Source organism: Coturnix japonica, chromosome 18 (assembly GCF_001577835.2).
Source record: "Coturnix japonica isolate 7356 chromosome 18, Coturnix japonica 2.1, whole genome shotgun sequence".
NCBI lineage: Eukaryota > Metazoa > Chordata > Aves > Galliformes > Phasianidae > Coturnix > Coturnix japonica.
The window spans coordinates 1,081,914-1,370,271 of NC_029533.1; the positions used below are offsets into that span (position 1 = coordinate 1,081,914).

General features: G+C 45.6%; 1 protein-coding gene and 1 long non-coding RNA gene across 5 annotated transcripts; one reads left to right on the forward strand and one right to left on the reverse strand.

The window, feature by feature from the left end:
* Positions 1-6,056: 6,056 nt before the first annotated feature.
* SHISA6 (shisa family member 6) lies at positions 6,057-199,133 on the reverse strand. 3 transcript variants are annotated; one of them, XM_015880059.2, is made up of 6 exons: positions 198,402-199,133; positions 187,690-187,850; positions 159,821-159,916; positions 30,113-30,175; positions 19,863-20,015; positions 6,057-12,177 (listed from the first exon to the last, which is right to left on the reverse strand). In XM_015880059.2, the coding sequence occupies exons 1-6, from the start codon at positions 199,076-199,078 to the stop codon at positions 11,627-11,629; spliced, it is 1,701 nt and encodes a 566-aa protein (XP_015735545.1). In that variant the 5' UTR covers positions 199,079-199,133; the 3' UTR covers positions 6,057-11,626. The 3 variants fall into 3 exon arrangements, with proteins under 3 accessions (XP_015735545.1, XP_015735546.1, XP_015735547.1); XM_015880060.2 differs by having other exon boundaries at positions 19,890-20,015; positions 198,402-199,130; XM_015880061.2 differs by lacking the exon at positions 30,113-30,175 and having other exon boundaries at positions 198,402-199,130.
* A 287-nt stretch (positions 199,134-199,420) lies between these two features.
* On the forward strand, positions 199,421-202,495 carry LOC116654214. Of its 2 annotated transcripts, XR_004309250.1 has the most exons (3): positions 199,421-199,778; positions 200,889-201,012; positions 202,062-202,495. It is a non-coding gene; the product is annotated as an uncharacterized LOC116654214 (long non-coding RNA). The 2 variants fall into 2 exon arrangements; XR_004309248.1 differs by lacking the exon at positions 199,421-199,778 and having other exon boundaries at positions 200,799-201,012.
* The last annotated feature ends 85,863 nt before the right edge of the window (positions 202,496-288,358 follow it).

Below are 288,358 nucleotides of genomic sequence, written 5' to 3' on the forward strand. Positions count from 1 at the left end.
AGCAACAGCTGTTTGGGGAGTTGGCCGTGCCGTGTGTGACCAGTATGCTGCAAGGCTCCTCCATCTAAATCAGGGCTGTAATGTGTTCCCATCCACTCACCTGCACATAAAGGTAGCACTGAGATGGCTGTGCTTTGCAGATGGTGAAACAGCCCAGCCCAGAGAGGCAGAGCGAGCTGACATGACCTACTAGCTGCAATAACCTGGTTCCAGCAAGTACCAGCCTGTGGGGGCTGAGCCAGTGAAGGGCATTACACCAAAGTATGAGCTGGCTGCCAAAATTCCCCTGTTGGTAAAGCTTTTGTTGGTATGGCTGGCTGATTGTTCAAGCTAACTATCCATGCCTCCCACCTGAGCTTCCTCAAATATGCTCCACCCATGTTCCACCTTCCCATACAGTCCTGGTTTTCCCACCTAGTTCTTGGAGATTGGAGTAAGAGCATCTCTTCAGATCCCACAGACAGGGGATGTTTCTGTGTAAACACAGGCACTAAGAAAGCCTGGGTAAATGCATCTACTTTGCTCACAGCAGGCAGCTCCATTTGTCTTTAATGAGCGCTAGCACGCTCTCCTGCTATCAGTCATAGCAATTACTCTGGACTCACCAGTTATATACAGAAAGCTTGGATAACCAGCTAACAGCCTGTGACACAGCAAAGCACATGTTGGCAACAATGTCACTGTGCCAAGGCCCTCATGCACACAGGAATGTGTGCACAATGACTTTATGTGGACACTTAGGGCAAGGCATGGGGACCCTGGGTTTCCTGCTGCAGGTGAAGGGCACTTTGCTGCTGGCTGCCCACCTGCAATAGTGGGTTAGCACAGGCTGCTGCTACATAGCGGAATAGCAAGTGGAGACCCTGCCATGCTGGCAGCTTTGAGGTGCCTTCTACAGATGGACAGCAGGCTTTGTGGAGCTGCTGCCATCCCTGGGCTTTCCCGCAGAAGCATGGTTTTGTGGCAAGAGAAATCAATGACCCTGCATGCACAGGAACAGTAGAATTTGTCCTTGTCTGTTTTGAGACTTCCTCCCTTGAGACCTTCTCCGCATTGGTGTGCTTCTTAGCACTACATAATAGACATCTTGTGGATCGCCTGGAGCTGCAGAGGAGTTGTATGGGCAGACAACTCTCACAGAGCACAAGAGGCAAGAAAATTGCTGCCAGTGGTCTGCAGACAACAGGAGTGCTGCGGCTGCTATAGATCAAATGGACAGAGCTGAAAGCAAATCTCTGGCATAGGTCTGCACTGTGTAGTCTCATGGGGCCTGTCTGTTGGAAAACACAGCAAATCCTCACTGAGCTGCTGCCGAGAGGTCCCTGGGGAAATGCTAATGAACATTTTCAATCTTTCACTGGTCTCTCTGCAAGCCCTGTATGGTACCTCTCAATCCTCCCACAGGCACTGGGGGATTGCAGAACCATCAGCCTCCCAGGGAGCATGGGGATGAGCTGAGCAGGGGTTTGAGCAATTCAGGATATCAGAATAAAATGCTGAGAAGTGAAGACTGGTTTTTTTTTTCACAAGTGTTCCTATTCTTATCATCGGCAGGTCTAAAAGGCAGATCCACCAAAACCAAAACAATATTCTACTCTAAATGTTACAAAATAAAATGTGAATTGTATGTGTGATGGAGCTTCTAATGGGCTTCAAAGGAGATGGAGAACAGCAGCCACGTATCAAAGATGGAGGTTATAACAGGAAGGATTCTTGCAGAAGACATCATAATTGACAGCACGTTAATTGGAACAGAGCAATGGCTTATTCAGATGATTTTATGTGCCTACATAAAGTAAGCTTCCTGTTTCCTATATAAAGTAAGCATGGCTTCCTGTTGCTCAAGGTGCTCTTGCTGCTTCCCAGCACCTGCTTTAGCCTGGTTTTGAGTGTACTGTGTTCATCCACACACAGGCTGGGTAGATTGGAGATCCAGAAACAAGCAGGAGTTTCCTATCAATCCTATGCCTTCATAGAACCACTGCTGAGCCTACAGAACACAGGGGGAGGAAAACTTTGCACCTGCAGCTTCTGAATTTGCTTGGGTTACAGGGACAGGACTGGGACAGGAGAAAGACTGGGGGGATCTGGGGGGTATATATTCTGGCAGATGACATATGAAAGACAGCACTGATTTTGGGCCTCATTTTCTGAATGAGATGGCCCTCAGTTTGCAGGAATTCATAAATTCAACCGAGGTTCTTCCTTTAAGTCCCAAAGATGCTGCATGTTTGGGAAGATGTCAATCTTTCCAAATTGGTTCACTTTATAAGCCTGGCCCTGAGAGTGCACCAACATCGTACTATTACCTTTCCTGGAAAGGAGTCTTTCCTTTTTCAGTGGAGGATGTGAAATGTGGGCAATAAAGAAGGCATATTCTCAGGACCAGCTCTAGAAATATGTCTTGTCTGCTGTGAGCACCAGGCTGCTGAGAGAGCAAGGAGAGACAAAGAGGACGTTGGCTCCATTACATTAGAGAGCACTACTCAGGGCAGCAGTGAAATCAGGTATCACAGGATCTGGGCATTAGAATCAGAAAATAACCAGGTTGGAAAAGGCCTCCAAGATCATCTACTCCAACCATGTACCCACCACTGACCACCACCATTTCTCACATTTCTCCTCTGTCTAACATAAAACTACAAAATCCCTAAGCAGATTCAGCTCCAAAGGAGTTCTGAGACAGCAGTTTGGCACTAAATCTTCTGAAAGACAATGAAATCATTGCTGAGGTTATTCCTACCTTGATGCAATCTTGTGCCAAGCAAGGAGAGACCCTGATTAGGTGAACGAAAATGATTTCTTCCTCTCCTACAGCAAACGTGAATAGTTACTGCAGGGCAGAGGTGCGCTCCTGCTTTGGCAGGTGCTGAGCTCAGTCAGCAGCCTGAAGTCCAAGTTAAAGTTACTCAAAGTGCTTCCCAAAGCTTGAGGCCGAAGGGAAGAGCTGGCACTTTGACAAGGAGGAAGATGGGGCACCGAGTTGTATTCCCAGTCTGCTCCTGACTCACTGTGTGACTGGGGTGAGTCACTTCCGAAGGTCTCTCCTTCTGATGTCCTCTCTGCTCTGCAGGGAATCACAGTGCTCCTGGAGGCTCTTGCAAAGCTCCATTCATTATTAAATGCCTTTAAGTGTGCTAGTGCCTGGGAGGGAGGGCCCTGTGGAAACAGCCCTTCTTCATGGGCAGGAAACTCATCCGTGTTTGAAGTGAGCTTCAGCTCACAGAAGAGCTCAACAAATTGTGGGTTTTGCCTATGAAAATAGCTGAGAGAAAGGTGAAATTTTCTTCAAAGGATTACTGAAGCAACGAGGCTTAGCACTAGCAACCACACTGCATTTATTACAACAAGAGACATCACTGATCTAGTCAGAATGTCTTATAATCCACCACTGAACCCAGCTCCCAACCAAAGAAATGGGGTTTGCTGAATCAGATTTGCTTTTCAGAAGAGAAACCACTCGGTTTTTGAAACTGCCTGTACTCCAAAGCTTCACTTTTTGTTGATAATTTTCAGCACCAGCACCTCTGGCTTCAGGTTCCACCAGCTGGTTCTTCTGATGCTGGATTATAGAGCTCTTATTACCCTTCATTTCCACTTCCTGCAGGTGCTTGCACCTCTTAACCTCTTGCTATGAACTAAAATGCTGAGCTTTGTAAAAACCTCACTGAAAAGCTTTTTCCCTACTCAGACATGGTTTGGACTGCTTCTCCATCTCTGTCTGCCTTAGAAGCCCTGCTCCAATTCATGGAGGTCTGGTTTCCTTTGTGAATTATGGCATTTCTTGTTCAGAAGGACCCAGAGCACCCTTGGCTCAGAACTTTCCTCTTCTATTGCTCTTTGCTTGCAAAGCCCACCCTGTCTCCTGTAACTTCCAGGAGCATCAGTATCATTTCTGGGTTGCTAAACTTGGTGTTGAAAAGCATGTGGTCTTATGCTAAGCTCTGCCAAATACCACTGGCAACAGCACTTCAGAGGCAAAACCCACTTTTGAGATGTCCTGCTGCACCACTTTAACATCAGCTTTCTCAATAACATGTAGTGATAAAAGCTTGATCAGGTTGTCAAGCAGCATGTGATCGAATACTATAGAAAAGGCTAAACTTGCTGTGTCTTTCACTGATCAAATTTTAGTAACACTAGAAAATGAATTCAAGTTTGTTTGGCAAGGTCTGTTTTCCCTAAATGAATGTTGTCAGGTGTTAATTATTCTGAAGTCCTTTAATTCTTCATCATTTTTCAATGTCTCTTCAAAGCAACTGAGACCAGGGCTGGTTATTAGCTTTGAGAAACAGTCACATTTGTGGTGCTGGAGTTAGGGACACTGGGACTGTGCCAGCAGCCATGTGAGGAGGGAGCACCAGGACCTTGCAGTGGGAGTGACCCATGACCAAGCTGTCTCCATCAAAGAAAAGAGGCAGTTGGCAAAATTCAGGTCCCCAGGTGACTCCATACCCATGCCATCATACCATCCTCAAGTCCTACCAGACAACAACCTTTTGTTCGGTGGTTCCCCTGCCAATCACTGGCCTCAGACCTCAGTGTGGACCTCTACTGTGTGATGGGGACCATTTTGCCCTGCCCTCACCCCATGGGACAGATCTGCCATAGCAGCTCTGTGTGCTGGAGAGCACTCCTTGGAGAGAAGGTGGGTCTTCACTGACACACAGAATGGGCCTATGCTCTTCACCACAGTACTGAACTCAGTTATTACTGGAAATGGAAGCAGCAGGATTTATTGCTTTTTGAGGTAAGAATTGGCTCCGGCTTCAACTCAGTCATCATTGGCTCTCAGCACAATAAATCCTGCTGTTCTTCTCAACGCCTTTTATGGGAAGTGGAGAAATTAGCTAATTCCCCATTGCTCCCTCCCCACTTATTAGTGCTACAAAGGATTGGGTAATTATGGATAGAACCGCCAGGCAAAATGAAACTTTGCCATTAAAAATGCTTTTTAATTAACTCTGCTGGGTTCATGTGTTTCTTAGGAACTGCTGATTATTCCTTGTTGACTTTGAGCTCTGCTTTTAGGGCAATAGAAGACCCTAAGCACCAACCCAGCCATAGGGGTAGGAAAAGGGACATCTTCCCCCCGCACTTGCCCTGGAAAATGATTTATCTTTTCTTGGTGGCAATGAGGTGTTGCATCTCAGAACTTCGTTAATCTATTTAAACTGAGCAGCAAAGGAAACAGACAGTGATGAGGAAAGACCAAAGAGGATCTTGGTGGGTGAGGGAAGGTGATGTGGTCACCTCTGCAACAAGGGAGGTGGAGGGGAAGGATCTCCAGAACACAGCACTCTTCTAGAGCTCCATGTAAGCTGTGGATTTGCAGAGGTGGGACAAGGGCAGAGAAGGACAGGGGGCAGAGATGTGACATCAGATGAGGAGAGTTTCTCCCAGAGCTCAGCCCCATGGGGACTGGCTGCCAGCAGCTCTGTGCTGGGAGGGAAGCACCTGCCCTCCACTGTCCTGCCCCCACAGTGTATCCTGAAAGCCTTCTGATGCCTCAACAGTGTTCATATCCAGAAATCCTTCCCAATTTCCAACAATCACATTATTGTAATGCAATATAATTTGCATGACGCTGAAAGCAAATTAATATGAATATCGAAATACAAATTTTGGCACTTCCTCTGCTAAAAATTGGGAAAAAAGGAGAAATACTCTTCCACTTCATCCTTGATGGTAGTGGTGAGGGATGCTTAGTGAGGGACGTGCTCTGGCTTCATTGGCACTGCTCACATCTCAGATGACTGATGAGGAAATTCCTGCATGTGCAGTCCTGCCAACAGCAAAAGCCAAGCCCCTGCTGAAGCCTCCAGTGCTATGGGGCATTTCACGAGTTATGGCTTTGCAGAGCAAGGCTTTCTAGATGGAGAGTGAATCACAGCTTGCCAATGTAAAATTAAAGGAGGCCAATTTAAAAATAAAACCTTACAGGCCAGCATGACAAAATTTTACAGCATATAATAATGTCTCACTTCTTCCCCCTGCTATTTTCTGGCATGATGATGAATGCAATAAATAAATACATAAAAATAATGACTCTTCCAGACCTTGTAGCTTTCATTTTAATAGGTGCTATTTAAGTACACACAGAAATATAGATATCTACCTTTCAAACGCTGGTTACAAAGGTTGGGAAGGCTGCCAGGAAAATGGCCTTTTATTTTTTCCCCAATAGATATCAAAAGGAAACAATTTATATGTTGAAATTGCCTTTATTTTTGAATCCATAAATATTCGTTACTGACAAAAGTGGAAAAATCCTTAAGACTAAATTTTACTAAACTGATAATATTTTTGTTTACAGTACATACAGAATGTGCTTTTACGGGTAAGTATAACAACAAGAATAATACAGAGAAAAACAGTCAAATACTGCTCGTCTTGAAGCCTCTTTAATGGTTAACCAAGAGTCTGTGCAAAGTTATAGATACAAACGTACTTCCTCTTCAGTACTACTGTATAATAAACATGGAATCCATAAACTGGGCTAAAGCACAAAAATATCCACTTAACCCCTCTTAGGAAATATTGTCCCCCAAACTAAAAATATTACAGTAAGAAGTGTCTTTCTCGGAGCCAAGGAATTCTTGCTACAAAAATGCCTAACAGGTTTACAGACAGAAGGTTGGGAGTGGATACAAAGCACATGGGCAGAGGGTGGGGATGGGGCAACACGTGTCTCCTCCGGCCGAGACCTCCTGGACATCACAGGTCATGGTGGAGGTGTGAGACGTTGCCTTCCTTGCTGCTGAGATTTCATTTCCAGATTTATTCCGACACGCTCCTGTCATCGGTCTGAGTCTCCCCTCACCACCGAGAGGTGAAGTGTAGGTTGGTTTTCCCAATTGGGATCTGGGCTCTTTGAGGGCACCTCCTTGGCAGCCTTGAGCCAGTTAGGAGAAGCTGTGAGCAGCACCTTCCACCATCTGTTCACAACACACGAGCAACCGTTCTCTAAGAAGCAGCCCCAGCACAGGCTTATTGCTAGCAACACTTTGTAGGACAAATATTTCAGCCTCCTGCTCACATATTCCCCCCACTAACTTCTTACTGGACTGAAATATACTTGGACGTGAAATCTGTATGTGTTAAATATAATTCAGCTGAGTTCGAAACAAAACTAAGCTACTTCTCCATCACGTGAACTGCAGATGGCAAATTGTTAACAAACTAGAATGCTTACTTCAAACACAATTAAAGTTACCCTGTTTCATGGTGATTTCATTTGATGTGGAGGAAGAAGGTGAAGAAATCTTCCCGCTGATTAGGACCTACGTATCTCTTACAAAAACTCAACGCAGGCTCTTGCAGACTTGTGGTGAGAAAGCTTCTGATAGACCAAAGCAGAGAAATACGCATGCTCAAAGCCCAGATTTATGGGATTAGCACTGCAGCCAGCTGGGTTAGCAGAACATAAATCTAGGCCAGGAAAGGAGGGCTTATTTCTGCATAACTTTTTCTCCCACCCACCCCCGTCCCCAAGAAAGAGAATCTCATTTATAAAAGGAACATTAAAACTCTGAAAAATATTTTGTTTTTCCTTAAAATGCAATTCACTGTCATTAGTAGCCTTCTATGACAAAACTTCTGTTCCATATGGTCACCTGCACAGTTCATTAAAAACAGTTTTCCACATTTCAAAGAGTGGGTCAGTACATTTTGGAAGGTTAGATTGATACAGGGTCAATTAGAACTTTACGACTGCATTTTACGGTATGTACGTATAGATGCGTGTTTATGTGTATACCCATAAACATACACGTATCTGTATCAATTGAGATATGTAATTATATAAAACCCAGTGCAGCGCACTATTAAGTGTCGCTGCTTGGGGAATGCAAATAATTATCAGTTTGTAGGAAAGAATATAAACCTTTCTACATCACCCTCCCCCAGTCCCTGCACATGCACACTTGGAACTGGATGCTCCACAGATGTATTTCCACCTGTGAGTTGGAGAAAAAGACAGATCAATTCTTCAGAGTACATTAGATTAATCAAGGCAGATCATATCTTACTGTACAGAGGAATGTGACTGCTTCCTGCTTTTGTCCTGAGTGCAGAACGAAATGGGGACTCAGACAAGAGGAGAAAGCAGGAAAGTCACAGTGCAGGTAACAGTGTTCCTCAGAGCTGCTGCCTGCTAGTGGGAGCATGACCAGAAGGAAAGCAGTGTGAAGTCTGGGGGGCTGCATCCCCCCTACCCCAGCACTCTCGTTCTGGATAGACTGGATTGCAACACATCAGACACGATGTGGCAGGACAATGGTGACAAACAACAGTAATAAAAACGTTTTTCTCTTCTACAGTGTCTGTTGTGAGAGGGTCTCAAAGCACTTCAAAGACATGGTATGGACCCTCATAATGCCTCTGTGGAATAGGAAAGTGTTGCTATATCATTGTGTGTTGACAACAGAAAACAGAAATGCTAGGGACCAGACCATGTACCATGACTCCCAGTCTTGGACCAAGTGCCATTTTGGTGACAAACCCTCAGAAAAAGGAGCAAAGTCATGTAAGAACACCTGTATGTGCTGACATGCCACTACTTTATCTACCAACCCATTCCAACACACAGTGCCCAGAAGAAGTTGCAGCCATTCGGGCCTTGTTGCCTTCTGAAAGAAATTTGCTGAAATTTGTCTGGTAGTGGCAGTCTCAGGAGAAATTTGGCTTAGAAAGGCTGTTTGATAGTTCTAACAGGACACAACTGCTTGAAACTGTTGTGTGGGTGGAAGAGGTGAAGAGATGGGGACAAGATTTCTTTGGAGGATTATCGACAAGTTAGCAGAAGGCCTGTGATGTTGGTCAGTCAGAATAAGAGAAGGCGCAGAGGTGAAAAGGCCTGGGGCACAGTATAGCATGGGCTACTTGGATGGAAAGCTTCCATATTTGCATCTGGTCCAGCAGCTTCTTAGTTGACAAACTGAACACTTAGACAAAGATGAGAGCTTGGGACAAACAGCTATAGAGATGGAGAGTGTGTTGACCTACCCAGAGCCTCACATGGTTGCTTCTGGTTCTCCAGCTCTGCCACCTCAGCTCCTGCAGACTTTAGGGTGGACTCTCCTCTCCCACAGTGTTCACATCTCTCTGCTTGCAGAGGGGAAAATCCTGGCTTTGTCTGGAACAGAAATGAATGGAAGAGCCCTGGAAACTTAGCAGGGACTGCCTCCCTGTCAGTCATGTGTATTTTTCTTCTCTTCAAATCAATCACAAACTTCTGGCTGCAAGGAATGAAGTGAAGAAATATCCCATGACTGAACTGAGGAGCTGGGAGGTAGTCAGGGGAGAGGAGTGTCCATCAAAGCAAAAGGTCAGAAGATGAGGTGTGAGCCTTTTCTCACTTGTTGCTCCCACACCAATAGACTTCAACTCTGATCCACACACAGTTCTGTTTTTTGCCCAGAACGGCTTTGCCCAAGGCTGCATGGTAATGGCCACTTAGATCACATATAGGTCCTTATTTGGTCCTTTCCAGCTCAGTTTCCGTCAAACAAAGCCCCAGTACTTCTCTCAAAAGGAGTCTATTCCAAACACAGTCTCCATCAGCTGGGGAAGAAAGCCCATGAACTAGGAGCAGCAACCACAGCATGGTCTGGGAAAGAGAAGGGCCTCAGTTCTCTTTTGAAAACTATCACAGTGAAAGCCAACATGGCCACCCCACTGAAGCCTATTTCTCACCTGGAATAGACAGCATGCTCCTCCTGCCTATCCTGCACCAGAAGAACCATCATGAGCCCCTGCATGAGTCTCAGGCTTACAACCTACAATCACTGTATGCAGTATTGAGCTGGGAACATCATTAAGGCCAAGAGGCAGGAGGTATTTGTGGGGAGGAGGAGGACAGAGCTAATTTAGACAGTGTTTGCTTAAGAGCAAGTTGAAAGTGACTCAGGGTGAGGACATGAGAGAGATGTGCCGTATGGAAATGTGTTTACAGTCTAAAGTCAGTCATCCTTTTACACCACAGAGGGATCGTGCCTATCCTTTAGATTGGTGCATGGGTGCACATGTGCTGGGGCTCTGAGTTCACACCATGGACAGCTACAGCACTGGGGCTGGGTGGCCTTCAGAACTGGAGACCCTTTCCTGGCCAAAGAAAGTTCTACTGTGAGTTGGTTCCACAGGATTTGAAAGGAGCACAAATAAAAGGAAAACAAATAATAATAATTTAAAAAGGAACGACAACAACAATGACAACAACAAAAATCCAGAGCAGATCTCAATCTGTGTAGAAAGCCAGAGGTAAAACCCTCACAAATTCTGGGCCCACTAGTCTATTCTTAAAAGATTTTACAAATATACATTATCTAATTACCATTATATCGGATATAAACATGCCCGTTTATTATAGTTATGCTGGATATATAATTTATATGCATGAAATGGAACGGAATGAAATGTCTGTGTGGTTAGAAGTGGGACTCGGTGGAATTGGAATTTGGAAGGTTTCTTCTGGGGCCATTATATGGTAAGACAAGCATGGAAAATTACCAACTTGCTTTTCTGTAGACAGGTACTCTCTGTTCTGCTAAGGTCTGGAAAGAGATTTGCTACATACAGTGTTCTAGGTCACAACTAAAAGAAAGAAACACGTTGCGAAACAGGAATTGGACTGGTGGAAAATGCTGTCAGGGAAAGAAACTCCTGGGGAGAAATTCAGATGAAACCCACAGTAGCCTTTCCTGGCAGGGGTGTTGGTGGAGTCAGCACTGCCCCCAGCGCAGGTCAGCAGAGTGAAGCTGAACAAATTCTGGCACTAAAGCCTCAGCAGTGGCAAGAAGCTGGAGGAGAGATAGGCTGTTCCTCCTTCCTATTTACATGTTGGAGACAGTAAGATAATAGAATGAGTGGAGAAGGGGTCTAACAAGCATTTCAGTATATTTGTGCTTATTGAACACATCAACCCCACTACTTCCTACACTGAGAGAGCAGGCGATTTGTAGGCACTAGTATATTTTTTTTTATCTTATGAGTATATTTAATATAAACTAAATCTTTATTTCTCAGCCAGGCTATTCTTGTCCCTAGATCTGCCAGTCCCTTAGGAAAGTCTGCCCTTGAATTTGTTCCAAGGGTGAGGAAGAACAGATGGATGGGTGCTGGCTGGTACTGAGTGGTCTGGAGGTGATCCTCAGCTGCCAGAAGCTGACCTACTTGCTACTGAAAGGTCAGCCGTGAAGACTGGCATGAGGGATGAGAACAGGGCCCCTTCCTGCCAGGATGGAGCGCTGCATTTCCTCCTCCCTGTCATGGGCTGCATGAGACTGGTTCTGCTTGTAGCAGCTGAAAAGTCTTAAACTGATAAAAATAATAAGATAATGTAGGTGAGCCCTTGGAAGGAGCCATCTACTTACTATGGCTTTCTTTGACAGAAACTGATGCACGTCAGGAAGTTTCCTCCATTATCCCTCACTATTTTCAGTTTGGTTGGGTTCTTCTTATGCAATCGATGTAGAGGCGACTTTAAAAACAATGTGGATGGGACTGCCAGAGAAATCTTTCCAGACACTGAGTTATTAGAGGTTATCTTGGCCTATAAGGCCACTGCAGTATGGGGTGCTGTGGCCACCCCAGTCCTTGATGAATATCTACAATGCTTGAAGTCATATCAAACAGTCACTTCTGTTTTGCTCGCTGTGCGGTAGTGGTGGTGGTGTCCTGGAATATAATGCAGTTGTTCTACCGTGTTGTGCCGTCGGGAGGCGAACGCTTGGCGCTTGGCGGATGTTGGGTTCATCCCTAAGGTATTGTACAAGTTATTTGAGGCACTAGGATGGGAGTGCATTTTTGTCATCCTGTAGCGATCCAAGACAGGTGTTGAAACAAAGACGTCTGTGTGTGACAGTGCCCGTGACATGGACTGCTCGGGGTATCCCGACCGCTCCGGGGAGAGCAGAGGGTCCTGGGAGTGGAGACGCTCCGCGGACAGAAGCTGTTCATCTGAGAGGATCCTTTCATAGGACATGCTAAACTCCTCAGGCATGATCCTCTCAGGAGACAGCACCCTGTCCTGGGACATGGCCCTGATGGGACGGCGGGGCCTGTCCCTGTGGTTGGTCTGTTGAGACATTTTGATGACGTTGATGGGGAGCGTGCCCCGGGCTGCCAGGTCAGGCAGGTGTCTCCTCCTCATGTAGTACTCATCAGCCTCTTTGTCAGCTGTGGGAAAAGAAAGGGAACAGTTAGAAATGTCAGCGTGATGTCCCACGGGGTGAGAATGGGTTTCACACAGCCATGCAGAAGCCTCCCAGTAAGACCTGAGGGCTGTCTCTAGCAGCTGGGCATGAACATCCATGCCTGGATGCTGCCTGATAGAGGAACACGAACCCCACGTGGGTTGTGTGGCCATGGGTTTATCAGCTATAATTGTGTGCAGACAGGTGTAATTCTCTTTGTGATGCATCACACCTTTTTGCACAACAGACATAACAGACTCTGTATACTGCTGAGTCCAGACCATGGTACCACACGGTTCACACAAACAGCAAGTTATGGAGAAGTGATCCAGCATCACCTTCACAATACATTTACAAAAAGCATAGAGAAAGCAAGGTGAGACAGGCAGTTTCCCCATTTGGGGAAACCCATACCTCTGGCCTCAGGTACGGATGGGCTGTGAAACCCTTAAGCTATCTCAAAACATTGTTAATTACTATTCTTGAGTATTTGTAAATGTGCTTATTAAGTGTCTCTGGTGGGTATGGGATGTTCGCCCTGAGATGTTGAATCATATGCCTGAGGTTTTATTTTCCAGTGCTTCTATACACTGCTTGATACTGTGGAGTTTATCTCATGGAACGTTGCTTGCTCAGTTTGCTTCTTCTCTGCCTTAAATGATCTCTTTGTTGCAGAGTTCTTTTTGGATTTCAGACAAATACTTCAGCCTCAGGGAGGGTTCTACCTGCTGCAGATACATCCCAGCATACTCCTTAAATCCCAGAGCAGATGGAATGACCTGATTCAAACAACTTGTGGTTTGAAGATGAAGGAAAAACCCAGCTTTCTGGTAAAACACTTTGATGTTCATATCCTTTATGCTGGGAGAGTAGAACTACCTGGCTGGAAGGTGGACCATCAGTCTTTGGGTTTCAAGACAGCACAGCTTGTGGACCATCATGATGTACCTGTGACTGCAGGTGTAAAGCATGGAGCACCAGTCCCTTATCAGGAATATACTGTCTTTAAATAAAAGTTTCCAACAGTGTCTCCATGGTCTGGGGGGGTAGAGGTGTGTCTAGAGCTCAACACTGAGAATCTGTATGTGTCTTTCTCCTCCATTTACTTTTCTGAGATGTTTTCTTGATGTGTCTGGCTCATCAGTGGCTCCAAAAGACCCCAGAGTGAGACTCATCCCAGACACATGGCAAGTAGCCTTCATCTCCATGGAGAAGCCAACAAAACATCTGGTGTGCAGGAAGGGTCCTCCTCATTCAAAGACAAAGTGAAGTTCTCCATCTTAAAGAAAGAACAACTTGCAACTGATCTGATGGGAGCAGCCTGGCACAAGGACCACAGAGTTGGAAATACAAGCATAACCCGGTATGCATTATCATCTCTAGCCAAGTGCTGATGGACATCATCCATGCCACTTCTGGGGCCTGCCATAAAATTCCTTTGCAAAATCTTTTGTCTATAAGACACACATGGTAAAGACTGCAAGAAAAGGAAGGCCTTTCATTTTCTTAGCTGCCGTGTTTCACTCCACTAATACAGGTGATGTTAGATGAGAAAGTATATGATGGTAGAAGAGCAAAAATGCACATGTAGAGTTTCTGAGGATGTTCAAGTGATAAAAATGACAAAAATCTGATTCAGAACTGTTAGGAAATCGTAAGTGGATGAAGTAGATGATTCTCTTGTGGGACAACATCCTATTCTGGGACGTGATTATTTGGTGGGGCCTATACCTTTGTCCTCCAGTGCTTGGATTCTAGGTAGACATTTGGTATATATAACAGTTAAGCAGAAACTTGGTGAGATGTACTTAAGCAGAAACTGTTTGTTCTGACATAGACATAAATCTGTGGTTTTTACACAACACATCAGCTGAGGGATTGGCTGGCTGTCCCATGAGGCGAAGTGTTAGCTGGGGAAATGTCAGCGCTTTAAGATACTTAATTGGGTGCTGACAGCATCCCAGAAGTTTGTTCACAAGAGAGCATTTAAAATTAGTGCTTTGGGCTCTTCAGGAACAACTCACAGTGCTGTGAGCTGCCTGTGCTGGGTGACCTCACTCACTGACTTCCTCCTCTCCCATGTGCTCAGTGCTCTTTGATATCCTCTGGATGTCTTCCTCATGTTCCTGCAAACAGTCCACACAACCCATTGGATCCATGAGGAAGATGGCTGGTCCTTCCGCATCCAAAAATGCAAGCTGAGAATGAATGTGCTGAAATGCACGGCCCTGTTGGCACTATCATTGCTGCTGAGCTTTTCTTGACAGCACACACTCTGCCAGGGCATGAGGATTACCCAGAGCTCTCCTCTGTTGGCATGCTCACTGTGGATGGGATTTGCTCAGCAGAGTATAAATGGTAGAAATGAGTCCTTTTTCTTTCATAATAAAAAACTTCTAGGAAGAATCTTGTTGCAAATGAGAGAGCAGATCCCCTGGCATCCAAACCTCATTCCTTTAAAACCACCTTTTAGGAAGCTTGGGAAGAACTAGGGAATTTTGATATGGCCACAGTAATGTTAGCTATTTGTATTCTATCCTGTGTCCATAGATAGACTTGCACATACTTAGTGTGCATGGGCTTGATAATGATGTGTGAGGCTGGTTGCAGAATAGGAGCTGAGCAATTAGAACTCTGGCACTTGGCCTCTGCTCTGGATGAGAGAATTGCTGCTGGATTTGCCCAAGTGACTCTAAATAGATGTAATTAAAGCAGAGAACATCCCAAATGGAGATGTGCTTGGATGCTCACACCTGGCCATGGTAATTGCCAGAGGAGCTAAACCAGCTTAAGAAGTGAGGTTTACAGTGGTTTGAGCCTGCTAGTGAGGCAGTAGAATCAGCTGATTAAAAGTGGTTCAGATTTGCTCCTTGTTAATTTAGATGAACAATGAAGCACGGTCTACACTCCAAAAAGTTTTGCTAATTAGAAACATTAAAAATATCCATTCATTAAAAATACCCCCTCTGCATTGTTTTCAGAGATGGAAGGTGGAAATCTGCATGGCCTTTTGCTGGCAGCTTCCAACCCATTCAGGTCCTGATTTCACTTTAAAGGTGTTCCTAAGCTCACACAGGCTGTCTCCTTCTTTGCTGCTGAGAGACACAGGTAGATGTTGGCACAGCTATTCCAAGAACATATTCAGGTGCAGAAAAACTTCACATCTCCTTCTCAAAGGAATAAAAGTTGCAAACTGTCGACGACATGCTGGTTTATTTTGGCAGCAGGCAGACTTTCAACAGGCTGCTGACTCTGGAAGGTGATGTCAGTTGAGTGTTACTGCAGCAGTGATGGAGGACACAGCCCGATGATAGGCCAAGTATCACACCGGAGCCTTTGTGTGAATGGGGATCTCTACAGCAACGTTGAACAGAACAGTGAAACAAACATGGCTTCAGGCTTCAGAGCTTCAAGGCTCCAAGTGAATCACCAAGTTCGGGTGGTGCTGGAACTGATCTGGTCGCCTTTGTTTGCTAATGTGGAAATTCCAGAATCATAGAATGTTTTGAGCTGGAAGGAACCCTTCAAGGCCACCTGCTTCAACTTCCTGCAGTGAGCAGGAACAGTTACAGCTTGATCAGATCTCAGAGCCCTGTCCATCCTGACCTTGAATGGTCAGGGATGGGTCACCCACCACTTCCCTGGGCATATCCACGTGCCCAGGACCTGAAACCTTCCAATCTGTTTCATCCCATGCTCACTGCATCAGCAAGTTTGCGGGGATAACAAGACACTGATGCTGCTACTCCTTATTGTTTTATTGGTGCTCGTGTCATAACTGGTACTTTTAAATTTAGCAAAAATAAAACAGCAATTGAATATGTTTCTCCCTTATAGATGTGCTTAAAAAAGGGAGTCCTGAGTGGATTTCTAAAGGCCAGAAATAAGGAGCAGACAGGAGGAAATCACTGGTCTATTGATTAATGGAGAATTCTCTTTAAAACAACAACAACAAACTGGTCTCATATTTATGGGGCTTTGCTCATGTTTTAGCAGTGCAATTAAGGGAAATCACATTTTTCTGGCTAATTTCATTTTCTTCCCATTCTTTCCCCTCATGTCAGTTCCTGGAACACTGGCAGGGCTGGTCTCCATTGTGCTGATTGCTTTAAGACAAGCCGACCTGCACAGATTTTTGTTTCTCTCATCTGCAGGGAGAGCCCCACATGAGTGTTTCCTCACCTCTCAACTCAGCCTGCCTAAGATGAGTGTGACAAAGCCACTGCAGGAAGGCAGAGCACATGTCCTCCAATGCTGTAATTAGAGAAATGAGGTATTTTTGGGTTTCTAAAAAAAGAGAGTGGAAAAGCCCAGGATGATTTTCCTCCCCATGGTTGTAAGTTAGTATGATTAAAACATATGCACGTTCATCTGTATGTAAGGTCATCAGAGCAATTTATTTGCTTTTCTTTCTCAGCAGTTCCAGTGCATTCCCTTGTTGGCCTTGTCTTTCCTCTTTCAATTGGCTTTAACATTTTCAAGATGCCAAGTAATTTGTGATGATCCTTCAGCCAATACCAAGTGGTTTAATATGCCTGAAAATATTAGCTTCCTTTCTGACTGACCTTTCTCACTCAGCTGGGAGCAGCAGTTCCCTGGGGTGCTGGGCAGGGCAGAATTAACACAGATGCTCTTGCTCAGCTGCATGTTCCCACACTCTGCTCACTGCTGCTCTTCCTGTGCACAAGCCCAGCATCAAAAAGTGGCTTGTTACCCAGTGATGGGTTTGATAGTTTGCCAGAGCAATTTGGGGGTCAGTGAGCAACTGCCACCTCGATATGGCAGAGATGGAAGCCTTTCATTGCTGATTACAAAGATGCCTGGATGAAATGGAGGCCAGATGCCTGATGGCTGAAGTAGGGTAGGATCTGACCATATCTGCACTGAGCTCTGGCTCCTCATCTTTAGCAAGGTGATAGTAAATGGCATTACTTCTTGGTTATTTAGTTCAGATGTCATTCACTACCAGTGAAAACAAGTGCTGTTTAACCTGAACAATCTCAAACCATTAACTGAATCACAGGTTCAGTATCTAATGCCTTTTGTTTGACTCAGATAGACAGTATTTGTTACTGAGCTTTTCAAAGCATGTTTTTGTTTTTTAATGATGGCAGGGAGTTCATTAGGAACAATTAATTTTAAATATGAAAAACTGAAATACCGTAATTCATTTGCAAAGCCTCAGATTTTCTGTTGTCTGTAGCTCCTTTAAATGGAATAAGAAAATGATATTGCTGGCATTGTTAAATGGGAGGTCTGAATTCCTACGTTTAGATGTTGTACTGAGGGACATGGATTAGTGGAGAAGTATTGGTGGGGCGTGGATGGTTGGACTGAGTGATCATGGAAGTCTTTTCCAACCTTGGTGATTCTATGATTCTATAGGTGAGATGCCTACGCAAGCCCAGTGGTAGCATGGTGTGATTAGCACTTTTAGAGCTGAAACTAATTATTCAGCTACCTAAACATACAGTGTCAGGTAACTGGCTTGGCATTTATCAGCCACTTTTCATGAGGATGCAAACTATACCTAGATATAGTTATAGTGCCCAGTGATGGGCAAATAGCTGGTGTTTTCCTTGTAGGATGTAAGAACTTCCTTCTAGGGCCAATGCTGCTGAAGTGGTAAGAGTATGGATGAACTTCACTTATCTTCCACAGCCAATGACCAGAGATTTACTCTCATATTCCTAGACTAATGTTGACTGCCAGGTGTCCCCTGAATGGGGACAAGGACAATGACTTCCAAGGGGGGCAGGAATGGCTCATAAGTGGAGTTGCTTGGTCATGGTGAATTTATATTCAGTGTGAGCTGGATAAGCATTGCAGGAGTGAGATACAGAAAACAGTTCAGATCTGATGTACATTTCCAGATGTTGGCTATGGAAGGTGTGGGAGGTTCAGTTAGCTTTTGTTTGTTGTTTTTGAATGTTTCAGTGAGATACATCCTCAGCAGGAAGATCAAGGCCAATGAGCATCTATGCACAATGTATAAAACAACAAATGAATCTCAGGCTGGAAGAGACCTGCTCTCCTTCATCATCACAGTAAGAGACATTGGTGCAATTCCTGGTAGATGCTTCCATAACCTGTTCCCAATAATATCAAGACAGACATCTCCCAGCCTCTGATCTGGAAGGACTTATCCCAGGTAATCCTGAGCATTGGAAATCAATTAGAAATGAAAGAGAAATTCAAGGACTATCCTCAATTGGATATTTTTACGCTATTTCATCAGAAAAATGAAAATAAACCATCACCTTGAAATGAAAGCATTTTAAAGCAGTTATGTTTCAATGTCATGATTTCAAGGGTTTCCCAATATTGAACAATATCATCAAAGCTACTCAAGAACATGAACAGCTAATCACAGGGATGCAAGGAAGGGAAAATGCCTCTGGTTAAGAGAGTGATTCCGAATGTTATCAGGAAGCAAAAGTCACGTACATGGCAGTATCCAGTCCCTAAATACCTTATCTCTGCTCTACAACATGGTCAAACACATGCTTACTTTTCAGCATGTCAAATATACTTGCCTAAATGTTAAACACATATTTAAATTCTACAGTGAAGTGCCAAGGAGTGGGCTGAGATTTTTATGTGCTGCATTTCTGTTGCATTTTCTCTTCTGGAAAATCTTCTGTGTGAGGATGTGCTCTGCACAGTCCAAGTGCTATGGACAGTCCAAGGGCTTCTCTGCCACTTCATTTTGTACATCTCTCCTAGCGGGCTAAATTGGGAATGCAGATTTTATACAGACCAAGGAAGTAGCATCTGCTCATTGTCCCAATCTGCTTTCAGTGAAGCTATTGCAAATATAGACCCTGAAGTTATTTTTCCGACCGGGGCAGCATGAGTACCTGGCTGCACCCAGAAAACATCCATGTAGACACACTACAGACTTGGTATCTCAGTCTGGAGAGAGCACTTTTCATGACAAATATCACTTATTTCTAAATCTTACTGAAACTGATGAGATTTCCATGTGAATATTCACCATCAGGAGCAGGGATGTGCTGGAGCATTGCAGAAAAGTTGACAGAACAATGCAATATGTAAAACAGCAAGAAAGAATAGATACTAACTGGCATGAACAGATCAGAGAGCAACACATAAAGACATCAGCAATGCACCAAAGACCAGTGAATGGTGCTGGTCTGGACCATGAAACATGGTGGACTGCAGCACTGCTGAGGACAGGCAGATGTGCTCCTACTGAAATGGAGGTTCCCAGACAATTCAGCAGCTTTTTATCAGCCTGGGTTTGTCATCTGGTTCCAGCTGCTCCTGCAGATGGTGAGATATCTGCCCTGGGTGCACTGGGCTGAGCTCAGCTGATCTGAGCATCCAGCTCTGCTCATCTCGGCTCCAGCAAAAAGCAAAAAAGGATTCTCAGATGACTCTATCAGGAGCAGAGAGAGGCGGAGCAGGGGGAGGCAGCGCAGGATGGAGGTCAGTAAGCAAATAACCACATGTGCTCTCACAGTAATGAAGTGACTCTTTCTCTCTACTCTTCCTTGATGGGAAGCGACAGCCAGGAGACTCATTACCGGAGATGCCAACTTTGGGCAGTACAACAACAGAAGGAAGATTACTGCCTTAACGTTGTGCCCGCTGTGGCTTACAAGCAAATGAGATACAAAGGAAATGAAATGAGCTGACACCTACTTAGTCTCTTCAGAGAAGAATATTTACTTGGGTTTGTCTTGACGGCAGACTCGTAGGATGGTGGGAGGTGAGAGAGGTTCTGGAAGGACCGGGAGAAGGACAGATCGTAAGGTTCGGTGGCAGAAGTAAGGATGTTGTTCATCCGTGGCTTGTCTGCAAAAAAGAAAGAAGAAGAAAAAATGACATGTCCGGGGAATGCATCAAAACAAGCTGAGAAGGGTGAGCTGTTCCCAAAGCTCTGGATAGGGAGAAGTGCTGTAACTGAGCCATCCTCAGCGACAGTTCCTGGGTAGGAACTGGCTCCAGCAGGTCGGTATAAAATGGATTATGTGGCTTTGCTTCCTTGTCCACAGTGATCATGGAGAGAGACAAACTGCTGCCTTGAAAGCCTCTAGACAGACCAGTTCTCTTTCCATGTGTCTGGTGGAGTGAGAGTCAGCTCACTTACCGTGGAAGTCTCCATCATGGTGTGGTGGACTGACCCCACTGCATCCTGCACCATCACCTACCTTTACCCCTGCAAGCTACACTTTTCCTGACACCTTAGCCATCAAAATGTGTCTGTGAGTTCATTTTAATAATCAAATTGCTCTTTCATCATGCCAGAATTCGGGTCACTGCTCCAAACCAAACCTGGAAGTTCCCATACAAAACCCAGTCCATGGCCCCAGTGTTCTGGTGGGCTCTGGGGGTGGCCATACTTCCCCTGCTTGTGGAGAAGCATGAAATACAGCTGTGCAGGTCACCAGAAGATGAGGCAAGGCTTAGAGGGGCTCCTGAGGCACAGAAGCAGGGCTGGAGGATGCTGCCCTCTGCTTGTCTTCACTTTGCTGGTCACTAAAGGAGCCTCTGGTCAGCTTAAAAGTCCCTCTGCTGGGATGCTAATGCTGAGGGCACTGTCAATAAAGATTAGCACTGAGCTGGGATGTTAGAAGTCAAGTCCAGGCAATCTGCAGAATTTGCCTTGTAACTGAAATCACATCCGTTTGCCACAAGCTAGATGGAAAATGGTCTTTCATCAGTTCAGCTGAGGGACAGAGGCCTGCTGAATTACAGCATTTTTGACTCCCTGGTGTTCAAGTATTAAAATAGAGATAAGAGTATTGAAAATAGAAAGGACTGCAATAGTTGGGAGCAAAGCTAGAACAGGCTACAGGGTCATGGAAAGGGGCTCTGCAGGGGCTTGCATCAGCATTGGAAAGCATTAACTGGGTCAAAAAGCCAAGGAGCTGGTCTGACAGGGAAATCAGAGGGCAAAGTGTTCTGATGTAGCTGAGGAGCAGCAGGATGCCTATGTTCACCCTTCCCCATCATGCAACCCTCCAAAGGGTACTCATGAAGGGCAATGCAATATAAGCTCAGCACACATTCATGTGCCTTTAGAATAACCTCCTCCTCTGCTGTGTGGGTTTTGCATGGAGTCCCGCTTGTACTGGAGAACAGAATATCTCCTCAGAGCACCCACGTTTTGCAAACTTCCTTGGTGTTCCCTGTTGCCTAAGAATGGTGCTGCAGTTCCCATGTGTGTGGGGAAGCAGAGCTGCCTCCACAACCTTCCTCCCACTGTGACTCCTGATAGATATTTTAAATCTTCTATCCTTTTTCCTTTGTGTGCTTCTCAGCCAAGGAGAGGCTGACAGTCCTGTCTTCCTGTAGAAGGCTGCTCAGGGCTTCCTAAAGCCAGCATCCTCAGAGTGCTCCTCTGCAGCTCCCACAGAGCTCAGTCCAGAGGCACTTGAGCCATGTGGTCTATAACAGAGGGTTGGAAGAACTGATGTGGGACCTATCAGGCACTTGAATAACAACCATGTTGAACAAGCCCCAAACTCATTCCTTTCTGCCCCTGTTGTCACTGCCTCCCATGCACTCTTCCACACAAGGAAGCCTCCTACAGAGCATCATATCAGGACATTCTTCCTCAGTATCTGTCTGTGGGGTTTGACTGCGAATAGAGGAGCAGCTTTTTCACCCCTGACCCAGCGTGGGGCACCACATCCTGTATGGGGAGCACCAAAAGGTGAGGGGTAAGGAGATGTCTCTGTCATGACACTTATCAAGCACATGCATGCTCTCTTCTGGGCTCAATAGCTGGCAGCCACCTGAACAAAAAGGAAAAGCCCAGTTCTCTGCAAGAGCATCAATTTGATCCTTGTTTTGAGAAAATACAAGGCACTTTCTGACAGAATTTAGCAAAGGTGAAAATTTCCTCTTTACAATGCAATGAGCGTTGTGGTTAATAAAAGCTTCTTCCCTCTTGGTTACGTATTTCTCTACACTGCTGGAATAGTTACTGCTTGGAAAAAAAGAACATAACCCCAAGTGAGCTTATAGCTAATGTATCATTTCTCTGAGAGTGTTATTTCCCTGCTGATGACTTCAACCCATGTCTAATAGACTGACTGCAGGATTAGGAAGTGCATCACATCATCAGGGAGGTGGAAACAATTGATTAGATATTATCCAGTAAACAGAGACTCTATCAGCATTGAAATGATATGCCCACTCCTACTTGTGCTTGTAGGGCAAGGACCCTGGGGTAACATCTCTTTGCAAAGTTCTCAGCTAGAACCTGTATCTAATCTCCATTCTGTATGGAGGTTTGGACGAGCTGAAATAAACCCAGTTATATGCATAGAGTGGTGTCAGTGCTGAAGCAGGAGCATTAACTGGCTACTTGTATGGAGAATGTGAAATAAAGTGCCACACTTTTATCCAATGGGCTTCTGAAGAATCACTGCATCTTCACATTGCTTTTTCTATCCAGACCATCAATATTTTGGCAAATGAGAAGTCACCTTGAAATTCATTGCCTATCGTTCAGCAAAATAAGGGATACCTGAAATGACCAAGATGACTTCATATGTCTTCTGTGTAATGTAGTCTGAGGGCAACACTGGAGGACTGAGATGTGCTGGGAAGGAGAAACCTCTTCTGCAGTTTAAATTCAGAGACTAATTCAGCTAAATAACAGAAGTAACTCTTTGCTTCTACACCTTTCTCTGGTCTTCCTTTTTCCTTTGTGGTGTTTCTTGGCTTCTATGGAAGGCACTAGACCTGATTAATTAATAAGATGTAAAAAAACCCAAACCTCTCCATTTGCTGCATAGCAGCTGAGTTTGCTCCATTCCCCAGCACTGCCACTCATTCCAGTTCAGCTCTACACTTTGGGCAATGCCAAACGTCCACTGGAAAACAGAGGATGTGCTACGTTCACTGCAATTGCCTTCGAAAGTCAGTGTTAGACCACGTTTGCCTCACCTCTATCCTACAGCCAGGTACCAGTTTATTCCCCTCTGACACACCGTGCTTTCTGGGCACCATTTGCAAAGCTATCTGCACAGAGGAAATTAAGCTATTGCAGTGCATAGCACACACTACAGAGATGGGGACATCACCCAGCAGTCTCTTTTCTTCTGCTTTCTAAATTCCCCTTGCTATAGCATGGAAGCAACGATGCCTTTTTACAACCAACGCAACATCTTAAGATTCAGAAAGCATCGCTCTGATTAATTCAGCAGGAGAGGGTTCACTCCTGCAGCACTTCCTCTTTGCTGAGCATGGATCCACCTGCGTGGATTTCAGGGGCTGCAGCTCCTCCCTCTGCAATTGTGGATTCATTCCTCTGTGTTATGCACACACCCAATGGCTTTATGATCTATAAAGGAAGGAAAAGCGCTCTATGTTGAGTGAGAGCCTTGTTCTGCTTCCAGCACTCAGTGCTGAGAAGCAGGCTCAGGGTTTTCAAAGCTGGAAGCTCGCGTTGTGGAAAGCAGACCTGAAGTCCCTGCAAAGCAGCTTCTTCTTTAACAGAGGTTTCTGTCTCTAAGTGTGTTTGCACAAGTCGAAGAACCTTTCAACAACAAGGAGAGGAGCAAATGATAACCAGGAGGGGAAAAAATAAACAACCAACTAAACAAAATAACAACAAAAAAGTGAATTTACGGCAAATTTTTAAACAAAGCTCAAGTGGCAAAAAGGATGTGCTCCATATTTGCATATGAGCCTGCACATATGTTGTGCGAATTCCGCAGCATATTTCAACAGATGCCTTTTAAAACATTCACCCGGGGAAAGCAAACAATGTCACCTAGAAGAAGCTGATACAACCAAAGCCTTCTGCTGCTCAGCTTCAGCTCATCACAGCCTCAGCCCTCTGTCACAGCACACGCTGCTCTTCCAGCACCGCCTTCTGCTCAGCCACTTGAAGACTCAGATAGAAAGTCTTCAGTGCTGATGCAAGCTCATACAGAAGGACAATCCCTGGGAAAATCTGCCTCTATCAGTCGGTGTTTGGTACCTCCTGTGCCATCCTGTGCCATCCTGGGAATGCCATGCTGCTACAGCAGGCAAAGAACTGCAGTGCACTTTGGAGGGGGCTGTGGGGGGTGGAACTATCTGTGTTTTCAAACATCTTTCTTTTTTTCCCCTTGTTAAAAACACCATTATTAATAATGTTTTACATCTCTTACAAAGAATATCACAGAGTCTCATACATTTCCTGCTCAGCTGCTCAGGTGTAAATCAGCAGCTCCCCGGTGGGCAGCTGCCCTTGTCTGCAGGAGTTGGAGATGTGGGGTTTTTGCATATCAGGATGACTTTTGGTTGAGGTCTTTTAGGCCTCACTGCAGAGTAACAAGGTGTTAAAGAAACAACGTGAACCACACCAGCACATTGCAGGATGATGCCTCTCCAATAATGGTGCTGTCACAGAGAGAAGCTTCTCAGGTTCTTCCCATAATGAAGAGTTGAGACATGGTGCTCATCTGGGTGCTGGGACATGGTGGGCTGAGTAATGGGTGTCCTAACAATCACCACCTGCAAGCTGAGTCCTCCATGCTCAGCCCCTCCAAACCAAGGCTGTGAAAACAGTGGTTCCTTTGAGCACTGAGTACTCTGAATAGACTAAACAGAAAGACCAGTTGCTTTACTGCTAAATACAAAGCCAGTTGTCATTGAAGCCCCTGGGAGCTCAGCACACACTAACAAAGTCTGGTTGCATCCCTTACATGCACCCGTGACCCCAGCAAACCAATATGTCCCCTGTGTGGAGGGTGTAGGACATCACTGTAGGATATTCCTAGCAAAATTTGGGGTAAAGCTAGGTAAATGACAATCTGAATTCACTGAAAGGCTTCAATCTGCCCTTATATTTGTGTAGTGCACCAATCTCTGTGCAATCTGATTAGCAAAACTGGTGCATAAGGTGGTTGAAGCATTGATTGCCACTGACATCTCCATTACATATGGCAACTGGAATGCATCAGAAGGTTGGCACTGTGCTGTCTGCTCCTCCCAGATCACCTGGCCCATCTCTCCTCCCACTTTCATTAAAGATCTGCTGCTCTGCAGAAAGAACGTAGTAACATCATAATGTGACTGCTTGTTCTGTAGGTTATATTCCGGAGATCTGATTATCTTCTAATTTCCTTGCATATATTACTACTGGGGATAAATCTAATTTAAACAGCCCTAAATTGTTATGAGTTTGTCAACAGTGTCTTAAACACAATAGATACAGAACTCTCAACAAATTGTTGGAGGAGATGTGACAGTACAGGGAATCATTTTCATATCCTCTGGGATTGTCCCACATTGAAGCTTCGGGTCTGATGTTAGAAAATTGATGCAAGAATTATTTTAGCAATATATCCCCCAAAGTCTTGTTACTGTGTGGGAAGGAATGGCCTGAGTATCTGAAATAAGGAGGGGAAGAAGGAAAGGAGGAGGGAGGGAGGGAGGAAGGAAGGAAGGAGGGAAGGAAGGAAGGAAGGAAGGAAGGAAGGAAGGAAGGAAGGAAGGAAGGAAGGAAGGACAGGAAGGAAGGAAGGAAGGAAGGAAGGAAGGAAGGAAGGAAGGAAGGAAGGAAGGAAGGAAGGAAGGAAGCATATAAAAAAAGATGCTCACATACATTCAGATTTGTTTGAAGTTCACGTGGGTGAACTACAAAACTGAATTTACCTCCACAAGAACAAGAACTCAGACATTATCTGTGGAAAAACACTTGACCAAATTCGAAATCTGAAGTGAAGCCATTTGTTCCTTATGTTGTATCAAGTATTTTTTGAGATGATCATCAAAGGCAATGAACTAACATAAAAAATATGATATGAACTTCCTACCAACTATATTATTTAGCAATTTCCTTGTTATTTATATGGAAATAAAACCTGTTTATACAAGGCTCTTAGTGGTTTAGCATAATTAAATATGCAGTAAATATAATGAGATTAAACTTAAGTAGCAGTAAAAAACAAAGTAATAAGCTTTACAGAAACTGAGCCTCAGCAGTCAGCATGTATTTGCCTCAGCTCTGTACTTTAGTTTCTATTATATTATTATTATATATTTTTCATATTTTAAGATTTTTTATAATATTTGTGTGTGTGCTTATTTTGTCTAAAATCTGAGCAGCTAAACAAGATAAATGAACGTATCAAAATGTGTATTTGCATTTCACCCAGAAAACTTAGTTGCGCATCATGGAAAGAAGTATTTGAGCACTCACATTCACCTCTTACATATAAAATCTCTACGTTTCCACAAACAGGCGCAGAATTCTTCATCTGGAGCTAAAACCTGCAAAACTAAGGACCAGATCCAAGGAACCCAAGATCAAACTTCTGATTTTGGTGGAAGTGAGCTCTGAAGAATGTGACTGAAAGCAGAAGGTAGGACTGTAGGTCTTATACTATGTAATGGGACATTCAGGGCCCTAAAAGTGAATTAGGTACACAGACCCCCACTGCAAGAAAACGAACAGCCTTCTTACAGAGGCAGGACACTGAAGACATGCTGCTGAACTCTGGGCCTTCAACAGCCCTGTGGTCACTACTCTTGATCTTCACTTGAAATTGCCTTCCCCAGCATGTCCTGTTATCCACAACATGATAAATATGTGCCACCTCTCTGTGCACCCTCCATTCCAGCCAGGCAGCAGGAAAAGGAAGATGTTCTTCTCACCCTGTGTTGGCTTTGCTACCAGCACTAGGCTAATTAAATGATAACAGCCTGACAGAACAGATTATACACATTCTCATTATTAATGAGTAGTTATTCTTTCCTGCATCGGAAGCATTCAGTGTGATCACTTGGCCACAAAACCCACTGTGATAGGCATAACCTTGCACTGAGGAAATGTGTACTGCAACCCAAGGCAAGTCAAACCAGAGACTCTTGGTTCTTAGCTCTGGGAACCTGATGATGAGCCTGAGCATCTCACATAACTCAAGTCCAGTCTGTTTTGTTGCTTTTTTTCTTGATCCTTGTGGTCATGGGTTGACTTCATCATCTTTCAGTCTGTTTCCTTAAAGGAAAGAATTCTGCCATAGTAATAAAGCAGAGTGCTTAGATATGGAACTGACTGGCATTACTTGTATTCCCAGAGGGCTCATCGCAGTGGCATCTTGCAGGCAGCAGGACATAGGCCACCAGGTAATATCAGTTAATGGAAACAGGTCTTGGCCATCTTCTTACCATGCCAGCTGAGCAAAACTGTGTTGCTAATGGGGGTACTGTGGGTTGCTTCCACAGTGTTGATTGGCAGAACGGCTGCTCTGCTGCAACAGTGCATCTGGGTCACTCCTGCATGCTGAGAGCTTGTTATGATTACCCAAACCTTTGGGGATACTGATGATCTGGTGCTGTTTGCTTTGCATTTACAAAGGACTAGCTGTATGACGTGGGGAAAGGCGAGTATTGGGGGCTTGGCTGTCATCCCTCCTCAGTGAGGGCGACCCCTGAAGAGCCCTGAGTTCCACATCTACCACAGCTGGGTTGTGGAGAACCTCCTCTGCTTATTCCTGCAGTTATATTACTTTGGATGGTCATTGAAATAGGAATAGGAGGAGAAATTAACGAATGGTAACATTGCTATGATGATGGGAGGTGGGAGGGAGATCATCAGCACAGAGCACCTGATCTTTTGTCCTTACTGGCATAATCCAGTTTGCATCAACCTGCCCTCCCCTTCATGTTAACCAGGTGAAGTGCATCCTTGCTGGGTGAGGCAGCTCCTGGGGTGGCTGTGGGGAGCTTCTCCACATGCAGGAGGGATTTTCTGTCTACTCATCCTGAAATGTCTTTCCATGTTAACAAGATTGTTCATTTAGTGGCATGTCACCTACATCCTCTGACCTGCTTGCAGTCTGCTGGTAGCTTGAGAACTGTTCTCTGTCTTTTTGCTTCAGAAGAGGGTGAACTTGGGTCATGTGTGATGCAGGGCACCTCCTGAGCCTTGCACTGGTTTCTTTCCCTTCTTCTGCTTGTTGCAGGTGTCCCTTTGTGGTGGGTGCGAGGCAGGCTGAGGGGCAGAGCTCACAAACACAGTGCTCAAAGAGACAGCTCATGTCCACCTACAGATCTGCATAATCACACAGAAAAATGTATGCCGTGTCCTACCCAGGAAGAGAATTAAATTAGATCTGTGGCTTTGCTGAACTATCTCAGAATTTCAGCAATAAATTATGAATACTGAATGCTCTTTTGATCCCTCATTTGAGAAGTCCAAATACCTCTTTTAACTCACCAAGCAATGGCTCATCAGCAGCAGCACTCCTATATCTTAAATGAAAGAGGCCATGACCACACAGATAACTTAGGAACAAAAGATAACTCCTAATCATTCTTGTAGTCAGATCATCCAAGTTACTTTGTACAATCAAAATCTTCAGGCAACAGTAGTGAAGAACCAAAGGAAAAGTTGTAGTCGTAGTTGAACCAAAGGAAGCAAGTAGTAGGAGGCAGAAAGAAGGAAATATAATTCCAATCCTATTAGGATTCTTATCAAAGTAATGCATTATTGAAAGAAAACCGAAGTGTTTTGGAAAGTGTTTGAGGCTGTCAATTCACGTTCAATAAACACTCCTATATTACCACTGGGTTCTTTAGGAGATGGACAAAAAATTATCCTTACAGCAGAAAGTAACTTGCAGGTTGAGCAATAGCCTAACCCAGCCCATAGGAAGGGGAAACACCAAAGCCTGGCTGGAGGAGACTTCTTCAAAGGCAAATTGCTCTCCCACCATTTTTTGTAGCAAAATGTGGAAGTTCTGATAGGAGAACACACAACTTTCACAACAAATCAGTTCCAGAATATTTGTCAAGGTGAAGTTACAGAGTTAAAAACAAACACCAGAGCAAAAAGAGTAACAAACACATCAGTTCAGAGCTACAAGAAGGGAGAACCAATATATGTTAGGATGAAATGTCATCACTTATTGGTTCTTCAGCAAGAAGGGGGTTCCAGCCATGAGTGCTGGAGGAGTATCTCACATTTAAAGGGTAAAGGGAAGAACAAGGAGGAGATTGAGACAAGGCACCAGGTGAAGAGGGAAGAAAGCACAGCAAATGGGGCGCATTCAGAGATTGGGCTGATTGCACAGAGGCAGGGAATCAATGACTGGTTCAGGTCTGGTTGGAGCCAGGAAGATGCAGGGGGTTCTGTTGGTGGTCTGTGATGGCTGCAGTGCAGGGAGGGATGTGCTGCCCACAGGTGACTGCTCATCTTGGGCTGAGGAAGTCAAAGCAAGGAAGGAGCTCAGGCAGAGGAGGAAGAAGGACAGGGCTTCTGGCCATAGGGGAAGCGAAGGCACAACAAGAAATTGTTCAGTAAGAAGTATTTATGGTTATGAAAAGTGGGCAGGGGGAGTCCTAGATCTCTTCACAGTCCTTATCTACCACACATACAAGAAACTCAAAGGATGCTGTGCAGTGAATCAGGGGCTTCAGTACATTATCACAGCCATCCCCATGCAAGTGTAGATTGGATAGCATGGAGTTAGCATTGATCCCAAACTCTGGCCACATACTGGCCATTAATGCCAAAATCACATCAGCTTAAGAGCCTTTACCCCATGCTCAGTGTCCTTCTAACCTATCTGAACAAGGTGCACAGGCAGCACTATGAGTTGAATGGCTTGGCCAACAAGATGGACATTTCTTTGGTTATAATTTTTACTGCTTCGTACCATTAAATCTAACAGCAGTTCGCTGATGTGGAAGTGAGAAGGGAGCAACCAGACAGGGGGAAACACAAGGATGAAGATCAAAGTTATACAATTATTGGGCCATATTTAATTGTGTGCACTAATGAAAAATATGGTCCTATGTTTAATGTTAATGGAATCCATCATTCATGCATCATTGCCACGGGAACCATTCAATTAACATTAAACATACTTGAATACCAGTAAATGTTACTGGCTGGCAGAGGAAAGTTACAACATGTGTAATTTTGCTCTGTTTTCTCTTACCATGTGTAGGTGTCTGGGTGGCACTGTTTAGTATCAGGTGATTATAATTTTGTTCTTGGTCATCTGAAATTCACAGAACAAAAAAGATCCCTTTAAGTTACTTATCCCTTTAAGTTGCTTAGCAAACCCACTGATCTGCAGATGATAATTACAGCTCACAGCATTCACAGGAAATCTCAGCATGATTAAAGAAAGGAGAAGAAAATGCTTAAGAAAGCAGAAGAGTCTGTTATACAGTTCACTTAAAATTCCAGAAGCAAGAAGAACATGATAATAAGAAACTGCTCCCCTTCTGCTGAGCCTGCAAATTAGAGGAGTCTGCAGAGGTAAAAAGCATGTCCAGACAGGGACTAGTAGGCATCGGTGATACCTTCCTGGGTACCTCAGAGCCCCAGCTCCATACCTTCTCCATCCAACATGGAGCTTTCAGGACATCAGCCCCCAGAACGTGGATAACACTCTCCCATTGTGAGCACAACCACCCACAACAACAACATCCCATGAGTACAGGGAAGGATCAAATTAATAGCCTCATCAATGCAGGAAGAAAGACTCAATAGCTGCACCTGGGTGGAGCTCTCTCTCTCTGAGAAGTGAGGATCCCACAAGACCTGATGCATTCACAGATAAATGCACCAGGCTGAAAAGGAGGAGGGAATGGTCAATGGCAGTAGTCATGGCATGGTCAATGGTCAACAGCAGCTGTAATTAGCTACTGTCCTTTGGAGTAGAAAATACCATTCTCTTTGTCTCACTCAAAACAAAAACCATTAGGCAAGTGACTGCTGATTAACTTCTGTCATCCTTAGCTTCCAGAACACCTTCCACAACAAACCATCTCTTTAACAGACCTGTTGGCCTGGTTGGGGTACTGTATTAAAGTGTGGTGAGAAGGAAACTTACACCTCATGCCTGATGTTAAATCTGCTACTCTGAAAAACCTCTCATTGATGTTTCACTTCTTCCCCAGGAGGTCTGTTCCATCAGATCTTGCTTTTTAGGACAGTTCCTTCTTCCTGTCTGCCAGGGACATGGAGAAAATACCTGATCTTTCTGCAATAGTGATAAAGTTGTTACTGTGGGTTCCCTTATTTCTCAAGCTAAATGATGTAATTTCCTTCGTGTTTCCCTGTAATGTTTGCTTTATCTTTGATTGCTTTCCTTCCGGTGTCCTTCATGCTCCACTGTTGATCTAGGTCCCTCTCAAGTATACATCCTGGGCCATATTTCTGGGTTCAGGGCAAGCTTGTTATCCTTTATGATTCCTTACTGCTTTTCAAACAGGCTGCTACTTGTTCATTTGTTCAGTGTACAAAAGGCTTTTTAGTATTCCTGTTTCTGTCCGATACGTAGCATTTTTCTCCATTTAATCAATTTATTTTCAGTCTATTTCTCCAATTTGTAAAGAACATTTTAAATTCTAATTCCATTCTCTAATGGACTCACGGTCATCCAAGCTTCACACCATCTGCAAATTTAATAAGGAAATCTCTTTTCCACTATGAACAAAAAGACTAAATGTAGAACCACATCCGTTCATCTCTCTGCTGATATTTACTCACCTTTTGTGGTTAGTCAGCCAGCATGGCATCTACCTCATAGACATTCATTAAGACCATGTTTTCCACATTAGTCTCACATTACTTTTCCAGAAACTACTGAAAAACTAGCAAAAGTCGTGATCCCTGACGCAACACTGGCAACAGAACATGGTAAATAGTAACAATAATTAAAAGATATCTCGACATGATTTGTTTCTGAGAAATCCACATTGGCTGCTGTTTTATTCCTGTTAGAAACTCGTTTCTTGACACAATATGCTCAATGCCTGTGCACACTTTTAAGACTTACATCAGAGGTTATTTATTTAGATTTCAACCAACAGGGAAACTTAGCTTACATCTCCATCCAGAGTACAGGCACTCCTTAAATAAACAACCAAAGGTCAGAAAGGTTGTTAGACTGGGTACCAATACACAAAGAACAAATCTTGACACGAGGGCAGGTTCACATAGGCACCAAAGTGCCCTCCACTCAGCTCTACCAGGGCAGATCTTCCCTTTGGATCTTCCACTGCTCACTGCTTTTAACAAGCAAAACAAAAAACCTTCAGTCTTTTTTCTTCTTCTATGCTTTTATTTCAGTCTCTGTTCCTCTCAGCTGTGTCAGTGCCCGCTAATGTGAAAAATCTTTAATATCTCTGGAATTCTCCTAACATTCTGGAGGGACCGTCAGACATTTAGGATCACCTGGGACACTTCTTGCCCAGTACTCAGCAAGCACAGCACAGAGTTCCATTTCTGCACGAGGTTTTAATGTGTTCTGGAGTTCAGACATTTCTAGTGATATGATTTAAAAGGCTTTATGTGATGGTAATTCCGGCAAACACTTAAAAGAAATAACTGCAGCATTTTTAGTCTTTCTTACCAGAAACACAATATACTTTAGTTCTCAACTGAATCATCACTGTCTTCAGCAACCATTAGATTTTTCAAACTTTTTGGCCAGAGTAAGAAAACAATTTATTATTAGAAAACTCCTCCAAAGGAAGGTATTTCTAGCTCGTGAGGCTTGTCAATCAGCAACCTGACTATTGTCTTAAAAAATCTAAGCACTTTGTGCTTCTGAAAAAGCTGTGAAGATCAGGGCCATTATCTAGAGACTTCAATCATAATCATATAATCACAGAATGGCCTGGGTTGAAAAGGACCACAGTGATCATCCAGTTCCAACCCCCTGCTATGTACAGGGTCACCAACCACCAACCACCAGACCAGGATCTTCATTGAGCATGACTGAATTTCTACACAGCCATTTCTCTCTCAAAAGGTTTAGAAAGGGAGATATTTCCCCAGGAGGTCTCCATACTTCCATCTGCCAATGGTATCTAATAGCCAACGGTATCTATAGTAGCCAAACCATGCTAGTTTGTGTGGGTTTCAGCCAGGTGTTTTAGGGTTGTTGTCATGCAGGGTAGCCAAAGACAGCAAGGACTTCCAGCTTAGCTACAGCAGAGCCAATTTTCAAATCAAGTTGCTGAAAACCCAAAGATGCAGATTCTTTGTTCCTTTTGCAGCTCACACATTACAGGAGCCGACAGATGAAAGGTTACACGGTGCTGATGGAGATGCTTGTGGGTGTGAAATGTAAGCACGTAAAGCAGTAGCTTGACAAAACCTTAGCACATTAACCGTTCCAGAAGGGAAACAAACCTTTTATGTCTTCTCTAGGCATGGAGTGCTTGAGTAGTGACTTGGTTTGGCAACCTCACTCCCAGAGCAAGTTGTGTCTTTACTGAGCGCAGTGATCATAACAACATGAATAGGAACAACAGCCTTGTGATACAGCTTTCCATTTCACCAAAAATCTTATTGTTTTCCTTAGTTTCTTCTTCCCTTCCCTTCCCTTCCCTTCCCTTCCCTTCCCTTCCCTTCCCTTCCCTTCCCTTCCCTTCCCTTCCCTTCCCTTCCCTTCCCTTCCCTTCCCTTCCCTTCCCATTTCTTTTTCTTCAGAAATCCCAGGTGCTTTCAGGTTGCAGCTTAAGAAATGATGTCCAAAATAGAACCCTGAATTATTGGCATTTTCACATGGCTGAGCTAATCAGGCATCTGAATGCAGTGCTGCTTCGCATGTACAACTTCTGTAGCCTATTGTAAACAGTTTCTAAGCAATAAAATGCTTTAAAATAATGGGTGAGCCTTCCTACACCTCTCCAGGCTTAACAAGATAATGCTGTTAATTGTGTAGTGCCAGCTAGGCAGAAGCACAGCTATTGTACAGACAAGGATCTGAGTTCAAAGCTATTTACTAGGAAACTGCATTAGAGAAATAAAGAATTCATAGAGCTCTGAATTGTCCGACCACAATGCAGAATTTCTGAGCACAGCTGGAGTAGTTATCAGATACAACAACCAGCAGAAAGAAAGCTGCATTCTATGGGGAGAAGGAAACCTGTGCTCCCACACAGGGATGTTAAGGGCTTCACATTTCTTTGCAAAGGAAGGGGATTCGTGTAGTTAGGACAGAGTGAAATGCTGCATCCCATCAGGTTGTGCCTGTGGTCTACATGTGAAATCCTCCCACTGCTGCTCTGGGAAGTGCAACCCACATGGGGCTGGGGGTTTACTTATGACAGGAGAAGGGAAGGTGAAGTTGGAGGGGTGGGATGCTGGGTCTGTATGGGAGTGGGGGCTGTGTGAGGGATGGCACAGGCCAAAATGAGGGCTGGAAAGGCTGAGTCCCTTTAAGAGGGGGAGGAGATGGAGCATTTAGGGGGAGGTAGAAATCTGCTGCTACTGGCAGATGTGAGGGGACAAGGACCTGTCTCGATAGCTGTGCTGCCTTGCTCAAATGGTCCTTGTGCTGCAGTTGTAAAATCATAGAATAACATGGGTTGGAAGGGACCTGTGTGCTGTAAGCTCCCCCAGTCCACCCCCTGCCTTGGGCTGGTTGCTCCCCAGCAGGTCAGGCTGCCCAGGGCTCCATCCAGCCTGGTCTTGGGCACCTCCAAGGATGGGCCACCCACCAGACAGGTTGTCAGTCTGTCTGAGCTCCCCAAAAGCTCTAATGCTTCTGTGTAGGATTTACCTCTAAGAACCTACATTATCAGACCTCCCCAAGTTCCTTTTCTTCACTGTCCCCAGCCAGGGTTTCCCTGGAGGGGAAGGATCACTCCTTTAATAATCCCTCAGATTTCACTGCAAGTGCACGTGCATTTTTGAAAAGGCTTAGTCTGGCATCCAGTGATTGATTCTAAGAAACACAAACAACTTTTCTGCTATGGAAAATAAAACAGGAGGCTGTAGTTTTCCCAATGAATGTTCATAGTGTTTTATGGTCCTCCTACTGCAACTCTCATCAACTTCAGTGTCTAGACATGAACTCTCTCTAATGCCTCTGGGCAATGGGCATCATAAGTGGTTGGAGCAAATCAGGTGGGCATCCCTAGTGGGAAGTGAAATCAGCACCTGGACCAGCTTTGGGGTGGAATGATTGGAAACCATTCATCTCTTCTCTGAGATGGCTCTCTCCATCTGCTGAGGTATCACTGCAGGGATCTCCCCGTGGTCAGGGGACAGAGAATGAACTCTAAATATTCACTAAAGAGTTCCCTTTGCTCTTCTTATCCCAGAGATCCTCTGAAGTAAGGATCTTCTCTGTGTCAGAACTTAACCTTTCCTTTGGTACTTTGTTTTAGCTTACTCTAGGGTGCATTTTTTTTTTAAGTCTCAGGGATTTTGTATGTGTTTATTGTTAATAAAAACTAGATTTATTGTGATCTACAATGGAAAAAAAAGCAAGTGTCAGAATACAGAAAGAAAACACTGTATTTTCCAGTCTGTCTTCCCTAATAAAAACTGCAAAGAAAGGCTATTTTTAATATACGCCAGCTCTAGTGCAGATATATGATGGTTCTGAAAGTCATGCAATATTTTGTGTTAGTTTTGCAGTATTTATTAAAGCACTGGGAACTGTTCTACCACCTTTACTTGACAGGACAAAAGAAATGGGCTCAACAGGAGCTATTCCCCCAGGAAATACACTTTCTGCCTTCTGCCCCTCTGGTCTTTTCAGCAGCATCAGCATTTGCCTACCTTCAACCTTTTCTCTTTTTTTCCAGCTGAGATTTTCAGCAAAGGAAAGAGTAGCAAGCAGTTTATTTTTCAGATGACAAGATAACCGTTTGGTGTCTGCATTAATGAAATGAAAATCCCCTTCAAGCCTAATCTTCCAGAGTACTTAAATACTACAAAAGGCTTCAGGAACTGAACTGAGATTCAGATCCCCAAGGCAAGGAAAGAAGTGAACCAAGAGGTGATGATAAGAATGTAAATACCTGTGGGGTGAAGCTACCAGTTTGTCACCTGCCTGTCCCCACTGGGCATGGTCTTATTACAACTTGTTGTCTGGAGGAAAGCCTTTGACCAATGTTCTTTAAATGCTGCCATGCTGGTAAGGCAAATCTGAGCTGGGCACCTGGGAGAGGAGGCATTAACCCTTTAGTCCAGATCAGACAGGGATGGAGGCAGAGGACATCACATTGAATTGGGGAGGCTGAGCCCATGGTCCCTTCCCAAGGGAGGCTTCCCAGCCAGCCAGGACTCTGTGGTGCCTTAGCAAGGTGCTGAGCATATGAATGCTAAGCCTAATAAACATTAAATCCCAGCTGTCTTTCACATTCCTTAGCCAATAACTAATTACTTGATACCTTTATGGTTTTCCAGCTGGCAGAGTGTTCTGCACCTGGCTGACAACCCCCAAACAAACTGGCACCCAAAAAAGGGACTGTAACAAGGGATACACGAGTCAAAAACCAAAAATAAGTGAAGAATAAAGGCAGAATGTCAGTCACTGAAGGGGCTGGAGATGCCAGATTAAAGGCTGCCCCCAAATCCTTAATTTGATATTCATTATGTCAGGTTTTTGTTCCACCGTTCCAGCCTATTTTTCAACTGTAATCCTGTGACTCATTCATTGAACAGGATGCTCGGGGAATAAGGCAGCTATTCAAGAGTTATTTTAATCCTCATTAAGCAGTGAATGGCCCTGTTCTTTAATATCCCACACCATCAATATACTGCGCTGATTACGGAACTGTTATTTTCCATGTAGGCTTTCCTCTAGCGCTCATCTGAATCTCACAAATAGCTTCCAGGCTCCCACTGAAGGTAGGGTGGGTTAAGCTGAGCCAGAGAGCAATTGTACCTGAGTCTGCAAGGTTTTATTACTTGGAGGAATTGCCATGGAACAGGCAGGTCAGATTGTGCAGATTACGCTGGGGATTTTGTAATAGGATTTAGCAAGCATATATCAGATGCTAATTAATCATACCGCTATTGTAGGGAAGGTAAGGCAGGTGCAATCATTTCTGGTTTACAGGTGAGGAGAGTGGGCAAGCAGCTGGAAGCACTTCCATGCAGCAGCACAGGGAGGATGGGAAGCTGGGAATGTTCCCCCCCCCCCCCAACACAGCCCCAGGCTGGAAACACACCATGAAAGTTGTAGCTGGAGCATCTCACAGGTGCTCAGCACTACTGAATATCATGTTGCAGGTGTTGGAGCCTTAGGCAACAAGAAAGCAAAGTAGTGTTGCAAGACTCTGATTAACTGACTCGTCTTCCACCAGGCCACAGGGCAGACTCACTCCAGCAGAACCCACCATCCCCTTCTGCACCCCAGGCAGCATCGCTCAGGGCACCAGCAGCCATTGGGCTCTCCATTTAGCTGCCTTAGCAAGGTCAGCACTACATAGCAGTGCTCAATGCAGGTGTTTCATCTGGAAAAATAAAGACTGTATGAACTAAGGTTTCACAGGAAACCTCAACTCTGACATCAGCTACTTGCTGACCTCTTGGCTTTGCACCTTCAAAGGAAGTCTTTCTAAACTTCTATTTACTGCCCAGGTGCACACAGAAGTAATGCATATAAGCACAGGTCTTCCTAGACGGATCTTATTTTGGCTAATATGATGGCATTACAGCTTCAAATCTTTCTGTCTGAATTTCTGCAGATGCTTATAGAATCACAGAGTGGTTTGGGTTGGATGTGACCTTTAAGATCACCTCGTTCCAACCCCCTGCTATAGGCAGGGACACTTCCCACCAGCCCAGGTTGCTCACAGCCCCATCCAGCCTGGCCTTGAGTGCCTGAGTACTGAAATGAATGGTACGATATCAAGGCAGAAGCAAGTGTGCAGCTGCAGATGGAAAATGTTCAGGTGCAATGGGCTTTGAAGCTGACCAGTCTGACTGCTTCAGAAAATGTATGGGGCTCATTGGGCTGCCCAAGAACACAACAAAAGCTAGAACAAAAAAGCCTTGAAAAGGATATTTCCAAATCTTGGCAACAATTATATTTAAAAAGAACAACGTTGTGGTGAAAATGAAGGTTATTCTGAGATCCTAACATATTTAGAAAGCAATAGAGACAATGATACCCCAAAATGGGAAAGTGTGAACTTACTGTTGAGCCAGAGTTTCAAATCTCTCTGTAGCATTTCACACTTTATTTGCTCTGATTTTCTTTGATTTTTGTACAGCTGGCACTGCCTTTTCTTGCATGTTCCTGCATAGATCAGGAGAATGAAGCAGTGAAATGAATAGAAGAAATCCAGAGAAAGAGAAAGAGAACAGGGAGCATCTTTCTGGGACAGAAAACTTCATGGCTGGAGGCAAATCCTCTTGGACTAACTTAGCTGGTGTTGGCAATCAGCGCCTGGGATCTCCTCTGTGTTTGAGAACTTCCCACCAACCCTCTGAACGCAAAGTAATTAGATAAATACGGACTGGGATTCTCAGAAATCAAGCAGCTGAGCAGGCTGCATGACTAACGTTCGGCAGCGATGCACAAACAGCATCTGGGAGAGCAGTCCTGGATGCTAACCTTTGGAAATACGCAGATCACTGTGAAAACATATGGTCAGAACAGAACAAAATGTGTCCTTTAAAGGGCATTTCTGAAGATGAAGTTGATTTTAGAAGATATAAATAGTGTGAGTCTCTAAAGCAGGATTAGTTAAATGTGGTCCTATGTGGAGTACAGCCAGATATTGCACATTCAGAGTGGAGAGATAATTATGCTAATGCCTTCGGAAGAAACACTGGTTGTTTTTAACCCCATGGCAGGAAAGAGAAGGAAAGGGAACACAAAGTCCTCCCCTTGTTTATCCCTCGCTCATCAGGTATCAAGAGAAACAAAAAGTAAAGATGAAATCCCTGCAGCAAGGGATGTCCATGTGCCAGTGGGGCTGGAGCAGGGAGCTGAGCCTCAGGGAACAGCCCAAAGGAGCCTGGTGGTCCCATCCTCCTGTCTCTTTACAGACAGTAAGTTTGGCCACCTTACTTATTACACTCCAGGCACAAAAAGAACCTTATACGAATTTCCATGCAACCAAATGGGGTTTCCTCAGAACACGTACAGAGTCATAGAGTAACCTGGGTTGAAAAGGACCAGTTTTAAAGCAGTCCTACCAACCCAATTAGCTTTGCAATTGAAGGGGTTCTATGTGCAGGGTCACCAACCAGCAGACCAGGCTGCCCAGAGCCACATCCAGCCTGGCCTTAAATGCCTCCAGGGATGGGGCATCCAATGTTTGACATGGTCCGCTCACACAGTGTCCAGCAATTTGGTGTTTGGGCTAGAAAAACAGGAAACCCAAGAGAAGATCTGACACATCCTAGTGCTCTAACTCCCTTGGTTAGGCAGAAGAGCAAAGACCAGTTTGGGGTTATCTCACAGGAGAAGGAGGGTGAGGAGCAGAGGAGTGCAGGTCTGCAGCACCAGGAGGCTGTTGGAGCTTAGTGGCACCTGTGGGGGCTGTGAAATTCTCGACACACCCAACTCATGTACCGTAACACTCATGGAATGCAAGGAAAAGGAACTTCCAGTCCTAGAAGCAAAAATCCACTGCACAAGGGATTGTCACCTGAGTGTCCAGGCACAGCTGGGACAAGAATTAATTCACTTCTGTTATATGGAGCAAACTTACACACTGAAATCTTATCTGTGCAGACCTACAGATCCTGATGCAGTCTAACACTGACCATATTCTTTAAGCATGCAAGTGAAGTCACGAGCACTAATGAAGCGTTTAAAACGAACCATACACAGAAGTGCTTTACTGGGGCAAAAAGAGAGTGGCACTGTATTAAAGAAGAACTAAAAGCTCTATTTAAATCCATCCCTAAACCTAACAGCAGTTAAGCAGGTGGTTAACTTTAAGCATCTGTTTAAGTCAAACTGAAGCCACATTAAGCGGTGGCTTTCAAAATAGAACTCCCATAGTAATATCTATCTGTGCCAGCATCAGGATCGCACTTTTTGCTGTTAATTATCTGCTCTGTTCTTGCTGTCTTTCCATTCCACCTGATCTGATGTGGGAGAAAGCAACGCGTGCTCTCTGAAATAGCCGAGGACAGCTGCATTAACTCTGACTGCCAGCAGTGCTGCGTTCCCCCCACGAGCACAGACCTTTGGCTATGTTACACACACCTCTTATTTTAACTTCATAAAAATAACTGTTTAATTAAATAGCCCTTTTCCATATGTTCTCATTAGAAATGTTCTGCTTGGCCAACTCAAAACCAGCTGAAGTGATGATTAAGTACTAATTTTATTTTTTTTTTTAATTATTATTTTTGGTGTATTTGTAAGACGCAGGGAAACGTAGATGTAAGGAAAATCGGAGGATTAACGTTAAAGGAAAAAGAAATAGTCATGTAAAATGAGAAGATCTGGATGTGCTTTGAGGAACTTGACTTCTCCTTTGTGGGAAGGAGATGTTACAAGGCAAAATGTGGCTGAGGTTGATCTCAAAGAATGAAGAGTCCACACGGTGCAGGAAACCTGCCTGGATTCCAGTGCACCAAACATGGCACCTCGAAAGCTCTTTAAATAATGAATTTGTCTCTATTGACAGTAAGTTACAATAGAATCATAGAAATGCTCAGGTAGGATAAGACCTTTAAGTTCATCAAGTCCAACTGCAGACTGACCATACTGCATACAGCCCTCCACACAGAGTCATGGAATTGCTCAGGAATGTTCACTGTGTATTTAGCTTTGCTCAAGTAGGTTTCCTGTATGGAAATCCTATGATTACCACTAAAGGAATAGTTTTAAACCCAGCATTAATGATATAATGAAACCATTAGTGTGTTTTTCCACTGTATTTTTGGGGCATCCCGGTATCTCTTTCCATAGTAAATGAGCATCACCTGACACAAAAGCTCTTTTTGTTTTTGGACTATCCCAATTTTAGTAGAAATGTTTTATCACAAGGCCTTAAGGATCCCCAGGCCTTTAAATCATTTCATTAGGTAGGAATGTCATCTATCCTTTTCATTAAAAGGAGCTCCCCGCCTCCTCCTCCTTTGTTAGTACAGAGGCAGCAGCAGCAAACTGCACCTCCAAGGCCCTGAAGGCAAAAAGATAAACAAAAGAACTCAACATTTATTTATTCTGAGCCTGCTTTTTAATCCAACCATCAGGTTTGTTTTCAGATCTCATTTGTGGTTTCAGGAGTGGAGTCAGCTCCTTGAAAGGGCAGATAACAGCAGGACAAGGGGAAATGGTTTTAAGTTGAGGGGGGGAAGATTAAGGTTGAATATCAAGGGAAGTTCTTTGCTATGGGAGTGGTGAGGTGCTGGAACAGCTTCCCAGAGAGGCTGTGGATGCCCCATCCACCCATGGAGGTGTTCAAGGCCAGGTTGGATGGGGCCCTGGGCAGCCTGGGCTGGTATTCGATGTGGAGGTTGGTGGCAGGGGGTTTGGAGCTTCATGATCACTGAGGTCCCTTCCAACCTAAACCATTCTGTGATTCTATGATTCTATGGTTTCTTTAACACGTGTGGTTGTAATACTGGAGTTTCCTCGATAACTTATTCAGTATTTCCTACACTGAAACCTAGCAATGTGGCCAGGCATAGTATACATAGCTCTCTCCTGTAGGTATAGCAATTTCTATCAATTTACTCACTCACTGCCTTCCATGGGAATACTTACACTAGCAAATTTGAGGCTCAGCTATGCTTGTTGGAACACAGTTTTATTGCTGCTTTATTTTATATCTGCACCATGCTCACCAAGGCCAAGTTCTGTAGTCATATCAACTGGATGTGAGTGCACTAAAAAGATAGTCTTTCTCCTCTGTCAGCGCTCCCCCATGTACTTCTGCATCTCCTGTTCCTGTGTATAGATGTGTCACGTTAGTGTATAGAGGATCTTGCAGGAAATCCTCTACGCTTTTCATGACCTGTGTGGTCATATTTCAATTAAAAAAAATGATATTTGTCCAAGCAAGACTGTTTTTTTTTTTAAGCTTCCCAACCCCATTCTCTGAAAGAACTGCAAAATCCTGTAGTTCCAAAGCTGCTCAAGGACTACGCTGTAGCTGGAGGAAATGTGGGCTCAGCTGGACCAAGGTATTTCAGATAAATTAGCACAGCCTGACTGCATCCTTCTGGATGTGGCAAGCAGTCCTGCCTGCAGCCTTTGGGTAAAACAACCCTGAGACATGGGATGCCAAGTAATTAGTTACACTGCTTGTTGTGAGGGCTGTCCTTGTAAAGAGTGGGCAGCAAAGGTGTGAGAAAGAAGTCAAAGAAAATGGGAGGAGAGCTGGAACTACAGTTGAAGTCAAGCAAGGGGTGCTGGGATGGCAGGACTGGGAAAGCCCTGCTCTGTGGTTGCAAAAGCATGATGGCCACATTGCCTTCATCCTGTGCAAGCCTCTCCATAGCACTCACCCAAGAAATGAGCATGCTGTTAGTTAAGGGATGAATGTAAGAGAAAGCACGTCAGGTCAGAGTGATGTGGGGCAGACTGGAATGATGTTTCTGTCCAGGTCTGTCTCCCCTGTGCTGGTCTGGGTTCCTTTCATAGTCTGCAGATGCTTCTCATTTGAGGTCTAAAGAAGGTTGCTAAGTCAAACTATAGACATGCAGACATCTCTCTTTTCCCCTGTTAAATCCAAAAAGCCTGGAATATTAGGGCAGAAATGCAGAATCAGCATCCTTTCAGGGAATGGGCTGCCCTAAGGATGAGCCAACATCTGGTCCAGGCCTTCCCAAGCTGTGGGTCACCCTGAGCTCTCTGTAGGATGAGCAGCCCCATATCTGTGCCCCCCAACCACTGCCTGTCCTGCACTGAGGGGCACTGTAGATGATGGTGTCAGATCATACATCCCTCTAATTATTTTGTTAGCTATTTTATATCTTGTATCATTAATTACTATTAATTAATGGAAAGAGCCTCGGATTCTTGTTGATAATATTAATCTCTTTCTAAGAAAAAACTCATTTAACTTTTGGCTTCAAAACTTGGCTTGGGTAAATACATTTAAAGATAATACATAGATTTATCTCTTTACATGCTAATGAGTGTCTCTTGTTGCCTGACAAGCAATAGGGGAGGAGCCAATACAAGATCAAGTGGATCAGATCTGGCTGTGAATGCATTTGGGCTGGAAATGAGAAGAACCTGAACCAGCCACAGCATGAGGCTCTGAAACTCAATGGCTGAGAGGAAAAAAAAAAGGAGAAAAGTGATGGTGCCTTTAAAGTGAGAGAAGGGAGGAAGGAAAGAGCCCAAGTGGCTCAGCACAGATGGGTGCCTCAGGGGTGGCATCCCCCTGATGCACATGGTGAGTACTAGCACTGCTCTGTGCTGCTTGCAGGATGCTGGCTGAGAGGAAACCTTCCCATGTGCTGGCCTTGGGATTTTTCCTATTTCTTCTCCCTTGGATATTTTGCATTCTGCAAGTGAAGCAAGGAATCGTGATTCATTAGCTCCTGACCAGAATGCAAAGGCTGGGCCTGGCAGTAATAAAGCAGGTGATGAAAGCACCATGCTTTCACTGAGACACTCCCTGCCATGCCATAGTGGTGCAGTATTGCACTGCCTCCCAGCACTGTGCAGCTCAGCACTGTGCAGCCCCTCACACGCATCAGCACAGCGATGGGCACTGAGTGAACATGGCACCTTACAATGAATTGTAGCACGCTGGAAAAAACATTGCTTTAAATCTTTAACACCCACCACCCAACTCAGCTGTGCTGGGGTAGAACACCGTGCAGCCGTTGAACAATTCATGGCAATGCTAAAAATGGATGAGTGGGATTGTAGTAAGCACAAATACAATTTGCTCCAGGACACAACTGCTGAGATGTGAGTGCAGACAGCAGCTCTGCAGGCTCTTGGGGGCATTATGGGGACAACAAGCAGCATTTGCAAGTCACACTCTCTAAGAATGCTGCTCAGGACAAGAGTTTCTAATGCAGAAACGCAACTTGGATGCATAAAAAGGTCTGGATAATCTCTTCTCTCCCTGCTCTCATCTCTCTCACACTGCAGAAATATTTCTTTCTCCAGAAGCCACACAGACAGCAAAACATGAACTGCAGGCAACAGGAAGAAGAGCATTAAAGGCAGACATCAGGCTGTGCAGTACAGGAGGGGATGAGATGGGATCTGGCCCATGCCAATAGTTGCCAGGACTTGTCATCTCCATCATCTCCCCACCATCACACAACACAGAAGCAGGGGAGAACATGGTGCAGAGTTGCAGAAATTCTCAGGGGCAAAACCATAACTCCCCATGTAGACCCCACAGGGGATCCACCGTGCAGAGCTGGGCTGCAGGGTGGAGTGAGAGGTGGTGTACCCTGGAAGGGGAAGCAAAGGTGGGCTAATACAGGCAACCCTGGGCACTCACCAGGTGATGGAGAGACTGTGGGTTTGGGCCGGGATCCCTGATTAAAAGAGCTAACAACACCATGGCATTTTTGCTGATGGAAGGATTAATAGCTGCTTTTGAGATGGGATTTGGAAGCAGAGGTCTGTATTCTTTCAGGAAACAGGTCTGAGGATTTGGATTCAGCGTGCTGTGGAGGTTCAAGAAGCGCCTGTGGGAAAGGCAAGGGAAGGTGCTCGTACTTGGAGAACACTCTGTGGTGCTGAGCTCATCAGAGCCAGCCTGGGAAAGCACTGCAGCCACAACATCTGGCTTTGAGGCTGCTGTGAATGGCACAAGTCCAGCCTGCTGCTCTCTGAGCATCATGCAGCCTGTGAACACACCATCAAGCCAGGTCAGGTGATGTTTTTAATGCTAATAATTCTAGATAATAACAATAATAAATAAACACAAAACATTGTGGATCCGGGCAGATGAATATTACTGTCCTTGTGAACAGGGCTCTGAGTGATCTCTGCAATATGTGAGCTTTGTGTGCCCTAATCCATCCATCCCAGCTCTCTGCCAGAAGTGCCAGCCAGATCATCTGGTGAGAATGCATCCCTCTCCCTGCAATCCCAGATCTCTCCTTCCCCACAACACCTGAGTCCATCTTTTTACTAGCTCCTAGTCCTTGTGCTGTATCTCTGTCTATGGGGTTAGATGTTTGTCATGTGATGCCTTCTCCATCCAGCTCAGCCACCTACATCTCAAAGCAGGCACAAGAATGAGAAACTTCCTTGTGCACCCTGTGGTCTTCCAGCTACAGCCACTGTCCAGTACCATCAGCTGTGTCTCCAATGGAGACTGAAACACTGCCTGCCCTTGGGGTCAGGGATGAAGCATCAGGGAGGCCCTGGACCTGAACTATCAGAGAATCTTGAATACTTCCCTACTCACTTTGTTTTCTTCCTGCTGCAACCATGCCAGGGAGCTGTGCTTGCTCAAGAGCTTTGCTGTGCAGGGAAGGTCTCTAGGGGCGGCTTCCTGGAGAGCAGAAAGTCCTCTCTGCAGCAGAGCCTGCTCTTGCTGAAACGTGGCCCAAAGCCATGAAGACCCATTCCAGCAGATTCTGAGCAGTCACACCAGGTTCCCTGGGCCTGATCCAGCATCTGTGATGCAGGAGAAAGGTCTCACCATTTCCTGGAGGGAATCATAAGTCTGCAGCCCCACTAAATGTTTGCCTTGAAGCCACTGAAGGTCTGAAGTTTGTCCTGTGAAAGGGTCCTGAGATAACATGCTATTTCTAATAAACAGAAATTGTTCTCCCTGTCTTTTCAAACTGGGGTTTGAAGAGGGTTTGGAGAACTGGTTGGTGAAGCTTCTCGCTGAGTCAAGACACGGATAGCTGTGTCCCAGGAGAGCGAACCTGCCTCTGGACTCAGTGCATGGGATGAAAGCAGTAAGGACCAGTTCAGCACAGCATTACAGTCAAAAGCCAGACCTTGTGTGTGGCTCATCTACCTTTGCACATCATTTCATGGGGCTCAGAGCAACCTTATTGTACCAAGCCAAACTCCTAGCAGGCCCAGGGGGACTTTACTGGTGGTGCTGGATTTTCCACATGTTGTTCACACTGGATTAGAACTCACATAACCAGCAAGGCACAGACACACATCCCTACACCGACAGCCTTTTCTGTGTCAAAGGCAGCTGCTCACATGGAGAAGCCTCTTTGGGCACATTTCATCTGTTTTCCCTCATCATTGCTAACATGAGCTCATTGCCACTGACATGAAGCCCTGCGCAGCAGAGCTCTGCTGCATGATCCTTCACTACGGTGACAAAGCAGTGCTGGGAAAGCCCTGGTCAGCAGCCCAGCCTTGAAGAAGCAGGTGCCTGACAAGCTCCGTGCTTCAGAGTCCCATGACATTTCTTGTTTGTCATCCACAGATTTGCTCTGCTCCTGCCTGACTATCCAGAACTAAAAGCCCTTGTTGTGCTTTGAGCACTGCAATCCAGCATGCTGCATCTCCTGATTTCTAGTACTGAGAAGGCTTCTGCTCACAAACAACCCCCCAGAGCCACACATCCCCTCCTGGGGGTGGAGGAGGGGTGGTTTACGCAGAGCACAGAGGCATCAATATTTCAAAGCTCTTAATGCAGTCTCTCCATGAAGTCTCTGTGCCACTCCTGTGTGCATCCCCCTTGCTAGATGAATCATTAGCAGGGAAAACAGACAGGGCTGTGCAATGCTCAGGCTGACAGCAGAGCCCAGCGGCATCACTTGGTCTCCATCAGGAAGCCAGCATCATTGCAAGCTGCTATTGCCTAACAAAATCTTCACCTGCTCTAAACTGTGGGATTTCCAGAGCGGTGTGACCAGCATCTCCCCTCTGTTTTCCTTATAGATTTGGTACCAGATTCCTTTTACTACTGCAGCATTAGGGTACTATTACAAGGGTGTCCCATAGACACCCTTCATGGTCTATGCATGTCCTTTTCTGCAGTACTTACAACCCCTCCTACACATTATATACAGGGCTCCTCTCCTTGATGCATCCACCCACCCTGCACACACTTTATCTGTCACCCATGACACACTGCTCTCACCACCATCCCCTGCATGTCTGTGGCCTTGGATGCATGGTAGAATCACAGAATGACTGTAACAGAATCATAGAGTTTGGAAGGGACCTCAGGAGATCACCTAGCGAGATAAGAAGGACCCTAGCAGTCCTACCAACCCAATTAGCTTTGCAATCAGTGCTAGCCACCAGGGCCTCTTTCCCTGAGGACAACAGACCTCTGAGATATAATTTCATGCTCTTGCTGTCAGCTGCCTCGCACAATTTATCTTCTCATTACCTCTTTAACAGCAATGCTAATCACTGACTGAACGAGGAATGTAACTCTTGTGATGGATAAACTGGTTCTGGAAATAAAGCAGTAAGTAATGTTACTGTGCTACAATATAAGTTGTTTCTGTAGCCAGCATGCAAAAGAGTTTGGGAAGGTGGATGTCAGTTGGTTCCAGTATCCAGTACGCTACTGGTGTTAACAGGTAATTCTGCCTGGCTTGTGTAATGTCATCCTAAGTGGCCTATCATGGAATGTTGGTTGACTGAGAAAAAATGAGACCTCCAGTCTAATTAGGGGAGATAGTAGATTGGCAGTTCAGTGAGGAACACATGAACATCCCAGAAACTGAGTCCAGCAGGTGCTTTGCTCAGACAGCATCCTTCCAGCACTTAAAGGGAGCTTATAAACAGGAGAGACACGGAATGGTTTTAAACTAAAAGAAGGGAGATTTTTGTTAGATGTGAGGAGGGAATTCATTACTTGGAGAGCAGTGAGGCCCTGGCACTGATGCCCAAAGAGCTGTGAGTGCTCCATCCCTGGAAGTGCTCAAGGCCATGGATGGGCCCTGGGCAGCCTCAGCTGGTGGGGGTCAACACCAGGTTCTGTGATTCTATGATCAAGGCTGCAGCAGGGAGAGTTTGAGACACATACTAGTAAGGATCAGCCCTGCAGTTATATTGTCCTGTCTCTGAACAGAGCTCTGTCCTTCCAGCTTCTTCTTCTTTTTTTTTTTTTTTTAGGAAAAAAGCATGCTAAATAAAATATAGACAAATCAGCCAGGAAAAATGCTGCTGGCACAGGAGTTCCCCTAGCTCCCTTTGGTCCCAACTCTCTGAGCTTGTTTTGCTGTATTTGCTTCCACATGGTCCCCACACGCTGGTGTGTTCCATTCCCTTAAGTAAGAAGGGAGCTGTCACAAATAATTACAGCGTGAATATCTCCATATCTCCCTGCATCCCTTGCAGGGCTGTTGGTGTTGCTTGTCACTATGCAGGAGTTTACCCAGGCAGACCCTCTGGATCACCCTGCCCTGTGCCACTGTGCAGCTGCTAAAGGCAGTAGGTGGTGCAGGGAGTTGGGAGTGTTCACTGGAGTGGAAAAGACTGGTGCAGTGAAAATGTCTCTCCCTCCCCAGACGGCTGTGGCAACAGCAAAGGGCTGATCTGAACACATTCACTGCCCCTACCAGCTCCACACTCCATATCTACGCAGCAGCCTGTAAGAGCAGATTCTGAGTGGGTTGCACATGGACCAAGCAAAGGTCTCTTCTAACCTACAGTTATCTCAAGTTTGAATACTCTGAAGCACCCTGTGTCTGCTTTCACCCTGTCTGATCAGTGGGCTGCACCCAGTGAGATGGAAGGGCAATGTCCCCATGCACCGCTCACTTCTCAGCAATGTTGAGCTTCCAGGCATTCAAGCCTGGCTGGGGAGGCAACCTCTGAATCAAGGAGGGTGCACAGCACCCTCCCCACATAGCACATCTGATCCCTGGGATGGAATTATTGCTGCACTACTCTTTGTCCAACAGATCTTGAAAACAAGGTGTGCAACTCATGCTGGGGGGTCTGAAGTGTCCTCCTAAGCCTGGTGTCCCAGCTCAGCATTGTGCCAACACAGACACAAGGCCCGAATCCTTGGCCAGCACCTCCAGAATGATCTTGCCCATTAACTGTGCATAAACAAACAATCACTTATAAAGTCAGGGAAAATAATCTCAGACATAATCACTGATTAGAAATGTTTGCTTATAGCTGGATATTTATAGCCTATGAGAAGTAAATGTCACCCTCACTGCCTGCATTGCATGGGAGATATTGTTTAATTAGCAATCACAGCCTCTGGGCTGCTGCTGTTTGGAACAGGAGATGAGTGCTGCTGTGCTTTATTTACCCTTCTCTCTTCTCCTGTTCCTGTTTAGGAGTAGGATGTGGCCAGATCTTCCTTATCTGCAGTTACTGTCAGACCCACAGAGCAAGCATGACACTGAGGGGTCTGCAGGCTCTGCTTTGCACAGCAAAGCTTAGTTTCCAGCCAGGTACTACACAGCATTTCTTGACCACTATGCTGAAGTCCTCACATTCCCCAGCTATACCAACAATACTGTCCTCCCTTGAAGGGAGGCTCTGTTGTCCTTGCTGAGCACACTCAGAGCTACTCAAACCCCCTGGCAGGCTCTAAAGACACACAGCCCCTGATTATCTCGTCTCTTCAGATGGGAGGTTTGTACATGCTATGACAAACCAAACTCTGAAGCAGTAATTTGTCAGCAGGAGTTTTGTTTCTCTCACTTTGACCATGGCAGGGACGCGCTTCTTGCTTCTACTGCTGATGGAACTCATTGCAGAAAACCAAAAAGACAGGAGCTGGTAAAAAGCTGCTATTTCTCATTTTTCTCAAGAGCATCCAAAAATGTCTTCTCATTGCACTCAGATGGGGTGCCAGTGACAGGAGTATCCCTTTCTCTGGGGGGAATATCTCAAGCCAGATAGACCCAGAAAGACCACAGAGTGTGGCAGTGAGATAGGGAAGTTCAGGTCATGGTTAGCCTCAGGACAAGAGTCATCAGCACCAAAAAGACCATGTGTGCTCCTTCACTGCTGCAGTGGAAGAGTGAGCTGATTGTACAAGGATCTTCTGTTGTCAGATGGGATCTTGAGGGAGGAGCACATTTGGGTTCATCATTCGTGCAGCACAAAGCAGATCACCCCCCCAAAACTTCCACACAGCTGAAGCCTACATCTGGACAACATGGGATTCCCATGCAATAACCAGAGGCTCTGCTCCACCACATTTGTTAATGTGGACAGTGACATTAGAGCCTGAGGAGCTCAGAGCTTTTTCATGATCTGGGTATGAGATGCACAAGCAGGGTGCCATACTGACACCACTCCTGTGGGACATCTCCTGCCTGCACAACCTGGATGCAGAGATTTGCTATTTAGGTTCTGAGCTACAAATGCAGCCCATTTGTTGTGCATCATCTGCTGAGAGAAGCCTGTCTTGTATTTGATCAATGCTCATCCCTCTGTAAGTAGCTGCTTTTGGCCGCTGCCTCCTTCCCTTTATATTCCCAGACAATCCCAGGAGAATGGGAAGGATCTATTTGGAAGTTCATACACTGGACAGAGTTTCACTAGGCAATCTTATGGGGCTGGAGCAAACCTCCCAGCCACCCTCCCAGCTAACACACACTCCTATCAAAGCACACAGCTTTTCTCTGTTTGGCCCTAACATGGCTCCTCAAAAATAACCTGCCCTCAGGCTGACTTCACTCACCCAGACCAAAACATCTGGGGATCAGCACAGTTTCCTTAAAAGCAGTCACACTCACTGCTGCCATGCACAGAGGTTATGTGACACAGAAGTCCCGGGCCCTTTGTGGCAGGCAAATCCTCAAGCAGAGATGTCTACCATCGGGTCTTTTAGGAATGGCCTGTTGCACCTTTGCAGCTGTAAAACATTATTTAAGGTCTTGCAGGAGCATGTGACAGATCCTGGACGGTGATCATTTATTACTTGAGTAAACCCCACTGGCTGCCTGGCTCCTCCACAAACACTGCACATCCCAGGCTGAGTGGGATACAGACTGGATGCAGCAGGGTGTAATTGGCAGCTCCATGTGTAGAGGTGTCATTAGGAGGCTTTGGGGTGAGAAGCAGCATGGAATTGTGCAGCAGACACCCTATGAGATGAAGCACCAGAGAGGTTAGAGCTAAGAGCTGCTGAGAGGTTCTGAGTGATGTAGCCCTGAGAATGAGAATGCCACTTCCCTCTATTTACTAATGCATGTGGGTGTCTCTGGGTAGACAACAGTTGCCATGTGTCTCTTAAACGTGCTCTATTAACTGCCATCACATTTTATCACTCCTCTGGCAATAGCCAGCAACACCTCTATAATTTATTGTCATTAGTTTTATTCGTGACCATCACAGAGGTCACAGCACGGGGGGAGAAGAGCACTTCATCGATTTCACCAATAAACATTCTGGAATAATGGCTTTTCAAGCGGCTGATGTTAAATAGATATGAAAAGATAATGAGTAATGAGGGATAAGGGAACTGACCTTTTTCCAATGAGAGGCTCTTTCAGAATCACAACACTTGAAAGTTGGGTGAAATGAACCTGGATTCCAGATTCATTCTATGGAATCTACAAAGGAGCCCTGCAGAACTGCCTCCAAACACAGCAGCCGTGGGTTTGCTGTAGGCATCCTTCTAGATCATGGACTTTGCTTCCATACAGAAAACAGCACAAAGAGGGAGATATGTGCCATAGTGGCTCTGCAAAACGTACTCAGGATGAAGCTGCATTCACACTCACACTCACAGTTAACATCCAGGACCCAGCGCCGAAATGATTCTCCTGAATGCGAAGGACACATCACATCTTCAATGGCCGGGGAAGCTTATTCTCACCTTAGACACAGCCACAACCAGGTTCTGTTCCAATTACATATTTTTTTTTAATGTTTCTTCTAGTTTTGATTTCTCTCATCCTCAAGGTTCTATGGCTCTTACCACAGTGTCCAGATGGTGGCTGTGCCGACAGAACTCCCCAGCCATTTGCAATTAGCACTTTGCATATTTGCATTGAGCTCTTCAATGAAAATATGAAATAGGATTGGCCTTCCACCTAGCCCTTGAGGAGCTCTGTAACCTCCTTCCAGCCTCACTCCTCCCTTTCAAAACAACCTCTTGCTGTCTTGCCTGTGCAGCTCCTCCCTTCTCATATATTTCTTCTGTAATCCTCATTATCTTCAGCATCACTAATCAGCTCCTCACGTGACACCATATCAAATGCCTTCTTAGAGTCCACAAAGATGGTATCTAATATGTTTCCTTTGTCTGAAAACTCCATTACTTTATCAGGGACAGATATTGGATTAGTCTGCTGCAATCTCCTTCCGATAAAACCATGTTTCATGCTAGCCTGCTTCCCACTTACATCTATGCCTTTAATTACTTTGGCCCTTAAAATCTGTTTCAAATCTTGCATTTTTCAGGCTCCATCTCAGGTTCTTCATCCTTTTGCATTGTGACCTTTTGTCTATGGCCAATGGCACCGGCTTTGTCTACAGCAGAGGGGTCAGGCTTCAGCTGTGGGGCTCCCAGTGGGGAGGGGGACCAAAGCCCCCAGAGGACAGCTGGTGAGGCACAGCCCAGAGGGGTTCTGGGTGGCAGAGGCTGCTCAGAGCATTCAGCCTAATGTGGAGGATTAACAAATCCTGAAGCCTTCTGTGCTGCTGTTTGTTTCAGAACCTATGGAGAAACCTCTAGTGCCTCTTGGAGGTGTGCATTGACTGCTGTAGTGTTACCATGGCTTGGTCGCACTGCTATAGCTCTGTAGTCATGTTCTCTCTCTCCATCCTGCCTCTGATACCCTTGTCAATATCTACATCATTTAAAATGGAAGGCAAGTCCTCTTTTTGTTTTGGAGCCATACCAAGGATGGCTTTAATCTGGTCTCCCCTTCATTTCACCATGGCCTCACTTATTGCTTCCTCATCCTCATTTCATTCACACAACCAAAGGGCGTTTTTCTCTGGCCTAATATGTAGCTCACTTTGACACCTGACAGTTCAGCCTTCATCACTATGCATCTGGACCTCTAAAATGTTCTATTTTGCTGAGAAATCCTTTTTTTTCCCCCCTAAACTTAGTTTCCTAAGTTCAAACCCAACAGCCAATTTCATCCCTACCTCAAAGCAGAAGCATCTACGTGATCATTAAGACCCTGAAATCTTTGGGGAAAAAAAAAAAAAAAAAAAGAGGAAAAAAAAAGAGTGGAGTAGATGAGCAATATTCAAATTAGCATCTCCACCTAAGGAAAGGGAAGCATCTATCAGCTATTATATATTCCATTTGGCAGCTGCCTTCTTGCCAGCCTGTGCATGCTGCTTTGCCATGCTCTGCAGGCGATTTGCAGTCAGTGCATAGCTTTGCCCAGTGGGGAAAAGCAGCACTGGAGAATACATTTCAAGTTTCAAGGTTGGGGTGTGGGTGTCTGTTGAATCAGCTGTTTTATGCCCTTCTTCTGTAGATGGAACACAGGGAACAGAGCACATATCTATAAGCATCCACACTTCTGCAGTTGCGCTGCTTGTGGCTTCTGCTTACTCCTCATCTGCCCTTTTAAAATCCAGTTTATTGCAGATCCCCGTTCCCTACAAACTCTACTGGGTACAGTCTCCTAATTGTTTTACACCTACAGTTTGATTTGCTGCTTCCAAACTGAGTCCTCGAGCTTTTAAGGCCTTGCTCAGCACTTCCCTTTGAAAGGAACAGCTTTACCCCCAGGTCCATCCTTTTTGCTGTGATTTAATTTCAGCTGAAACCTTTTGTGATTATTTCGTCCACGGTTATATTGTTCAGCCACCCATCTGTGAAGCCTCACAACCACAAGTGTAGGCACTGTCGCTTGTTTGGTAAAGAAACATGTTGGTTGCCTTGTGTTAGACACCAGCCCTTTACCTCTGTGAGATGTTCTGGTTCTGTAAATTATTATCTATGAAATTAAAACCACCCCATTTTACCACCATGCTTTATTTGCTGAGATTCCTGGTGTCTTTGGTTACTCAGATTTCCTTCTCCTGTGTGCTCCTGCTACTTATGGAGAATGTATGAGCCTTTCCCAGCTTTCTCCCTCTCATCTACTTTCAGTCACACCAACTTTCTTCTCAGGTGGAGCCCACACTGAGAACAAACACTCCAGAACCTTTCTCTTATTGAAGCTGCCTTTTACTAAGCATTTTGTCTTCCCCTCCTCACCCTCCAGCCCCATGTATCTGGAGATCCTATAAATCCCACAGAACTCATCATCATGTCTACATCATATGCCCTCTGTCCTAATTCCTTCTGGTCAAAGTCCCACAATCAGCTTTTCTTTTTAGTTTTTCTCTTCAACCACCCAGATCTTGCTATTATTCTTTGTGTGTTTGAAGTCCTCTTCCCTTGTCTCCTTTCTGAGAACAATCTCCTTCCTGCTTTCCTATTTCATTTTCCTTACACTAGTCTGTTTTGCTTGGACTCTAACCATTGCCACTTCTGCTGTCCCCGTTTATAGGATGGGATGCTTCTTCTCTCTATACAGGGACCTCATCTGCATTTGTCCTGATTTCTTTTGCATATTAATTGATACAGCTTATCTATTCCTCAGAGCTGTTTCTTTACCAGCATCTGTCCTCTTCCTCTGCTTTTTGGCCTTCAAGTTCTCCTGATCATGGCTGAAAAATTGCAGTCTTTGTCTTCTTCCAGCTCAGCACATATTTAGCCTTTAAGGGCTATCACAAAGGAGGGTTGTGTGCCCAGTCCTTCCCTCCAGTTTCTAGCATTCGTTTGAACACTAATATTGCTTCAGGTCGTTACCACCTCCCAGGATCTACAAATTGAAAGCAACACACAGAAGGGCGTGAGAACACAAACCATAGCTCAGCCTTAGATCTCCCACACACCGGAGGTTATGGAGGAAAGCTGAAAGCTCAGCTTCTAGCAAAAGGCAACACACTGTGGCAATTCCGGCATCTGGGAACTTCATGTAGCTGGAATAGCCTCGCTCTGAGACTGGACTTGATGCTGGCAATTAAACTGGAGTGCATTTCCATTCCTTAGGCCTTTAAGGCCTTCCCTCTTCAGCCGCCATTTAAAGATACTCTTCCACAGTTTTATTGAGGACAACTCTGTCCAAACTATAAGTCTAAAAAGAAACACTTTAAAGACCTCAGCAGTGTAACTTGCATACCAAAGAGGAAAGAAATTTGCAGTGCAAAGGTCCTCATTTCTTCAGCTGTTCCTTGAGAAGGACTTTTCCTGGCAGTCTGGGCTTGTTAACATGGGGACATGTACAAGAAAAGCACAGTGCTCTCAGGAGGGTTAAAAGCCTCAAGATACAGGCAACTGCCAGATATTTACAGCCTTAACTATGGGCTAATGAAGTCCTCAGCTCGGGAACAGAGCACAAATCTGAGTAAGGCCTCGCTAATCGTTCCATTATCAGTGCACAGATCAGAAGCTGCTCTCTCTCCACCTCCCTTTTGATATACAGCCAGCTATTAGAGAGGCTTCAACACAATGAAATCAGCTCTGTTGTACTGCTGTGGGATGAGCTGAACACCCCTTGAGAGATGCTGTGGATGGGGGTGATTCTGCAGAGCTGAATGCCCTGATGCTCACAGCAGTGCTGGTAAGGAGGGAGCACAGCTGGCACCATTTGCTGCCAGGCTGAAAGAAAGGTAAGGCAAAGACAAAGCAAAAAAGCCTGTTTTTTAATCAATATTCACATAAATTAAATGCAGGCTTTTCAGCTTGGGACATCCTATGGGCAGATGTGAACGGGTCTTTTGCACAGAGGATGTGGAACTGCGATCTATGGGGTGCAGCCAGCTGGCTTCCCTTCTTTGGTTTAGATTTTGAAGTAGGTGCTAAAATTCCTAGAAACAGAGTACAGGAGCTTGGCAATGCAATGTCTTGTCTTCTCCCACAGCTTCAAACGCTCACTGAAGCAGTAAGCAGCAACAAATGCTGGTGAAATGCCTCTGGCTGATACAAGAGAAGCCCTCCAGAATGAATCTCCCTATTAACTCTTCCAACAAATGTTTTCTTGATCTTTGGTGCATTTCAGCATCTGAAGAAAGGTGAGAGATTTATCAGCACCTGCTGCAGGGCTGCAGTTAGTGACAAATTGGGAAGTTATGCAGATTGGAGAGGGAAGCTGAGGCCCTTGTGATGGGGACTTGTGGGCTGTAATTATTTCCCAATTGGTAATTTCGATGTATTGCCTTGGAAAGCAGCAGATGGTAATTACTTTCCATTAGATGTTTGCATTTACTGTGGAACTGTTTCAGTCCTTTCAGCTCCGGGTGTAGCTGGGGCCTTGCTGAATGGGCTGGCTGACATGCTTACCAGCTTTGGAGCTGCCTCAGTGGCTGGTGTTTGTTGGGGAAGTGCATGGATGCTTCCATAAAGCATGATGGGCAGGGACAGGAGGTACTCTGGTGTCTGGGGATCAGTCCCTGGGAGCAAAAACATCACAATGGAGCAAAGCATGGGAAGGCTGAAGCAGGAGGAACCATTACCTCTGGATGGGGACTCATTGTCTCCAAGAGTTTGTCCATGTTGGTCCCCATAATAGCATGCTCTTCTCATTCATCATCACTACACACATCTGCATTCTCACCAACTTAGTTAAGTGAACCAGTGCAAAGTAAAGTCTTACTGTGTTTTTTCTCTCTCCATGGTGTCAACATGAGGTTCCTATCACTTTCCGGTCAGCTCTCAGTCCTTTCATGTGCTCTACAACTGGACAGTCTTGCTATAGTGGCAGTAGTTTTGCGGAGTTTCTGTTATGAATACAAACAATGTCTCTATGTCCTTATTTTCTGAGGGTTTCTCCCTGCTGGAAGCCTAGTGCAGTAACGTAGCTTCCTAGGTAACTTCTCAAAGAGAGGGGACCCTCCAAGGGAGCTCAGCCCAATTTGTCAAAGTCTGCATTTAAGGACCTGTAACTTCCTAGTCAACAAGACTTCCTTAACTTTCACAATCTTTCTTCTCCATTTTAGCCAGAAAAAATCAGCTATCATTAATTAGATAACCACTTATCTTTTTCTGTAAGATTCTTCAATTCCCATTTATCAGCAGAGAGGAATGGCCAGTAGGGGCACATCTAGACTGATGGCGGCTTTGTCCAAAAGGTTCACTGCAAATGACTTAGGTTTTTATAAACTACATTGCTGTAACTGAATGAGTGGCTGTTGCTCACCCCTGAGAATGCATAGAAGCAAGGGCAGCTTGAAAGAAGGAGTAAGTTTGGAAAAATATTTCAAGAACTTTGGAAGAAATAACCCATTTTGTAAATCCTTGTTATGAAGCAAAAATTATGCGGTAATTACAGGTAAGAAGATCTTGGAGTAGAAGAGATGGCAAACTTGACACAAATCTGCATAGAGGCCTTGTGAAAGAACCATGCTGTAATGACAGGAGAGCTGGGTGTGTTGGCATCACAAGGTCACAGCCAACACAGAGGGCATTATGAACAGCTGCAAAATGACTGAGTGACAAGCTAAATAGGAAAGATTAAATTATGCATGGATTGGCCAAACAGTGATTAAATAGCCAGACAAGGAACAAAATTGTTCAGTGAAGTCCGATGAGGGACAACCTGAAGTTAGAAGGTGAGATTGATACTGAAACATGGAGACTCAACAGGAAAAGATTTCTAAGAAAGGCTCTTTGGTTGGACAAATCAATAACACACTCAGTCTTCACCAGAGCTATTTCTTTCTGCTACAGTGTCAGTAATAATGGAATGGCTTGGTATACATTGGAACTGCATGTTGAATACCTCCCTCTATTGATTTGTCTAGCGAAGTCTTGAACACCTCCAAGGAAGATGGTGGAACACCTCCACCAGAGAGGTGGTGGATGTGCCATCCCTGGAGACATTCAAGATCAGACTGTGTGGAGCTCTGAGCACCTGATGGATGTGCTTGTCCCACACCTGTGGGTGTCCTTGTTCACTGCAGGGGAGTTGGATTAGGTGACCCTTAAGAGTCACACACTCCATAGAGTCAATGTAGAACCACCTTCTCACTCCCAAATACTTTTTGCTTTCTGTTCCTCATGCCATAGCAATGCGTGCACACGTTGTACCCCTCTGTCCTCCTCCCCAGAAAAAGGAGACTGAGGACAGGAACAGAGAATATCAGAAAGAGGAAGAAGATATTTCCTTTAAAGAAATAAACTGAGGTTACTCATTGAAAGTACACATTATGTCCTAATACGTCATGTATCACAGAGTGCCAAACATGCAAACACCCCACAGATGTACTCAAACTGCAAGGAGAATCCGAAACAGATATACAATTTTATGATGATTCCCAATGATCACCACTCTCTTAAAAACAACAACAAACAACAGAATAACAACAGAAGGTCTTTTCCCTGTGGAGGCCTTTCAGGGGTTGCTGGACAACTGCAGGATCCTGAGGTCTGTGAGCTGTAAGGGCAGCATGCAGCAAGCAGCATGAACTGAGTCACTGAGCTTTATAGGATGTACAGCAGAAATGAAGAGGATTGGGATGCCTTTGAGGAGCCTTTAAGAATAACTTCTCTGTCTGAAAGTAAAATATTATTCACGTCCATGATAATTATTAGAATAATAAAGATCTCATTACTGAACCAGCATGACTATTCTCAGGTACTCATTGAGCCTTCCTTGGGAAATGCATCAGTATAAGATATGCTGATATTGCCTTTTAGCAGATACATTTGAACAACTTGTGCTAATTAACATTAATAAATACATGCTAAAAGCATAACTGGAAACTGGGCTACAGCACACAGTTTGGCTACTGATTGAAAATTACACCACTAGGTAAAATTTTCTGCTCACTATCATTGCAGATTTTCAAGGGACTTTTATTATTTATGTCTGCAATCAATATAACATTTGGCCTATGCAGTGGGCCGTATCTTCTCAGCTCACACAGTTGTTGGTATCCATTAAGGAAGCGTCCAGATGTCTCACAGCCTGTTGTGTTTTTAACAGCACAACTGACCCATGGGATGTTTTCCTTATGGGAACAAAGCCCTGAATTCTCCAGTATGTTCAGGTTTTCCTTCCTCAGTGGATATTAAGGCCGTATAGCAGAGGACCACTGTTCACACAGAGATAATCCTGAAGGTTGCCTTGTTTCCCCTGCTGCGGTCCCATTGCACATCATGGCTAATGAACAGCTCAGACCTCATTTGTGCCAAAGCCATCAGCATCTCCCTCCAGGAGAGGGCTCATGGCAGAGGACCAAAGCACAAATGTGGCCTGGGACAGGTGCCCATTTCTAACCAGATGGAATGCTGGTAGGATGATTACACACCTTCTCATCCCTTTCCCTCTGTATTTCAACCCCAGCAGCCTACTCAGTCTATAAGAGTTCCCTCTCGGGTGCCAAGGTGGCCCATCTCTTGGGCTTTACATGCCATCAGGGATCTGGAATTGCTCAGTATGGAGGAGACTCAGGAGAGACCTCATCACCCTCTATCTGCCTGAAAGGTTGTGATGAGGTGGGGGTTGGCCTTTGCTCCCACGTAACCAAAGGGAATTGGCCTCAAGTTATACCAGGGGAGATTTAGGTTGAACATTAGGAAAAACTTAGTCTCTGAAAAAGTACTCAGGCACTGGCACATCTGCTCAGGGAGGTGGGGGAGTCACCATCTCTGGAGGTGTTCAAGAAACATTCAGATGTACTGAAGGACATGGTTTAGTGGGGAAGTAATGGTGGTAAGCCAACAGTTGCACTGGGTGATCTTTAAGGTCTTTTCCAACCTTGGTGATTCTATGATTCTATGGTTCTATGGTCAGCCCTGCAGCGTCCAAACCTGAGTCAACAATGGCACCTACCACCTACTTGATGGGATGATCATACAAACCAAGTCTTTATTAAATAAGCTAAGATTGGGAAGAAAAACGTGACCCAGTGCCACACAAATGAGGACAATGAAACTGCACAGGTATATGTCAGCAAATCAAACAAGAGAGTTAATTTCAGAAGCAGGATACATCTGAAAGCACCAGCGCTCCTCCTGAGAGTGACTATCCCCAGTAAGACTGACTACATTTAGTAGGCTGAGAGTGAAGGTCACCTTCATCCCAGATGGTGCTACTGCCAAGTGTCAGAGCAGCACCAGCCATCCTGCATCAGCACACAGAGCAGCTGCTCCACACCCAGGGTGCTCCCGGCCACGTGGTGCAGGGCTGACACACATCCCCATCACATCGTGATCACAAGGAACATATTTCCTACCTAAGCCAAACAACCCCACCAGGCCTTTGGGCAGCTTCAAGGCTTCAAATAAGCAACAGGATCCCTCTGCAAAGCAAAATTATCCTGGGAAATGATATTTCAAGAGTGCTACTCCTACCCATAGTTCTGTAAATTCCCAGTTAAAATATACTCCTTTTCCTTCCCAGCTATTTCTATTTGTGTTTGGCAGTGGTGTTCCTGATATACCAAACTAAGCGGTCCTTTTTGGATTTTTGCTTGATCCAAGATTGATAGAAACTTGCTGATGCGATTCATCGTTCTCCTGGAAGTGCCAATTTCTTGTCACTGACTAAAGGGGGAGCTTATGCACCTCACATCATACAACATAATCCTAAACGAGGCCCTTCAAGTAAGAAATCAGAATTAGCCTAGAAGGACCATTCCTTCTCTGTGTGATGTGTTTTGTTGAACAGAGACCAAAGAAGTGAAAGAGCAGAGGAAAGCATCAGGGCAGCACTGAGTATTTGCAAGGTGCTGAAGCCCAGAGAATGGCCTCCAGCCAGTTAAGAAGATCAGCCAAGCAATGACCAGGGGGTCCTTCCCACAGCTGTCCTTTGTTGCCTTTTCTTACATCATGGGTGATGTAATGATAGGGAAAAAGACTATTTAAATTGCACAGTCCTCTGACAAGGTTTCAGAGGTGACTTTAAGGAAGCAGGAGGTTACACCAACCCTCCTGCCATGGGAGCACAACTGGGTGCTCGCTGCGGTGCAGGAAATCCTGTAAGCATGCTTTGCCTCATGTCTGCTGCTGAGCAAGGCAAACATTTCAATGCCAGGGAATGCTCAGAGTTATTTTACATCACAAATATCAAAAGAGAAATGCATTTTCCCTGTTAGAATAAAATACTTTTGACATATTCATACTTTTTTGACATTGATATTAAATGAGTTATGCATGCCTAATAACAGAAAGAGCAATATTTTTTTCTCTGAATCTGTTCTCCCTGACATACTTTGGTTAAGAAATTAGAGACAGCCCTGTTTGGGGAACAGAATGTCTCTTCTCTGATACAGTATCTCACAAGGAAAGCTTCTTTGAAGCACTTTGGCATCAAAACAGAGAAAGGAAGATGGAAACTTTTCTGTGGAAGCTAATGATGAACTAATTTATCCAAGTTAGAGGAAAAGACTGCAAACAATTCTAAGTAGTTTAATGACAAAATGCTCTAATCCAATCCTGGTGTTAAGAGTTTCATTTGTGGCATCTTTTATTAAAGAAACAGTACCCATGGGAGAATAGATGTGAATAAAACATTTCATTTTATGGCCGCAGAAAGAGAAAGAGGGGAAAAAAAACCCCAACCAGTGGCTTAAAAGCTCTTTCATCATTATGCAATTGTTCTGCAGAGCTCAGGAAACCCTCTTCATTTAGAACCGTACTCCAATCGCAGCTGTGTGTCTGTGGGGTTTGACAGAAGAACTCAGCAAGGAGGTTCATGAGCCCTGGGAAACATCCCAGGGAGGGCATTCAGGGTTCCACGATACCCATCTCTGCACTTAATTTTCTAGTCACTGCATGACATTTATGTTTATTGGCATCTGGGATGGAATCTGCACTTGCAGTGGTGTCCTTGTTTTACAAATACCCCCAATGTCATTCCTGTGTGCAGTGGTTGACAAGGTTGGCCCTTACGTCCCCAAAACCTCTCCTGGCAGCTGACAGCACATGTATGGGATAGGCAGATTAATCCCTCCTCGGACTCAGTATCTGCTTTGGTAAATCTGTGAGGTGTGTGTTCAAGGAAGCAGCAAAGCCTGTTGGCATGTGTGTGATAGATAGCTGGCACATGGTACTGAATCTGGAGGATTTCAGAGGCAAGCAGATATGGCTACCTGTCAATTGCCTTCCCGAGGGAAGAGAACAGAACAGAAACAGCGAGTCAACATTCCTCAAAACCTTTTAAACATCAAAGGGGAGTTGTTTCAGAGGAGCTTAAGGTTGCTTTGTCTGCAGTCTCAGACACCAAGAATTCACAACCAGCTGAAGCCCAGCCAGATTCCCTCAAAGAGGAGAGATGAGGGGGGAGAGGCACCTCTTCTAACATGCTTTCAGACTTCATGTAGCAGCAGTAAGGAAACCATGACTATAACTGGTCAGGGAATGGAGAGGCCTTCTGTCACTCTGATTTGATCTGCAGAAATCCAGGGAGAGTAGGGAAAGCAGTTTGAGTAGATAGGGAGCTCTAAGAATGCACTTTTTTCCCTAATTATTCTGCTCTTTTACAACTGTATTTTCAATTCTGTAAGCAGGAACTAAATCTTTTTAATACAGGTACTTGTGAGAGATCTCACATTGAACTTGCTAGTTGTTTTGAGCAACTATATCTGGAAAGAGCATGCTTCTCTGAAAACTACTAACATCCACTTGCAGGTAAATTCTTGTACTGTTAGAATCCAAAAGGAGTTAGAAAATTCACTACCTTGGCATATTTCTTTTCGTTAAGGTAAGGGTGATGGATCACTGGTACAGGTTGTCTAGGGAGATTGCGTAGTCTCCTATGGAGATATTCAAGGCCTGTCTGGATGCCTAACTGTGCATCCTATTGCAGGAAACCTGCTAAAGCAGGGGTTTGGACTCGATGATCTCTTGAGGTCCCAGCTGCTATTGTGCAGCAGTTTTCCCTTTCTTCAGTCTGTTCATCCAGAGCACAACCAGCGTCGTTCATAGATCAGCTCTGGTCCCTTCTGGGGCAATTGGAGCAGCTCTGATCTGACATGGGGCAGTTCTGGGCCCTGCTCACAGAGCTCCCCCGCCATCCCCTGCTACCAAATTCAGTCATCTTATCCTTCATGAGGAATTGAAATGGGCCAAGGCCTGAGAATGCATGAAGTGAGAAAGAAGAGAAGCTCTCTTCTGTGTAAGTATCTGCTAAGAAGACTTAAGCCCTTCTCCAACCATGACTAAAGATTTCTGAGATAAGAAAGGCTGGGCTGAGTCCCTGAGGCTCCAGACAGAGAGCATTTCTAAGATGACATCAGTACTTTCCCCATAACCTCTGTTTAATGAGCAATGACTGAACTCCCACATTGTAAAATAAATTTGTTTCCCCTATGCTTTTAACTGCCATACTTTTCCTTCAACACTGCTTGGCATGATCTCTTACGGAGGATTCAGAATGTAATGCTGACCTGACACTGCTCTCACAACTCCATGCAGTGGCATTTTTCCACTCAGTGGGATGAAGGTCAATACCTGCCTTGTATCTGTTCCATAGCACAGCACCCACAGCAGACAGCAATGGTCTGCTCACCACAACCCTGCTGGCCTCAAGCAGCAAGCCTTCAGCACTCAGAAGCATTGCTCCCAAAGGGAAGCAGTAGGTGAAGTCGTGCAGCTGGAGATGCCACATGCAGTGTCATCATGGCAGAGATTTTGTTCCACCTGCTTAAAAAAGAATGAAGTCTGTAAGATAATTTGCGTGACATTGCCCAGCTGTGCAGTGGCTGTTGATGTGTTCATTCTGATCTGGTCAAAGCAGATGTGTTTAGTGGGGGAAAAATCCCATTGCCTCCTTCTGTGCCTCACTGCCATTTCCCCAAAGGACACAGTGACAGGCTTCCATCTTCTGCAGAGTGTCCCAAAGAAACAACCTTGGGAGGCTTTCTCTTGCAGGTTATCCCTTTCCCCTCTCTGCCTATTCTCACTGCTAATTCAGAATGAAGGTGAAAGATTCAATCCATCCTGTAACAGCCACTACCTCCTTCTCCATGCAATTGGTTTAGCACAAGGGCAATACCTCTGGCAGTCCCTAGTGCAGATGTTGCAAGATGCTCTGGTGCCCTCATAGGTTCACTCCACCTTTCACCAGAATGCAGCTGGTTGCTCAAAGGCCTGAAGTCATCTGCTTTTAGATCAGGCATTCAGGCATGCATTTCAGCCTGTTTTCTATGAGCTGGAAGATACAAGTCAGCTGAGATCAGGAAGCACCCCTGAAGCAGTCACCTCAGTGCTGAGCCATTTATTTTACTCTGTAGAAGGCAGCAGAAGAGCTGTCTGGAGGTGGGTTGGGTTTCTTTGAAGTTATTCCCTGCTGTGCACAAGATAAACTCTCAGTAAGTGAAGTCAGCAAGCAGAGACCTTGCTATAGCCCTGGAAAGAGGAACAGGTTGATGACAACTCACTCTGTTTGGAAGGAGCTGCCATGCTGCAGGCTGGGATGAGGGATCTGAGCCCTCTTGTCTACATCCAGATGAGGGAAACAGGTCAGGATCCTTCCCTCCCTCTCCAGGTACTGTGACACCTCCTGCTGTTCATAGGAAGTATTTGTAAGTTTAATGCTGACTTCAGAAAGGCTTGGTTGGTCCACTTCCATACTGGTACCCAACAGGTTCCAAGTAATCATGATTTCTTTAAGGCTCAAGACAGCAGTTTCTCATTTGTGAGTGAAAAGATGCATTTGAATTTGACAGAGACCAACAGATGCACCAGCGAGACAGAAAGCAAAACATGGAGCTGAGGTCCAGACATTCTTGATCACAACAAAATGCACAGAGATCTGGTATGTGCGGCTTTGGGAAGAGCAGCCACAAGGCCATGATTTGCACTTCACAGGATGTGCTGTTTCTCTGAAATTTGGTTTCTGATGGAACTAACATCTTGAAAACCAGAAATATGCAGAAAGAATCGTTTTGGCAAAGATAATATGCAGTGTTAACAAAACAATATCTGTTCCTGGTAGCTGCTCAGTGTGATTGCTATGAATCGCAGTGAAGCAGAGATGCCTGTTCCTCACTTGGGGTCCCTGCTCAGCACTTCATCAGACTCAGGCTCCTGGAATTTCATGTCCTTATTTGCAGACACTCTTGGATCTCCTTTATCACTGATTATACTGGAGAAAAAGATTCAGAGATACAGTCCTGAGGGCTTTGAGACTCTAGAGACACAGACACTGATACAGACTTCCAACACAAGTCTTGTTTCCATATGGATTCATGCAGAATTATAACTGCTATGGCCACTGAAGAGTATTTTCTGAATTCTCTCTATGAAATACTTTCTCTTCCTTTCCGTCCCCTTCCCTTTCCATTTCAGTGGACAGCTGTACTGTACTGGACAGTCAAGTTCCAACTTCCCACAAAAGTTTATGCAGAACTTAAGTGTCAATTAATATCTTGTTGGATCAGCTATATGCATTCTTCTGCAAGGCTTTATTTCAGTGAGGTATTTGCAACAGAGCCTGAGTTACCCATGTCCAATTTGGACTGACTGGCTTGGCTTCCTTGGACTCCTTTAGTCAGACTCAGAAACAATTATTCCCACTGCCTTTCTATCTCTTGTTGGTGCTTTATGAGTATCTGCCCTAAGATGGACACTATGAACTAGAGACTGGAGGTAAGCACTGGAAACTCATATATGTTTTGCTATTCCTGCTGTTACATGTGTCTTCTACTGCCTTCTCTTTGATTCTTGACTGTCTACTCACCAAGCTGTCACTGGATGGAGGTACTGGACACAGCTCAAACCAAAAATCTTATGATTTCTGGTCAAGAAGCAACATGTATAACATGATCCTTCAGGGGGAATCTGTTACTTTCCATTACCTTTGACAGCTGGTCTAACTGAAGCCTACACTGATGGTGCTGGGTTGGGTCTCCAGGTTATCACTTTCTCCCAGCTCTACAGATCTTTTCTGTGTTTGTTTGTTTCTTTAACACCCTTCTCAACACTAATCTAAGAGATTGGTCTTTCTTACAGCAAAATAAGAAATTATGTTGCCCAGGCCAGATCAGTTGGACTAGAGAAAGAGGTGCCATGTGCCTGGTGTTTGCAGCATACAGTCATGACTTGCCATGGCCATTTACAAAGCAGATGACTTAGGAATTCCAAGTAGAGCCATCTTGAGTCATTGGTTCTGTGTTGTCTATGTCATTAAGATGCCTCTCACTCCTGTTTGTTTCTACTACTTGAAAATTGCTGTCTCTGAACAAAGGAAATGTCAGGATCTCTGGAGCCTTTTCTCTCTCTAGCAATACCATTCAAAAGAACTTGTGCCAAATTAACAGGTAACCCTTATTCAGAGAGTGACTGGAAGGATGTGGTGTCCCAGGATGTTCTCTGGGGGTATATCAAGACTTCAGCTTGATATATTCAACTATTAATCAGCGCTCAGTGGAAAATCCTCCATAATATCCTTTATGCTCTTTGGCTATCAGTGCACATCATATACACATCATTTCTGTGGATGTATCACAGCTTGTTAAAGCAGCTGAATAAGAAATAGTATGAGAGAGGGAAAACATGCTGGGATGATCAATATAATCCAATCAGCCCTTGTCAAATGGTTGTGCTGAAAAGCAGGATCAAGAAGGGACTCAATATATAGCAGGTGGATCAGTTATTCACACTACCGTTATCTACATGGCATTCTGAAGTTTGATACTGCTCTGCTGGAGCCATCTAAGCTTGCTCTATTAATTGATGCATTTTTGCACCCAGTTTCCAGTGATTTTTCCCACCCACAGTCCACACGGATAATTGCAAATATAGATATTCACTCACAGCAGTCTGTTTGGTTGAAATTGCCGACTTGTGAGCTTGGCATTCTCCCACAGACTAGAACTAGCAGCTCTATTTATTCAAAGATGTTTTTCTGTCAATCTCTATTTATACCACTTCAGTATTTTTCAAAACACTTGATTAAGTTTTGCAATAAAGTTTCAATTCTGAAAGAGATTCGAAAGAGGCCAATATCGTTTTTCTGCAAAGCAGCCATAATCTGTTATTGGTGCTCTTTACATAGCTTCTCATGAGAATCACAGCCATCTGAAATATGATATTTATTTGGGCATGAGGTTACAGTGGAAGCAGTTAAGAAAACAGAAATAAATGGAGATGGGAACTGAAGAAACTGATGAGAAAAGTCAGTGCTGTGTCCCACATCTCGCGTGCATCTCGCAGCCTGACTGATAAGAACAACTAAAAGCCTGCGGTTGTTTTTATGAGCACTTGACAAAGGGTGAAAGCATATGCAGTTAGCATAAAGCTCACCTTATCTCGCAATGGATTTATATCACAAACATTCCAAAGAAAACAGCGAGCAGAGTAGCAGCTCAAATATAAGTATATCCAAACGCATGCTAAAGTGGAAATGAATAATTAGTGCATGGAGTGGCAATGATGTTAGAATGGTTGCAGGGCACATTTCTCTGAAAACAACACCGTATATTGTCCGTTTCCTCTAATCCCCATTTCTTGATGATTTAGGAAGAAGGGCAGTGGGTCAGTGCTTGAAGTTACTCTTCTGACAGACACCATTGAGGATTTCACCTAATTCTTGGTGTGCTCACAGCTCAATTTCTGTGCAAATTCCTCACAGAGCTGGCACCTTTTACCTGGAGTCAAAATAAGCATCTCATATCTTATTTCTTGTATCTCATCCTGTGCCCCAAAATGCATATAAACAGAGCTGGGTCAAGCCCATGCCCAAGCCCTATAAACAATTCCATGCAACAAGTATTTAATATCCAAGTGACTGAGGCTGATGTCTCCTCCTGCTTGGTCACCTGGATCCACCATAACCTTCAGATCACAGACAACATCCAGTTACATACAGTCTACACGCCTCTTGCTGAAGCTGCTGCATAAAAATTCAGGTTGTGCTGGAGAAGTGGAAGAAGGTAAGAAATACTATGGGATCCTAGTGGGAATAGCCCAGTCTTGGGGAGGAGAAGCCTTGATTTTAGCTTCTTGTTCCAAGAGACATTTTTCTCTTATCATCCAACAGCTCAGCACTGCGAAGCATATTCCAACTAAGGCATTGATTTTCTGTGGCATTAGACAATAGCTTCCCTAGGTGTTACTGTAAATTATATTTTGCTCCTCCATGCTCTTTATCACTCTAAGTGCCCTTGAAAATCCAGATTCATTCTTGCTGTGACTCTTCAGTCTGTTTAGCTCCTGAACTTACTTTCCTCCTCAGCAAAACCAATTTCCAAAGCTTTTAGAAGTGGGCAAGAAGAGTTATGAAAGTGCCCGCAGGGCCACATAGTAGAGTAACGTGTTACAGGCATAGGAATCTATAGCAGATCTTTTTCTCCTGCAAAATGGTTTGGGATGAGGGGGTCCAGAAAGACAATGGGAGTTTTGTGGTACTAGTGAAGCAGGTCTACTTTGTGCAGACCTGTATAGTGACAGTGACTACAGTGAATGTCTCTTATGTGAAAAGCTGTCATGAATGAAGTGGGAAAACTACTGTTCTAGAGAAAAGATTTAGTATTGAGGAGGAATGGAATAACTTTATTAAATCTCCACGTGGATTTGGATAGAATGGTGAAGACCAGCCATGGTGTTGGTGGTGCCTAGGAGGACTGCTCTGCAGAATGGCCAGAGAAGATGGCTTTGTTTAATGAGACTCCCTGGGCAGGACAGGAGGCAGAACTGTGAGGAGGGAAGGCTAAGTAAATTAATAGAAGAATAAACAAGTAAGTAAATAAAACTCCACTGCCTTCTGGTGAGGCACATGTAATGGAAACAATGAAATGCAGAAGCACAAGAGAATGCAAGATGTCTTAAGAGAAGCATCCAGGTACAACTATGGAGGAAGAGGAGATTATGAATGGACTATAGGCACAGCATTACTCACACTAGATATACCTGGACAGACACTAGGAGACACTTTCACTGCATGACAACTACTGATCATGAACTGCTGAGTTATGCTATGCTTGAGAGCAATGAATGTCTGCAGGGGGACTTCTGTTGTAAAGATATGCATGTAAAGATATCTGGTCTGATGAAAGTAATCCCCAGAGACCAAAAGCATGACAAATACACGGGCATCTTCAGTGTTTACCTTGCATACACACCGAGGAGTTATTGACCGCCCAGACCTCTCTATTAATAGATTTCTTTTGTTCAGTGTTAATGGCATCTTGATGCACCATGCTGTTACACAAATTGAAAGCACTGCAAGGCAACTTATCCATCAGAGCACTACTTGGATGCAAGCAGATAAACAAACAATATTGCAATAGCAAACAGCAGTCATCTTCAATGACAGCCATTCTAAGAGACTGATCCTCAGCAGTGCCTGGATGATAAACTAGGTAAAATACAGCCTCTCAATACTGAAAAAAAAATAGGAATTCGTTTTGATTAACAATAAGGGATTTTCCTTAATTCCTGCTAACTGCTAAATAATTTCCAGCCATTTTTGTCTTGATTTCCATTCCTGGTGTACAAAAAAGAAGAAAAAAAAAATCAATTCCAGCTTAAGGCTTATTAAAGTATTATTCTATCTGAAGATGTGATTAGACTGAAGCACACAAGGCTGGGTTTAATGGTCTTGCTCTAGTAATGACACTGGCTAATTAGAATCCTTTTTGATATCATGGCTGTGCTATCCTTTTCTCCCACCAGGAGATGCCCCTACAGCAGGCTCCAACAGGCAGCTCGCCTATCAGCAATGTGTCTTCCACACTTTAAACTGCCACCTGACTCTGCTCACTCTGGCATGATGTCTCAGAAACCTTTATTTCTTCAAATTGATGTGTTTCAGACTTTACAATAAAACAGTTGACACCTTAGAAGCAGAAGGTCAGAAATTGATCAGAGTTTTTAGCAGGTCCTCACTCTTCATGGGGATACAGGATACAGAAAGAGGGCGAAGTGTCACATAAAGGGAAAATGGAGTCTTAGAAGACCCGAGGAGCTCATCTTTGTTTGCTGGTTTTGTTTTTTCCTTCTGAATTGTATTATCATTTTTTTTCTTTAAGATCTACTCAGCTTGAAGAAATGATCTTGCTTTTCAGGTGAGTTAGGCTCACAGAGGATACCTACAACCATCAGCAAAGTGTCAGACTTCCTGCACAGCTCAAGGGGGAAGCTGAGAGTTTCAGGACAGAATGCACTGAACCCAGTGCACAGAGCAGGTACTCACCTGGGGCAGCCCGTAAGAAAAGATGAAATGCAAGACCTAAGCCTTGGTCCTCCTGTGTTATGTCCAGCTTTGGTCCTTGCTAGAAGAAGGCTTTCCATTCCCATTTCTCTTGTGACTCCCTGAGTTGTGCCTGTGTGTTTAGCACCCTCACCATGAGGTAGAACTTCAGGCTCCTCCTTGAGTCCTATCCCTTGTCTGAGTTCAGAAAGAACTCTCTCTAATACTAACATTTAAACAGAGAGGTCCAATTCTGCTCACACCCAGGTTTGCTGTTGTTTTGGTGAATTACTCACCATCTCATCCAAAGGACTGAGAACTGAATCAGTCATATATTTTAGGACCAAACTAGTAAGTTTTAATCAAGTCCTCTTCCTCCCATTAAACACCAGGGTCAAGTTCATCTTGACATCCTATGAATTGCTTGTAAGAAATGTTAAGCTGGTTAAACTTTGATAAAATCTACATCTAAATAACAGTCCCCTCTGAAGTAAGACGACTTATGCTGATGCGTGAACTGAAACAAGATTGACATTTGGAGGACATGAAGTCTTTTGGGAGGCCCTAAAATATCCCTAAGTAGGTCAGCTCAGTGACCTGGATCTGTACTTTTAATATGGGAGTAGCCTATATTTTCTCAAACTGTTTGCTGAACAACGAATGTTTTTTGGGCTGTGGATTTATTTTTAGTAGTTAAATGTGACCTTTGTAGGAGATGCTATAAATGAGAACAGCAATGAAGCTGGCCAAGGGTGAGCCGCATCACGTGCTTTGATTTAAAGGCGATAAACACATATTTAACCTCTGGCCATTTCTGGAATAAACTATCTTACACGCAGTTTTCACTTTGGGAATCACATCAGTACATGCAAAAAGGAATTTCTTGATTGGACTCAGTACTTCTTGACATTCAGGGTAACTAATAAGCATCACAAGGAAACAGATTTCTTTAGGAATTCAAAATAAAAGTGAAAGCCTGGGAAAGGATAGAGGTTCCTGGCTGCCTTGACAAGTCTAGCTCCAATTTCAGCAGCCACCCTGTAGGAGTCCTTCAGCTCAGTCCCCAGGTAAGCTCTCTTATTTCTCATGGATGGAACATAGCCATCTAAGTGCATAAAAGGCTGAGCTCCCAGTCTGGGTTAGTTCTTACCCCCCACTAAATTACTGGTATGAGAACACCCATTCACACAACCCAGCTATGGGAAAAGCTTGACCCACACTGGAAAGAGAAAGCAGTTACCCCTGTCTTGCCTCAAATAATACATTCACACAGCCATCTCTAGGAGTGAATCTCAGTTACCATATGCATCCTTTTGGTGATCTAAACTCACACAGGACTGATGGAAACTGAACATTAGTTTGCATGCTCTTCAGGCAGATCAGAAGATAGTAAGTAAAGGAAGGAATGGCTTCCCAAAGGACACAGTGGAGTCTTTTTTTTCCCCTTCAGGCCTTTAATAAGAAGTTATCTGTCTCTTACAAAGCCGACTGTTCTAGCTCAGCTAGCAGAAGTAAGAAAGATGAGTTGATGGCAGGGTGATGACATGTGGCCTGGTCATGCAGGAAGTCAACTTATATGTTCCTACTGAACCCCAGTGGCTCCAGTGCAGGAAACTCTCCTGTTTCATACAAGGCTCTGAGGAGAACATCTTTGCCATCATTGATTGTGACTATCTATCTTGGAAGACACAGATAACACCCTTCTTCTCTCCAGTATGACAATGATGGTTATCCCTTTGCTAAGACAGAATTAAACATGGTGAGAATTTCGATAAAATTCAGCAGAAAAAAGTTGGGCTGTTAGTTTTTGTTGTTGTTTTTGTTGTTATTTAGAGGGCCTCTTTGAAAGTAATGCCTTCTATTATGAGGGCTGCTCAGACAGTAATGCCTTTTATTATTAGGGATGCTCTGACAATAGTGCCTCCTATGTTATTATTTTGGCCCATGACATTGGAGGCAGGTATTGGTTGTATTCCAATAGAGGGTGAACCTTTCTACCAGTATCCCGTTACATGCTGCTGCTGTGTGAGAAGAGCAGCAGTCAGAGGGAGCAGCACCTGACATGGAACGATGTATGAAGCAAAAGGTTGTCATTAAATTCCTCCATGTGGAAAAAATCACACCCACTGAAATTCGTCAATGCTTGCTGAAGGTTTATGGAGAACAAGCAGTGGATATGAGCACAGTGAGGAGGTAGGTGGTGCAGTCCAGCAGTGGTGATAGTGATGGATAGTGAGGGTTAGAGGGTAAGAAAGAGAAGCCATGTTCTGGATGGCCCTGCAGATTTTTAAGAGCATGGTGTGCAGGCCCTTGTTCATTGCTGGTAAAAATGCACAGCTAATGGTGATGACTATGCTGAAAGATGGTGTTTTGTAGCTGGGAATTTGCTCTATTCAATAGTCTTATTGTGCTCTTTGTACTGTTTGTAGATTCCATGGAAATAAATAGGAGGCATTACTTTTGAAGTGACCTATGTACATTCATCAGCTTTAGAGGTTTTTGTGAAAGATTGCCTTCCAAGCCCCACCCTAACTTCTGGGTAAATATAGTAGCCATGCCTTCAGTGCTGTTTGGTTACCTGGTCATTCTCCCTTGCTTTGTTACCTTTTCTGCCAATTCCAAGAATTTGCTCCTTTTCCTGCTTTTTCTTCAATACTAGTAGCTGGCCACTGGCTTCTAAAGGAATGGTGAGAACACAAAAAGTATAGTTTCTTCAGTGTGTTCCTTCAGTACAAGCTTATTAGCACTCAAGAGATATGGGCATCATACAGCAAGTGAAAGGCAAACAACGCTAAGGTGAAGTTGGAGAAGTTCCTTATAGTGTGAGCAGGAGGGTAGTTACAATGCATGCTGCTGTGTTGTTTGCTGACAATCCAGAACTTCACTGTGAGCTAAGAAGTGCTTTTGGCTGTCTTCTGTTTCTTCATATTGGTCATGAAATGGTTGGGCTGGGAAATAAAGCCCTGGAGTCCGTTCACATCATTTAGGATCAGATGAGGACCTGAGCAGCTCAATAAGCAGCCCTTCTTGCAGTGAGAACACCAGTTCCTTACACAGACAATAAAGGATTGTCTCTTGTTTTGATCACGTGAGTCTCACCCAAGTCACAGAATATGAGGGTTTATTGGGGAAATATCAGATAGGATTAAGCTTCCCAGTTCCTCTGTCTGTATCTTCAGAATGCTTCCAGAATACCTTTAGTCTTGCATTGTTCCAACACGATTACACTCTGTCCTTTTCTCTATAATAAATTCTAATGGTTCATCAATTATCTGGAAAACATCACCCTTCCAAACTTTGACTAGAAGGAAAAATGCTGATGTACTGATGTTTGCTAATAGAACACATTAGAAAAGTAAATCAGTCTGTTAAAGAGATATTAAATGGGAGAATGGTTTCCTTAATACTTTTAATGAACAGAAAATTCTGAGTCTCTTTAAATGTCAATAACATTATGCAAATATCTGCATAGTTGACTTAAAAAATCAATTTATTTGTGCATTTGGTATAAATCCATCTTAAGATAGTGCAATCGAGATGTGCTGGCATCTTGGTTCTCTTTTTTGATATATCTATGGAAGACTGACAAAATGGGACCTGATGGGGTTGATGAAGTATTTGTGATGCACTTCTTTCCCCTACCTGTCATCCTTTTTTAAGATTTGCCCTCAGACTGCTTTTATCTTCAAAGTGTTCTAGAAATCCAGTGCAATGTCAGAACACAGACTAGGTCCCAAGTAAACAAATACAGCCAGAAGCTTGACTTTCATTTGTTTATGGCTGAAATGTGCAATTCTTGTATTCATGTTGGCAAGTCTTAACTAGAACACCCTTGCTGACTCCAATGACAGTAAGAGCTCAGTGCACCCTCAGCAGTTTGTTGATGACACCAAGCTGAGTGGTGCAGTTGATACAATAGAAGGAAGGGATGTCATCCAGAGGGACCTGGACAGGCTTGGAAAGTGGGCCCATGTGAACCTAATGAGGTTCAACAAGGCGAAGTGCAGCGTGTAGTAATTGGGTTGTAGCAATCCCAGACAAGAGTTTTGGATCAGCCCTGCAGAGAAGGTTTTGGTGGATGAAAAGCTCAGCCAGGAGTGTGTGCTTGTGGCCCAGAAGGCAAACTGTATCCTGGGCTGCATCAACAGGGGTGGCAGTGGGCAGGGAGGGGATTGTCCCCCTCTGCTCTGCCCTCATGAGGCTCCATTTGGAGCACTGTGTCCAGGCCTGGGGACTCCAGCACAGGAAAGATGAGGAGCTGTTGGAGGGCATCCAGAGAAGGGTCATGAAGATGCTCAGAGGGCTGGAGCACCTTTCTTCTTAAGAAAGACTGAGGGAGCTGAGGGAGAAGACAAGGGTCCAGGGAGATGTCACTGAGGCCTTCAGTACCTGAAGGGAGCTTACAAGCAGGAGGGGGACTGACTTTTTGCAAAGGAATATATGGATAGGACAAGGGGGACTGGCTTTAAACTAAATGAGAGGAGATGGAGGTTAGATTACAAGGAGGATTTTTTTTACTCAGTGAGACCAGGGGGCACTGCTGCCCTGAGGAGTGTGGGTGCCCAGTCCCTGGAGGTGCCCAAGGCCATGGATGGGCCCTGAGCAGCCTGAGCTGGTGGGGGGCAGCCAGCCCATGGTAGGGAATTGGAACTGGGTAATCCTTAAGGTCCCTTCCAACCCAAGCCATGCTATGGTTTTGATTCTGTGAATCTCATTTATGAAGTATACAACTGGAACCTTGTCAGTAGCATCTGTGATCAGGGTATAGAATCATAGAACAGCTTGGTTTGCAAGGGACCTTTAAGATCAACTTGTTCCAACCCCCTGCTATAGGCAGGGTCACCTCTTTCTAGACCAGCTTCCTTAAAGCCCCATCCAGCCTGACCTTGAATTCTTCCAGGGAGGGAGCATCCACAACCTCACTGGGCAACTGTTATGCCCACTATCTCTGTTGTTAGGGAAGCACATGTGTGCAGTTCTGTTGTTTTATTGTACCTGTTTGTCTGAATGTGATGTATTTTGCTCCAACAAGAACTTTTTAAAGGTTGACATTAATTGGTACCAGAATCTGAAGATGTAGCTTAGTTTCAAATCCTCCCCTAATAGGAAGATTTTATTCTTAGTTGTATTTCCATCTTTTTTTGGGGGGGAATAAATGGAATAACAGTTTTTTTGTACATTTGAGTTTTGAGTTCAATGTGAGGCATGATCTAAACCATCAGAAGTTGCCTTTCCCATTCGATGCTTCCTGTTCTTTGGTCTTCCTAAAGTGCTCCTACCATGAGAGAAGAGCACGAGCACTGACATACCTGTTTGACACAGTGTGGGGTTCATCCCAGTATCTTACAGTCACCTTCAAGTTTGAAATCTAAAGGTGTTTTTCTGTGCTTATCCTACAGGAAAGGGAGAAAGAAAGGCATTTCCAGAGTACAGCTGAGAGTGTGATATGTTGTCCTCCAGAGCTGCTCATCTCCTGATCATATCAGGAGGTGGCTGAAGTCTTGGATCCCATCTATTGGGTACAGACTCAGCTTGTGTAGGTGGCCAGAGCATCCTGAGTTGAAGCCAGTACTTCTTTTCATAAGTGGGAACAGCTCATTTGTTAGTGAAATTAGTTCTGTGATATCCGTGTAGGTGACATGAGCTCAATATGGGCATTTATTCCATATAGTGGAAGAGACATAAAGAAGCCGTGACAATTTATAAAGATCTAATCACAGTGGATAGCTGTGTTTCTGGGACTCATAACAGAAAACCCTGTGTGGAAATTAAAAGACAAATTATGTCTCTGAGTCTCCACAAGAAACAGATTTTATATACTGATTGCACTTGGAATTACTTTGAATTCACGAGTTTCAGGTAAATGAGATTCTTTTATTTAAGTGCATTATAAATTTGGGGGCATGAGGCTCACTTTAAAGAGGTACCTACATTTAGCTGTGGTAGTAAATAGTTGTAATAATCTCTCCATAGCAATAACTTCCTTATATATTTCACAAACTCAAGGTTAACTGCCTCAGAAGCTCTCTGGACTGACAGCTTCCCCTGGAGCAACAATTGTGACTGCCTCATAACTGTACCGATAGCCATCACAATTACTTATTAGTCTTGAGAGTGGTGAGGAATTCTAGCAGTAAACAGCACATCTCTCACAATAATCTGCTGATTATTATCCCACTGAAATAGGTGGGCAAGTTCTCCAAAACCACACCATTCACTATGGCAAATATGTCTTTCAGATGGGTAGACTCAGCCTCCGGAGCTACTGATAGAAATCTAATTAACGGGAAGGTGAAAGAGAATGATAACAGCTGAGGCAGGATTACTGGTGTGAGTTGTACTCATTTTTTTCCTGTGGTCATCCTTGAGAAACAATCTATTACTGGAGCAAAAGAGACAATATGGGCATTGCAAATATTTCATTTAAATGATATGATTTGGAGTCTGCAACAAAGAAAACATCTGACAGAGCTGCTGCCAAAATCACTGGGGAAATGACTGCCTGTAGATGAACCATCCCAACATCTCTAAATGTCCAAGTCTTTCTCAGCTTCAAGCTGACAAGGTGTTTTCTTCCACTTAGGTGGCTGAGACTCATTTAATTAAAACGAGAAGACATATAAACCTTGTGCAGTGGTAAACTTTGCTGCTGCAGATCTAACTGGGGAGGGAGAAATCATGCACCCAAATTTACACCTATGGCATCCTATGGTGTTCTGAATCATATCGCACTAACTGGGGACATGAACCATCATCTGCCATTTGAAGTCCTTGAAAAAAGACCTGTAGTTACTTGGTGCACCATAACTCCCTCTCCATCCAGGACAGACTGACTGGTCACTGTACCACCTACTGCCATGTCTTTGTTACAGGTCCTACCTTTACAGAAGGACCTTAAAAACACCCCGCTTCCCTGAATGCATTTTTGTTTCCAGTGACCAGCACTAGCAGGACACCCCTTCCAGCATGCACAACCAGGGCTATGCTGGGTAACCAAAGTCTCCACAACATCATCTCTTGCCTCATCTGTCCTCCAGAACATTCCCACTATTTCAAGGAGCGTTCCCTGTGTGCCATTTCTGGAAAGAAGTTTCAGGCTCAGGTTCTGGCACATAGGTTGTATTAATTCACCCAGGTCAGGCTGGACGGGAGCCTGGGCAACCTGATCTAGAATGTGACCCTGGTCTGGAGCTGGGTGATCCTTAAGGTCTTTCCAGACCAAGCCATTCTATGATTTTCAGTTACAGCATCAATATGTGAAGCGCACTTAGAAATCAATGGTCTGAAGCCATAGCCTTCACTGTGTTCTGTCGTAGCTTTCCTTAAGATCTTAAGTATAATGAGTTTCATGCCTCTGATCCATGCAGTGCAAGGCACTTTTGTCAGATACCTATGAGATTATCTTTCTTACAGATCCAGCTCTACATCCTCTCCTGTCCAGCCATAGTAACTACTGGTGGTGGAGATTTCCTTTTCAGCTGGTGCAGCTCTTATGAAAATGCAATGGAAAAAAAAAGAAAGGAATTACTACAGCATTAGACCCACTTGCTAGAAAGCAAATATTTACCCAATAGGACATACACAGCACACTGAATAGTGTCTGAGGGAGTACATGCACAGTTTGTATAGCACTGTATAAACGTACAGCACTATATAAAAACAATAATGGCATTCCTTTCCCTGTATTATTTCTCAGCCGTTATGTACACTAATGAGGATTTCCAGTCATATAAATGTAACTTGTTCTCTACTAAGTACTTGGTTTTTTTTTGATTCTCTAATAAATCAATATGTTATGCAAGTAAAAACCTTAAAGTTAATGTTAGAAAAAAGTGCCTTATCATCCCCAGCAGCTCCTGAAACCCTGCAATGCAGGCTTTTATTATTTCTGTAAAAGGAAAAAGGGAAATCAATGGAGATTCCTCGTGTGTAATCCTCAGCAAGATTAGCACTCTGTCAACTTCTGTTATAATCTCCTGGAAAGCAAAAAGAAGAAAAGGGGGGGAAAAAAAGAAAAGAAAGAGAAAAAAAAAGAAGTCATGGGGAAAGGTGGAAAGCAAAAAGTGGGAATTTGTTGGGGGTGGTCGCTGTAGTTCTGCTAGAAGTCCATATTTGAAAGGAAAGTAGTGCCCACAGCTTGCACTCAAATCATGGAGGTGCTGTTCCCAGCTCTTGCAAACTTAACACAGCTGGAAGAAAAACCTTCCCAAATGATGCCAGGTTAAGCATCCTGCTCTAACAGCTGATGGAGGGGCTCTATCCAACACTCAGTGCAGACCCAGGTTTTGGTGTCTTGCCCCACTGATGCCATTTCTGGGGCATGGGGGCTCCAGGAAGTGGGGCTGGAGCAGCCCCATTGCACTCAGTGACCCAAGAATTGCTTGGGGTTCTGCCTGCATCTCCTGGATGAGGGCGTTTAAGGTCACAGCTCACAAATCTGCAACACAAAAAATCCATGGGCAGTGCTGCAAGCTCTGAATAATGGATCAAGGGCTGCAAAGGAAGGATGGGGAGGGACAGGAACAGATAAGGCTGTGTGTATGCAGGACAGAATATGTTATGTCACGTTGTATCTATTATTTCCCATACTGCTGCAATCACCCATTAATTAAATTCACAGATGAGCTGAGCACAGAGTTAATCCAAACATGAGAGCGAAAGGATGGGAAATAATACTGAAGGATGAAGTGAGGCCAGCAGCATAGGCAGAAAATCAGTGAAGATGGCTGGAAACACAACAATCAGCTCATTGGGAATAATCGTGTTGCAGTTCAGGCCAGAATTCAAGTATGCTGCAAAATCACATCTGGGCTGGAGGGTGGGTTTGATCTGGGATCACTGAACAGAGGCACTGTAGTGCTGTAGAGGACATGAGTTGTATGAGCACATTGCTCCTAGCTCCTCGTTTGCAAGTGCCCAGAAAACCAGCTCTGCTGCCTGTTCCCTTTTCCAGACAGCAATTCCTAGAAAGTAAAGGAAATGCAACAGCAGAATTCCAAATCAGGGATTAAAAAAACAGCTCAGCAGCTGCTTTCTGTTTATCCAATTGGGATCCCATTGAGTTGAGAAGAGTCACCGTCTTCCTAACAAAACCATCCTTGGGTTTTACTGATCTCCACCTGACAGCAACTATTCAGGAGTTTTAATATAATGACTGATTTCAATACATAATTTATTGTGAAAAATGGAAATGAATCCTCAGTTTTTCCTCTCAGACCCTCTTGATTGCTATAGAAATGGTACTCTAACAAAAACAAGAGACATGTACCTTGCCAGCAACTTTCAAATCTCTGCAGCTGGAGAAGCAATATGCTTCTCAAGCAATTCCCATTTCACCTGAAAAATATAAGGCTCAATGTAAAACAACCAGAGGAAAGTGAAGATAATTCATGGAGAATCTGCCTTCTTGAGACCCTCCCAGTTACCCACAGGGTACAGTCAGCAGATAACACATACTTCCAGTTAATCTTGTATCAAAGTGGAAAACTTCCTTTGGCGTGCAGCAGCAAGACACTGTGGGGCTTACAGCTGATTAATAGCATTTAATAAGCATGGTTTTATTGTTCCATGGAACTCATTTGTTCAATATAATAATAGTGTAATGGAAAAATGTGTACGTTGGTTTTGCTCCTGATGTCTCTGCTGTAAAGATGGAGCTCAAGGCCAGTAGGAATTGCTGAAGCAACAGAAAACAGGCTTCATTTGAGACCTGAATTGCCAAATAGAGGAGGTCCTTTCTCTTCACTGACTGCACAGAAGAATAAGCTCCTGACTATTAGACAACCTAATGTATGAGTAAATTCTCTTGTAATTTTTGCTCCAGATCCGTGGAATTCCCCAGACCAACAAACCTTATTTATTAAGCTCCTGACACTGGGATTCTGGACTCCTTACATGCAACTAGCAAGAAAGTCTTCTAAAATCTCATTAAAAGATTAACTTCCTATCACAAACAGCTGGGACATGGCAGAGGAGCACGCTAAGCTCCCAGTAAGAGAAGGTAAAAAACCAGGCAAAATTCTTTTCTCGGAACACTTCTTCAGTAAGCATTGCACAGCTGGGAAAAGGCTCAGATGGGTTGTGTACCACCTAATGTTACCCAAGTAAAACTCCGGATTCTACATTGTCACTGCAGCCCACTCCAAGCAGCAATTCATATCTTAGGTAAGATGAGTTTGTTAGCAAGGCCCCATTTATATCCATTGGTAGAAGGCACCTTGGCTCCCGATTAAGACCAGAGTGGGAACCTGGGCATGTGGAGTCAATTCCTGAAGTTCAGTTGTGATCATTCAGACCCCAATGGCTGCACTGCTGCACTTACATCAGGTGAACTTTGTCTTTCTCCTCGCCTCACCTTGAAAACCTCCAGGGATGGAGGATCTTGAGACTTTATTGCCCATATTGCTTTCCTGAGATGAGCTGTTTTTTTTCTCTCTCTCTGCCTGGGCTGAGTTATTAGAGAAACAATTTATTAGATCTGTCATCTCATCTCAGCTTGCCTGATCTGTGTGTGCCAGCTTTATATTCAGTAATGCAGTGCTGTCTGAATCCCTGATTTCATTGTGGAACAAAGCCCAATTTTCTCAAATCAAGAAATTATTCAGCTCTAATATTCACAATTCTCACTCACTTCATGGCTGATTGGTTTAAATTCAGAGGAAGAGCTGTGTTATTTCATTGTGGCTGTTGGCACACATCTCCTGATGCCTCTGTTCAGAACTGCACGCCAACCAAGTGTTTCCAAGTCTGTGGTACCTCCTAAGCACAGGTGACAAGAACACTTGAGAACTGAAAGGAAGATGTTATCATGAGTACAACAAAAGAAATCCCGCAGTTCATCTAAAGGTCTGCAGGCACCTCCTTGTCTTCTGTCATTAACCCCTGAGCTAAGTGGCTGCATCTCCATTATCTGACCTGAAAAGGACTGGGCTTTCTCTTGGGAGCTGCGCATAGACCTTCCACATATACTAAGTCTTCTATCAAGGCAAAGTTAGCATGGACAGACTCAAAGGTTTATGTCAGAAAATAAACCTGTTGCATTTTTCTTACTCTACTGTCACATCTCAGATATTTCAGTATTTAACCCATATTAGCAGCAGAACTGTAGAAGCATATGCATTACTAATCTTCTTTTTGTTGGGATTAAATTTTATGCTCTTGTTTAAGAAATATTAAACTAATATTAAACTGTTTCAGATAATCCACAAACCCTTCAGATATAATATTCATCCAGGCCAAGGGGTGGGAGGGGAAGGACATGGCTCCCTCCTGTTGGTGCTGACCCTGTTGGGACATGACGCACTTGAGGTGCAGTCACTGTGCTCCTACAGTTCCCAGAACCCAGGAGGGAGAGATTCTTACACGACACAGGGAGGTGTGCAGTGGCCGCTCTTTGCCATTCTCCAGACTGTTCTTTAGTTGGTCTTTTGGCTAAATATGATACATTTTCTCATTCATTGGCATCTTCTGGTCTAATACTACCTCCCACTGTCTCTGCTGCTTCCCAAATCCTTCCAAAGAGACCCAGTAGGGTACTTGGCCTCTTTCCACGCTCACCAATTTATAACCAGAACTGAAAGATGTTCTGGTAGTTGCCTCCTGATTTGCACACATGGTTAAATAAACCAGAAGCAGTAACAGGACAGTCTGAGGCTTTCTTGAGTTTGGCTTTGCCAATGGTCTGAACCAGAACAAGGAAAGTAGATTTGTCATGATGAATTGGTCAAACATTTCAGTATGAACTATTTGTCAGTGGAAAGCAATATCTCAGAAATCTTCGTTTTAAAAAATGACTAAGGCCATTCCTGTTCACCTTCATCCATATGTGGACTGGAGCATCATTTTGGAGTGTCAGCAGTTCTGAGAAAAGGAAAACGTGCTGCCCAAAAATCCAGTTTGAACAACCTGGACTTGAGTGAATGAAGAAGAGGGGAGTGAAGAAGAGGAGAATGGACCCCAAGTGGTGGAAAGGGAAGAGTGAATGCAGGATTCTGTATCTAACAACACAGGAATATTTGTGAGAACAGAGGGTTGATCACCAATAATGTCCATACAGTTGTGAAAGACAAGCACAAGGCTTCAGGAAATAGCAGAACTCTGCATTTAACTTTGGGGCCTTGCTAACTGATGTGCGAAATAAGATCAAGGCCATTACTAATACCTAGAGAAAACAACTTGATGAACAATATTGTAGGTGACAATTCTGTCAAACACGAATCAATGCCGATCAAAAACAATTTCTTGAGGCGGATAATAAGACAGCAGTACTGTGTGGGCTTAGCAGTGAGGAATACACTGAATCACTGATTCAAATGAAGATAGGGGGAAAAGAAAAAAAAAAAAAAAACAGAAAAAAAACCCCCACAAAACCTGCCAGTATCTTTTTAGAGATGTCAGGGCCAGTCAGCACAGCCCTGAGGGTCCTCTCTGTCCTTGTGTGCAGTGGCATGGCACTAAGAACTGGCTCTTACCACTCCTTGCTACAGCCAGCATGCAGAGGCAGAACCAATGTCCTTACACAGACCAGACATCATTATACACACGATCCTGCAGAAGAGAGCCCTGTCGTGTTTCTCCATCCATCAAGACTTGGATACTTGATCAAATCAGCTAACCCAAAAGCAGTCCTACAAAAAGAAGAGATTTGATCGAGTACCCAAACCTCATGTCACCCACTGACAAAGGTCTGAGTGGTCATAGTATACATTTGTCACAGCAGTGAAGTTTTCCTTGCAACCTATTACTTCTTGGTACAAGGGCATGCTTTTCTTGTACTCAAAGCACAAGGGATAAACCTCTGAGTCTTACTGCCAGTATTTCATTTCCTGTCTCTTGGCTACATTAATTGCATTGGAAGAGACTGGATGGCTTCAGAACCAAAACCCAACAGGCTGTTGTCTTCTCATGCTCCCTGAGGGAGACTGAGAGATCCTCTGAGCTTCAACAGCTGATGCCTCCTTCTTTTCTGCCTCAAGTTATCACCACCTCGTGTGTTTGGACAGAACATCTGGTAGAACTTTGCTCAGTTCTTGTTAACCTGCCTCTGCATCACCAAAACAAGTGGGAAAGGATATGACTCACTCAGACGCCAGTTATCTGAAAACTAATGCGTGACATTTAAATAGCAAGGAATATATATCCTTAAAATCACAGCACTGGCTTAAAAATTATGCCTATCAAATTCCCTGAGAGGGTTAGTTTATACCTGGCGAAGTGAGGCTGGGTGAATGGCCATCTGGCCATGCCTCTGTCTCCATGAAGTACTCACAAAGCAAGGGGAACCCAGGATCTTGGCTGGGTGCTGAAAAGAAGTGTGTGAAAACACTTTGAGGAAGCATGCAGAGATTGCAGTCACAGCACAGATAAACCCGAACGACTTTGAGTGCTGCACTACATCAAGAGATCTGATCGTGATGCAATTTCCCCAGTAATGAAGATAGTCCCCTGGACAAAGTAGGCTCAGATCAGCCCTAATACATTTGAACACGCCAAACATACCTGCTTGAATCAACAGCATTGCAGTACAATACAGTTGAATTTAATCCACGGTGCACTGTGTGCTCAAAACAGAGCTATGAATTCTGCCTTTCGTCTGCTTTAGGTATTAAATTCATCAATTACCTTAAAGTGTGTTTGAATCTTTCAGTCTGTCCCTCTGAAGACAGACCAGCTCCTCTTCTCACTTTTTTCCCCCTTTTCTGCTGGTGGAATTGCAGTGGGATTTTGCTTCAGTCTCATTGAGGAGTGTGGCCTGGTGCAAACTGGTCACAGGGTCAAGGAAATGGTCGAAGTCCTGCTGACAAGATCCCTCAAGATTCAATCACACTGCAGCCTCTCAGTGGGCTATTTTGACACTGCAAGAGATGTTTTGATTTCCTGTTTGTTGCTCAGGTTTGATTGTTTTTAATGGTTTTCTGTCCTCTCACAAGAGACAAAAGGTGATCCCCACTTCTCAGCTACTCTTTTCCCATTCAGACAGTTCTGTTGGGGTGTCTGATTGTAACAGCATTACAGTTTGCTCTGGAAAGCTCTGAGTTCACAAAGTCACCCCTATAGAAAAGAAAAGCCGATGCATTTGCACTTCTGCAGATCCACACATGTCCTCAGTAGGAATGTGAATTAAATGTAAAATGATCTCGCAGCCTATGCAAATGTAACCGACACACAGCAATTCTGCTCTCATTTCCCTAATGTGGGCAAATCGTGTGTTGCCCTATTAATGAATCTTTGTATGCAGATCATTATCAGCGAGATCTGTGGAAGACAAATTAAATCTGTGTGCTGCTGCGTGCTCTGACAAGGGAGCACGGTTACTTGCAGCACCGTACAGAGGCACAGAGCACCTTCTGCCCTGAGACCATATGCTGGGCATCCAGGTGAGGGATGGCGCTGGCCCAGCACATGGGAGGAAATGGCACCCAGATGGCTCACAGAAGGGTGCAGGGTCACAGCAGAGAAGTGATCCTTTCCAGAAACAGCTTTCCCTCAAGAAACTGTAGATGTCTTTAAACTAATGCTGCTTTGTGGGAAAGTGCCAGCGTCAACACTTTCTTAATTGGGAAACACGTCTTGGCACCTAGAAGGGATTTCTAGACAAAAATCATGGGGAAAGAGAAAGCTGAATCTTGAGCAGAGACAGTATTTCAATTCTCATGGTAAAATTATTCACCTTCGATAAAGAACCTGGTAAGCCAAAAAGCCCACAGAAAGGATAGGCAATATCAGAAACGTAGGCTCTGTGGTTTCAGCTGATACCTACACACCAATGTCTGCATGTTCAGGATAACTCTTTTGGCCCTCTTATGAACAGACTTGATAATTATTAAGACAGCCTCAGTTCTTAAGATCGCCGATCTTTCCAAAACATGTTTCATTATTACATACAACTTAGTGGCCTGGGTTTGCCTGGGGCATTTTTAGCTTTCAGGAGGTAGTCAAAATAGTAATACTATCATGAAAGTGATTTGACAGGTAAAACATTGATGCTACATCTGGGATTAATAATACTGCATTTTTGCTTGTAATCTCCTGCTCAGCTCTATGACCTCCCTATTATCTTCTTGAAGCACCAATCCAAGAGAGCTCTTGAGCTAATTATTTGCTTTAATCCTGTAGAAGTGACGCTGTTATTGTCTGCTATGGTCAGAAATGGATGCAGAGCACCATTAGACCCATTAGACCATTAGTAAATCCAAATCATTTCTGAAGAACTAAAGACAGCACTGGAGATCTGGTGAGTTTCCATTGGGCACTCAGTCTGCCCTATTCTGGGCTCATCCTCAGATATCCTTATGTCCCTTTTGCTGGGGAGCCCATCACTGGACCCAGACGCGTCTCACCAGTGCTGGAAAGATGGGAAGGATCAAGGTTCAATATGTTAAACAGATATCAAGTCAGTCCCATTGGCTCAGTGCACCAGGGTCACCTTCTTCACAAGAGCATCCAGCATCCTAATACATGGTTCTGTTTTAGCAGGGGCTAAACAGCAGCCTGCAAGGCCACCTGCAGGCACAGTGAGCAGGATTCCCTCTCAGCCCAGTTGTAGCACTGCACCCTCATGCTGCTCATCTGTGAGCACAGCCCTTGCCACTGTATTGGGTGGCTGAGGTCAGTGAGTATGAGATGGGCCCATTAGGGGAAATTGTTCAACTTTCCTCATTTACATTTCTGCCCATTTACAATGCTGCTTTCGTTCTTCTGCAGTTTAGTATTCCAGAAATATTATGATTTATGCAACCAAATTTCTTTGATCTTAACCAGCTCACAAAAGCTTTCAAGATGCTTTGCAGACTGTGAGTGGGAGTTGCAGCAGACAAGTTCAGGGGTTGGACGTGCATCTTTTAGCAAGCTCTGACAGCAGGGTCTTTTGCTGCAGCCATTGCTGGGAAGATTAACCAGTTTGTCTGAATGGGAACACTTAAATGTAGGGCTCTGCACCACTGGAACTGAATGGCTCATGGGGAGGACCACACACCAGTTAACACAGAGCTACACCATTTGTGTGTTGCTCACCACAGTAACAGCAGTTATTCAAGGGGAGGCTGCCTGTGTTTAATGAAAGCCCTCAAAGAGATTTGGGGTCAATTCAGAAGAATAAGTCCAAGCTTGAGAATAGAAGGACTGTTGGAAGCTTTCACTGCAAGAGAGAGACCCTGCATCACTCCAGAATGCCAACCAACCCATTGTAACTGACTTGTCATAACATGGGTGGAGGCAGATCTTCAAACCCAAGAATGGACAAAGGTCCATTCTTCATGATCATTCATCATGATCCAGGTATTGCCTCTGTTGTGCTGGGATTTGGCCCTGTGCTGAAGGTACAGCACATGCTGTGAGGCTGAGCTGGGCTGATGGGAGTAAATGTGATTTCAGTACGAGGTCATCACATTAATTCTATACCTGAGATGTAGTTTGGCAATGAAAAAGAGATGGACACAAAGAGGTTCACATGATTAATTCTGCTTCTATTCCATGGTAGGTTCAACACTCATCTCTCCTCAAGGCTTGTCAACCTGCACCAAAGTAGGATCAGAGGCCAAACAGGTGAAATCTTTCTGAGGTTGCAATGGATGAAATCGACATCTGATATCCTGGTACCTTTATGACACCCAGTTCAGCAGAAGCCTTAATCCTGTGTCTCATTTATGCTGTGCTACACGGTCTGTGGGAGTAAGGAATGCTCTGGGCCTTGCCTAGCAAACAACAGTTACAGGACTGGTATCCAGTGAACTATCTCAAGGTGTTTCACCTGAAACCTTTCAGTTGAAGGACGTATCCTGCTGGGCCCTTGCAGTGCACTGGGAGCTGTGCTCCATGGTGGCTGCAGGGCAAATGTGAATGCCCCCAAGAATTAGAGCAAAAGCAAAGAAACACTGAATATTTTATACCTTTCTGCAGGCTAAACAACCTCAATTGCAAGCGGAACCTCCATATTTCTGGGCTGATTCAAGGACAAATCATTGCAACCAGGAAAGGCATGTTCTGCTGTCATGCAGAATTCCTACTTTCTGTCCATCCCTGACACTATGCAGTAACTGGTAACAGATGACAGACTACACATAATAAATAATGTGAGGAATAACAATAACAGTTCATGTGTGGAAGTTGTAAGAAAGCAACTGAAGTGAATATAACAGTATTAGTAATGGCATAATAATAATAAAAACAAAACTAGCAGGAAAGCATTCTGAAAACCAACAGAAGAATCTGGGACCTCTTATTTATCCTGCACAAAGCAGTATGTATTAACCACATGTATTAACCATGTGTATTAACCACATGTATTAGCCGTAATCAGACTGTTTCTGCCACTTCTTGCATGATTCTCATAGTATATTTTAAATTCAAACACCTGCTCTGGACACTCAGTCAAATATCAAACAGCTCAATGAGCATCTGAATCCTAGGAATAAGAGATGCTAAATATTCATTCGAGATAAGAGATTCTAAAATATTCATTTTAGATTCATTCCATCTAAAATCTCCATTCCAGTCCTTGGAGTCTAATTTTAATTAATAGGAATTATTGCCTGATATTCAACCTGAAATTTCGTAGTGCTTCCCTCTTTCTTGTTTGGGGGTTGTTGAATATTCATGGCCCTTCCTGAATCTGCATTAAGTCAGGGGGACTTTTTCTCTTGCAGGGATGATGGAGGTTGTGCTGTGGGTATCAGGGAGGCATGTAAACATCCTCTCTTTTCCTCCTTCAGCAACCCCAGACCTCCCGGCCCAACTTCTTGAATATCTCTGCATAGGATCTGTGCCCCTGGAGGCAAACAGATAAGTGACAAACGGTAAGGGAAGGTGAAGGAAGGAGGCTGGGAGAGTTTCCATAGTGACCAGTCCGTCATCAGAGGCTGTGGATGGAAATGTAATACCTGACACTGAGAGCTGCCACCACTTATACTGTTAGGTATGTGTCTGGGCAGCTTCAGCATTGGGTCTGCAAAGTGACAGAGATCTCTCATTGTGCTCTGCCTCCTCAGACTGGAAAAAATACTATTGAGACAGGAAACGCTCTGCAGAATGATGTTTAGACATTCGGGAAGTGAGTGTGAGCATCTGGATGGAGGAGGGTGTGGGAGGCTTTGAGGCATCTCATATCCCACTCCTGTATGGAATAAGAGAAGTGTGAGTGGTGAGTGCCTGGGAAGAGCTGTGACAAGCCTGCTCAGAGCAGGAAGGGCTTCAGCAAAGGTAATCACGTAGGAGCCCTGCTAACTGAAAGCACCAGACCTGATCACAGCAGGGCCCTCCCCAGCTTGGCTTCTGGTCCAGACAAGGCCCAGTAACAGATGAGGAACCCCACAGTGGACAATTATCAAATGAAGTGCCTGGGGAAAATGTTCCCTTGGAACTGTCTCAGTTGCTGGTGGTTGGCTTGGGCTATGAGAGATAACAGATTATGACCCAGAACTATTTGCTATGTGTACACACAAGTGAAGCGTGCAGTGGAGCTTATATAAGCTTCCCAAAACAGCATATAAATAGGTAAGTGAATATGCACAGTATGTTTGAAAAACACAAGGCTGTGATGGGATGTGGCCGTGGGGCAGGGAGGGAGAATGGGCAGAGCCATGGCCAGAGCAGCTCTGGCAGTGGGTCAGCGTTCTGGGAGAGGGGATGTGCCTGAAAAATGTCCCTTTGCCTGACAGCTCGAGGCAGGCAGTGCCGGATCAGGTGGGTGATAAAAAGTCTGCACTGACAGCCTGTCTCATGAAACATGATTTGCTGTGCCCTCTGGTTCTGTAAACCTAGATGGTTACTGCACCTTGGTCAATAAACCTTGATGTTTACCTCAATGATTGCCAATATTTATGCCATTATAGCGTGATTCAGGGGGTCGATATTCTCGGGTTCTTATGCAGCAGGAAGCTTTAGGTATAAAAGCAAGAAGGCCTTTCATGAAGTGTCTATTCAGCACCGAACTCAGCAGTAGTCTTTGCATTGGGATATAAATAACAGCTAGCTGGTTTTTGTCTTCTCTTATTGCTTTTAATTCTAAGTTTACATCTTATCTGGGCTTAGCGTTTGTTTTGTTTCAGGAAGAGAAGCGCATCTCTTTCATAGGATCATAGAATGGCTTGGGTTAGAGAACACCTCAAAAATCACCAAGTTCCAAGTCTCCTGCCATAGACAGAGTCACCAGCCCCTAATTGGGAAGCCCAGGGCCCATCCAACCTGGCCTTGAGTGGATGTAGTACCCACAGCCTCCCTGGACACCCTGTTCCTTACAACCCTTCTTTGCAGAAGTAAGCAGTGAGTTTTCCTTTGTTGGAAAAACCCTTGAGGGAAACTGTGTGCATGTGCTCTTTTCACTAATCTTTTCTACATCCTTTTCAACAGGCTCCTCTCACAAGGCTTTAAGTCAGTGTGAAGGATGCTGTGGAGCTCACCTGTGCCTTGCAGTTTTCTAGGAAACCTGATAAGGTCACTTCACATAAGCCCAGGCTGTGGGTAGCCAAGCACAGAGCCTCAGGTTTCAGGGACATCATCTGATCATTTCCTATTTCTCCTTATTCTCCCCTTGTTCCTCTTCAGTCTCTTTAGACCAAAGAGGATGCAGGACAGTGTTTTAACCAAACTTCAGAAATAAAATGCTCAATTTACCCTTAAATATGCTCATCTGTGGGTTTCTTTTTCATTACTTGGTTCAAGAGAGATTAAAACCAAACCAAAACAAAACAGGAAAAAAAAAAGAGAATTTCACTTTTGGATTGACCCAAAAAGCAGTTTTTCAGTTCAGTCAGCAAACTGGACCATTAATTATGCAGCATGTTACACATCAGTGTAAGGGAGTTGGTTCCCTGCAGGATCTGGGGAGGGGTGCAGGGGGCTGCTCCAAAAGTAATGCCTCCAATGTGATGATGTTGGCCTGCAGTGTCAGAGATGGATGTTGGTGGGATGGCGGTAGAAGTTGAACCTTCCCACCAGTATCTCATTATGTGTCGTTGCCGTGTGACAGACAGAGGGGCACTCAGACAAGATGCCATCTGGCATGGCAGTGTGGATGAACCAAAGGTGTGGAACTGGATTCCTCCATGCAGAAACAATTGCATCCACTGACATTCATCAACACTTGCTGAAAGGAAGGAATGGATGTTAGCAAAGTGAAGTGGTGGGTGGTGTGTTTCAGCAGTGGTGACAGTGACACTGGGTCACTTCCACTGATACAGACATTTACAAACTCAGTGTACAGGCTCTCCCCCATGGCTGGCAAAAATGCACAGCTAATGGTGGTTGAACTGTATTGAAAATTAATGTTTTGTAGCTGAGAATTTGATCTATCCAACAATACTACTATGTTCTTTGTATCTGTTGTATATTCCATGGAAATAAATAGGAATCATTACTTTTGGAGCAACCCATGTACATGGAGGCACGCTCTTGCTGAGCTCTGAGAACCAGACCTCCTTGAGAACCATCTCTAGACTTCCAAAGACCGTGAGCTCTGATTCCTGTGGGACTGGAGGGGCCCAAAGGAGCAGCCCTGCAGGTCCATCTGTCTGTCTGTGCCTCCCAGAGACAGACAATGTACAAGAGGTGTCTTTGAAGCGCTTCCTCTGTTAATAATTTCTTAGACTCAATGCTCAGTGACCTTATATATGGTGTTGTGATGAGTGGAAGATGTTGCAGGTACCATTTTTGCACCCTGAGCCCCTGTGAGACTGTCACCAAAATATTCCAGTGGCCGGTCCAGCAATGGGAGGACACATAGAAAGTTACAGAATCACCAAGGTTGGAAAAGATCTTCAAGACCCTCCATTCCAACCATCCTCCTACCACCAATGGGTGGCCTTTGGACCTCTCCTTCTCCTGGGGAGCGATTCACAGCTGTGCTGATTTCATCTCACTTTCAGCAGATGCAGCTTTGGGTGAAGCACCAAGTTCATCTTGGCTGACTGTCCCACCCATCAGCAGCCATTATGGACTCTGCTTGGTTTTGATGATATTTCTTAAGAGAAGAACCCATCTGTCATTTCTTTAGTTATCATTATTATTATTATTATTAAAGCCCCACGGACATTTTCTTTTCAATTTGAAGTTGGAGGCGGGTGGGTATTTGGGGTCACTTTTTACTGTGACAGAATTATCTGAGGCTTTTTGGTAAAGGTTTCTAATCCCGAATCCAACATCACAAGGACAGAAATAGGAAAGAAATAGGTTTTTTTCATACAATAACTGAATTTTTGTTCAGAGGATATCAGGAAGAAAAAAGAAAAGAAATCAATTTCCAATAGCATTTATTTTTTTTCACCAGCTTGTGAAATTTTTTTCTTAGTTAAAAAGTCAATTTTCCCTCTACATAAACCTACCCTGGAAATGTATTGACCATTTCCCACAGTGACACCTTTATTCTTTGCCATCTATCATTTACATTTCAGCTTGGAATCTGGAAATTTAATCAGAGACTCTCTGAGCACAACACCGTCTCCCTCTCACTCTAAATCAATATTTGCTTTGGGGGACCGTACCCTAAACCGAGGATGATTCATGTGTTTTATTGGGTGTTTTCAAGTATTCTAAGGGGAAAAAAATATAATGAAATTATTGGTAAAAATTTTATATCCTAGACTGAAATAAATTACAGTTCTCATCACTGTTTGTTTGGAGTTTTACTATGAAACATGGGTTGGAAAGCCAAGGCATGGTGGATGCTCCACTGGATCATGTTTAGTGCTTTATAACCTCATGGCCAGAGTTCCAACAGCAGGGACTGCTTTGTTGGGTACTTTTAGAAAGGTCTGCCATAGGACAAAAGAAAATCAATGTGTGTGGAGCTGAGATGTGTGTCCACACTCAGCTTCACTAGTAGAAAAATAAGAGTTGTTGTTGTTAGGTAGCAGGAGAACATACAGCATGAACAGCTAAAAACATCCCCCAATTGCCAAGAACCCACACGTGGACATCTCCAACGAGGCAGCTCTTCTTTCCATCAATTCACTCGCCTGAAAAAGCCAAGAGGATTTTATGCTTCTATGGTTTCCCCTCCAAAGTTCAACAAAACAAAACACGAGGCACTTTTCCCTTCATTAAAGCCTCTAGAAGGATAAATGAGTGTACACAGCTACACGGAGCAGAGCTGGGAAGGGGCAATCTGCCATCCAGAGGAACTGACATTTCTCAGGTGTTTTATAGCAAGCTTTACAACAGAAACACGTTCACAACATCTCTTCCCTAGGAAGACTCCCTGTGACCACAGCACTGGCAGGTGAAAATGAACGGGGTGGTGAGCACCTCGTCACTTATCCTCAGCCAGAGCAATGTGCAGCTGCAGGGTGAGCAGATTCCTCTGGTGGAAGAGGACTGAAGAGTGGTACTGAGCTCTCCCAGGTGGAGGTCCCTATAAGACATGATGGGTTCCAGGACAAGAAATACATCCGTGATTTCCATATCTCTGAGATGTCTCCTTCTGGGGTAGTTTTCCTCTGCTATCACCACTAATCCTGTTAATAGAAATTGCATCAATAAACCCCACTCCTTTTGATGTCTTCCTCCCTAATCTTCATGGTGGATTACTGCAGTAGGTCACCTTGTATCCTCCCTTATCCCTGTTAGAGCATCCTCCTTTGAAATCTGTAATTATCTCTCTGAGATAATTGCCAAAGTCGTTTGCAGTCCTGGAGAGATCTTCAAAACCTACTTGTTTATGAAAGCAAATAATTCAGCGTAATCAAATATTCCACTCTGTCTGTCTGTGTATTTGTACATTTAAATCTGCACCTTGCCTGTAATGCAGCTGGCCTGAAAGGCAACTCTCATTGCAAGAGGAGAAAAGACAGTGCTTAGAGGAGAAACCACTATAGTACAATCTCTACGTTCAGGAAAAGGCCCTTATCATTACTGGATGGCTCCCAATGCATGGACTGCTGCTGCCAGAAGAGGCACTGGAATGGCAAAGTGTGCTTGAGCACTTCCAGCACCCACAAAACACAACAGAACTGCAGGTGTTGGAGTAGCTCTGTGAGGCCAATGGACAGTGCAGCTCCTGCCCTCCTGTGAGCGAGCTGGTCCTCAGTGTCAGCCAAGGAAACTTCCCAAATGCAGGGAGCCTGAAATGCACATCACAGAGGGCTGATCTGAGTGTATCTGATCATTTACCACCTCAAAATCCCAGGAAAGACATACTGACATTTCCAGGGCTATTTAGAATTGTAATATCCTGAAAGTTGGAAAAGACCACTAAGATGACCATGGCCAACCCCAACCCATCTCACCATGCCCAATAACCATGTCCACAACTCTTGAGCACCTCCAGGGACAGTATCTCCCCCACCTCCCTGGGCAGCTGTACTAGCACATCATCACTATTTTTGATAAGAAAAAGATGTGTTGGTGGCTATTGTGTTTGTTTTCAGGGGTTGTTAAATGATAGATGTCTTATGTCCAAAACATCTCAGAGAAGACACGTTCCCAAAGAGGTTCTATACTTCATCAGCTGTTTTTCTTGACTTGCAACCACCAGGACCCTCTTCAATGTAATACTGTCTGTCCAGTCCCATCTTTGCCCCATCCTGTATCACACCCCTTCACCTGTTTGTCCTCATAGGAAAAAGATTCCAGCCTGCTCTCTGCAAGCCAGGAACAGCAGGTACAATCAGCTCTGTGGCTGCCTGAGGCTGCAAGGCAAGGGAAATAGCTGATGCTCATGGGCATATCTGTTTCCCCGAGTCCTGTCATAATCTCTTTTTCTCTACAAACCCAATGAAATAATTTTATATTGACACCTGCAGTTTAGATGTTTAATTCAGGCCAAAATACATCCAGCCACCCGGATTCACTGGGTTTGCCAAGTGTCTTGTTGGGTGCCTGGTTGTTCTGAATGACATTATGGCTGAAGGTCAGGCAGGATGGGGCTCTGAGCACTGATGGAGCTGTGAGTGTCCCTGTTCAGTGCAGGGTGGCCTTTAAGGGTCCCTTCCAATTCAAACCATGCTATGAATCTATGAAACACCTGTCTGTTAATGCGGTGCAAATGCATCTTTTCACTCAACTCTGCACCCTACTATTTTCTACTATAACAGAATAACCTCCAAGTGCATCTGTAGGACTAGAACTAGAAATATTATTCTCTTAGGTAAAGGGAATCAATTCCCAGTAAAGCTGAGAAGACCTTTTCAAGGATTTGGATTCCTTTACCTGGGATAAAAGTTCAAATTATGGATAAAGTATATCAAATTCAAAGCTATTATATGTTGTTTATCTTTAACCAGTTCTCAAAGTGCTCAAAACAGGTTGCACAGAGATTGGTGGGAGCCCCATCTCTGCAGACATTCAAGCCAGGCCGAACCAGGCTCTAGGCAACCTGGTCTAGCTGTGCATGTCCCCATTCACTGCAGGGGAGTTGGACTGGGTGTCCTTCAAAGTCCCTCCCAACTCTAAGGATTCTAAGCTCTTCTCCAATCATTTACTACAGGTGGTAAATGATGGTTTCTTGAAACAGTAACAATTTCTGAGAAAAGGCAATTGTGACAAACTTGAGTCACACCTTTAATGGTAAACAGGCCTAAACTCCTTAAAATCCCATCAGGTTTTGAAACAGATCTGTTTTCTTATTCATTCTAAATGACATTTGTTCCAAACTTTTGTATGTAATGAAAAGTGAAATAAAAGTGAAACACTGTGAGTGAAACAAATACCTTCAAATATTGAAAGAGGAATGTTACAAGATCCGTCCCAAATTTCTGTTGTCAGTCAGAATGAATCTTTTTAAATATCTTTTATTTCTTCTGTTTTCGGACAGGAGAAGAAAAACATCCCAATCTCAGCGTTTCTCACTCAATCTTCACTCCCAGATCCATTTTCCTGTCTCATCTTTTCTCAAAGAAGCCCATATTGGGAGGAAGCAGCTCTTACAGCCACAGAAAGTGCCAGCAGGAGCAGCAATTCCAGCCTGGCTGTCCCGTCTACTGAGACCAACAATTTACATAAATACACAGCGGCATTGGAAGTGCTGCTCTAATTAAAATGCCATCGTATAAACTTGGTTTTTATAAGACCTATAAAACTTCATTCTGGGAGTGAACTTGGCATCAGCACGAGCGCAATCTACTGCTGTTTGTTTGTTTATTTTTTATTGATTTGCCAAGAAAAGTAATATACATTGTGTTCTAATTCTGTAGTACTGTCACTGTATAATTGAAGGAGGCACTTTTGGTCTAAGTCCCTATTTGCAAGCAATTATATGTTGCTTTAAAAAGTATGTCTTGCGGAATTGATTTTTCATGTCTCTCGTGAGTGATGAAATATAAGTTTCAATTAAAATAAAAAGAAAGTACAATGGCCAATTCTGAGCCTGCCTGGCTAAAATGGGTTTGCAGATAAAAGGAATCCTGGTTTGGCATTGCCTGGCACAAGGGCCGTGGCACTGCATCCCAATAGCTTTGCGGTTTGATTGCGAACAATAAAGTGGTACAGAATTCCATGATTCTGCCCGAGGAGATGCAGTGTTTTTTGCAGCTGGTTTTTAATACCCCGTCTTCTCGTCTCCATCTACTCCACAAGTAATCCAGCTTTATTAACAAATGTCAGCGCTCAGTCCTGCTGGCTGGAGAGAGATTACTGCACAGTATGCACAAACTCAGCATCTTTACATAGTAAAAAAAGAAGTGTCTTTTAAAATTTCATGTGTTTTGGAGAACAACTTTTTGATGTTTTAATGCTGGGGTAAGCAATCTAGAAAAGATGCACACGTTTCTTTTCTGCTCCTCGTGTTTCTCTCCTGACCTGCTCCCCAGCAGCGGCCCTGCAGCCAGAGCCTGACCCTGAGCATCCATCACTGCCCTCACTGCAGTCCAACACATCACCCAGCACCTAACAGCCACCTCACTGTTAGGAAAGGAGGGATGGAAATGATGAGGCCTCACATGGAGCATCACAAGAGCCAAGTAGAGGGGGACAATCACCTCCCTGATCACTGAGTGCTGTGAGCATCCCTGAAGAAGCTTTCTCCTACTGCTCCTATTGCATCTCCAGGGGTACCAGCACTGCTCAATGCAATAAATAACGGGGAACCTCCTCCCCAGCACTTGGGTGCAACTGCTCATCTCTTGACTGTATAATTTGGTTCTTAAAGACAGAGCACAGCGCACGATCCATAAACCCAGAGTCAGTGTGACTGATGTGTGGCATTCCTGGGAGGAACATTATTTATAAAGGCTTCTCACTGCTGCACTGCCGTATTTTCTCAATGCAAATCTCTGCTCCGCCGTGCCTCGTCCTCCACCAAGCACAAAAAGCTTTGTCTTTGTTTCACTGCTGCACGCGCTGCCTCTGGAAGGCTTAGTACTCATTCTCCAGTCTAGAAACCTCTCCTAAGGCATTGTACTTTAAGCAGGCTACACACACACACACACACACAAAACTTGAATAAAGCCATTGTTAATGCCATTAAGGGAACAGCCAGGCACTTCTGTTCTGCTCAGCCCAGGAGGGGTTTGCTTCTAGGTAAAGGAGCCAAATGCATCACAGGCAATTTTAAAATGACACAGTCTGGATCCAGTTCTGTACAGCCTCTTCCAGGATCCTGTAGAGCTGAGGAGTGCCCACCGGTGGGGACTCAGCTGGGACTGCTGACATCACTGTGCAGGGTCCGTCTGCTTCATTGAATCACACAACCTTAGTTTGGAGGGACCTTAAAGATCATCCAATTCCAACCCCCTGCCATGAGCAGGGTTGCCACCCACCAGATCAGGCTGCCCATGACCCCTTCCAACCTGGCCTTGAATGCCTCCATGGAGGGGACACCCACATTTCTGGCAGCCCTTTGCCCTACTCTGGCTGTGTCCCTGGCATCAGTGTGCCCCTGGTGCTTCTTCAATGCTTCACTAAGAAAAGCCAGGAAGAAGGCTTCCCTGTGAAGCCCCTCTGATCAGAGCTGCCCATGACGGGCCCTCTTCCCCCATATGTTCCCAGTGGGTTCTCAGCCACTGTCGAGCTGTAGAGGTCAACAGTCACACACCTCATCCCTCAGAGGAGGCTTTTTCCAAGCAGTTTTCTAGTTCTCTGTCTGTATTTTTAGCATTATCTCAGCAATTCTGCCCAATGTGAGGACCTCCCTCACAGCAGCTCACTTTAAGCCAAAGGATTTATCTCAATTCCCTTACATAGTTACAGCTCTTCTCCTCTCTACACTGCCCTTCACCACTGCAGCTTTCTTGCCCTGTCCCGAGGCTCTCAGAGCCACAGATGCCTCCAGCTGCCAGGGGACTGCAAATTAGAGTCTGTCCTGTCTCATATGTCAGCAATAACCATCAGGGGAGTCCTCGTTCCCATTGTAGAAAGGCCATATGTTTGGCTCCCAAGCCAAAGCAGCAGCAAAGCACGGGCAGCAAGAATATTCTTTGATTAAATGTATTGAATTCCTTAATCTTATGAATAGGTACCACTGGAGGATACTTTGTGCTTCAGTTCTGTGTACTCAGGATCGCTCATATCATAAGAAATCTGCAGATTGAAGAAAGCACAGACTGAGTGTTTGGGGAACCGCGGATCCCTCAGCACAGCATTACACCCAGGCCTGCTTCCAGCCCATATCTGCACCTGCAGGACTGCCCTGCTTGGGATGCACACAGTGCCGCACACCTCATCTGTTTGCCTTGCTCAGTCTTTCCTCCTTTATCGTCCCCCTGCTCCCCATCACCAATCCACATCTGGGAGCCTTTGCCACTCCCAGAAGCTCTCCTTGACGCACATCATCATGACTTGATTTGAACAGTGCCAATGGAAGAGATGATGGGTTTGTGGTTTAAAGACATAGCACTGCCAGGCTGCACTGATACAGCTGCTGAGCAGCTTTCTTAGTTTGTAGCCCAGCTACAGGCAACACGGGAGCTGAATATCTGTAATTACAGCTGACTAAACCATTCCCAGGGAAACAAAGGTGGTTAAAACTAGCAAAGGTCATGACATGGCAAAGAATGGCTGAAAAGGAAGCAGATCCTACAGCTGGGAGGGAAAATTTGTATACTAGAATTTGGATTTAATTTCTGCTTTATATAACTTTTTTTTTTTTTTTGCTTATGCTAAACCGAGTTAGCAGGATAGCATGCATAATATGATACAGCATGCAAAATCAGTGTGGCTCGCAGTGACTGCACGTAAGGCAGCGTGTTTTGTTCCCTGCCTCTAATGAAGCATTCGTCTTGGCACGGCAGCGAGTTGTAAATGAATTAGCAATGCTACAATCATTTGTGAGCACGCCTATCAAACTCAGCAAATTGCCTGGCATTCAGAGCAGTAAATAGATGGGGCTGTTCCACATTGTGGTACGAAGACTTGGAGACTTTGGGGATGCGATCACGGCACAGAGGTCCCTGTATTAGGGCACAGCCCAGCCCAGTCCTTCCTGAGAAGGGTGAGCTCAGCAGGCAACGTCCCCAGCTTGTGAGCCACTCACACACTGCTAATGGCATGTGCTGCTTCATCAGCAGGAGCAGGATTGGGTCCTTCTATGTGGGAACAGCTTCAGCAGCCACCCAAGGGCATGAAAGAAGCTGGGGCTGAGACAGTGTGCACCGTCATCATAGAACCACAGTCATTAAGGTTGGAAAAGACCTCTAAAGTCACCTGGTCCCATCGTACCAGCCTTTGCAGGGACCTACAGCTGTTCCACAGCTTGGAGGCAGTTGGTGAGTTTCACACCTTCCATACAAAATGCAGTGGAAAAAGTTTCAGCTCGTGACCATCTGATTGTGAAATACTCCAAGTTCTTTGTGGAGTGACCTAAGAGCACAATCAGCTCATTTCTCTGTGATTTTACCCCAAACTGACTTCCCCATGGTCATGCAAGAAATCTTCTGATGCTTTTATGGCTCATTTTTCACCAGCCACGAGCTCTAGAAATTAAACTTGTTGGTTGGTTGTTGTTTTTTTTTTTTAAGTGAAAGACGAGATCAGAGATATAAAAGCTGCAATCATTGCCTTCTAAGAACTGAGCCTAAAAGCACACCAGATGCAGCCCTGCTCTCTGTCAGCTCCCCAAAAGGCTGCATACACAGCAGTATGCAGACAGCAGCCAAGGAGGAGCTGGAGGACTCTCAGTGCTTTTCTTGCCTGCGGTCTCCAGCAGCATTTTCCTCTCCCTATGGGATGTGTGCTGAGTGAGTGCTGCTGTTTGTGTGGGAAGGAGCTCTGCCTCCTCCAGGACTGCAGGGAGCTACAGCCATTCATTGTCTTAGGGAACAGCAGGAAAACGCTTCAATAGAAAGACATGTGCAGCAGAGATTTGCAGGTTGTCACACAACAGTGCCCATATGGTGACTGCACAGATCCCAGTACAAGTACGTTTGCCTTGTGGAGAAGGACACACTGTCTCCTTTTCTTTGTAAATATGACCTAATTTACTAAAGCATTTCCCTGAACTCTGCTAAGCTGGAGTTACTTCCCCTGTCAGATGGGACGTCCATGTGCAGTGGAAGTGGGTATAACTCACTCCATTGCTTGGGAAAGGGAGAAAGAGGTTCAGAGCAGCATCATAGGTGCATTTTGGACTTTGTAGTAACAGAACTTCATGTAAAACATGTGCTCCTGTATCTGTGGGGTTGATGGGCTCAGCTTCCCAGTTTGTGTGAATGCTTTTCATATCTGCTTTGCTTGCACATGGCTCAGAACTTGGTACTCCATGCTGCAATGGGCAGCAGCACTACAGCTGCTCAGGGAGCATTCTGGAGACTCTGCCCTACTTTTAGGATAGGGAGGATGGGATATACAGAGCAGAAATGACAGAGGCCCAAGAAGGTGAGGATGGGGCTGGTGGCCATCCAGGCCTGCTGCAGGCTGCAAAGGATCTGTGTGTCCATGCACATAGATATGATAACCCAGAGGAGTGCATCTCTGAGCTCTGACCTGCTGAGGGGTAACGGGGCCTTGCAGTGAGAGAGAAATGAGCAGAGCAGGGCTGGACCACATCCCAGCTGTGATGTTACACTCACTAAATGAGTCCTGGGGTGGAGCTCATCACTAACAGCATGAAGCAGTTTTCTCTTTCTGGAACCTCAGCTCAGACACCAACCTTTAATTTCTAACAAGACCACAGTGCTGTCCTAACCCTCACACAGCCCCTTTCCCAGAGTTATGTCCTCTGTTATAAATCCTTTACGCTACACGGTGTGTCTTCCCAAGACTGAGCAGTTCCTTAATTACTCATAAAAGGAGCTTGGAGAGCTGTGGACCTCCTGCTGGGACCTTTCACTGTGATGACCTCCTTACCATGCAGGTCCACAGCAAACTGAAGGGACAGGATGGCTTCTCCAGCTCAATGGACAACGGGCCTTTTACTGACCAAATGAAGTAAATATTCCCCTTCTCCAAATTGCACTTCTAAACATGATTGCCTTCCTAATGTTTGATTGTGAAGCTCACGCGCCTATTTATGGCCGGGATTCTTCCTATATCTAATCGTACTTCATTGTTTTCTAATGAAATGTACTATCTAGTTAAATGAACATGAATGGAAGCAACAGTGCTGCAGACAAGAAAGCAGGAGGGATATATAATTAATGTGATCATTGGAAAAAAGCCGTGTGATATCATTCCATCAATTATCAGCCTCTAATAATTCTGTCACCAAGTAAATGAAAGCATTTTATCAATTAGTGCCAATCGTTTCCCCACAGCAAGCACCGAAAACTGCTGAAAACCAAATTGTAACTGCAGCATGCAGGAAGAAAGGGAGACGGACATAGGGTGAGTCTGAAGACAGCTACCTCCTGTATTGCAATGACAGTCCTTAAGTAGGCTTTGTTGAAGGCAGTGATTTGTGGCATAAAGTCTAGCAATAAGGAGTATCACAGGGAGTGCTTCTGATTCGGTTTTAGGGGACAAAACTTCATTCCCTATCAGTCAATGATGCCATATGGGACTGATTCAGCATACCTATAGACTGATAGGACCCATAGACTGGTCCTATCAAGCTCTGGCTTCATCATGCAGCTTAGTTAAGCTTCAGTCCTGGCTGGAGGGGCACACATGGTGTGGGCAATGGCAGTGTCCTCTATCTGAGTGATGATGACACAGATTTCTGCATCTGACTCACCACTCACCCATTTAGGCTTCTCCTATATTCACAGGCACAAACATCTCCCTGATATGCCCTCTAAGTCAGTAATGCTCCTTGCTCCCTTTGTTGACCGTCATCAGTTGCTTGATGCAACTTCTGAACTGCAGTGTCTCAGTCGAAAATGTTGCTCATCATGATGAAGATCACATCTGCAGGGAGAAGTCTCTGGGACCTTTGCTGTGACTGCTTCAGCCTTGTATTAAGGCCACACAGGGCTGGGCATGTCTCAGGAGGAGAGAACAGTGCAGGGCAGAGAGGTGCTGACTGGGAGTCAGATTTTGGGGATTCATAACTGTGTATCTTAATGGACTTCACCTCCCATAGCAGGTTTGGAGGGTCCACAGCTGCTGCTCACTGATAAAGCCTGCAGTTATACATAAGGAAGGGCTGGAGTGATGTTTTAACCTGCTGCTATGACTGCTACCCCTGCCGAGGCTTTATGCCCTGCATGAAGATGTTTGTGAGCACTCAGCAAGACACCATCTATTCTGAGGGATTTTCTTTCCTCCTCTCACGATGAGAGGCTGGTATTTGACTTCATTATCTCCTAACTTAAAGTTCAGGCCATCTGGCATCCCAGTGTGCAAACAATCTTGTAAATTAAAGGGAAAAAATATGGTCATCATTCCCTTATGGCTACAAACATGCAAGCTATTAAATAACTGGTGATGTGCAGAATTCACTTGGAAAGAAACAAAGTTGGTTCCCCAAATCCCACCCCAGCAGGTAAAGCAGCATTTTATGAAGGAAAGTGACCTGGAATACAGCTGACGTTCTTTCTTTATGATGTTTTCCTTCACCAATTCACCACACAACCTACTGGTCTACCTGGAACTGGAAAGTGCTGCTGACTTTGTGTCCTATTTCTTATAAGAGCTTTGGCAATTGCAAAATGTATATAAAGGTGAAAGATCCTTGCATGTCTTAACAGATCTCAAAATGAGCTTTGGAACAATTTGACTGGAAAGCTCTCAAAACTTTAACCACTCCCTCAGGACTGATCCATAATGAAGGTAATAATTAGTGAGATTGAACCTGAAAATGATGTTCCATAAATATATGTTTTACTCCTGGTATATGGAGCCAGAGCCAATTAGGTAAAGGTCTGGAGAAGTGAAACAAGGCTAAGAACATGGAGACAAGTGAATGTACAGAAGCCTTCCTCCATGGTCAAAAATAAAATACTGTTGTAAGAAAGAGGGAATCCCAATGAAGGCTTTGTAGAGCATCTTCCCAAGTCCTAGGGAAGAGCTGTGGGCCTTTCAGTAAAGCCAAGGTCTCTCTGTACCTCAAGCCTATTGCCATTGTGTGTAATTCCAAATAGTTCATGCATGAGCTTCACTCTCACACTTTCTTCTCCATCTCTTTCAGAGGTTGGCAGGATCTTTCCTCTCTTCTTGGTAAGGCAGTTTTACAGCAGAGTACAGAGCGTTTCTCACTCTCGTTCTCATATATGGGAAAGAAGCTTCCTAATAAGCTCGAAAATTTCACTTTCTAGCAACTCTTTATCCTTCAGGCATGTACAAAAATCACCTCCAAGAAGGCATATTTCAGCTGGCACTTGTCTCAGATTGATCTGCCAGACATGGACCTGTCATATCAATTGATGATGAGACCAAAGTTCTCACCCACCCATTAGAAATTGGGCCACCAGAGATGAAACCTTACTGCAGTGCTAGAACTGAGACCCAGCTCTGACTCCTGCCTGTCTGGCAGTCCTTAACAGATCAGACAAGGAATTTACTTCTAGCTCAGCACTAATTAAGACAACCACAGTGTTGTCTGGAGTGAAAACCACACATGCACAAAGATGCTATCTGAACTCCACAGAGTCTACAACAGTGAATTGGTTCACTGACCTTTGCCATGCTCAAAATTACTTGTTGAGGTCCTCATGGTATGACTTCTCTCAAAGGAGAAGCCAGTACTTCCACTCTGTGTAACTGTCCCTCTCAGCTCTGCCCTACAGTAGGGCAGGCTACAAGATTCATGTCCCTTGCTCTGCTCCTCGTACTATGCTGGATCATTACAGCTCCTCCTACCAACTTGCTGGAGAGGAGCATCCTTTGTCACCTTCTAGGTCTGGCTGGCAACAATGACAAGCCACTGAGAGGACAACCCATGTTGAATTTTTAATTAGAGGCTGTAATGGACAATGTAGGCTTCCCTTGGTGCCTACAAGCTCTCAGACCCTTTTTTTCTGCAGATCCAGAAAATTCCTCCAAACCTCTGCTCTGTATCAGCCTCAATAATGCTTCCAATATGTCTTCCCACCAGTCTGATGCAGAAAGTATCTAGAGTTGTAGTACTGTTGTTGCTCTGCTGAGAACAAGTGCACTCAGGTTGGAGCAGTTCTAAAGGAGTGGATCCAGTGAGACCCACTGAAACACTCAAGAAACTTCCAGCATATGCTGTGGCCTTCATTGTGCCTGCAAGTGCTCTCTGCGCAGCCAGGGTGGGGAGAGGCCATGTAGCACAAGAAGCAAATTGCAAGTGAGAGTTTCCCTTGTTCTCCATGAGATTAGCTGGTCCTATAAGTACTAAAATGTCTCTTTCTACTCAGCTATTGAATGTGTCACCAAGTGACAGCAGGTACCAGGATTCTAATAAAGAGCTGCCCTGGGGGAACTGCAGTTTCCCCATTGAAACCTCTGGTGCTTTAGGAATTCAGATCTGCAGTTGCCTTGATAAGATGCAGCAGCTCCAGAGCTGCCTGAGCAGAGGAGCTCCAGTCTCTGGGCCTGACACCGTTGTCTCCATCACCAGTCTGCAGTACTGGACACATATCTCAGCGAGTGTTCTGCATGGATTGCTAACTGTGCCACTACCCTGGCTGCATACAAACCACCTTCCCTGATAAACAGCAAATTAACCTGACATTTCTGCTGGTTGTGTGGGAGATAAAGCCCACCAGAGTGTGTGCTTGTTTCATAGCTTCTTGATGCTCTGATAGAGATTAATCAATCATGTCAACTCTGTGGCTTGCTCTGTAATTTAACCACTTGCAGCGTTTTGTGCTACTGCTATTTTCTGTCTGGTTAAAAGATCTTCTGCAGTGCAGGACACCCATAGCTTAATGCACTGTCTGGGCTTTGAGGCATGAATTAATAATAATTTTAATACCCTTTTACTGGATATCTGCCTTGCTGTCCAGCTGACGGTGCCTTTCAACACGTTAATGACTTACATGCCACGACAGCAGTATGATCAGCCTGTTTCCAGCTGCTCAGCAATGCAACTGATGTCATCTACCTAGACTTGCTTTCAACATGGCCCTGCATCACGCCCTTATCTCTAAGTTGGACAAGAATTTGAAGACTAGATTATTCTGTGGATAAAGAGCTGATTGGATGGCTATAGCCAGAGAGTTGCATTATGTCCAGGTGGAGGCTGGTGACAAGTGCTGTCCCACGGGGGTCCATGTTGGGACTGGTGCTCTTCAACATCTCTGTCAATGACATCGTGGGATTGAGTGCACCCTCAGCAGTTTGCTGATGACACCAAGCTGAGTGGTGCAGGTGATACAACAGAAGGAAGGGATGCCATCCAGAGGGACTTGGACAGGCTTGAGAAGTGGGTCCACGTGAACCTAATGATGTTTAACAAGGCCAAGTGCAGGGTGTTGCAGTTGGGCTGGGGCAATCCCAGATGTGTACAGACTGGAAAAAGAACTCGTAGAGAGCAGCCCTGCAGAGAAGGACAGAAGGAATGGCAACAAGGAGCTGGGCAACCAACTCTGGGAAAGAAATACTGAGCCAGTCTGAACAGGAGAGACCTGAGGTGAGTGAGAAAGGGCATTTCCTAGGAAATAGTGTGCAATTTGTGCAGTCCTGAAACTGAAGGAAAATATAGCTCTGGCCTTTGTCCCTAGCACATCATAAATGACCTTCATGAAGACTTCCAGCTGAGGCTATGACATTTTCCTCCTCCCAGTGATTGAATTCCACAAAGAAATGACTTCTGTTTCCTGAGCCAAAAGGGAATTTCTTCTTAGTCATGCTTGTTAGTGCTTCCAACACCAAATTCTAAGTTTCTTTCCATATTGACTGCACTGGCACCTACACTCATAGCACAGATTTGTGAGAAACATGCAAGAGAACAGCGCAGCCACAGTCCTCCCTCGCTGGGACTCCATGGTGTAGATAAAAACGAGGCACTGTTTCAAAAATAGGATGATTGGTTCGTGACATAAAAAGGCACCCAGCTCTGTCTCAGGTTGTGCATTAAAATTATCCTCCTTTTTTCGCATTCCCTCCTCCTCATCAGAAAGATCTCACCCAGGCTATTTTGAAGCTTCGACGTGTCGCTTTTCATTCATATTTTCCAAGCAGCTACTAAAGTATGTGCACTTCTGAAGTTTCCTATCTGAAATGTGTGCAAACTGCTGTCTGGATTTCAGAGGGCTGCTTCCATGTGCCCTGTTTTGAGGTTAAGTAGTATGGAGAATGCCTGAGGCATTCACAGAACGAAGCAGTGTGGTGGTGAGCTCTCTGAACTGCCTTGCATACATTTATGATGTCCCCTGAGAGGGTTGGGAGTGAAATCATTTATCTGCCTCTAACATGGGAAGAAAATGAAGATGGGAACAACTTCATCCCTTGGGGTGCCACTGTGGATGGGACTGAGCAGTGCCTGCAGGCCAGGAAATGGACGGGCTTGGGATATATGGCTTGGAAGACAACCATAGGGTCAATAGACCATGCTTCCAGAGAGCATCAAGGACTCAGGTGGGCAGTCACATCAAAGCAAGCTCAATGATGTAGACTCCTGTGCCCAACAGGTGCTCCATGACTTGGAGATCTGTAGGGTCACTGAAAATCAGGGTGGCAGCCTAAATGAGGATTTGAAGAAAAGAAAGATGGAGAACCCTCTTGCTCCTGAACCCTGGCTAAAACTTTATTATAAAGAGCAGTCTGGAAGAAAACTGAAGACTTGTGTGAGGGAGAGAAATAAAATAGAGGCGGAAACTTGGAAAGGCTTTGATGGGGAAAATGAGATGAAAGGAGGAGCTGCCATGCAGAAACACTGTGAGATGCCAGGCTCAAAGATCCCAGTGACCAAAGTCTTCACTGGAAGGACTGGAGAGCCTCTCCAGCTTTCTCTGTGCCTCATGATATTTTGCTTGGCAATGGTAGAAACTTCAGTTCTCAAAAACACTTGGGGGACATTTGCAGTCAGCATGGAAAAAAGCCAGGTGCCATTCCCTGGCACCAATCAGTTTCCTTAAATATCATCACTCTCCACCTAACACAGAAAAAACTCTTTTTAGTGATTTAAAAGGAATAGCTGAAATATAGGCCTATTTATGTTACAGTAGACACGTTCTAGAATGAGAAGTGTAGCAGAGAGACTGCATAGATGATAAGGCATTGTAAGCATCTTTAACCTTTCTTGCCTGTTAAACTGGTTCATTTCCTTTCATTCATGTATCTGAATTGCTTTCATGTAAATATACGTTTTCCTTGGCTTACTTTCATGCTTATTCCTTTTATTTAAAAACAAAAGCAGCAATTAAAGAATGGTAAAGATATTTCTGAGTAGATCAGATGCTGGTTTCCCTTTAAAAAGGAAAGTGTTATCCCTTTGAATGATTTGAGTGACTTCAGCTACAGTATCTCAGGGAGTGAAATATGTGTTTTGCTAGCTATTCCTATTAAATCTGCTGAATCTCCTATTAAATTCCCAGCATTGCAGCTTCAGGGAGCCAAGGCAGTAATAGGAGGAGTTATGAATTTTGCACAAGACAAAAGGAAGTGAATTTAGCCCAGTGCTTTTCCGCACCATGTCTTCAGTAGCTTGGGGCTAAGGGAATTCCCACTGCTGTAAAGGTGACAACTCTGGGTCCTCTAGCAGTCAATAGGAGTGAAGTGTTGGATCAGAATCAGGTGGTCCAGGGGTCTTCCATTGGCTGTGGTCATCAATGCAGGGCTGAACTACCTGGGGTCTTGATTGAAGCTTATGTTAATCAATCACTGATGGCCACTTGGAAACTTTACTGTGCAGATGCATCCATCAGAAACTCTAAGCTTGAATCCTGAAAGGAGGCTCTTGTATGTATTCCCAGTAGCTGCTAGCAAGGCCTTGGTGAATGCAACTCACTCAGGGCTGAGCAGATTCCCAAGTCAGAGTGACCAGCCCTGATAACATGCTGTTACCATAAGGAGAACTTGCACTAAATCACTGAAGCTGCAGATGTGAAGCAGCCCATCAGTAGTTCAATGAGCAGAATACACCTATGTAGAGAGTGCTGCATAGCTCAGAGTTGGAGCAACACAGCAAAGCTATAGTCTGGATTGCCACCAAATGTTTCAAGATATGTTTCAGTTCCCCTTATTTTAAATCTCAGCTACTTTCTCTCTATAGTCCACATATCTCTGTATTTTCTCCCTGCTGGCAGTAGCAGAAAACAGATATTCCTCAGCTCTAATATTGTTGTGTTTTACAGGTTTCATTGGGGAGCTACACTGCAAGAAGTTCTGTCCATGGGCTCACCCTGGGGAAGCAGGAATGTAGGGCCGCTGAAATTGTGAATGAGGAAGGAGGAAGTGAAGACAGATTATTCACATTTAGTGGAGAAGCAGACGTGAAGGGCCACCCAAGGAAAGTATCATTTCAGCAAGTTTAAAGAAAGCAGAAGGAAGCACTTACTCATGCAGTGCCTCGTTAAACTGTGAATCTCATTAACATGGGGAGGGAAAAAAAAAAGACAAAACCCAACACAATTTAGACAGGCAAAGAGCCACATGGCAGCCCAGATACACTGTCAGGTATGGAAATCCCTGAACGCATCATTACTGGATATGGTAGGAGGAGTGTGGAGACAAAGGCAAAATTGTTCTGTGCTTTCAAGAGTTTTACACTTTTTTTTTTCTGAGCTTCCTTTGTTTAGGAGGAGATACGGCATGGATAGCACTGGTCTACAGTAGGTATCTGGCCAAGGCGAGCAGGACTGGTGCTACGGGAAATCAGGGTGAGCTTACAACAAAGGCTTTATGTAATACTTCAGAAAAAAACTTCTTCAGGTTTCTGGGTGGGTGTTTTGTGCTGACAGCAACAGACCTAAATTTGGTAGTAATTTTTATATAGAAATCACAGACCTGAAATTAGCTTATGCTCACCTTCTGGCCTATATGTGATCCACGCTGCAGTTTCCTACAGCAAGCTTGTAGAAATAGTAACATGTTGATTACGTCTTGACATCCAGTTATGGGTTGGAGTGGAGACTTTTAGAGCTGAAGAAGAATCTGAAGTGCCAGATCTGTGCGAGCAGGTTGATGACAAGCCATAACCATGCACAGTGTATGTAGGGGACTGAAGGCACTACTTAGAATGAGTGAACCTACAGCAGTAGGGCCTCCTTCACACCCTGCCATTGGCATGAACAAAGCACCACCAACACAGGGCTTCCTGGTGTTGTCCTGGTCATTAAATCATCTCCTCCAGTCACTACTGAAACTATATAGAGTCCCTCTGGGTGTTCAGGTCACCCAACAGCCAGCAACTCGGAAAGACAAAATCTGATCATCTGAGCATATAGGAAAGTTTGGTATTATTTTATAAAATGTAGTGTGGAAATGCATGATGGGGGGCACTGAATAGGAGCACTCCTCTCCTCCATGAGCACTGCCTCAGCCTCAACTCACCCATTCCCAGAGGACCTTCTGGTGTGGAACTCCCCTGCAGCACTGCAGGCTCCCATAGTTCTCATGCACTTGGGGTATAGAAAGATCAGAGAGAAGACTCTGCTTTTTCACATGACAGTTTGCTGTATGATATGAATCACTGCTGTTGCCACGTAGGATATCTGCAATAAACATTTTTTGGTGCTCTTCAATAGTTAAGCCAAAGCCGCCTGATCAATACCTCCGTCTGGGAGTCGTTCAGGAGCTCATCAAGCCATGTGTCATTACTGTTGCACAAGCCAATGTGGGCACTGTCATTTTGGTAACAATAATCATAGAATATGTACGAAGCACCCATCTGATGAATGGCTCCAGGATGGGAAGTAAATCACAGAGCAGTGTTACAGACAAGTGGAGGTCTGAAACAGTCTCAAAAGTGCTTAGCAGACTCTGAGCACTGAGAATGTATGGCAGCATAAAAGAATAATAAAAAAAACCCAAGTAGTGAGTAATTATGGACCGTCATGATGGGCTGAACAAACAAGGGCAGGTTCCAGAAGTTGGCCAGAAATGGAGCCATGCAGATTTTAATTGATTTTGGTTAATTTGGTACAGATTGACTTTTCTGATCGCCAAGAGGCTTCCACTAACAGTCCGTTTGGGACTCGTGCCAATCAACACCCGCACACATCGTGCTTTGGCTGTGGATCCTGTTATCCTTTGAGGCTGGGTTCATTTTCCTGAATGCCAAGCTGCTGCCAGCAGCCCGCACAGTGAAATAGAGCTGCTTCAGTTCCATTCGTCATTGTCCACCTGTGTTTCTAATGGCCAGCACTGGGAGGAAAGGCAATGGGTGTGAAGCCAAACTGTGAGCGGTAGACCCAAGACCATTGCTGCCTGCATTGGAGGAAAGTGGCAGGGGAGGACCTGGGCAGAGAGAAGGGAGGGCTGATTCCCTTTGCTGTAGTGACTCAGCAGTGATGGGGGGAAGTGAAAAGCATGGAGCCAGGCTCACTGAAAGGCGAAGAGACGATGAGTATAAATCAAAATACAGGAAATTTCACTTATATGCAAGAAAAGTTCCTGGCTTTGTGGTTGTTCTTTTTTTCCCATCTTTCTTGCATCCAGACCTGGACAACTTGGACTGGGTGACCTGCACTGAACCATGGGGTGAGACCAGGTGGTTGCTGAGGAGCCTCCAGCCCCAGCCGTGTCTGGCTGGATGGAAAGAGCTGCTAATAAATACTGGTTGTCCTGAGCAAATGATGAGTTTATCTTGAATTTCTATAAGAAAAACCATGTTCTCCTCTCCCATGACATGTAACAGAAGACAGAGACTCGCACTAGCCTTTGGGACAAGACTAGGATCAAAATCTCTCTTCCTCATTCCCTCTGATCCACCAGTTCCTTAAGATCAGTAACTACATTTATCATCTGACAACTGAGTTCCAGGATTTCTGTATGCAGTAACTTACAGCACTGATGCCAGATAACAGTGATGTGGAATTTTCCTAGTGGACTGAAGCCCTACTTGGCATCCTGGACAAGTGCCTGGAATGCTCTGTATGAAAAAAGAAGGGAAAGAAGGAAGGAAGGAAGGAAGGGAGGAAGGAAGGAAGGAAGGAAGGGAGGGAGGGAGGGAGGGAAGGAGGGAGAAAAGGAGGAAAGGAGGAAAAAGGGAAGGAAAGGAGGGAGGGAATGAGGAAGGGGAAAAAAAAGAAAAAAAAAAAGAAAGAAAAGAAAGAAAAAAGAAGGAAAAAAGAACAAGAAAAAAGAAAAAAGAGAGAACCCCAGGAGGAGATGGAGGTGGGGCTATGGATGGCTTCAAATGCTTACCAAGCTCAGCCCGTTTAGATGCAGAGACTCTAACCCAAATTAATAGATCCTCTGGGGTCTGCAAAACTGGGCTAATATTTTGCAAGAATAGCTCTCCCCTGCTTCTTGCCCTCCATTATGATGAAGACAAAATGCCTTCATTATTACAGCATTTAACAGTGTGCAGTGTTTATGAAGAGGCTGGAGGATGTGAAGGAATCCAAGCCAATTACATTAATCTCATAGCAAATAAAGCTGCAAATATTTACCTTCACTATACTGCTTTATCTTATTGGACAAGCTCTCAAATTAATCTAAATCCAGTCCTTTAACCTTGCTAGATGGATTGTCTCCTGACATCAGGAGGTCACCTAGACTTTACAGCTGGTCTCCACGAGCAGACACCAGCTCAGCTGTGAATTGCACGCTGGGTATATAACCCTTATTTAAATCTCTTTCATCTATTGTAGTCCTAAGAGAAGTTTTCCCTGTCTCCATCTGGTTGCTCAGTTTTGCAGTGTGATACTACAGTGCGAGAGGAATGCAGAATAACCCAATTAAATGAGTGAGGAACAATAGAGGAATGCTCAGATTTCTTGCAAGCTATATCAGTTAACCACCATGAATATTTTTTCTCACTACAACCCACTGATACATGGTAGAGAAAAAATTCTCTTTATGACAACATGCCTCAGGAACCTCCCTGTGCTACTGCATACAATCCTGGGAAACTCCAGCTTTTGTATTCTTATTTTTAATTACATGGCACCAAATGCAGCGCTTTGGGGTGGGACTTCAGCCAATATAAAACATATAGGGTGTGAGCAACAGATTTATTTGTGTTGCACACTGGACAGAAGTACTCAGGTCATGCCAGGGACACACCACGTTGGTCCATGGTATGGAACGACCAATTTATTTACTGTTCTCCCTACATTATTCAGTCCTCTTTTCAATGACCAGCCCTCCTCAGATTGCATTTATTTCCTATTACCAGTAGCTATAAACCCAATTATTTGAGTTCATTTTCACCTACCTGCCTACTATGGCCTCTGCACCCAGCCTACATCAGTGGCAATGGGTGTGCTCAGCCCTAGCAGTGCTTGGTAGAGCACTCAGACAGAAGCTATGCAGGTTTGGAGAATGCCTACAAATAACATTAAGTAAATAAACCAGTTATTATGTATGATCAACTTGTCAGGTATTCCTAGCTCATTGCAATCCATAACAGGTATATCCACAAGACAGGTCTCAGCACACTTTTGTCTGAAGCCTATTAACACACTTGTTCAGGAAGACGTTGCTTGAGAGTTGGGGAACATCAGAGCTTGCTGTAAGTTCAGCTCTCCTTGACGCTGTGCATATCATCCTACAGCCCCTGGATGTAGGATGCCGTGTAAACACTTTCAGTCTCCGGATCTTGGGGTGCCACCTGCTCTGAGAGCACAACGTGGCCTGGAAGCTGGCACAGGCTGTCCAGAGAAGTGGTGGGTGCCTTATATCTGGAGGTGTTCAAGGACAGGTTGGATGGGGCCCTAGACAGCTTGATCTGGTGTCTGATTTAGTGACTGACAACCCTGCCCGCAACAAGGGAGTTGGAAATAGATGATCTTTGATGTCCCTTCCAACCCAAGATATTCTATGATTCTGTGATTGATTCTATGACTCTCATTTATGGCATTTATCAAATGAAAAGAATTACTGTGAATCAAATAGAGTTCACAGATATCTACACAAGTAAAAGACTTGTAGTGGGGAGATACTTCTACTGAATGGGAAAAGGTGGTTCAGATGCCTTTGGAATCTGAAATCTCTCATTTCTACAAGTAGGGTGTAAATGCATACAAGTGGATGGGGCTCAACTACATACAAGTGATGGAGACTCATAGCTGGAACAAATCATCTGAGAATGTTGTTGAGTTTCCATCAGATGAGGCCTTTAAATCTAACCAGATAGTCATACAACGTCCCGATTCCAACAAACTATAGCCTTGTAGCCATTAAAAGTAGAGATGACTCTGGCTGGTATGCAGGGGCTCAGACTAGATGGTGGGGGCTTTCCCTTTAGGAACGTGTCTGGAAATGATGGTCAAGCACAACCAGCTGAAGACGAAGAGGCTCAGACAGAGCCAGTTGTTGCAGCTCCCCCAGCCCTGGTGGCTCAAGGTCAGCCTGACAGCACACTGCTTTCTGGAAAGAGCACAGGGAGCTTTGAAGAATTTGATTTACTATTTTATTTACTTCCCTAGGGCACTGGGTGTGGACTTTGAACTAAATTGCAATCATTGCTCCCCGCTCTCCTCAGAGGCTTCAGTGCCAGGTATTCTCTCTGACTTCATTTAGACTCAAAAACAGTTCTTCCACCATCCCAAGGTGACTGCGTCCTGTTACCTTGCCTGAAGACCCAGAGGTCCCAAAGGCCTCAGATCCCAGCATGTCTCACAAGGTCTTGCAGTGTGTCCATTTTAGAAGGAGATTCTCCCTGTTTTATCATTTTCTATTTAATGCTGTTGTCTGAGTACGACCACTAACACAGATAGATGCTGAAATGCTGCTGTTGGAACTGCTGGGTTTATTTCTTCACATGCTGCTCACGAGCATCTGCCGGGAAGGCTTTGTCTCTTGGGTGGTTGCCTGGATGGTTGGGCATCCATCACACCACATGAGGAGAAACCAGGGCTGCCAGCCCAATGACCAGGACAGTGGTTATGTTAACTGTAGAGGATATAGAAAACTGCTCAAGAACACTTGAGAAATATCAAGATCTGGCATGTAACAGAGTGAGAAGTGACAAAAATAACAGATAGACCAGTGAAGGTCAAGACTGTTCCTGTGGCCAGCAGGGTGGGAGAGGGGTAGGATGCCTCACCCAGCTGGCAGGAAAATACCTGGATGAATGGATGAGCTGAGCATCTCTGTAGTGCTGTGCTGCTGCCTGTTCACAGCCTGATGGCACAGGCAGGTACCTGTCACATCATTGCAGGGCAGCAATGACAGACTGCACGAGCAGATTTCGCCAAATATACCTGATACTTCATCATCATTTTAGAACAGCTCTTGCACTTCATTTCACTCCTCTTGCAGGTGATCAAACAATATAAAGAAGGAGAAACAGGTCTGCAAAAATCACTCCCTGAATTTGTTTCCAGTCTCACTGACTCGAAGGATTACACAAGTGTAAAACCACTGCCTGCTCAGGAGAAGTCTGTGGTTGATACTACAGTGAGAATGATCTCCTCCCCCTGCCAGGATTGCACAGCCACAGCCACAGTGCTTACCACAACTGCTGCACCTCAGCGTTCTCTGCTGGGATACTACATGAATGCAACATGAAGCAAAAGGGAACCCATGGAACTGATAGATCCATTTCTCCACAGGTCTGAACACCCATCCCTGTGCCTCCAACAAGTCAGCAGGAAGGAGCTCTGAGAGGCAGCATAGGAACTGGGGGTCCAGAGCTGAGGAGCAGAAAACCTGCTCAGGATTGTAAAGCTAAGGTCAGTGTGGCTGGCAGGGTCCTGGACAGCTGCAGTACTATACAAGTGTTTGATTCTTTTTGCAAATAAAAAAGAGAAATTGGCAGAATCTGAAATATTTTATTAACTCAGCTCAGTTTCTGAACTGTCTGTGTAAAGAAAAGAGAAGCAAACAAGCAATTCCAGGTGAAATCTTTCATTTTGACATACTTCAAGGGAAATCGCTTCTATTTTCATCCAGAGCAGCTCATTAAGAAACATCCTTCAATTGTCATTTAAAGAGATATCTTGAATTGGAAACAAAACATATCGTTAAACGCACAACAAAAGGCCCCATCTGAAAGTGAGCGGCTGATTGCCTGCCAGCAAACAGGAACCCCATCCCAGTACATCATCCTGCTGTGCAAGAGTCCCATTCTGCAACCCCACCAGGGGCCATGAGCCAGAAGCAGCACTGACACTCCAGTAAGAACCCCTCCATGCAACTGTGCGGGCTTTAAAGATGCATCAGCATCCGAGAAGAGATTAAATACAACAGGGAAAATGCACGGAGCAATAACCAAGGCGGGACACTGTAATAAGCCTGGGTTCTGGGTCATTAATTCCTTGTTATCCGCCTTCATTCAAATGCAGTGCAGATACACGCTGCTGCCCTGTATTTTACTGAATCCAAACCTCACCCTGAGGTTCCCACTTGCTGCTCTGCACCACACCACAGAACCCTCTGCCATAATTACACTGAGCTGTCCCCAGCAAATGTGTCCATGAACATCAGTGTGGCATTTGCTGTGCCAGTGAGATTTAGGGTGCATATTTGGGTGTGAGATCTGCTCATGGTAACATGCCTGGCTTACCAACAAGCAGCTGCTTTCATAGGAACAGGGAAGGAGAAACAGAATCATAGCCCTTCTGCCACCGGGGCTTAAACAGAAGCTAATGAGTTAATGAGATCCCAGTGATCACTGACAGCAGCCGCTTTACCCACCTAGAGCAGAAAGGATGTACTTTTACAAACTGTAATTGCTACATAAAAAAGCTGATTGAAATTCCAGCTTCTTTAAGGACACTGCAGTCCGTGTCTGATTACGCTGTTTGCAGCGTGTAGTTTGACCAGCTCTGCAACCCCTGCCTGCACACATAAAAAAGGGCTCAATTTTAGAATGACTTTTGCTTCTCAACTGCCCAATATCTGTGTTTTATGTACCAAAAAATACAATTCATTGAACCACAATAAATAGCCACAAATCCTACAAGACCGCAGACATTTGGGTTTGACCAGATCTAGCCAATGAATTTCAGTTCAGTATTGCAGTCCTATTTGTTCTGCTATTAATTCTAGTGAGGACAATTGATCAATTGTTTTAATTTTAAATCAGAGAGCTAATATCCCACTTTGGCTTCCCTTGTGGTCTTTCAGTTCATGCCTCCGAGCAGTGAAAATCACTTTTGCTTCTTTTCCTTTTCTGTAGTTAATTCAGCAACCCCATATGAAGAACATTAGCTACCCTTTCCCCATTAGATTGGAGGCAATACTGTTTCTTTGCTTTTAATTATATTCGTTCCAAAAAACCCCAAACCTGAACAATAATGCGTAACTCTATGTCCACTGCAAAGTCCAGGGCATGCAGACTCACATGAGGTTGGGCAGAGCCATCATCAGAGGTCTGGGGAGGCTTTGAGTTCTTTACATAGCCATTGACTTGCCTTCCCATTGCTGTAGTTTATCTATTGGCAATGCCCATGCAAGTGCAGAGTTGGGAACAAAGGTTTCTGAACACACAGTGTCTGTATTCTGGCACCATCTGCTACTCTGCCTCTCTCCTATATGCATTGACCTGGGGTTTCTCTGGCTGTACTGTGGCTGCCACTTCATCTCAGGGCTGTCAGAGGTCTTCAGCCCTTTCTCCTCCTCCCTCCTTCTCTTTTTGGTTTTGCATCTTAGCCTCACTCAACCATCTCTGTATTTAGGTGCAGGTTCTGCCCCAAACCTCACCTGCATTCTGCTGCCTCCTCCACAGGTATGAAAGGAGGGTCTTGACTCAGGGTGACCTCCCCTCGTCCCTGTTTCTCATGGGCGTCCAAAAGGTCTTATTTTGGAAGTGAGGATGTTCAGTAGAAATGAATGTGTTGAGCTTTGTTTGCTGTGTTCCTCTTTCATAATCAATTACTCCTGCAGCTCTCGTTTGTTAGCAGATTTATTGCCTTGATTTCTTACTGCATTACAATATCCCCAACTCTGGTCTTTCCAGGCACCCAGAGTGGTGGCAAACTGTATTTGTAGTCTGTGGGTCAGAGGCTCCAGCTCAGATCCTGGTGGCAGTTCAGAAAAGAGGTAAGTCGTAATTTCATTTTAAGTTCTGCAAATTAGCTGTGGTTCAGTCTGTCTCTTCCCTTGACACTTTTGGTCTACTATAATTCCAGCCTCTGCAGATCTGCAGATCACTGAAAAGCTGATTTTGTGAGCTTAATTTAACTTGAGTTGATGCTCCATAGATCATTCTGCAGCCAGAGCACACTGTGCTCTGTGATCCTGCTGATCTGTACATGATAAACCAAGCCAGACTGGGTCACGGCATGTGAGACCATTGTAAAGCTGATGCTGCTGCAATCAGTGATCTTAACTGTGCTGTAATAGGTTAAGACATTGATGATTACTCATAGGGAAGTAGCTGGGATGGCTCTCACCAGGTCATCTATTTCACCATCCTGCTCTGAGGCACTGATCCTACCTGTGTTAATCCTGACACATCAGCTTAGCTTAGACACTCAGAGGGCTGCAGCTGGACTGCTTCAGTCAGATTTATTTCCCTGTTTTCTGTACTAAATGAAGGGGTACAGCTGTTGTAGGACTGGGAGGGCTCTGAGATTTCCATTTAAAAGATTGCTCCAACGTTCTCAAATATGCTTTCATTCCAATTTTAGCAGAGTCCCAGCACTCACCCTTCATTGGGAGCGATGCTGTTGGCCTGCAAAGCTCCAAGGCAGGTGATAACCTTTCGGTCACAGCTTTCTGTCCCTTCAACCACTTCTGAGAGCAGTCTAGCACAGCTTTGCTGCTTACCCAGGGGCTGAGCTCCTTCCCTTCACCCACCGGCTTTAGCCCTCTCTCCCAGCCTAAGAATGCTGTGGCACGTTCCTTCCTTTAAATCTGTGATTGCTTTGGAAGTCTGCATCTTCAAGCTGATCTCAGGGCTACCTGCCTGCCCAGCCTTTGGTTCCATGCTCACAGCTGGCACTGCTTCCTTGTAGGCTGGCAAAGAATGATGGCTTAGCAATATTCTGGATGTTTGGGGCTCATCCCTGAAAGGCAGAGCCCCAATTTCTGGCTCCAGGTGAATAGGAGTGAATAGGCTCCAGAATTCTGGCTCCGGGTGAATAGGAGTGGCCACAGTCTGTAACAACCCCTGTGTATGGCTCAGCTTTATAAGCTGGTGTGAATACATCTGTATGAAGGACCGACATGTTTGGCTGCAGCCTAGGAAAGGCAGTAGCCGAGCAGTTCAACCTTTATAGATCCTCCATTAGAAGACAAGGACATACATCAGTGAGGTCCTTATGCTGCTTGTGAAAACCTCTGGGCACAACTGTCAGCACTGCTCCCCTTAGGGCACAAGGAAATAGCAGTGAGCAATCCAAAGCTGTGCTAGACCTGTCTGGGGGATGCAGACTACACCTCCATCTGTCTAAAGGGGCTGTGAGGACTTGTCTGACTTTGTAAATTCTACAGTGAAGAATTGAGTGCATCTGGCAACGGTGCTTCTCACTCCCCCTTCTGTCCCACCCACTGCTCCAGCTCACACCAAACACTGTCACCAGGTCTGGAAAGCTGACACAGGATCTGAAGTCTTGGAAGGGTGGACAAAGGAAAAACCTGGTTATCTCATGGATTATAGGATAAGGACAAGCTAATCACATCCATCTTCCTCACTGACAACCAGTGAATACATGGTGCAAATGGGAGGCGATGAGGACAGAAAGCAATGATGGAAGCCCTGAACACAACAGAATGCTGCTGAGGGTGACAGCTGCTTTCCTCTGCCCCCAGAACTGAAAGCTTTCTACAGCAGCATGCATTTATCATAACCCATAGCACAGAGAAATGGGAAAGGGGCCCAGAGCAGGAGAGGAGCCCTCAGTTTGTCTGCATTGCACCGTCCTGCAGGTGGGAAGGTGGAAGAGATGAGATATAGAGGAGATGTATCATCTGCTGGGCTCTCTCTTTCTATGTCATTAATCAGTTTCTCTTCACAGGTCATTTGTATACAGTAGAACTTAAAGCCAAACAAAGCCTGTGGAATGATTTGTGCCCTTATGAATTCTTAATTCAAGCGGGACAGCAGATAATGTCCCTCAAAATGTTTCTGCTGTGCTTTACTGCAGGTGCCTATTAATTACCGCAGGGATGGTGCTTCAGGACCACCTCCTCCCCTAGATAAATATGTCCAGTGACAGAGAACGTTCTTATTCCACACACATAGCACACAGGGACAGCACTGCAATGGAAAAACAACTTTGTCTTCTGTAGGAGAGGGATTCTGACACGGGGAACGATGTAGACACTGTGCAGTACTTCCTGCTCAGGAAAGCTGTGTCTCTTGCCCTGTAGGTTGGGATCTGTGCTGGTGGGGAGCAGTGGTGATGTTGTGGCTAAGGGCAGGCTTCCAGCAGAGCAAACTAAGCACACCTGCAATCAGCAGAGCTTTAGGAAAGCTCAGCTCCAACCGTGGCATCCAAATATCGAGTAGGTTTCCCTGTGTCCTACAATAGGCCTTGTTACAGCTATTGATGTGTAGCAGTACCCCCACCCCTATTACCCTTTGGAGTCGATGCACATTTGTCATTATCTCAAAGCTCAACAGAAATAAAAGTCTCTGGTTAGTTTTACATCTGTTTCTTTAACACCAACACATTAAGGGTGCCCGGCTCCTGGCAGTCAATGAAACAGTGCAGGCAGTGGGCTTTGGGCTGCCGGCTTTCAACCTTTCAAGTTAAGACAGGTATGAAAATCTATCTGCAATTTCCCCTGTAACTGTTTGTTCTAAAACAAAACAAAGGAAAGAAGGGGAAAAAAGGGTTCTACATCGATTCTAACACTGTCTAAATCAATTCTAGACTGGAAAACTTGCCACGTGGGGATTGTATGGGTATTCCTTTGAGATACAAATAGGGATTAATGAATAACCCCTCCCTGCCCCCCATGGCAGCTGTGTGCCCACCAACTCAGTGCCTCTGAGGCGAACCAAGGCTGACTGCAGGCAGTGGGAGTCATTACACTGAAAGCAGAGGATTTGGTTTGGGAGCTGCAAGGAGAAAGATGACCATGAATAACAATATGTACCATCTGAAAACTCACTGTCTCCCCTGGCCTGCCTCCTCCCCGGTGCTCAGTGGATGAATTACGTAAACCTCACAAAACTCCAGTGGTTTATCTGTGCACCCGCTTTGCAACACAGTAAACTGCACAACAGAGAGGTCAAACCCATATGTTTCCTCCAGAGCAGCGTGCAGATTACTGGGAGATGCAAGAGAAGTGCCCAGGGGTCCTGACTCACATCCAAACGAGGGGAACGAAATAATGAATGGAAAGATTCGAGATCATAATAAATCTTGCTCTGAAGTCTTTAATAATGAAGCTTTATTGTAAATCCATCACAAAGAAACATTACATGAAACCACCAAATAGGTCAGGTTAATTACATCATCTGAAAATGGTGCGATACCTCGAGCCTTCATAAAAAAAAAGTAATCAAATCCCCTAGGAGTGAGAGATGACTTTTTTAATTAGTTGAGCACTAAAATCTCTGTGCTAACACCTCACTCTGTTCTTCTGGCTTAGCTAGACGAAATATGACATTTACAAGGTAAGTAGCAATTAGGGCTGCTTATCTGTGTGCCAGTTTGCATCCTCCATGGTCAGCCCTTTGTAACATAACAAAACCTCTTTGCCAGCCCCACAGGCTTGGTGCGAAAAGACATTTGCACTGAGCACCTTCCCTCATTCTGCTCTGAATGTGCAGCCTGTGGCCTCCATCCCACATTTCCTACTAAAGCTGAATAGAATCAGAGCATCTGGTATGGGCTGGGACAGATCTCAAAGCCCAGGTTCAACTTCCAGCCATGATGGGGGACATCCTCACCAGGTCGGGATGCCCAGGTGCCCATCCACAAGGAAAGAAGCACCCGCAGATTGTCTGGACAAACTGTTGCAAGGTCTTATCACCATCACAGGAATTTACCACCCTTTTGTTACAAATGTTATCCTCTTGTGCTATCACTATACATGCTCCAGGGAAGTCTCTACCCACCTTTCTCATAGGCCTCCTGTAAGTATTGTAAGGCAGCAGTAAGGTCACCGTAGACTTCTGTTTTCTAGGCTGAATAACCCCAAGCAATATAACTACCTTTAATACCAGCCAATGTTAGGTCAGAAGTTGGGAAAGGGACCCAGGAGGTATCCTCAGCCCTTCCTGTGACTCTGGGTGACAATGGGGAAGACTCCGAGCTATTCTTCACCTCCTCCTGTAGCTCCAGTGCTGGCAGCCCCCCATGTGTGCAGCTCATGTTCCTTCCACCTCCCAAACTCTCCCCAGCCCCCCATTTTCAGCAAGATCCCGAAGCTCACAAGTTCTTTGCACTTACCAAACCAAGGAGGATGTGCTCCATGTCCTAGGGATGCCAGGCTGAAGGGACACAGACCACAGCTATGGATGTGTCAAAGATGTAGCTCCGTTTCTCTGTCCATCTGATGCAGTTATAACATTAAATACCAATGGGAAGGTATCCAAAGCTTGCTTTAAGCAGAAACACTCCTATAGATTGTGCTGTGCTTGGGATCAGTCACAGTTCCCCTTTCCAAGTCCCCGTTGGCTTTTGTTTATTTCAAATGGAGCCATCTGTACAGGGTTTGCCAAAAATAGTTTCTGAAGGGAAATGGTCTTTCCAAAAGGAACAGATATTTCCCTTGAAGGACCGAATTCTTTTCAGTACGTTCTCCTTGTTGGTTTTGTGTTTTGAAAACCTGAAGTATCTTTCAATTCTCAAAACAGGATTTTTTCCCCCACTTTTCATCCCCAAATACCCTTTTCACAGGAACTGCCACATATTATTACAATATCTTATCCTCCTAGTCTGTAAGGCATCAGCAAAGAGCTGCATTACCGAGTTATATTAAAACATCTATTTATATTTTCCCACTTGAAGCACATGGTATTTTTACCAGCCCCACTGCGCATCCCCCAGCAGCAATTCCAGCACACTCTCACTCTGCTAACACCGGCAAGATGCTAATAGTGTCACCAAGGTTTTTGCACCCAGAGAAGGTATGTTTAAAGCTTCAGTAATTGCTCTGAGCTCTACAGACAGGCAGAACTGCCAGGCAGAAGGGCTGTGAGTCACCAAGGCACCTAATTCTATGACCTGCACAAGCACCTGGAGGAAGTAAAGGTTATTTAAGAAGGCAACATTTCTCCTTTCTGCTTAAATTCGGTATCTTTGTGTTGCTTTGCCAGTCAATGTGTAGTTGTCTAAAGAGCGCAGAGTGTGACATATGAAAGTGGTAGGTGTTATTACTAAGCATATTAAACTGACAAGAAAAACACAGGGCTCAGGGATGGCTGAAAGGCACTTTGAAGTCTCACCAAGAAAAACAAGCCTGAGACATAATCCTTGACCCAGGCTTGTGCAAATGAATCCCAGAAGTCCAAGGAGAGATGAGGCTCATGTTGTAAAATACAGCCAGAGAGGAGGGCTGGGCGGTTATATATCCAAGTTGAGTTTTGAAAATAATAAGTTGAAACTTAGGAGGGCTCTGAGAAAAAAAAATGAAATAAAGAAAATCACTTTCTATATATAAACCTGGAGAGGGAAAATGCTGGGAAGGGAGAAGATCCAACAGACAAATTTGGCACAGGAACAAGAAGTGTATGCTGGCTGTGAATAAATTCAGGCTGGGAAATTGAAGGAAGTTTTCAGCCATCAAAGGAACAAAATCCCAAACCAGGCTTTGACAAGGAGGAGGAGGAGGAAGAGAAGTAGCTGGGTGCAAGATGAAAGGCAAGAGAAAGGCAGTGAGAGAGCAAGTTGCTTTCTGGGCACACACACAACCTGTGCCCCTGGTCCTGCAGAATAACTGCAAGCTCAGAGCTGAGAGATCGGGTGCTGCAATGGCACCATCTGCAATCCTGGGCCACCCCTTTACTGCAGGACATGAAAGCAGCCTGCAGGAAAGCTGGGGAGGGACTTTTTGTAAGGGCATGTAGTGATAGGATGAGGGGAAAAATGGCTTTAAGCTGGAAGAGGGCTGATTTAGATTAGACATGAGAAAGAAAGAAATTATTGTGAGAGTGGTGAGACACTGGAATGGGTTCCCAGAGAGGCTGTGGATGTGCCCTCCCTGGCAGCACTCAAGGCCAGGATGGATGGGGTTGTGAGCAACATGGGCTAGTGGGAGGTGTCCCTGCTTATAGCAGGGGGTTGGAATGAGGTGATCTTAAAGGTCCCTTCTAGCCTAAACCATTCTATGATTCTACGACATGGATGTGGACTCAGAGTGAAACACCCACAGCTGCCCACCCATCCCTCCCCATCATCTCCCTCAAAGGCTGATGTGACATTTCCTCCCTGCCATTTCATCTCCTTTATCCACTGGGTCAAGGAGCACTTTGGTAAGGTCACAGCAGTTCTGGTCACGGCTGTTTTGAGCTCATCCTAATGACTTCGGTGTGAAACAGTGTCACGGCAACAGCAATGAGTCTGATGGCTGAATTCCAGGCTTAGAGATCAAGAGATTTCTCCTAAAATGAGGTTTCACATAGAAACCCTCATCTATGGCTTTGTAGCATGAGCTCTGCTTTCAGGAGTGCTGCCTCAGTTTCATATTTTCATTTATCTCTCCCTACCAATACAATGGGTCTAATGAAGAGGGATTTTGGAACAGTGGGTTTTTTAGTTACCATTTTTTTTTGGTTGCTGTTGGAGAACATTAGGAAAAAACAAGAAAAAAAACAAGAAAATCACTTTGCTGTGATCTGAAACTTTTTCGTTGTTGTTTTAATCAGGGACAAATGAAATAGCAAAAGATGTCCAGGGTTAAATATAACATATGGATTTTTCTCTCCAGGTAGTGCAAACAAACAAAGCTGTTTTCCTAGCTCTTCAAAATCATCCTGTACAACTTTAATGCAACTCTTCCATTCTATGGGGGAGCGATGAGCAGAGAGTGACTCTCTGTTCCTTTTCAATCCTTTCTGCTCTCCATATGTCTGGGGAGAATTCCAAGCAAGTGGGCAACCCGCCTCCAACATCTGCCAATACCCACAGAGACAGCGACACAAGAAGCACATGAGAAGATCCATAAGGTAACACTGGAGATGTGAAACCAAGCTGTTCTAGTCTACCTGAGGTAACAGTTGGAAGAATGCAGCGATGGGACCTATGGAGATGGTTGGCAGAGCTGTGTGTAGTGGGTATGATGGTCCTGATGGATGCCACAGTTTCTGAGTTAGGACAGTCAGTTTCCAACCTTTGGAAAGAGATTTATTGACTCCCCACATAAGTCAGGTAGCTCACCTGGCTTGCTCTTCCTTGTGTTCCTTCAACCAAGATCAGCAGAGAAATGATTATTGCTATTTCTGTGTGGTTTTGTGTTTTCTGCTTGTTTTTCACACAGATGATTTATCCAATGTTTGCAAGGACAATAAACACACAAATCTGGGCGACAAAATATTTCCATGGGACCCTTCTGTGCTGGTTGCACAGAGAGATGTTGTGAGCTATTTTATTATTGATTCTGTTTGTTAATACGTGGCTGTTTATGATTCATCAGAAGAGCATCGATACAACCAAAAACACCCATTCAGAGATTGCACAGGGACACAAAACATTACTGGGTTGGTCCTTTGTAAATGAAGATGGGGCTTCTTGGGATATTCCGATTAAAGACATGATTGGATGGTCCTCTTAGATATACAACAGAACAGAACCAAATTCCAAGCCTGAAAATCCTGATCACTGAGAAAACCAAGCCTATCACCAAGTCAGTGTGGAAGTGACTAATTCATTTCATTTTCGATCATATGGAATTCATGACTGGCATCTGAAAGCTCTTTTATTTTAAGAAGCTTTGACTTTGAGTCTGAAAACGAAACCGAAAGTAAAAGACTGAAAATAAGAAGTGAGCATTTCAAAGAGACAGAAAGAAATGTTTGTGTAGCAGTCAGCAAAGAGACAACGCTCGGCTTTTTGCTCAACCGCACTGCTAAGGTTCATGCAGAGCCTGATATTAGAGACTAGGTTAAATAAACCCCAGAAATTATGCTAGATGTTCACCAAGGGACTGGTAAAGCGTGTTGCTTTTCTGCATAAGAAAAGACTCCTATTTAAATGTGCAGGCAGCCTTCAGCTCAATTTACTGGTACAAATTGGGCATCTCAGAGTCAGAGTGAATAGAGAAAATGTTTTCTTATATGCAAATGGAAGATCCCATTTATTTTATGGAAGCATCTATAATAGCTAGAAATTAGCAAATGTTTCTAGATCCTTGTTAAAAGCAAGGAAAAAAAAAAAAGAAAAAAAGCACCTTAATCTAATCTTCCCAGATGAAAATGGCATTAATTGAAAGTTTGATTCTATTCTCTAATGAGTTTTCTTGTTGCATTGTAATTAATAACTACTTACACCTGAGAGAAGCTGGTATCCTTTCAAATGAGGACATTACTTACAAATATGTTCATGTCTTTAACAAGTTCTTAAGGATGCCCTGCACTGTCCTCACAGTGACTGTCAAGGTCACCCTAGCAGACCAGGTACAGCTGGATGAGATACAGATACCAGATACACAGGCTGAGCCCACCCTCTGCCTGAAGCCCCCTGAAAGCCAAGACCCTATGGCACATCTTCGTGGTGACTCAAACATAGCAGATCTTACTGTCCTTATACAATGGGGCATATCCCACAACCCCTCTTAGCCTCATTATTTGCCCAATATCTGCCATGTGTTCAATGCCAGGCAGGACGGATGGAGGCAGATGTGCCAGTCGCTGGGCATTCAGGCCCATCCATCTGCTGTTTCTCCTCTGTGCTACTTCCAAGTCATCCCAAAGGCAATAGAGTGTATGGTTTTGAGCCACACTTGACCTCTTAACTTGGCTGGAGGTTGCTCTGAGCAGCCGGCACACACCACAATTCAATGCCTCCCGAGATTCTCTAAGAAAGGCTTCAAGGATATTTTTCTCCTTGTTCCTGGTAAAGACAGAAAGGCAAGGGAACACAAACAATGCAAGAAGCAAGCTGGCATATGGATGCCCCTTCCTGCATAGGGCTCTGTCACCATTTCCACTAATGCAACACACACCCACAGCCAGGGATGGTGCTTATAACATCGAGCCTTGACACGTGCTGCAGGATTCAGGCCAGTTCCCATCAAAGTCAAGCTGATTATTTTAATTAGCTTTGTTTCCTTCCAGCCCCCTGACTCTTTACTCCGCTTATTATGGCAACTGATTTAAATGTTGTTAACCTCAATCACAACCCAATTAAAAAGTCCACCATAAATACAGTGGTTTTGCCATCTTGACTCAAAACAATTAATGCAAGTGACAGCAAAATAACTCCCACTCATCATGCCTGTCTGGGGAATGTGGCACAGAAGTGGGGACCATTTGCCAATTGGGAGTGTCATCTACTAACGGCACCAACCCCTTTTGCATCCCCACAGGCAGCACAGACACTGGGGAGCTCAGAGATCTGAGGACAGGGAGATGGAGAGGAGGTCACTGTGGAGTTCCACTATGCCTGTAATGATACCAATAGGAAAGCAGGCTTCTGCACTGCAGGAAAAACCTCGGGGGCTAAAGCTTCAAGAGGGACATGGTGGAGAGCCTGGAAGCCTCATCCAGAAGCTGCATGGAGGCTGCTCTTCCAGCCCTGGCATAAGGTTGGCATCAAGTCCTTTTCTTATAGCTCCTAAAACCCTCTCAGCATTACATTCTGGTGTTACAAAGCATTAGGATCACATTTTCCCTTCTGTCACAGTGAGAAGAGAGTTAAAGAAAAACTATTTGCAGTTGGCTGACCCCAAATCCCAGGGACTGAAGGCTCTTTCTAAAATGCAACTTGCTGCAGCCCTGGGCTACACCGAGGAGGATTTCTGTCTGCCAGAACCTCCAGACCAGCCTTTCCCTCCTTCCAATACTCAGCAACCTCCTCAAACATCCCTGCTCAGAAACATCCCTCTGCCATCAGTTTTCTTCCTCCTGACAGCTCAGAAACCCACCACAAAGCTTTTTGCAATGCAGCTCATATCAAAATCCCTTATCCCCACCACCACGCACGCACACACGCTCGCAGTCCTCTATTTACAGATTGCAAATTGCCTTTGCAGCATGCACACACACACACACAAATCTCAGCACAGCGGGGACCTGGGTGCGCTGTCGGAGGAGCAGCAAGGAATGCTGCAGGTCGCCATCGGTGTGTTGATAGCGAGGGCAATGCTGCGGCTTGTTCTCCAGGCTGCAAAGCTGGGGAAGTGCTATATAAAACGCTGGGCATGGATGTGTGCCAGGAGGTAGTAAACAAACTAGGAGCTCTTTTTCCTCTGGCTTTCACTCCAGAGCCTTGTCTGTCTGTGGAGGAGCGTGTCCAGCTGCACTGGGCAGATTTTTCAGACTCTAAAATCAGCACTTTTGTTTATTCTTTTTGGTGATGGAGAGGAGGAGGAATAATTAACCCTGCTTTGCAGAGAGCCAGGTGAGCAGCAGGGAGCTGCATGGACTCTGGATCCAGGCCAAAGGCAGTAAATGGTATGAGAGCAAAGTTCAGAGCTGCCTTCAAACCTCTTTCACATAATGAAAGCATGAAAGCAGATTCACACGATGGATGAACATGAAAAGCCAAACATATCGATCACTCCGTACATCGCTGGCAACCAGCTGTTCTGGCAGCAGTCTTACAAGGGCTTTGCTGCAGTCAGACACGAGATAATGAGGAGCAAGCAGAGGAGCCTGGACCGGGTGGGTTTTATTCCCAGGGAGAAACCCTGCTTGTCCCAGCGTCACCTGCGCTGCTCTGATGCTGCTCACAGTGACCGTGTTTTCTAGATGGTGGACTCTGTCCAGCAAACGCGCTTGCTGTGTGCCTGCAACCTGCTGCACAGAGGCAGAGAAGCAGTGGCAGTGCTGCAGGGAGCACCGGGACGGCAGAGCTGCCTGAAGGGCCCAACCATCCCAACCCTCTCCCTCCCTCGGGCTCTGATCCACGACTCCCGAGGCGGGTGGTGCTCAAGGTAAGACAGCGTTTCACGTTCGTTCTTCTCCGTGCAATTAGGCAGAATGAGGCCTCTGCACAAGGCAGGGCTGGCAGACAGGGGAGGCAGCAGCACGGGGCTGCCTGCAGCGCACGGGCACACAGTGGTGCTGAGGCTGCCTTGGGCAGGGATGTTGGGTGGAGAGCTGGGGACAACAGGAGATTTGACCTCCACCATTTTCTCTGCCTCCTCATGCCGTTCCCTGTCTCAGCCCAAATATTCTCACTCTGAACATCGGATGCTTACCAGCTTCCTTCCCAAAACTAGCAGCCCTTGGGGATGCTTCAGGCCTATGCTGCATCCACCTCCCTGAACCTGGGAATCTGGAAGCCATGAGGAAATGGTGACCTTCATCTGTCCCTGAGCGGTGACTGTGTGTTTTCAGCTCAGAAAGACAACAGTTCCCTGGGCTGCAGCAGCAGAGGGCTGGCAGTGGGCAGGGAGAGAACTGTCCCCCTCTGCTCTGCCTTCTTGAGGCTCCATCTGGAGCACTGTATCCAGGCCTGGGGCCCCCAAGACAAGAAAGATGTGGAGCTGTTGGAGTGGATCCAGAGGAGGGTCACAAAGATGCTCAGAGGGCTGGAGCACCTCCCTTATAGAAACAGACTGAGGGAGCTCACAGCTTGTTTATCTGTGGGGACACATCACTGCAGTCTTCCAGAACTTGAAGGGAGCTTATAAACAGGAGGGGGGCTGAGTTTTTATGTGGTCTGATAGCGAGAGAACAAGAAGGAATGGTTTTAAACTAAAAGAGGGCAGATGGAGGTTATATATTAGGAAGAAAATCTTTACTCAGATGGCAATGTGGCCCTGGCACTGCTACTACCCAAAGGAGTGTGAGTGCCCCATCCATGGCGGAGCCCAAGGACATGGATGGACTCTGGGCAGCCTGGACTGGGGCAACCAGCACAAAGCAGAGGGGCTGGAGCTCAATAATCTCTGAGATCCCTTCCAACCTATGCTATTCAATGATTCTCTGATTCTGATTGTCTTCTGGGAGCCAATTCAAGAGCCCAAGAGGCACCAGAACAAAGGAGGGACACAGCAGGATATGGCTACCTGAAGGCCCCCCAGGAAGGAGGCCTTGGTCTACTGGCACCAGGCCCTGCACTCAGTGCCACAGCCCATGGAGGAAGGGCTGTGCACCAAGAGCCCCAGAGAAAGCCCAGCAGCTTTTCCCATGGGAACCACCTTCCCAAGACACCTTTTGGCCCATTTGTCTGTGAAACTGCCGAGATAAAGAAAAGCATGGCTCCCATGACAGCACTGCTCCTGCCTGGATGCCCAAGCCTTTCTTTAGAAACATCTAAATAGAGATAAAAATAAGATGATGTAGTATATCTCATCCTCCACGCCATGGGCTGTGGTTAAGCCCTTGTCCCCTGTACTGCCTTTTGTAGAGCTTCCATCTCCTCCCTTGACCTTCCATTACAGATGCATGTCTACTTCAGGACCCATCCTTCATCTGGCTCCCAAGCTGAAGGGATGTCTCAGAGCTGTCTAACATTGCCCTCCTTGTACCCTCCATCAAAGTTTCTATTCCTTTCTGTTGCTAAAGTCAGGGTTAACAGAGCCTCTGCATCAGCCTGATCCCATTCTCATATGGGTTCATATGGTTTCTGATGGAGAAAACATGTGACCTGTGTGTCCAGGTCCTCAGGACTCCAGGCAGCTGCACTGGAAAGCATGGTTTGATTCCGTGGGCACAAAATACCCTTTTCTTGAATGCTCTTCTCTGTCCTCACAGTGCCTGGGGTTTGAGATGTCTTTTTCTTTTGTGGTAAAAAATATATATATATTGAAGAAGAATAATAACAGAGATTGCAGGGAAAGATGGTTTTGTGTTTAAAGAACTGGATGCTGTTTTGAAGACCAAGGTTCTTTCTCAGCATTTCTATGTGATGTCAGGTGAAACTACATCCTGTTCTGGTCACTTGTTTCCTGTTTTTTTTTGGCTTTTGGATTTATTTGCCAGTTCCTTACTGGAACTTACTGTGTTTTCACCCCAGCAACTCTAGTCCCAGAATGGGATTCTTTTTTTCCTTGTAGATGCTCATTTTCCCTCTATTAATTATACAAACCGTCTAACCCACTCAAGCAACTAACTACCTGACAGCAAAGGCAACAAGATGTATTTTACCTGGTGTTTCAATTTGGGAATGTTTTTGTGCTGTGTTTTATTTCTTTTGTTAACTTCCATACTCTGCAGCCTTCTTGTCCTTCCCTGTCACTAAATCATTATCCTGATTCTGCACCAGGGTTTTCCGACTCACAGGGTACAGTTCACTGAGCACTACGAAGCTCAAAAAAGCCCAACAAACCAACCCCAAGCCTGAATAAAAAAAAGATGTTCAGAATTCAGGTCCAGAGCTGGAAGATTTTAAATGCAGCAAAACTGCAGCTCATGTGAACTGAATGTTCTGTGAGCAGAGCTCGTGTTTGATTTGTTATTTATCAGCGGGCAGTCTCAGTGCTACAGATACATTCAGCAGCAACCACGGGGGATTTTAGGAGAGCAGGGAGCTCAGGAGAAGCAGCAGACAGGAAGGGCAGTTCTGTAGTTTGCTAATGCCTTCCTCTCTCCTGCATCCCTTCATAACACAAGTCTCTGTTCTTTACAGCTGCTCAAACCCTCTGCTGTTGTCATGCGTAGGATTAGGTTCAGAGGGAATTATTATTTTCACGATCCCCTTCTTTTTGTTCTCTTTTTTAAATGCTACATCTGTACAACCTGTGAACAATAATTGGTCTTGATTAATTCACCCCAACGTTGTGCGCTTCTAAATGTGCCGAAATGTCTTTCATTTATAGACACTCAGAAAGAAGGGTGCAGTGGCATGACAGGTAAAGAGATAAAATGACCCCTGGGAGAAAAGCTTTGATGGAGTTTTGGAAACTCTGCTTTCTGAAGTAAGAAATCAGGAATTAAGATTAAGGCTGTGCCTTAGCTTTGTCTCCTGGTGTCTTAAAGGATGGCGCCTCATTGTTTTGATACATTTGTGTGTCAATTTAATGTGCTGTGCAATGCAGCTTCCATTATTCATACCATACAGTGTAAGGTAAATTACAGCATCCTGTTTTGGATTTGCTTGAACTTCCACTTGGAAAGGAACCCGAAAGAGAACAGGCCATGCTGGAAGAAAATCAATTCCTATAGACTTTCCTAAACTCTCTAATGAGACTGATAGTAAATCAAGAACTAGTTTTACTGCGAAGAAGCCCCATGAATTGGGTAACCTCTGCTAGTTTCAGTTATCTACATAAATGTGTAAAGTCATGAAAACTGGGTATCTCTTTATAAAATCTCAAGAGCTAAAGGCTCAAAAGCAAAATACTTTATTTTGGTATCAGGATTCAGAACTATTCTATATTCAGGAATATACAAATTATGAAACTCTGAAATGTATAAATTATAATAGAAACCAAGTAAATTTGCATAATTGAAGGAAAACTGTGCCTCTATTCCACAAACACATTTTAAAAATGCCAGGCTGGGAAGTGATCTGGATTTACGTCTTACAGCACCAGGAGGTGATGGGATGACTGAACACCTGATAGATACATCTGGAAAAGCTTCCCCTGTACATGGCTGTGCCTGAATTAGATGAAAGCACAAAGCCATCAGCAAGGATCAATGGCTCGGGAGGAAACATCTCAGTGGTCTTCTTTCAACCTCACAAGTGTGAGACTCCTGAAAGACCTAATTAAATGGTTAAAACGGTCGTGTGAGATGGAAGGAGCTAAGATGAGGATCACAAAGGTACATGATAAATGTACCACCACAAGGTCATACATCATTTAGCTGCTCTTTGTGCAGATGCCACATGGATCACTGCAGGGATGAACAGAAGACATAAGCTTCATTCTTTTTCTTCCCTGCCCCTGGTAGAAAAGGCCCAGTACATATTTTAGTAGTTGGTCATTTTCTCTCTCTAGAGAAGTCTATAAGATAAAGAGTTAACAGAGTTAACACACAATTATGCCATATGAGCTAACAGAATATGCCCATTCCAGCAGAGGCTTATCAGCAGCTTCTGATGCCACATGGGAACCTCACTGGCTTTTCAGACTCAAAGGGACTTTGCTTAAGTTCCATTCCAAAGGAAACAGCTTCAGCTCATTATTTGCAGACAGCATCTGTCACTTTTCTATGCCAGTGGATGCTGATCGTCCTCAAAGAACATTGTACAAATGTGCAGACTGCTGTGTGTTGAGAAAGGACTGCTATTATATCAATTTTCCACTTGAAAGCAGCAATAACAGCAAATAAAGCCAGAGCCACATGACTCTGTTGGATCTGGGGCACTTTCACTGAGGCATTCACCCTAAGTGAAAGACAAGAAACTAAGCAGGGAGGTGTGGACTGTTGCAATGCTGCCAGTGTGTTACTGAGTACTCCTTGGTAACCCTGTGAAATGCAGAAAATGGGTGGACATGCAGAAACTGGTGGATAAAGCAGATGTGAGGAGATGTCACGTGTGTTCTCGTTTGGACCTGCTGAGGGAGCTTCTTCACAACGCAGCATTGGAGAGTCACCTGCCATTGGGTTCCACCAAAGCTCTCCTGGAGCAAAAGCTATTATGAAGTGTAGATTCTGTGATCTTCAGAGCATCTGAGGTGCCTCTGTCTCCTAGCAGCTGCAGCTGTAACTGGCCATATCCTGTGGCAGTGTTGGATGACAAGCATTTGCCATCAGCCCCTGTATGAGGACAAGGCATTTAAGGATAATTGCCATCCCTCCTTCACATTTCATGGCAGGCCAGTGACTCTGGGAGATGAAGACACAATTATTTCATGGCTTCTGCCACATTCATACCCTGAGATTCCTGCAAACAGTTCTGTTGGAGCATTTGGGGCATTTACTTGGGGTACTTTCCTTGTAGTTAGCAGTGAGGAAATCAGGTGCCTCCTGGATGTCATGGGTCAATTAAGGTGACCTCCCTTAAGAACTAAAAAATGAATGGAGATACAAGTGGAAGATGTCAAGCAGCAGGCATGCCTTGGCATTTCTTCACTTCTCTTTCTATGACCACTGCACCACATGAGCCATATTCTCCAAAACCTCCAGGAGAATCTGAAAAGCTACCTGGGAGAGTTGCGGTTCAGATGGAATTAATGGACAAATGTGCCCTTGATTTTAGGAGAAGATTTCACTATCAGTAACTTGTTAACTTGATCTGTCACATCTGCAAGTGTAGCACCTCAGGTCAACCCCTGAACTTCCATAAGACAAACTTCTGGCCACCTGTAGAACAGGTAAATATTATGGTTTTAGATGCTGCTTCTCCCCAGGCCTGGGCAAGGAATGAATTTTGAGGAGAAAGAAATTACAGATGAATTACACAAGGTGCCCTGTTGGCAAGAAGCAGCTTAGAGAAGAGTGAGATGTAATATCACATTAAAATGGGTGATCTCCATTGTGCCCTATGAAGGAAAGGAAGCTGGACTGAAGGGATGTGCTCAACCTTCTCCCAGGGTTTTACAAATGATGTCAAAAAGCTGACGTTCTGAAATGTGTCATTTCACTTGGATGACCCAGATAGCAAACCTGGCAGCTGCTCTCAGGGTATCGCTGTTGGCTGTCAGAGCTACAGCCAACAAATATTTCCAGTTTTCATTTTAAAGGGCAACGTTTTGGACCCAGTGGACTCAGGTTTTAAAGCACCCGTGGAGCATTTGGAGGAGGTGACTTGTGACTTTGATCAAGATTGGAATGTTGTATTTCAGCATTCATGCCCAAAACACATTTCATAAAGCATTTCAGGTGCATCTGTCCTTTCAGAAAAGTGCCTTTAGATCAGAATTTCTGTTTCCATTTTATCATGGCTATTTTATTATTTTTTCCATTCATGATTTTTTTGCTTAACCTTTTGGGTAAGAATGTCATCATTCTCCATGGGCTTCTGCAGCATTCTAATGGGAAGCGTCAGATTTTGAGAATACATATGGATTTCAGGGAACAGTAATTCCTTCTATGTTTAATTAGAATGCAAACAGCTGCTCCATACACTGGCTGTCCTCCAGAAGGGTCGGGATTTAGAACTGGATGGAATCTTTAAAAAATACAGCCTGATTCTTATCTCACTGGAACCGGTAGGATTTGCATTGCTGACTTGAGTGGGAAAACGTCAGGACTGGTGTTAAGAGGATCTCGCAGCTGAGCGATGAGCTGGAACATCAGTAGTACCAGATCAGCAGCTTTTGTCCCAACAGGTTAGCTGACATCACACCCCAAGGACACCTTTTTGCAGCTCTCCAGTAGGTCCTTGTGTTGAAAACCCATGCAGAGAGAAGTTACATGTGCCGCCTTCAGCAGGTAATCCCAGATTTCCCCGAGACAGAGTTTTAGTGGTATTACTATATGCCACAATTTGATACTGAGGTGAAACAAATCCTTTCTGGATCTTTGCTCCCTGGAGCGGAGTGTCAGCAGCAGCAGACTGAGCAGTCGCCACTTGCAGCCAATTTACTTGAGCAAGGTTTTGAAATAACTTTGTGACAACCTCCTAATGAAAGCGAGGACAGCGTTGTTCTAAGAAGTCTAATTGATTGCAAATGTCCGGCGCTTCCCAGTCCAGGGGAAAGCATTGCAAGAGCCATAAATAAGCAGTGTAGCTCAGGGCTCATACATCATTTTAAGCATTCACCTTTTGGAAAAGATGGGAAACGGTGAAATAAACAGAGGCTGGTTCTGGTGGTACAGCTACATTGGATTTATTAAATAAACGTGGAGAATAGTCCACATCTCTTGCAAAGTCAATATGTATGGTAATAAAAGGATGAGTGAGGCAGGGTGTATATATGTGGGTCTGCATGGATGTGGTTCGGGATGAAAACAAGGTGGAAATATGGAGCTGTGTAGCAGCTGGCATTGGCACAGACATTGAGAATATTGGGAGTCCTACCGATGCTTCAGCAAGTCTACTGAAATGACCTTGAACATCCCAGATTTGCCACTGAAGCTGCTTGAAGACAAAGATAATGCTGCTATGTCATTTCTAATTAGATTTTTAAGTGCTTCGGGGTGAGGACTGACTTTTCACCGGGGATACAACAGCATCCAGCAGAATGAAGCTCTGAAGCACAACAGAGCATCTGACTTTATTATCTGAATAATGACCAAATCATAAACAGCATAATAATAAGATGAAAATGATAGGATGGAACAAGAAGTAACACTAGTAATATGATAATAGCAATAATTACAGCCATGCTATTAGTTGTAATTATCTGTGTTCAGGTCTGATCAGAGGGTTGAGTTCAGGAAGGGAATGTGTCCAAATGTACCAGATCATGACACCCACATGTGGGGAGTCCCAGGCAAGAGCTGGGGGTTGGGGAGATTCCATCTCCGTGCAACTTGTCCCCAGATGGCTGTGTGCAGCTGGGTGTCTCAGGGTCACAGCTCTGGATAGGAAGCAAGCAGCCAATAGATGGGGTCAGATTCTGGTGCCTGAATCAGAGGCGTGGGTGATTCAAATGGGCCACCTGGGGCCTCTGCTAAGCCCACGTCACCTCTCCAAGGAAACCAATCCATTGAAGTAATTTGAGGTTCTTTGGTTGTAGTGAACAGCACTATGGGCTGATTCATGAATGGTCACTTTCAAGGCTAATTCATCAGATACAGGCGTGTCTGAACTTAGACTGCGAGTCTAACATGCCTCCTGTGCAACCTGGATCAATGAACATCATTTCTTTGTTCCTTCACTGCCATGCCATGGTATCACACAACTCTTTCTTTTCCTGCAGCTACACAACACCTACACAACAAAGTTCTGACTTTTCCTGGATTCAGTAGGTCCTATTGATGTACCATTAATCTACAATAACAATTATTACAAACAAAGCCTTCCTTAGATAAGTACTGAACAATCCTGCCCTCTGGTTTCATTTGAAGAATGTCTTTTAAGCTTTATCTTTGCAGTAGATAAAATAATCTGCTACCAATCTGTGAGCACTGGCTGCAATTTATATCTACCAGTGCAGAGGTTGGTTGATCACCAATAAAGGCAGTAACCTGGCACAGCTGGAAAGTGTAGAATAATATCAGGTTGGATATTAGGAAGAAATTCTTCTCAGAGAGAGTGGTGATGCATTGGAACAGGCTGCCTGGGGAGGTGGAGGAGTCCCCATCCATGGAAATGTTCAAGAAAAGAGTAGATGTAGTACGGAGGGACACGGTTTAGTGGGCACGGTGGGGATGGATTGATGATTGGACTTTGTGATCTTAATGGTTTCCAATGATTCTATGATTCTATGAACTGAGAGTAGCTTCCTGAAATGCCTCCCATAACCTAGAGCAATGGCAATCATTTTTGTTGCTCCTGCACTGGCATGTCATGGTATCACTCAACACAGGGAGCAGCGATGGGAATTCTCCTGAGATATTTCCCCTTCTGGAGAGGCTGGGAGCTGCAAAAGCAAATTCATGTTGAACTACTGGAAACAAAGAAATATCAGAGGGGAACATCCCCCTATGAAAGTCAAAGCCAGCCACAGCTTTATTCCTGTTATTGTTTTATTTTGGATTTTTAGCTGAAAAGTGATTATCTTAAAAAAAAATTGGAGAAAATCAGAAGTTTTCAGAAGACTTTAGGTGGTTCGGCACTTCTTCCTGTCTTTGTAAGAGATGGCAGGAGGGTGTATTCTGTTAACTGTATGTGTAGGAACATGGCACCTGCTTCTTCAGGGCAGACCTTCCACAATCTTCTAGCACTTGCACTTTGCTGGACAAAGCAGGAACTACTGGAGGTGGAACTGTCTCCTCACCAAGGACCTGAAGGTGCTTCAATGCCAAGTGCCACTGTCATGGAGGGGATGTGACTGATGCTGCAGCAGCAGAGATGTTGCACTTGCATGGATGCTTCTCAGACTTGCTGTGGAGCATCTGCTACCTGTAGTTTTCCCCATACAAACCTGACAAGTAATCAAGGATAAGACTAGTAAAACCATGACATGCATGTTCCTTTAAAAGGAATATTTTTAGGGGCCACAAAGCAGGCAGGAATCTTCAGCTGCATGCAACTCCTCCATTAAGAAACCCATTACCCAGCACTTACTGCAAAGTAGACACATGGATGCATATTTACTTAGCCTTTTCCTCTCTTTTCCTTCATTGAGCAAACACTGACTTCAGACCAATACATCACAAATTCGTAGTTTTTACTTGGAGATCTCTGACAAATAAACTTACTGTACTATGCTGGTACCCTTGAGAGGCTGATGCACATTTTCCTCTCCCACTGCACAAGAATTGAAGAACAGGGCCAAATGAGTAGCCTGCAGTGGAGTTCTGTAGGGAAAGGCTTCACTGGAAGCCTTGCAAACTGGGAAGTAAAACCATGTGTGATATAGAAAATACTATGGGCAGGCATCCTTTTTCATCCAATGATAAATAGAGACTTTGATGAAAGAAATATATTCTTTCAAAAGTGTATTTTAAGTGAAAACTGGGAACTTTTGCATTCAAAACTTGTTCTGTTTTCAGTGGTTTTATTCCCCATGCTTTGCAGTTTTGTAATTTTATTCAGAAAGCTGCATTTGTTTTGTGCTTGTGGGCACACATGTATTTGTGAATAACTGATTCTGTCTAACTGGGATTATTCATACTGTTAACCTCCTCCACAAAACTACAAGATTGACATAAATACGTTTTTGCTCAATTTTAAATTGGGTTGACCCCAAATTACTATGGAGCGAAGGTAGCTTTGGGACTAAATAGAATGATGTCTTTGGAAATGGAGAACATGTTAGTTATGTTGGTAGACAGATTGCCTGACAGGGGCTTAAACAGAGCACTTAAGATCTGTCTTCAGCATCTTATTGTCTCTGATGAGATCATGATTCAGACTACTGGAGCAGTATCTCAAGTACATGGACCCTCAGGGAGAAGAACTGGCTCCAAGGACAGCATTTTGATGCATAGGTTAGCAGTGAATTCAGGTTTAATTAGCTTGTCTCTGCCAACTTAAAACATATCATCCAATAAGATTACAAGTAGGAGGCAAAGACAGCCACACTCAGGTTTACAACTTGAGTTGCAGACAAGAGTGACCACACAGAAATAAATTCTGCAGTCAGATGTTGCCAGGACAAGGATCAGTCCCCCACAAATAATGTACCTGCCAGGGAGATGCCTAATTAAGCCATAACAAAGCCATTTGTCATGACCAAGGTGTATTAACTACTTGGACAAATGAGAATCTTAGAATCACAGAATCACCAAGGTTGGAAAATACCTCCAAGATCATCAGCCCAACCATCTACCTATCACCGATATTACCACTAAGCCATGTCCAACATTTAGCCAGGCTCTACCACAGGTCAGCCTTTCTCTCTTTCTCTCTCTTTTTTTTAGGGCTTCATATTGTTTCATACAGCTCTGCTGTGGTCTCAGCTCCTGGCAGATGCCTGAGGCTCATTGGTCCTTCTCAGGGCCTCCTTCCAGCCCACACAATGATGCCATTCACCTTCAGGTTTTTGTTCAGTTTTCAAGCTTTGCTTTTCAAGTCACAGTTTTAATGTTTTTTTGGAGGACTGCAACCCCAAGAGAATGAACCATCCAGAGCTAGAAAAAGAGTTTACAGAGTGCATCAGCACTGCCAAGTACTTGCTGCAAGGCGCTTCACAAATCCCCGCTATTGCAAGAAATCCATGCAGCTAGTAAGTGTTCACATATATATTAGCTAGGTGTGAAAAAACAGAACTCCAGTGACATTTAGAGCAAGTAATATAAGGGACTGAGCAATACTGCGGCACAAAATTCAACCTATGGTACCAAACAGTTATGGGAAACCACTGTGTGCAACTCCATGCTTCCCTGGAGGCTGGATGGCAATATATGAAGAGCAGATTTCCCCAGTCACAACAGCCAAGGCCTAAATCTAAGTTTCCCTCGCATTTATGCATTGTTATGACCTGTTTCAACACGGCAATGACTTAGAAAACTTGAATTCCTTGGGCAAGCTATCTCAAAGAGTTCAGTATAATTGTCAGTATCATTGTTGTTATCACTGTTGTCATCATCATTATTATTTCCGCAGAGAAATGTTTCATCTTTTTCCAAGTAAAAATCAGCAAGGAAAGGGTTTGCTTGAATTTTAATAACTTCACCTGTCTGTTCTGAAGCAGGGGGTTGATGCCCTGTAGGGCACTTAGTAGGAGCTTCTCTTTTACTTCTTTTTAATGTTACATGAAATAGCAAAGTGGATCTGAAATTCCAGAAGCAGAGCAACAAAAGCATTCTGCTCTCATACCTACAGCTGAAGGCAATTAGAAGTCAATTGTGAATGCAAGTGCCAGAAATGCAAGCAGAAGTATTTTGTGCAGGAACTGCAAGACTTGACACAGAGATAGGAGTTGGTTGAGGGAACTCAGCTGATAAAACAGGTAGGAGTACATGAGAATGTTATGAGTGAAAATCTCTAATCTGCCATTAGTAAATTGTCTACAGTGACAACTTTGGCTTTAATCTGAGCAGACCTATCTATCTGTAATAGAAATACCACTTCTTCCCCTAAAAAAGGTGTCAAAGAAAGTGAAAAATACCATGGGAGAAATAATATGCTCTGATCGTCCTAGAGAGAATGATGAGGGAACTGATATTTCTGTATTCAGTACAGAGCATGGACAATGTGCAGTAAAGCATTCCTAGCACCACAGATACATAGAGAGCCTAATGAGATACTGAGCGGGTACCCAATCAGAAACAGCATCGGTATTGTGCCCAGGATGAGACCAGAGCTGTGTGCAACCATGTAAAACCTCAATCAGAATATTACATATAAATGAGCCCAGTTACCTTAGTTCTGTCACTCACACTTGAAATTATGACCTTGATTTTTATTATTTTTTATAATGCAGTGATTGAGAGTGAAAAAAAAAAATGACACGGTCAAGCCTCTGTGCACCTTTACTGGGTTTCACAACAGAGACTGAAAGTGTCTGCCCTTAGAAGATGAGATGTTATGCCTTGACTACAAAGAGCACCTTGCTGTTGACAAATAGCACATCCAGCTGGCTTTATGGAAACTCCAGGTTCTGATTGCTTTTAGCAACAACTGAGTTCCCAGGCTGCATATTGGCAGCCTGCTGTTCACCCAGATCCCCAGCGGCCCTGCTTCCACACTGGGTGTTATGGGAGGGGGAAGAAAGCCAGGCTGCTTTGCCATGACCCAGCAGTGCCCTCCAAGCATCCTCGCTTTTGAACTATCCTGTCAGTCACCTTATTGATCACTTTGAATTATGCTATTAATAGAAATGTTAACTTTGCCATCAAATGCAATTAAAGTCAGACTAAAAAGCACTAGTGAAATTTGCAACGGTGCTCTGAAAATGCAGCCAGATGCTCTTTGCGTTTTGAGCTACCTAATATCTTACAAATTCCATTACTTTGACCCACCTGTATTTACTGCCCTTAAGCCCAGGTATTCGATGCTACTGAAGATGAGATAAAGGAGGTAAGAGCCCCCTACTCTACCTATAAGGCCATGGCCAACTCCATGGACACGCTGTGAGTCTCTTCGTGTGTACGGTAAGTTGTGTTGTACCTGTCAATCCAACATAAAGGTTAATTTCTTTGTTCTTCAGTATTTTGATACAGGGTGTATGGAAGCAGGTCTTCTTGCCTCGAGGCACTGCTCTTACAAAGGCACAGAAGGCCTTTGGATGCTGTCTCACCCCAAAGATACCACTCTGTATGTAGCTGCCCATCACCACCCAGCCGTGAGGTCCTGCTGCTTCTTGTGGACCAGATGGCACATAACTACCGATTTCTTTTTACAGGTTTCACTAAACACACAGCTACTGCCAGGTAATGCTGCAAACCTAATGCAGAGCATTACCAGTCCTGTATGACTTCAGTTAGATTTTCATCTGTACGCTTTAGAGGTAGTCACGTAGCTAAGTGACACTGAACTGAGAAATCTATAAAGTGGAGTGTCTTTGTTATCCACCTCATGCAAGTAGTAATGTCATCTTTAGCTCTTATTTGTGCCAATTAGCTAAAACCCCATGGAGGAGGACTAGATATATAATTCCAGCTGGAGCTGATGCGTCATGTGTGGCTGCTGCCACAGGTCCTCAGCTCAGACTCATCATTCATCTAACCAGTCACAGAGGTGCTCTGGCAGTCCCATCCAGATGATGCTGATTTAGTCCCTTTGGTCGGCTGAAGCTGGTAATAAATCAAGTCCATAATGAGGTGAAGTTGCTGTTGGAACATGCTATAACTACATCATCACTCCAAAAGGAATTACAAGGTAAAATGGCTGCTTGATATCTGGTAATTTCACTGGGAGCCTTTCTAATTGGTTTACTTATTGAATGACCTAGCGTGATTTATATATACAGAAGGTTTGTTGATCTGAGATAATATGGAGTGAATTTTCCCAAGTCATTTATACAAGCATTGGGATAACAGTGCATAGCAGCACTCAGGACATATCTTTCTTCTTCTGGGACAAGGGGTACTTCGTAGGGATTTTGCACTCATGCACCATTTTTCCCCTTGAAAATAAATCCCAAAGGTGGCTACAATATCAATATTATACAATTCCTTTCCCCTTCACTAAAATAGGGCAGCCCCAATAACATACTTCATATCACAGTGGATTAAAGGCTAGTAATCCCATTGCTGTCTAGGGGATTTAAACACCTTGATTGCCCGTGATACCACTAGAATCTAAGTAACAGAATTTTTTCTGAATGCTTCCACACTGTTTTTGCCTACAGCATCCACCAGCAAACCTTCATTTTCCTGCTTTTCAGCCCACATGTTTCTTTCCTAATTTATTTTAGCTCCTGATTACATCTGCCTGTATCATTCTATACGTTATTTAAGTATGACATTTATTGTTGAATAAGCCCTACTCGTACATGCAGTCATCACTCAACCATACTAATGAGAGGCTAACTACAATTTGTAAGCTGCTGCTGCTCTTTCAGCTCTGTAATTACATCACTGATATTCAACCTTTTTTTGCCCTGTGAGCCACAAGGCCTATTATGTGGTCACTAAAGAGCTGAATGCCTTCTCCACAAAATGGGAGTACTTCTGAACAGGCGCCAAACGGTTGCAGGACATATGGCCTCAGCCCTATTGACATTTCCTTTGCTCTGAAATAGCACCGATTATCCCTCCAAGTGTTCTGCAGGCTGTGTTTTTACCAGAAGCTTTTCGGAGCGCCACAAGGGCTCCTCAGATCTCCTGCAATGAAGTCTAGGATGAGGAAGCCCCACGGCCAGGCCTTGCCCAAGGAGGAAAAGGTGACAAAGGGTCTCATCCATCCACCAGAGAAAGATCCTCAAGGATCCCACAAAGGAGAGTATGCTGAGAAAGGAGAATTCTTGAGTCCTTTCCCCACTGTGAGGCCTCCCATTTTTGCTCCCAGCTTTTGGTGTGGATGCAATTAACACATGGCATGCCCTCCATGGAATGCTTAATATGAGAGTAAGGAGAGACGGAGCAAACGCTGGCCTTTTTTAGTGCTCTTTTACAGCTCCTTCTGTGATCTGAAATGCTGCAGCGTATCATTATCTGTTGATTGCAGTCTTCTGCCCAGTTTTTGCTCTTGCCCAGTCAGCACCCATCTCCAAGACAATCTGAATTAATTGTGTGAAGGATTTCAGAAACATTCAACTGAAAACAAGACAGAGTTGGGCTGATTGCGATCCCAGGCTGTCTGAGGTGGCAAAGCTTTCAAAGCTCGATGGACTTTACAGCTCTTTACCCCAAGGAAGGGGAAAGTTTGTGTCTACACCTCACTAGTGGTACAGCAGACCCAGCATTTCATCAGCACAAAACACATCCGGAAGGTGCCATTAGTTCCCTCAAGCAATTCTTTCTTGGACCTCTAAGGATATTCCGTACCTTCTTTATGAACCTAAGACATCCGCAATACCCCATTTTGTGTCATTGCAGTTGATTCTTCTTGCCTTCCATACTGAAGTATGTGCTGAGGAGTAAATCAGACTTACCAGGTGACTGCTGCCAGGACAACTGTTCATCCTTATCCCAAGCACTGGTACTACACGTGACTGCTACCTCTACCTTGCTGTTCTTTGTGGCTTTTCAGTGGAGTTGGCAGAGGTGTGGATTGCTTATCAGTCAGCTCTAGTGACGCATTAAGTGGATGTTATCCAGATCCACTGACTAAACACAAGTATGACTATTAATTGTTTCTCTCTCTCAAGGAAGAGAGTCGTGTCACTTTGTCACCTAAAGCCTTGCTACCTGCCCAACAAGCAGCATCCTTATCTTTGTGATAACAGCAGTAGTAGTAGAAGTAATATTAATAGCAGAAAAAACAACAATGAATAATATCTCTCTAATATCTCTCTTTGAATATACTGTTAGGCTCACAGGTGTTTGCCTCTTCCCCACAATACCTGAGTTGTTGGGCTCCATCCAGTATCGTGAAAGCCAAGCAGGTTTCCATCCCCAGCTACACAACCATGCATAGATACCTTTAATTCTCCACATCTGCCCACTGCCTACAAAGGAGGTGATTAAAAAAGCTTTTGCACAGCTAGGGGAAATTGTCAGACATGGAAGTGCAGGGAAGACAGATTCCAGCTCTGTGCATAAATTGTTAGTAGTATCATCTTGCCTTCTCCTCCTTTCTTCCTCCCACCTCTCATCTAGGCAGAATTCCGCTGCTCTCAAGGTTCACACGCTTGAGGAAAAATAACAAAACCTGATTTTTCCACTGAGTGTCAACATAGATTAGAGGCTACAGTAACATCTTCAGCATGGGCTGATAATAAATGAACTCAGAAGGTTCAAGTGATTCATATTTGTCATTTGAAAACGTACCAGACCAAATCTCAGGTTTGAAGGAAAAGGTCAGGGAAAAAAATCCAATCTATTAAAGCAGACCGAATTGTTAGCAATGGCCATATTGGAGCTTTTGTTTTTTAATTAAAAAACCATTTTATTTGTCTATCATTTGCTTCTATTGCCCGGCAGATTTTATTTGCCATTTTAAGAAGTAAAATAAAAATGTTCCAAATGCTCTCCTGCCCAGGACTCCCATTTCTGCCCATGCAGTGCACAGTGGAGCCTGTTTGCATTTGATTTAAAATCCTCAGGCTCAGCCTCTCTTTAGGGACTGCGCTGCTTTTATTCACACGCTCCCAGACACGAGGCTGGATGGAGTTTCCTGTGCTGCTCCCTCTCCAGCCGCTGTGCTGGCAAGCAGGTTAAACCAAAGCAATGGTGCAGGGAGATCTTTAAGCAGGTGTTCATAAATTGTTGTAGTTCTGCTTCCACTGAGGAGGCTAACAAAGCTCTCTGGGTTGGCGTATAATGAAATGCAGACTCCCTGTACTCCCCATGTGCGGAAGTGAACGAATTCAGATTCCCTTTTCACTCTCCCAGATAATAACACTTTTGTTTTAACTAATCTTTCACTTTCAGGGGGTGATTAGATGGTTGAGCTGAATGAATCTTATTACTTCAAGCCTTTCCTGCCTGTCTCTCAATGTGTGTTCTGACTCATGTACCTATTTTGATGTAGAAATTATTTAGTAAAGGTATTTTTCCTCCACCTTTAAAAATAGTAGCAGGCAGGTTTTTGGACTGAGCCTTATCTGCGTGCATGGCCAGTCACTGGTGCCAAGCTGAGCAAAAAGCAGGGCTGCTAAAATGCCCTTGCAGATGATATTGGACCACCGAGTAAGAGAATGCGATGGAAATATGGATCGTTAAAGTATCAGAAAATGAATTCTAAACCTGAAAGTACAGCCCTAATGCAGCAGAGCACTCCCTCACATCCTCAAGCTTGTGCTCACTGGATTCAATGGGACCATCCCCAAAGGAGACCAGTGTGGTGCAGCTGTGGGGCACGTGATATGGGATCACTGTGTGCCAGAGCAGAGGAGAAAGCACCACTCTTCCTCCTTCAGCTCCCAGGAAATAGGTGCTGGGATCCAGATCACAGCAAGGGAGAGGCTGCAGTCACAGCTGAGCCAGGAGCAGAGTGTGCCACGTTCTTTAATAGAAATACCACCAACGTATGTACATAGGATTTTCATTGAGTTCCCCATGCACAATACACCCACATACTCAATATGAAGCCACTACCTCTGCCTCATTCTCCCAGCCCAGCCTACGTTCCTATTCAACTCAGCGCTCCCTGTCCAAGACACTTCTTGAATTCCTTATTCTCCCCACAAGTTAATGATCTCCCGGAGCACCATCAGCATCTTCCTGACATCTCTTTCTCCATGCCAGAATGTCTGACATTCAGCTACATGAGTATCACGTGAACCTGGAGTCAACTTCCAAAAAGATCTTTCATAAAAGAAAGCAGATAAAGGAGAGGGGAGGGAGCAGGAGCAGCAGCCAGCAATTTTCCTGCCCCCAATGCAGGGGATTTATCTGTATTTCTAGTTAAGAAAAGACATTAATTGATTCACGTGCTTTACGGCTGCACACAGAGCTATTTCTGGCTGGGAGGAGACACTCTTAAATGGAATGAGTCAGACCAGACCTGCTATGTCACCCTGGGACCCTGGGAAGATTCTTTAATAGCTCCGAACAAATCAAGTTGCTTCACAGGGTTATTTTCTTCTCAGACATCAAAAGGAGAGGGAAAGTATAGCAATTCTAAAGGCTGAAAATAATTTTTTTACATGGTCCTTTGCATTTGGCAAATAGCAACAGGATAATCAAAGAGCTTTGCTCTCCACAAGGCGCTTGCATAGAAATCTCAGCAGGATTTATCAGCCCAGCCAAACCTAATCTCCAGAGACATGGCTCTGAGCTGAGCAAAGTCCAGGCAGGTCGCAGCTCCTCAATTCACTTCCGAGGATTTCTTCTTCCAGATTAACTTCGCAAATCAAACGATTGAATTCAGGGAGTTTAACGGGAAGGGAAGTCTGTAGTTCTNAAAAGATGTAGAAAACACATCCCATCTCCATCCCACCTCCCCACTGCTTTTCCAGTCAGCAGTGAGGCTTGTTTAAAATTCAAAATGGTGCCAGAAATGAAACCATTTTTAAATCAGAATTTGTCTACAGCGAAGAACTGAGCTGCAGCTGATCTGCTTCATGTTCCTGGTCTCCCTTCTTGGTCACATCACCCTACCAGATGACAGCTCCATGATGTGACACACGGCAGCAGCTGAGATGTTCCCTGCCCAGCCAAGGACTCCACTGATACGGTGGTCCCAAGTGGTGGAGGGGATATAAGGAAACCCAGCTGGTTCTTCAGCCCATCAACTACATTTCCACCTTCCATTTGGAAAGTGAATCAGATAATTTCTAAACCGAGAAATATCTATGCTTTGTTTTTCACCAGAAAACCAAAAATACCCATGGAAAATGTTGACAAATGGAAAGCATTTGTCATTTCTGCTTCTGTTTCCCTGGCGACAAAAAAATAAGTAAAAAAAATTGGGAATTTCCAACCAAGACAAAGCCTGCAGCTCACTGTCATGGCTAGTTCATCCCGTATTTGCCCTTGCCCTTACCTTAGTAGTCCAAAATAGCACAATAGCCTGAAAAATGGCTCTCACTTGTCTACTAAGCTGTTGGCCCTCATTATAGTCTGTCCATGGCTGTTCTCAATGGGATAAGTGCCTGTAATGGTCTCATCCTATTTAGAAAGTGCTAGCTGTGCTTTCTTATCATGTCAGCTCTTGCTATGGAGACAGCATTGCTCTTTGTGGTTGATAGGACATGTTTTCTGTTGTTTTTATCAGACTATTTTTTGGCATTGATGTCTTGAATATTCACAGCTCCTGGACATCTGAGGCGTCCCATCAAAGGGCTCTTCTCTTTGTTGTAGATATGCAAAGCAGGAGCCTGAGTGTTCTGAACTTTCCTCACACTGGGTGGTGAGAGTGATTTAGTAGCCTAGGGTTTATAAATCTGCATGCAGCCCTGATGAGACAGCATTAGCTGGTTTAAAGGGGGTGGGGGAAAGTACAGGCACACACCCTTACAGTTCAGACCAATCTGCCCCCAGCCGTGCTTAGTACTGCCATCTTATGGAAAAAGTATGCTAAAGAAGAAATATCCTAAGTGATTTCCTTCAGTCACCACTGCCACGGAGCCCGACCGAAGATGGCTTTGTGCACCATTTGCACAACTGCTCAGTTGCACTTTTTAGCTCTCCTTGTCTATATTAGAAAGAGAGTGAGGATTTATTTTGAGAAAACCATCCTTCTGTGAGAGCAGCCTGTGTTGACTTATGCAGATAAAGTAATTCAGTCTCCGTGTGCTGCAGCACCTCAACACCTTGCAAAGCCCCATTCTCCAGGTAACTTCAGCCAGCTGGTTCCACCAGCCCAAATTTCCTGTTTTCTCACAACAACAAGGGATTTCGCTGCTCTCCCTGCTATCAGTGAAGGCTTCCATTAAAACACCCTGCAATCCTTAAAGACAAGAAATTACTGTGCCATAGCATGGATCAATACAAGCAAGATAAATACAGCTTCTGTTAGCCAGAGCTCGTACTTCATAACATGTATCTCAAAATGTGATGCAAGCTACAAATCCAGACTAGTCGTTCTATAAGGCCACGCTCTTTCTGTACTTCAATGTGTTGTGACTCTAAAGAATGGGCTTCAACTCATGCTGGAGTTTCATACTTGTTTTAAGGAGCGATGCTGCTGACACGGTCACATCACTCTTCTCCTTGGCCTTGGCAACTTGCTCCTTGCCACGTCTGTCATCCAGCCATTGTAGCATCCAGGGGGACACAGCAGGAATTGATTCACTTTCAAACTAGTCTGGGTTTGGTTCCATCCCACTTGAAGTCTCTGACCTGACCCACTGTGTACGACCTGACCCAGTGTTTGTGGTGGCACAAAAGAAGATGCACTGGAGGGGAAGAAGACGAGCAAAGCATCTATCCTTAGCTGCCCTGCTGAGGGGTGCGATTTTAAACTACAACCAAATCCCCTGGTTTTAGCTGTAAAACTTGTACACATTGTCTCATTAATCATCCACACTTCTGCCCCACTGAAGAGATGCTCACCACTCACCATGGACTTTTTGAGAGCCTACATGATTAGCTTAGGCTGAGAGCCCAATTTGTAACTGCTGCTGTAAACATGATGATATAAATCCCATGTCCTTGAACAATGTAGAGGACTTCAACATTACTGTGAGACTTGGGGCCACCTGAGAAAGGAGGGTGCACTGGAGTGTTTCCTTTTTAAAGAGCCCTGGGGGCCTAATGTTTGGGGCAAGAGTCCTATCTGGGCTAGAGAACCAGCTGGCAGACAATGAATGCAACAGCCTATTCTGCTTTACTTCTGATGCATTCAGTTCCTGCAGAATAAGCCTGCAAGTAGACACAACCCTCATGAAAAATCTGAGCAGTCGGAAGCTGATGTACTCGGAAGGACAGCAGCTCTTTCTTTGGGGATATTATTTGTCCTTTCAGAACAAAGCTATAAAGACTCAAATAATCCATCCTTCTCAGGGAAATTGTCCTTCATTCTACTCTCATCAGACACTCTAGTTACCAGCACAGGGTTATTACAGAAACATTGTCCCTGCTGGGCTCCAAGCTTCCTCCTAGGTTAGAAAAAGGGAACCAGAACTGGAAGGCTGCCATCCTCTGAGACTTGTTTCGTGAATGCTGAGACTTAAGGCTCCTTCATGGACCGACCAAGCTCCATGCTGCAGAGCCAGCACACTCTTCTCAGCACATACCAATACACCAACTGGCTGAGTGTCAGAGAACTTCACAGCTCTGACCTTTAGACCTCTTGGACTAATCTTGTCCATAATCGGTCCTCACCTACTTGTCTTTGCGCTGGTATTGTCCTCTGGTTTACGCACAGTTTTCCCTCACAACTATTAAGTCACTGCTGTGTTTGTGTAGGATGCTCCCCTTGCGCCTGCAAGAGATGCTGAGGCACATGTGAGACGAGGTGATCCGAGACACCCAGCGTGGCTTCATCATCAACAGTTCATGCCTGACCCATTGGGACTGGAACTAGGTGATCTTTAAGGTCCCTTCCATTCTAAACCATTCTATGATTATATTCTGTCCTACACAGCAAGATCTCCTTCTCCCCAGGCCATACTGAGGGAGACTGAGCAGCAACATCAGATGGAGAGCCCACATTGACTCTATTTTGCTTTCGCTGCTTGTTTCAGAAAGGAAAGAGGAATATCTGCTGTGACTCACATATGCCTGGGAAATCTGCACGAGCAAATGTGCAGCCACAAACATGGGCTTCTCTCCTAGCCAGCAACTTAACCTGGCAGGGGTCCTAGTCCCATTCCAGCAATTTTTCTGCTCATAAATAGATCTGAATTGACATCTGTGCAGACATGGGGCTTCTGCTGGGAATTGTCTCTCTCAGTCCCCATGGTGCAGAATGATGAGAGGAAACCTGAAATGTGAACCCTGCTAATGCTCTCACTTTCCCTCAAACGCTACTGAAGATTTGCTGCAAAATCCACAGGAAAAAGAAAAGTCATTACCTCACCAGAGCCAGTGTCTGAACACTTTCTGCATGAGACTGTCCTAAAGCAAAGGACGTGGATGGCAAAGGGCACCTCAGCATCCTCCTAAAGAAATGATGTTCACTCATGTTGGGATCAGCAAGTGACCGATGGAGAAAGCGGATGCCATCAAGTCATGAGGATAATGCAAACCCTGCTGTTTTGGTGCAAGGACAGCCTGAACGGGTCCATGACTGTATCACCCACACTGACTTGGTCAGCCCCAGGATCTTGCAGATCAGCACTTTTCTGATACCATCTGAAAGCTACCTCAGCTGTGTGCTGGTCATGACTAATGTCTCATATAGATTCAGTCACTGTGTCTCCTATCACTGAGACTTCTTCCCCTCTGGTCACCAAACTTCCTTCCTGATTTCAGATACATTTTCTTGTCCCATCTCTGTTTCCCCAGTTTCAAAATTAAGTCAGTAATTCCAAATTATATGTTGGGTTTGTTGGGAAAAAAACGTGCAGGAAAATGCTTTGCAAATGGTTAAGTTATTTCTACTTTTGTTATCCATCCTCCCCCCCCTCCCCCCCAGTTCAGTGCCTCTTCTACAGTTAGGCCTGAATATTTCAAGGTACTTCCTTCTATCTGCATCTGAAAAGCAGCCAGCAGCTCTGAAAGGCTTGTTTAGAAATTCTAACAGCAGCTATCTATTAGGTTTTCACTTGCCCTATTCAAATCTTTGTTCACATCTAAGGAATGAAAGCTCCATAATGAGAATGATCATGGGAGTGCATGATACTCCTGAGAGCAGGAAAAACAGCTTTTCTTGGTGGCAGGTTGGAGGGAGATGAGTGATGAAGGCCATGATGGGACCTGGACAGGCTGCCCCAGTGGCTCTGTTATCTATGGCTCTTCTTTGAAGAAGTTCCTCACTGTAGGAATGGCCGGAACTCCTATCACTTGCCAAAGGAAAAGTCAGAACTGACAATGTTCTGTCATCAGGAGCTGCCCTGTTGAGTGATGGAAGGATGCTTCAGCAGTAAGATATGGAGGTATTGGGTTATGTGTGTGTTTTACACAGCAGAAGTGGTGTCAGGATGTTCCATCAGACACTGATGGTGCTGGACGATGATGCTGGAGGACCTGACTTGTCCTGTGCTTTATGTTTGGAGGGCACAAGTGGGAAGGGGACAGCTTGGTACCCTATGGCCAGCATGCCCTCATCTGCAGCCAGCCTGGAGGCAGGGAGCAGAGCTTAGATAAAGCTTAAGGTACAAGGTAAAGTGCTGGGAGTTTGTGTGTTCCTTTGGGCTGCAGTCTTACTGGAGGATACCCCCAACAGCATCGTGTGTCTGTGAGATTCACAGGCAATGATTACACCGAGTAAAAAGGCATTTCTTGCTGTAGTGCTCAGTCGAGCACTTTTAAACCAGTGCCTTTCAGGTGCTGTGCAGAGGATACACAATAGTCACCAAACTATCTTCTCTGTCCCAAAGCTATTTTATAAACTTCTATCTATCTGCTGAAGCACACGCACTTTATCAGTCCTCATTCATATTTTGCTACCTAACATGAGTCTCAGGTTATTCTCATCACCTATATTTGAACTGGCTCTATTTTTAGTTTCCTAATTCAAAATGAATATGAGGACGTGCCTTTTATAGACAGCACACTCTCAGTATCTGAGCATATCCTGAATTAATGGCAGTAACAGATATTTTAGAATAAAATGTGTTACGTTTAAACAATAGAGGCAGGGTGATGACATAAGAAGAATAGATAAGAGAACAGCACCTTAATAAAACGCTGAAGGTTTGCATTACCAGAGACAAATCTGTGAGCTGTGTGCTCAGATATGGGCACACATACAGAGCAGATCTGCTCAGAAACATGACTGTGCAGGATGAGGCTTTCTAGACTGCAGATCCACATCTTTCTGTCTGTGCTCACATCTTTCTTACTGCCACTGGGAGGGTGGGCCCTCGAGTTCACTCCATCTCTATGCCTTATCCACAGAATTTTATAGTAAAATCCAGTTTGACCCCTCAAACCCAGGATAAATTTTCAGCCTGATCAATAAACTGATTTTTGTTCATATTCGAAGCACATTTTGTCTAAGCATATTTAAAGAAGAAGACTCTAACATTCCATCCTTGCTCAGAGGGGAAAATGTACCTTGGGAAAACAAAGGCAACACTTTCTCAAGATGGAGAACAGGGCAAGTGTGCAACAGCAATGTGATACGGTCTGCATTGGCATACATGAGTGTATTTGCTGCCACAGAGCCAAGCCAATGCCATTGAAATCGATTCAAAAACACCAGTCATTAGCAGAGAGTGGGCTTGGAATCGGCTCTTTAGTTGCAGAACTAGGCTGTGGTCCAGAAACTGTATGTCAGCTATAGGAACTCCTGGCAAAATCTCAGCGTCTCTATTCATTCACTTAATGCTACGACTATCCAGGAGTCAGAAACAATGCCATGAATAGATCTATTCCTGCTTGAAGGCATTCTGCTCCATGCACCCTGTTTCTACAGGGACCGCCAGCTGAAACACAGCTGTTAATCCAGAAAGAAAGTCAGTAAAAAAGAGATGCTTCTTGATTTTCACCTGTCAGATAAAAAATTATAGGTTCCATTTAACCCCCAGTCTTAGAAAGTGTTGCAGGCCCAGGTTCTGGGAGAGCACCAGCAGCAGCCTCAAGGCACTGAATGGAAATGATGGCCTCATCTCGAAAATCCTTTAGAGAAATCATTGTGACTTGCTTTATATGAGAAAATGAGAGCACACCTCTATGGTGAGGTTGGTCATCTATTTTCAGGAATATGATGGACATGGCATGAGGGATTTCAAGACCCTGGGAAGTTTTAAAGCCAATACCTTGAAGAGTATGCAAGACTGAATGTGATTCCTCAGGTTCTGAGAAGAAATTGAGATGCTTTCAGAAAGGCAACATCTGTCCTAGCAACAAATAGTAGCTGAGCAGTGGGAACAGTCTCAGCCCTCCAAAAGAGATGCTCTTGAAAAGTCTGGGGCAAACAAAGTGATGCTGTAAGCTGTGAAAGCTCACGTTCCTGCTGTCCTGGGCCAGGAACTGGCCTACAGGTTATTGTCGACTCAAAAGGAAGACAACATTTGGTGTATGACTCCTCCTGGTTTATCCCCACTTAGGAATTGAGGTTCCCATCCTCATCCTCTGACTTCTAGACAGTACCACAGTGTCAAACAACCACAGCCATGGGCCCATGCACCGCTAACAGATGGAGATTAATCTGCTTCAAAGAGCAGAAAAGGTCAATAGATGAGCTTAAGTCTGTCTCTCAAAGACTGCCTGCAATTACATTTATGGCATTCATTGTTAGGAGCCCTTACGACTGTCCACTGTTTTGTACTGATGACTGAAGAGTAAACTGAAACTCCTGGGATCAATTTTCCTATGAGTGAGTATTAAACCTGGAAAGCAAACCTGGAAAACAAAACTAGGGCCCGTGTCTCCAAAGACACTTCTTAGATGATGAGCCAGTGCTCCTTCCACAGGCATTAAGAAGATAAACTGTATGTAATATACTGGCTTTGCTTTAACAGTCCATATTTGGCACGAACTCTGACTATGGGACTTGGTTGTTCTGAGGAAACAGGAGAGACAGGAATTACAGATTCTGCTGCTGAGTCCTACTTATGCCCCCAGGAATCACAGGTTTTGTTCATAGTACTTCAGTTCCTTATTTACAATCTGCAAACGCATTACAATTGATTGGTGGCCTGCTAAAGAAACAGTACTGCAAATCCAAAGGGGATTCCTAATTTCACTTAAAAGCCCTCTGTGAAGAGATAACCAGCCTGAGGTGCTCAGTAACACTGTAGTAGAATATCGTAAGGTTATTTTATACACCAACTCATGATAATAAATACAGAAAAAGACATTCTTCAAAGCGAGGTTTGCAGCATGCAGCTGAAGCTCCCTGTTTCACCAGCAGCTGGTCTGTGATTGCCATCTTTTCACCAGCCTTCAGCTCAGCTTTCAAAGGTACCTGCCAAAATGTTGCAGAGTTGACAGACTCCCTGTGAAAGGGCATCCCATAGGCAGGGCTTTTTTCTTCTCCTCTCAGCTATTGCAGTTTATTTTGATATACTGCTGGCACGCAGCAGAAAGAAGAGAAATCCATTCTAGAGCACCACGTTACTGAAAACCATTCCTAGGCACTGAGCAGAGCGTTGGGTCTGCAGGACAAGTGGGCAGCAAAATAATTTGCTCACCGCAGGAGAATGAGTGGAGCAACAGCTTCTGAGCTTTACATTGCCATGGAAACATAAGGTATCAGCAGTGGCAGGGTGGCCTTTTCTTGTTGAAACCTAACATTTTGTTTTAATGCTCACTGGGTAAGAAAGAAGAGGCCACCCAACCTGGTGAGTGCCCTCCCTTCCCCCTTCAGTCCCATCTGTGTCCTCCGGGAAGCACGCTTCACAAGGCCAAGTTAAAAACACCATCAGCAGGTGATGCAGCATGATCTCTGAACAACAAGTGACTCTTCACACACACTGCTGAGGCTGCCCAAAGGGGAAGGTTTGGTTGTTGCTGTAGGAAATAAGCTCCGTTCAATATCCAGCTGTGGGCTTCTTGCCCCAGAAAGCTACATCTCCTGGCTTGGCAGTGATGTATGTGCCCCATGCCCTCCTTGTGGTCATTTTTCTGCTGCTTACTTAATAAGCTCTCAGATTAGCTGCCAATCCTCCTCACTGCTCACAGACTGGGAGGCATCAGCTTGAAGAGCCCTTTACTCAAAGTCTCTCCTCTATGTGCTTAACGCTCTATTTGCAACCAGTTGATCAGAAGGATTCCAAGCCCCTCACCTTGCTTATTTCAAGGCATCAGCCAGAAGGTGACCCCAGGAGCTGCTCTGGGTTTGCTTAAGCCCATCCCATCCCAGGCCTATGGAGGTGCCATGCTGCACAGCTGCTGCAGGCACTGATGCAGTTTCAGCGACCTCCTGCTCTCCTCCCTGCCAGATATTTGGAGGGCTATAAAAAAGAGCTGTCCAGACTGCTGAGAAATGGATGGTCGTGCCTGGAGTCGGCTAAATAATTCAGAGCGGATTGAAATGCCCTATTGCGTAATGGAATCTTTCTGCAAGGCCGTGCAGCGGTTTCCACATCCCAATGATCCTATTTTCCAGTCAATACAATTAGGTGTCAGAATATGCAATCGTTGAAATTAATCTGGAATCAGAATGCAAGGGATCTTTAGCGCGCACGCACTGCAAGACACCGCCAAAGTCATTAAACATTACCCAGGATGAACATAAAATGATTCATTGGGATGCTGCAGGCTCTGGCTTTGACATCTCCCCATTGATATGATATGTGTAACAAGTGTTTAATGAGGAAAAGGACTCAGCACACCTAACCCTCAATTTTCACATAATCTATTCACGGCGTGTTACAGATGCAGGCATGAAAAAATGACCCTTACTCTTCTTTTTCCCCCCCCAGTTTTAATGAATCTGCTGCACGTGAGGATTACTAATGACAGGGGAGGCAGTAATTTCTACCTCAAGATGCTTCATCGCATGTTTTGCAGGGGATCAGTGCTGGGTTATAACAGGTATAAGGCATGACCCCCAGAGATCAGATTGAGGGTCAGAACCTGGGCTATGGGGAAAGAAACACAGGGCTGCCAGGATAGCAACAGGGAAACAGCTACAACAGCAGGGAAGCAGGAGAGTGCTGGAGAGAGAGGAGTCAGATCCTTCCAACTCCTAATGACAGATTAGTTAATAAATCTCTTCCCCCAGCATACTAATCTCTGATTCACATTTACATGCCAATGGGCCACTATTGGTTTCTGAGCTGCAGCTTGCAAAAGGAGCTCAGCCTTCTGTATGTTGGATCCTCCAAAAGGAACAGACGTGTGTGGAAAAGGGGAACGCACACAAGCGTGTGTACAAGGGGAGGATGTGGTGCCTGCAAGCATAAAAACCTGATCCCATTTTGCCCCACGCTGTATCACATCTGGTGCCTAAGCAAAGCTGGCAGCATGCTGAATGCTATAAATTCATGGAGGTGACTGCATCAAGATTAGTTTGCATACAGAAATGTCATTTACAAAACTCAGAGCCTGTCACAGACTTCTTCAGCTTGCAGAAGAACCAAGGAAGGTGGAAAGGATGTGCGGACGAGGGAATACAGCGGATGGGTGGGTCAAGACATCACAGGAAGGAAATGATCTGATTCTCATGTTGGCACGGGACGTTCCACATCCCTATCATTATCAGCACGCTCTTCTAAGAGTCACACTAACACCAGCTTCGTGTGGTGCTGTGGGCAAACTTAGCCATGCAAACTTAGCACCCCCCTGGGTGCTTCCTGAGCCCATCCAGCAGGAGGGCGGCACCTCCCCAAGGATCAGCACAGACACAGTGCTGGGAAAGCTCTGCAGATGTGAGGGCAGAAAGAGATGAGAAAGTGGAGCTGCCGCCCACCTCCACTGGCTGAGACAGCAGAGCAGCTTGGGAAGATCTTGGTTGCTAAGTATGATCTAGAGCTGCATTGTCCTCTTTTGTGTTTGTAGGAGGTTCCCTTGTAACAAACATGAATGCTGCGCTGTCAGGGTGAGCTGCTGCTTTATTCTTGAGGCTTGTCTTGCAATAAACCTGTGTGATGACCGTGGTGACATCAGGTCCTCCACCTCCAGGTGCTGGCACACTGGGTTACTGTCAGAGCACAGTGGAATCCCTGCAGGAGGCTGCGGGGTGAGGTTCTGGCCATGGGCTGGCAGCAGATGGTGGCACGACACCTCCCTCAGCTCATGCTAAACTGAGCCCAAGGGAGGAGCAGCCAACAGGCTCAGATCAGCTCCCCCCCCCCCCATCTTTGTCTCCTCTCATTCTCACAAACCCCACCATTTCCAAACCCCAAACTCACACAACAGCCATCTCCCACTGCTCTGTCACCATGGGATGCACGGTCTGTCTGTGTTTATAACAGCTCATCCACCTGCACATGGCCTGGGAGGAAAAGGTGAGCATTTTTCAAGGTAAGACTACTACAAGAACAATTTTCTCCTTTTAAATATGTAACTGTATGAGGTACAAAACGTACTTCAGGACAGCGAGAACAGAAGCCCCATCAGGGAAATACCACAATCAGGCTGTAAATCATCTACACCAAATGTCACATGATAAAACCTAACTGTGGGTAGCTCTTATTGCTCAGTCACCAGACCCTACACCAACACCTTCTTCACATTGCCCACACTGCAGGATGCTCCAAGGCGATGCCAGCAGCACAGTCATGCTTCAACAGCCGCATCATGCTGCCTTGTGTACACGGTTTGATTCTCTTTCCTGCCTACTGGCACCACTGGAAAACAACTTTGCTGCTGATTTTAGAGTGATGCTTCAAGAAAAACAAAGTTTCGTACAGACATGAGCTTACATGAAAGTAGCAGATTCTAGGAAGTCTTTTTTATGTCCCTGAGAGATGGCTCTGCAGCAGGGTCCTCCACATCCCTCCTGCTTCACTGCTCCCTCACACCCCGGTGCTCAGTTCAACCCTCCCTGCAAAAGCCTCGCTGTATTTAACACTGTTGTAGCAGGAAAACAAAGAAGTGTTTGAGTTATGAAGCAAACTCATCACCTGCTCTACAGAATCTCTGCTGCTGGCACGGGCTGGTGAAATACAAAGAGCCCAATTCAATTCTGAATCAATTTCTATGGTGTGAGGCTGGCAGTAAGAAAATGAAATGAAACAAAATTAAATGAAATAAAGACTATATTTAATTTTTACCTGTAAATTCAACAATCTCGATGTGAATTGAGTTTGCTGTTCTTTAAAACATACGGACTATCGTTCAGAATCCCCATGGCTGCTTGCCTCATGTCGTGTTGTGGCCAGGTGAGTTTCTGTACCAGCCTGTGTGACCAAGCAGAGCCCTGGCAGGACTGTGAGCACGGCCCTTGTTGGGACTGCCTCAACCTGTGACACCTGATATTAGCAGGATGCTCTGAGAGAGACTCTGAAGAAGCTGTTTCTTTAATTAGGTTAGTGCACAAAGGAATGGGATTTCTCCTGTCTTCAGTGCTCCTGCTCATGTCACTGGAGCACTGAACTCTTTTAGCGAATCCCATAGCAATTAGAGCAATAGTAACTACTCCCATGCTAGCAGCTACAGGTGGGATTCAACTGCTTTTGATGCTACAAGACCCAACCCCTTATGGCTCCCCCTCTTGCTAGACTGGGAAAAGAAGCCCCTCTTACCAACCAGGAGACACTGGCACTCATTTAGAGGTACATGCCTTGCAGCACATGGAATTGAAGGCTACCATTTCAGAATAAAATGTCTAATTTCTAGCTATCTAAAGCTAAATTAAATTAACCTCACTGTATGTCTCTCCACAGAGACCTTCTACAGCCTTTGGATTCATTCTGAGATCACTGTGACACTGACTGACACTGACGCCCTTTACCACGGTTTGAAGAACGAACTATGCAGTGATTTGATAGATTTAAATGCCAGACCTTGATGCAGTGCCCAGTGGAGTGTCATATAAGGCACATAAATCACAATATTGAAGGAACTTGTGGATGTCAGGCATGCAAATGTGCTGATTTGGTAGCCATGGTAGTTTGGCATGTCTCAAATCTTTGTCTTCTGCCCAAAATAGACTAGCTACTAGCTTTTAAATATCACTCAGCACTTGTGAGTCCTGCTACAGCACAGAGGATGGTTGAGAAAACACCAAGAATGTGAGATATGGAGATAAAATTCATTGGTTTTGTTCAGCCTAAGAGCAAGGAACCCCTTCCACGGTGGGGTAACGACAACACAGTACACAGTTATGCGGTTATCATTAGCTGAGGTGGAGATCTTCATCGATTCACTGGAACTGAGCTAAGATGAAACCTGAGCACAAAGTAGCTCAGCTGAAGCTGAGTGTGTGCCTTGCTGGAGCACTCATCCTTTCTGTATCCATGTCCAACTGTGCTGCCAGCTGAAGCACGGTACAGGGAATCTATTGTGTAATATATCCAGAGATAATCAAATCACACAGGGTACAATCATAACGACAAGAGACCCTAAGTCACTTGCTACACACAAAGCCCCTTCCTTCACAGCACAAACAGGCAATTAAATCACATCACAAACAAAGACCAACCTACACAGTTACTCAAGCAAACAAGACAGTTTGCCTGCAGAATCTGTGCACACATTAATCACTTGCACCAGTCAGGTGTGGGCATGTGAATTTACCATTAAGAAGTTAGAAATTAACACTATGGTACAGCTCAAATAAAACGTGAATTTACAGGTAGCTTAGAAGTAAATTGGAAAGATACTCCATTATTTTGGAACATAAAAAACCGAGTGAGTTGAATTTCTTCAACTAAAAACCTTTTATTCCCTTTTATCAGATAGGGTGGAAAGCACCATTCTATCTTATGGCCATTTGGCACTGTGATACATACACAGTTCGGCTCCCATTGCCCACTCTACCATCTCCTTAGGGATGGGTAAGGTGCTCTGTGGGGCTTCCAGCAAAGCAATAGGAAAGCTGTGACAACCAATGTTCCACCTATGGAAGAACAAACCCCACAAGCCTCCTCAGTTGAAGAAGGAAAGCGGGTTTCATTTTTACCTGAGAAGGAACTGGAAAAGGCATGTTGGACAGAAAACTGCTCAAAGATAGGTGAAGTGTCTGAGAGATAAAGGCAGGTCGTCAGGCTCTGCCCAGGGTTACCCATCCTCTTGACAAGGGCCATCAGGACACACCACGCCTCTTGCTACCTTACCCTAAGCACAAAGTTAGGCCTAATGTGATGGAACATGACCGTAAAACCTCCTTTGGGTGGAGAGGAGAAAGGGAAACGTTGTGTGAAACGCCATCCACGGGTCCTTCCTTGAACCACTTTAGTTCCCAGCCCACCTGAAGGTTCATGGTGGTTTTCTCTGCTTGCCTTCCACCGGTGCAGTGCCAGGCTGGAATTGCAGGGTATTGTATTACAAGTCCCACGGGTGCTGCCTCAGCCTCAGTAAACTTTATTTAAGCACACACAGACATACACAGACAATATACATATATTTGTTTCTTCTCTGACAGTTCTACAGGACCAACACTGCTTTGGATGACACTCGTGGAGGGTTTGAAAAAGTGCAGGAAATGTAAGGAAAAAAATAAAATAAAGGTATTTTAATCATTTGTGAGTCGTGGTCATCCACAGAAACAACACAGGTGCGTTCAACCAGGCGAGCACATGGACACATCTCCACATACAGTACATTGCGTCTATATAGGTTATCTCCACATACATTGCGTCTATAGAGATGTACAGCAGTCTCAGTAAGTCGGCAGGACACAGAACCAAGGCGTACTGGCACGGCACATGCTTGCACTCCCAATGCCACAACCCACAGCCAGCGCACCCTTGTGACACAGCCGGGGTGTGGGTGCAAACAGAGAGGTGCTCCCAGCACAGTCTCACCGTACACCATAAAAACTCACCAAACAGGCAACAACGTCATAAAACAAAATGTTCCCCCGGGGTTCTGGTGACCAGCCAGGTTGAGTCAAATGGCACAGCTTTCACGTCACCACAACTCCTGGGATATGCAGTTACTTATCTAATATAGCTACAACTGTCTCTCGACATATATATCATATATACAGTACATATACACAGAACGTACACAGAGCAGTATATGTATATTTTTTGTGTTTTTCACGTTTGTACATTATATCACAGATTATATGAGCACATAAAAGATACGTTTGGGAACCTAAAAAGAAATAATTTTATAAAATATTCATAATACCCCCCCCCCCCCCCCTTGCTCCCACCAAAAATAAAACCAAACCAGCCCAGAAAATGAAAAGAAATCCAGAAACTCCCTTTGGAACTGTTACTGCCTGCCCTGGGACAGCACGACACTCCTCCCCTTCCCCTTTTAGAAGTACAGCAGCACAATGGTGGTTTGCATCCATGCACCCAGGAAAACACAAAGAAGTATAAGTTGTTGAAGTGCACGGTCAGAGCGGAGCCTGGAGGCTGGCTGTCCGACTCCACACTCTCCCACCGTCTCCCTTGCTATGATTTAAAAGGTTCTGCCAGGAGCAGAGTATTTTACCTGCAGCAATATTTGCTAGACTAAAGCAACCGACTGCAGTCCAATACTGCTCTAGCACTTAGAAGCCAGCTTTTGAGTTATACCTTTATTATTATTAATTATTATTATTATTATTAATTTATTTAAAAGAATTCTTTTCTATTTAGCAAAAAATTGTTTCCACTGTACCCTTCGTGTGTCCTCGTCCTAATGTGACAAACCCGGAGGAGATGAAATTATGGAGATCTGGCCCTCCACTTCGATAAATATCCTTTCCATAGTGACCTGGCAAGGAAGAGAAAAGAAAACAGCTTTATTCAGGTGTTTATATAGGTGCAGATATATGCCATGCAGCCCTGCTGCTCCCCAGTGAGCACCAAGGCCTCACCACATGGTTGCTTTATGAATGGTAGGCAGAGGATACAGCAGAACATAAAGTGCAGCAAAACCAACCTTCCAAATGGAGAAAGGCTTAGGAAGAACTGGGTATTTTGATACTTCCAAGGCATGAACAGAGGAGCCAAACAGCCCAAATTTGTTAAGCACAAACCCCAGATTCCAGAGGTACCACACAAACCGTTGGCAGCATTCGCACCATAATTGCTAAAGCTTTTTACAGCCCAAAGTGAAGTTGCCAGTACCTCACTTGTCCGGGCTGGACCCAAGTGCCCATTAGCAGTACAACAGCAGACTTTGCCTTTTAGCTTTGATTTATTTGCTCTGGTCTTTGAACAACCTCCCCACGTAATTTCTCAAGCTTGATGGTCTTCTGCAAAACACTTCCTAAGAGCTCTCAGTCCATCACAGCAGAGTGGTACCAACTGCTCACAACTCATCCAGCTTTTCAAGATTTTCATACATTAACAAGGAAAAAAGGGCTTCTGCTTACCATGCAAAGCTCCAAAACGAGGACATAGATAATTTCCCAGATACTCTTTATCATCTCCTCCCCTTTTCATGTTGTTCATTTTGCTATCCCTTTTGTTTCAGAAAGAGGCAAAGATAAGATAGGTGCAGGGGGAGGGGGAAGCAAGGCAGCACTGGGGGCTAGGAATGCAGCTCCTGCCCTACTAAACTCCAGCTTCCCATCCTCTCTGCACAAGCCTGGGGTGCACACGCTTGGGATGCATCTCTGTTCCTCCAACCCCCGTGGCTGTGAGCTGGGCACAGCAGATGGTGCAGCGCATGGCACCCGTATGGAGAGCTGAGTCAGGAGGCAACAGGGAGGGCAAAATGGGATCCCAGATCCAGGTGGAAGTGCAGCCCGGGGCTGTGTTCTGGCTGGCTGATGGTGCCTCTGACAGATGCTACAGCCCTTTCCTGTTTATCAAACAGAGACAAAATGCTGTGTGTTCTCACACATATTCAGGCTTTTTGGAAACAATATGAAAGCTAAAATGCATTCTGAAATCTCATTAGTCTGCAAAGTCTTCTTTCCCTTTTTTTTTGGCAGTGACTCCCACCATGGTGCCTTGACAACAACTGGTGATCACAGAATCATAGAACCATTAAGGATGGAGAAGTCTACCGAGATCACCAAGTCCAATGCCAACCCATTCCAATCATGCTCACAGGCCATGTCTCTGAGTGCCACATCTCTACAGTTCTTGAGCACCTCCAGGGTTGGTGCCCCCCCACCTCACTGTGCCAATGCATATCCACTCTTTCTGTGAAAGAATTGTTCCTAATATCCAACCTGAACGTCCCCTTGCACAGCTTGAGGCCGTTAGCTCTCAGTGTTGCAAGCCATTACTCCCATCACCAGAGCGTATCTTTCACATGGGTGTCCTGAAGGTGAGCATCTCCTCCAGGTTCAGCCTGCCCCACAATATGCCCTGCCGTGGAGCTGAGCAGGCTCCAAACCCATCCCCCTGACCTGTGGGACTGTGCCACCCCAGGAACATGCTGAGAAGCATATGAGAAGCATATATATATGGTGGTGGCAGGAGATGCTGAGACTTCTGAATAACTGTTTATTCCAATCTGCTAGAAAAAGCATCCCACTTCTTTTCCTCACATTTCTGGTCAGGGTCAGCCATCAGCTGATTTGGTCAGACACCATCAGATTCTATGCTCTCAGGGCCAGCTATGCAGGTGACTGACGCTTCATCAGTGCCATCACTTAGAGGTTTGAAATGAGGATAAAAGAAACACACAAATATGTGCCATTACTTCCAGCTGAAGCAACGGCTGCCTTTTATACATCTCTTTGGAGGATCTGCTTAAGTCAGAGATCAAGAAGGGGAAGTATATTGAAAAAAAGAAGCCAACACTGACTGGCAGATTGCAGATCATTCATCAGCCATTTGCTCTCTGAACCTCGCTCTGCCCTCTCTTGCACTACATAACAGTTAAATTAAAAGATTCCTGTGATAACATCCCATTAGCATTTGAACATGAGTCGTGGTTTCCCATGGGAAACTTGAATTCGTAGACTTCAAGCAGCACGAGTTTTTTCCTTTTTATGGGCACATTACAGGACACTGTTTGCTTCACAAGGTTTTTTCTTCCTGCTCATTTTTGATCGTTCCTCTCTGCCTCTGCCATGGCCAAGTGCTGGCACCGAGCTCAGTAGGAGTGCTTTGGGGGTGGCTGGGGCTGTGCCTAACTAGAAAGCATCCCTGTCCCACTCCTCACTGGGGCTGTGCGACCTTCCCCTACTGTGTGCGCTCCCACCTCAGGGTCAGGACCGACCTTGGGGCTCAGTATGAGCTGAGTTGGGTTTGATTCTGATGGAGCCCCGCAGCACACCCTGCTTCCAAATCAACACAACCACCTACCAACCCAGTCTCATGGCATGGAGCACATTGTCTTTTCATACAATATTTCTCAAGCAATTTTGTATCTGTAACGTCTATGGCTGAGATGGAATTTAAAATGCTGTTTCAGAGCACAGTGTCTGAGTGCCTGGAAGAGGCTTTTCTTGCTCTCCCACTCCCCACTCTTGCTCACACTCATATCCGTGTGCTCTAATGCATGTAAACCCTCAGTCGCACACAGGCTCGCAGGCTTTTCCATTAAAAGAAATGACCTGGAGTCCAGTGAGGCAATGTATTACTAAAGCAAATGAGGACTTACACAACTTAAAATTTCCAAAAGAAATTGAAACAAGGAGAAAACACGACTTTTTTTCCTCCCTTTCCTTTGCTTATAGCACATAGCAGAGGCAGAGAGCAGGTGAGCGTGGTGCCTTCTGCACAACAAAGACATATTCTTTAGGGCATGCAGCTGAAAGAGGGAACATTTCATTACAACCGCATGCTGCATAACTCACATATGGAACAAACTCAGCCACAAACAGCAATTACAGGCCCAGCTCCGATTTAATAGAGTTATTAGAGCTGAACTAAAACGCTGCTATCCACCTTTCAGAAATGGTATTACCGAGCACAGATTACATCACCCGCGGAAGGGCAGACAGGAACCACTGTGGACGCCGTTGGGATGACACACACTGTGATGCTGAGCTCATCCCCATCACAAGGTTTCCTTGCAAATAAACTACACCCAGAGAGCAGCCCCAGCACATCAACACAAAGCATGTGAAACAGCCAAAATGACCACAAGGTGTCTACTGAGGACATGGCGTAGGTTGGCTGGGTCCTTAAAGATCATGTAGTGTCAAGTCCCTTCCATTGGGCTGGATGCCTCTCACCAGCTCAGGCAGCCCAGTGCCCACCCATGGCCTTGGGCAGCTCCAGAGTTCCTAAGCCCCTGCCCTGTCTCACCCTCTAGCACTCCACCACACATGGAGTGTGAAAAGAGTGCAGTGCTGGAGGGTCTCACCAGAAACATCTGCTGGAGGTGACACAAATACAGCAATGAGATGTGATCCAGCAGATGGGATGGACCCACCAGGGACTTACCAAAAACACGAGCAAAACCCAACAGGCTGATACCTCCATAGGAAATAACTCTGGGTGCAGTCTTTGCCCAGTGAGCCCAAAAAAAAGCCCCTGCCAAAGACATAAGCAACCCAATGTGCTGGGATCAGCGGGGCAGCCACGTGCTGAGGGATCTTGTCACAGATTAGTGACGAAGAAGCCCTTCATCTTCCTCTGCATCCTTTACCACACCCTATAATTGCACAGGATGCAGAGGCGGCTCACATCTTGCGTGACTCAGGAGAGGGAGAAAACATTATTTTATCCTGTTTTTTGTTTTGGCTTTTTTTTTCTTGGTTTTGTGGTTTATTTTGTATTTTGCCATGAATCAGTTCACATCTCCCCAGCACACACATAGTCATGCTTAGCACATAACACCCTCCCAGGGAAGCAGAGCCCGAGGACTGCTTTATCAACCCGCTGCACTCCCCAGCAAGGAAACCATTACTGCGGGTTGATCTCAACTGTTCTACACTGAGACTATCAGTTCTGATTAAATGCTGCAGGTGGGCACGTCAATGTGTGCGTGGCTTTATATGGTTACCTCACCATCCTGCTCCCCCAGCTCTCAGAAACAATATCTTTAACTTCCCTCCTGCAACACAGCACTGAAGGCTTTGCCTCTTCATTGAGGGTGAGCATCTAAATGCCTATGGCTTTTCTGAACCCAGCATGGTCCACACAATCCAGGCTTCTTCTCCTGATCCCTGCATGCTGGTTGGTTTGTGAGCCTGGCAATCTAGTGATGTCCAGAAGTACCCATAGCTCCAAACCCCAGATCCACCTGAGGATCACAGAAGAAGAGGTTGGAAGAGATCTAAGATCACCAAGTCCAACCCAGCCCATCCTCATCATGCTCACTATGTCCGCAGCTGCCACATCTTCACATCCCTCGATCATCTCCAGGGTCAGTGACTTCACCACCTCCCTGGGCAGCCTGTGCCAGTGCATCATCACTCTGTCTGAGAAGAAATCATTCCTAATATCCAGCCTGAAACTCTCCCAGCACAACTTGAGGCCATCACCTCTCATCCTATCACTGTTACCCGGAAGCAGAGGCCAACCCCCACCTCACCCAATGGCTTCACCCACCAAGGCCATGGTGGCTGCAGCAGTGCCATGTGTCACAGGGGTCTGCCCTTCTGTGCCCAAGAGGATGGTCCCTGGGCAGACTGATCTGGTGGGAGGTATCCAGCCCATGGCAGGGGTTGCATAAGATCCCTTCCAACACAAACAATTCTGTGAGTATGAAGTTTTATATATCCATTTTAAGGGCGTTGTAAATGAGCCTTTCTCTATTAATTTGAGCTAGTATTGTTGCAACTGCTGTGCTTTGATTAGAGTGCTAAGACACTAATTAACTAACCATACAAATTCAGCTCCACGCACAAGGTGATCTCTTGTGGGCTGTGCAGGATTTGGTGTGCAACACTGCATCCATGCAGCATGGGCATAAATCTGTTTTCTTTCTCCCAGCACTAATTCCCAGATGAACGTGGAAGAAATTCAAAAGTTTCCAGCCAGAGAAAATGCCAGCTTAGATGCACATAAAGCCTTTTTGGATGACACATTTACAGAAACCACCTTAATTAATTATCTCATAAATATCTCAGCTGCTTTCCCCATTGCAGTGTTAAATTCCACGTCTCACGAGCTCTCCCCAGCTGTGCTGAGCAGGAGGAGCTGCCCCATGGCCCCAGCCCCACTCAGGACCCTGATGCTGTCACACCAACATGCTTTGATGTTTGCTCAAACCTTCCTGCTTGCTTCCAGTGCCCCTCATTGCCAGAGCACTGCAGGCAATGCAGCCCAGGGTCCAAACCATCCTTCCTATGTGCCAGCTGGACTTCTTACTCGCAGTCAGATCCAGAAGCTTCCCCTGCTGTGACAGGTCTCATCCTTCTCTCCATCTGGGGTTGGATATGCCTTGCCCTGTTCTTGGACAAAGCTATGGGCACCCTGGGTGAGCTGGATGCTGGGCTTACTCACGACTGAGCTGTTTTTGCTGTGTTATGTGAAAAGGGCTGAACCTCTGCTTCCCAAAGACAACTCACACACACAGGGACTCGCGTGGGGATCAGAAGTAAGGGAGGGCTGATGGCAGCACCTGTACCAGGCTCAAAGAGGTGATGCATGGGAGCAAACTGTTCAGAGTTCTATCTAATCTAACCTGTAGCCTCTGCTCCGTGCTATATGGGACACAATCTATATACCATGCTTTTCATGTTCCTTCTCTAAAGGACTTTGGTCTGCATGCAGTGGCCAGCATAGAAACATGGCAGAACTCCCTACAACGAGGGAGGTTTTACCCATTTCCACCCAAAGATAGCAGTGGGCACTTCCACACCCACTTCCACCCCCTCACCTCAGCCTGCTGCCTGCCTTACAGCCCCTCACCCCCAACCCATGTTCCCACTGCTTTCCTAGGGGAACAGCAGCAATTACTAACACAGAAGAGTAACCTGGGGGAAGTGCTGAGTGCTTTTCCAGTTCTCTCTAATCTGGCTTCTGAAAGGGAAGCAGCAGGGAAGAGTTACTGCTCTGCTACAACAGGTGCTGAGAAATTATGTCAAGAATTTATGTGCTATTGAAATGCACTTCTGCAAAGGAAAAGAACGAATTACCAAATTATGCTGGAAATGGGAAATCTCCAGAGGGTAAAGGAGGTGATGTGATCTCTGAATCAAACTACAACATTTCCCAATCTTGCTCTGGGATTGTGTTTTCTATGGACTTCTGCAGCTGTGGCCCTTAATTTCCAAGCAATGCAATGCTATATCTCTTGAGATAGCTGGTGAAATTGGTGCGTGCCCACATTATTACCAGCCATTTCGATAAGAAGGTAATCATTTCAGAAATGCTTGAAATGATGGCATTTACAATAATCACCTCAAATAGGAAAGCTACGAAACACCAGAAAGAATCCCCAGGTGTACTGGGCCAGCAAGGCTGTTTCAGAGCAAACAGAACTTATGCAAAAACATGGTGCACGTATGCTGACCCTTGTTGGATTTGATGATCATAATGGTCTTTTTCCAACTTGGATAAGGAGAGATGGAGCTCTCCCTGCTGCATCAGGAGCACAGGACACAAACACAACCAGCCCTGAGCTCCGAGTGCAGTCTGCATCCCCAATGCTAACAGGGGGCTGTGCCCACCATTCTCCATGCAGATTCCTAGAGGTAGAAGCAAATTGTGCTGGTGCCATCTGTTTACTTGTTTAAATGCTTACGAAGAGCCCCTTCTGGCTATTTGATCTGGTTTTATATGATAATTCCAGTGCTTTCTCTTAATGATCTCCATAGCTGGGAGGAATGCTGGTAAACAGCGCTGTTGCAGGGCTCTGCAATCAAGTAACATCCTCCTTTACTGGGGGTAGATACGCAGGGATGTGACATGGAGACATTCCCCGAGTACAGCCAAGCAATCGAACAGCGCAGCGCTAATGAGAGGCACGAGGCCACCAACTCCCTGCGTCGTGCTTTGAAATTGTGCCCTGGAGTGCCTTTCAGCATGGGTTGCTCCAAGCCTAATTCAGAGACATGGAATGCTGTATGCAATCCGTGGAGCTGAGCAGCTGCTTGGGATGTGAGCAACATCAGAGCCAGTCAAGCTACGCTTCTTCTGCCGGAGATTTGCTGATCTAATTTAGAGAGGGCCTAATATTCCCCTTCTAATTAATTTGTTCTGTTTGCCTGTGACCGAACTGGCTTTTGTTCTTTGGGAGCTCCTCAAAAATTAGATGCAATACCTGATGGAATTTAATTATATAGGCTGGGAGAAAGCGATTAAGGGCAAAGGGAGGGCTGATGGCACCACACACAGCTTCAAGGGTATTAGCAGAGGGGAAGGCTGAGGCTGCTTTGTTGCAGCTGGAGGGAGAACACCAGGGAGTGACTGTCTCAAGGGTAGAGATAAACTTCCTGTGACAGCCAAATACCTTCGCAAGGGTCCAATGAGAACTGCTTTGTGATGGCTGGATCGCCCCAATGAGAACAGGTCTGAACCTCAACCTTGGCCTTGTGCAGCAGATCGTGTTCCTGATGCTCTCTTATCCCGTCGGAGCTGTGTGCTCCCGCAGCAGGGAGAGCAGCAAGCAAGGGCAAAGTCCCCATGGTGCTCAGCACTCAGACATTTGCTTCTGACCTCTGCCAGGGCCAGCTTGTCCCAGAGCTTGGGAAGTCCTGGGCCTCATATCCCAGTTCTCAGTGGGAGAACAAAGTTACCTGAGGTGCTAAAAGTGAAGGGAATTCAGCAGCGGGGCTCCTAGGTTAAACTTCAAGAGACATTCAGCAAAGCTACACAATGCACCAGTGTCTGGTCACTGCAGCCATGACCTTCATTGCAATTAGAGAGAAAAGTAGTGAAATGGCATGAAAGGGAAAAAATAGCAAAGGGAAGAAGAGAGTGGAGAGCAAGAACTGGGACAAATGAGAACGTCTGATCACAAGAAATTGTTCCGTTAGACTCTTGGAAACTGCTGAAAGTCACACAACTGGAGATATTCGTTGATAGGAGCACCCCACAGGCTGTGTAAAGCACAACTCTTCCACACTCATACAGCACCTCAAGGTACATGAGCAGCAGTGATGCTCAGGCAGCCTGTGCCAGCAAATCCCTTAAGGATTTGGGTTCCAAAGTAGTGGGAGAGGGATGGTTTCAAGGCCCAGATGTCTGTAAAGCCAGAGATACCAGTGTTGTATCAGTTTCCTATGATGAGGGTGGCTGCAGCCCCCTGGCCACAGCACTAACCCAGTGACAGGTGAAGTTGTCATTGTAAAGTCAATGGACAGAAAGGTGGCAGACGATCTGTCTCTGCTCACAAAGTGGTGAGATCCTTCTGTAAGATGTACCAGAGATTCAGGAAGGGCTGCTTGGACATAGACCTCCTAGAGATGGTTTCCTTGCTGCACATTCCTACTCATACAGCATCATCAGGTAAATAATGGGAAATAGAAGAAAACCACGTTAAAACCTTTTGCCTTAAAAAAGCTGGTTAAAGCAGTGGCACTCAGAGCCTGCTACATTCCTGGACAGATCTTTTAAGGCTTAGAATGCTAAGCCTTGCTCTCCTTAGGAAACACTAATACATCCAGCCAACACCCAACTGCATGTGAACATGACAGTGAGAGACCAGAAATAAAAGAAGTTTTGTGACATTTTCTGAAATGTTTAAATCTCAGTCAACTGTAACTGGTGTGTGGGCTACGGGATTGCATGCTGAATTGGGATTAATGATTACAAAGCAAGAGCAACACCAATCTCATGACAGCACAACACATCCTATACTGTCTTTCAATCTACACTCAAGGCTGTGTTAATTGGCCTTTAAATTCTTTAGGTGGAGTTGAAATGGTCCCAAATTTTGCCCCACAGCATGCACCAGACTGACTTTTTCCAGTACTTACAAGGGTTCTCATCATGTGTATGAGATTTAACATAATAAACTTGCTTTCCAGGGAGAGAGGTGTAAACTGGGGAGGACATGGCAAATTGGGAAGCCTGGAAAGAATAATTTGACATTGACTGCTGACAGTATATTAAACTGTCCAGTGTGAGTTGTATATTTGCTCTGCTGTTCCCAAAGGTTATTGGCTGGTTGGGTTTTTGTTTGTCTATTTACTAGTTTTACTATTTATGGCTGTTGGCATCACGAGCAGAGCAAATCTGACACAGCTCTGACAGCGGTGATGATAATGACCAACAACGATCTCTTGGGATTAATGTCTGCCCCTACTCTCATTTCTGTGTTGCCCAATGCAGTGACTTACAGCAAGTTGCAGTGACTGTGTTGAAATGGCACAAAATTGGGCAGCCTCATCATCACAAAGCAAATAAGACATTCTATAACTTTAATCAAGCATTTCACTTTAGACTTCCATTATTTTTATACCCCTTTTAAGATAAGAAGCTGTTGATGCTACAACTTGTTTTGTGAAGGAAACCTTGTCTTTTGCTTTTGGAGAATGTCAAAGTTAAATGCATCAGTGTGGTAGAAAAGGGAATCCAAAACAGAATGCAGATTGAGAATTAGAACAAAGATCCTATCTGATGGTCACCCTCTGGCCTAACCCTAAAGGCAGGTGCCAGAAAAGACACTGTGGTGCTTTGGAGATGTGGAGAGTGCAATAAGCCTAAAATACTTAGGAAAATTGCCCTGGGAGTCCCAGGATATCCTGAAAATAGTTGAAACTAACCAAAGGCTTTAGAAGAATACAGTAACCTGTACTGTGTAAACCTGATGGGACAGCAGGATGATGCTCTCAGGAAGGCAGATTGTCTTCCCTCTGCCATGGGGTGGCCTTGCATCTTGCCGTAAGGGAACTGGCCTTCGTCAGAGCTCAGCACAAGTCAGTGTTGGTGTACCTTGATTTTGTTACTTGAAGGAGAGGAGACAGGTGATACAGAACTTCACATGTGAGCGCTGCTGAGCTATGAATGAAAGAGAACCCAGGGATGGAGCCTCCCTTGCCCATACCAGAAAGCACTTGGAGCTGTGCAAGACCACCCCACAACACCGATGTGTACTTGATGCAAACCACTGATAAGCTCCCAAAGCATTAAATAACTAGAGCTCTAGATGTGGCATCAGTGTCACAACAACTGCACCTTAAAAGCAGCAAAACCACAGGGAGCTATGGGCAGCTTTCTCTTGCACCGCTGCAGCTGCTGCATCACGCTGTGCAGCCACTGCTTCACCCCAGCCCTGCTGCAGGAGGACGAAGGAAACGAGTCCTTGGGGAGCCTCAGCCCCTTAATGAGAATCTGCCAGTAGCAACGTGTGCTGTTCAGATACACTAATGAAAAAACTGTTCCCTTCCCAGCAACAAAAATTCCTGCTCTCCCTGTGCACACAGCTTCCAGGAACCAGGGAACTTCGAGACAGGCAATAAACCCTGAGTAACACAGACCCAACGAGGTACACTGTGTACTGGAGCCAGTGGGGTTACCACAGAGACACTGTCCTGAGGTGCAAAGCCCAGTGAGGACCTCCCTTCCTCCTGTCTTCAGTTTCAGACCCAGATCACCAGAAATGTCAGCACGTCCCACTGACTTCCCAGACTTGATCCCAACAGACCCAACAGCAGATGTGGGTGGTTCCTCCCTCCTTTTTCTAATACGTGGCCAGGAGGAGCAGTAGGAAAGACAGAATGGGAGACACTGAGAGACCAAGGGATGAAAAGGAACACGGGAAGGCAGAAAAGTGGAGAAGAAATGAAGACTGAAAAGAAATGGATGCAATTTTGCCAAAGCTCTTTAGCAGGAGTAGCCCTGTGCATTCAGGTTAAAGATTGTTGTGAGCAGCTCCTGAAGGGAACATGGGGATGGGGAAAGGGCAATCTACAGCTTAGAGCTCCAGAACATGAACCCCAACTGAATCTGACGAGAGGTGGCTCTTGGATGTGAGAGCCTCGGGACATGAGAGGCTCTGAAGGCCCAAACATCACAGGGACTTGATGGATGCCAGCCGCTCTGTGACATTACTAGGGAAATAATGTCATTTAACTTTACTGGGTTGGTTTACTGGATTGGTTACATGACTGAAATGCCCCACATCCTGTATTGCCACCAAACCCAAGATAATTCAGATTTTTTCCTACAAGGATTGTGCTTATTAAAACCAGTGCTACAAAGAAAGTGTTTGAACATTCACCCACATGAGCACAGTGGCTGGTGGCACTGCTGAGCACAGGAATGGTGATGGAAGGGGATGCAGCAGTGGTGGCTCTGATGGATGGGAAGCTGACAGTTGTGATGCCAGCCTGCCTGGTCCCTTTGGACAAGTCACGTCTCCTCCTGTGCTTCAGTCTGACAACTGGTAAACGGTGATAATACTTATTTTCTCAGCTGGGCTTTGGGATGCTCCTTATTAATATTTATGAACAGCTCTGTTTATAATTGTGAGTAAATAAATGGAAATTGACAGTCTAAGGATACGAGTTGTCCTATTTCACACACTAAATGCAGCCGCTTCTTGTTTCTGCCTTCATTTTAAGCACGGAAGTTAGCATCAACCTCTTCAAAAACTCTCACACCTCAAATTGAGCCCCAATTAAGAAAGGAGACAAATCCCACTGACTTCAGGAAAGACTTTGGAAAACCTCTTGCAGGTACTTCAAATGCCAAAAGATGTGGACAGGTGCCTGCTGAAGTTTATGAAGTGCTGAAGTATCCTGTCTTATATCACTTTGAGAGGGAATATGGTGCAGAAACATTCAACAGCATTTGGGACCCTCTCGCCCACTCATCTTCCCATGACATGCAGTAGTTTCCCTACGTGCCAAGGGGCCATGATTCAAGGGTCCAACCAAAGGGAGGTGGCTTTACAAAGTGACTTGCTTCCAGACCTGCTGTGTGTTTTAACTGCTCATGATAACATGCTGTGCATATCACAACAGAGAGCTGGTAACACGCTTGTGATCACAAGTTAAATAGGCTGAACGCATCATTGACACCTCAAACACATTTCATCCTTGACATTCATTGCTCCGAGAGGTTTTAGAGGTGTTTGTAGAGCAGTCTAGAGTGGGCTGGAAATGGATGAACAAAGGCAACAAATATCTACAACCAAGCCTAAAAAAGAGCAATAATATAAATTAAGAAAGGATAGACAATTGTAAGTTAAAAGGCACTGAGAACAGACCAAGAAGTGAACTGGAGGTGTCTGATGGGATGCTGATGCTGAAGGAAGAGGCTGGAGAGAACTAATGGGTGACAGATGCTCTTCTACTTTTGCCTCTCTTTTCCTTCCTGAGCTGCAGCCCAAGGATGTGGACACCAAAGGGCTCACACCCACCATGCCAGGTGCAAGAGAAAGGGATTTCAATGCACTTGAGAACTCTGCAGATCTCACAAGGTTCTGGTTGCTGTTCTTCACCCACACTGTCAAAAGCCCAAGTTGATGAATTGCTGTGAGCAACAGCACAGCATTGACTTCGCCTAATCTCTACCTTCGAGCTCTCTCCATGCAGTGCACTCCTTTCCTCTCTCCCTATTGGGATCTTCACTCCTTGCTCCACACACCAGCACTGTTCCACCACCCACAGATCCTTCTGTTCAGCACAATGGGCAGCTGGAAAAAGCATCCTGGCACCTGCCTGCCCTACATTAGCATGGGAGTGCTTTAGTGCCCATGCTGTCAGGAGATGTCAGGGAGTTAAATTGCACAAGACAGCCACTGATGGATTATGGCACCCAAAATTAACAAGAGGGATATTTATATTTTCGCTGCCGAAGCCCTGGAATGAGTCCCTTCTTGTTTGGCAGCACTCCCCCAGAATTGCATTAGAAAGCTGCTGAAGGCTAAGGCAGATGCTTGCAGAAAGCGAGTGCTGGCTTTGTTTACTAGGTAGTTACTCTCACACGGAGGAATTCAGCCAGCCGCTTTGATCTTAAAGGTGACACCATTATTTTTCTGCCTCTCCTGAAAGTGAGCTCAGCTTTGGCCCCTTTGTCAAATAGTTCTATTTGAGAACAACAGTTTTCTTGGCTGAGTCACTCTGAGCCTGTCCTTCGCTAGTCCTGGGCCACATTAGCACATGATTTTGGTCATTTCCTATCTGGAAAAAGGCTGGCAGAGCTCTCTGGTGGCAAAGTCTTAACGAGAAAGTACGTGGTGGCTCAGTAAAATCATTGCAGTGCCATGTGTGGAAGGATGCCAAGAGCAGCTTGAGGAGTGGGGGCTGCATTAGCAGCTTGTCTGATCAGCAGCCTGGTCTGTGGGATGGGCAGAGCCATGGGCAGTGACACTGAGCTTGTTCCTTACAACCAGAGCTGGGAGATGTGATGGCCACCATCAAGCCAGCTCCTTGCATCCAGCCCTGTATTATCTTCCTCTCCTGCTGCTCAAAACAAGAGCTAAGCAGGCATTTTAATTTTAACAAGAAACTGTAAGCAAGAGGAGTTTTAACCCATGAATTTGCAGCTTGAGGCAGAAACTCTCTGGCTCCAGGGAGCTGCGATGTGAAGCTGCAGAACTGCTCACAGACCTGGTGGCCTGGAGGACCCCATGTCCCCATGGGGAGGACCTTCACCACCTCCCTCACCTGGGACATACCATCTCCCACCCACAGTGCTGGTGTTGGCTCCATCCCTGACTGTCCCTCGGCAGTCAGCAAACAGCCCTGGGGGCAGACACCATGCCACCGTGCTTGCGGGACTATTTTCTGTTTGGCTGAATTGCTAATATCATCCTAATTACTTAGGAAAATTCCTTAATCAAAATCACATTTATGGAGGTAATGAGCAAGTAGGTCAAGGAGAGCAATGTCTGCTTTATGAACAGGAGCCACTTCCTTGAGCATCTGCAAAGTTGGCTGCCCTGAAGGACCATTGGAGAAGGATGGGACTGCAGTCCAAGCTACATCAGAAGTGCAAGCTGCCCAAGCAGGAGTGCTCTCCTGGGAGCTGCATGCACTGGGGATGAGGCAGCACAAACCTCGGAGCACTGATTCACACAGCACACTGTGCTGCTCAGCCATCCAGGAGCAAACTGCGTTCAAGGAGAGGCACAAAGAGGCCACAAGTCCCTGAATAGATACACCAGGTACTCAAAGCTCTTGGTGGAAAGGCAGCTGATGGAGCTGTCCTGATTCTCAGAGAGGTGTAATTGCTTGGAGACTTGGACAGCCTGAACCACTGATACAGAGCACGTGTTCCATAAGACTTCCTATTTTGAACAACTAAATACAAAAATGAAGTCGGAATCACTGCAGCATAAATCCCTATTATGGTACTCAGGTACTTGTGGACCAACAGGATGGTCTCCCTCCTGCTGGAAATCTCTGTTAGGTGACTGTCTCTATCCAGTTAGCTCCAAGCTGTCAGCTTTACGTGTGAGGGTTCAGAATAAACCCACATCACACACAATGTCATCATGCCACACATCATTTCTAGATCACTCCAAAGCACATTGAACAGCACATATCCCTGAAGAGATCTTCTAGCACTCCAATAATGCTCGCCCTGTGTAAAACCTGACTGGTTGTCCTCATTGGTTGCGTTCTACCCTTTCATCTCTTCTTAATCCTTGAGAAGCCCTTTCCTCCCATCCCATGGTATCTGCAAGCACTGCTGATGGAAGACCACGCTGACAATTTCTGATGGAAAAGGCCTGTGCTGCATTGACAGAACCACTTCCAGCACCTGTCAGTCGATTCCTTCACAGGGTGCCAGCAGACTCACAATGCACACCCTCCTTTCACAAAAGCCATCTCAACTCTTCTGCCTCATTTTATTGTAATCCCTCACAGTGCACCTGCTCTACCAGCTCGTCTTTCACCTTCCCAGCATCATCTCTAAAGACTTTCTATAGACGAGCATTGCATTCATCTCCTTCCTCTCATCCAGCACAAAAGCTGATTAAATGGTAAGACCGAACTCCTTAAAAATCCCTTCCCTTTCTATACGGAACATCAATGACCCTTTAGTGTTATGGAGCCTTTTAGAAGCAGCCTCTGCACCATCAGTACATGGGAATCTCCTGTTCCTCTGCTGCAGGGAACATCAGTTCAGATTTCATCAAGACATTTGCCAGTTGTTTTGCCTTCCTTGAACATCCTCCTTCTTTGAGGACACACACTGGCTTAGTCCTCTAGCAATACTGCACGCCCCAAACATGTTAGTCACTGTAAAATGACTGTGTTTTGCTTTTAGGGACAGTTCTCTGTGCATGGCATCTCAACTCTTGGACTAATCATGAATTCTGAGAAGAATCAAAGCAGATTCCTGGTGCCCCTTTTCTTTGGGAAAACTGCTTTGAGAACACCCTTGGTCTTCATATCTCACTCTACTCAGCAAAGGTAGCCCAAGACATCAGACAAGATACAAAAATACCCAAGTTTCTGGTATAAAACCTCCTTTTGTTTGGAAGAGAGGAAGTCCCTGCATCAAGAGCAATCCCAGACTGGAACCTCCCCTACTCTGATGGTAAGAAAGATGCTGAGATGGGAGGCCATGGGTTGGGCCAGCCTCCATCTCCTGGTTGCTTGCCATGGATGTTCTCACCAGCAGGGCAGAGGGTTTTTTGCTAATTAAAAGTGCCCCAGGAAAGCCTGAGTGCCTGATTTATGGAGGGCAGTGCAATTAGCCTCATACACAATTCAAGACTGTAAATCATGAAGGGCTGGCTGGCAGCAGACAGTGAAACATTAATGATCTTACAGCTGCTCAAAGGTAAATATTTCATTAGCTCCACCAAGTACCATTGTGACAATTATGTTAAGCTCGTGTTCACAGGTGTCATCCTGCAACTTAATGCAGCGTTGGAACCATGTCTGTGTGAGCAGAGCTAAATGCCTGTGGCATGACTGGACAGTTGGGGTCTGTCAGCTCCTAAGAAAGCACATATGCCTTTGAATTTGGACACACACAGACGTGTGTGTATGTGGTGACAGCAGAAAGGTGAGAACAAGAGTTAAAGAGCAACATTTGTACTTCTATGCAGAAAGCAGCACTCCCCAAGCAGCCACAGGATGTCCCTCAGTGCCAAAGGCAGGGAAGCAGCTCTTTGCCTCGAGGTTATGAACGCTGAAGTCCAATCACGGGAGAACCTAACACATCAAAATCATGGGGTTCTCCTACAGAAAAGGAACCAGACCTTTGCTGCTGGCCCCTTGCTCCTCTGGCTACTGAGCTGCACAAATTAATAGCAGCAGGACCTGCTCATTGTGCCATCTGCTCACTTCTGATGGAGCATAATGTCTGGGTAAGTCTGCTATCACTGATGCTGGTGCTCCTCACCTGCCCTGCCTTGGGCACTTGTACTTGTTCACACTGATGCTGAGCCCGTGCTGATTGTGGTGCTCACCCCACAATCCGAGTCCTATGCAAAATGTTGCTTTTTCACATTGCATCCATACAAAGTATGCTCAGAGAAACTGAGACAGAGAGAGAAGCTGACACGACAGCACATAAGGAAGTAGCAATTAAATGTGGAGTGAACAAGTTTCAGTAGAAACCTTTGTGATGTTCTCAGTCACACACCACGGAGAAGTGTGTCATTGTGGGAGAGTTTAACTCCCACCTCCAGACCAGAGAAATAATAGCAATGATATCAGGAAAGCCCAGCTTTTTTTCTGGATGGAGCAGCTGACACATTTCTCCATCAGGCAGGAGAACCAGCAGATGTCATGCTGTAGGACTGGGGTTTGGCTGCACCACGTAGACATTCAAACAGACTCCAACTGAAGTACAGGTGTAATGAGATTGTCCGGAACACCAATGGACTAAATGGGGGTTCTGATGGAGGATAAACTGGAGATGAGCCAGCAGTGTGTTCCTGCAGCCCAAAAAGCCAATGTCTGCATCAACAGAGGGCTGGCAGTGGGCACAGAGGGGACTGTCCCTCTCTACTCAGCCCTCATGAGGCCCCATCTGGAGCACGGTGTCCAGGCTTGGGGACCCCAGCACAAGAAAGATGAGCTGTTGGAGTGGGTCCAAACGAGAGCCACGAAGATGCTCAGAGGATGGAGCTCCTCTTCTATTAATAAAGAGAGCTGGGACTGCTCCGCCTGGAGAAGAGAAGGCTCCAGGGAGACTTCACTGTGGCCTTCAGTACCTGAAGGGGCCTACAGGAAAGCTGGGGAGGGACTCTTCATAAGGAAGTGTGGTGACAGGACAAGGTATATTGGCTTTAAAGTAACAGAAGGAAGATTTAGGTTAGATGTTGGGTGAAAATTCTTTACTTGGAGGATGGTGAGACCCTGGCACTGCTGCCCAGAGCTGTGGGTGCCCCATCCCTGGAGGTACCCAATGGGTGGGCCCTGGGCAGCCTGAGCTGGGGTGCAGCCAGGGTGGGAATCTAGGTATCTTTAAGGTCCTTTCCAAACCAAGCCATTCTGTAGTTCTATGATTCTGTGATTAACCCAGATTCTCTTGCTGCAGAGAGACTGAGGGCAAAAAGGAAAGGACACGAAGGTAGGTATGTCTGCCAGGGAGGCTTATCTTCCACCTTAGCATCTCCAGTCAAGTAGTCAAGTCATCCCTGTACTTCACAGATGTTTATAGAGGAGCATGACCCACACAGCAAGCAGCCTCAGAAGGAAGAGGACTTCATCACACTGCATCTCTGCTAGCATCAGGCACTGATGTGATGCAGTGAGGGCACTCAGAAACCTGAGAAGTGGGGTGAAAAGCTCTGAGATCCACAGTGCTCAGCCCCAGGGCAGCTGGGGGATGCCTCAGAGATGGCAGCAGCTGGAGCCACCTGAGTGCATCCTGCACACAAAGAGCCCTTTCAACTTCCCTTCCCCTGCTTGCTTCCTGATCACTGAATACATTAATATTTAAGTAGGATTTAGTAGAAACACTTGTTCTGCTGAGCTGGGCAACATGGATGTACACTCTTTGTCTACGAATTCCAGTAGCCTGAGAATTTCCGTGTGCCTAATACTGCATTTAGTCTGCAGCATGGACACCTCATCACCCTTCTTGCATCCTCTAATTAACACAAAGGCTAATTCCTCTCAAACTTCCCTGAAGACAGCAAGGCTATAAGGGCCATAGCACTGCTTGCTACAAGGAGGGTGGGTAGGTAGCTGAATTCTGAGTGCAGTACAGAGCTCTGTTGTATGGTTCCAGGACTGATTTGGATTTCACATTCCCCTGGCAAACAAGATGCAGGCAGTATAGCTGCACCCACCCTGCGGAGCTTGCTGAGAAATGATTTCTTGGTAGGAAAAACTGTGGATCCAGGGAGGAGAGATGTGAGATGAAAGGCAGTGCCACAGAGGCTGCATTCCTGCAGTTTGGAGATACTGGGTAGAAAGACACACGCCTGGGAACGAATATTTATCTTCCTGCTTTTTCAGTGTGCTTATTCCAGGCAATGGTGCACTGGTCTGTGACTGGCAGCAAATGAACATCATCTGTGGGGTTTGTTTTGCAGAGCAACAGTTATCCATAGAAGTGATTTAGCACAGGAAGATAGAGCTGCTGGCACAGCTGACAAGCCAGGGACAGATTCGGGAAGGAAGCTGCAAAAGGGCAGCCCTGTGCATTAGAATTATTTTCCTGGGGAGGATTAGATGAGATGTGAACTACATTATTTGCTAATGTTGCACAGCATAAGCCTTGTCCAAAACCCAGGAGAGTCAGAAGGAATCTTTCCATTAACTTGCCCGACCGCAAGCAGGATTGTGACAGATGTACTCCCATTTCCTTTCTGCTCAAATATTTTAAATCAATCAGAAAGAGCAGTTACATTTGTCCTTTTATGGAGATGGGGATCGTTCCCTCTTAAGTACGCCCATATAAATAGCCACAAGGGAGTCCTTCCAGATACCTGCAACAAGTAGGATGGTCTGAGGGTAATAAAGCTTCCAAGCAGAGGAAGGGAGGCGAGATGCACCAAGTCCCTGAGCTGCACACACACATGGCTGGTTTGCCAGAAGGAACAAGGACTTGCACGACGATAAAAGCTGTTTGCAGCCAACAATAAAAGCTGCCTCCAGATCCTCAATGTGAGCCAAACCTTCCTGCTGTCGTTCAATCCAGAAACTCTTTCTTGCTGAAAGCCTTCAGAAAACAGCCCTGGAGTATCACAGAAGGTGGGAATACCCACAGATGTGAGCCTTGGGAAGGAGAAGCCAACTGCCTCGGAGTATGGAGCTCAGCTGAAAGGAATGGGGGGCAGCCTTGCAGATGCTCCTCATTCATTGCTCTGGCTTGGCAGAGCTTGAGGCAGGGCAGTAAGGGTGAAGAGGCAAAACTTCTAAGGCTTCATATGACTCTAATCACAAACCAGCTATGTTTTTAGTCTGGTGAGCAATATCTTCTGCTGGAGATGCTTCCACTTCTTCTAATAAATGATTCTGAAATTTACTTTTCTGGATGTCAGATGAACTGTTCAATACCTGCTTCAGTGGTGATTTATGGAAACCCAACCATGACCCCCCTGCTATCACCTTTGTTCTAACACCTCTGTATGCTGAGCTGGAAGACACGGCCATGATGGCCTTGCAGTGCTGGGATGGGAACTGGGATGAACACAACGGAACTGGAATGGAAACTGGGATGGGAACTATAGAACTGGGCTGGATGACATGGAACTGGGACAGACAGCACAGAACTGGTCTGGGAACTGGAAATTACACACTGCAACTGGGGTGGGAGCTGGGATGCATGGAGCTGCTCTTCATGGAGGTGGCGGCCACTGATCACCACCTCTGCTGCAGCATCAGGGATAAAGGGGCAAGCTTTGCTTCAGAACATTTCTGCATCATTTTAAGGCAGCAAAGCCAGCCAGGCGATAAAAAACAAAGGAAGCTGAGAGTAATGGAAGCAGAGCATAGATTGAGTCACAGTATTTGGGCTGGGGTCCAATAAGAGGGGAAGGAGAGCTCTTAGTGATTAAGATATGTTCTTAATTGGAGGATTGTTTCCAGCTCCTCACCTTTGTTTATATAGCATGATAGGATCAGCAATCATGAAATGGGAGAAAGTCAACAAGTATAAAGTCCTTATAAAGATTTCATTCCTCACAGTGTCAAAATCAAGCACTTGCATTACTTTCTGGAGGCCAATTTAATTGTTGTCAATACAAGTTGCAAATTGGCTTTAACATTTTAAATTGATGTTTTCTCTAAACTGCTCTGATTAATGGAAGAAAACATTGTGTTTCTGCCTTTCATCTGAAGATCTAATGCATTTTACAAACAATAATTGATCCAGAACTACGCGTCAGGGCAGACAGGGACAAGCCAACCTGCTGTAAGGAATGATTTTACCCTTAGCCAGGGCCCAGCAGCACTGCGGGATAGCACAGGGAGCAGAAGCAGCAGCATTACTTGCTTCTCTTTTTTTTCCCCTATGGAAAGTACTGAGAAGCTGAAAATTAGAACACTGCAAACCACCGTGGGGTCAAAAATGAATCCTGGAAAATTCTGGATACGACAGCATGGAGTCAGCGTGTAGGGAGGGAGGACATGGACACCTCTGCCCAGTAGACATGGAGCTGCCTGTGAACCTGGATGAATAGGGAAGCATGCAGGTTCAAATCAAGAGGTTGGGGCTGTTTAGCCTGGAGAAGAGAAAGCTGAGAGGGGACCGTATCAGTGCTTATCAGTATCTAGTGGGCAGGATCAGGAGGATGGGGCCAGGCTCTTGTCAGCATTGCCCAGAGACAGGATGAGGGGAAATGGGAAGAAGCTGGAAACCAGGGAGCTCCATCTGACCATAAAGCTTTACTGTGAGGGTGACAGAGTATCAGAACAGAGGTAGTGGAGTCTCCATCTCTGGGGATACCCAAACCCATTTGGACACTTTCCTGTATGACCTGCAGTAAGGAATGTGCTTTGGGGGATCTCTAGAGGCCCCCTTCACCCCCTACAGTGCTGCTACTGTGCAACTCTGTGATCAACCTCCCAGCTGCTCTTCCCATAGTAACGCTAGAAAAGTCTGATTCAGTTTCTCCCTTCTCCACGCGTTCTGCTGTCTTGTTTTCAGCAAGCTGAGTTTCCCTGTGAGGCTTTGTTTCAAAGTAAATCTATGTGCTTAATCCTCCCTCCCGCTCACAACTTGTATTAGTCTCTCTTAAAAAAGGATGCTGTTCCCATAGTAACCTCGCATTTCTGGATATCGCAGTGGATGATAAGCGCTGCCGTGCCTGGCCTTGTGGCTCTGGGACCGCACTCTGCCCAACAAATGCTAAATTCCACCAAAACACTTTTACCAGGGGCCTAATATTTATCCTGCAGCTCTGGATGTTGCTGCTGTCGGGGCTGCGTGGCTCACACAAGTATCAACACTACCCAGATCCTATATTTATTTGTATGTGTACACACACACGCACTCCACCTACCCATGTTTTTCTCCGCAGTGAAGTCTTCTTTAAAGATTTCTTAAAACACTGTCACTCGTTTGCTGCTTCCATGCATGAAACCCTGACATCAGGCAGCACAAACATTTGCAAGTGAGACACGAGATGTAAACACCGTCGCTTTTCCTTCTCCCATACACTCACCGCAATGTACATTTGCAGTGGGGATATTCTGCTGTCTCATGGGGCTTGTTAATGGGGCAGTGTTTTCCCAAAGGTTCCTTTTCAATGATTACCCTAAAACTTCACATCTCGGTGGAATGCTCTGTAGGTGCAGACCCAGACTGGTGGAGGGAGGATGGAGGTAACCATGCAGTGCAAGGTCTTGTTGCTGTTGGTGGGCAATGTGTGCTAAGCCCTCATGCTGTCCACAACTGAACAGCCCCATGGCAGCATTTCCCAATCTCTGGCTGAAACTGGAGGAAGAGATGTCCAGAAAATGAGATAAGCAAAGAAGGGGTGACCATTTTAACAGGTCTACTTGAAATCAGGTGGATCTCCCACATGTGAAGCTCATGGGAGATAGATAACTTTGTGGCTCATTTCCCTGACCCACACCTTCCCTCAGATTCCAAATACTTTGGGACAAGATGCTTCCTTTCCATCACAGGTTTCAGAGCTCTCATTGACCACTGAGATGCAAGGCTGAAGGAGCCAGGTTAGTGCCTCTGTGCTTCCCCAGGCATTAAGAGCAGGTTGATGGGACCCATGCATCCAGGAGCACGCGTCCAGCAGCAGGGCCGTGCTGTGGGAAGGCAGTGATCTCGAGGCATAAATGACCCAGGGATAAGATTTTGGGGCATTTCTTTTGAAGCAAAGGTAGTTACACCGCCTGCCTCTCTGTGATCCTTTTTCCCACCTCTGAAGTAGAGACTGGCACTGCCACAAAGGACAGGAGGGGTTCATCTGCCCCAGTACAACTGAGTGAATACCTGAGTTGCCTGGCACAGTCCACCCTAGCTCCTATATAGGTGAACAGCCCAGCACCCCACAGTAAAGGAGAAAGCAGCCAGTGTCCTATCTCAGCTGTTCTGCCCCACTTCTGGCAGCACCCCCTCACCCCATCTCTCTGCTGGTCTGATCCTCCCTTCGGCAATGACATCCCAAATGCCAGGATGCTGAGTAACTCAGAATGCTCTGAGACTGAAAAAGCTGACATTTCCTGGCTGTTCAGAAAGAGCATTAACCCATTTGGGATTCTCTTGGGTGGGAAAGCAGTGGGAAGGGCTGGGGATAACCGCAACAGAGGTGTGCCTGGAGGAAAAGCAGATGGAAGGGGCTCATGTTGCCCTACCCTCTGCAGATCCTAGAGGTGCTGGTGCTGTCTGCTTCTCTCTAGGAGTATGGTGAAAAGAAAAACCCCGTTCCTGGAACTCTCTGAGTGTTTTTCAAGCAGTTTCCCCAATTCTTCTCCCCCCCCCTGCACCTTAACTAGCTTCTTACAATGGAGCACAGGGGCTGTAATATGTTACTGCAGGGACTGGGGGATCATTTTACACCTGCTTTGTATTCCCCTGAACAGCTGTAAATGACAACACAAACTGTGAAGCAGCAGGGAATTTGAACGCCTTCGACATACATTTCGACACTGATCTTTGGTAAATTAATTCAAATACTTGCTGGGGATTTGGGGGAGAAGCTGGAGGATTCACTGAATGAATAAAGGAAGCAATCCGAAGCAGAGAGCAGCTGGAGCCCTGGGGGAGAGGAGGGATGGGGAAGGAGGAGGGGTGGATGGAATAAAACCTGGATAACGTGGAGGAGACCTGAGCCTCCGCTCACACTGCCCTTATGTGTGTGTGCATGCTGGCCAACACAGCTCCTGTCCTGTGCTATGGTTGGGATGGACACACTCCTTGTGCTGCTCTGCCTATATTTGGTTAGAGATGTTAGCTACAATTTCCATAAAGATTAAAAGCCTCTCCTGCACTTGTTCACATTCAGAACAAGCTCAGAGGATGCCTCTGGGTGGAAGGCGCCGCTGAAAACTGCACTTTGAATATGTACATCTCTGGAACATCCTGACTCAAATGGCTTATTAAAAGCCTTCCCCAGATATATCAGGCTAATCACAGTGTTAGGCTGTGTTGTTTGCTGCATTCAAAGCCCTAATCCTGTCTGTAGGCTGTGCTTCACACCTGCAGGCACCCCCAGCCCCATGGCAGGTTATTTTTCTGCACTGGCAAATGATCTCAGCCCAGCCCCGAGGTCAGCTCTTCACCTGCATGTCTGGGGTGGTTTCAGACCTAACTCAGCAGATTCTGTTGGTGAGCTCATGTGGTATTCAGAGAATTAATAGAACAAAAGAATATAAAATTAGGCCAGATTCCCTTCTCCAAGCTCAAAAAAATCTCTTCTCCAAGCTCCTGATCTTGCAGGTAGTGAGAAGCAGCATCAGTTCAGGCACAGGTTTTACCCAGCTGCCCTGTGCGTGGGTAGGTGACATATCCATCACTGAAAGCACTGCATGGTTACAGCACGGACATCCAACATGCTTGGAGAGATTCTCCTCCTACAGAGCTTCCCTGATGGTCCTGAGTATCTCCCTTCTCAAGTGCATGGTATGAAGTGCTGATACAGAGGAGCCAGAATGAGAGCAAGAGAAGAAAGGGCCCATTCCTACCTGCATGGCGGTCAGTCCTAAGCTGGCTGCTCGCCCACCAAAGCAGTCAGCCTCCAATCTCACATCTCCTGCAGTTCCTTTGCTCAACTGCATTTTGGGATGAAAGCCAACCAACTCTGACTTTCAGAAGGCTTTCCAGTACCCACTGGCACTGAAGACAGTGGTCCAAACTGAAATGCTATGGCAACCACAAATGCTACAGGCCATCAACATCACTGTCACAGGCACTGCCCACACCTTTTCTGACACATCGGAGGACTGTGGACAATGCAGAAGCAATGCCACAGTTTCTCCGCCCCTTGTGCCAAGCACAGCACCTGCCTCCATGGGATACCCAAGCTCCTGTCTTTGCATTGCCTGCTAATGTCTGATGTTTTCCAAGCCACTAGAAACTACTGACCTTACTCCTATCCCTCCCTGCTCCCATCTATGTTTGCTGGCCATCTGCTGAACAAAGAATGGCACCAACCTTCACAGCAGATGTCAGAAGAGGTAACGAGGCCAAGGAGAGAACACTGGGGAAACATGACCAGAGCATTCCTTCCAATGGCCATAAAGGTGCAAGTGTGATGGTGACACTAAAAACACCAACAGGGATCTCCTGTAATCTCAGCCTCCTCATACTTTACCTGTTACTCACAATAGCAAACGGAACTAACAGGAGGTTTGTGTGGGCTGGAGGAACATTCCTGTCTACAGACAGCACTGTAGCTCATACTAATTAGTCAGTGCACAGCTGGAGAAGTGTGCTCTGACCCAAGCAATCTGTAGGCACAGCTTTCAGCTTTCCTTATCTGCAAAGCACTCCCACCACCGAAACAGCAGCACTGCGTAAAAGCCAGGAAGAGAAATGTCAGCAGCAGCGAAAGTGGAGGGAAGCAGAGATGAACCTGCTATCCCAAAAGGACTTCAGCTGGATTCTCAGAGGCAAGAATATCTGGGGGAAAGCCCTTCCAACACATGGGACCAGCAAGAAAAAATGCCTTTTCCTTCTGACTAACACCTGAGGAAAGCAGCTGCTGTAAGGCAGCAGGCTGAAACCTTGAAAGCCATCATCATTACCAGAAAAGAATGGTCCCCATGGTAATAGTTCCCACGTTTAGGACAAAGATCCCTACTAACTCTCTTTCCCCTTCAAACAGCATCACTTAGACCTGAGTACTTCTGTCTCAAATCTCAGGAGAGCAGTGAAGACCACACTTAACAACAGCCCTCCCACCCCACTGCAGAGCTCTGATTGCTCTAAAACCACCTGAGTGAGGACTCCTCTCCATGTCTGCCTTAGTCTTAAACTCCCCTTTGGGCACCTGTGAAGGATGGAGGCAGTGGGAGGTGGGCACTGCTCCACAATTGCCCCAGGAAGGACCAGGCTGCACCAGCACCTCATGCACCATGGCCATGCCCTCACAGCACTGCTCACACTGCTTTCCTTGGACTCTGCTGCCTTGGGCACAGGCCACCTCAGTTTGTCACTGTCACCCACCATCATTCTGTTCAGTGACACCAAACGAGGCTGAGGGCAAAGTGAAGCTATGGTTTATTTAGTGAGACTTAAGGGTGTTCTTCCAGTTATAGGTCTGGAAACATGAGTTCCAAGCAAAACAAATATAACAGCTCTCTTCTAGTTTAACGTGCTATAACCCAATCTTGTTCTCCAAGTTTTCCTTCTCCCCCAACCTTAAAGATCTCAGAATTCACTCAATACCATTTTCTGATTCACACAATAATCTGAGTAATCAAGTACAGTTATGATGGAGCATCGCCCTATTCTGCAAATGAAACAGTATAAAAAAGCATTAACTGTATAGCTGTTTTATGAGCTCGTGATCTTTTGTAAGTGATTAGCTCTCTGTCTCCGCTGATATATGAGAACATGTTAATAATGGACAAAACTGAGCCAGAAACAAGTTCTTTTTGAGCAAACTACAAGAGCAAGATTTCCCTTCCCAGCTTGGCCAGGGCTCAGGGGGACAGTGAGTCCAAGTGTCTGTTCCAGGCAGATGAGATCGATGGCCCCTCCAGCTGCCAGTGCCTATGACAGGCTGGACTGGAAGCAAAGCCCCTCTCCTCCCTACCTGGATTTGTGAATATGTGAGCCAGCATCCCACTGATGTACCCATTCTTTGGTCCATGCATCCTTGGGTGCCTCTTAAGCCTTAGGAGCATCCATTGAAGCCATCGACAGACACCAGAGATGAGTGCTGCAATAAGCCTTTCCCCTTTCAGACCTTCCCATTTCCCTTTTTTCAGTCTTGGCAGTGCACAAATGTGACATAATTTAGGCTTCCAGAATCTAGCTGGAAGCAAGGTATATCATCAGTATCATCAATGCCTGCTCCACCACTAGAGCCAATGTGAAGAGACAAGGTGTTTACCTCTTCACAAGGTTTGTGTCAGAGCTGCTCTCCGGAGGAGCCTGTACCTGTTCCCTGGCCATAAATCCTCACTTCTTGTGTTCCTCTCCTGGGGCAGAAGCCTCTCACGAGCCAGCAGATTTGCAAGAGCACCTTCCTCTTGCAGACAATTCAGCTCATGTACCATTCTCCAGCCCAACATCTCATTTCACATGTATAATTCCCTGGCATTAAAAAAAGAACCTGCAGAGTTCACTGGCCTCTAAGCAAAAACTGGAAAGAAAAGAAATCCTTCTGTCTTCTCGGGGAAATTATTTTGTTCCCAGCAGCAAAGGAGCCTTCCAGAGAAGACAGCCACCTGGTTCTGTCTCTGCAGGGTGATGCACAATGCAGCCCAACCCTTACACTAACCAGGCCAAGGGAACAGTCGGTGCCCCCAGCCATGGCCCTTCCTACACAGAGGGGAGCACACCGAGCCCTGCAGGTCACAGAGCAGCCCTGCTCCCCCAGAAGGGACCATCAGCAAAAGCCCCCTGATCTCTGGGTGACATGGGCTGGGAGATGCCATCCAGAAACTTCTGTGGCAAGCTGAATAGCTTGTGACTGAATGAGGGCATATCTTTGAGGCACACATCCAGTTGCAGCTGAGAGATGGGAAGTGATGGGAAGCCTACCACATCCCACTTAATGAAGATGGTCAGCAACCACAGAGGCATCGTTCTGACAATTATCAATACACAAAGCATTAAATGAATCAGAGCCATTTCTTTACCTAAGAGGCAAGCATCCTGCTCCACCGGGGAAATCAAGGCAATTAACAGAGTGGTTTGCCCAAGTTCACCCAGCTGTAGAACACAGAAAAACATCTGTGTGTCTTAACCCCCAGACCAGTGCTCTGGGAGGACCTGAAGCCACTGGGACACCACCAGGGTCACCTCCCATACTGTGCTCTCAGAACACGCCTGTGGTTCACCCAAATGGAAGAGCTGGGCCCCGTTATGTGAACATCTTCCTTTTCAGCTGCTGCACGTGGAGAGGCCAATTATGCTTTACAGCATGTGTGTTTGGCTGGCAATACGCAGTGTTCTGAGCTTAGTACAAGCATTTTGGTACAAGCTGAATTCATACCTCGCTGATTCAGAATTTTTAAGACGCCCAGAGAGAATAGCTACTCTGCTCAGCAAAAAACCTTAAAGAACCATCACCAAGAATCCTTGCGCTGCTTCACTCCATCTGATCACCTCGGAAACCCGTTTATAACCCTGATTTCAGGTTTCAAACTCTGCTATAGTCAAAAGCGATGTCTTTTGACGTCTGCTGACTTCTAACAAAGCATTGGCACAAGCAACTCAGAAGGGAGAGCAGAACACAGCACTTACTTGCATTGCTCTTGGAGGTGCGCACAGGGGTGTAATGGTTTTTGGAAGATGTCCGGACTGGAGTGTTTTCTTTGGGGGAGGTATCTATGGCCGAGATAGTTTCTCTTTCACAGTGTGCTATTGGGATTGGTCCCTGCTGCCTTAAGATGTCAGCCAGAGCCCTGAGGAGAGAAAGAGAGAGAGGGGAAAAATAACATATTTTCACAAAGGAACAGAATGGCATTCAGCATCTTCACTTCCAGAGCCACTGTGTGAAACACGCAGTGCTTGGATATCTACCATAAGCAGAAAAAAGCAACAAAACAACAACAAAGCCTGTCTTAAAAGCTCAGATTCTTTGTGTGTGTGAATGTCTGCTGCATAAGTTACAGGGGGAATGGTTTTAAACTGAGACAGGGGAGGTTTAGGTTAGATATTAGGAGGAAGTTTTTCACCCAGAGGGTGGTGACGCACTGGAACAGGTTGCCCAAGGAGGCTGTGGATGCCCCATCCCTGCAGGCATTCAAGGCCAGGCTGGATGTGGCTCTGGGCAGCCTGGGCTGCTGGTTGGTGACCCTGCACATAGCAGAGGGTTGGAACTGGATGATCATTGTGGTCTTTTGCAACCCAAGCCATTCTATGATTCTATAATTCTATGATTTACTTGGCTGTTGTTGGTCTAAGACTGAATCACACAGCAAGTCCATACACTCCATACACCCCACACTCCGTACACGCAGTCCCCACACTCCATAAATCCTCAGTTTTTCTGCTAGGACCTCAATACATTGCAGTGATGGGAGTGGGTTTCTCAGAGTAGAACAAGCAGTCCATAAGAAAATAACTAAAATCATTTTCATGGGTTAATGTCAACACAACTACTCTCCCATCATTAGCTATTTCTATTTGTCCATTAGAGCGTCCTTTAATGGTTCAGGTCTCACTGCTGTTCCCCAAGAAAAGAAATGTCACAGAATTCAGCAGCATCCAGCATTTTCCCCTTGGATGAGTGGAGACTCAAAGGTTTTTTTCCTCTGTGAATATCACAGACACAGTGGAACAATTATAGCGTGAAATGCACTGATTTTCCCAGTGCAACCACTAGCCACCTCTTGAGCCATAAGGGGGCAGGAGTGGCTTGGGTGGATTGTAGGGGACGGGGGCATTTTAAAATGATGGGAGTTTGAAAGGTTTGGTAGAGGGAATCTCCCTAATGTCACCTCGGGTACCAAGAAAGGAGAAATTCCTTCACTGCACATTGATGAGAATGATGATGGTGTTGCTCATACTTTCTAGCATTCCTTAAACGCCGTATTTTTGGTCTTTTATGTGAGAAATAGTGCAGTACCTGAGCCCGTTCCATTTTCCAAACCATTTCCCTTACAGACTGCCATCCTTGTACATAATGAATTGCAACTCTAATGTGCTCTACCAAAGGAACTCCAGGAAGATCTCAAAGGCTTCAGAGGAGAAGTGCATTAGGACACAACCACCTTCTCCAGAATAGGAATACTTTTTATCCTTATTTGATGATGTCCTGTCTGTACAGAGGGCAGACACAGAGGCTGCAACCAACTGCATGATGTGTATATGCGTATACACACTTACACATAGAGATTAAAGAGGGGCATCAGAATACAGTGCTCAGCACCCAGTAAGCCCCTTTGCAGACTGGCGTAACTGAGCCCTCAGCACACATGTCCAAGAAATAATAAGCATCAGGTGCCCATCTGATGTTATTAGACTCTTAGTGTCAAGAGTGTAATCACTCAGAGCACAGAGAAAGATGAGAGCACAAATAACACTAAAACCCCGCTTAGCTTCACAAACACAGCCAGCTGGGTTACTTGGATGGAGCAGTGCAAGGTGAGGAATGCAGAGATAGATATGGCTGAAAACTCAGAGATGTGGGAATGGAGCTGGAGGTACCAGTGGAATGGAGATGGTAGAGCACAGAACGGTTCTCCCTGGAGCTAAACTTGTTTATAATCTGACGAGGACTGGCTAAGAGAGGATCCACATCCCACTAATGGGTACAGCAGAGTAAACAGAACCAGACTGCTCTTGGAGGTGCAGAGCAAAAGGATGAGGGAAGCAGCACAAGCTGCAGGAAGGGCTGGCTGAGGGACCTCCAGAGACCCTTTCTGACCCTCACTTTGTCCTTTAATGTCTGTGGAGAAAAAAGTCCTGCTCAGAAGCAGCAGAATAGGTGGAGGTAGAAGTTAAATGTGGGTCAAGCTGGTCAGTTCCTTGCCAACTCAATCACACCACTGTGCGTGATCCAGTTTATTTCCATTCAGCACAGAGGGCTGATCCCCATACCAGTGGAAGGTCCATCACACCTCACTGAAGAAAGCTCTGGTCAAGTTGATCAGATGCAGTGATAAAAGCTTCAAGCACAGTTAACACTCCATTGAAATATTTGGGTCTTGCATATGCATCCATTCAGGTGCAATTAGTCCCACTGACGTCACAGCATCCTACACACCCGCACCCAGCTGAGGCACTCCAGACGTTGCTCTGTGATGACACAGCTCTTATCTCAAGAAAACAAACCTCACTCACCAGGATGTGTTGCTACCTGTTGAAGCAGAGGGAGCATCCAGCTGCGTAACTGCACCATCATACCCCAGATAACCATTTCTGACAGCCTTTCCGTTAACGTCATTGAAGTGAGAGTGCTAACGCTTCTTTCCAGGTAAGGCCAGCACAGAGGTACTGTGTCACCTTAGGTGTAGCCTAGCTGAGTACCTTGGCTTGAAGGGTCACAGCAGTGATCTGGGGCTTAAAGCACCGTGTATGGTTCACACAGCCCCACGACACCACAAAGAAATGGGCTCAAAACACAGCAGAGGGAATTCCCATCAGGAAGCTGATCCTTCAGGACCCTAAAACACTGATCCCACTGTGGTCTCTCAGCTTGAAATAGGACTGGGACCACAGCCCAAGGCACCAGCCCAGTGCCCTCACCAACAGCCAAGGATGATAAGCACTCAGATAAGCACTTCCCTGCTATCCCTGGCTGACAGCTTTCTGTAGGATATATCTATAGTATGCACAGCATCAGCATCCCAGGGCTGGCAAAGACCATACGGGCAAAGGGGAAGGACTGTTTTTAATGGGACATCTCCAGTCCATGTATAACCCTCTCCTTTCAGGGTAGAGATAAAAAATCAATGACAATAATAATAAATAAGTAAATAAATCAACAGGTGCTGGGTAGACCAGGAAAAGTAAAAAAAGCTGAAATAATGAGCAATGTGTATTTTAAGTTGTGAGTTTACCACACGCTGACATTTGCCACTGCAATGAGCTCTGGCAGGCACCAGATAGAGCTGGCACTCCAAAAGGCAGGATGTCAGCCCGAAGTCATACAGGGTCAGAGAACACACAAATTCATTGCAGTTGTGCCTTCTGAAAGTCCCTGTTTTTGGAATCTGACTTCCTCACGTGTGGGGTAAGGAGGAGGCTGTTAGAAAACAGAATGGACTATTCCAAGTCCCTGTGAGTTTGGGGAAGAATAGAAAAAGAATGACCAAATGGATCTGGCAGAGCACAATAAAAAGAGCAGCGCCTGGCTGAGCTAAAAGCCTGCTAAAAGCATAGCAATGATGGAGCTTGTGGCACAACTCCAACTGACTTCAGCACGGCCAGGATTTCACTACAAGTCCTTAAAAAGAGTGAGGTTAAAGATTCCCCTATGCCCTCTTATTAACCAGAGAGAAAGGCAGTTCGGCCGTGAGATGTGATTTATCCAGCCAGCTCACCCCAAGGGACAGGAGAGCTCTGCTCTCAGCACCACAGGCATGGGGCTGGATGTGGTTATCCCACAGCAAACATTGCTCTGAAGGAGCAGGGACTGGGCAGCAGCTGGAGGTGCACGACACCAGTAAGAGATAACGATCCTGCAGTGAGAAATGGAAATGCCTGCAACATCAGAGCAGGGTTTCTGGGTTGGAACTCATTGCAGTAATGCTTGGGACACACCGGGGTGCCCGAGTATGTGTGTGTGTTGGGGGGGAATGGATGAATGCACACATGGAGTTAAAAAGGAAGAAGGACTAAGCATGAGGACACCCTTCTAAGCATGAAGCAGTTGTGTTCCTGCAGCCAGCTAAACTGAGGAAATTTTCTTTCCTGCAAATAAATGCTACAAGGAAAGGCCAGATGTCTCCCCAGAAAGAATTACCTACGAAGCTCCTGGGATTTAGTGCAGCTTTAAGAACAGATTTCACTGAAAACTATGGGCGTACTGAGGGATCCCTACCCAAGACGGCTACAGGATGAGGCTGGAAGTGGTCCTGAACCACCTAGTGAAGACAAATAAAACAAGCACACAGGTGACATAACTATCTTAAAAGTAGGGATGTATGTATGTGGAATTCAGCTGACACAGCCATGGAATTATAGGAGCTGTACCAAAACAAGAACATAGATAGCACTATGAGCTCACCACATTAAGGTGTGGTGGAATCAGCCTCAGGAAAGCCAAGTTCTTATCTCTGGGACAGGTTCTTTATATCAAGGACAGTAGAGGACAGTCTTCTTTTAGGAAGAAATGTTTTACTCAGAGGTGCTGGAATTGGTTGCCCAGAGAGGTTGTGTGTGCCCCATTTCTGGAGGCACTCAAGGCCAGGATGGATGGGCAGTATGGTCCAGTGGGTGGCAACCCTGCCCATGGCATGGCCATTGGAACTACATGATCTCTGGGGTATCCTCCAACCTGAGCCATTCTCTGATTCTATGGCTCCATGAATTGCCAGCAGTGCTTAGGCTAAGCATATCACTCAAGCAGTTTACGTATCTAATATACACGCTGATTAAGCTCCTAATTCTTTCTGTGACGTGGGAAAGGAATTTGCTAAAATCACTGAACAGTGGGAAACGTGAATACCTTTGGAAAGCGGGCACATTGCATCTAAAGAGAGATTTTCATGCAAAGATTTCCTCCTTAAAAAGTAAAAGCTAAAGCTTCTCAATTGATGCTTGCCAGAAGAATTACCCTGAGCCAAACCACAGCATGACTGGGTTGGAAGGGACCTTAGAGCCTTTCACTCCCTATGCTGTGTGCTGGCTGCCCCCCACCAGCTCAGGTTGCCCAGGGCCCAAGCATGGCCTCGGACACCTCCAGGGATGGGGCACCAGAAGGGCAATAAGAGGACGGGACAGCAGGGAGGGGCTCAGCCCAGGGCAGGGAGCTGCAACCCATCGGAGCCCCCAGCACTGCACCCAGAGCTCCGGCAGCGCTCCGGCTGCCACCTGCTGTATGCAGGAGCCTTGGCAGCGAGCACAGGCACAGGGAGAGGGGCAGGGAGAACAGAGAGCACAGGAGTACCGAGAAGGTACCAAGCGCTCATCCTGGTTGGGGAAAGAGGAGGAATTAGGAAGAGCAGGTCCTTCAGAGCCATGAAAAGCCGCAGGGGTTGTGCTCAGAGCTCAGCTGGTGCAGCTTTCCAGCGTGCTGTGCGTGGCTTTGTGTCTGTGTGCCTGAGCGCACAAAGCCAGCCAGAGCAGTTGGTGGACATGAATGACTTTGTAAAGCACATGAGTGCACACAGAAGCAGACTCATGCACCAGATATCTTTTGCACCGAAGCCTGTGCTGCAGGTGCAATTACGCTGCTTTGCACTAACTGATGCAAAAATCTACTTTCTCCAAAGAGCTCAATTGTTGCAACAAAGGAGATCAGGCAAGGGCTAAACTACAACAAAATATTTGTTGTGAAAGAGTTCTAGGCTTATCTGCCTGAGTAATGAGACATTTGAGACCTCCACACAATGCAGAGCACCCAGATCTAAGGAAACAGATTGCCCATGTGCGTAGGGGCAAAGGCAGGCATAAAAACACCACGATCTTGTTCTCCTGATAAGGTTCAGATCTTCTTATGTGAAACAGAAGTTTTAAAAGGCTTCTGATCTCCAAAGGCACAGAGATCAACTAGTAGTTAAGGATATGAGACGAAAAGAAAACACAAGTTCAGAGCTGGGCTGGAATCCCTTGACACCTTTGTGATGGAGGGTTGCTAACAGAGCAAGTTAATTAGAAAGCAGTAAAATATCAAATGTGTGCAAGAGGAGACGCTGAAAGGATTCGTCGGAGGGAGCAGTTTGTGTGCACAGCCTCTTAGTGGGAGAAGTTCAAGAAGAAAGGAGAAGACTGAGGAGCAGCCAGAATCTGTGCTGTTACCAAAGGCAGAGATTGTGCAAAACAGATTGGGTGGGAAGTACAGCAAACCCCCCCAAAAACAAAGTGTGATCAGAGCTTTGGAAGCAGGACAGGGATCAGGGCTGTCCCGGTCTGAGAGTTCTGGGACTGTGTTGGTGGGATGCATAAGAACCACTTATGGGCAAATGATCCAAGGCAATACAACGCTAAGAAGCCACCAGAGATAAATGATAGGAAGCAAGGAGCAGCTGAAAGGCATGAGAGTGTTGGGTGAATGAGACAGAGTGGAGTAAAAATAAGCAGAGTGTAAAAACAAAACAGCAGAAAGAGAAAGAAAACAGTGGTGGAATCAGAGCAACAAAATCTTCTGCATGGATCCCATGGCCAGGTGTGCTCACAACACTCCCCTCACCCTGGAGTTATAAAGTTGGATTGTTTGACCCAAGCAATGCACAGCAGCAGAGAGAAGAGCTGAATGAGCCAGTTGTGATCACAGCTCACATAACCACATCAGGAGGCGGGTGGTGGTGACTCCCACCTTGGTACAGAGAGCTGAAACCAGCTGCCCTGCTGTGAGCCCCCCAGCAGCCATGGGGTGCAGGAGATGTGCCGAGTGCAGCCTGAAGGAAGGGAAATCTCCCGTGCTTTAATCCCTGGGACTGTGGACAAACAGCTCCGCTGCTTCCAGTTCCTGTTGAAATCCAGAGAATGGCAAGGAACGGATCAGTTTCACTGAGGCCCCACTTGGGAAAAGGATGTTCGTTTATAAAGACAGCCCCTGTTGTTATTCAGAGAGCAGAGGATGCACAGGCAGCAACTGAAGAGGAGCACAAATACCATCCCTCTTCGCAGCACAAAGCCGCCCCGAGCAGAAGGCACCTGTGTCCCTTCTCCCTTCCAACAGCCAAAACATTCATCGCGCACACGCCGTGCTTGGACAGAGCCTTTTATCAGAGCACAGAGCTCGTCTGCTGGGAAAAATCCCAGCGCTGCTTCTCACAGCTCAGAGAGAACAGCTGGGCTCCCACCGCTGCCCCAGGGCCGCCGCTGCCACCACCTCTCCCTGGTGATGTGCAAAGGCTCCGGTGCGGCAAGCGAAGAGCAGCATTTCCAACCCGAGCTGCAAACTATAAACAGCTTTCTAATTCGTGCATCCCTAACTGAGCAATGAGTGCGATGCTTCCCGCTGCTGAGAGCTAAATAGGGGTCACGGAGTGATACTACGAGCAGTGAATTATTTATGGACTGTGGCATGGGGATTGAGGGCCGTGACCACTGGCAGGAAATATTCTGGGTCACCCCTTCCTCGCTGCTGAAGAACATAACCAGCTTTGAAAACAAACAGCTGATATTCCTCCCTCACTGCCAAAGCTTCTCTAACTCCTTTTTGTGCTGAGAATAAAGCAAACACTCAGCTCACTTAAGAAATGCTTGAGCAAACTGATGAAAACAAACCGTCCTCACAAAAGCAATCAGATGAAAGCGCAGGCGAAACGCTGCGAGGTGTGACTCTCAGAAATCAGCCCATCTCTACCTGGAGCCCAGCGTGCATCAGTTCTGCCTGCATAACTCCAGACCAAGATCCAGGCAAGAGGCAGTCACATACGGCCGGGCTGAAAGATCCTCTAATCATTACAAAATCAGCTGGGTATAAAATATTACAAGTGCTTTTTGTAGGATATGAATATTTTAGCTGCTGTTTTTCAAAGCACTTCCACTTACTGCCTTCGTAAACGAACCCAAGCACCAGTTAACTGGCACCGCTCAGCCCAGCAGCACAGCAGTGCCTCTGCTTGAAAGGTGCGTGGTGATGCTTGAAAACAAGCCCCGATTTTCAGCTCTGAAATGCACATGCATATCGCAGAGCACAGTCGGCCTTTCATTTCATATGAGAGCTGACAGCTCTCCCGTGAATTTGCAAACCCTCCTTTCTATCAAAGGGCAGAAAACGAGCCCACCCTCCATCAAAACGCTCCTTCTAACCGAGTTAATAAGGATTTTCTGTAAGAGCTGGATGAGAAGGTAGCAGAGAAGCAGCATCTACACGCAGTGCTGCTAACCGACCGTTTCTGAGGGAATGCAGTTTAAAGCAGGGTCTTGCTCACTCTGACGTGCAGAGAGATGGCTCAGTGCTCCCTGGGTGCAGGATACCACTCGGGATGGGTATCTGAGGACAGCCCTGCTTAAACTGGTGTTCTTTATCAGCAGGTTTTGGTGTGAGATGCACACGGAGATTTAGCACACGTGCCATTACTACAGTGAATTGCTCTGATGCTACACACTTAACTCCAATTGACACAGCCCCAAATAGATATAAATATCTGACTACATTCTGCTCCCTCCCTGTTACTCAGCAGCAGTTCTCTGAGGCAAACAAAGACAAACCACTCCACTCCACATATTTACATTCTGCTTAGAGTGCAGATAGCACAGTTCCTCAGACAGATGCAGATCCTGTCTGCTGGAGATGCACTTCATAATATTTAAACCATCGTGCAATGTTGATCAAGTTCAGGTAACAGTGCTATGAAAGGTATAATCTTTTACCAGCTACCATATTATAGAAGTCAATCAATTCCTTAAAACGCACTGAAAGTCAAGCTTTCCAAGCACTCAATCTGCCATTCATACTTCTACACACAGGTGAATCATTTCACCAGAACTCAGCTAAATAAAGAAAAGCAAGCATCAAAGAAATGAAAACATCAGGAATAATTCAGACAAGTCTGGCAACACTGCCTCTCATTTCAAAGGGCGTAGGATCCAGCCCTGTAACACTCTGGAGCTATAGCAAAAGTAACACATGGACAGCCAAGTCAGCTTTCCATATCCAGTTGCCTTGAAGCCAAATAAGCTGGGCAGGTGGGGAACCAGCCCTTAGTTTGGAAAATACTACAAAGAGCCCATTTTCAGCCTAAGATGCTTCCAGGACTCTCCACTGCATAGACACAAGTGACCTAAGAGATATCACAACATTGCTAACATTGCAAAGTTATCTTCCTTCAGAGATGGGCAAGTGGAATGCATGGAACAGACCCTCAGCAACTATAAAGCAGAATGACTTTTTGGCACTTTGGGGCATGCAGTCGTATGCAGGGAGAAGTCTAAATAAATCACATCTTCCCAAATAAATAAGAACTGTGTCATTCACCTCTTTTCCCATTTAAGAAGACAAAAAAACTCTTCCCCTCAGACTCAGTCGGTCACGTTGGAAGTTCAACCTCAAAAATGCTGCCCTTTTCTTGATTAAAATATCTTAATTGAAATAACTCCTGCGAAGTATCTGGCAGATGTCAGAGCTTCTCCCACTCGTGTGCTCACAGCTGCTCTTATAAAGAAGCTCCTCGCTAATTCCTATGCTCAAAATGGGAACCTCCTGCATTCCCTGCACACAAGAAGTACACATATAATTTGAAGGGACTTTATCACCAAATATAAACACGATCTGAGTGTACACGCTTGGTCCAAAAGGAGGAGTATTATGGAAGCCTGAGCTTTTGCTTTTAAACAGGATTTCCTCTGACACATTAGAAGTGCTTTCTCATTAAAACAGCAATGTGTGAGACAAGGATTTCAAACTGCATCCCTAGCACTCAGCCAGAAAGGACTACGAGCTTCAATTATCTGGATTTAGAAGGGAAAAAGAGAGAAAAAAAAGGAAAGAAAAGGAAACCAACACTGCTTTCTCTAATACCCCCCAGGACTATAAGACAAAGACACCTTGCCTGTGGGACACACAGCGATTTCCTTCACACTTTTTAAACTAACCCTTGGGTTACTGTGGGGGTCCGGGCTGTCCCGCGGGGGGCAACCGGGGTAGGGGGGGGGAACGGCGTGGAGCTCCGGAGCTGTCCACGGCCGTGGTGCTGAAAGCCCGGCCTCACCCGCCCCATGAGCGAGTTGAAGCAGAAGCAACGGGAAGGTGTTGTCCTAGGAGGGGAAGGCTGAGCGGGACAACAGGGTGGGGAATAGATGAGGGCTGTTCCATGGGGCAGTGCTGTCCCTGGACAGACAGTGCAAGGGGGGAACACTTAAATGGGAGGTGGAATTTAAAGTAGTTTCATGGGTGCTGAAAGAATGGAATTCTTGGATTCAAAGGTGAAAACCCTTGGAGGGTTTTCTAGGGGAGGATCTCTCAGAGCGGTTGTGCAGTGAAAGATCATTTGGACTCATGGTGCAAAAGAGAAGCTCCTGGCTGGTGTAAAGAAGAAATGCCTGGACGGGTGGTGCAAAGAGGAAACTCATCCGGCCACTGCAAAGCCTTGGATGGGTAGTTCACAGGGTAGAAGTGCAGTGGGGGAACCCCTGGACAGATGGTGCAAAAAGGGGAACATCTGGGCAAGCAGGGCAAAAGGGAAATGCTTGGACAGGTGGTTCAAAGAAACTCTTTGACGGGCTGCACAAACAGGAAGCCCTTGCACGGCTGGTTGAAAGGAAGACTCGTGGGATGGGTAATGTGCTGGGAGAACCCCTGGGCAGAAACGCAAAGGGAAAGCTCTTGGGCAATCAGAGCAATGGGGGAACTACAGACAACGGAGTGTCCCTAGACCGAAGGGGGAGGGTCGCACCTGTGTATGTTCATCTCCCGCGGCGGGCGCCGCGCCTTGTCGTAGGCCACCTTAGCAAAGACACCGGCGATGAGCACAAAGGCGATGGCCCCGCACGAGATGTAGACGGTGGCGTTGGTGCTGTCCTTGTCTGGGTCGTACTTGTTGGCGTCCCCGTCGGCGCCGTTGCTGCCGTCGGCGGGCAGCGCGCCGCTGGCCGTGGTGGGGTGGGCCCACTCGGGGCTCTTGTAGTTGCGGCACAGGCTCTGGTTGAGCTTCTCGGCGCGCTTGTTGCAGCAGAAGCGGTAGAAGCAGGTGCCGCAGCAGTAGCGGAAGCCCGTCAGGCTGTTGTTGCACTCGAACTCCTTGTCCCACTGCCCGCTCACGTCGTAGTACCCCCAGCACGTCTCGTGCGCCGGTGCCGAGCTCCCGCCGCCGCCCCCGCCTCCGGGGGGCGTCTTGCCGCCCCCCGCGCCCTTCCCTCGCCCGGGCAGCGCCGTGGGGGCGGCCGCCCCCGGGCCCGCCAGCGTCTGGTTGAGGAGCTCCTTGCCCGGCTTGGGGGTCCGCCGCGGAGCCGCCGCCCCCTGGGTCCGGTTGCCCTTGGCGCGGGGGGGCCCGGCCGCCTGCGCGGCCGGCAGCAGGGCCAGGAGCTGCAGGGAGAGCAGGAGCAACGGCAGCAGCAGGTGCCGCGGCCCCATAGCGGGATGAGGCGGGGGCCGCGGGGCGGCCGGCGAGGGGGTTCGGGGGCGGATGGGGGGGCGGCGGGCGGCGGCGCGGAGCTCAGCGGCCGCGGTGCTGCCCCATGGGGCGCGGGTCCCGTGCCGCGGGGATCCTCAGCGGCGGCCGCCCGGCGCCGGGCGCTTCATGCCGGCGAGCGGCGGAGCCCGGCGGAGCGCGGGTCGAGGCGGCGGAGTCCCGTGCCGGCCGGTGCTGCTCCGGAGAGGGGCTGCGAGAGACGGGGAGAGGGTCAGAGCGCGCCGCGCCCCGGGCACCCCGGCCCGCCCCCGCCTCCCGCCCCCCGCCCACGGCCTTACCATGCCGGAGCGGGACTGCAGCGCGGCCGCGGAGCAGGCGGGCTGCCCGCGCTCCTCGCGGAGGCGGGGGCGGAGCGGCGCGGAGCCGGGCGCGGAGCAGGGGCCGGCGCAGAGCAGAGCCGAGCCGAGCGCTCCGGTAAGACCCGCCCCCCGCCGCCGAGCCCGCTCCTTACATCACTCGGGGCCAGGCTCACCGCACGCGGGGCGCCGCTCCGGACCGGGCTGTGGTTCCCCGGAGCCCCCCGGCCCTCCCGGGGCAGCTCGCCCCGCCCGCCGCCATCTCCCCGCCCCGCCTGCACGGCCGGCCCCGGAGGGCTGCGTGGGATGGAGCCCATAGGGCCCTATAGCAGAGTGGTCACCGCCGGTATGTGCGGGATGTGGCGCGTGGGGTCACTGTCCCTATAGAGCTGTGCGAGGGTTTGGTCCCTATAGCGATGCGTGCTGCCCGTAGGTAGGGGGTGTGATCCTTATGGGTGTGTGCAAAGGATGCGGTCCCATTGGGACAGCCGGCTGTATGGACTCTATAGGGGTACAGGGGACAGCAGTGTGCACAGGGGTATGTGAGGAAGGGGGTGTGGTTGTAGCTGTACAGTGTGTGCAGTCACTATAAGTGTGTATGCACTGGACGTGTGTGAAGCTGCAGTAGTTGCAGTAGACTTTAGGTGTGTTTTAAGGACCCTGTGGATGTGCACTGGTTGTGTTCCCTGTCAGTGGGATGTATGGTCCACATGCATGGTGTGAGTGACCTGTAAATGCAGGCGGGTTTGGCGTGAGAATGTGCAATTGGGTGTGAGATGGTTGATGGAGCCCATGTGTCTGAGCTGGGTGGGCAAGAAGCAGAGCTCCATTACCTCCTCCTGAGGTTTCTATCCCAGGACAGCGGTCCCAATACAACACAGTGCTGGACGGGTGTCCAGAGTCCTGGTGCTTCCCCTATGTCCCACTGCAAACTGAAGGAAAGCCTTTATAAACATCTCCTGATATAAGGACACACAGAGGACAGAGAGGAATCACAGCAAGGGGCAGCACGCAGGCAGAGAAAAACAGGGAAGTTAGTTCAAGTTTGGGACAGCTGAGCACAGAGAGAGGTGGTTTATTGTGGACATATAAAGAGGTTTCAGAGAAGCCAGGCAGAGAAAATACTGAGTTTAGATGAAGTCCCAGGATGCTCAAAGTGAGCTGTGCCACTAAGGACCATCTTGAAGGCTGGAGCTGAAGCAGGAAGGCAGAAGCAACATCCAATTAAGCTGGAGAATGGGCAGCGTCTCTAAGAAAATTTGGCTTATTTATAACCTAAAAGTAAGACTGCTGTGTTGCTAGTCTAGCAACTTTCTGTGTTATTAATACTTGTGAAAGGCAGGTAAGTCATCAGGCAGCCCAAGTTGTTGGTGCAAGGGGAAGAAAGGAAAACAGGCCATTCAACCTCTGTGTCTTCAGTTCTTGCATACACCTGAATGCTCTGTGCTGCTTTTAGGTAGAGATATACTGAACAAATGTTAAGGCTGCAGAGGCCCAGGTCTTACAGGAATCATCTTTTGACTCTTTAAGTACCTGGAGAGGTAGAGAAGATGGGCAGTAGAAACCCCAGGCTGATCAAGGTAAGCTGAACCAGTAACTACTTCTGAAGATCAGTGCCCCTAAAATCTCCTCACTGGACCTCTCAACAGTGAATCATTGCCTCAGACTACATAGGTTTAAGTGCCCAGAGCACATGGATGGACACACACTTTGTGACACTCTGAGGAGAACACCTGAGTGATGCGGTTGGCAACGCAGACTTTAGCTCTGCCATTTACATCAGCTCTGGTGCTGGGGGTGACTGGGGAAGCATAGAATGACTTGGGTTGGAAGGGACCTCAAATCTTCTCCACATCCGATATCTTTCTGCTCCCTTGGGCAGGAAGTGAGGTCTGCATAGAGGCTTTGCTTTAGAATCACAGAATCGTAGGATGGCCTGGGTTGAAAAGGACCACAATGATCATCCAGTTCCAACCCCCTGCTATGTGCACGGTCACCAACCAGCAGCCCAGGCTGCCCAGAGCCACATCCAGCCTGGCCTTGAATGCCTGCAGGGATGGGGCATCCACAGCCTCCTTGGGCAACCCCTCTAGGGAGGAGACTTACTGCTCTAGGGGAAAGCCAGCATCCTCACACTCGTGGGCAAGGCTCCCTGCCTGAGGCAGTCGGGATCTTGTTGAGATCCTATCTTCTTGAGGCATAAACTCTGTTGACACTCCTCTGTCCTTATGCCAAGTGTTACAGTGACATAGAAATTGTCTTGTGAAACATCATCCCCTGGAGAAGAGCATCGAGCAGTAAGTATTCTGCCCCAGAGAATATTTTGGGTCAGAAAATTACATTTTTAGTGCACCTGGACGGAACTGGATGAGATTTGGACTCCACTTGCCGGCATGGTTCTGCTTAGACCGTACTGGATGGAGGCAATGAGATATCCAGACAACTCTCCCTCCTCCTGCTCTGTTTATCCATGAGGCTGAAGGATGAAGCCTCCACAGACCTCCTTTATAACCCCATTATCCCTCCCTTAGCCAAAATATCGGGATGCAAATAGCTAAAGGTGGTGCAGAAGGGAGCAATCAGTCCCTGAGGAGCAATATCTGATTTCTGGAACTTTTCTGGGTTTCAGCTGCATTGCTGCTGCAGAAGCAGAGGACAGCAGCTGAGATGCTCACAGCAGAGCAGGGCCGCCTTCCCACCTAGAAGTCACTACAGGATCTCCGGGTGCTTTTATCTCACATCCCATCCTCCCAGCTTGTTTTGATCAGCGTGCACAGTTCGGAGCTGTTGCCTTGTTTATCTGCTGTGCTGGGTGCTTTCATCTGTCTCCTGGAAATCCAGCGGCTGCCGGCAATGAAGGGAAGTGCAGTTTCAGTGCCTTCTGTTAACTTGTACCCAGATCTGCTCCCCTTTTGCCTCTTTTCCCTGCCACCAGTTGGTCGGACTCAGATGACTTTGTGAGGAGTTTGTAATGAGTCTGATGTGCTCAAAAGCTGATTCTTCCCCGCCAGGGGATTAAATTGTGACCGTGAATCTTTATTAAAATGAGCTCGGCACTTTGAACCTAATTTTTCCTTCTAAAATTAATGTAGCTACAAAAAGCCAGTAAGAGGAGGTTGGGGGATTATTTCTATGAAGCTGTTTTTTTCTCTTTTTTTTCCCCTTGCTTGACTCAATGTAGGCTTGCTTTATGATTGTAGTGAGATAAGGAGCTGATCTTAGGACTGTTTTAATTGGAGAGCTGCTCAGTTTCAGCTGCAGGACAGATAGTGAATGGAAACCAGTCAGGGAAAGATGGGGGGAATAAAAGCAAATGTTGAGAGGGCAGGGGGCTCACAGGGCCACACCTACAGCATTTTGAGGCAGGGACAAACTAGCTCAGAAAAGGGGCAATCCATCAACCTGTAGTAGATATTTTATCCCCTGGAGCCTGAAAGAAATCTGTGGTTTATGTGGTTTTCTGCAGTTTGAGGAACGTCGGCTGTCTTTACCCATGGGAACATCTTGCTTCTCTCGCCTTCTTGCCATCCATCCACCCAACCGCTGTGGCAGTGAGTGGCTGCAGGCTGTGATGCCACACACACAGTGACGTCTGTGTCTGTCTGCAAAGCATTCCCAGCGCTCACGCTGTGTTTTCTGTCTCAGTGAGGGGTGAGGGAGCAGTGACAGGAGCAGTGACTGCCAGGGCTGTTGGCAGATGTGCACTCAGTTCTTCAGACCTTGTGCATCCTGAGCTCCCAGCACCAGAGCTTTGGCTCAGCACTTTGTCACTGCACTCACTTGGAATGTCCACATGGGCTGTCTGTAAGCAGAGCATGGTAAAACCTCTCCGCAAATGACTGATTCGTCATTAATCATCCAGGTTTGTTTACAGGGAAAGCTTCAGAAAATGCTCTTATGGCTGCACCTCTGCAAACCCCAAGGTCCTGACGTGCACAGAAGCCAGCTGGGTGCTTTCCAATGGAAGAAGCTCTAGCACAGAGCTGAGCAACCAGACCCCTGGAATGCTCCAGAAATGCTCTGTGTCCTGTATGGAATGGTGATAATCCCTGCACAGCTCATTAACACAAGGGCAGATTCCTCCTTCTCCTCCCAGCAGCTCCATCAGCATCCAACAGATCAGGCTGTCCCATTGGAGCTGGCAGTTGTTCTTCCACTCATTCTCAATAACCTTCATCACCAACCAGTCTGAGCCAGGAGAAACTGTCCAAGTCAGCAGAGAAGTAGATAGAAAGAACCAGACTCAACACATTGCAAACCTTACATGGTCATTTCCCAGACGTGGGTCAGATGTGGATGATAACTCAAAATGAGAGTTATTAACCCCAGTGTTGGTGATCATTGATCTCAGACAGCTTCCTCTCCTGGATGCCGTTCTGGCTGTAGAACCCTGAAAGCCTTGTCTCCGTTCAGCATACTGAATGACAATGCAGGGTCAGAAGAGCCTCCAGGTGATGTGAACAGGCATTTTTCTTTTCTCTGAGCATCACCTCCAAGGGTGGATCTTCAGCTATGAGAGTTTTATCTGGATGTATTCATTTAATAGTAAAAGCCGGGGGCTGAAGTGCCACAGAAAGGTGCATTTCCAGGTGGGGGGATTGTCTGTGTGCTCCTCATGTCCTCATAGACCACCATGGGCTGTAGCAGTTCCTTGCCATCTATCCCTCCTGTCTGGTCTCAGTTTGGAGGACACCTTTGGCCCCATCCTTAAGCCTGGGAACAAACCCAGACAGACGGGTTGGGTTGGGTTGGGTTGAGATGAGATGAGATGAGATGGTATAAGATAGGTTAAAAAACAGAGCAGTTGTTCAGCAGAAGTAGACCAGGCCATGGGTATTTTGGGACTAGGTGCTGAAATGGAGTCTGCAGCTTGCCAAAACAATGGGATTCCTGTATTTGAAGCCTAGCCTATCAGGCTTGCTTTGCAGTCAGGATACAGAGACATGGGGAGGTCGTGCAGCAGATCTGCAGTAGCTCTTTAAGGAGATACTCAGGTCCTGGGAAGAATAAGGCCTGAGGTCATTTCAGTGGGTGTCACACAGGTAGTAGTTGCTGGGGCTGTTCCCATCCTGCTGAGCCCTGTGGCTGAGTCAGAGCCCACGGGAAGAGACAGGGCAGCAATATTGGCCCCAGATCCAACTGGTGCACAGCTGCAGCACAGGCCTTGTGCTGGAAGGTTGCCTGTCCCCTTACTGTGAGTAGAGGCCATTCCTGCTGCCTGGTTCACAGTGCAGAGCACAGCTTTGGTGAGCCTCTGTGTCCCTCCCCAGAGCCTCCTTGAGGTGTGCTGGGGAGGATAGGGGACATGGAGCTGTCTTGGAGGGGTTTCCTCTGCTCTGCTGGTGGTGTGATGTGACCCAGCTTTCGTATGGAAGTAATTATGTACCTTCCTTGGCAGGGCTTATCCTGAGGTCTTCTCATTGCTGTCTTTATAGAGGATAGCTGTAGCTCAGGAGAACAGCCCATTGGGTGCTCAGTCCCCCTCTTTGCAGCCAGGCTGTCTGTAGGGGAGATCTGTGCATCAGGCATCAGGCGTGGCAGTGCCTTCAGGCAGCATGATACATCCTGCCCTTGTCTCTGTAAGTCCCTCTGTTTCTCCATGCAGATGAATTTTACACCTTTTCTGAAATCCCCAGAGATGAGCCCATTCTCACTGGTTATCCATAGGCCAGACAAGTGGCTGATAATGAACAGAGCCTGAAGCACTCTGAGATCAGGATATTTTCTAAGGCTGTGAGCAAGACCAAAGAAAGCCCAAGTCTCAGGCTTGCAAAATTCATTAAAGACAGACGGATGGGAGCACTTCTTGCATGGCAGGGCTGGATAACCATCACCCTGCAGGTGAGCAATGTCAGGTCACAGAGCACAGCTGCTCAGGCAGTGTCTCTACCACTACATCCCTGGGGCTAAATGGGAACCTCTGCCTTAAATCTTTGTGCTGCTGCTACTTCTGTTGGTTGCGCAGCCACAAGCTGATGCCAGGAGTGCCCCGCTGCTGTGCAATGAAAGGAAGGCTGCACTTGTGTTGTGTGGGTGTGTGCAGCATGGGCTTCTTATTGGAAAATCCCTTCCTCTCCCTGCACATTTTACCCGTGGAAATGAGCACAAATCATGGCTGTGTGATGCCAGGATGCTGTGGTGGTGTTCCTGGGAATACCCACGTGGTTCGAGGGCATTTTCTGCCAAGCTGTGTCAACTCAAAAGTGGCTGCACTGCACTGATGTGCTGAACAAACATAAAGAGCAGCAGGCATGTCCGTCCTGCTGCCAACAGCATAACCTGCACTGTTCTCAGCAGCCACCCAGCCAGCATGGCATGAGAAGAGAGGGATTGGAGTGATAAATCTGATGGCAAGTGATGGAAACTGCAAGCTGTGTAGAAAGGTGAAGGATTCATGAACTCTATGGCCAACAGCACAGCAGACCTGGACATCAAGGAGAGGGAATTTGGAGTCATAGCTGTGATGTCAGACTGCAGATGGGTAGAACTGGTCATGCCCCTCCAAAAACAGGAGCATCCATGCCCTGCTTGGCTCCATGCTTTGTGGCCCCTGGCTGCAGCAGGTTGGGGTCAAACTGCACTCACTATGCATGACTGCAGGCAGGCATAACATACAATGGAGACTTATTTCTAGGGCTAGAGGGCCAAAAGCCCCAGGCTCTGTATCAGTCACTCCAGCAGCTGCTTGTTTGGAGTGCAAAGCCCATAGTTCAGATCCTCCCCGCTGCCTCTCCCCCTTTCCCAGTGGAAGCAGACTCAAGGCAGCCTTCTCCCCCCATGCAGTGTGCATGTGCGTGGGGAGCTGTGAGCAAACCTGCTTGGACTTTGGAACTTCCCCACTCAGATTTTATTAATTCTTCCTTTGCAATAATCCTCAATATGTTTCGCTTACATTCAATGAGCAGGAGGGGAGCACTGCCTCAGTTAATTGAACTCCCACAAATTCCCATCGCGGCTGCGGAAAGATTGCGCTGCCTCAAAGATAAAGCAGCCTCTTTATATTTCAAAAGGTTAGAGATTAGATCTGGTTACCGTTACACTTTTATTAAAATTCTTATTTACATTTATTTTATTTTATTTTTCTCATTGATGCAATTACAGAAAAAGAAAGAACTTTTGCAGTTTGGTTTTTCAGCATCAAAATATCCCCAGTCTGAAGCTTGCATGCATGTGGAAAGGCCTGGATCCCTTCCCTGCAGATGGGCAGGGAGGAGCTGGTGCAGGCACTGCCTGTCTTTGTGCTCCACACTGAGAACTAGCACAGGGCTTGACCGAGTTTCTCAGGCTTGCAGCAAAAGGTTGGGGGGGGGGATGGGGGTGTTGCATCTGAACAGAAGGTCCCTGCGGTATTTCTTCTCCTGGGAAATAGCTTTTGGTTATATCCCAGATGTGAAGCTTGGAGGAATCTGCAGTCTGACATCTTGTGCTTCAAGCCCCCAGTGGTTCTGATAGGGATGCAGAGCAGAGCTCCTGTGTTTGCACCAGGTGAATCTTTGTGGTACAAAGGTATTACAGCATGAGTGCAGGACTCAGGGCTGCCACACATACAGCTTCAGGTGAGCTATTGCCAAGGGTAATGGCCAGGGCAAGGAAACCCAAACCTATGGGCAACAGCATAGAAGCAAATCCAGTCATACTGCACTGAAGGAAGAACTGTACTCCCTAGGACGACTATGGGGCCCCAGAGCTCACCCACAGGAGCAGGAGGAGATGTAGGGCGATGCTCAGCAATACTGCTCCTGATCTTGGCAAGGGAAGAAAGAGGAGATGCCATCTCCTGAACGCCACTGACCTCTGTGCTGAGGGGGAAGTTACTGAGAGACTGAGAACAAGAAGGAGCTTCAGGTCCCTGTCCCTATGATGCTCAGCAGGGCCCAGGACATCCGCACTGTGCAGAGCATGAAGATCCAGCCTGGGGTCTGCATACTTGCACCAGCTCCTTGTATTCTCTCAGCAGCTGCATGCAAGGAGAGAGCCCACAGCCCTTCCTACTGCTGGTGTATTTCCCTGACAGCATGGAGATGCTGCTTTCAGGTCCCTGTGTGACATATGGCAGAGTGGGAGTGGAGTGGCTAGAAGCCACATGGTAGCCAGTAGCTTGCCTGTCTCTTCAGGCTGTTTATTTTTGTAAGGTATCAACACCCTCAGTCAGAGACTGCAGAAAAGCACTGGAAAGAAAAGGATCCTTCCCACAGTGCACCACTGGGCTGCTGTGATGTATATAGGCAGTGTAATGGGGAGACTCGGTTGGAGGTTCAGTCAATCACGTTCTGGATCTCCTCTCATTGGCACAGAATGTGAAAATGAAACTCCACATTAAGTATTTTTGCCCACTTTCCTCCTGCTTGAAGAGAAGATGCCCTGAGCATCAGGGCCAACATCTCCAGGAGATACGTGGGTGGGTTACAGCTCTGTATCCTTCATCTCATCACAATCCATTGCACCTCTGCAGCAGCTTTCTATCCGAGGACCATTGAGTGCAACATCGTCTGGGATCAGCAGAGATCATTTCTCTGCCCAGCTCTGGAAGGAGAGCAAAATGATGAAGAGCACGCACTGCTAGGACAGTTCTGATTCAGTGAGCATAGGCAGCAAAAGAGAAAAAACATTTGAGTGACTCTGGGGTAGAAATTGAGGTTGGTTGAATTGTAATCACCTGTACTAAAGTCTGGGTTTAAAACCCCTTTTTGATGGGTCTGATGAAACTGGAGTATGAGATCATAAAAATCAAACCCTGCTCTCCTTTGTGGAGCTTCAGAGGCATTTTCTGCAACTTGGTTTCCTAGGAAAGGGGTCAAAATGTCCTCCCAGTCCTCCTGTTTTTTAGCAACAACAAAGAAAGAAGCCCTTTTTTTTCCTCTCTTCTTCTTTTTCTTCTTCTTTTTCCTTTTGTCTAAAGGGAAGATCTAAGCTTGTGGCAGCCTCAGAAACCTCGCAAGGCATTTTGATGTTTCCTAAACAAAGTGGGAGGAGGTGGGAGTTGAGGAGGGAGGGATGGAAACTCTGGTTATCCTCATCTGGTATTGCAGTCCCAGAGATACCCACCTGTCAGAGCAGGTGGGGAGGGTCAGAAATGCAACAGGGTAGAATGTGGTGGAGTTTTTTGACTCTTTTCAGCTGCAGAACTGAGCTTGTTGTCAAAATTAATGGAAGATGGTAGTCAAGGGTAGTCAAAGGGACAGACCAAAGGTCAGTCTGTGCAGCGCTTGGCATAGAGCCTGTGGGAAGCAGCAGCCCAAAGCCACCCCAAGAGATAGGGCCTTGCCCAGCAGGGATGGAGAGTTAGTTTTCTCATGAGCAGGCTGCAAACAGCAGCACACAGATGTCTTCACACTTCTGTGGTGATTCAGCCAACCAGCACCAACCTCTGTATCTATTAGGAGAAAAGTGGGTGCTTTATGCTGGAATTTCTATAGGTTTGGTCTACGATGAAGAGCTGGCAGGGGAAAAAATGGCCTAAGCATGTCTGACTCTAAACAGAAGCATGTCTTGGACACGATGTTGGTGGAGAAGCACTGCCATGAGGAATACAGATGGGCTTAAGAATCTGTCAGACAAAGCCATGGCAGAATGGAAAGTCCCAGCTTGGCTCAGATTCACCCAAAGGCTCTGGGAGCCTCCTGCATCTGTGCTCTCATTCTGTGTTAACTGAAAGCCAGACTTGCAGACAGCAGATAATTTCTAGGTGCTCACAACCCTAATACCACCTTAATTAAGTTCTTTGGATGAAAATTTCCTTCGGCTGTTGGTTCTTCTTAATGAGATCCAAGAAGGGGCTGGGTGGGGACAGGCCATTAGACACGATGCTCTGAGATGAATCTTTGCCAGTGCTCCTTGGGATTCAGTGCTCTTTTTGCCAGGCGTGACAAGCCCCGTGTCACAAGTAAAGCATCAGGTTGACTGACCTTTTGTTTCCAGCCTGTCAGTTGCAGGAAATCTCCCTCCCCACCCAAAAGTTAACCAACTGGATTTCACATGGTCCACAACAACAGGTATTATCTAGTTCTGTTGACAATGATGGTCTCTTTATCCTCATTTTTTCCCCCAGCAAAACAGAGAAACAAACAAGAATCTCAAAACATTTTAAGTTCTGCTTCCAAGTCCCAAGATGTCTTTTCTCCTCCCATCCTTCCTCCCCGAGGCTCAGCCTCACACCAGGCTGCCTACATTTATTTATTTCTTTACGTGTTAAGGAGGTACATTCATTTTGCAGGGTGTTCTCCGGGGAACAGGAGAGGCAGTGAATTGATTTATGAAGTTCATTTGCTCTCAGCAGCGTGCCGGCAGCTGTCCCAGCTCTGCTGCTGCCCACATGGGGCTGGAGGAGGGCGACGAGGGACGCATGGAGGGGGAGGTTGGGGATGCAACATGCACATATGTTCCTGCCCATTTTCCCCTTTGTATTTAGAGTTTCCAGCCCCAGAATTTCCCCTTTAGTCCAGAGAGGATCAGAGGCAGGCTTGGGTTAATGGACAAGATCAAGTGTGCAAGAGGAGCCCCACAACCCCAGCTCCTTGGGCAGGCAATGAGTGACAGACCCCTCTTTCCCTGTCCTGAGAGATGTCTCTCACTCTCCTTGCAGCAAGATCTTACTGGGTTGGCCTTATCTGGAGGCTGCAGAGATGTGGTGAGCACATGTTGGTGCTGGTCAAACCCAAGGCCATGAAGATTCAGCTCTACTGGAGCTCCACCACCTTGTGACTGGGCAACATTTAGCTGAGGATAAACCACTCAGAATCCATTCTGAGATGGGTGTGGGCAGTGTCACCATCACATCCTGCCCAGGGCACGGTGGCTTTGGGACAGTGAGGATGATGAAGACAAGGCAGCTGCTGCTGCATGGAGGCTTCCATACATCCCAGTGCCCACATGTGGTGGCTCTTCAGGCTCCATCCCCAGCAGCTCCCTGTGCTCTCTTTGCTCACAGCATCAGTGGAAACCCTGTGCAGTTTCAAGGCCTCGACATTTATGAATTAGTCCTTCCTATTATTATTTACTTATCAGCTCTCTATTAGCTCCCTTGGCTGTGCACAGGGATCTGTCCCCTTAGCATTTGCTTTGTTCTGTTAAGAGATTATATCAGTGTGTTTGTTCCCCTGTTTACAGATGTGTTGTAATCCTAACTGCTTCACTTTAAGTGTTTAATGAAGGTATTTACTCTAAATTGTTTGCTGGGATTTTCTTCTACAGTTGAGGGATAAGAAAAAGCTGCAGCATGCCATTTCATTCCAACCATTTCTAGTAATTGACATTTTATATCAAATGGAGGAGGCTTAACTGGCCTGAATAGTTGTCCCAGCTGAGGCAGTGCCTCTACTTGAACGACTGAAGCTGCTGAATTTGGTACCAGACCTTGACAGCTTTTAGTCCAAACAAGGCTAAACACATCCTCTAGGCCACAGCACCCCCAGAAATGGAGCTTTCACCTCCTGCATCGCACAGCAGAGCTGTGCATTCCCTTGTATCCCCCTCACAGCACCCCAGGAGCCTCCCAGCCACTGTCCGTGTTCCCCTCCCAGTGCCTCCACCTGGAACAGAGCAAACCCGGCCCAATGGCAAACTGCACAGAGGCCACCCACAAGCCAGAAGGAGGACTGCATTTGTTGATGGTTAAATGCATGTACTAAGAATAGCTCTTTCCAGCTTTGCTGCTCACCTACCTTATCCTGCTCCAATTACCTAACTTAATTTACTCCAGCTGTTTCTCCGTATCTCTATGATCTATTTTGTACCTCCTTCTGGCTCCCCTTTGATTTCACTGTATATTTTAACGTACCAGATTCATTTATCTCTGAAAGTGCCTCTCCTTTCAGGAAGACTGTATACAGCTCCCATATATTCTGTGTTACTTCCATTTCCAGCCTGCTCCCAGCCAGGCTTTGTGGCACACACAGATGCTGGCAGCGCAGCAGTTATCTGCAGTACATATTCAGCTCAGGAAACACTTGTTCCTGAATGAAACTCGTTGTCCTGTCCCATTCCCATCTCATTCAACACGCAGATTTGAGGGGAGAAACTGCGACCTGAATTGCTGAGATATGCCCTCATTGAAAACAGGGCTCAGCTGCTATCTCACCAAGCTCCTCTTCCAGCCCTGTCTGTCAGGAGCATACCTGGCCCAAGGCTTTTGCTGTCGTTCTCAGCAGCAGCACCCATCCAGTGCTGCATTTATCCAATTTCCTGTTTTGATATGAAAAAAAAATAAATGATGATGCGGACACAAATCTCTGAGCAGCTGGAGTCAGGGAGCAGCTCTGCTCCGTGTTTGATACCGGCAGTGGATCCTTCATTTCTCCTCTGTGCGTTTCGTCCACCGTTTAGCCCACCCTGGGGAACTGGAGAACCCAAGATATCACCGGAACACGAGCCACGGATGGGTCCAGGGGATGAAACCCTCCAGCTGGAAGGTAGAGCCCGGAGCAGCGGGAGGAGGAACCGCTAGAGGGCAGGGATGGACCGCCGGGCTGCGCGGAGCACGGCACGACACGGCGTGGTGCTGCACAGCATGGTCCTGCCCACCCTGGGATCTGGAGCATCCCCATGTGCAGCCACTGTCACTATTTCCACCCATTGCTCCTGCTCAGGCTGCATCCCACAGCACCAGGGTCACAGCCCTCCAGGTGCCTCCTCAGAAACAAGTAGAGAAAATGAGCCACACTCAAATACGCCCTTAAGGCCCCTGCAGCAAAGAAAGATGCAAAGTTCTGTGTGTATGCAAACACTGGGGAGCAGGATGTCCTCGAATATCTGGGAGGCTACTGCTGCTGTGTGGTTACCAGCCTTTCCCATGGTGCTGACACACCTCAGTGCCCAGTTCCACTCAGGCTTTCAGTGATGCAATTGAGCATGGAATATTGTCCCTCATGCAAACAGCTTTGATGTCTTAAGGACTTTTCCTTCCCTGCTCTGGGGAGAATCTGATGCTAGCAAATCCCATCAGTGTCCAAAGCAGACAGAGGTGGCTGGATCTACTTCCCAAAATGGGTTTTTTGTCATTTTGAGGGTGTTCAGCCCCAATTCCAGTGTATGCATCATGCTATGCTGTAGTGAACTCATGAGTCTCCTCTCTGGGTGCTCAAATGTTTGCTTCACCACCCAGCTCTTCTCTCTGGTGGAGGCAAAAGCTTGTCCTCAGCATGGGGTGTGCAAGCTCATGTTCTGGCCAAAAGGCAAAGAAATGGGAATTTGCTGTTGGAAACCTGATTTTCCAGGACAATCCTATCCGGCACTGCAGGCTGGAAACATTGCTTGCTGTCAAACACATCCCTGTCAAGCAGCCAAGGGATTATTGCTTCTCTTCCTGCTGGAGCTCCCCAGTGTTTAGATTCTCTCCATCACTCCTATCTGGAGCTTCACACACTCCCTGCTTTCATCTCCTGATGGCAGTGAAGTCCGGGTGCCTTGGACCCACTCCAGGGCTCAGCAGGGTACCAGGCACAGAGTGGCTGCCCTTGGGCACTGGTCCCACACAAGTGAGGGTTTCCTTGTCAGTTTTGGACAGCCCTGCCTGCCCGCTGCACTCTCATAGGCAAACACCTCAGCCTGGAAAGTGGCTGCTCTCCTTGAGAAATACCTATTTCCCCCATAAAGAGCCACATAATGTGCCTTTTCACATTGCTTTTTTGCCCATGGCTGCTGCTGTGTGTTTGTCTCGTCAGTGACTTATGGAAGATGCTCACAGAGAAATGCAGAATGCTGATGCTACAGCAGCTGGAGGGAGCTTTGCACTGTATGCTGTGGGGAAATGCATCCAAAGCCTTGATCTCAAAGCACTGCAGATAGAGAACCCCTTGGGAGATGAGGACATTAAGCCACTGGGATAAGGTGGGCTTCTTGGGGCTGTGCCCACAGTCTGCTACTCAGGGACACACTGACTGAGACAAGACAGCTTCAGCCTGAGGTTACTGACCAACCTGAACTATGACACATCTTCTGTGTGTCTGTACATGAAGCATGTGTGCGTCATATGGCTATGGATGTGACATCCCACAGCCCTGAAAAATTAGGAGAATCCATACAACGATGCAGCCCTGCAAATACTGACCATTATAATCACTATAATCACCATTATAATCACTTCTCTGAAACACACAGGAGGGGACACAAGTGGCTTGAAAGACCAGGGTTGACATGTCAGCTATTGAGAGACCCAATGCTGTGTTCTCAGCACCACTCAGTGTGGGACCCAGGGGAACTTTGGGAAGAATCCAGCTGCTTTTACCCCAGTCAGGAGCCCCCAGAACTGACCACCCTGTTCCCATGTGGTGCTGTGGGTCGGCATCATTTGATAAAGGTTTGTAGAGATAATGCAGCACACAGGGTCTGGGGACAGTGAATTCCCATCAGATCCTCTTCAATAAATGCCCTGTTTGCCTCTCACGAGTCATCGCAACCCCTCTGCATCTGAGCACTGCGGCCATCTGCTCTCTTACATCAGTGATGTTTGCACAGTCTTTGGGGCACGCAGAGGAATCTCAGCCCTGGTAATCCACCCTCTGGTCAATATTGGATTTCTGCTTGCTGGAACATTTTAAAACCTCACACTCCAAATATACCCAAAACATAAAAAACCACCAAGAAAATGACATGAAAACACATTAACACTTACCTAGGGGGGAAAAAAAGTCTTGATTAAAGTCACTTTTATTTAAAAGACAGCAGTCACTGTTTTGGTTAACTCTTAAAGGATCACATCAAATTCACAGGTGGAATCTGGGCTTCAAGGAGATCTTTTTGTTAACAACAAGGTTTTAGTGCAGATTCCTGCAGCTGCTCTGTTCGTGGCAATGGCTTCTCAAAGTGTCCTAACAGGGACTCACCCCTTGGCTTTTCTTGTATACATGTGTCGTATTTTAACCAAACAGAAGGGCCCGTTGTCGTTGCATGCAAGAATAGCAACGATCCTCCCATTATCCTTTGAGAAAGACATTGTTCGGAGAATCACAGACTCATAGAATGGCCTGGGTTGGAAGGGACCTCAAGGATCCTGAATCACCAACCCCCCAGCACAGGCAGAGTCACCGACCTCCACATTTAATACCAGCCCAGGCTGCCCAGAGCCACATCCAACCTGGTCATGAACACCTCCAGGGATGGACGGGGCATCCACAGCCTCTCTGGGCAGCTGTTCCAGCAGCTCACCACCCGCTCTATGAAGAACTTCCCCCTGACATCCAACCTCAATCTTCCCTCCTTCAGCTTCAAACCATTTCCCCTTGTCCTGCCATTATTTACTCTTTCAAAGATTTGACTCTGCTCCTGTTTATAGGCTCCCTTTAGGTACTGGAAGGCTGCAATGAGGTCATTCTGCAGCCTTCTTTTTTCCAGGCTGAATAAGCCCAGCTCCCTCAGCCTGTCCTCACAGGGGAGGTGCTCCAGCCCTCTGATCAGCTTTGTGGCCCATTGTGGTTCATTGGTCTTCCTCCACTGCCGTGTCACAGCTGCTTACCCTGTGTGGATGCGTCAGAGCGCTGTGGGCATCATTGTGTGTGGGTGACTGAGTCCCACCCCACGCAGCCAAGCAGAGCATTTCAGCATCACCAAATGCATTCCCAGCAAAATTAGACCAATTTCACGCATTGCCTCAGTCCTGGTGGATCACAAATGTGACAGATGTTCTCTGACTGCTTCCCTTCTTGAAAAGCATGTGAAGGGAACTGCCTGGAGCAAAGGACTCCTTCATCCCCACAGGCCCAACTTCACAGCCATCTCTTGCTTTGAGCACAACTTCCTGCCTACATTTGCATCCCAAACAGCTGAGATCAGGCTTGTTGCACTGCAGGCAATGGGCCCAACTAGCCAGCAGCACCTTCTTTCCCATGTACAGGCTCCTGCATAGACCAGGGTCCTTCCCAATGAGCTGTCAGCCTCACAGCAGAGGAGACACAGCTGGTGTTGTGAAGGATGAGTTGTTGGATCACTTCTCAAGGCTCTGGAAGGAAGAAAAACATAGATCCAACTCTGAGGCACTGAAACTCTGTGGAAAAGCTGCACATTGAAAATCCTTTAACATCTATTAACAACTACGACCTTTTAATTAAGTAAACCCAAAATGAGTGTGTAGGTGTTTCCCTCACTGGCCATAGGCCTGTTGATGCTCCCAGCTGTGGGCTGCTCCACATAGACTGGAGATAACGCTCCCTTTCTTACCTGTATCTAAAGATAGATGGAAGAATTCATTTGATTCTTAGGAAGAACTTGGCTGCATGGCTCCTCCACAGCCATAGGATGAGAATTAAAGCAGAGTCTATGATACCCAGGCACACTCGTGTCCAAATTACCATCAACAAAAGCAGCACTAGAAAGGAAGGTTCTCAGCTGCACCTATTTTGGCATCTGAATCCTCCTCCCGACCTTATATTTTCATGTCACCCTTCTGATAGGGTTCAAATCACTGAAGCTTGAAGCCTGCCATGTGCTGCTTCTGAGCCTGTGGCATTTGCAGGCTACTGTGTCAGCAGCATCACATTCCTTGATTCCAGCTGCACATCAGCTCCACAGAGGTCAGAGCATCCTGGATAGAATCAAATGGCAACACAGACTTTGACAAACAGCCTTGACCCTCAACCTGAGCAATATCACTTACAGAAGTAGCACCAGCTTTGTGACAGACAGTTTTTAACTCTTTTATCATTGTTATTTAAAATGCCTTTAAGAAATAGAGCTCAACTGCCCAGCAGCATTAGAAATGGATTGGGACATGCAGGGCAATTGCTGTTTGTTTTTCAACTGGAAGTGATGGATCTCTCTGACCATTAGCAGATCACAATGGATGAAGAAGGTGCTGCTGCTCTCTCTAGTGCCATCCTTCCCTCTGCAGACACCAGCAAGGGAGCGATAACCCCAGCCCTTGTCTTCTGTGGGGCTCAATGGGATCATTAACTGCTGCCCACTAAAGCTGCCCTCTCCCCCAGGGTGTCAATCCAGTGCCTGATTTGCCCTGCTCTGTCAAGCATGAGTCTTGGATTTCCACTGCTCCAGTTTTATTGATTTTCACTTTTATGACCAAGGCAAGTGCTGTCATGCTCTGCTGTGAGCAAGTGGCAGCCTTCCCCATACTGTGGCCCCACAGCACATCATTTACTGCCACTTCATGGTCCTCAGCTCCTCATTAAGCTGGGGCAAGTCTGGGATCAAGCATACCGTCCCTGAGAGAGACAGTGCCTCTGCAGTCCAGGTGCTGCCTTGTTGAGGGAGAAATTAGGCTGTTAATGGCCAGGAAAAGAGATGCCAGCAGGCAGGACTCATCTGCTATTCCCACCAAGCCCTCAGCAAGGCTCTGCTGTATTCTGCATGTTGTCCCCATGAAGGGCTGCAGGGGAATGTGTCTGATGCCAGGCTGCCCATAGGGTCAGTACACTGACCAAGGCACAGAAACACAAGAGCAGACATGGCATCTCACAATGGTGAGGGCTGGGCATGATTCTATGTCTGCCACCTGTTTGACATAGAAGGTGAAATCTCCCTGTGCAGGTGACACAACTTGCCCCAAACCTTCATCTGTGTGGAGGTCTACATGGGGTCCAGGGCCAACATGAAGACATGGGCTGGCCAAGAGACACCCTCCAAATGAACCACTTATGAATCTTCCTTCTGCTAAAACATGGAGCTGCATCCAGCCCTAAGTGCTGCTTGTCAGCCCTGCTCACCTGTGGGCTCAGGCTGCTTTCCTTCTGACTTTCTCCCTCTCATCACTGGGCTTTAGCCAGGCTCCCTGAGAAAGCATATTTCTCCCCATGGAAATGAAATTTCCCCATTGAAATGCAGTGATAATATGCTAATAGCAGAGAGGTTGAGTGGATCCAAGGTTTGAAGAATAACAGACTCTGGAGGGATGCTAACCTCTCGGTGTCTATGCAAGCCATAAGATCATAGAACAGCTTGGGCTGTAAGGGACCTCAGAGATCATTCAATTCCAACTCCCTTGCCATAGGCAGATTTGCCAACCACTAGATCAAGTACTAGACCTGGATCTTAGGCTGCACTTGAGTGAAATCGTTAGTAACTGACATCTTATGTATACACATATTAAACATCACTGAGGCAGCGTCCACGGGACAAGCTGTCCCATAACAGCCATGTGTGCTTGGGAAGACACCTGCACAGAGAAGTTGAGACAGGTGTGATGAGTGCATGGCTTGCTCCATCCTGGATGGCAATGCTCTCTGAGCTCCTGGATGCTTGCACAAAGTCCAAGTGCATTTGTGTACACAGAAATCAACATGCCCTGGTTTAATGAAATGGCAGCAGTGTCGAATCCTGCAGTTCCCAGGGGACCTTCTGCAGTTTTCCTCTTTGGGGAAGAGCAGTTGTCTCCAAGAGGTCATTAAAAAGGGCCTCTCCTATGGTGACAGCAAATAAAGACCTGTCAGGAAGCACTGGGCTCTAGCAGCAGTGCCAGCATTTGCCAGGCCATGTATCATTGCTCAGGACTCCAGTTTACCTCCTTAGGCTTGGACATCACTTGGGGCCAAGTGGCACTGATTGAGTGTGACTCATTGACTTGGACATCTGCAGACATGCTCTTCTTGCTACCTCCCAGGCATTTGACCTGTAATTGCATTCAACCCTAGAGCAAATGGCTCAGTTAAATTCTCCAGAGTTGAAGTTTTCTACAGAAAAACCTGAGAAAAGTTGTACCACGGTGGAGATGTTAGAAGGAAGGCATTGACTGTGCTCTGTGCTGCATGGCAAGCCTGGGCAACAAAACCATAGGGCTCAGAAGGACAAGAGGTGGAGCTCAGAATGATGTGTCCCAAGCTTTAGATATCAGATAGCAGGAGGAAATTCTTTACTCAGAGGGTGGTGAGACACTTGGCACTGCTTCTCAAAGAAGCTGAGGTGCCCCAACCCTGGAGATGCCCAAGACCATAGATGGGCCCTGGGTAGCCTGAGTTGGTGGGGGGCAGCCAGCACACAGCATGGGCTGGGGCTGGATGGGCTGTTAGGTCCCTTATACCCAATACATCCAATGGTTCTGAGAATCATAGAAGACTCACTGAAGACTCACAGCCCTTCAAAGCAACCCTGAGACAGGACTTTCTTGCCATATAAGACACAAGTGAGAATGAAGGAACTGCTGGTGTTTGGCCAATAGCTCTGTTAGTTCTCCCTTCAATCTCACCTTTTCTAGGCATTTCTTCTTGACTTTGGAACAACAGCTTGGGATTGGGAAGGAAAACATGTCTATAATTGAAGGTCCCAAGGGGTTAGAAGTTCCTCCTGCCACTTCTTATGTCCTCCTGAGGCACAATGGAGAACTTTGGGCTCAATTCAGAGTGATACTGTTGATATAAAATAATCATAGAAAGTCTTATATGTAAGAATGTCTTATCATGTGATGAGACATAAAATATATGACATGACATAAGAGAAGGCTGCAAGGAGACTTCATTATAGCATTTCAGTATTTAAAAGGAGATAATGAACAAGTGGTAAATCAATTTCTTTCATAAGTAGGTAGTGATGGGACAAGGGGACGTGGTTTTAAACTAAAGGAAGGGAGATTTAGATTAGATGCCAGGGAAAGATTTTCACTGAGAGAGTGGTGAGGTGTTGGAACAGGCTGCCCTGAGAAGTTGTGGATGCCCCATCCCTGGATGTGTTCAAGGACAGGTTGGATGAGGCACCAGGCAGCTTGATAAAGCACGTGATCTTGCATCTGGAAACTCTTCTTGTGTCAGGAGGATTGGAACTTGATTGTCCTTGAGGTCCCTTCCAACTCAAGCCATTCTCTGATTCTGTGATCACTGGGACTGTGCTGGTGGGTAGCAGGATGTCTCATCCTTGGGTGATGGGCCAGAGATCTGTTGCTTGCCACACTGGGCAGTGCCAGATCATTAGCAGATCTTCCTGTCCTTGTAGCTGAGATCTCTTTTTTCCCCTCCAGTGCCTTCCTATGGAGCAGAGCTGCTCAGGTTGTTCGGAGATGTTCCATCTTGCTCAGAGGGTGATCTGTTCGACAACATGAGATATCATTTGCTAAGGGAGCACTTTGGGAGGTTTCATAGTGGAGAAGACCTGATTTCACACTAATATCTCGGATGTTTTCCTTCCATCCCATCCTATTTTAATAGCCACCTTAAGACTTGAAGTAGTGAGATAGAGTCACTGGGATACCAGTGGTGAACAAAGCAGAAGTAAGACCCTCACTGGCCCTGTGACACCAGAACTGTGCAGTGCCTGTTTCACATGGAGAACCATTATGTGCACAGTGCTGGAGAACACAGGGAGAACAAATCTCTCAGGGCTGTTCTGCTTAACTTGTGTTTAGGAACAGCTGTCACTCAGTCCTGCAAGGAACACCTTATCACTGATGTGCTGGCAGAGACGTGAGCCTTTGTTTATTGGAAATAAAAACATACACGCTGCTTAAAATGCTTGGCAAAGGTGGCACGAGGGCAAGGCTGGGGAAGAGCGGTACGCTCCATCTCTCCTTGATAAATTACCTCTCACAGTGCTTCCAGCACCTCTCTTTTGCAACAAGCACTTAATAAGGTACGGGCACTGCAGTTCTCTCATTACAAGGAAGAAAGAGAGATGTTTCAAAGAACCGCAGTGTAACCCACTCTCTGGGGTTCACTTCCCGAGCTCATCTGACACAAATTAGAACGGCCTCCTTCAACAGCAGCCTCCACTATAAACAAAGTCTTGCACATCCTTGGCAAAAGGAGTGAAAGGGGGGGGAGGGAAAAAAAAGGGAAATTAGAAACATGGAAATGTAATAACTTTCCATTATGCAAATTTGATTTAATCAGAGATGAAGCTGAAGTGCAATAAAAACATACTTTCATTAAGTTTATGACTTCCAGACTCTATAATACCCCAGAAATGTCAATTATGAGGTTACCATAGTGATACACGGATACAAACTTCGAAGAGATCTGTTTCCTCACCAGTAAGTGTGTGCTGAAGCCGTTCCCGGACCTGTTTTCCCAGCTCCTTACACTGATAAGGGCCTGCAAGCCAAAAGGCAAATAGCTTTGACAGCCTGTTTGAGAATTAAACCTTAAAGTCTGAACAAATCAACTGTGCCTGAGGGTCAGATGGGGTAAGCTTGACCATGTGTGAGATGTAGAAGGCTCAGATTTCAATTTCCAGAGCTCAAGGTCCATTGCAGTTGTCTGGCTCTAGAAGTGGGCAGCCCATGAGGGACATTGCACCGGTGGGGCATGTTGCAGCTCTATGGTTCTCCCCAGCTTGTAGGATGTGGGTTATGGTGTGACAGCCTGTGATGGTCCCCTCTGACTGAATGGGGCTCTCACCACATCCAGAGAGGAAGGGAAAACATACATGTGGTTAGGCTGCAAAGTCAATGTTCCTTCAGACTGGTGCAAAACACCCCTGCCAAGCTCACTCTACCTTTGTATTGACAAGTCCCTGCTTTTAAAGCAGTAGCTTCTGGGAAAAGGTCTGAAATTAGGTGGCCACAAGTGTGATGAGAAGGGTTTAGGTACCACACATGCTCTGAAGTGAGACCCATCAGGCAAAGATCACAGTAGAATTCTCTTATTTCGTGCCACAGAGGTGGTAGAGTCACTGTCCGTCCCTGGAGGTGTTCAAGGGGTAGTTGTAGCACTTAGGGACATGAATAGTGGGCAGTACTGGTGGTAGGTGGACAGTTGGGCTGGGTGATCTTAGAGGTCTTTTCCAAACTGAATGATTCCATGCTTCTATGATTTGGAAAGGAGATCACCGAATCACCTTTTTAAAGGTTAAAATTTCAGTTTAGAGTAACTCTGGACAGTTTACTTGCAGTTTATAACTGCCTTTGAACAGGCATTTCTGCTAAAAATGCCAGCACTGGGAAACTCAGACTTCACTTCTCATAGCCCCTGATAAGGTATGCATCTGCTTCTTGCTAATTAGATAAGTGTCTATTGCAAAACCTTATTCTGAAGCAAGCCCACGGCGCAAAAGCTCTTTCAGAGTTCGCCAAACTTCTGCTTGTATCCAGATGCTAAATTGAAGAACAAACAAACAAAAACACAACAGAAGAAATGCATAAGAAGCTAAAATATTGAGTGTGTGTGAATGAGAAGGCTTTGGACGTGAGCTTTGAGATTAACACCTCTGGTTGGTGTGTTTCTCATTGGCACAGAGTCAAGCTGGGAAAATTAGCCTGCACTGCATTACCCATCTTTCCTTTGATCAGCTCTCTGGTAGATCAGGCAAACCAAATCAGCAGTTGTGCTGCAGAACAGCACTGCATCATGAAGCTAAAGGGGGAAAAGTGTGCTGCTTTGTTTGATGGCAACCTCACTGACTTCATGGGAATCTCTGCTTCTGAGCTTTAATGTGATTGGGAGGCCAGAACCAATGCTGCTGCTGAACCTCTCAGGCTGAGATTTTGCTAAAGGAGCTGTAATGGATCTTATTTCCCTGCTGCTCTGCTCCTGGAGGGAGGGTTAGGAGAACACACCTGGGTGCTCACCCCGTGCTTTATAAGCAACTGGAAACTGACACTGTCTTACTGCCTCTGGCTTTCAGAGCACAGCATGGAGCTGCCAGATGGGCTTTGGAGAAGGAAAGGAGTTCAGAGCAAAACAACTGCAGCACATGGGGCTGCTTCTGCTTGGGACTCTTTGCTGTGAAGCTCTGTGGGATTAAGTCATGATGTCCCCTCCTGTGAGGCCTACAGAAGGGCCCAGCCTCCTCGTTCCTATTGTTGCTTTGTCCACATTTATCCATCCTGCAGCTCTGCTCCTTTGGACAGGAGCTTGCTCCCAAGTCATTGCTGGGCCCTGAGGTTCAGTGGAGGACATTGCATTCCCCTGGCTTTTGCAAAGGCTGTGATTTTGCAGAAACACATACAGTAAGGAAGGCATTGTCTGGTGGATTAGGGCCTTGATATTTCTAATCATACCCTGCCTCAGCCTCTTTGAGTGCTGAGAACCCTATTCACTGGCATTCAGTGGTTTCTCTGGGTGCTATTTCAGATGCAGAATAATTAGCAACATGCAGGAAAAGCAACAAAGCCTTGAATGGTATTTAGTGACAATTATTCCACCGAACCATTTCTTACTATTATAAATGGAGCTTATTAGCACTAAATTGTTTCCATAGGAAGCAGCATCAGCAGTAAAAAGAATGACTGCAGGCTGGCTCGGCGGTGCGGGAGTCAGCACAAAGGAGCCTTCCTGTCTGCTCCTTGCTGTGGGACGTGTGCTGGGAGAAGCCCACACAAAGCTCAGGGAGCTCCGAAGCACTGCTAGCAGGCAGCCTGGCCCTGCTCCAACCCTGCTTCATGGTGATGCTGGTACCTACTGTGACAGATCTGATGCTGCTGGGGGCAGATGGTTTGCTGCAAAGGGTGGAGATGGTGAAGGAGAAGTGAGGAGAGGAGATGCCACCTTTCACAGAATCATAGAATCTCAGCATGCATTGCATTGGAAAGGACCTTTGAACTTGTCTCATTCTAACCCCTGTTGTGGGCTGGTTGTCCCCACCAGCTCGGGCTGCCCAGGGCACATCCAGGGCACCTGCAGGGATGGGGCACCCACAGCTTCTTTGTAAGCTCCCTTTGAGTACTGGATGGCTGCAGTGAGGTCATCTACCAGAACCTTCTCTGCAGGGCTGCTCTCAAGTTCTTCTCCCAGTTTGTGCTTATGTCAGGGATTGCCACAACCCGACTGCACCACCCCGCACTTGGCCTTGTTGAACCTCATTAAGTTAATATGGGCCCACTTCTCAAGCCTGTCCAGGTCCCTCAGGATGGCATCCCTTCCTTGTGTTGTATCAACTGCACCACTCAGCTTGGTGTCATCCCTTTGTGTGGAGGGTTTTTCCACATGGGAAGTTCTGCTGCCCATCCTCCTGCTGAGCATCCTGTCATCCATGTCTGCACTGCAGGATGCAGCTCCAGGACAGGGTGCAGAGGGTAGGATGGGATTTAGTTGGCAGTACAGCTCTAAGTGCTGGGTTTCATTCTTCTGGCTATAGAAAATTAATCTCCTATTCATCCCTGTGCCCAAATTTCAGACATCCTGAAATCTCAGAAATGGTTCTTGAAGTTTTCCACTTGGATTTTTAAATCAACTTGAAAGAATTGATTTAGGAACATTTCAAGAAGAGAAACATCCAGCCTTCAGCCAAAAAAATAATAAAATATATATTTTTTTTCATTGACCCAGTTGTTTGACAAACCCAACCTCCATATCTGAGTGAAACCTGCAGGAAGATGGGGAATCTCCTCCATGCAGAACCCTTCCCTGAGTCTTTAAGATAATGAAATCGTGCATTTGGGATGCTGGCACCAGAACTACAACCCGCTGGAGCCCGTACAGGTTGTGCTGCAGGAGATGAGCCCTGCTCCTCTGCTACCTGTGCATCCCCCTGCCATTCGTTAGGGAGTTTCTGACATGGTTGCACACGCGGCAGTTCAGCAGGGCTATAGGAGAGAAGGGGCAGCCAGAGCTTCCTCCAGCCAGATCCTACCTATCTCCTCATGCAGGATCTGCTCCTCCTCATTTGTGTGGCTCAAAACAGATGGAAATCCAGGCATGTCTCAGAGAGATGGTGGAGATTCAAAGGTGCAGCCCACAAAAGAGTAACTGTTAACTAAACGCAATGCATTCACCACAGTGGAGCATGACAGCCCCAGAGATCTGTGAGAGCATTCCCTGCACGCTCCCCACCTGCTTTATGGGCGACTGAGTGGCGCCTTTGGTTCATCCACTGCTCAGAATTTGTGGGAGATTCCCTCTCCTTCCCCATAAACTACTTCTGGCTATCTACGAGATGTAAAGCATCACGTCTGTGAAGCAGCTGAATCAAGGACCAAGTGTGAGTGGCAGAGGTACATTCATAGCCCGTAAAATAAGCACTGATGGCTTTGATGCAGGCAGCTCAGGCTCTTTTGCAGGAGGACCATTCATTTCCCTTTGCTGGAGATTTGATTTCCCCGCTTCTTATCTTCAGGACACGATAACAGCACCAAACACTGGGGAAAGCTTTAAAGCCAGGCTGCACACGCTGCTGGATGAATCACTTGCTTTGGCTTTTGAAGGTCTGGGATTCTCTCCAGGGTACGCCCTCTACTACAGGGGATTTTTCTTGCCAGCCTCTCTGTTCTCCCAACTCAGAACAGCCCTGAGACGTGAAGTGACAACATGGTCATTAGTGCCTTGCTCTGATACCTTCAGCAATTAGAAGCATTCATGACTGATGAATTTTCAGCATCTCTCTGGCAGATTGGGAAGTGTCAGCAAGTCCCCTGCACTAGATGGGCGCTGCCTGACTCTATTAGTCAGCAGCAGTTGGTGTCTAAGCAGCATCCTGGAGGAAACTCCCATTGCTTCATCAGTCACCCATTAACATTTGCCATTGCTTAAAGCTTTGCAGACAAAGAAGAAAAATCTTCTGGAAGTGACAAAGGGAGTCAGGCCAATTAATAGCACATCTATTATGGGAAGGACAAGAGGGTGGCTGTGCCTTCACCACCCAGGAAAGGCACAGAGGGTGGCAAAGGCTCCCCCAGCAATGGCAGGCAGCAACCACTGCACGGTGCTCAGGCCACTGTGAGCAGTGTAGAAATTAATTAGAGCTAAAGATCAGCAGCTGAAGAGACTCGAGGAGTAAATGTCACTTCCAAAGTAGGGCAGGGAGGTAGCTCTGGACTAATTAACCGCAGCTTTGCTTCAGGAAAGGGACATGATTGCCAGCTGCAGCCTCCTGTGTGCAGTCTGGACAGAGGCCACTGAAGGTTAACATGGGCTGAAACAAATATGAATCACTCGGCCTCCTGCAGGAAAAACACACAGTTCAAAAGTCAGTTTTCTATTGACAAAGCACAGCAGAAAGCCCTGTGCATCTGTCACACACGCTGTCTTCTTGTGGCTGTGCAGAGCTGCCGTAAATAATGGCCATAAATACTGTAACCAAGTGAAAGTTTACCTCAGTCCCACACTATTCGTTATTATGTACAATGAAGGTTGTATTAGAAGAGTTAAACATGCCTAGAAGATTTTGTACACTCTCACATACAAGCAGAGAGTGGGCTGAGCACTGTGATGGGCGTGCAGCCTGGCAAGGTTCTTTCTAGCTTTTCATATCACAGCAATAACCCATTTCTCCTCAGGTCCCTCTGCCTCATTCAGCACACAGTAGGCTTTGCTGTGAGAAATCAGTGCAGAGGAGTGCTTTCAAGCTGCACTGGCGAGCACTGCACAGTGCAGAGCCCATCTGCAAGAGCCTCCCCCAACTGTGGCTGCAAGGTTTCCCCAGGCAGATGGGAGGGGATACGTTTCTGCCCAGTCTCCTTCAGCTGCTTGAGTTGGGGTGAGCTGCAATCTGGGGCAAAGCTGTAGAAAATCTGTGTCCTCCCCTCCTCCTGCCCTGCCAGCTGGGAGTAAGCACAGAGCATCTCTGCACAGAGCTCCTCTGCCTCCTCTCTGCCATCTGTGCACAGAGTGGGTTCCTCTGGGGAAGAGCTGCTACGGGGACAGCAAGTAGGTAGGACTGTGTCCTTCTGTGGCAGTCCTGTAGTGTCCAAAATAGGTGACCAAGCCCAGATGGGGACAGGGATCAGAGCCAGCCAAGAGCCCATGGACTGCTGGACAAACCCCTGGTGATAAGGCAGGCCAGAGTCAGCCTGGTAGGCAGGTTGGGGATTAGAGGGGCACCCATCAAACACAGTACAAGCATGAGCCACAAGCAAGCTTAAATGAAGGTCCCAGGAGATGCAGTGATGCCTGTCTATGTAAAGGTGCAGTACCAACTTGCTGGAGTTCTTGGTAACGCAGTTCATCCTTGTCTTCCAGGGATGGAGCACCTCCTTTATGAGAACAGGCTGAGAGAGATGGGGCTTTTCAGCCTGGAGAAGAGAAGGTCTGCAGAGACCTGAGAGCAGCCTGTCAATATCTAATGGGACTGTAAGAGAGAAAGGGGCAGAGTCTTTAGCAAAGTCTGGTGTGATAGGACAAAGAGGAGTAGTTTGAAACTAAAAGAGATTTAGATTGCATATAAGTAGAAGGTTTTTTTACCATAAGAGTGTTTAGACACTGGAAAAGGTTGCCCAGAGCAGAAGCCCCATACTTGGAGACACTCAGCATCAGGCTGGATGGGGCTCTGAGCTGTTCCAGTCGAGCTGTTCACTTCAGAGGAGTTGCACTTGATGACCTTTAAGGGACCCTTCCAACTCAAACGCTTTTGAGAAGTCATGGCAAATAGGATGCAGAGCATCTCCTTGGCCACGAAGAGCAAGAAATCATGATTCAAACACACATATATTTTGTAATGTGCAACTGAGAGATTCTCTCATGTTTTTAAGGTTCCAAGTTTTGTATATTTTGAGGGCATGTTGTCATTTTATGCCCGAAAGCTAATGAAATTGTATGAGCATGTGTATGCAGAGCATCCCAGAAACTTGATTTCATTATGCAGAACGTGCCTTGAACTAGCTAGGGAATCATTAACGCACATGGTCTTGCTGGAGGATGAAAGGATGGCTTCCCATCCCTAACAAGCACAGCTAAAAACTGCTCCTGACTTTCTTACTGGGTAAAATAAGGGGGGGGGGGGGGGGAATAAAATTCAGTCTTTGTTGAGCTAGTTGAGCTAGAAGAGGATAGCAAGAAAATGAGCACCTAGTGCCACCTTTGCAGGGAAGAGTGAATAGCAAGATGATGTGCTAGAATAGATGGTCTCATACAAGGCTTGATGTGGCTGTTCCTATAGGCTGGTGTAGGGCTGTTAATGCAGGTCTGGTCCAGTGGGAAAGAAAAATCAGTTGCCAACAGCTCTTTAGGATGAGCAGCGTCTGTGACTGTGTTGCTGTGAACAGGACCCAGAAGGTATCGACCAGGACACCAACAGACAGAGCAGTGCAGGGTGTCAGTACAGATGGACTTAAGTACAGCCTTTCCAGGACACTCCAGCACAAAAGCACAGTCCATACTGTCAGTCTCAAAGCATACAGCAGTTGGTCAGCATTTGCAGAGCTGTAGAAGTTCAGACTCTTCTGTACAGCACTGCTCAATGTCCACTGGGCAGCAGTGGAAAAATGAGCAAGTTTGAGGCAAAAAGAGCGGAGGGTGGAGGACAAAGAACTGTGGTTTATATGTAGAGTAATAGATTCCTCTTAACCTTTTGCAGCCCAGGCACTGAATGTTCTCTGGCTGCTGTCCTGCAGAAAGAAGCTTGGAGCCAGCTGTATTGCAGTGGGCTGGGGCAGAGGCCCTGCAGTTGTCACAAGCTTGCTGATAATGAAGTTTTTACCATGCACTTTGCTAGCACTGGGTCATAATGTCACGACCTGGTTCACTTATGCTGACTCAACCACCCAAAGCGAGTCGAGAGTCCCCAGCAACAGCACCCATGGGTTTGTCTGAGCAAAATGTTTGGCACATGGAAGCACTTTAGGAGGCTTCTAATTTTTGTGCCCAAGGACAGATCTCTCTCCTTCCCTGCTGCTGCTTTTTAATGGGGTCCAGGAGCTTCTGCTGAAAGCTCTGCCTTTTTTTGATGTTTTGTATTATTTTCTTCAATGCTTTGCATGTCTGCTGCCATCAGACGTATTGCTCCGTGCAGGGGCTGGCTGATGGTGATTGCTAATTGCCAGTTTGAAAGTGCTGCAGGTCAGAAGGGCAGGATGAGACTAACTTTCCCAGGGCCACCCCTCACAGATGCTTGTCTGGCCTGACCTGCAGGTCTCTGATGACAGGCACATAACTACACACAACCTGACCTCAACACAAGATAGTGACTTCACATTCAGCCTGAAACTCACTTTCTGACTCTCTTCTTCCAAGGAAAACCAACGTGACTCTCTGTCGTCCTGTGCAGGAGTCTTTTGTCTTCTTTAGGCTCTGGCTTGTTCATACTTCCCTCTCAAGATCACCCTCATGGATCTTCACCCACCTTTTTAGTCTGGAGGCCACAGGATCAGCAGCTTCCACCTATAGGAGTGCTGGCAGTCCCTGGCCTTGATAACATATAGGGCACTGAGAGTCCCTGGAGAAAGGAGGTCTGCTCTGGGGGAAGAGGGAGCATGGAGGGTGGCAGAAGCTGAAGGGGTGTCAGTGGGAAGAGCTGAAGGTGCATTTGCAAAGCAAGTAGTGAGTGTCCTCTGGGTTGGGCTTCCACAGAGGCTGCACACAAAGAGTCATAGGAGACACGTGGATGGGGGTTACTGTGAACTTCTGACCAAACAGAGAAGCATTTTGGGTCCACAGCAACCAGTAGAGAGTAGAAATTCTTGTCTTAAAGGAGGAAATGTTAGATATATGAAAGAGGACTTTCTAGTCAGGGGTAAGTCTGTCCCATTGAATACACAGTGAGCCTAAGGACTGGAGCAGGATATAGCACTGTACTGCAGGGGCACTGGTCATCAATGGGAGTCAGAGTTACCACTCAGTAGTCCTGGATCTCATCATGTGGATATCCTGTCTTCCTACCAATCTAGAGCCAAAATCCTCATTAACAAAACAGATTGCGCCAAAGGGACTCTGCAGCCTTGGGAATCTCTAACCAGATGAAGGTCCATCAGGATTTGAAGAGAATATCCCACTCCATCTGTGGTTTGTTTCTTATCTAGTCACTCTTGCTATAAGGCTCTGTGCCTGGCTTTCAGTTTGAATTTGCTGGCTTTAACTTCCAGACATGTATTTAGGCTTTGCCTTTCATTGAAAGACCAAAAATTCCATTAGCACTCAGAGTTTCCTCTCCATAAGGTAACTTTATCCTTCATTAAGACAGCTTTCAGTCTGTTTTCTAAAAGCAAGTCAGACTGAGTGCTTCACATCACTCCAGCACTTTTTGTCCAGCAGTCACATCCTGTTATGGCTCTGTAGGCACTCTTACTGTGTTTTCATCTTCCCTCCTGAACAGTAAGTGCCAGATATAGATGAGAACAGTACAGTCAGCACCACTGCTGCTCTAGAGAGAGGAAATGCCCTTTCTGCTCCTTTGCCCCTATTTCCATATGCAAACATCTCATTACTTCATGCCAGAGAACTGCCCTGGGAGCTAATGCAGAACTTCTGTAAGAAAGAGCTGCAGAAAGTGTAGTTATTAGTGGTGTTCAGATTCACAGCAGTGTTCCCTTGCTCCTTGGCTGACAAAAGGTGGAGGTCCAGCTCCACATTCCCAGGCTGTGGCTCTGTCAGCCAACAGGTGAATTTACTTACTCACTGCTTTACTACCTGGCTGTGATGCAGTGGTCCCGTTCCTGCATTCTTAGTTATTATTTGAAAACAGAGGCACTGAAGAGGGAATGGTTTTCCCTGTAGGTGTGATGCCAATTGGAGAGAACAGTGATGGCAGGTTGGCTTATCCCATCTGACTTTCAAACCTGACCAGAAAACCTCGAGAGTCATTTCTTCATGGCAATTAGAGCCTTTACCATCTTGTTTTAAAGAGGTTTCAAATAACCCATGATTTACTGCCTGCCTATTCCATGACCGGCTGGTTAATTAGCTTCTCTAGAACTTGTTTCTAAACTGACTCTGTTAGAACTTGGCTTCCAGCTTCCATATCTCACCCTGCTTTTTGCTGCTGTCACATGTCCAGATCCTCACCTACACAATCCCCTGCATGGAAATTTTGTCACTTCATAGGTGAAAGCATGATGTGAATGTCATTGCATTCAGCAAGCAGAGTGCTGGGCATTGACTCCACAGCATGCCTCAAGGTTACATTGCTGTGTGTCCCACAGAGCTCTTTCCAGCCCCCTTAACGTGCTGCGTGGGAGGAACAAGGTGATTATCATATCCGAAAAGCTGCCTTGCCCAGTGAAATGGAAATGTGATTTACCAAGACTCTCACTACAGTGTGGCGGTCACCCAGAAGAAACAGCACACCACAGCATAAATTTGATGCTTTTCTTGCTAAAATGGGCAAATGACCTATTAAGAAGAGAACCTTCCCAGATAAATGAGATAAATGGAGTATTGAGCTGGCTCCAGCACCCACTAAATTTAAGATAAGCCCTGCTGAATCAGATCTGCCTTGCACTAAGTCACAGATGCTCTGGACTTATTCTATCAGATCTTCTGTTTTTCCACACATACATGCATAGTCAGCCCAGACAGCAGCTGTGTTTCATGTTGGCATCACTGTATTGAAACTGCACTTAAACAAAAAGCAACACCGAGGAGCACAAGGGATGGTTCAACTTCAGGCATCATGGAGCTGGCACTTGAATGGCAACATGGTGGGCACACAGCAAAGGTTCAGGTAAGGAGTTTGGGTGGGTGCAGGTAGGGTATAGCCCTCCTGCCTGATCCCTTGTTGGTAGCCCTGGGCTCAGGGTCAGTGCTACAGAGGATATGCAAAGGACTTTGCTGTAGGGTAGCACTGAACCTTGAGGTTTATCTCACGCCGGTGCCTTGCTTTTTGAAGATAGGACTGGCTGCAGTGAATCAGAAAGAAATCCATTCTCAGCCTAGTATACCAAACACACTGGATAGATAATATTACTGAAAAGTGGAAAAACAGAGGAAGTATCCAGCCATGCTTCTCTTCTTATGTTCCAACTCCAGTGAACTGGGACTCAGAAACTTCAGAAGCTGTTCTTATTAAATTCCTGAAACCTTTTCCATGAATCTGTGCTGGTTTTACCCTGATGGGCAGCTCAGCTGCATCACACTGCTCTCACGCTGCCCCCCCTCAAAGGAACAGGGGGAGAAAATACGATGGAAAAGGGCTCAAGGGTTGAGATAAGGACAGGGAGATCACTCACCAGTTACCATCACAGGCAAAACAGAGTCAGCATAGGGAGATCAATGTGATGAACTATTTGCCCCTAACAGACCAGAGTAGTGAGAAACTAAAAACAAACAAAAATCACCTTCCCCCAATCCACCTTCTTGTGAGAAATGGTCAGTGACTCTTTCCTATCTATATGCCTTCTCACTTTGTTTAATCTCTGCCACATTCTCATACATTTATGGCAGCCCTACCGATGAGTTTGGAACTAGATTATCTTTGAAGTCCCTTCCAATGCAAGATGTTCTATGATTCTATGACTGCAAATATGTTGGTCTCTTTGACTAGACTACTGACATGGATCCCTTCTGCTCATCCTCATTCTAAACAGTTTCTACTTCTGCCATGCTTTTTTTTGTGGCCAGGCAATCAGAAGTGTGCACTGAAACAGGGAGTGCTCTCCATATATGTAAAAACAGATAAGTATTTTCTGCTTCTTTCTCTCTTTCTGGATAACTATTCACATCCAGTGTGGTTTTTTTTGGCCCACAGTGGCTCTCTGAGGTGTTTGACTCCCAGCTGATGGTGGGTGGTAGTTCAAAGCCCATCACTTTGCTTTTCCCCTGTTGCATGTCCTTCTGTGCAACTGCTTGAGCTTCACATGCTACCTTATTGCACAGTCATTCACTACAATGAGGTCCTTCTACAACTGCTTTTAGACAATTTTCCTTTCTACTCCCATGAATAATGAAGTATCTGCAGGCTACGGTCCCTTATTATGCAGTCCCTTCTCCAAATCAGTTATGAATATGCTGAAGAGTACAAGTCACTGCACAGAGCCCTGGGACTGCCTTTCATTTATTCCGGCCCGTTGCTTCCCCTTTTAATGAGTTCTTAGTTCATGCAAGGGATTTCCTTCTTATCCCATTGCTTCAGTGAAGCAGCTTGTTAAAAGTTTCTCAAAAATCCCTGTTCTTCTTCGATTATTCATTGATTCCTTCCAAATCCTCCAGTGGATTTCTCTGCAATGAAGCTCTTTTTCATCATATCATGTTTATCACTTCTCTGCTAATTCCGCTCTGCAGAGATCAAACACACTGATCTACAGTTTCCCACTTCTGAGCCCTACCATTTTCAAAGCTATGATGGAGTACTTATGGCTGACTTTTCTGCTTGTTCCAAGGAAACTTTCTGCAGGATGCTCTACTCCATGGTTAGTAATTCAGCAGCTTGCTGGACAAACTGTTCCTATTTCTCCTGATCCATTGCCGTTTATCTTACTGAATTGTTCAAAGCCTCTTCTACCGATCCGAAAGTCCACAAAAGCTCCTCTTCTTCATCCACCATGAAGATGGATGAGCACATCTCTAAGCACCTTCATTTAGTTTTCTGCTGTTCCTTTCTCTTCCTTGATGCGTTAATACTTGGGTCGGCTATTGGTGCTACATTTCCTGGCTGGCTTTCAGTTCTTTATGAATTTAAAAGGGATTTATTAGCAGTTTATGATGCCTTTAGCCTCAAAGGCTATTCTTGGCCCTTGCAAGAGCTTTACTGTTTCCTGGCTTTTGAAAATTTCAGCGCTCTTTGTCCATCTTGCAGTTTTTGGTGTACATAGTAAGTGATATATGTTTCCTCTGGGCCTTCCACAGAGTGTTTTTAAGCACTTTTCATTCTACTATATTTCATTCTGCATATTTTTGTCTTTAAGCTGTTCCTTTTAGTTTCCTCTAAACAAATTTCCTAGTTTTTAAGTAGCTTTCCTCTTTGAAATACAGTGTTTACTTTGCTGGCTCCTTTGCTCCTACTAAGGTACTGAATTCAAAAATACTGCCATTGCTGCTCTGGAATAGTTTGTAAGAGGAATGTTTTGAATCAGAAATGGAACCAGAAATTGAAGACAAGAGATGTTTCTTCTCTTTCTAGTTTCTGGTGGTCCCCTTATGTGCCCATTCAGTTTCATATCCTGCCCTTGGGGTACAGTCACACAGATTTCACTGCTTACTTTGGGGCAGAGGATGCCTGTGCCTCTTCACAGGCTCTGAGAAGTGCCATGACTGCTGTCAGCCTGGAACAGCAGCCACACACATGAAAGTCCACAGGTGAGCTTGGCTTGCAGCTATCAATCTTTACGTAATTCAGAACTACTGAGCCATGTGCAGACCTTCCTCCTCTGTGCACATTGGTCTTTTTCCATCTTGGGGAGTTGTCTAATTGGAATATAAAGCCTTGGTTGTTGTTTGCTCAGCTTTGAAGAGCGTTTGGGGAGCTGGCTAAACTCACTTCCTTGCATCCTTTCTCAGTCTTGCAGATTGAAATAGCTTCCCCTGGGTCAGTACCAAATCATGCAAAACTGGGAATGACTGGGACTCTCCAGCCAGAGCGTTGGCCCTGAGAGCTTTCCATTCTGTAAGGATGACTGTGCATCATGGGCAGCTAACCAGTGCCCTGACATTGCTGGCTTTGAAAAGACTGCACTGAAGCGAACCAGCCAAATTGCTGTGTTTCAGTAACAGGGAAATTAACAATAGCCAACAGGTATTGTGTTCTGTGCTTCACAATTTTTGCTTACATTGTAATGAAGAGAAAAAAACAAACACAAACTACCTCCAAAGCTTTCAACATTTTCTTGCTGATGGCATTTGCCCGAATATTCATTTGCAAAGGGGAAATGAGGGGGTTTCATTCTGAGTTTCTTCACTAAGGGAACCTTGAAAGTCAGAAACCCTCTGCCAAAACTATACTAAAGCCAATATGCTCCCACAGAACAGGCTGGCAGGATGGGTTTGTGGGAGCGTGTTTTGTTAAATGTTTCCACCAGTTCTAATTAACATTTCTTCCTTTATCAAGATGTAAATGCTTTCTTTCGACAGCGTTAGGGCAGAGTGTATGGCGGTAACTCATGTTTAAGCAGAAAGGCTCAAAATAAATGAATAAAAAGACTACCCCCAAGAAATGATTAAAAATGAGTATTTTATCAGCGTTGCAATGAAACCAGAAAGTCTCTTGCTATTGAATGTCATTGGGATGGGGAAGCTGCCACAAATACATCCCTTTGACACAACGGTGAGTCTGTGATGGACACCCTTGCTGCCAAAACCTTTGTGAATGGCTCTGCTGATGACAGCAGAGCAAGACCAGTGTGTGTCCCTGCTTCTTAAATGTAGCAGTGGTATGTGCTTTAAGGAATAAATGAAGTGGCTGAAGCCTTTCTGTCCACTGTGGAGACAGGGGTGCTGGAGAGATGTTTGATTACATTAATTCAGGTGGATACTCCTTGGTACCAAGGTTCTTCCTCCAACCACCAGAGCACCACTCCTCTGCAAAGAGAGATGGGAGCTCCACCAGCAGCCCATGTCTGATCAGCACTGAAGGGAATGGCACAGCCACTCTGTACTACAGCAGTTGTAAGCAATTGGCTCTCTCTGGAGCTACTCTGTTTTGTACAAATGCCTCAAGAACGACAGATCTGATTGTTTCTTTCCTATTGCAGTAAATATGAAAGCACTGTATAATTACCTGTCAGAGGCTCACAGAAGTTGCATAACTTCTCAGGCTCTGAAGAGGGGAAGGGAGAGGTTTGTGAAGGTTATTTATGGAGGAAAAATATTGATGGATGATAATAATAAGCTGTAATGACAACATTTACTAGATAAAAATTCCCTTCTCACAAAATTAATGTGGTAGGGGGAGCAGTACAGTCATTGCATAGATGTCCTGAGCTCCTGCCCTGTTAGCTGGGGATATGAAAGTGTGGGTGTCAGTGACTGCACTTGAAATACTTGCATTTATTACAGCGTGCTTCAGAAATGCAGGCTGACAGCGATGCCCTGAGGGCTGCTGGCTGCAGAGGACAGAGCTGGCTTTAGTCTACAGCTATTTGGCCATTACTGAGGTTCTGCAGCTGCTCTGTGGGGTACCTGAGGGCAATGTGTAAAGTGAGTGTGCTAAAGGCAGTGCAGCTGAACTGCTGGCCATCAGCCCTTGATTCAGGCTAACGATTTAGAACAACACCTTTATTTATAGGGGTGATCTTATTCTCTTTTCTTTTAAAAAAAACACATATTTTTCTGTATTTTTAATTACAAGGGCTATTAAATTTTATGAATACAGTATCTTTGCTCCTCAAGTTCATGTCAATTCACTTGAAAACCTATTAATGATGGAAGAATCTCTTAAGGTTTTCTCATTCCAGTAAATACTTGGAAGAAATCCAAATAAAAATTATGGAATCAGGTTCCTTAAATGTCTGCAAAACACAAAACCACGTTTCTATTTGACCTTGGCTTTTGATCATCTGCTGATCCTAGATGCAAACCTCCCTAGGTTCCCAGAAGGGTCCATTTCTGTGGTCTGGGCTATGTCTGTCTTATAGGCTTTTGAGTATTTCCAGTTTAGCCATGGAGAAAGAGCTTCATGAATGTGATTACTGCTGAGTGAGATCAGGATTGGGATATCAGTATCTTTATTGATGATCTATATGAGGGCATCGAGTGCACCCTCATAAGTTTGCAGATGACACCAAATTGGCTGGAAGTGTGGATCTGCCTGGGGGTAGCGAGGCCCTGCAGAGGGATCTGGACAGGCTGAAGAGCTGGGCCGAAGCCAATGGGATGAGGTTCAATAAGACCAAATGCCATGGATGTGGCATGTGGATGGTTGGACTGGGTGATCTTTTAGATCTTTTCCAACTTTAGTGATTCTAGGATTCTGATTCTTTGTTTCTGTGAAAGTACTCCTTATGTAGGTCACATTAAAGACATTGATAACCAAATGAGTGCATGCAGCTCTTTAGCTGGGCTACCCAATCATTTTGCCTGGGGGTTCTCTCTCATGAGATTTTCTTCCAGTTTGTTTCTTCTGGGCTATAGCAGCATAGTTTGTACGCCGTAGGCTTTCACACCATGACAAAACTCCCGCATATACTGTACTGCAGTCACTGCAAACCTGTCCTTTGGTTCATGCTCAGCACAGAGCAACCTGCTGCAGCCTTCCCCAAAAGGAGACTTTAATAAATGGAGTTGTCAGGTAAGAAACAAATCCAGCTCTTGGGGAGTTGTACAAACCTGATGCTGTTGTGTCCACTGCTGCTTTGTTTGGGGTCCAGGCAGGATTTTCACAGAGCTGGTACCTGAGTGTGTTTGAGTTGCTGCAATGGCTGGCTGGAGCACTATGACAGCCGCTTATTCCTGGTGAACCTAGCAAGCCATGTGTCACACGGAGAGAATTCTGAAGCAGAGACATAAGGAAGACATCATGGGGTAATTGCTAATTTTCCTCATGAGTTCATTCATTTTTCTGTGTGAGCAGTGACACCTCTGTGTGAGCTGGCAGTGGACGTGCTCCCAGCCGTGTGTGCCAGCTGGACAAGGTGCCACTGTCATCTTCCATGGAGTGACACCAGAGTGAGCAGGGCTCACAGTGAATAACCAGGACACTGACAGCCCAAATGGAGAAATCACATCCCAAGGCCAACTGGTGGTGGCTCTAATTGCAGTGTGAGCAGGCAGTCATTCCAAGGAAGCGCAGTAAGAAGGGAGGAACTTTTAACTCTTATCAAGTCTTTATTTGCCTTAAGTTGATCCGTGTGACAGATAGCATCCTATTGCTAACAGTCGCACATGTCCTCCCCATACACCATGCTGGGCACAGCCCAGCAGTAAATAATGCCTATATTGCTAATCAAGACAAACATTTCCAGAGCCACTGTGCTGCCAGCTTTCCTGCCCGCTGCACACAAGCAGTGCTGAGGACTCCGTAACAATGCTAACAGAACAAGTCTCCTTCCCTCCTGTGCTTTATTATGCATGGGAAGTGCCTGCTGGCAGCAGCTCCTGATTTTCCCAGTCACCTTCAGGGATTCACATAGGTAATATGGATGGAGGAAAGCTGTTGTTCATTGTCAGACACCATCTGCGGCCATCCATGGGGAGAAGGCTTTGAAGGAGATGAGCTTTGCATTGGGGGTTTTGCTTTGAAGGGGTGGACAAGAGGAACACAGTTGTTAGTACATACAGAAATAGAAGGAAGCAGAACACAATGAAAAATAAATCAGTAGTTTGGGGAAACTGGCAGCAAAGTCAGATGTATAGGTTGTCTTTAAAGTGGGACAGGACAGGCTGGTGGAATTTTCAGCTGTATGAATTTAGCTTTCATAGCAAATATTGTGAAGTTGGCTAAATAAGAATGTGTTTCTGATTGGAATCTGAGCTCTCATTCCTTTTATACCTCATGACTCCACGTGAAATGTCAGGAAGGTGTTCCTGTGTGTTGGTGAGCAATGGAACTCAGGTATTAGAGGTGACAGATGTGCTGGGACACACAGCATGCTGTAGCATTTGAGAGCTCTTTGAGGCTTGTACAGATGTAACCTGAGCTGGATTTCAAGAACCTGTTCTTGGAAGGACTGATGTTCAAAGAGGACACATCCTTTCAAAGAAATACATGCTCTTTGAGGCTGTTTACTAGTGATAGAAGCTAGCCCAGTATGGCTGCTCTGCACAAGGCACAGGATCTCTATGTGCTCCATACTATTTGTGCACACCCCAGTGCCTCTCTCTAGATCATACTGTATTTCACCACCTACAGACGCTCCCAGCAACAAGAGACCATTGGGATTTTGAGCCAAACCACTCTGTAAAACAGGCTTTGTTCTCAGATTTTAAAAGCAAAACCTAAATGCACTATTTCATAGCTGGAGGAGACAAAAAAAAATATCAGCTAAGTCACAGATGTTCCTCTTTTCCTCTTTTTTTTTTTTTTTTTTTAATCTCTTATACAATAGAAAAAAAGTTTGGATTTGTCTCACTTTGTGTGGGATAGGAATAATTATTTGCTAGTGCAGTCGGTCTCTGTTTGATCAGTGAACCATAAAATGAATGCCTTACACAGCTGCAGCTCTACCTGCAGCTCCAGCTGCATCCCCGTCCCAGGAGCAGGGAGGTGTGAGAGGAGGGGGCTATGGTGCATCGCTTCTGTTTGCAGTCTGTGTCTGAACAGGCAGAGAGAAGCACAGAAAAAGTGTCACTAAATCCGCATTAATAACACTTTTTGGTGGTGAATTATGGTAATATTCTTAAGCCTTTATGATAGCCCTACCTGGGGCTATCAGAAAGCAGTAAAGAAGCCATAAATGTGTTAACAAAGAAATCTTTCCCAACGTGCAGCCAGTCTGATTTTACAGCTACAATTCATGTTAAGTGTGCATTCATTAAATTATTCAGAGATGATAATGTCTCCTCTTCATAATCCTTAATCACCGTGCCAATATGATTCTGCTTACACTGTCTAAAGAGTAGCTGAGGGAGAAATGCATTTTGGCAGGGCAAGGATCACTAACACTTTGCAGTAACGCTAGATTAATTAATGATGGATGATGATGGAGTGTGTACCAGCGTAAACAGTGCTTCCACCTCAGTCCTGCAAGGACTCATTGTGGTCAGCTTTGTAACAAGAAGCATCTCAGTGCTCCGTGTCAGAAAACAGGCAGACTCCCTCATTAATGCTGCCCTCCATATAGCTCCAGTATAATAACACATTTATAAAGGATAGAAAAGGAGCTTTGTTGCCATAAGATCAATGATTTATGTGAAACCTTACATAAAAAAATAATAACATGTTTTATTGAGGGATATACATATCCTCCTGGTCAGGACATGCAAGGCACTCACTGTGATGTGTGATCGAAGTTCTGCTTCACCTGCCCTGCCCAGGTTGGCTAAGCATTAGTGGTAGTCAACCTAAACGTGCTGCTCTGGGCAGAGCAAAGCAGTAAATTTGTCCTAAAGAATCTGTGCTTAAATATCAGTGGTTGGCTCCTAAACTGTGAGCAACAGGTCATTCGTTCTGGCTTTGGTCTTCCCAAAGCACAGGCAGTGGTGTAACAGCTCTGCAAGGACTGAGCATGGTGGCTGTTCAAGAGGGAAAGTGCAAATATATGTCTTACTGTGAAATGCTAAATCTATTTTGACCTCCCTGCATGTGATTTAACCTCACTGCTGAGTCTTATTCTTAAGCATGCAATAACCCACCCTCATATTGTCACAGCAAAAGTTAATGCATTTGAAGGTATCTGGAGGATGGATGTACTGCCTCTAGGTAGATAGCATGTGTTAACAAAACACTTCTCCTCACTGATGAGTGAGGAATAGATGCGCTTCTCTTAGGACAGAGTCCTTCTGTTTAGTTTTATAACAGATGACATGCAGTTTTGCAAGGTGCAAACACTAATATATCCCCTAGAAGATCCCTCCAGTACCCTTTTCTTACTGTGCCTGCTGGAGGAATCCTCTCCCTTTGAATCATCTTGTACAGGTCTCTGTGCTTCAATGCCACCAACCCTGTTAGAGCAAGTCACCAGGAATCAAGAGCTCTTTTTAGAATCATGATAAATGAAAAACCTTAAGCTTCAGCTTAAAAAAAAATGCCCTGCAGGAAATGTCTTCCTTGGAGCCTCATTACTCTCCACACTGATCTCCTACAAGAACATCACTCACCTTTTAATGAAACCCAAAGGGAGGAATGTGTTCTGCTTGGGAGCAAAACACATGTGGTTTCCATCTGGCCTCATGAGTGAGCTGAACACCACCTGCACAGAGAAACAAGTTAATTATGAAGCCACTTGGCAAGCATCATTTTTTCCTAGCATGAAATGAAGGGACATTCATCCCCTGCTCCTCCAGCATATCCATCAGAGGGTTTGATGGGGTACCTGCATTCACTTTGACAGATGATGAAATGCTCTTTATGTTATCACCTTTTTTTCTTTTCCTGGTAAGAAAGTACAAAAACCATTATGCTCTTTTATGCAAGATCCAGCAGTGGGTGCTGGCAAGACTTCCAATGGAAATGGCCAGCAGGAAAGCACCTAGCAGAGCAGAGCTGGATGCTGCTGCCAATAGGTGTGAGCCCTTCCTGTGACTTTGGAGCTACATTCCATTTCCCTGGATGGAGTCCATAGAGTTTCTTATAGGACACGCTCAGGAATTTTGTGTCAATTATTTTTCCTCTGGGAGATGCCATTTCCCCTTTCCCAACAGCTATTTTCATTTTTTACTGAAAAGACATTCAATTTTCCCTTGGGCTGGGAATAGAATATTTGACCTATATCAGATTGTTTCATTTCTTTATTCACATGGGGCTGGTTAGTATCAAATCAGCTCAGAATCCTGTCAAGCAGCATTTCTCCACTGGTTGCTGGCTGGCAGGAGTTTCTTTCTACCAAATCCTCTCCTCCTCTGGTATACTGGGATTCTGGAAAGACCTCCTCCCCTTGAACATGCTGTACAGGGACCAAAGGGGCCATGTGACACACATCCAGAAGCTGCAGTCAGGATGGTGGGCATAAGACAGCAGAGAAAGGTAATTAGCTCCCATTAAGCAATGTCATATGAACTGATGCGAGGCAAAGGGGCTAATCATTTCCAAGAGGCAAAACTGCTATGATCCTGCAGCCTAAAGCACTGTCAAAGGATGTTCTAGAGACAGAAAGGCACCGAGATGGTGAAAACTAAGAGGATGCAGAAAGAGCATTCTGGTCTGCTGTTGTTCAAGATGTCCTGATCAGGTTTTTGAAATACAGGAAATTTCAGATTGCTTTAGGAAAGGAATCAAAGCTGTAATCTTTCTCATCGCATGGTGTAAAAGATCTTATAGAAGCTCTCAGGGTAGGTTTTGGAGGCATTCAAGGTCAGGGTGGACAGCATTCTGAGCACCTGATGGAGCTCTATGTGTCCCTGTTCGTTGTAGGGAAGCTGGTCCATTGAACTCAGTTGAAGTTCATTCCAACTCAGAAGATTTTGTGATTCTACAATAAGAACAATAAGCTTGGATTGCTCAAGGCCTTGCCCATGTCCTGGCTGAATGGCAACCTCTTGGGTTACCCAATGGGAATTCAGTGGTTGGTTTCAAAGCCAAAAGCACAGTTTCCACACAGCCCCCCTCCTTGGAACAACATTTCAGGACATCCTGAGCCCTCCATGAGTGGCTGTCATGGTTGATTCACTGACTTCAATTTACAGGTGGAGGAAGCAGCATTCAGGTATTTTTCTGTCTGATTTGCTGTTGGCCTATCAGTAACTGATCTCAGTTGAATTACAATCAATCAGAAATGAGGATGTCTGACAGGGTTTTGTATGGTTTAACAGTACACTTCCATTTTGTTTGGTGCTGGTTTGTGCCTGGACCCCGCAAGGAAGGACAGGCACAAGCAGTTCTTTCCATCAAAAGTGGTACTGGGCCAGTTGTCCTCACAGTACAGAACCCCCAGTGAGTGAGCACTTCACCCCAAGCACAACCTGCTCAGTGGGTGCAAGAAAGATGGCATGAAACTGGAGAAGTGACGCTGAACTAGGTCCCTTCTGTCTCTCATATTTAATAGGGGAGCTTCTGAGATGGGCTCCAGCAGTGCTTTATCACAAGAGCAGAGATTCCCTGCCCTAGGTGGACATTGGCCAACCTGCCCCTTGTGCCAGGCAGCAGTGGCACTTCTCTGGGAGTGGAATAGGTCACTGTCTCAGTCCTTCTTTATCTTCAGATGGGGAGGGAGGAGGCAGGGTCTAGAGAACAAAGAAATAAATAACATACACATTTAAAAGAGTATAATCAAACTCGCCTGCCAGTGGAGCATGCTAATTAGCTTAATAAGATTTCTTGGAATGAGAAAATATTACTTATTTCATTAACTGCATTACAATTGTGCTCCTAAATGAATCAGGAAATAAATCTGAGAATTAAAATGTAAAAATAAAGTGTTAATAAAATAACCTCGGCCAGCGAACTGGTTTAATGTAGGAAATCGGGTTAGGTTTAATTCCAGCTAATATTTTATGAAAGAAATGACAGGATGTAACACAGTTTGTCCAGGTTGAGCTGTGAAGAGCTCTCCTCACCATGTACTAAGGGTCCCAATGCTAAGGATCCCTTCTGTAGCACAGGACCTCACCTGAACCGGGTCTGAATGATGGGAGCAGCACAGATGATGGGGCATCTTACAGCATTTCTGAGCTTGTGGTCATCAACAGCACCACTTTGCTGGGATGAGGATGTGAGCAAACGGGAAAGGATGGGGAGGCCTCAATGGACTTTGCCCTCTTGAACCTTCAAGGAATGTCTCTAGTGGCCTTGGTGGAGCTATCAATCTGAGATGCTTTGGGTGATGCACAGAGATGGACTGGTTCACTCTGATGCTGGAAAGTGTTGCTAGGCTTTGGAATTTGGCTGGTAGAATTTGATGAATAATAGGAAAATTATGCTGTGAATAATGGACATATTGGATGAATAATCTCTTGGCAAATAATATCTGATCTGCTTGAGTTGCCAGCAAGGGACACGTGCAGCCTGCATATGCCATGGGAAGGCACTGGGTAGTCTGCAGCTTCAAATTTAAGCTTTGTTAAACAAAGCCAAACAAAGCCCATATGTTTTAGGAATAGAAAAGGTTTTCATCCTGTTTAAAAAAAAAAAAAATAATAATAATAAAAAAAAGCATTGGTGTAATCAATGGTTGTGCTGAGCTGCTGGGTCAGGAATGGATTTAAAATGAAGCTGTACAATCTGATTTCACCGTGATGCGACTGAATAGAAAAACAACAACAAGCAAACAGGGTCATGACTTGCAATTTTATACTCCAGAAAGTGCAGAAAATGTGGCATTAGCAGAGCTCAGAGTCTCCCTCCACCTCCAAAACAAGGGAACACAGAGCATTCCTGTGCTTCATAAGCATGGCATTATGTTTGGGGATGGGTTGAACTGATTTCTAGGCTCAGGAGTATTCCAGGCAAGATAATGGAATAACCATCAAAGCCCATTGGTTTTGTCCTCTAGCTGAGTACAGTGAACTGGGAAAGCACTTGTTGGTGTCCCAGTACAGAGCTGGAAATCAAACCTGTGATCCAAAGGAGGGCTCCAGAGCCTCGCGGACTTCCATGCTCCCCCTTTGCTGAGCCTGTCAGCACTGGTGGCTTTAATTTCTCTGCTGCATATCGTATTCTTCAAATGACAGTGATGAGTTTCAGCCCATACTGCATTTCCAATGAGCTGCAATAGGAAATGTGTACTCTGAAAATGATAGCCAGCAGCTGCAGTGTTTCTTTTGTCCCCTGAGATCCCTGTTTGTTTAATAAACTTGTAGTTCTCTGAACAGCACAGCCCATTGTGGAGGCAGTCTTAAAGGGGAAAATGCCTGTGAAGAGAAATGATTAAATATCAGAGATCACAAAGGATCCTGAAACCCAAATGGCAGAGCCACCTGATGAGAAACCCGCAGAGAGAATGTAATTAAAACTGATCACAACATGGAAAAATAAACATCTAAAAAGTCAGGATTAATCCCTTCAATCAGTAACGACCCTCACACTGACAGAGCTCTCTTTTCTCCTTCTGACACTGGCCCAGTCCCTTCTCTGAAGACCCCTCCAAGCACGTAGACAAAGAATAAAGGTCTGATTCAGCAGATTTCACAGCTGGATGGACCCAAATGCCCTCCGGCCACCCAGATCTCTTCATGTCTCTGGCCTCTCAGCTCCATGGCAGCAATCATTTTCTGTTTGAGTCAGTTCACAAACACTGCTGTGCTGGGTGAGTTTCTTCTGGCTTTCAGCTTCCACCTCACCAGACTTTGGAGCGTGGAAATTATTGGCTGCACCTGCATCCAGACTAGCTGGATATCTTCACCAAGGGAAGATATTCCCTTCCTTTGACCTTCCTCTTGCTGAATGCACCATAGCCATCATATTGTGTGGGCTTTAGTGTACCCATTGCCTGAGCGTTCTGCACATCAGTCATGGGAGAGAAGATAGGGGTGGCACCAACTTACTGCTGGGCAGATATATCCTATTGATAGGAGCATCTCTAAGAGGGACTTGGCTCCTGCTGTGTCCTGGTGTGTCATCTGGGTCACAAAGCAGCTGTGAGGCTGCTGACAGTGTGACCTCTCTCCAGGCAGCGACCTCCTGTTTCCTGAGCACTGGGATACAGGGGATCACATCCCCTCCAGCCCAAACCTGCAGCACGCTGAACACTTGAGACCTGCAGTGTTCTGGGGCCAGGAGGGCTTGCAGGGCTGTTCAGCCTCTCTTAGTCTGTAGCTGCACAGAGGAGCTTTGTGGGCTTCAGAGAACTCGGAGCTTCTCCCTCACTACGCCGGTTCTGCTGCCATCCTCTGGCAGCTGCTTTTACATGATGTACTCTTACCTGGGACAAACCAGGACAAGATCCAGATGAACAAGCACTGCACCCTCTCCAATGCATTGATTTTACATTTCCTATCATTTTCTAGCAGAGAAACAACTCTGACAGGAGAACAGACTCTCTGACAGATGAAGACGTCTGGAGGATAATCCCCACCAGGTCTCTTGCTCTCTGTGCCTTCAGGGATCTGACACTGACCACCTTGACTGAGGGACAGTGCTGAGAAATGATCAGATTCCCTATGAAACTGCCACAGGAGATGACTGTGGAAATGCATAAGACACCCTCTGGTCAGATCTACCAATGCTCCACCTCATTTAAGGGTGATTTTATTTTGCATTTTGAAGTAAACAGCAAAGATTGAATTTCCTGTCTGTGACAAAATGGAATTACATCAGTTACAGACAAAGCAGTTATTCTGATGCCAAGCACATTCCACTTAAATATCATGGGGTAGTCAGTGATAACCAGGCTGTTGCCAGATTCCCCTACCCATGTGGATAAATGCAATGTGACTCTGCCAGGAGTCACTGTTTTCTAAGGACAAAGTTGACTCAATAGCAGGATTTTCATGGACTTCTTGTCCTGAAGCTTCCTCGTGGCATGGAACAGTGCCATGAATTTAGATCATTTTGGATATTTTGGAGTATTCATTTCACATAAATAGCTTCTGTACTAAAAGATCAGAGAAGATTCTTAGTATTAGTGTCACTGATGGCAGATCCAGTTCCTAAGCAGCAGCATCATCAGATAATTCAGAGGGAAGGGATCGTGGAAGATCCGTAGTCTGATATCATCTTAAGAGCAATGTCTGCCCCAAGAACAGCACAGTTTGCTCAGGACTTCTACTCTGGTCCCAAAATCCTCCAAGGAGGGAAATTAAACTCCCTGGGCTGCCACTCTCCATCCTCTTAGTGTCCTTAGGGTGGAAGTTTTCATTACATTTGTTCTCAGTGTCTCATCTCTTTATCAGCAGCTTCTCATTCTCCCACAGCGTACAACTTTGAGTAACATTGCTCTTCTTGATGCACTACCCCTAATGGTGGGAGCACCCCTCAGATTTGAACACACAGGTGCTTGATGAAAATGAGGGCAGATTTGTTTGGAAGGCCTGTCAACCCAATGCTTTGTCTTGTTTTTGTGGCTATATGGAGCAGCACTGCTAAAGTTGGGGAGACCTGATATGAGGTGCTGTCACCACTGGTCCTGTTGTCACTGGGAGAGGAGTGCTGGTCACCGTGCAGCTCTGACTTGCCTCTGTGCGAAGCAGCCCGTATCTCTGACAGCACAGAAAAAAAAGACTCCTGACAAGCATATAATCCAATTAGCTTCTTGCTTTCACATCAATTCAGTTCTAGCTCATGAAATTGCTTGTCATTTATCCATCACTCCAAGAGACTCCAGAATCCAATTGCCTTTCTTGAAGCCAGAAATGAGACACTAACAACAGGACCCATTAGAGATGTCATTCAGTGCTTTCACTTCTACTCTCCCTGATAATAGATAAAGCTCTGTAGCAGATTACAGCTCTGGAAGAATTCAGAGCAGCCTATTCCTTCTCCCTGGAACCAATGCAAAGTCCCCCCAAGACATGCAGAGGCACAGACCCTACAAATGGCTGTGTCAAAGCAGGCCAGCACATCTCCAAAAATACACCCAGCTGAAGCAGACCCGACTTCTCACAGTAATTTATTCCTGTTTACTAATTGCTTTCAGACAGATTGCAAAAATACCATGGTTATTTAGAAAAACAAAACGCCGGAAGGCCAGAAGCTTCCAAAGGGGACTTCATCTGTTCTTCTGTGTTAGAAATGAAGCACAGTGTAGGGGAGGGAAACCTGGAGTGTGCACAGAGATGCAGCAAGGTAAAGCAGTGGGAAGACCTTATGAGCTTCATGCAGAATGTTACCTGAAGACAATGGAAGCTCCCTGCATCCATGAAGACCTATTTGCAAGAGAAATCAAACCACTTCCTGAGGGTCAGTGAATGTCAGTAGGATGCAAATGGCCCTTAGTCACCAGTGGTCAGAGTTTCAGGTAATGACCTACAGTCCACAATCCACACAGACCTCTTGGCTTTGTCTTCCACAACAGCTGCTCCAACTCCCAGTCTGAATGTCTTTCCCTCTCTTTTCCCTTGGCAAAGGGCTGTGATGAGTTCTGCTTGCGTTAGTTAGGAGACATAGGGGTCCGGCTTGATGTCCTACATCAACCTCCTTTGCACATCATAGCATTGATAGCACCATGGATCGAAGCCTTCTTACTCCTCTGGAGACTCACCAGCATCTCCAGCATTCACCCTTGTCTCCTTTGCCACCAAGATGGGCCCCAGGATGAGATGCTCCAGGGAGCAACACACACCTGTGTTACCCAGAGCATCCAGATACGTGACTGTGCCCCTCCATCTGCTGGCTTTGAATTTCCTTACTGAACTGAACGCTCTCTGGCAGCTGAAGGAAATCCTGTGTTCTTTACCACCCTCAGAGCAGCACTCAGTGCATGCCCTGTGTGTGTTTATGGTATTAACTTCTGCACTCTTGTTTTGTTTTGGCAATAACACATCTTATGAGCATGAAGATTACGAGGGACACAGTCATTCGAGAACAGAAGCCTAGAAGTGTTATTAACTTTATAACTCCTTTTCAAAGAGATTATTACTTTCTTTCTTCAGACTTTACCTGCACTTGCTATAGCACTAAAGCAAGTTACCTATTCCCTGGTCCCACAGCTACAACAGCATGTAAATCCTATTTATAAACTGTAAATAGAGGCACAAGCCAGATTTGCATCTCCCTGACACCATGGCATTACACACAAAAGGATTCTGGATGACAAGAACTTGCCATCATCACCCCTAGGGCACCTTTGAGGACCTTGAAGGTGACAGGGAGGGTGAGAACAAGGGTAGATCCTAGGGAGATTTTGAAAAACAAGTTCATTGTTTCACCTGAGAGACTTTTCTGTAAACTTTGGATCGTTTGGACTATTATATTATTAAGGCATCAGATTTACTAACAATAAACTCATTCCTCAATGTTTGATATGTTTTTATTTCTGCCCATAAAGATCTTTTGAATGTAACAGTGTGATTTAATATCACAGAATCACAGAACACCTCCAAGGACGGGGCATCCACAACCTCCCTGGGCAGCCTGTTCCAGGGCCTAACCACTCTCCTAGTAAAGAACTTCCCCCTAACATCCAACCTAAATCTTCCCTCCTTCAACTTGGATCCATAAGCAGTATGTTCTGGAGTGTCAGAACTCAAGGTGAATGGGGACCTTCTGATATTCAGAAAGAAAACAGAATGGCTTTAACAGGCACTGTCCATCTGTATGATTTTTACTACACTAAACAAGCCTGTCTGTGGTAGAAAATGAATGTTCTTATTTATATTCTAATCCTTGGGAATCACAAAAGAAGCATTCAAAGCCTTGTGGAGGAAGAATGATAAAACCACTGCATGGCTGATAGGAACAGCAAGTTGCTACCAATGGCAGAAAGACACTTTGAGATGCTTTGGAGTCTAGGCATTATTTATAGAGAACTGGAAAGGATTATAACTGGCACAGTATGAGAAGGGCACTGCCTAGGAGATTTTCTGCAGCCATAATCCAAAGGGCACCAACAGGAATGGAGAAAGAGCAGAGGTCTGAAAGAGAGTGAAAATTTGAACTGGTTGCTTTGAATAGGAAGTTTCATCATTTAATCTTAGATGAAGAGGATGGGACTTGACCTACTACATACTGCTAAGGAGCAGTTGAAAAAGAAGCAGGCTCCTGATTGCAAAGAGTGAATCTGAGGCTGTTCAGGTCCTCCCAGGAGCAGGACACACTGGACTGGATCCCCAGGTAACCTCAAGAAAAGGCAAAATAACAAAAAGCCAGAATGTCCATAGATGTGGCAGATTCTCCTTCACTTCTCCACTTGAAGCAAAAGGCATTTGTCTTGAAAAGAAAATAATTACTAAAAAGAGAAAATCACTGGTGAAATTAATTCATTGGTGAAATTAAGGGTATTTCCTGCACCATGAGAAAAGGAAAGAGACCAGAAGATGGGTTTTATTTAAGACCAGTATTCTGCACTGAATTCACTGGTGACTTCCATCTTGCCCCAACCACCCCAGCAGGGCCCATCTCCAGTGCCACCAGAGCCACCAGTCCACATGTGAGCATGGGGGCCTCATGCTGATGGGAGACCTGAGAAGCCAGGTGCCGTCACCATACCTTGGTGATTCTCTTGACAGATCTCTCAAAGGGAAATGTGCATGGGGGTTATACAGAGGTGCAGTTGCCTGAGGAGATTCTGTTTCATTTTAGTTTTGGCCATGGGAAAAAAAAAAAAAAAATCCTGACATGGATTCATTGAAGTTTGTAAAGTACATTGAGTTAATGTGACAAGAGCCCCTATACTAGTGCTTAGAATTCAGCTACTCGATTATTAATTACTGCTATCCATAATTCAGGCATTCTATTATTATTATTACTCTGGCTCAGAGTTCACAGAGCAGCTCCTGGCCTGTCTATAAGCAATGTACCTTTGGTTTCTTCTTCCAAAATTTGTATGCTTTGGCCAATGGCTTGCATCTACTGGAACACCTGACCTTCACATTTCTGTGCCTCTCTTTCCAATAACTAAAGCACAAGAAAGAACCACTGGTTTTCTATTTACACCTAGTTGGATTGATGAGCTGAGCTCTGGAGACCTTTCACCTTCTGGAAGAGGGACTCTGTTGTTACAAGGCAAACCTGTTTCATCAGCTTTGCAAATGAAAATTTAGAGCTTCATTCACTGTGAAGCACAAGCTGTTTATTGCAGATATTTCAGTGGTTGAATGATGTGAAGGAATGCATAGAAGGCTGGGAATTTGAATGTGGACATGTTTGGTGTATAGAACCCATCTGAAAGGATTGGTTTTTTAAGCCCTCTCTGCCTCTTTTTTCTTCATGTTCTGATTCAATCAGAGCTTGTTTTCTTTGCACGTGCACTTTGGACTCCAGTAAAGGTCACACAGCCTTTGGTCAGGTCTGTTCACAGAGACCTCAAGATCTGCATCTTGCACAGATAAAGCCATCCCAGCACTCAGTGCTGAGCAGACAGCTGCCAGTTCTCCTGCATTTTTGAACAACGAGATAGAACTCAAAGTACAAAGCCTGGCAATAGGAAATGAGTCAGTCTAAAACGAATATTGTTTGCAAGCCGAAATAAAATTCAGCACTAACTCCTCTTGAAGTGGTCTTTAAAGTAGAGACAAATATCCCTCCTAGGGTGTGATTTCTTTGATGCAGACAGTTGCTCCCTGGGAAGCTGTTTCTCCCCATTGCCTCCAAAGGGTCTCCAGGGCAGTCACCCTGATGTGATGCTGGTGGTACATCTTTGGTCTCACCATCTCTGATAGTGCTCTGACTACACAGTACTACCCACAGAAGCTCTCTGACAGAGGGATATTGGTTTGGATTTTCTGCAGAAAGACGGGTCTCTGTTTGTAGGACTGGGCACTTGATGAGCAGATCAATAAGAGTGAGGTGAGAGCTGGGCTTATTGGAAGAGCAGAGGTAGGTGCGAGTGTCACCAGAACCGTAAGTCCAGAGGTAACAAAGGTTGTGATCATCACCTGCGGGAAATAAAATACATCAAAAAGGTAACAAAAGATGGCTCAAAATCCTGGGACAAAAATCCAGCCTTCCTGGACAGGGAGATGTGGGTAGGGCTTGGGTTTTTATTTTCATGGATGGATGCAGGATGAGAATGCCCCATTGCACAGTTGTGCTGTACATGCTACATACAGCTTCTCATCCTGTTCTCTACCATGTTGTGACTTTAGATCTGTCAGTTTGCATGCTGTAGGGGCCTCAAGGCCAGCATAGACCAGCCTTTGCCAAATGCACTCAGGCACTCATCAGTAGAAGCCAAAAGCTCTTCCTGTTACTCAAAAAGCTATTAGCATCTCCGAAGGCACAGGCTGACATGTTCTGCAGGGCCCACGATGCTTAGCAAGATCTTATTTGCGGGGAAATAACCCTCATGTGGAACTGCATTTTCTCACATATCATTTACTCTGTTTTCCTCTTGCAGTGTGAGATTTTCCTTCACACGGTGACAGAAGTGAAGATACACAGGAGAGTTACCCTCTCCTCTATCAATAATACTCTGTACAGGCAAGTCTCACTTGAAACTGTGTAGGGGAAGTCTGACAGCTCCCAGTGATGAAATTCTGAAAATAAGGTTATGACAAATTAGGGGTTTTACTCAGCAGCACCCTTTGTTCACTTACAGTCACTGTAGCAGGTTTTCTCTGTCTCTTATTCCTATGCTTAACACTTTCTCATTCCTATAGCATCTCTGCGCCATCCATTAACACATTAAGCCCCATCATTAGGATCTATTGTAAATGGAACAGGCCTTGTGTTAACCCCGGCAGTAACTCCGGGGAGACTGCAGTCCCAACAATGGTGCTGGAAGGAAATGTTTCCATAGGCTGCAGTCTACTTTGGTTTTCTCCTGTTAAAAACATAGAATGATTCCCTTTCTTTGGACGGGGAGGGATTAGGAGAGCCTTAACGTGACTAAATCCAGAGCAAAGTAGTGCTTACCTGGAATGACAGGTTGCTGACTTGCAGACTGATACTCTTGCTGGTGGCTCCCATTCTATCCTCTGAAGCTGCCAGTTTAATTACATTGCAGTTCCCAAGATGCAACCAGTTTGCACTAAAGCAAAGACTCTGAGCATCACAAGAATCACAAGGCTGTTGGAGTGTTGTGACCCACCCAGTGATGGATCTAACCACATAGAATGGACCGTGCCTCGTGTTCAAAGTACGGCTCCAAGAAAATATTAATTACTCATTAATTATTAATCCCAGATCAGATTTGGAATGAGAGATCTGATCATGGTGACAGGATAAAACAGTCCTTTCTGCCCTGGGAGAGTGAAAGTGTTTCATACTGACTGCAAACCATGAGGCGCAATGAGCTGTGGTTGATCAAATGAAATAGTCTGTAGTGGTTTGTCCTATGAAAACACAGTGGGACCTTTTTTCCTATAGAATTAAAGCATCTTTATATGAGACACAGGCAGAAAACTATATCTGTATTCATCTTCTTTGATCAGTGTCTTCCCCATGGAAGACTTTGCAGTGGTACTTGGCTTGCACCATTGCCTTTGGGAAGTAAGAGGATGGTGTATGAGCACATGAGAACAGCAGAGACTCGAGTTCAGGATTTCAGCTGGGCCACAAGCTGAAATGTAGTGATTTGGGCATTTTCCTCCAGCATATTTTGTTTCTTCCTCAGGACTTGTCTAATTAAACTGCACAGATTGTACTAGCAGCTGATGGCAGGATGCTATGTTGTCTGTAGCCTAATGAGGATCTGCTTTTAGATAGGTAAATATAAACCTGTAATAAGCTCTCCTCTACACAGACAATAGCTTATGCTCTTGACATGACCTACTCAGATATTTGCAAGAATTCAGTATCCCAGTTGCTATCAGCAAGAAGTGAAACACACAGTTGTTTGTGAAGAGGGAGGGAGTTCGTCCCTTTTATGATCACAAAATGGCTATTGCTGGTGATTTCAGCAGCAGATGCTAATTGCTGGTGATGTGGACTCAGACAAACATCAATAGCAGCACCTATGTGCACATGGAGTAATAAAAAAAATATTTCTGCCACCGAAACTATATTTTCATCCTAAAACCTGAGTCAGTCCCGTTGTGTTAAAGGTAATTACTCTCCGAGCTGCTCAGTAACATCAAATACAATTCCACACTGCCTCGCATGGACATGCTATTAGCGACTGTATTAGAGGCATTTGTCAGGATTGTGGGTGGAAGTCACAGGGGTTTTATAACAATGCAGGGATGCTGCTGCTGCTGCATGGGCTCTCTGGGAACATCCAAAGGCGCTGGATGGTGAAGGCTCAGCTGAACAATATGCAGATGTCAAAGCTGTTTTCCAACATTAATGAGCTCCACAAATCCTCACTGCACTCTGCTTCCATTATTTTATAAATTAACCTATTTGCTCACTGGATCTGTTCAGGGCTGGTGAGCAGCTCACCCCGACCCCCACCCTGCTTAGCATCGGTGGTGTTGAGCGCAGCTGACAGCCTGCTCGCTACTGCCACAGGCAAGAAACTGAGCATCTGGGGTTACCTAACAGCACACAGCCTCTGCAGGGCTCAGGAGGATTCTCTGGATGGTGTCTGCCTTGTGTGAGGTCCTTCATCCAGGGCTGTTGGCTCAGTGTGTGTTCCTGGCCCTGCAGGAGTTAATGCTGGTGGTCTCACCTCTGCGAAGCCTATGGTGAGACCACGGGAGGCTCCAGTATGTGGTTGCAGGAGTGGGTGGCATTGCTGCTCCCATCTCCATGTCCTCTATCTTTGGCTTTCTATGAATCTGCTACACGCTTTTTTGCTAGCAAGACTTTGCTACTCACTCAGTAGCCTGCAATGTGCTAACCCAACTCTCTTTAAAGACATTGGAGAAGCTGCTCTAAGAGAGGTTTGCAGAGGGAATGTCTGGTAGAAAAAAGTTCCCCTGAGACGGGGTCCATCCTTCTCTCACCCACTACCCACCTTCTGTGTGCCCTGTCTAACAGGGCAGGCTGGCATGGTGGTTTTCTTCTGCTGGTAATCCCTGCTAAGAAACTGGACATGTGATATACCAGATGAGGGAATCTCTTAAGGGGGAAACAGCACGGAATAAGTAACAAGAACTATATTTTCAAGAATAAATGAGACTCTGTGGAGTCAGGGTTATTTGTAGAAACACCCATCACAAAATGAATAGTTATCAATCATTGCATGGAATCCTGTGGGATACCTGTATTAAGAGCAGCCCCTCCCTTTATCTCACGTGGCTCAGCTTGTGACTGTTGGGCCTCCCCTGTCCCTCTGCTCAGGCAGAAGGAAAGATCAAGCATGATGTCTTGGTTTAGCAAGAAGAGAGAGACACTTGGGATCTAACTCGAGTCTTCAGCTCCATGTTTATTCCTGACCATGTTGATATCTTGTGTTTTCATATGACCACGGAGCTTTTAAAAGAACTTTTGTTTCCCCTCCCCTACCCTTATATATAGATATATATATACCTATATACATATATATACCCATGTATAGATATATAAGGTGTAAAACTGAGTTTCGGAGTGTTGGCTTACAGATACAATCACAGGGATTTTAGATGCTGTCTCAAGAAGATCTAACCTCTATATTTTGGAGCAGATGAACTGCCCTTTTAGTGGCAGTCTCCCAAGTCTCACTGATTGCAGATTTAATTCTGGGCTGCTGGGAATGAAGGATTTAATCAGATGTGACAACAGAGCCTGGAAGCTGAGCTCTTTCTGAACATTCCTGATTTTCTTCCCCTGGCCCTGGTGTTCAAAGAGTCAGGTATTACTTGAGCTGCTGAGAACACACCTCCTTGGACTCATCATTATCTTCATTTTCCAGCATATCCTTTTCTTTCTTGGTAAGACCCCTTAGCTCCCTGCTGCACTACTTCAGGCTGGTGAATGAAACTGTAGGGAAATCTGTCACTGCAGAGAGGAACAGAGAACAGACCAGGGTGTATGGGGGCACAGTATCAGCCTGCTATGTGGAGCACTGCTTAACGGATTAATCATAGAATCACCAAGGTTGAAAAACACCTCCAAAATCATCCAGCCCAGTCATGCACCTACCACCAATATTTCCCCATTAAACCATGCCTCTTAAAGCTGTTGTGTTGGTGCTCTCCTGCCCATCACAGACAGCACTGCAGTGGGCTCACAGTGCCTGCAGATCCCCCAGATCACACCATGGCCCTGCATCTCCTCCTGAAACTGCAGAAAGCTCTGAGGAAACTCATGTAAAACTTTCTCCTTTCTCTCTTGTGAATGAAACATTTTTAATTACTGCACTGTATCAAAGGCTGTAAGACTTCATAAGCCAATGCAAATCTTGTGTTTGTACAGTAGTATGAGAAGACATATTACAAAGAACCGGTTCTTTGGGAAAAAAAAGAAAGAGAAGCAGTGAATAATACTCTCACAGTTTGAGTTCAGTGCACAGATGTCTACTCAGTAATGGATTTCTGGCAATCAAATATTTTCTTTAATGCTATAAGACAGCTTGGTGGTATTTGATCATGATTAGCCAAAGCATCCCAGGGTGTTTTGGGGTGTAATAAGATGGGTAAGTATCTTAGCGATTTATTCTATGAATCGTCCCATGAACTAAATACCTCTGTGTATGAAATTCAGCTCATTGCCAAGACTTCATTTCACAAACATTTGTGAAGCATCTGGGGCATCTAGGTCTTCTACCCTAAATGCTTAACGCTGTGCATGCTTCCTCTGCCCTTGCTGGCAAAGTATTGATCAACTTGTTTTCAGAAGTTCACCAAATCATCAGAGTGAGGCTGGTTTGTCTGATAGTATAACAGGAGAGATCCAGTCAGCTTGCTACTGATGCCACTTACACACAAGCCGTGATATTCATTGCACCACCTACATGCTTATGATAGTTAAAAGCCTCCCATCTGAACTGTTCATCTCCTGCCTTCCTCTTCCTTAAAGGGAGCTGAGAAAGGACAGATCAGACCCAAACAGATAATTTTGAGCTACCTGAAGTTATGCCATAGGGATACTGCCCATCCCAAAAGAACTGCACACGGGTCTGGGCTCTGGTGACTCTATATAAATATGCTGAGGTTCCTCCACCCTTTGAAGGATGCAGAACCAAAGCCACAGCTCTCCAAGTCAGACTGCACATGGAATGCACTTTGCTGCTGTTAATTCAGAGAACTCCATATCTCTATCTGCCTTGAGCCTGTGATGAACTTCCTCACGCACTGCTGGGCTGAACACTGTTGGAACATCCTGGAAAGGGCCAGTCCTCATCCAGATGTCTTCCAGGCCAGGTTTTGTACTATCTCATGGTGTACTTTGAGAAGTCCCAGAAGGCTCAGCAGCTGTTTTGCTTTGGGGGTGCAGGAGAGGGGCAGGTCAGGTTGCTGAGGAAAAGCTGACTTCTACTTGGGCAGGGGCTCTCACCTGGTAGACTGCATATAGTGGGTGACCCCACCTTCAGTTTGGCCCCAAAAAAAAGCTCATTTCCAAAAGCAAGGTCCTTTGTGATTTTCAGCTGGAGCCAGGCTGAGAACCCACCTCCACCTCCATTGGCCAGTGGTTGCACCTGGAGCCATGTTCAGCATGGTGGAGAGAACTGAGATATGCCAGGAGAACAGGGAATGAAGGAAATGTTTTCTGTCTGTTTTCTGCTTCATAAATGTTTCTCCATGTTTGTCATGGAAAGCTCTGATCCTGCCTTGTGCTAAGAGCCAGAGGTGTGTCTGGCTTTCTTCTCCAGTGATATGCAAGCTTCCAGAGTGAGAAGAACAAATCCATGTAAAAGAACTCAACAAGCAGAGTCAGGCTATGGATGCCTTTGTTTAGCAAATCTGAGTATGCTCCATGCCCTCCCTGAGTGACCTGTGTCAGGGCTGTGCTACACTGAAGATTTTTCATATTAAAAAGAAAGAAGACACAGAGGAGAAGTATTGGTGCACAGAGAGGTTGTAGATGTTGATTAAATCAGTAGACAAAATCATTTGCCTGATCCTGCTGTTGCTTATCTGTTACCAGATGTTCCCCGTAGCTGTGAAACTAGAAGCTCATTTGCTAAGCTTTTAGTGTGCCCCAGTCAGACTTTACCCAAACCTTCAGAGTAAGCAGTTCCTCTGGGTGTTTGGTACTGCACAAAGCTGCCTTGGGCGGCATATCATTATTCTCATCCCTGGTTCTCCATCAGAGCAAATGCAGCATAGGATGGCTTCCTAATCTGAGTGTGAAACGAAGGAACTCATTGTGTATTTAATGTCCTAGATTTAACTATTCTCATTTCTCTGCATCTTTTTGATTCTTTATAATATTGTAATTTATATTTATGAGACTACAGAAATTTAATGTGCTGTAAACTTCCCAAATCGTCAGAGAGAAACAAACAAACAAACACAGAACACCTTTATTTTGAGTTCAAGTTTCTCTTCTTATGGATTTACCGACAGAGAGAAGATATTCACAAGGATCTATCAGTCTTCAGACCAGTTGCAGCCAAGCAGTTGGGAGGCTAATAGCAGCGCGGTGTTTCAATACAGCAGAACATCCCTGGATCATGGTTAGAGCACACTGGTTTTCATGGAGTGGCTGAGTTTATCTGTACAAATCAACCTGCTGGAATTAAACCTAGATGCAGAATTCTCTCTCTTGGATGCAGTTCTGGGAAAGCCATAGGTGGCAGCTTCCTGACCTGACAGCTATTTGTTCAGAGTAATAACGTACATTCCTACTAATTGCATGATGTTTGATATGCAGATACCACTCCCTGCCTCTCTTGCCTGAAGAAACTCCTACAGTTCTTTACCACAGCTCTGCAAAAGAAGCTTCCCAGGTCTGTCACATGAGTGGAAATAACTAGAGAATGGAAGAAAAAGAAAAGCTTTGCTAGTGAAGGACTGAAAGAAAGCATCACAGTGCAGTGCAGAGCAGAGCAGGTCACTTGGAGTTCCTTCTTAGGAACAATGTGTAAGGGAGCAGTGACTCTCCATGTAATCTGGGAGTATTTCTTCTTTCTCCTCTCCCCATCCACACATGGAAAACCCTACTAGCACCTGTAGTAGTTTCACACAACAGGCAATTTTGCCAAACTGGCAGCTATATTTTGCTCACACTCAAAGATGATTTGCAGCCAAAAAAAGTTAAGATGCGAGAGCAAGAAAACTGTGTCAATGGTGTTTGGCTGTATCCCAAGCCCAGTATCACAGCAGGCGTGGGAGCTCCCTCGGATGTTTTTGCTTGACGAACGCCCACTTGAAATGGCTGATGAATTTCAATATTTGGACAGATGGCTGAATTCCCAAATCTGATTTTAACACATTGAGTCTCCTCAGAAATTGCACTTTCCTTCTTTGGAGGTTGCTATTCACTTGGAAAATGTATTCTTCCATTCTTATAGTTTCAGTAACCACAACTGGTAACCTCTTCTCAATACAAAATCCACTATAGCTATGAACTTTTCCTTGCTCATTATCTCTGCCCATGATGTTTGGAAGGGATGTGCTGAGTATTATTGTGCATACAATAAACAGATTCTTTCTGCAGTTAAGAAGGGCTCTGATATTACCAAATAACCATAACCATAAAGCACATCCAGGCTATCCTCTTGCTTCTATCTGCAATGCCAGAATGAAAACCATAGTAGTCATGATGATTGATAAAAGGGAACTGAGAAAAACAAAACCATAACAAGGCAATCTTAATTATAGTAATTTAATTTTCCTCCAAGTTGGTGTCACTCCTCTGGGAAGCCCTGAGTGATATGAGATACACCATGTTTGTCCCTAGGCTCAGTGCCACAGTGACACATACCCCTATGACATTACCAGCCTGGGTCATCAAGGCTATAGCCATACTCCCTTCCACTGAGCACTGTCTGGGTTCATCATGCTTTAGACTCATCTATGGCTATGCAAATAAAACTGTTGTCCCAGCAATCAAACTGAAGGATTTTGTTTTGTTTTGCTTTTTTTTTTTTTTGTGACAATGATTTATGAACAGCTCTCTTCTTTCAGGCCATGGTGTTAATTAATTGCTTCTGGAGTACTCGGATAAAAAGCGTATTTACTTATGCAATACTCACAGACTAAATATTTGGTGCATTTCACGAACATTCCTAATGTGTGCCCACAGAACAATAGATCAGCCAAATGAAACAGCTGCAGAAGAGGCAGATCATACATACTTCTGAAGTAGTCAATTATTTAAATTAATTAATGAGTAATGACTATGTATGATTTTTTGCATATCATTTGACTATTACAATGCCAAAATGTTCAACCATTACTCCTTCAGCAGCAACATATTGCATGCAGCTATGAAACAACATCCCCGCTGACTGTGTTCTGCATTACACAGTTGAATTCCCACCTTTGGGGGACTAAGATGATCTAATGCTGAAATATGTTGTCCTTGTGTATTTATAATGGTGGATTTCTTATGTCCCTGTGCACACTACTGGGGGGGCACTAATGACCAGCTACTGCACTTCTCACAGCTGTTACTTTCAGAGATAAGCATGGTGTGAGTGCTTGAGAAGCAGCACCGTACCTGTAGGAACCTCCATACAGCTTTACAGAGGGCTGCAGAGCAGAGAGACCAGACAAAAGCCATTTCTGTAATCACACATGCCCTACCTTGACACTGGAGAGTCATTCAAGAGCAAAACATGGCACTAAATATCAAGGGCTCTCAGAATTTTTCACAGGGGCTGAGTGGGAGGGTGCTATAACCTTTCAGATCCTCAGAAATAACTTATCTCTTCCACCCTGGCAGGCAGGGAGGAATGTTATAAATGATGCAGGTGCCACGGAGACCTGATAGTGTGAGAGGAATGAATCCAATTGCAAAAGCATGCAGAAAGTGTCTTCCTGGACTGAAGTGGGGCATTAACGCCTCTGAGTCCTGAGTCGAGGATGAGAAGGGCACATAAAGGGTGCCAATGTATTTGGCTATGCACCTGAAGCTACAGGACCTCAAAGAAAGCCCTTTGCCTTGTATATAGAGAATATGATGATCTGCCACGAAGACTTGGAGGATGGAGTGGTCCATTGCTATTCTCAGCCCTGGGTGCAGGCTGAGTACCACATGAAGCCTTGGCAGTTTGAATAGAAGCCAATGCAGTTTGATGGCTGTGTTGGTGGTGGGTTGATGATTGGTCTTGATGGTGTTGGAGGTCTTTTCCAACCTTAATAATTCTAATTTGGAAGAGTATTTCTGTAGAGCATGTAGGCAGCCATGTCTGTGTGGCATTGCCCTGTCAAGAAGACATCTTGTGAGATACTAAAAGGTTAAATTTTGAAGTGAAATCCTATAATAAATAAAATATAACTGAAACTGCGTGACAGCGGGAAGAGCTATGGATTAGCATAGCTTGAAATGAAATGCCAGTCTATGTGTGGGTGTGGGGTGGGGGTTATGCACAGCATGCCTGGCAAATACTTTGGATCGTGAAAGCAGTTATAAGAGAAAAGGCTTATGGAGAGCCTTAAAGACTCAGTAAATCTCTTCCAGCTCGACACGCACGGGATGCTGAATCCCGGATACGTCTAATTTATCTCTATGCTTTCAAGGCTGAAAGGAAGATGTAGTCCTGCTAAGACTTGGCAAAAGTGTTAACTCTGAATGTACATTTCTGTGAGGAAGAGCCTCAGCCTGGCAGCCCATCTCGCTTAGGCCACAGTAATGGTGCTGATGGAAGCCCTTTCCTATCAAGTCATCACAGCATCAGCACAGGGACTTTTGGCTGTAGAAGCAGTCACTGGGCATGCTCCAAAGCAGCTAGCACATGCTGGTACCCCCAGAACGGCACTTTGTACTCACATCTTCAGCAGCATCCTCTGCCATAACCCCGTCAATGACCTTGAGCAGATATGTGTGCAGCAGGGAGAAGAGTGTGGACAGAGCCCCAGATAGCCCTTCCTAAAGGCAGTCTCCCAATGGGCACTGCAGTGTCCAGTGCTCTGGTAACCAGAACTTCTGCTATTGAAAAGGAGACCTTCATTGTACGTCCCTATAAACTCATATATTTTATTTTGCTTATGCGACGAACCAGGAGCTGAAACAAAATCTGCAACTCTCACTCTGAGAAGGAGGAATAACTCATTAGAGCTGATTACAGCTCCTGAAGTTTAAGGAGTTTAAGGTAATTCATTCAAGTGAGATCATTTTTGTTTGCAGCTTGCACCTCTACAAACCCCCCCTACAGATAGCTGTGTTTCGTCTCACAGCTGCACGGTATTGCCAACATCACAGAGGAGCCCTGTCCCTTTCAAACTGCTCAGAGAGGAGAAGCTTTTAGTGATTGCTGCTTTTTTTCCCCCTCAGATTAATGAAAAGACAGACCAGCCTGTGCAACTTGAAAGAACTTTTTCGACTTTCATATTTTTTGCATCCAGAAATAATGAGTGTCACCGATGTCTGGAGAAAACAGCGAGTGTGAAGGGCAGCAGAGGACAGCCCAGAGATGAAGGCAGAAAAACAGACGGCTGAAGTAGATAGAGATACACAGATACTGGGAAATGAAAGGTCTCCTTGGAAAGTTCCCTGTCGTAAGGGTCTGAAAGCATCTGCTGAAAATGAGGGAAGATCAAGGAAGAAGAAGAGAAAATGGATCACAGTCCATTGAGTTCATTGCATGTGTGTGTGAATGGAAAGGACTGAGATGCTTCAGGTGCTGGGGGCTCAGGACAGCCTCTTGAAAAAAGGCACCAAATTGCTCAGCCCTGAGGAGTGAGGGTTGAGCATAGACCTGGCCACGAGATGCCAGCATGGTTGGTGGCACAGGGTGAGCTGATGTAGATGTCACACAGCCTTCCACATCCAGCCTGAGCCCAGATGAGAGGTCATGATCTTGATGGGATTCTCTAAATACAAACTAAGGTTTGGTAGAAACCATGAGCCATGGGGTGAGGTTAACTCTGAGGTACTTGGTGTGAAACCTCTTGTTTTGGAGCATCATTTTCAGAGCTAAGGAGTAACAAGATCTGTGGCCTGACCAATCTCAAGGCACATGGGATGCTTTTGCATGCCAGGAGCTCTCTGTGAATCACACCTGTGTGACAGTGAGTGACTACAAGACTTCTGCTCTTCCAGAAGCAAAGGAGGTGATACAGGAAGGAAGTTGTCTGTCCCTGCTGACTGAAGAAGCCCATGGAGACACAGACTATTGGGTGAGCAAGACCATTTCAGACTATAGGAAGAGTCCTGACTTAAGAACTACCAACTTGATCAACAAGAAGAACTGACAGCCATCCTCTCTGCTCATTTTGCTGGAGCCTGTGTCATCTCTTGCTTGCTTCCCACAGGAAAATAGGGAGCAATTGCCAAGTGGACTCGCTGGGGCAGGTCCAAGCTGTCACTGAGCAGTTTGCCAGGGGAGCTGAAAAAAGCAGCTGCCTGCAAGCCAGGAAACTTTCAGCTCTTTTGTGATCTCCTTGAAGGTCTAAAGCTTTGTGCTAGCTGAGGAATGCAGGAGCAATAGCAATTAGGAGTCAACGTATTTTCATGAAGCCATTGAACATCCCAATTATTCTGTGCTGACAAAGGCTATATTCGCCACCACATCTGTTATTTCCATTTACAGGAGCTCTTTTGTAAGACTACACATGTATTACTCTTGGCTAGCTCCTCTGGGAAATCTGCCTGTCTCACTTCCAGCCTTATGATTGTCCAATTACTTTCATTCCTTCCTTTGCCCTATCCCATCCTATTGATTTATCACCTGCTTTAAGGGCGGTTTCATCCAGTCCCCCAGAATGGAACATGTTGCTGCTGATAGCAGCAAGTTATAAAAGACAGAATGTTCCTGGGAATAATGTGATCTCTGCAAGGACAAGATCAATCCTGCAGGAAAAGTCCGGTGCAGGATTTAAGCTCCAGCTTGGAGAGAGTGTCATGCAATAGGTCTCCTTTGTGCAAGAGGTTCTGCAAGCATCAGACACGACTGACAGCAGAGCCAAGAAGGGTGTGTGTCAGACCTGTTGGTCAGCAAACCTGACAGTCCCACTGAGTCTAAGACAGATGGTCAACACTGGGGGCTACTGAAAGGCTGCAAGATCCATTTGGTGGACCCTGACCAATCAAGAAGCGGCAACTACCAGTAAATCCATGTGCAAATCTGGGTGAGAAGATGAGGGTGTTTGTGTTGTGTATTGGAAAATCTATTTTGGAGCAAAAAGCAGCATTCTGTGCTCAGTATTTCCTGCTGCTTTTCCCTATGTGGTTCCAGCCCTTATTGTGGAAGCATTCAGGAGGAATGAGACAGTTCTGAAAAGCTCCCTTTTCAAAGTAGTTCAAGGCACAATTAGATCTGGATTTAATATTTCTAACGTTTCTCTGAGCTGGTTGGAGTAGGAAACAAAGAATAAAGAAACAACTAAAGCAACCAACCAAAAAGGAAACCAACAAAAACCTACCTGGAGCTGCTTTTCAGGAGAACAGGAAGGATAAACATATCCTTTCTCATGCCATGGGCCAGATTTTTTGGATGAATGTAGTGCAAAGGAGTATTTTTAGGGGAGAGGGTGTCAGCATTAAGGTGATGCTACCCAAGCTGATGTTGAAATGAAGATTAAAGTAGGAGATACAGGCAAGGAGCTGACCCAGGTGATCCTCTTGCAAAGATCTCTATGTCTGAAAATGAAGACCCTTGGCACAGCACGATGACTTGAAGCCCAAAGGGAAGCACCAGGATGACGTGAATTAGAACACTCTGGAGGAGAATTCATAACCTATATCCCAAAACCAGGACAATGCAATCTTGCCAAAGAAGGGTCACACACCTAATTCTTCCAGTGCAAACCAATAGTTTGCCTCTTAGAAGTGCTCTTGGATTCCTCTGAGGACTGCCACCCAGAATTACATCAGTTAGGTCAGATGGCACTAGTAATGTTTCCTGGAATACACAAGGTGAAGACTCATGAAATTAATAATTAAAATATAGTCAGACCGTGTCCTTAACCTACCAAAATATTTAAAAGGAGTTAGAAAAATAGACAATCCTCTATGCTGCTTTTATCCATTACCTAAAAGACCCAGGATGAATGCCACAGTCCTTGATGCTACATTGATTTAAAGCTTGTGACACCATAGAAGATGCTTTGGGATATATCAGTTAATTAATAGTGAATTTTGGAAAGGCATCTCTCCTCTCTAGAAGAATTGATTCTGGACAGAAATTAAAAGAACATGTAGAGACCCCAAGGCAGAATCCAATGAGTGATCTGGTTTATGTATTCTTTGCAAAGGACCGGTCCCTTGTCTCTACTCCAATAATGCCACATTAACTCAAACTTAACTTCATATTTCACTCATAAGCCTTAAAGGAATTCGTTTTTGAAGGAGAAAGACAATTTTGTTTATACACTGTGCTCACGTCTGAATGACTTTTCTCAGGTTTATGACACTGGCATCAGCAGCCTTTGTCAACACAAATCCAAGGGACCGGACGATGTGACAAGACTTCTGAGGTTCTCATTAGATCTTGTTTGTTTCTACCATAAAGATCGGATTTAATTTAGCTGTTAAGTTTCATATCCCAGCCTCACCTTCATGACTGGGCAGGCCATTAAACTCTTCCCTGGTGCAAAGCAGTTAACATGGTTGTTTCAGCTGCCATATCACAATTAAGCAGAAGGAAACAGAAACGGAATCCAAATAGGATTAAAGGAAACATAGTACGGGACTCTCAAGTTTCATTGTACATCAGACACTAATTCACAGTCAAGATTCAAGGTCAAGATTGAAGCAGGTCAAACTGGGCAAAAAAAAATCCATTTCTTTCATTCGTTAACTAAAGTTAGATGAATTAACTAAAGTGGTGCCAGAAGTTGAAGAAGACTCCGATATATAAAGGTGCAGAGAAACTCCTGTAAAAATCTGAAAGTCCATTCTGTGCTCCGGTTGCGTAGGCAGTCTCTTTGCTGAACACTGTCTAGAGTTTTCTACCATGTTATATCTGAGTTAATCATGACATAGGGAAAGTCTGTGAGAGACCCAACGATACCCTGATTTTTGAGACAACAATGTAACTTAACTGAAGTAATGGAAATAAGTGGATAGTAGAAGTGAACAAATCTGGGTGTGTTCAGAACCATCCAGAAAGCCAAAAAAGGTATGAGAAGAGTGACTGAAACTTTATCTGTAACACACCTCTTGATCTGTCTTCTCCAGTGGGATGTGGCAGTTCCTTCAGAATGGGATTGGATGTTCAGTGAAGTAATCCAATGGGAATGTAAAAGCCCTTATAAGTTGGGCTCGATGAAGAAGCTGGGCTTTCTGAATCCCTTCCAATTTGGGATTTATGATGAGTTATCACTCCAAGGGCAAACTCATAGTGGGGGAGCATAGCTGGTGCTACTTGAGAAGCGGAGAAAATGAATGGTGGATAAGAATCTGTCTCGTTGCTTGAAAGCTTTTGACAGTGAATCCAAATCATCCATGAAGTAGAAACTGAAGACATGACAAGAGTTAATGTGCAGGGAAGAGACTGAAAGGGAGAGTGGGGGACTTGGACAAGCACCCTGGATGCAAATGGACCAGTGGATGAATTGATGATATTTGTAACACTTAGCTGCAAACTACAGGGACAGCTGAAGGAAGACCAATCTGCCTCTGATTCCCAGCAAGATATGAGATTTCTATGCCCAGAGGCTGATGGATGCCAGGAAAATGGGAGCTGAGTTCTCAGTAAAAAACATTGTGTGGTGCAAAGACTGCTTGTGTACAGAAACATCAACCATGGAGGATGGAGGTCCTGGAGCATAAAGGTCACTGATAAGGGTTCTGACTTTGCAGTCTCTCCATGCACATTCAAGGGCTGTCCAGAACCAATGATGGGACAGGAATGAGATTCAGCTGCCTTTGCAGTTCTCTCATAGAAATATGGGGCTCCTCTTACATCCAGTGTCATGTCTGAATCCCTGGAAAGGTGTCTGGGTCATGCTGGCCTAAAAGGCACCTCCTGTCCTTGCTGTCTGAGAACCCTTCACTCAGCCCACTGAGAGCTGGATGAGAAGGAATGTCAGGAACGTGCATCTGCCATAGAGCCTTTGGTCCTGTGTTCTGCAAATATGGAACTCCTTGACACTCCTACCTGGACCAAAAGCATTTGTTGGGTCATAAATAAATTGTTCCAAGTAGGTTTTGCTTTAACTCTGCCAACAGCTTTGGCAGTCGCATACTCTGCTCATAGCTGATCCTGCTGTAATAGCTGCCTGGCTGAGGGACATACACATTGTGCTCTTTGATATGATTCAGGTAAGATGAAACAGTACACCAGTTTCTTCTCTTTTTTTCATTCTGTTTTTCATCAATTTCACATTTTCAACACTTTGCTCTTGTTATATACATTTACTTTTCAGGTGGCAAAAATACTTTTCAATTTATAGAAATGCCAGTTCAATACATCTCTGTAGAATATGATGAGACTGGAATTGAATTTCCTGCTTGTTCATTTTTTTATTAGTATTTCTATATCAAGAAATCTGGCAAAAAATAACCACCTTTACCTTATATATTGTGTCACCATATCTCCATTCACCTTCCACCTTGGAAACTGAGAAAGATAATACTATTTATATATATATATTTATATATGAATTATATTATTTATATATTATGTATCTTCTATTTACTGTTATTTCCCAAGTGGATTCAGCCTTTCTGTGCATGTTTACCTGAATTTCAGGTGGCCAGATAGTTTTTGGGGTATGAATTCAACATCATAACCTGCACTCAAAGGGATAGAGGAGGAAATACCACACGCAGCACTGCAAGCTGGCACGAGCATTGCAAGCACCACTGCTATCATTGGCAGGACAGGAGATATTGCAGCAAATAGATGTCCCACTGATATATGGGATTCCATGCACACAAAAGCAGGTTGCACCAATGGGACTGACTCTTTTTCTTCTGGACATGACTAAAAGCCTGTCCTGTGAGCACTACAGAGTGTGTGTGTTGCACACAGAGCATCGAGGCAGGTTCTCACCAATGGAAGAACATCTAGAAGGAAGAAGTTTCTTACAAAACTAATGGGGATAAGGGACTGGCACAGGTTGCCCAGAGAGGTGGTGGGTGACCCATCTTTAGAGACATTCAAGGTCAGGCTGGACGGGGCTGTGAGCACCTATTGTTGCTGTGGGTGTCCCTGTTCACTGCAGGGAAGTTGGACCTTTAAGGGTCCCTTCCAACAGTTGCCTATCTGACCACCTCATTCCCAAGACACCCAGCTCTGATCTGTTGTCTGCTGTCAGTTTCTTCTTATCTGCTGACCCATTTCCCTGGGTGAGTAGCATGAGTACCAACAATACCCTGACAGCATTTTTAGGTCAAATAACTTCCATACAAATGTTTTCCTTTTACATCTGACATTTTAGGTGGAAACAAGGAGCTGCCAGAAGGTTTTTCAGACTGACGGTGGTATGGAGCAATGTGCAGCGGGTGCCACAAAGCTGCCAGGGAATGCAGCCCCTGCTCTCACCAGGGCTCCTGCTAGAATCCTGCCTAAAAGGCTGTTGTTGTCCTTGGTTTCACTGGCAACAACTGAATAACCATCAGGCAGAATCTTGTGCAAGAAACAAGTACAGACAGTTCAGATGTGCCTGGATCTGTTCAGAACTGTAGGAACCCTGGATAATTTGGCATGCTGATGATGATTAGCCTTTAATTTCTATGTTGTAATTAAGGCCAAGTGTAGGGAATTCCCAATGATATTGTAATCCTCTAAAATCAGGAGATGTGAGGAAACCAAAAATCTCTCCCAGTGCCAGGACAATAATTTCCCAGTCTAGTGGCGGTCCAGACTTACTGGTTCTGTATCAAAAAGGGAAGCAACCAGTGCTGAAGGTTTCGGCTACAGCAGTGCTGCTGCTGCCTCCTGTGAGCCTTGCATGTACTGGAGAGGCTACAAGCTTTGAGCCAGGATTGCTCAGATAAAGCAGGTCATTAATGGAGCACTTCAGCATGGTACCCTCAAGGCTGCTCATCTTGAAAGTAGAAATCTTGAAAGAAGAGCAAGTGTTGATCATCTGCAGTTGGTGGAGGCAGACACTATTCCTGGGAACAGCTTTCTCAAGCTGCTATGTGTCTGCAGAGTATGTCTAATGATCCCACTAAAGTTGAGCTTGCTGTTGTCTCCACTGATTGTTCCCAACCTCTGTGCACAGTGGCATTCTGATGGAGTTTCTCAGAGAGCAGAAGTAGTTCATCCCCACCTCAACTCCCTTCAACACCCTGTGCTGGGGTGCCTGGGTCAACACAGCTTTTGGATAGAGAAGGCTCTGAAGAGCATGGAGAACCCTCAACCACCCATGTCATCCACCTCCTAAACTCTGTAGAATCCCTCCCAAATGAGCAGAATATTCAGAGGCTGATTCTGACCTTGGTGAACTGCATCATTTTCCCTCCAGAGCTGGAGAGTTCCTTGAGGCTGAGGACCTCACCCAGGGAGAAATTAGGGTGGATGTTTCCCTTCCACTCCCCAACACAGCAGCAGTCTGGGAATTCATCTGTAGCCTTGGCTCATGGAAGTGTTTCCTTCAGCAAGCTATGTAAAAAAAAGAGAAAAATTAATACATTCAGTTCCTGTAAGTAGTGTCTTCTAATTTCTCATGAATAATTATTAGCCTATAACTCCAATCAGTTCCTGAGATCCTGCACCTCATCAGGAAGTTAATTACACTTAGTTAGTGATTGCAACAAAAGACGTGCTTCTTGTTGACTCTGCACCAAAACCTCATTTCTTCTCCTGATGGGGCTTTTCTTATCTCCCTGAGAAGCATCTTGGCTATCCTTTATTTACGAGGCTGTCTTTATTTCAAAGAAATACTGAAGTGGCCTGACAGGAGGAAATCTGAGGAAATTATGAGAGAAGGTTCAGTGATGGCAAAAAACAAGCTGAGTTTTCCAGTAATAAGAGTCAGCTCCAGCAATGAGACTTCAGACCAGCTTATTACAGTGCATGAAAGACCTAATTCTCATCCTGCTTGCCTCTCTCTCTTCTTCAGTTACTCAATGGGTGGTTATGGAGTTACTTTTTATTTTTCATTGTGCACATTGCTGGAAAGCAAGTGAACCAGCTCAGCACCATTATCTCCCAGCTGTACTACATCAGCTCCCAAGCTGCTATACCTGGACCCTCCTGGCTAAGGTTTATTTCTCAGCATCAGCAACATGGGATTATAGTATCATAAAACAGTTTGGGTTGGAAAGGTTCTTAAAAACATACAGTTCCAACCCCCATGCTATGGACTGGTACAACTCCAACTAGACCAGGCTCAAGGCTCCATCCCCCCTGGCCTTGAACATCCCCATGGATGGACCATTCACATCTTCCTCACCACACTCATGGTGAAGAATTTCTCCCTAATGTTTATTCTTAGTCTCCCACCTTTTAGATTAAGGCCCTTTGTCCTGTCTCTGCACTCCCTGATGAAGAGTCCCAGCTTTCTTGCAGGCTGTATTTCTGCATAGAAGGGCTGCAATGAGGTCTCACTGAAGACTTCTCTTTCACAGTGGGTTTACCTGAGAGGCTACACAGCTCTGTTTCTACACCCAGCTTTTCTTCCCTTCTCCTGTTCTTCTCTAGTATCTCTCTGTTCATTTTACATTCATTAGCAGTTTGCCATCTGCTGTCTTAAGAAAGTAATAAATGAGTGCCGTGGTGAGTTTCCTGACAGGGCCAAAATCTTCATTTGCATAAGTATTTCCATCCATCTTTTGTAATTCTGCTCACTTTCATCTGCAATGTGTTCTGACTCCTTATGCTTCTGTACATACCGTCCTAACCAATGTGGTTATACTGAGACAGGTGCCTATAAAAAAACATCACAGTGAGATTTCATGTCTGTCCTTTTGGAGCAGAGCAGCTTATAGCAAAAGGAGAGAACTTCACAACATGTTGTCATCATCCCAGATCCTGTATCCTAACCTTGCCACTTGACTTGAGCAGGGCTTTCTTGGGTTCGTAGGACAAGCAAACAGAACAGTGTCAGAAGGCTTGTTCCATTGGTGCTGCTGATATTCAGATTAGGTATGTAAAATAAAAGCTGGAATGGCTTTATGCAGTAGGGGACAGCAATCCCATTCCATAATGCCTGAAGGGCACCACCAGAGTGTAAGACTGCTTCCCTCCTGGCCTTCTTTCTGCTTATCAGTGATTTCTCCACTGAAGAGCAGCAGTAAGTTATGGTAGACCAGAATATTTCAGCATTCATCACAAGTCTCCTCAAAGCTGTAGAGGTAGAAATTAGTTTTTAGGGGCAGATTTTGCACAAGGTGCATGAGGAAAGGGTGAGAATCAATGCTAGGTTTCAGAAGCACAATAAATAATGCTCCGCTGGTTGGGGGAAGGTTTGCACAGCAGGAGGAATCATAGAATCATAGAATTACCCAGGTTGGAAAAGACCTCGAAGATCATCAAGTCCTACCGCAGCCTAACCATAGTACCCTAACACTAACAAACCTCTGCTAAATCATATCTCTGACTCTGGTCATCTCCTGCACTGCTGCTTCAAAATGATCCCCACAACCTGGGAGGCAAAATTCATGACACGTGGGGGAAGAGGTGAACTAGGAACACAAGCACAGATACCCGTGTGATATTAAGCATATGTTACTTGCTAAGAAAAGACTTCTGAAGACTGGACAAGATCAAAGAGGAGTGTATAAAAGATTGTGAGACAGACAGCTGGGTGATTTTCTGATCTTTTTTTTTTTTTTTTTTTTTTTTGCCTTCTGACAAATAGTTGTGTTCTTAAAAAATGCAGTTTCAGAACTTTTCTGTGAATCAGTAAAGAGTTACAGCTGGGGGGAGAGAAAAATAAGAGAGAGCGAGAGAAGAAACGAGCCAAGTGAAAGGAAAATACTTCCATTCCAACTTTTTCCAGTGTCATGGTTTTGTTTTGAAATCTGGCCATAAATCACCATTGCAGGGAAGAATAAAAAGTGCAAGGTTGGCTGTGATGAGTTTGGTTTTCTTTATTGTGCATTTGCTTGTTTGTTTCTGTTTTCTTTTCCTGCTGTTGCTGCTTGTTTTTTGACTTTGTTGAAGACTAAGGGAGGTTGTTTACATGCCTTGAGCTACCAGAATTAACTTGTCCAGTCTTGTCCAGAATGTTTGCTTGGAAGATCTTCCCAGGCAGAGTGAAGGAGGCAGGTTGCTTTGCCTGTGCCCAAGCAAAGCCCTCTCCCCTGGAGGGATGTAGATGGTGGTACCTCTTTCCTGCCTCTCATCCACCCGCCTTGTCCCAGCTGTGTGATGGAGAGGACTGGGTGAGGGCAATCAGCTCCCATTCTGCAGCAAAGCATTTCCCACACCAGAGAGGAGCAACTTACGATCAGCGCATTCAGCACCAGCATCTCCCTGTGAAACTGGGCTGGTGCAGTTCAGCCCACCCTTTTGTAGGCAGCAGCTAATGCCATTCTCCAAAATTCGGTTACTTGAGCTGTGCTGGGAGCCACCTCTGCCCCCCTCCATCGCTCAAGCCACTTTTAACCTAATGACAGCTCTGCTAACAGCCAAAATCAATACAATCTCGGTGTCTAAATCTAATCACAGTTGTAAAGCCTAAGAACCAACAGAGCTGTACAAGTTTCAGTGTGGGGCCTGAGTTTGACTTTAACCCCAAAGGCCTCAGGAATGTTTGAGTGTGTTGCAGGTACTATGGAAAGCATCAGAAAACCAGGAAATGGCTCCCCAACTCCCCTTTTTCACCAGAAAGAGTGGAGATGAAGCCAGCAAACACTAAGTGCAATGCTTGGCATGTGCTACCATTGCCTCTGGGCTATTTCAGATCTTCTGTGTGCTGAAGCTCCTGAAGGACACTACAGTTATTAATGGGGTTAAGTAATACCTCTATTCTCAGCTTCAACAAACAGGATGAGTGTTGAAGATGCAGAGATTTAGTGGAGAAGTAACCATTGAGAAACATGGCTCTTGAGGGGAGAAAATTTGGGGACAAACGACTCAGAGGTTGAGCAAGGAGGCACTTGGAAGGAGATGTCACCAGAAAAGCCAATCCAAGGAAATGGGGGAAGTAAAAGAGTTTTTCTATGATCAAGAACTGAGTCCCAGAGGTCTCTTACAGCCTCAACCAATTCAGATGCTGGATAGAATGATAGAATCACAAGGTTGGAAAGGACCTACAAGATCATCTAATCCAACCATCCTTGCAGGGAGACAGGACTTGTGTGGGAAACAACCTCTGATGGGTAAGAAGTAAGAGAGCATCAAGGCGAGGAATGAGTGTGATAACGTGCATGCAGAGCTAGCAGAGATGGGCTGTCTGGTGGATGTCCTTGGAGGTCCTGTGAATTTTTGCTGTCATACTCATTCCTGTTCAGCTGCTTTCATTTCCACCTCAGAAAATTCAGAAAGTTTACCATGGAAAGATAATACTTTTATTTTATTTAAGTTGCAAGACATTGAGGCTGAAATTAAACCATGTGTCTTTTGGTCAAATGGAGCTTTGTTCATAAAGGAATCATATTATGAGAAGCAAAAGTACTCAAGGATTTTCCAGTCACTCACACTGAGATGCTGCATCTCATTCATATAGCATTAAAGACACATGCCTGGTGTCAGGATCCTTCCCACCATCACTTCTCAGGTGCTACCATAGACATTCATGCTGAGCATCAAAATCAGCATTCCCCTCCTCTGAGCACCTGAGGGATGGATCTGGTTAAAAACGATCTCCCACCCATCCATGAAATGCTTGCTCTGTGATGTCAGACAACAGAGGTTTCCATGCTCACAGCTTTTTGCTGCTTCTAGAAGAGCATTTTTCATCCATTCTAGGAGCAACGTTTGATTTCAGCTTGAACCATGGCTTTCCTTGTAATGGAACCTCTGACATCTGTAGCTCGATTTTTGTCTGCAAGGACTTTGAAACCCTTTCTTCAGATTATCCATGCTGGCATGTTTGAATTTCCTAATATAGTACTGGGGTAAAAGGTGACATGGCCATGAGATAACAGCAATCAAAATGTCTCCTTTTTTTATGCTTTTGGGCACAGTCACACCTTTGAACCCCCTTGGTTACAAACCACAGGTCAGAGCCATCTCTGCATTAACGCACAGCCAGACATTGGCAGTATTTAATAAAATTGACTAACACCTCCGGCAAGAACAACACAATCATCTTACGTGCTCGAAAACAATTAATGCTTCTCACTGCGTGAAGGCTGCTCAGCAGAAAAGCATGCAGGAGATGCACTGGGGCAGCATTCTGCCCACAGGAGGTTGTACTTGGTACTCAGAGCCCAGACAAAAAAGATCATTAAAATAATAATTGCACTTATTTCTGAACATCCTAAGGGAACTGCTGCAACACAGGCAATCTGCTGTGGTGGAAGCAGTGTCCTGGACTGCAGGTTCTCCTGAGTTTGCCACGCACTCAAAATGGAGCAGCAAACTTTATTACAGTGAGGCAATTCTCTTACACCAAGAGCAGATTGAAGAGTGAGACTACAGCTCCTGCACAACCACCCTCGTTAGTAAGGACATCAGTTTTGCTCTCCTGGGTGGCTGACCTCAGTTTATGTATGTTGGTCCATTTCCCCATCCAGATAATGCCTTGAGGACCACCTGAACCTCCTTATAGGCACAATGTGTAGTGCACCACAGGGACAGCACTGCCCTACAACAGGAGGTGGGCTTCTTATTTCTTTGGAATAGCAGCCTGTTCAGTGTTCTCCTCCATGCAGCCCCTGCTGATCCACCACTTTTGCTGCCATAGGCATCATCCTTCCCTGCCACAGACTGCTGCAGCTGAGCTTTCCCAGAGAACCATGATGATATCTTGCCCATCATAGGACCCAATATTGAAAACCCCGGGGTCTGCAGTTCCATCTCATGCTGGATGGAACACCACCAAACTGCCCTTGAACCCCCTCACTCCTCCTGGGGACAGGTCATGGAGCGGAGCTGCTGCAGATGGCAAGCAGCATTACTTGGAGCCTTCCTGAAGGGAGCAGGAGGAGCAGCCAAGCTGCACTACATGGCCCCAGGCTGTCCACAATGCCCTTGGCCTGGGAGCTGGGCAGATGTCTCTCTGTGCCCCCCACCCCCCTCCCGGCCACTGACTTTTTGTGACAAGCTGGGAAGAAGGCAGAAGCTCCTGCACAGCCTTCAAGGGCAACGTGTGTCTGTGCAGCAGCTGGAGCAGCTTGCAGGGAGAGCTCCCACTTCTGCAGGGGACAGGGATGGTCCAGGACTGCGGGAGGCAGAACTGATGGAGCTGGAGCACAGTCCTTTGTGCAAGCAGAGTTCTTGGCAGCACTCTGCCACCTTGTTCTCTACAGAGGAGCATTCATCTTCAGGGCCACGTAAATCAAATCCTTCCAGCAATGATGAGAAATAGGAGCTGGTGACCATTAGCCCCAGTATGCCACTATGTGCAGAGAGAGGAAGCTCAGTTTTTGTGTTCATGCTCTTGCTCAAACGCTTGCACATTATTGGTGCACAGGGATGCGAGGCAGCAGCTGCATGGAGAATGCTGTGGGCACATCCATAAGGAAACACTGCTCAGAGGGAGAGGAGATTTCGCTGCTCTGTGCTGCCTGCATGTGCAGCAATGAAAAGGAATCTAAGCTCAAACACACGTACATTTTCCTCCACTTTTTGGAGGGATCACAGAGCAGCTTTCTCCCAGAGATGCCCCTGAGTGCACTCTTGTAGACATCCACTCACCTCTCTATTTGGATCCGTAAGGAAATCATCTCTCAAAACTGCTTTTAAGCCAAGTGGGAGGCAGGACAAGCACCAGCACAGGGAGGGTGGTGGGTGACCTTGGCCAACGCCACAGAGCTCAGGGGAAAAGACATTTTGCTTCTTGAGATGTGGATTCTCACTCCTACAAAGCAAAGCAGACTCATTTCCTTCTGCAAATGGCTTCCAAGGGCTAAATGATTTTTTTTTTTTTCTTTTTGAGAACTCATTTGTAAATCCAATAATTAGTTTATGAATAACAATTAATTAAAAATTGGCTCCCCCAAGAAATGTAGGATGTCATCCTGTCATTTGTCCTGATTGATCTTCACAAACGAATATTGCGAATGCCTGAGGCACACATATAGGAAAAATTAACTGAAACCTGGCACAAAGGCTATATTCAAGTCAAAATTGGTTGAAGTGAAATGCAATTATTAATGATTGTCATGTATAATTGCTGTGATTATGGTGGAGTTCAGACCATTGGCACGTCAGAGATAACTCGATTGGTTTCCACCTCCCTCCCTCATCCGTTCACACAGTGTCAAGATGGGGATGTGCCCATGCACCGCCAGGTTGCAGTGACCCAGCTCTGCTCCTCACAGCAGGATGGGACCTTTATCAGAGAACAGTCACATCACAGCAGTAGGCTCCATCCTCGTTGTTAAATAAAAGCCAAGCTGGGAAAGGCTTCCATTGTGCTGATCCCGCCTGAGCGTGGAGGTGGTGGCATTTGGGGACTGGGGTTGCAGCAACCCAAGACCTCTAAAATCACATTCAGACTTTGCATCAACAAACACCATCTCAGAAAGCTGAAATTCGTGGAGGAGAACTACATTTCAAAGCGGCAAGAAATGTTCTGGAAGCTGACCCCCCACTGAAGGGAAAGGATCTGGTAGGAGGGTTAAGCTTTGCAGTGAGGACGAACATTTCATTTCATGTCAATGGTAAATCTGAGTTGACTAAAAATAGCCTTTTTTTTCCAAGTCTCGCTTAAAAAGAAACAGCACCAATTTTGTTGCGGTGTGACATGTGCCATTTTTCTTCTAATTCTTCGCTTCAGCTGCTGAAGCAGAATATTCATTCTTCTCCCAAATCTGCATGCAACCGAGGAGTTTGTTTAAAAATCGAAATGCTGGATAGACCAGCACCTTTTGTCTGCTTTTCACTGGCTGAGATAAACCTAGACCAGCTCACAGCTGTACTCGCTTCGCTTTTCGGTCTCTCACTGAATCTGCCTTTATTATTTTCGAAGCGATTTCAGGCTGATTCTGCATATCTTCCCCTGCTTAAAAAGATGATAATTTGGGTTCTTGATTAGTTTTTGTGTACAAAATTTTAAATTATTTAGAGTAAGTGAGGCAATTCCTGCAGAAACAAACAGTAACAGTGAGAAGCCACAAATGGCAGAGCAGCAGAGCAGGATTCATCCCTGCTGCCTCCTGGCATCTGAAAGTGAGAGTTACTTGCCCCAGTCCCTCAGTGCAATCAGAGGAGAGGTCAAAGATGTCCCTTAAAGGATATCTTCTGTGATGCTCACTGCTGGATGAGGTTGGGTTGGATGCCTGTATGCTGCCCCACAAACCAACCCAACCTTTTGGCAGTAGACAACAGTCTAAGGATGCTTCTGTGGTGGTTTGCAGCAAGGTGATGGGCTGAGACCATGTGAGAGGAGCCCAGGCAGAGAACGGTCCTGTATGGATGACCAGAGGGAAGGACGCTCGGGACGGAGAAGTGATGGGGGGAAGAGTGTCTTGTCCACTGACACTCCTCCTGGGGACCTCATGGCTGACGGCACCAATACCCCAGCACAAATCTAGCACTGCCAGTGCTGAGTGTCTCCTCTTCCTGCCCACCTTTCCCATCTGACCACCACCACATCTGCACAACAATCCACTACCATCTGAATTAACACACTGTCCACTGTATCTAGGGACAATGACATGGGACACAGTCCCACACTTACCCCAAAGAGTGGCAATGATTAAGGGGAGGACTCAAGATTTCCACCCTCTTTCTGGCAGTGATGTATCTCCATGCAGGAACCTTGGGACATGCCAGTCCAGACTCTGTGCAAGGCTTCTGCACAGCAACAGCTTTGTCTCAGGGATCTGGAACTGTGCTGCACCCCTTGAACACAGAGGACACAGCTTCTGTCACCAGGACTATCTGAAAAGCTCCCATTTATTTTCCTTTGCAAACAGAAATTCCTCTTTATGTTCTCTTTTGTGCTCACTGTCTTGTAGCTTGCTCCAAACATCTAAGAAGTCCCATTAAAATACCAGCTCATAGCAATTTCAGGGCTGAGTCCAGAGCACAATATGAGCTGATGTGTTCACAAAATGAAAGCTGTGCTTAGATGTGGTTAGGCTTATGAGAGCTCAAAGCAGGAACTGTAGGTAAACTGCAACTCAGGGACCTTTTCACCACTCTCCAAATCATTATTATAAATCCAGAAATTCACCATTTCTTGCTGCACACAAAAGTAGAAGCCCTGCAGTCCTGAAATACACAGTTGAAGCCCTAAACCAATGTTAATGTTGTCTTGCAATAATGATGAGCAATAGCATATTGTAAGGAGGCATCCAAGATCACACACATCTACTTTGAAAAGCTTACTCAATCTTCTTTTCTTTTTTCTTTTCCTTCCCCCTCCCAACTCCTGTATTTAGTCCTTCTACCCCCCTATGAAGAATTCTTTGAGCTACTCCAATAGGGCAGACGATGCCCTTCCTCTCTGATGTTGGTGAAGAGCAGCCCCCAAAGCTTCATCCTCTTTTGGCTGGTATCCTGATGATCTGGCAGACACAAGCTGTTGCTTCAAGCATCTTCCAGTGCTCCCTGCTCAGGCTAAACAATAAGAAAGTAAAAAACAATCCATCAAAGGAAGGAAAAGAAAGATTCATGTGTATCAGCTGTGGGAGCTCCTGGGAAGGTCAGCTGATACCTCCCATGAGGTGAGACCCAAAGAGAAGAATTCTCTTGCATGGCTGCCTTTTTCTTCACCTTCTTACTTAGAGAGGGCTTATCAGCTCACAGATAGCTCTGTGTACTGAGACATTTGAGAACAAATCCTGGGTAAAAAGCTTTCCAGCAAAATAATTCTCCAGCCAGCCCTGCAGCAATGCTAACAGCACAGCTGAGCTGGTGCAACTTTGATCTCCAGGGAGAACAGAGCCTCTCGTGTTTAGCTGCACCATTCAGAGTGTTATTCATCAGCAGAATGGAAGTTCTGCTTGAAAACGGGGCATATTTTAAGCAGTCTGACATTCTTTTCTAGCCCTGAAGTTTTGAGGCAAACAAGAAGACAGAATTATCTCCTTGTGACACCAGGAGCAGCGGGCAGCCAGCAAAATTGTGCTGAAGAGGAAGGGACAACACGTTCACACAGCCAGAATGGAGCTGTCTTCCTGTGATGGTTATGGGATGCATTTGCAGAGGGAAATTGAGTTTTCCAAACTCTGAACCTGGTGTAAATTTGCTGGAGATATCAGAGATCTCAGTGACCATCTGCTGGGCAGGAGCACCCAGCAGTCCATTTCGATGAGGGTTCCATGAGAGAGAAGATGATGATGATCTTCAAAAGCTTCTCATGGAAATCTATAGCACACCTAAACCTTCCGTGATGCTTCATTCAGTACAGGAATGACGTGAGATTTATGTGAGGGCAGAGCTGAGCTCATAACTCAACACTGGAGAAATATTGGAGCAGATGGAAAGTTTATTGTCTAAATGGTTTTATAGCCACGGAATAACAAGACATGTAAAAGCACTCGGCAAAGAAATGTTCCTTGAGAATATACTTTATTTAGCAAAAGAGAAATGCAATGTTTTTTGTTGTTTTTTTTTCCTTCTTTTCTCATCAAAGGCAATGTTGTTCTGAATGTCATCTCTGAAAAAAATGTTTCATTTTGTGGTATTGATTCAGAGCGTTCTCCCCAAACTGATATTTTGATTAAAATGACAAAGTTAAACCAGTATTTTCATCACAAAAAGATGTTTTCCAGCCTACTTGTTAGCCCACTCTGATGGATATATCAGCCTGTCCATCTTGTCTTCCTTCTTTGTGAGGTCTTCATGACAAGCAATCATAGAATTATAGAATCATTAAGGTTGGAAAGACCACCAAGTCCAATCATCAAAAGCTCAAAAACAAGCAGGGAAGGAAGGCAGTATTGCCTCTGCATGACTCAACTCATTGGCAAGAACATCTTCCTGGAAGAGTCTAGACCCAGTGCAGATCCAAGGACTGTGACCTGAGGGAACTGGAGGAGAGTTTATCCTCTTGCCTCTTTTATAACTGAAATATATAAACACTTCACACTGATACCACTGGTTCTGCTCTTAAAAGAGACCTGAATTTTGCACCTGAAAGGGCATTCAGCAATTTCTGGGTTGTAAGACTTGTGTTGTAGTCAATCGGCTCCCTCCTTATCTATGAGAAATTCATCTTTTCCTTTCCTCAAATGCTATATATCATCATTGAGTAAAAAGTTAATTGTATGGGTGCTTAGTAAAATTAATTGTATGGATGTTTAGAGCTAAGTATGTTAATTGGTTTATGATTCAAAATTAATTAAAGTATGGTCTTTGGGGAAATTTATCATCATTTGTCAAACCAATTTGTTGCTTGTAATAAGCCCCAAATCAAAATATACTATACTTCTGCTGAGTTAAAGCTCATGAAAACTTCTTATTTATTTACTTATTCATTCACTTATAGCTATGCTATCAATTGATATTAATTTCCTCAATTTTTGGTTATGACTGCTTAATGTCTTCGTCAGCAGAACCAATGATACTTGCTATATGTGTAGCCCACAAGGAATTCCTTTGTCCTGGTAAATCTACCACCTCTTTATGTTCTGGCTGTATTTTAAGTCACATCTGCCCATTTAAATCTGTGTCTTTGAGCCCCTCTTGTAGTTATTTAATGGAATGCTCTTGAGGCAGCTCACCTCATCTTTTGGCAGACTAGAGGCATTAAGCAGCAAAGCAGAAGTGCTGGTTTCTCTGCTGGCTGAAGGGAGTCTGGATGACCAGAGCAGATGACAATATCAATGGAGCTGATGTCAGAAATCAGTTGAGATGAGTCCAACTCTTGTGAAGCAAGACTCCAAGTAGGCAGCAAATGGAAAAGACCTGTCCACACTTTCCTTTTACACAGAAAGAGCTCTGAACCATGTGTTATGTGAACATAAATAAGGGTTGAAAAAGAATAAGTAGGAGATGAGATTTCTCAAGTGGCAGTTTCCTTTATTGCTCGGTTTAGTATTTTTCTGCCGTATCAGTCCACAGGTATGAGATATACACAAAGCTTCACTTAACTCAAAATGCGTGTAGCACACAGATAACATTGGTGTCTTATTTCATGAATTACATCTATAATCCCCTGGGATCACAGTTCTGCAGCACAAAAATAACTACTGTGAAATAAAACAGAGTAGGGAAGAATAATCTTAGATGTGTTGGTGGAGAAGGGACCATTATGGCATTATTTCTATGCTGAACTTTGGTAACACAGACTAGGAAACTTTGTCCTGAGATTTCTTCACCAAAGTCATAGCCTGTATTGGAAGTATGGGAGAGTTTTCAGTAAGACATTGGGAAATGGTTGAGAAATGGGTGGATTTTGAAGACAGTTCTGACCTTAGTCACCAACTTGCAAAGGATGTTGCATGGAGTTGCATGGCGAGCTAGTGGTTAGTGGCCACGCTGGCCATGCTTCTCAGTTGGCCTTTAGCTTCTGAAATAACATCAGGATGTTCCTTTCCTCATTAAGGACACTGTCTGAACAGGGGATCTTGTAGGAATGTTGCTGGCACCAAATAAATAGGTATCACTGACTCTATCCTACTCTTGCTTGTTTCTAGATCCAAGAGTTGTACTGGCTCTGCCAGTCCCAGTATGGCACTGAGTGTCATGGTCTGCCTCACTTTTTAAAATTTGTTTCACCTTCCTGTGTTCCAGGATAATTCTCAGTCCTAGATTTATTTTCTCTGCTGTGTTACTCTAACAGGGTGCCCAAATCAGTTCACACAAAACAGTGTGATGAACACTGGCTATAGCTAGATACGTATCCTAAAACTTCAGTGAGAGCTGCCTCTGGGAAGCCTTGAAGAGCCCTGACCTTACAGGTCAGGTTAAATGGAGCTGTGCATTTGATTTCACCATGGCATGAGAATCAGCTTTGGGAAGTTACACCTTCCTCTGGTGTCACCCACCCTTCAGTCACCAATGATCAGAGTCACCTGAATGACTTGTTTTGCTCTGTGCTTGAAATACAGGGAAATCATCCTGAGCTACATGAGAGATTAAGAGACTGGATGAGCCCATAAGCAGGAGCTGAGTTCTTAGCCTTATCCTCCTCCTATGGGCATCTCAGGTCATGCTCCAAAATCAGAGTCTTGGGTGTCACTGAGTCTCAAGGGCATCAAAATGGAATGTGAAAACATAGTTTTCTCTCCTCCTGCACTGCACAAACCAGGTTTGGCCTTGGGGCTGGGAATGCAGGGCGGCTTGGGACAAAGCCTGCTTTTCCTTTGTTTTATGTCAAGCCTTCTCAGAAGTTAAGACAGGTCCCTGAATGTCCTCAGCTGGGGTCTTTTGCCCATTCTACCATCAGCTGTGCTGAATGGAAGTCTGACTGTGCGTGTCTTTGTTTCTCCCACGTGTTCACAGATGTTCCTTCATTCTGCAGACTTGGCAGGAACTTCTGGACAGCAGGGATCCCATTTTGCCTCCTTTCCATCAGCCTCATGGGGGACAGGGCAGCAAATGGCAAGGCAGGGCGTGCAGTTAATTCGGGAGGAAATTGTCTTTTCCAGTGGTCGTCTTTGTCTCCTGGCAGTGTGCAGAGGCAACACTATTATCTGTTTCTGTCAGTGCTTCTAATGTTGAAATGTCTCTAATTAAAGGCATGCCGAGTTGTAGATATGGGATATCTTAATTACATGTGTGTGAATAAAGCATTTAACAAGATGTGAGAGGCCCTTCCCCTCAGAGCCACCAGATCAAAGAGCAAACCCGCTCCCTTGGAAACAGACAAAATGCGTTGCTTTCCAAAGGCTACTTTGCCACCAGACTTATCTCTGGACTTTTAATGGACTAATGCAAAACTTTGAAAATGATTCAAGATGGTGGAGAGAAGGAGTGCAAGAAGCTCCTTCCCTTTGAGAGGTGGACCCTCAGTGAAAGAAAGCCCTCTGTGAATCAGGGTGATACAGGCTGCCCAGGGAGGTGATGAAGTCACTGTCCATGGAGGCATTCAAGAAACGTTGAGATATTGCACTGAGGGACAGTGGTTTAGTGTGAAATATTGATGGTAGGCGAATAGTTGGACTAGATAATCTTAGTGGTCTTTTCCAGCTTTGGTGATTCTATGATTCTGTGACTTGATTATTCTGTTGGCAACAGTGAGGGGCTGGAAAGATATATCCACTCCCATCTCCAAACAGAGAGTTGGGCAGCACACATTGCCAAGAACATGGATTCTAGATCTTGCTTTATCCACTCTAGTAAGTTCAACAAGAAGTCTAATTTCAGCTAAACTAACAAGAGATGAGCTGTTAGTCAGAGGAACGCAGAACACTTATCTTCTTTTGGGGTGCTTTGCAGGAGAACACTTACCCTGGGTACCAGTGGGGAGTGATGGTGACAGGGGCTGTGAATGCTGGAGACCACCAAAAAGAGCTGACCCCATTCCCTTTCCTCCCATGCATTAGATCTTTATAAGCACTGATAGGATCCCCTCTCAGCTTTCTCTACTCCAGGCTGGGCAGCCCCAGGGCTTTCAGCCTTACCCCATAAGGGAGATGCTCCAGACAATGACCATCTTTGTGGCCCTCAGGCCTGTAGTCTGGCTTTCTGTTAAGTGAGTGAAAATACTCATTCCTTTCAAAGTTAAGGGGAGCAATGCTTCTAAAATACTTAGGGGACCTTTTAAATGGCTTTAAAATGTAGTAATACAAGGAAAAGTTTCCAAGATGCCTTCACTGAAAGTTGAATGAAGGCCTTAAAACCATTATGGAAAATCTCAGCTCATCTCCATGCATCTGCAATGAGAAAAAAAGATGCTGTGATGCAAATCCTGCCACTCCTGAGAAAGTCAAGCCACTGCTGAGGACATCAGCTGTGCTGCATCCCTGGCCATGTGCCTGCAGAGCTTCCTTCAACAACGCTGCTGGACAAGTGTCCTTGGCAAGAGGGAAGTGCATTTGGCTTGCTGAGCTTTGGCTATACCAGAGGGAATCCACTGGGAATTAAGTTTCCAGGGGAGTGCTGGGCTCAGGTGAAGGAAAAGTAAGTAATGTTTGTCAGCTGTCTGTCTGCAGCTCTAAAGCCCTGGACAGAAAAAATACCAAAAAACCCCCCAAAAAACAGTAAAACAAATCAATACAAAGTAAATACAAATAAAACACAGCTCTGTACAAACACAGCTGGGGGCAATGTACATAGAAAATCAAGATTCCTATGCAAAGCAGATGCTGCTAGATCTGTTGGAAATACCTAACTACCTCCTGCCGCCCTTGGGAGTAGGAGCAGAGCTGCAGAGAGGTCAATCCTTTGCTCCTTTGTGGGGTTTCTTTTTGCAAAGAGATGGATGTGTGCTCACCCAGACTAATAAACGTGTGGAATCTCTCTCCTTCCCACATTCATCCAAGTTATCACACCAGGTCTTTAATTCAAGTACAAAAGCTGAACTAGATGCAATGAGTTTTCTTCATGTCCCTGCCCAGGAAAGGGAAGAAAAGGGAATGAAGGCCACCTGAGCTGCTGGGCTTCCATCTCCTTCACTCACTGGGGTCAAGGTTGGCCCCTGGACAAGGGGCAGACATTTCTACCCACCTTCTTCAGTATTCCCAGTAGGGATGGAACCCAGATGGTCATCTCCATGGCCTTGCTGGGAGTCTGGAAGCTTCACTGCCAGTGCCTGGCTCATCTTGCACAGGCTCTTTGCCTTCTTGAGGTCTCTTCCAGGCCTTTGTCATGCATCTCCATCACATGCACTGCTCCTGTGCCCACCGTGGATGCTGCATACTCCTTCCAGGCACAAAGAGCAAGTGCTGCCTGTCCCAGCCAGCCTCTGCAAAACCTTTCAGCCAGCAATGCAAGAATAAGCAACCACCTATATTTCCCCTGAGGTTGGATAAGCTTTCCCTCTTCATGACATTGCTGTTCTCCATGGATCAATTTCTTCCCTGCCAGCCTTCGCTTCTTTCTATAGTGGATTAAATTGCTTTGATTAAATGAAAATGCTGGTATATTACCAGGGAGGCTCAGGGCTTCTTTATCATACAAACAAACTGCACAGAGGTGGGCAGGACAACCATCAAGCAGGAGCTGCACACTGCAGAGAGAACTGTTACACAGAACGTTCGTCCCTGCACTTCATTATCTCATGGTAATAAATTTTATATCTCAGCTTTCTTTTCCTGTTGCCATAAAACATAATGGCCTGTTTCCAAGTTAAAGCCACGATGCTGGGTATAATGTGTCCAGCAAGCAATAAAGCAAGGTGCTTTTGAAAATATTCCTCTGTTGCTTCAATCCAAACAGAAGCAGCCTTCCCATAAGAAACCTTCCAAAAATAATGCACAAGAAAAAAAGCAGCTGGCAGCTTCTGATGAGTCAGCACTATCCCGTCCCTATCCCTATCCCTATCCCTATCCCTATCCCTATCCCTATCCCTATCCCTATCCCTATCCCTATCCCTATCCCTGTCCCTTTTGTGTTTTCTATCCCTTTTGTGTTTTCTATCCCTATCCCCATCCCCATCCCTATCACTATCCCTATCCTTATCCCCATCCCTATCTCTATCATGTTCTCTATCCCTATCCCAATCCCCATCCCCATCCCCATTCCTATCCCTATCTCTAACCCTATCATGTTCTCTATCCCTATCCCTATCCCTATCCCTATCCCCATCCCCATCCCCATCCCCACCCCTACACCTACACCTATCCCTATCCCTACCCCTTTTGTGTTCTCTATTCCTATTCCTACACCTATCCCTATCCCTTTTGTGTTCTCTATCCCTATACCCATCCCCATTCCCATCCCTGTCTCCATCCCTATTCCATCCTTAACTCTAACCCCAATCCTACCCCTAGCTTTAAACCTATCCCTATCCCATCCTTTACCATATAACCTATCCCATCCTTAACCATATCCCTATTCCTACCCCTAACCCTAACCTTTCCATACTGGACACAAGCATCCTGTATGGAACAGCATGAGAACAAGTCCTGCACCTGCTCAGGGTGCTGAGTGGGGATTCAGAGCTGAGAAACTTCCAAGGAAATATACTTGTTCCAAATCCCTCTCTGAGCTACATCTGGAAAAGCAGCACAGAATACATCATAAACCATGCTTTTAACTATTTTTGACTATGCCATCTAAAAGAGACAAGTAAAAGGCTACCAAAGCATTAGCTCTGTCAAAAGCAAATATCACCGACACTAAATCATATTTGCCTTGAGGTTTCTGGAAAGAGAAAAAAATAAAGTATTTTTGTTGCTATCTCACCTGGAGTACAGAAAACAAGGCAACTTCTGTCAGCCAGAAAATAAATTGAGCTCACAGTCTATTGCAAATTTCAGCCTAGCAATGTCTATTTGCCTTACAAGTTTTTTTCTCTTTGCAGAACTGGTTCATAATCCTTACATTAGATTAATGCATACAGGTAAAAATACTGCTTTACACAAACATCTGCATGCGTACATGGCTTTTATGGATAATATGCATTCAAGTTCTCAAACTGATCTTTGCATTTGCAAAATGACAGTCTGATATCACTGAGAAGATATTTCTGGGTAAATCTGGCATTTATGGAGTGTGAAACCCTGACAACCCTGCTAATCTCTGACTGCATTTTGAGACCTCCAAGGGGCTTTAAATAAACAGTTTCTGTGTCTGTCCACAGCCAGAGGCTGCTTCAGCATCTCATCACAACAGCAATGCTGCGAGAGCTGTGAAGCAATCATTAATTGACTTTGGACTTCAGTGTCGTTGTTTTCCTCTCCTCTAAGGTGGTGTAAATCCAAAGCAGCTTCACTGAAGCCTCAGGAATTAGCAGCATAGAAACGAAGGACAGGAGAAAGCATATGGTACTGAAGAGACAAAAGCTGATGTACCTCAACAATGTGACCCAATGTGCAGTGCTCTGCTGTGCAAAAGGACAAGCTGCTGCCTGGTAGGACAGGGCTCAGGAAGGAGGTGACCTCGTTGCTAAAAGTAGCAGGGGCTCAGAACAGCACGTGGAGGAGTGAAATGGGGCTGTTGGTGCAAGGAGTTGAGTCAGGAAGTGTGCAAGCAGTGCTGCAGTACAACCTCAGCACTGCTGTGTTCTTCTCACTGCAGGAGGGAGACCTCTGATGCCTAAGACTTTCATTTTAGCCTCTTTAGCACAGGCTGGGCAACCAGCAGCAAAGCAAACAGCTCACTGGGCTGATATAGGTGCTGCTGAACTCAGAGGGGTTGGAGGTGTTCCCCAGCTGCTCATGCACAGTGTGGGAGGGCGTGTGTTTCCTCACACAGCAGAGCAGCTATATCAGAGAGAAGAGCACTTCCACCACCTGCCACACGTGCTGGCTGCACTGCCCACTCTGCTACGGAAAAAAACAGAGAAGTTTTCATTAGCTCCTGACAATAATTTCTGCTCTCTATCCAGCTTAATTAAAATTTACCATTCAAATCCCAGGCAAGCATTACACGCAAAGGTTTAATGCTTCCCTCTTACCCTTCTGTTTGCCCTTTGGGAAAGGTTCTCTGAATGGCTCACTCAGAATATAAATACTGGCTGCTAATTTTATTTCATATGAAACGTCCGGCAAAGTAAATTTCACAAGTCTTTGCACTTCATCAATGAAATTAAAGCACTTAAGTAGGAGATTTGCTGATGGAAAATGCTGAAAGTGTCCATCTTTAATTAATCCTGGACAGAGTGTGCTGTAGTAAAAGAGCCTTTGTTTCATTTCAGCATTTCCCTGTTCACAGAGATGTTAATTCAAGCCCTGGGTTAAAATATAGTGCAACACAAATTGCTGGAGCCCTTCCATTCATTGAGGTTGCACTGGGTTCTTGGAAAGGTGGAGGCTGGATCTCAGCTTGGCTCCTTCCATAGTCACAGAGGCACTGTTTGGGCTGCACAGGTTTGCTGGAGGAACAGTAATCACAGCTGCTTTGTAACCATGGAATGTTCTCCATCCTTCCCCCCTCAGGGAGACCCTTGTGTGGAAGCAACACAAAATGCATGGATCTGAATTAGAGTCCTTAAGAAAGGTCTTAAAGAGAGCAAGAGGGCTCAAGTTAATGGCTTGTCCCATTGATGACAGCCCTCTGAAGAAGAACATGGCTTGTCAAGGACCATTCCTGGCTTGTCCTGTCTCCCTTTAGATCCCCATATCCTAAATGAAAGAGAGCTATTAATACAGAACAGCGTGGAGATAAAGGCAGGAGGAGCAAAGATGAGTTGCTAGGATCTACAAAAGAGGATGTAAAAATGGTCAGCCCTGACACAGAACTAAACCTTGAGTGCAATTGTTCTATAAACCTGACAGCTGGTAAATACAGAACAAACAGAAAGAGATGGCATTCACCCTGCCCCTGCCTGGGATTTACTGCCACTGGGGCAAGGGCAGCTCAGGCTGCAGCCAGCAGAAAGCAGTGCTGCCGCAGGTTGGAAGCAATAGATCAGTGACCAGTAACAACTCCAGCAGATAAGATCACTTCTGTTGGTTACTTAAGATGAATGCTTTCTGTGAGCCATCATCTGGAAGTGCCCATGAGCAGCAGGGTCAAGTGTTCAGCTGAAGAGATACGGTGGTCATCAGCAAGCTGCAGAGAGGCTGAATGTGCAGCACATCTCTTATGGGTCTGTGATCACAGCTGCACAATGCCCTGGGAGGAGAAAGGGCTGGGAATGCAGGCGTGGGGCTTCTCCTGGATGCCGGCACAGTCACGTACTGCTTCCATTTTGTGTAGCCAGTTCTCTTGCTAAGTAGTTAATTTAAATAGGAACATCTATCTTCTAAATTGTGTATATCAAACAATCCATCACTTGGAGGCTGAAAACCTACCCAAATCTGTAATTATGGTGTCACAGCTGATTGTGATGAAAGTGAAGCTGTCAGGGAGACATTTCTGAGACACGTACACTTGCGCACAGCACTTTTCCCCAGAGTGCTATGGCAAGCTTTCCTGCCATATGGGGCCATGATTAATAGCCCAGCCTATATGTAAATATTTAGCTGTTTAGGAAGCAACAGGATCCAATTACCTTTCAACCTATTTCTCTCCTCCTGATAAAATACAAAGCTTCTTCTTTTCCTAAAAAGAAAAAAAAAAGACACAAAGAACCCTGATGACTCATATTCTACTGATGATATTAAAGACATTCTTCTCTGCCTGAGGTAATACAGACCAAGAGCTCAGCTGGGCTGAAATCTCTTATTTTCTCATTACAGTAATGTCCTTCTCCAAGGAAGTGAACGCCAGCACTTGCTGCCGATAACCCCCTCGACTGCCATTGTGACAGTGGCCTGGAAGCAGAGCTCTTGCTGGTACATGATACAATCTGAAGCAAAGCTTTTATCACGAGCCCTGTGGTTTTTTGAATGATCCTTAAAGCCTGCAGCTGCTGGAAGGAAGAGCTGCCTGAGCATCGCTGCAGTCCCCATAGGCAGGAAGCAGACACTTCTGGCTCTTAGAGCAGCAGGGACAGTTTGAAGCTTGGTTTTATGTATTGGGTGTGGAGAGGAGAAAAATAAGACTCGTGTTGAGGCAGTGTGTCCTACATGGCCACAGCTTTATCTCAGTGCAAGAGAGGCAAAAGAGCAGATGGCACCTTGGGACTGTTGCTGCTGTCACATCATGTACCTCTCCCAGCCCAGGGATTTGCAGAAACCAACTAAATGGGTGTTCATAGAATCACAGAATGAATCATAGTATCATAGAATCATAGAATGGCTTGGGTTGGAAGGGTCCTCAAGGATCATTGAGTTCCAACTCTCAGCTGCTAGGTCACTCACTAGATAAGACTGGCCAGAGCTTCAAAAACTCACCCCAGACACAGACACATGACTCTGACCTCAGTGTACTTATTAAGAGAACCAGGTCACCAGCAGGACTGAAAGACTGACCTTGTTGCTATGGAATTTTCCATTGCACACATTTCAAGGTAGGGACTGGTCTCATGCAGCAGATAGTTGCCTATAGACCAGCTTCCATGGGATCCTGGCTGTCTTCTGCACTTGTCCTTGGGAAATAATACCATGAATGCCCAGTATACCTGGGAAAACCTGTGCCCTTGCCTTCTGCTTCATGGATCTCAGGCCAAAACTGGCAGTGCTCTAACTGTGCTGCTGTGTGTGCTGTCACTCATTGAGATCTATGGTCAATGAGACTGGGAAGTTCAGGGTCTGTGGTCCTGACAGGTAGGATGCCTGATAGCTTTTCAAAGCTTGTAATCAGTGCTGGAAGTCATTGCCTTGGTGTTCCTACATAGATGGCTGCCCAGGGAATGATGCCTCAGGCTGCTCTGTCGCTGCTGCAATTTGTCTCCTTAGGTCTCTGCTGAAATGTAGTTGTAGTTGTGGCTGGGTAGCCTAACCCTGGGAGTAGAAGGAACATTGGCTCTGCAAATGGGAGAGGAAGATAAATCACCCTGTTCTGGTGCATGGAGGTAATGCAGATCATAGAAGATAAGTTCAAGCAGGACAGTGCTGAGGTTCTCCCTGCTTCAGGGAGGATCATCCAGGGCCAGGGGATCAGGTTATGGTTAG

Coding starts and splice junctions, on each gene's coding strand:
- SHISA6 (XM_015880059.2), bottom strand. CDS start 199,078: ATGGGGCCGCGGCACCTGCTGCTGCCGTTGCTCCTGCTCTCCCTGCAG. Junction 187,851..198,401: donor CGGGAGATGAACATACACAG/GTGCGACCCTCC, acceptor TTCTCTCCTCAG/GGCTCTGGCTGACATCTTAA. Junction 12,178..19,862: donor TTCTTCTCTGAAGAGACTAA/GTAGGTGTCAGC, acceptor CTTTTCCCACAG/CTGACAAAGAGGCTGATGAG.